This window comes from Cordyceps fumosorosea (genome assembly GCF_001636725.1).
Source record: "Cordyceps fumosorosea ARSEF 2679 chromosome Unknown scaffold_12, whole genome shotgun sequence".
NCBI lineage: Eukaryota > Fungi > Ascomycota > Sordariomycetes > Hypocreales > Cordycipitaceae > Cordyceps > Cordyceps fumosorosea.
Window position 1 is genome coordinate 299,485 of NW_017387312.1, and position 266,505 is coordinate 565,989.

A 266,505-nucleotide genomic window follows, 5' to 3' on the forward strand; every position below is an offset into this window, starting at 1 on the left:
CTGGTGTCGGGAACGCTCGTCAAGCTGGTTCTAACGATCATCACGTTCGGCTGCAAGGTTCCGTCGGGCGTCATCATCCCCGCTCTCGACGCGGGCGCCTTATTCGGGCGCATGGTCGGGCAGCTCGTGCCGTCGTCGTCGCCGGGCGTCTTCGCCATGGTCGGGTCGGCCGCGTTCCTCGCGGGCGTGTGCCGCATGACGGTCAGCCTGGCCGTCATCATGTTCGAGCTGACGGGCGAGGTCGGCTACGTCCCGCCGTTCATGGTGGCCATCCTCACGGCCAAATGGGTCGCCGACGTCATCAGCCCCGACGGCGTCTACGACGTCGCGCAGAGCCTCGTCGGCCACCCATGCCTGGACGCGGAGCGCGCCCTAGAGACGCTGCGGCGGCGCACCCGCACGCACCCGCCGCTGCTGGTCGAGGCGCTGCTGACCACGCCGCCGGACGGGGAGGGAGACGACGCGCTGACGCTGCGGGTCACGCCGGAGCGCCAGGCGAGCGCGTCGCACCTACGCGGCAAGCTGGCGCAGGCTGCTGCCCGGAACGTACTGGAGCCGGGGTTCGCCATGGTCAACGACAGGGGCACCTGTTGCGGCCACGTCTGGGGAGGCGACCTGCGCACCATCGTGGCCGCCGCCGACAAGGACGCGACGGCGGAGCGGGGCGGTGTCGTAGACCTCTCTGCGGGGGAGCTTTCCGAGCTGGTCGACGGGAGCCCGGTGTGCGTGTCGGCCAAGGCGCCCATCGAGCACGCCGTGGAGATGTTTGGCAAGCTAGGAGTGGCCTACGTCGCGGTCGTGGCAGACGGTTCTTCGCAGTTTGTCGGCATGGTGACGAGGAAAGACTTGCTGCGGTTCCTGGACTCGCTGGAGTAGGTGAATGCTGCAGTTTCGCGGTGTATGAACAGAGAAGGGGTTGGGTGTTTGTTCTCAGCTCGCTGTCCTCGGCCCCGAAGTGATTTCCTTAGGTGGATCCCCTCCTCGGACTCGGGCCCTGTCGATCGGGTCGGTCAAGTTTGTATTCTACCAATGAATATCTGTGGATTAAATAGACTTTTATTCATGCAAGATTGCCCTTTGGATATACGCGTATCGGGGGGGGGACAGGGCCAACTCCGCAGCGTTATTCGCGCTCGTCAAGATCCGGCTCGGATCCGGGATTTTCGACATGAGGCGATGACCGAATACGATCGAGGCAAGCTTCGGCAATGGGGGCACAATGGAATAAACAGAAAGGCCCCAAACAGAGATATATATTCTCGCATTCCAGCCTCGTTTCTTTCCCGTAACAGTTCAATAACTCACCCGACTTCGCCATCTCGATTTAGCAATTTCGAGTCATCAAAAATGACGGCTTCCGCCAACCACTCGTACTACCCGCCCAACGTCGTCATTGACGGCTACGTCGCCAACACGCTATCGACGGCGCAGATTCTCGCCATCTTCACCACCACGCTCACCGCCATCCTGGGGTCCTGCTTCGTCCTCATCCGTCGCGCGCGGCCCTCCATGCCCGCGACCGAGGTGGCCACCGCGCTGTGGTTTGTCCTCTGCGGCGTCATCCATCTCGGCCTCGAAGGTGCGTCGACGAGAAGAAACGAAGACGGCCGCAACGGCAAAAGCGGGAAATCTGAATAAAAAAGTTTCAAATGCTAACAGCTCTATGCAGGACACTACGCCCGTCACGAGCACCACATCGGCGCCTCCTCCCACGTCCTCTCCCAGCTCTGGAAGGAGTACTCGCTCTCCGACTCGCGCTACCTCACCCGCGACAGCTTCCTGGCGTGCATGGAGGCTGTCACCGCCTTCCTCTGGGGTCCGCTCTCCCTCCTCTGCGCGTACGGCGTCGTTCGCGGCCGCGCCTGGCGCCACCCAGTCCAGTCCATCATCTCGCTCGGCCAGCTCTACGGCGACGTCCTATACTACGGCACATGCACGTACGAGTTCGCAGTTCGCGGGCTCGAATTCTCCCGCCCGGAGCCGTACTACTTTGTCGGGTACTACGTCTTCCTCAACGCCTTTTGGATCGTCATCCCATCCATCCTGCTGCTCTCGAGTGCTAGGGCGACGACCAACGCGTTTGCGAAGCTCGAGAAGCTCGAAGGCCGCGCCAAGAAGCACTAGATTGTGTGAATAAGGAGCCCACACAAAGAAGAATGACAGAGCGATGGGCTATTGGCCACAACTTGCGCCTTTGCTTCAATTGAGTAGCTCAAAACAAGAATCTTAGGAGAATCAGTTTGGTGCGCAAAGCACTTGTGCGAGAGAAAAAAGGGTCCTTTCTCGAATGTTTGCTCATTTATCTCACATCAGCGTCCTAAAATTGAGGCCAATTCGTTTTCCAAAGTTGTCCTCCATTGTATCAAATCACGATCCTCGTCTTCCCAATATGTGAGCATCCCAGCCACATTGTATACAGACTGTTGCCAGTTGGCGGGCATTGGTATGCCGGATTTCGCTGCGGCGACAAGCACCAACGCACTTCTGGTGCACGCCCGAATCATGAACATCGACCCATGGTGTCGGTGAAAGAAACCCGGCTCATTTACATGAACTTGATGGACGTGCATCTCCAGCCCCGTGCGTGAGAAACGAGATACCGAGTCACTCACGGCAATACCGGAGGCGGCAGCACTTAGGCTGGCCACGACAAAAGGCCAGTAGAGCATTTCATACAAATTGATCAATCGTCCCCGGAGGACAGATCGCGAGATGCCGTCCTCAGCCACAGGAGTTTGTATAGATAGTTCCGAAGGAAGGTTGTCGGACCATTCGCGCGCCTGACCCTCGTACTCTGTGATCATATCGCCTAGCAGCTTCAGAAATCTTGAGTTGGAGGGCGTGTTTTGGCGCAGCTTTGTAACTTCGCTACAAAGACGACTCGTTAGCCTTCGAAGTGATATTTCCGCCAGGTAATATAGCCAAGCGCCTTTAGCTCGCTGTGCCTCTGAATCAGGGCCGTCCGGGGAGTTTGCTGGTGGAACCGGCGGTGCCGGGAAGAAGGGAGGATAGAGTGTGCTGCCGGAATAAACAATGTCAAAGTCTGGCAGGCTTAGTTCATTTCGGAGCTCCCTTTCTGACTTCCATGCCGACCAGTATACCGCTTGTTCCTGGGTATCCTGACGTCCCATTTCCATTGAGTCTGGGGAGAAATCCGAGTCACCAGACATGTGTTGCGCTCGAGCAAGGAGAGGAAAGTGCTGGCAGGCAGCCAGTGCTTGCGAAAAATACCGCCAAGCGTAAATGGGCTGAAATACCATCATCATGTAAACGCCAGACAGGAAAAGGCACTGCGCTCCAACAATATCAGAGCTCACCAGCAAAATACCTATCCTCTTTTGTGCGGCGCGGAAAAAGACCTGCGAGTCTTGGTATGCTTGTGATCCGGGCTTGGTCTGATGGCTATCACCAAATGGTGTGGCAACACTGCCAAGAGCGCATACTATCATGGCCAGACAGGATGCTGGAGACCAATCAATGCCGTTTAGAAACGCATTACCAACTAAGCGGCGTGTAGATGGTTCATCGAGAATCGGGTTCTTGCAGTGAATGTAGAGGAAAAAATTGTCCAGAAGTCGATATAGTCGGTGAGACTCCATGTCTACCAAACCCGCCATTGCGGACGCTGCTGCGGACGGTGTAGAGATGGCGTCCGCAGGGAGACAGTAAGGCGACTCATTCTGCCCCTGATCGTTAAACAAAGGCCATTGAAGAATTCGATCCACACGAAGCGGTAGGATACTGTCTAAGAATGGTCCATCTACTTCGGCGACAGTCTCAACTTCCTGGGGTTGAGTGTGGCCGTTCGAGCTCACGCGTAGGGGATTCTCGGGGGAGAGCTGTGTGTTCAAGACCTGATCTTCAGTGGCTGTATAAACCAAGTGATTTGAGACATGATTTAGAGCGAGCGGCGGGTTCCTGGTTGTAGAAGGAGCTGCAGCCTCGCGCAGAAGCTGTTCCAGGTCTTCTAGACGCTCCAAAATCTTGAGACTAGCCGGATCGAAGCTCGACAGGTCGACCGGTGACTGAACGCAGGTTGCACCAACACTCAGACAGTACGAGCAACTGGGCTTCAGGTTGTCACACTTGGTTTTGCGCGCGCGACAGACTTGACAAGCGGTGTTGGCCCGTTTTCGCGGATAGAACGCTGTACCACGTGCAGCCGGGCGCTTTCCAGGTCTTCGGCTTGGCGCAGCAGCATCTGTCGGCGATACGGGAGAGGTCTCTGCATCAACCGGTAGGCTACCAGGTGATGCCGCGGAATCATCAACTCGGGTATTGTGGATGTCGTGTAGGGCTGCAGACGAGGCTGCAGCTGGCAACACACCAGCCGTCATTGTAGGCAAAGGCATGGCTGGGCTGGGTTGTATAGATACTACCCATCCGCTGGTCAAATCGTCCACCAGGTAGAAGATACGATGGCCATGTAAGACGGAGATTGTAGTCCTGCGTCGGGGAGTGTCGCTGTTGAAATACAGGGCTCCTAGGCCTGAAGCCGACAACAGTTAGCCTGTGGCGCTGTCTGTGGGGGGGCCTGGGGATATATCCGCAAAATACTGGTGATATCTCTTGCTTCAGGCATGCCACACGCATTGCTTCCCCAGCTTTCAACGCTAGATGACGACGGCGTTCGCAGGCACAGGCTCCGCTGAGGCGGGCCAGCCATCCACCTCGTGATGGCAAACAGCCACGACAAGGGTAGTCTGGCCGAATAGGATGAGCTACCCGAGAATTGGGAGTTGTGTAATCTTCAGCCTTCGACGCGGCCGGAAACGCGCCATACTTTGCTGTCACGACGTGTGAGCACAGGGGGGAGTGGCGCGGAGAGAAGCTGAAGCGGCTGGCAAATCGATGCTGTCTGAGGAAATATGCAGTTGCCCATTTTCATGGCGTTGGCAATGGTGTTGACTTTGGTGATAGTGATGATGAGATGTCATGAGGCAAATCAAAGAGAAAAGTTTTGCCACACGGTGGGGTCGCAGCTGCCAGCTGCCAGCTGCCAAGGGCCGGGGGAGGCCATCTTCCGTTGTCCCTTGTCCACCAACCCGCCACCAAACAGCATCTACAACCGCGTTCCCCTTACATTCTCTGTATCTCTTTCTTCAGCATCTGCCATCATCCTGATATTGTATCACCGCCCCCAATTTTTGTCATTAATTTCCATCGTTTGTCTCACCCCCGCATCATCTCGTCTTTCCCCGCATATTGAGCTGGAACGGCGCACATGGTCCCTGAAAGCAAGTGTGCGCCGCCGTCGGGGAGAACCGCCCTCCACAATCTCAACGCTCGCTCTGGCTCCCCGCAAACGGCGCCCCTTGGGAAACAGTTCCCACCCATCGCATCTATATATCACCTCGGATTTTCTCCATGGCTTGCTTGCTCAGTTCCTAGCTGCCATATGGTTCTGTTAAGAATCGGTCCGAAATAGCTCGCTGCAGAGCCTTCCACAACCAAGCCTTTTTCCTTAAGCAGAGCGGGCTGAACAGGCCCCAGGCTAGTCTTCTTTACCCAATCCTGGGCAATTGATTCAAGACCGCTCCCTCAAATGGCCGGCGAAGAGGTTCACCGTTTCCATTGGAATCATAAATAAACGCCGACAACCACACTCTCGCTTCCTTCGCCAAAAATGGTGCCGCAAACCAACAACCCCCAACGTTATTGAACCACCATAGCGTACCATCGACGACCGGTCCTTCTACCAATCGCGACCATGGATGACAAGTTCGATGCCACACTTGAGGCTCACGTCTCGGGCGTCGAGGATGTAATGCAGGCTAAAAATGCATTGAGGCAAGACAACAAGGCCGAGCACGAGCTCACTGTGAAGCAAGTCTTGAAAGATTACCCCGTCCTCGTCTGGTGGATTTTCTACTGGGCTATGGCTGGAGTAGGCTGGTATGTGACATCCTCCTCGGCCATTCTACGGCTGCCAGTCTGACCTGGTTATTGTGCACATTGCTCTAACACGATGCAGGGGCTTTGATGCTCAGGTCAATGGTGCAATGATTGGTGTCGAATCTTTCCGGCGCGATTTTGGCTATTACAGACCAAGCGACCAGAAATATATTCTCCCCGCTGATTGGCAGAGCGCATTCAATACCATTAGCAGCGTTGGTCAGTTCTTTGGCGGCTTCATTTGCGCCTGGACAGCCGACCGTATCGGTCGCCGGCCCTCTTTGCTGATCGGGCTTATTATCGCTACTGGTGGTATTATCGGCCAGATTTTATCCACCGCCAAGGCTGCATTCCTAATATCGAAGCTCATTCTTGGAGTTGGGCTTGGGTTCTACCTAACGCTTGCACCCTTGGTATCTTCAGAGCTGAGCCCTGTTGTTTTCCGTGGCATTGCCTCGGCAGGCGTTCAGTTCGGCCTCGGGTCTGGCCAGCTCATTGCCAACGGGGCCGTGGCCGGCTTTGGGGAGTGGACTTCGCGCTGGGCGTATCGCGCGCCATTTGCGATCCAGCTCTTCTTCCCAGCTTTCTTCCTCGCCTTCTTGCCATTCGCTCCCGAATCTCCCTGGTATCTCGCCCGCCGGGGGAAGCGGGAAGAAGCCAAGGCGGCCCTACGCCGCCTGTTCGGATCTGGCGTTGATGCAGACGCCAAGCTACTAACACTGGAGGCCACAATTGCAGAAGAGGAGGCTGCCAAGTCCGACACTGGCAGGCTGATCGACTGCTTCAGAGGAACCAACCTGATCCGCTCCGTCATCAGCATGTTTATCTTTTGCTGTCAGCACCTAGTCGGCATCATTTTTGTTCTTGGATTCTCCAGCTACTTCTTCCAGCTTGCCGGTCTGCCTACAGCTTCCAGCTTCAACATGGGGGTTGGGGTAACCGCGTGCGGTCTAGCAGGCAACATTGTCAGCTGGTTTACCGTCAACAGTCTTGGCCGCCGCAAACTCTTTCTGGGCGGCATGGGAGTACTCACTGCAATTCTGCTCCTCATCGGAATATTGGACCTTGTTCATACGGGTGGCGCAAAGTGGGCACAGGCAGCATTGACTGTCATTTACGCCTTCTTCTATTTCCTATCTCTCGGGGCCATGGCCTTTACCATCCTCTCAGAGACGAGCAGCACCACTCTTCGTGCCCAAACAATCGCTCTTGCGACGGCTACCCAGGCTGTCATGGGTACTGCTTTCAACTTTGCCATCCCCTACATGATCAATCCCGACGAGGGAAATCTCAAGGGCAAGGTCGGATTTGTATTTGGAGGGCTGGGTCTCCTCGCATCTATCGGAAGCTATTTTCTCATTCCCGAACTTAAAGACCGCACATTTGACGAGATTGATGCCATGTTTCAGAAGCATGTGCCGCCTCGGAAGATGGGCGCGTACAAGTTTGAGTAGTGGCAGCACCTTGTATTTTTCAATACCCTTTCCTTGCATATTAGTTCTTGCATGATATTATCGAATATATACCAAAATTTGGACGCGCTAGGTTTTAGCACATTATTAAGTAACCATACTTTCTCCCTCTTATCTAGCAGGCATGCAAGCAAGCTAGCGTCGCCCATGAATGACATCGCCGGGGCTCTCTGTATGGGATCGGTACATCTTCCCTGCCAAAGATCTCGTCAGCTGGGCAAACCCGCTATTACAAGGCGCTTTAGAATCAGATAAGATATTTATTAGAGCCTTTTGGCTGTCGTCGATTCTGCCACAAGTAAATTCCAGAGTGTCGTTTGCGTTTTTGCAGCCCCCTGTGGTAGCAGTGTACAGAAACCGTTGAGCGCTGGCGGCCGACTGCGGATCGCTGTCTGGCCAAGCGCATCATATGGCCTAGCTCTCGGCCACCCCCAAAAATTCAAGACTTTGGCGGAGTGAATGGATAGTGAATGGAGAGTTTGCATTCCACACTTGCGGTTCTTCACGTATCAAGGCGTGCCCATACAGATTCGTGGCAAGCAGCCGCATTAACTCATCGCCAAGGGAGTACACGTAATCATCCTCGACTGGCCAGGTAACTGTAACATGCTCTCGTTCAGAAATCACGACACGACAACAACAGATGTGGACAGAAGGAAATGAGACACGATATCCAGATTTGGAAAGGATATCATGAGCAGCACACGGTGTCCCAATTCTCGCATTTGCCGACCTGCTGCGGCCTTCGCTTCTGGATACAGCAGGAGTGTTCGGAAACTGCCCGGTTTTGCCACAATATGCAAATCCCTTGGCACTTCCAAAACGTCCAAGCGAGAACGGGAGCATGCGCAAGCTGGTGCTTACAAACCGTGGGAAGCTTGCCAACGGGTTTATGAGAAGCCAGATGCAACCACCCCGTGACCAAGCTGACGGAGTTAACACGTACGGGTACGTAACCCATGTCAGTTCAGCCACGAAAACGGTTTCTTTCCGCATTGCTTCCCCCGGCCCAGGTTGCCGAGGCCAAGGGAATAGGCGAGCGGGGGGCCGTTCCGTCGCCCGCAGCAGCGGTGCGAGAAGCGGCCGGCCGGGCACTGACCGATGAGTAAAGACTTTACGCGCGTCATTTGCCATGGGTCTCTCGCGCTGCTGATCATGTTGTGTTACTTCGTACTCCTCGGTTTGTAGAATTGGAGAAAGGCAGGCTTAGCTTGCATGACGCCCGAGCCAAGAAAAGACCTTGGCTTCCTCTACTTTTGCAAAACGGACTGGCCACTGGGTTGGCATGCATCGGGGAAAGGGCAAAGAATCAAAGGGTGGATTAACTTGCTCGTTCGCTCCCCTGCCTGCATGGGCTTGACCGGGTTATCCCTCCACCCTCAGAGGCCTCGTATCCTCATCCACACGTCTCCGTGAAGCCGTTAGTACCCTTATAGTGTGGATACTTTGTGTGTATTCACGAATACATCTATGTAATTCCTTCATTATAGGAGAAGGAGAATAAAAATTAGACAAAAGTGTGTGCTCCGTAGCACTTTATCCGTCATTGGTCTCATCAAAAAGCATGCTTCCAGTATTTTGCTTGCCCCAAACTCCGACGTCCCAAAAAATGCTGTAGACAAAATGAATAAAAATATCAAGCGAATGCCGCCGGGGGGTTGCAAGTTCAGATTGATCGCCGCCACAACAATGTCCCCGAGTTCAGCTGCGGGCCACTGACGGGCCGTCGTCTGGAGAAGCCTAACATTGCGGACGATAAGGATTGTGCGGATGGTGTTGATAGTATTAATAGTGTTGATAGCGTTGATGATGTTGAGAGTGTAAATGCTGATAGTATTGTTGATATGGGCAGTCACAGAGCTCTCACATCGCGCAACACCGTGGGATAAGGCTGTGTGTGGCTTCGGGGATACGGGTCTCTATATCGGCCGAGTGGTACAAAAGCACCTCCGCTTCCTGGATTTTGTGGAATATGCGCCACCATGTGAATAGAATGTCGGTACTCGTGCTCCCTGTGCTCGCTCGCACAGCGCAACGGCATTCACTCCCTCATGTTTGTTCCGCCTGTCTTGACACATAGCCTCTGACCGCATGCCGTGTCACTTGAGCGGTGAGACAGTTGCACTGCATCAACACCAAATGCTTGAGTGTAGCATGTCAGTCGTAGCCCCGTGTCAAGTCATATTATTCCCGTTTAGCAGCGGTCAACTTCCGTGGTGATGCAGGCGCGGATGTGGTTGTTGCGGCACGGTTTCGGATGTTGCCCGAACTAGCGTCCCCGCTGCCTTGTTTTCGGCCTATCCAGGAGCCCACCTTTATCCGCGGACAAGGGCCGCAGCCCGCCCTGGGCAGCCCATTCGGGCATTATAAACAGGAGCCTCCCTCGCTCAATATAAAGACAAGGGAAGGGCCTGCGTGGCATTTGCATACTTGCAACCTCTCATCTTTTCCGACACCTATGTCATGATTTTTGATAGGCCGAAACAAAAGATGAAGCCTGGGCTTAGAGACGCGGATGAAGACTACGCCTTGGCACGGGTTACTTACCCTGCCTGTCTGCGCACGAGTGTCGCTTCTTGATCCAGCACGATCCGAGAGTGCTCAATCGTCCAGCGTACAAAAGCGAACTGTCACAGGCTCGAGGCCTATCATCGCATGGTATACGTCTGGGTGCACAGCCCCGGTTCCGAAGTCGTCGCCGATCGTCGAGTAAAACAAGGCGTGCGTCGAGGACTGCGCAGCAAGCTCTGTGGTCGACTCGAGCGGGCGCTGATAAAGCTGTGTATTTTGAGGGGCGAGCGGGCGACGCGATACGGTTTCTACAAGGCAGCCGGCAGCCACGTCGAACGAAATACCGATACCCACGAGCTGTTTCAAAATGAAATCCGTGGAGCGACCGATAACTACACACATTCTGTCAGCGACTTGCCCTTGACATGTTGATCGACCATCACTTACTCGGATTGAACACCATGACTCTGTGCAGCATGTGGAGGCAATAGTCCAGGCGCCTGATGGCCTGGAAGTCGCTTGGCATGGCCCTCACCTGCAGCAAAAACACAGAGGCGGCAATATACATGCTATACGATATCGACAAGGCGCAGTATTTGATACTGTACGTCCTCGCAAAGAGATCGAAAATAGCAATCGTCGCCGTCGCCGATGTTACGCAGTTGACAAGATACGTGCTCCACGGCAGCTGGCCATCGATGCCTGTCTCGTACTGGCGCGTGAGCATTGGCCTGTACAACAGTATCCTGTATGTGTGAAATATGCAGCTTTGTCGGTTGTCAGTACAAGGCTTTCCGAGCGAGAAGTCGAATCATGACCTACTTCGAGGTGAAGAGATGTGTTGGTGGGCCAATAGCTGGGAGATTGGTAGCCTCCATCTTGAGGTATGGGGGGAAATCATCCCACCACTTATCCAGCGCCGGGCCTTGGATCGTCACGCATTCGATCATTTCGTTCTCGGTATTCGGGATGACGGGATCGTACATGTGGAGCAAGATTTCGTTGAAGATGAGCGAGAGTCGAATCATGGCGATGAAGCAGGTGGCCGAGTGGGCCGTGGAGGGTGGATAATTCCATGTTCTGCCATCGGGCGGCATGCCAAAAGGCTCCCATGGCTCGTTTTCGGCCGAATCATCGTCTGCACCCCGTGTTAGCGCCTTTGAGTGGGCAGGACAAAAGAAGACGAGCATCGTTCCGAGGTACGTACACATGACCAGTGGTGGTGAGGCAGGTGTGAGATGCAGGGTTGGCATTCGACCCATGTACAAACTCAACATCTTGTCCCAGAAAAAGCTACTCCAAAATATTCTACGACGTATTTCAACGTCTTCGTCATTGAGCGGAACAGCGCCGTGATACCGTTGGCCGTCAAAGCAAACGCCTATTTTGTCCATCAAACGAAACGCCAGACCACTGTACGTCCAGGCCTGGATCGTGTTGCCGAAGGCGCATTCCTCGGCGCTGAGGAGCAGCAATGTCTGTACCATGGGGATCGTACAAGCACCTTGCTTCATGTCTTCGAAGAGCATGCTCCTAGCATGCTTTCCAAAGATCTGTCCGCCACCGTAGTGCTCGTCTAGGAGGTGCCGCGTAGTCGGGTCGTTTCTCCCCCAGTTGACGGAGTGTGACATGAGGGCATTGAGGAGCATATGGGAGTAGTATTGGCCCATATTCTGCATATCGCCTGTGAGAGGTTAGTATGTCAATCCAAACCCTGCGACAAGATGGAGATCCCAAGGGCAGTGGCGGGGTGACTGACGAGTGAAGGCTGGTCTATAAATGAACATGAACAGTGGTTGAATCCAGCACCAATGGACGTTGAGTAAGTATTGAAACGGCTCCTGGGAATGACGACGTTAGTAACATGATGGCAGACTGTCTTGCAATGGAAAGCAACGCACTGGTGTTCCTGAAAAGTTCTCGAGGGCGCGCTGCTGCATGGCGTTGGCGACAAGCCTCTCTCGTATCGACTGGTCGAGTTCGGCAGATGTGTAGACGCCGCTGGAATTGGGGTTTGTCGGTCGCTCATTAGCGCAGGCGCCGTTTCCAAACGTTATGCGGCCTTTGTCGTCAACCCTGAGTCCGCTAAAGCTGCGACTAAATGAATGCTCGTCGGGATGGGATTTGGGAGGTGACCGGCCATCGTTCAAACCGGTGCTGGCGGTGGAAGGACTGGAATGGGCCGATGCGGTGATGGAAGGAGGTGACCGAGATGAGGAAGCAAGCTGCTCCTCGAGTTCCTTGATGCGCTTCTCAAGGCGTTGCGTATACGAGAGCGTGGGGTTACTAGCGGGGTGTTTTTAGGTGTCAGCGTCCGGCGGTCTAGCGGGCGGGCAACGGCGTCACCAACGCAGCGGGCAAGGTGAGACGAGGCGAGAGAAGAACACTGACAGTTTGTAAACGCATTCATCATTGCGCGAGGCGCATCGCTGACACATGGGTTGTTCACCACCACATTTTACCTGTTGCGCGGTCAAGGAAAATAAAGCCTTGGTCAGCTATTTGCGTTGATTCTTGGTTGCGGGTGTGGCGGGCGGGCGGCGGATTCGGAGGTTGAGGCGGCGGGTTGGCAATAGCTGGCAGAGAGCAAAATGCAAACGATTGAAGTGAGAGACTGACCTTGCGACGGCGACAGGGCTCGCAGGAGAATGCGCTCTTCTTGGTGGCTTTGGCGCTTGACATTGTGGGCAGCGACGGGCTCAACAGCCAAAGCCCAAGCTAGGTTGTCGCGTTGCTGGCCCGTCGGGGAGGAAAGGGGGGAGCGGCAGGACGAGCGCAGTGCTGTGGGTTGCGATGCGATGCGTGAGCGAATGGTTGAGGGCGGGTGCGAGGGCGAGTGCGAGTGCGAGCGAGCGAGCGAGTAGTGATGTTTGGTGAGAAGACGACAAAACGATCAAGGACCCTGGCGTAGGGGATTTTGAATTCGGAGGATCAGAGAGGGCGGGCCGGCGCCAAGGATAGAATGGTAAGGAGCCCCGCAAGAAGATGGAGGATGAGGAGTGAGGAGGAAGATTGTGGATGATGGATGGAGTTGATGGATGGATGGGGTGATGGGCTGGTGAGGCAAAGGGAAAAAAAGAGGTCAAAGAGGTTTTGGCTGGTGTCTGGATCAGCCAAGCTAATAAGACAGCTAGCACGATGATAAGCGGCCCGAGAGGCGTCGACAACGGAGGGGGTGAGAAGCAAGTTGTCTCAATTTGTTGTGCACTGTCTCTGTCTCCATCTATCGTCCTTTTCCCCTCTTTGGCTTTTCGCTTGAATAATCCCGACTTGCTTCTCGGGTTTGTGTAACAAGACTCCAGGGCAACGGGCAGCGGGGAAGATGGCCGGATGGGAAGGTGCGACAAAAATGAATTGGTGAGCGAAGCCGCCGAGGACCGACCTCGAGACCCTCGTCTCGGTAGTGGGGCGCGTGGGTGGCGGCAATATAGTGGCCTGTCCGATGGACGGTAAGTGGTTGACGGCGGCGGATAAATAAATGAGCAGAGAAGCCAAGAGACGATCAGGAGAGAGCTTGTTCGTCTCGGTAGATAAACGGGCAAGGAAGAGCTCCCTCGACTGTGCGAGGACCTACCTAGATGCTACTAATCCAGGAAGCTGGGCAAGGCAAGATTGATGGGCGGCAGCAGGGCAGTGGTGCGTGGCGATGATGCACAACGCACCACTAGGGCGGGCGTGGGTTGCAGGCTGCAACGAGTGCCAGCAGCCAGTCCAGCCACTGCCCACTGCCGAAGCTGCCAGTTGCATATGTCAGGTCGAGCCAGGGTGAGGCGAGTCCAGCAAATCCCAGCCCGGCTCGGGGACCACCAGCAGCGGGCGGCGATTTGTGTACCCCAAACACTTTTGCCGCATGCATCTGTGTTACAGGTACGTGCTAATAACGTTATCCCTAGCTAGTACCGTATACCTGGGTAGTTACCTACGAGAGGTACTCTGTGCCGCCCGCGCCGATCGACAAGCCGCCGGCAACATCCATCACATCCTCATGGGCCCCGGGCAGGTTAGCCACACCTTCTCGAAATTGTCTACCGACTGCCTCTCCCCTGCTGCTGTAAAAGAAAAATCGGCCAATAAATCAAATCTCGACGGACCTCGGATCAGAAAACGATGTGTAAAAAACACCATTGATGATTACCTTAATTACAGATGGATACCACCATGCCAACGGTTGATCACCAAATCCCCTGCAACAGCCCCAACAAGCCTCTCTGTCAGTGCGACCCTGTGGGCGCTGGGCCTCCTGGCCCCAGGGATTGACTTGCCCACCAGGGGTTGTACCAAGGGGTGCCTGTCATGTGCTTGTAAATGCCGCGAGAATCAGAAGATGGGAACTCATTTGATTGGTGCACTCATTCTGCAAACTTGCCTCGTTGGGATACTCGAGCCATCCTTCGTCTTCTTCAACGCAATGCAGATCGCGTGGCCACCGTCATCCACCGCATAGTTAGTACACATGACTATAATATAATAAGGTACCCTCTGCATATACTATTCGTAATAAGGCACTATTCCTCACCTGCTGCCAAGACCAAGTACAGTAAGACGACTGAGACCCCTGTCCAGATTGATAACCCATTTTTTCCCCATCCATTCTTTCAACTCGTCTTCGTCGGCCCCCTGCGCGGCTGGTCATGTGCCAATGCCGGTCAACCATCGTTCGTCTCACAGTTCCTCTGCAATACCGGGTGCTAGCCCCTGTCGGGATATCTTACGTCGTACCAAGGTAATCTGTATTCTGATCGAGGGAGGAGGACCGGACATGGCATCCCCGGCCGTGACTGATCCTTGGCGTGTACCTGCAGCAGAGACATATTTTCGCAGATATTAAAATCACGTTGAAATGTTTGCCCTTTAATAAATCTCATTTATCTCGGTTCGGTTTCCCTGTTGAGGCTTGGTTAACGCCATCGTACTACTCGCTTCGTGCTCATATCGGCAGCGGCCCACTATGAACGAGCCCCGATCGCATGTTTGTCCGAGCCCCGACTTGGTCCCGTCAGTGACGACGAATTGTTGAGCATGTCATCCGCAATCTTCTCCGCTAGCATACCGCGACGCGCACCAATCGTCAGCCTCGGAATAGAAAAGATCTACCAAGCCAGATTTTCATCCCTCTCATTCCCCCGACTCCTCAACCATGCGAAGAGCAGGTCATTGATTTTTGGAAACCACCCCCGACAACACAAACCCTCAGCCCTTGCACGCTTCACACTCAACCTGCGCGTGTCGACCACGGTTATTGCAGCCCGCGTAAATAGAATGCGAGGCTCACATTGTCGCGCAGCCAGGTCGAATAAATCTGCACCGCTGTGCTGGCAGCTTTCGGCCCGGCCCCGGCACGCCGCCGCCGCTGCCGCCGCCGCCGCCACCACCATCTCACCCGTTTCACGCAAACCCCCAGCCAAGTGGTTGGAGTTGATGACGGGTGCGTCTGGCATGCCACCGCTTCGGATCGTCTCGTTGCCCCGCGCCGCCGTCGAGTACGACGTCGTGCGCCGACAGCAGGTAGTGTTCGCCCAGCCCTAGGAAGTTTTCTTGTCCGACAGCCCCCCAGAGGGGCTGTCTGCAAGCTCCCCGCGTCGTCCTTCGTACCCTTTTGTCCTGGAGGAAATGCCATGAACTAGTAAACTTACCGACTGTCCAGCACACACCAATCCACGACCAAATACCAGATTGACTCGCCAGATAGCCTTCCGCCGCCTACTAATCCACCTAGGTTGTCCGCAACCAGCTGAGAATTGGTCTCCACATCGACCCTAGAAAATGTGCGATTGGAAACGTTGATCCTGCTCCTCCTGTTAGCGTCCTACAAGCCTTGTGTCCGCATCTCGTAATATTTCTTAAATATTATACCCATCAAACTAGGCCAGTTCTTGATGACGTGCTAGGTGAGAGTTCTGGCAGAGTCAATCCCTACACCATGGGAAGCTGCGGTGAAACTACTGCATGCCAGATACAGAAGCCTCGCTGTCGTCTTCTACTTTCTAGTTTGCCATATCTAGGACCTGCAGCCGACGGACTTGTAACGCACCAACATTGCACAGTGATCCAAGTGAGGCAATTTTCCGCGCAGAATTAAAATTTCCCCGCACTTGAGCATGCACTACATTTAGTAATGGGATCCTTGACCAACAAGCTTCTCAGTCAGCTTCCTGATGGCCAGCAAAGATCTGTCCGTGATAATCCGCTCCGTACAGGGTAGTCGCAGAAACGCCCTGGTTTTCACGTTGGCAAGAAAAGTGGTGGTAGATTTCAGCATGCTACACTCTTGAAGGTCATTTACTTTTTTTAATGCATTGGTATATATCTAGTTTACAACAACAAAGGAATATCAACTAAAAACACAAGCTTCGTAGCATTCGCAAAGAATGAGTGGAGAAGTTGGTCTTTTCCTTAGGTCAGTTTGCCTCTCAATTCCTGCCTCATGCCACTGTCCGCACGCGGCCTGTTCTCCGATTTCCTTTTACTTGCGGCGCTGGTTCATCGACAGGATCTGGACCATGCGGATGAAGATGTTGAGGAAGTCGAGCTCGAGCGAGATGCTCTCGTTGACAGGATCACGCTTCATGTAGCCGGCCTGCGCCAAGCGTGCGTGATGCAGAACCTTTTGCACGTCGTAGAGCGTGAAGCCGCCAAAGACGGCTAGGCCTCCGTACAGCCAAATGTTCTCGGTGAAGGCGAGCGTGCGCACGGCGGTGACGGGCAGCAGCAGCGGCGCGAAGCCCGAGGCGGCGACGATGGCGGCGCCAGCCAGAAGTGGGCCGCCAATGTACAGGTACTTCTCCTGCTTGGCGGTGGCACCGACGACGGCCAGCGAGCCCATCATGGCGACGGTGTAGAGGCCAGCGCGCGCGAGTAGCGCGCCGGGGATGAAGGCGAGCATCGGGGCGACAAAGGCGGCCTGGGTGGCGTTGAAGGCGGTCCAGAGGGCGTACTTGGGCAGGTAGCTTTGCGAAATTTTGTTAGCAATTTGTGCCAAGATGGAAAAGAAAGGCCCAAGGTGAATGGTATTGTTCTTACTTGTCGGGGCTAATCGAGCGAGTGCCAATCATGGTGGCAAAGCTCAGGGCTAGGCCGCCGAGGCCAACCACCCACGGGTTCGTCGTCATGATGCGGTACACGAAGCCCGTCTGCACCATCTGGCGCGCCGTCAGCGCGATGATGCCGACGCCCAGACCTGTGTGCAGGAACGTGTTATTGAGGTACTCGCGCTCGTATACGGGCATGCCGCCGTCGTCGCGCGTCTCTCGGTTGAAGACGACGTTGATGGCCATCAGCGTGCCGCCAAAAATGGCGCCGCCGACCAGCAGCTTGCGGGTGCCGCTGCTGACCGTCGACGACGCCGTCTGCTGATACTGGCCGCGGCCACCATTCTGGCTGTAAAAGCGGATGCCGTTCTGGCGAAAGGCGCTGCGTGTCGTCGTTGTCGTGATGCGGGATGCGATGGGCTTCCGGGACACGGCTTGGTGGAAACTCCGTGCGGGGACGACGGCACGCAGTATGGAGCTGCTGGTCTTGGTGAGTTCGGGTAGACGCTGCGCGAGGCGCGCAGGCCCTTGCCGAATACTCAGGGTAAACGACATGATGTTCTGTTGTGCGTATGTGAGTTGTTGCTTGGATGTGATGGGCAGGGTTGATGGATGACGATGTGGGCGAAGGTGGGAATAAATATCAAGGTTGCCTCAGGCCAAGCAGTCGTTTACCAATTGCCTGCTTGCTAATGACGAAAGTGACCCGGGTTGGCGGAGCAAGCTAGCCGGCCGTTGTGTGGCCAGTTTTTAAGTCCGGGGTCACGTGCAGTGGAACGGAGTCGAATCTTCGTGCCAGCACTCGCCACAAAACTGCGCCCAGACCGACAGCAATTGTCTCCAACCGGGGCCGCAATGTCCGCCCCGCGATCGCATGCTCCGGCCGCTCGCAGCCTGTACCATGCCGCAAGCCCCGAAACACCACCCTATTAAAACATATCAGCATCCAGTTCTTGCTCCTAACATCGTAACCATTATATCCAATTGCTTCCCGTCGTCTACACATAGTACAGCTGTTTGGGTATCATCTCCATTTCCTGCTTCCGTAACCTCGTATATATACTGGCGTCGTCACCTTGTTCTATCTCAGTCCAACCGGGCCCTTTTCCACAATAAAATTTACAGGTTGTCGTCGTATCCTTGCTGCTCCCAGCCCCGTGCGGTGCGCAAAGCTCGAAGTGCTGGCGAGCTTATCGACGCTCATCACTGCCGGCCCGAACCGTGGCGGACTGAAACTGGGGCCTTCGTCTTCTTCGTCCGAAGACCATCCGCTCTGCAGCTCAGTTGCCGAGCCCAGTTTCAAAGGGCCACCGTTTCGGAGCCATCCCTCCAGGTTCCGGCATTGGCTCACGTCAAGCCACCTCAGCCAAGTACATTCCTTGACCAAACTTTCCACGCCCTTTCCAGTCACTCGTACGCACCCACGCACGCTCAGTCCTTCCAATTCGGGTAGATGCAGGGCAATTGTCTGTAGACTGGTATCACTAACCGCACTGCCGCAGAAAGCCAAGCGCAATTCGCGCAGTTTTGGCAGCCCCAATGCCACTACCTCAGTCGCGGTGTCTGATAAGGCGCAGCAGAAGGAGAGATCAAGGTGCGTTAAACTCTTGGCGGCATTGACCAAAGCAACAATCGCATGATCAGATAGGTATGTGCAGTCGGCAAGGCAAAGATATGTCAACTTTTCGAATTTGTATTGTGCCCAAGACTGGAACCCAGCATCTGTAATGGATGTGCATCGGGTAAGTGAAAGTGAACGTATCCGGTCCGATGCATGTGCAGCCAGGTGTAACATCGATCGGTCTGTAATATGTTTGCAGTAAGATAGGTTCAACGTATTAAGCTTCGGGCACCCAATCACGGTGCCCGGCGGCGGCGGGTTTTCCTTTGCCGTTTCAACATGGCGCGATTTCGATTTCTTGTGTGACTGCGTCGCCATCTTCTTCTGCATTGTTGGGGAATGCTCTGGAACTACCCAGCCGACGACACGCCCCAGGAGATTGTCGCCTACTTTGCGACAGTTGCTCCAGTCAACTTCCTGTAGTTCCTTGGCGTTCTCGCTCATGTCGAGAATTTGGCTGGCCGAGACATCCCAAACTGATCGCATCTTCCACGAGACCACATTCTTGCCGCATCTCTTCCACAGAGCCGAGAAACCGTCATCGCTGATGTGAAAGCAGTTGTTGAGGTCGATCATCCTGGCTCTTGTGCCAATGAATGGCGCCAAGACTTGCGTGAGAACTTGGTCCGTGACATACCGGTTGTAGCTAGACAAATCGACATTTCTGCAGACGTCTTGATGGGTCGTAATGATCTGCCGCCAATGGCTATTCACGATGCGAAGTCTGAGCAATTCGACAATATCAAAGTGTTCGAATATGCGGACGAATATGGCGTCGGAGAGTACAGGCCCGGTTGATCCAGGTGTTGGGCGGGAGCTCCTTCTCGCGCGCTTCGTAGGCATATCGGAGTCCAGAGAGGCTTGTGAAAATGCAACCTTCAACGTCGTTCCGTCGGGCGAAGGCAACCCTCCATTCACTCTACCAGACTGATCAGGGGTTGGTATCGGTGGTGCTAGAGAGTGTCGTCTTCTGTTACGTAAATTTTCCATATTGACGCTCAGGAATGGATCGGGGTCCTTGGGCTCCATACGATCTGAATCGTCCTTGCTTGGAGAGGCGGGCTTGGATGGGTTCGTAAGCACCAGGTGTGGCGGGTGAGGTTTTGAGGGGGAAGATGGCGTGGGAGGATCAGAGTACGCTGAGCGAGGCTTGCCGTCGGCGTCGGTCATTTCAACGTCGTCTTCTTTCTGATTCAGCCTCGTTCGGGCCGTTTCCTCGACTTGAGCCCTGACATCTGCTGGGCATCGGCGCCACAGCTCATCTAGTGTGTTGCCAGGGATCATCAAGCACTCCACGGTAGTGATGGATCGCACAGTTGCAGTCCTTTCTCGCGAGAGACCCAAGCTTGATACCTCACCAAAGTATTGGCCCGCCTTGAGCCGGGGTCTCTTGGGAATACGGAAGCTCTTGAACAACGAGTCATTGGCAGAATGGTGGATGACTTCAGCTTCTCCTTGAACTATGAAGAAAATTTCGCTACCAGAGGTCCCCTGCTTGACAATATCGTTGAAGGGAGGGTAGATTTTAGGCTGAGCGCTGAGGCCGAGAAAATGGAGGATATCTGGTGGGAGATCTGCAAAAAGTGGTAGCTCGCGGAGGGTATGGCGAATATTGACATATCCACTGCCAATAGCGCTCCCAACGGCTGGGTCTTCGATAATACCCGGGCTCGGTGACTTTCGCTTCTTAGAGTTGACGACGGCGCCATCTTTGAGAGCGCCGCTATCGCCTCGCGAGACTTCGCCTGGTGCTGCGGTTCGGGATCCAATGTCGCCGGACGGTGATTTCAACAAGGAGTTCCCCTCTTGTCGCTTCTTCTTCAAGAGAGTCAGGCGTTCTTGTGCTTCTTCGCGAATGGCTTGTTCCATCTGTGGGAACTTGGGCATGATTGTCTGCAGATCCTCCTTCTTCAAGATTAAGAGGAGGCACTTTGTCCTAGCGACAATAGTCGCTGTTCTGGGCATATCCATCAAAACACCAATCTCTCCGAAGAAGGCGCCAGATTTAAGCTCGGCATACACTGCCTCGCCATCGCGAGATGTCACCGCGACAACTCCGCGAACGAGCCAATACATGGCCTTTGCATCGTCGCCTTCGTTGACAACATGGTCATTTGCGGCTTGCACCTGAGGTTTCAGGTGGTTGCCAATTTCGACAAGGAAATCTTCTGGGGCTGATTGAAAGAGTGGAAAGGAGCGTAGACGATCGACCAAGTCGAGTGGCATATCGCGAATGGTAGATGCCGTGAGGGGCGAAGGCCGTATTGGCCGAGCCGGATTGGTCTCGACATTGAAGGAGCGGATGAGGGAGACGGAATCTCCAGGGTTGCTGGGGGGCTGATTATGAGCCAGGGCTCGAAATGGCGAAGACGAACCGGACGAGCGATTTCGTCGCATTGTGGTTGGAGAGGTGCGATGCGACAAAGGGCCTGCAACCGGGTTCCTGCGCTAGAGCTTGGAAGCTCGGGTGAGCACAGTAGCACCTGGGGGCCGTTTGCTTGGGCAAGAGAGGACTCGTATGCAAGCCAGGAGTTGACAGATGCTGGTGACACCGTGGGTAGCTAAGGTATCTGTCGGAGCAACTAGAGCAGGTGAAAGTCCGGTCGTACCGGGTCACGCATGCTCTATCGATGTTTCGCTTCGTAGATGTAGTGTAGATTCGAAGGCGGGCGGCAAAAGGCGCGCTCGTGCTGGGGAGGCAATCTGTGACGGGGATCCAGAGAATAATAATATTATGTGCGACGGTTCGGGGCGAGACAGATCGCGCGACTCGTGGGCGGCGGGTAGGTGATACGGGTTAGATGAATCGCAGGAAAGGCGCGGATGCGATGGAGGTCATCGCTCTGCTAGACGCACGGCAAGACGAGAAACGTCGGGGAAGGATTATGGTTGGTGTGGGAAGTCGTCAAACGCAGGACGGGCGATGTGGTGTCGCGTGCGATTCGAGGCAAGGCTGTCGACTTGTAGGTAAGCCAGGGTTAGCTGCGGGTGCATGATGAGGGCGGGCAGAGGACGGGGTAGCTAACTTGGCACAGACAGATTGTGTGGCTTTCGCCGGGAGAGCTTCAGCGGTGGGTAGTCGCGCACGCTGGGTTCGCAGACAGGAACTGGACACGATCGGGAGTTTTGAGAGCTGGGGATGGGAGGGCGTGAGCGGCGAAAAAGAAAAAAAGTGTCGCAGAAACGGAAATGCAAGGCGTCGAGGCCGGGGAGCTGGAGGAGGGGACTTTGCGTCAGCGGCAATAATGGATGGCCCAAGGTGGCGGGTTGAGCAGCAAGCAAACAGAGAAGCAGGCCAATGCGAGCTGTCGGCCAGGGTAGACGAGCAACCTAGAGATTCGCTAGGAGGAGGTAGGCGCACTTACTTGGTAGTGAATGCCCTGGTAGTCAGAGGATAGGGAGGGAGGGAGGGTCGGACTTGGGTGATGGTGAGGCTGATTTGGGTTGGTGCGTGAGATGTGTGCCGGTTGCAGGCAAGCGACGTTGGGAGTGATGAGGGTGATTATCGTTTCGTTAGCATGATGGCTGGTGGTTACTGGGAAGAGCGAGGCAGCGTGACCCCAAAGTCTGTAGCTGCAGTTAGCGGCGTGGGGCAGAAGAGGAGCAATGGCGGCGGCAGGCGTTGGCGTCGGGACCGGGGTGGATTACCTAGCGGGCAAGGCGGATAACTACTGAAAATTGCAGAGTACGATTGACGATGAGAATGTTGGAGAATGGGTTTGGGGAGCAAGAGGCTAGGCTGGTTACCTGTTAGGAGTCCGTAGATGAGGAGCAGTGGGAGGATTGTAAAACTCTGGTGATGGGAAAGGGAATGGGGCCAGAGATTGTTTGCAAAGCATTGTGGGAGTGAGGAGGAGTGACAAGGGGTTGATGCATATCCGAGTACCTCCCTGGTACTGGGTAGGTCAGGAGAGGGCCGGTAGGTACCCGCAGGTACTGTTCCGACGTCCGCATGGAGAAGCCGTGGAAGTCTCACGTTGGCGGGGTGCAAACGGCGCAGGTCGCAGGTCGAGGGAGTGAAGGGAGGTGAGCATCGGTAACGATGAATTATTTTTTAATTTCGGCGATCTTATAATATGTTCAGGCACTTATTACACAACTGCAAACTTGGCCAAGATGATCTGAGATGACTCCAGGCGGCGCTGGCTGCTGGCCGCTGACAACTCGTGATGCATGGGGTGAGGCAAACAAGCTGTCGACCCACGACCCATATTGCGATGTTGATGGGGCGGGCTTCATGTACGGAGGTGCGTTGCAGCGACGAACTCAGGTACCAGATTAGAGGTAGGTGGCTGCTTGGAAATCTGCAAAGGAATGTACTTAAGTATTTGCCTGTGGTTGACTATGCATCAACTATATACATAGATGAAGTTTATGAATATTACCCGTACCTTGCATGTACACTAATTTTCAAGGCGGGGCATGGAAGGGTGCTTGGAAGTATCAGCTGCAGATATTGGCATAATTCATTTTGCATCCAGGCACGGATGATGCCGATGGATAAACGTTGAGCCCTTCATCTGTCCACTGCACTGTCAACACCAACGTGAGACACTGCTTCAACCGCCTTCCTGAAACTCGGGCTCGCGCTGTGCACACCCTCTTCGTACCTCCATGAATGGTCTCGGCGAGTCTGCGGCCGGCCTTATTTTAGATATGGCTATTCCGAGTCGGAGGCACCCCAAACCTTGGTGACAGGCTGACGAGACAGCCCCGAAGCCAGTAAACGAATCGCAGCCAGTCATGGCCGATGGACAATATATTACTCGTAAGTTATGCTTCCCTCCTCGTGCTACTCAGCCACCAAACACAAGACTCGCTATAAACGAGGTCTTCCCCAGCAAGCCAATACTACCTGAATACCGAGGACCTATGTATATACGAATATCCCGTCCACAAGCCGCCTCGTAGCGTTGCATCGCTCCCCTCCAGGCCTTCTGCCGAGGTAGACTAGCCTACCTCTACAACAGCAATTTTTTTAATCTTGCTGTTTCCCCCCAAGTTCCTCCCCCTGACCCCAGCTAGCCCTCCCGTTCACAAATAAAAGGACAGCACAGGCCGCAGCCTGGCCCACAGCAGCGAAAAAAATAAGGTACCCGGGGCTGGGCGCTGGGTCAGTCCTCCCTCCACCACATGCACATGTCCAAGCCGTTTCTATTTTCTCTATCGTGGCCAACTCTTGCAGACCAAGACCTGCGCCTTGATTCTTGCTGCCGAGAAAAAGAGAAAAGGAGGTTGGAGGGGAGGATTGGGCAGACGTCGGGCAAATGCAGAAAATTTCCCAACAATGCAGGGCATGGAACACATTGGCCTGCACTAATGGGTTCCTTCCCACCTACCACACCTTTTTTCAGCTGCGACGCAACGATGATCATAACAAACGCATCTGCCCGTCTCTTTTGCCTCGCCGCCTCGCCCAGCTTGTTCTTGTCTTTCATTCAAGCCCCCAATTCCCTCGGACCACACGTCCGAATCCAGCTCAGGAGTCCGCGACCACTCGACCTGCGGTTACCTGGCAAATTCACACGCACACCCCATCCCATGCAGACCGTGTACCAATCGGAATCACGGCTAGGAAGTCCCGGTGCCGCTTCACAACTTGGTCGAGAACATGGCCATGGCCATGCATAATTGATGCATTGACTATACGGCTTTGGTGTATACTGCGCATTCGAGCCCAGCCTGAGAGCGCCGCCGCCCTCGGTCCCGGTTTCCGGCTGTACTTGCCAAGGCCCGCCTCCAACGACGCGGCTTATCTACCACTAATAAGTTACATACGTGTAGATGCTCGTACATACGCTGCGGCCTTGCCGTTGCCGTTGGGGTACGTGATCGTCATTGTGAGACTGTCAGCCTCCGCGCTCCCAGACATGCATCGGCTGGGTTGGGGAGGAACTCTTATTGTACCCTGACTCACTCAATGTCCCAGCCCTGGCTTGTTGTACAAGCCAAACACATTTCAGATGGCTACCGAGAAGCAAGCGTAGCTCTGCCAAATCACGTGAAAAGTCTTGAAGTCATATAATATCCATTCTGCCACAGAAATGTAAAGGAAAAAGAAGGCCCATGGAAAGAGCCCGAAACTTTTCTCTGGCCCTGTTCCTCAGCAGCCGCGTCTAAATACCAGCGCAGGAGTCCATACCCAGTCCTATATATAGCATTGAAATAAAAACAAAAAGGAGAATTATCCACAAACGCCATGAAGATCTGTGCATGTCGTAAACGAGAGCGAGACAGGCAATGTTGAATCACGCAAACGGCCTCTACGTCCGCAGAAACATCCTGTACACCTCCGAGTCGCTGCAGTCCTGAAAGGGGTATCCGAGCTCGCGCAAAAAGTCGAGCAGCTCCGGCAGCTCGGCGTCCGGGCACTCGATGCCCGCCAGGATCTTGGCGACGTCGCCGCCGTAGTTGCGGTACTGGAAGAGGCTGATGTTGAACTTGGGCCGAACGGCGAGCAGGAAGCGCTCGAGTGCACCGGGCCGCTCAGGGAATGTGAACATGAAGAGCTTCTCGTCCGGGACGGCCGCGCGGCCGCCGACCAGGTACCGCAGGTGGCTCTTGGCGAGCTCGTCGGCGGAGAGGTCGGCCACGGTCATGGTGCCGTCGTCGCGGACGCGCGCGAGCAGCCGGCGCAGCTCGTCGGCGCGCTGCGCGACGGGCGCCGTCAGGGACAGGCCGAGCAGCACGTTGGCGGCGTCGCCACCGGCGCGCCGGTAGGAGAACTCGGTGACAGGCCGCGGCATCACCGCCTCGACGAGCCGCGCGAATGCGCCGGGCCGCTCGGGGATGGTGCACGCGAGCAGCACCTCCTTGCCCTCGCCGAGGGTGGCGCGCTCGGCGACGAACCGCAGGCGGTCAAAGTTCATGTTGGCGCCCGAGGTGACGGCGATGAGGGTGCGTGAGGGATCGCGCGAGGGATTGGCGGCGGCGTACTTCTTCAGCCCGGCGATGGGCAGCGCGCCGGCGGGCTCGAGCCCGGACCGCGTGTCGTCGTACATGTCCTTGATGGCGGCACAGATCTCGTCGGTGCTGACCTCGACGACGTCGTCGACGACCTCGCGCGCGAGCCGGAAGGGCTCCTCGCCGACCGACTTGACGGCGGCGCCGTCGGCGAAGAGGCCGACCTCGCGGAGCACGACGCGCTCGCCCTTGCGCAGCGACTGCGCCATGGCGTTGGCGTCGTGGGCCTCGACGCCGATGATCTTGACGTGCGGCGCCATGCGCTTGACGTAGACGCCGATGCCGGCGATGAGGCCGCCGCCGCCGACGCCGCAGAAGATGGCCTCGACCTTGGCCATGTTGACCTGGGCGAAGAGCTCGTTGCCGATGGTGCCCTGGCCGGCGATGACGTAGGGATCGTCAAAGGGCGGGATGTTGATGAGGCCGTCGTGGGCGGCGCGGCGCGCGGCCTCCTCCTTGGCGGCGTCAAAGTCGGCGCCGTGCAGGACAACGTGGCCGCCGAGGCGCGCGACGTTGGTGTGTTTGATGCTCGGAGTGCCTTCGGGCATGACGATGGTGGCGGGGATCTTGAGCTTGCGCGCCGAGTAGGCGACACCCTGCGCGTGGTTGCCAGCTGAGCAGCAGACGACGCCCTTCCACGACCGCGCGGGGTCCAGGTGCGCCATCTTGTTGTAGGCGCCGCGCAGCTTGAAGCTGAAGACGGGTTGCTCATCCTCGCGCTTGAATAGGACGTTGCACTCGAGCCGGTTGCTGAGATTGACGGCGTGGGTGAGGGGGGTGGCCTTGCAGGCCTCGTAGATGCGGGACGTGGCGGAGAGGATCATGCGAAGGTACTAGGAGGGAGGAGTTAGACACTGGCAAAAAGAATCAAGTTTTCTTTTTCAGTTTCAAGGTTCCAATTATGCCTTGAAATATTTTTTACATACATCTGGGTAGCCGTCCGGTAGCAGAAACTCGTCAGGAACAATCTGCTTGATGCGCGCCTGGGCCGTCTCCGATGGCGGCGAGGGGCACACGCTGTACTCGGTCAGGGCCATGGCGGATGTCGTGGGCGTCTTTGGTCGGCGGGCGAGGACGGAGGCGGTGGTGCCATTGTGGTCTTGTGCGTTGCCATTCGTCTCCTCCTCGTGGGAGGCGACGACGCCATTGAGCGAGGGCATATCGACGGCGATGTCGAGGGAGTGGGCGGAGGGTCGTCGATTGTGCTGTGGCGGTGTCGACAACGGCCAGCCGGGAGTCGACGTTAAGAGTTGAGAAAGCCAATCGCTAGAGTGGCGGATGAGTTGAGGCGGTGGCAACGGCTTCGACTTGATAGGAGGACCAGTATTTGTATCGTGATTCTTGTCAGAGAGATGATTAAGATTAGCTTCAAGCTCCTTGGCCAGCGGCTCGAGTTTTAGTTTTGCGTGGCCGGGCAGAATCGCTGCGGTGTCGCTCCATAGACCCATGGCTCTCCACCAGATAAGATAGAGACACCGAGTTACTGAGTCACGGCGACGGTTTCGGTTGATGTTGTTGCGGTAATGTTAAAGTTGTTGTCAACGGCTTTTATTTAGCTTGATTCTTTATTTTCGTTTTTTTTTCTACTTCATCAGTGTCTTACGTATAGATAGATGCCCAGCCCACCTGCCATCCCTTCCCCAACAACTTCTTCCGCCGCCGGTCCTTACTTCGGCCGATGTGGCACCCTATTTTCGGTCATTTGCATTTCCTTTTGTCATGACCAATTCATTCTCGGGTTCAGATATGGTTTAGCGAGTCAGATGAGTGCTATAGCACGGCAGCTAGGCTTCCTTGGGCGGGAGCTTGTGACTTGCCAGGCGGGTTCCGGTGCCGGCGGAGGGGCAAGACAAGGAAAAAAAATGGCTGCTTCTCAATAGCGGGGCATTTTCTCGTCCTTTTCACCTCCACGAACCATTCCATCAAGAACCAGACCGCAGTTATTAGTGCCCGATTTTGACCAAGAAACAGGCGACTTATCAGTCAGTGCCCGATGCTCTCCAAGAGTCCAAGACCGCCTCGGCAGCATCTGAAGTGGATGCTATAGCAAGGATCTCGGTAGGGTCAGGGCCTTGCCAAGCCACCGTCGTCGACTTCTGCCATGTCGTGAACCAACGAAAGTGCCATGGACACCGTTTTTCACCAATCGATCTAGACTTACGAATAGACGCCCCGTAATACCATCACCGCAATTTTTCCCACACCATCACCGACTGCCCTAGGGCCCAGATGCTCGCCCGATCCTTCCCGCGGCGCTACCCCACGAGTCCGCAACATCCCCTCGGCTGGCTCCCATTCCCTTGCAGACTTGAAATCTGCTCCATCAATTATTCCTCTTCAAGATATGCATATCCTGTAAGTCCCTCAACATCCCGTTCTCAAGCCAATCGGCGCGCAATCGCACCATGCACCACCACAGCCACCCGTCTTCCTGCAGCATGTGATGCAGCTTCTTTTGAAAGTTGCCGCGGGACGATCATGGGACGTGCGGGTTCAGATAATGGTCAAAATTACCCTTTGTATACCTCTCTCCGAAATTGCCAACTACGGACACAATCAGGTCACCCACACAGGCGCCGATAGTAAATACGGCATTCTCGACAAGATCCCTATGTATAGGTCTCCCCGCTATAGATTCAGTTCCGTAGCAGCAGACGTCCGTGTCGACTCGACGCGTATCTGACTCGTATTCACTGACGAGTAAGCGTAACTCAAGAGTAGAAAGTTCGTTTATTAATTAGTTCAATCGTGTATCTGAGCCTCTTCTTCCACACTTAACAACCAGAAGATTTTCGCAGCAATTCGTCCATCCCAATCCGTCCAGCCCGTCCGACCTCTACACCGCCAAGCCGGCTTACATCTTCTCCGGCGGCGGCGCCATCGAGCCCGGCACGTACGCGGGCGGCTCATCCGAGCCCTGCACCGGAATCTGAATCGCCTTGTCGCTCAGCCGCGGCGCAGCGTTGTAATCCATAGGCGCCTCTTCGTAGCTGTGCTTGACATCCATCCCTGGGGCCGGGGCCGGGAAGGACGCCGGGACCGACGTCCGCCAGCAGCCGTGGCGCCGCATGCGCTTCTCTTCCTTGTGGGCGTGCTTGGCGGCCTTGAGTGCCTGTTTGTGCTCGCGGCACAGCTGCTTCCACTCCGCCTTGGTCAGCGGCGCGCCGTTGTGCGCCTCGTACTCGTGCCGGAAAGCGTCGACGCGCTGGTGGCGCTTGTGGCAGCTGTGGCATATGGCCACGCCAGCAGCCAGGGCGACGAGGAGTCCGAGAACCATTGTGATGGTGTGTGTGTGTGTGTGTGTGTTGTTGATTGAGTTGTGGAGGGTTGGTTGTGTGCGGTTGCAAGTGCTGTTGTAAGTGGTATAGGGTAAGGCACTGTTTGTAAGTGAGGTAAGTGGTGTTGAAAAACAACCCACCCAGATCAAGGGGAAAATGCCTGGGAATATATACACTGAAAACTTCCAAATACTCGAACTGTAAGCTGCATCCTCCCATACGCAACGCCGCATACGCGCCGACGAATCAACTTACACCACTGCGCTGCGCCTACGCCTTGTCGTACGCAGTGATGACGCGGCTAGTCTACTGGCCACGCACCGGACCTCCGACATCTGCAACCTTTTCGCAGGAAACCGAAATCAACTAGTCAATTACACCAATGACGTTATTGCTTCTGCCTCGAGTCACTTCCATGTGGCTGAAAGGGTATCCGCCAAAAAGCAGCCTTACAAGGCTTGCCCTCGCGTGGTTCTCGTCCTTTTCTCGCCTTCTGCTCGCACTCGCGTCCTAGCGCTTCTCGTCAGCACACAGCCTCTCGGGACCGAGTCTGAGAAAAGACACGTAAAACACAAATAGCCTGGGCAACTAGCGCATCTTACGAAGATCTTGGTATTTACTAATTCTTCAATAGCACCTATTTACTGATCAAATACCATTCATCCCTGCTCTATCATGGCAACCAACATAGCCACAGCCACGTAAAGAAAAGACCCCGAGCTTATTCGTCCCAGCGCATACTCTATGAAGACTGAGAAATTTCCCAATAAGCTCGTAGCAGGGCCAAGCCACCGGCTTGTGTCTCGACCGTGCGACCGCGCCCGCGACTGTTAGGGTCACCTGAGCCTGCCGAGTACAACTGTACACCGGCATTTGCGGTGGCGTTGCCTCCGCCAGGGACAAACGCATCCGCAAGACCCCAAAGAGCATTGCGCGGGGTGCCTTCGTTCCGGTAATCTGTCTTGTTGGCAGCGAAGTGGTCGATGCCATCAGCGGAGCGCGGCACGTTCACGTTGAACACGTTGGCTCCCCACCACATGCCAAAGTGACCCTTGCTGTCTCGCGTCTGCAATGCTGCATCGGCGTTGTGCTTGATCCAGTCAATGTAGTCGCGGCATGATGCGGCGTGTGCCTGCCGCACTTGCATGAGAGCCTGCTCATTGACTTTGGAGTCACCATGTGTCAACTCGAGGGTCCTGCAGAATGCAGTCAAGTGGTGGAAGTATATGCCCTTGAAGGTCTGCGAATCTTGTGAGCATGTAGCAGACGCATCGCATTGATCTTCTAGCAACCCGTAGCGTCCAAGGCCACGCCAGGGGGGAAGTTTCCCTCCGCTCAGGCGGTCAACAGGCTTTCCGAGCTGCAAGTCCCAGCCAGTCGCAGCAATGACAGCTCTGATGAACTTGTGGCCGTCTTCGACATAGAAAGGGTCCCCAGTCACGCTGAAAAGACCACGATTTCCTGTCAATATAACGCCCTGATTATACGTGTAGACCATCTCATCGCGCTGGTCGCACTTTGTGTTGTTGGGGATGTTGTGGTTGATGTGAAAGCCATCCACGAATAGACCCTGAGTATTCGTCATGTTAACATTCATCAGCCATTCGTAGCCGTCCTTGGCCGCCTGGAGATGGCGCGGGTCTCGCGAGCCAGTGCCGTTGAGGCGGTCGCCTGGGAAGTGCTTGTACATGGCGATGGAGCCAGCAATGTACAGCTCATTGGTAATGGCATTCTTGTAGGTCTCCAAGCGTGGGTTCCACGTCATGCCGCCGTCGCAAAGCGCCGTGTTCCAGCCCTGGGATGAGAAGTCCCAAAAGTCATTGGCGCGGCTGGCAAAGGTGTCGACCCAGAACTGCCCGTGCCAGGGCATGGACCTCACAGCCTGGGTGATGTCAGTTGGAATGGCCCTGTCATTGAATCCTCCGTCGGGATAATGCAGATCTTGGTGAAGACGGCGGAATTTTACGGCTTCCACCCAGCCAAGGACGACCCAGAGCACATCATCGTAGGCCTGCAAGCACCGGTTATTAGTTGACTTCATAAAATTTAAACAATAATGAGAAAACAAGTAGAGTCAATACCTCAGTGAGGATCCTATCAGCCTCTTGACCAAAATAGGAACTGACAATTTGCTCATGTAGGAAGGAAAGGAGATTTTCCTTTTGCTTCCAGTCCTTGCCTGGCACGGCCGCGTCTATGGACTGGGTGAGAGTCGACATGGTGGCCGAGACAATAGTCTGGATGACAGCGGCAGTCCAATCAATGGCATCCGGCCAAGTGTTTCTAGTTTGCTTGAAATAGTCATTTTGCAAGTCGGCAAGAGCCTTGAAGGTATTTTGCAAAATGGTCGTGTCCGGGGTGGAGCGCGAAGAGGCAAACATGGAAGAAGCGCCTCGAACTTGGAGAAAATCATTCGGCAGCGAGCGACATTCAACCGTGGAACTGGCACTGGCGCTCTCAAGGACAGAACAGTAGGGGGCGTTGGCGTCAGCAAAGACGCTGGGCACGGTTGCAAAGCTGCAAAGAACAAGGGCAAGTAACGAAGCGGTCATGGTGTTGATATGGTCCAAAAGACGGAGCCCAAGCGCAAGATGAGGGCGACCGAGAGTCTCAAGAACGGTTCCATTAGAAGCAGCCAGAGGACAGGCGGACGCAATATTAATATAACTCAGCATCATGTCTCTGCGTAGTGCGCCCCCAGCAAGCAAGGTAGCATGCCAGGAAGCTGACGCGCCAATACAAGAAGCTCCGCAGGAATCAAGACACCCAAACAAACTGAGGGTGCATCTGCGGGTGTAGCATGGTGTCGAATAATTTCGGCCGATTACTTGATGGGAGGTCGGGTCAAAAGGTCAAAAGGTCAGGCGGACAGCGCTCGCAGTGTCAACGGCGCCGGGCGGGATGCGGAAGAGCACAAAGTATGACGGCTCAAGAATGACAAGTGAACAATGAAGGTTAGTTGCGCAGTTTAGAACTCATTACTACCTTGACTCGTATGTAGCTAGGGACGGGCTTGATACACTTGGCGCATGCGCCACCCCCTCCTTGGAGGCAGCTCGAAGAGTGTGAAGGAGCGAGCGCTGCCGGGAACCGCCAAAATTGGAAGGTTGAGCTTCACGGCCAGAGACTAATAAATTGTTAGTCTTGCTGTAGGGCAAAGAACCAAGGTTTCACTGCTTCTTTGATTAGGTTGATTTGATTTGTAGAGTCTTTAGCGTGACTGTAACGCGCCGATTAGCGGGAGAAGACTCGGGCCGATTCCCAATGTTCTTCTCCGCGGGCCACCGGCACAACGACATCTGTGATCATCACGATGAGGGGTAATACGCAAGAGAGGAGTGGTAGTTGTTGTTATTAGAGGTGGTGTGAAGCGGAAGTGGTATTGAAGAATCATGCAACTCGACGCCAAGCATCTCACTGCAGTCTGCAGCATGTGTGGTGGGCAACACTACAACTTTACATACAGCGCTGGCAGCGGCTTGCCTGCCAAGACACAACGCGGAGAGGATCTGGGTTTGCTGAAACTTGTTACAACGATCGGTTTGTTTTTTTATTTTTTTGGTAGAGTTGGAATGGTGGTCCAGCGGGATATTTGACTTTGTGTCACTCGTAGTTTTGGACAGTGAGAATGGATTCGCAGGATACGTGTTGCACAATTTGTACTCTGTATTGAGTACATAGTCTGGTTATTCATGCAACGAGAAGAACTGAGTACGGGTCGGCTTGCAGAGGACTAATGAGCCGTGATGGAAGAGGCAATACAGCCAACAGAGAAGCCAGAAAAATGTTGCAAGAAAGGTCTGAGTGTTGCCTAAATTTTACAGAATTAAATTTGTAGTTCTCAGTGATTTGCTTCCGTTGACAGATCACCAGGCGAAACTGAGCGTCTCGCCTGTCCACGGTTACATCTCTTTAATTTGAGCCCACATGGGAAAAGGCAAATTGAGAAATAAATCGCAAAAATATCTACAAAATCGCCAAATTTAGCCAATATTTCAAAGACCTGAAAGCATCTTCCGCTGACTGTCTGCAGCTAAATTTGTCTTGTCGCCTATTACACCTACAGTAAGTGCGGTAAGTGGAACATGTAATTTGTCCCCTGTTAGATATCTCACCTCTCTTAGGCATCTCAGGTATTTCACATGTCTTAGGTATTTTATACATCTTTAGTATTCCCTATTCCCTATATCTTAGGTATCTTCGCTAACCACTTTATTTGTCTGTCCGTCCACAAGTCAGCTCAGGCGCGCCCACAAAAAAAACTACCGCGTATTCGCACAGCAGGTTTGTTTACTTTCCGCCCAAAACGGAAGCACAAGCAAGGCCCCCACACCAACTTCAGGTACCTCGAAATCCAACATCCCAGTCAGCAAACCAAATCTCCCCATCTTCATTCTCCATCCGTCTTCTTTAGCCCATAACCACGCGTTTCTTCCCTGCTTTTCTTCCCGCCTCGTCTCTAAAGCATTTACCAATATCTCGCCGAATTGACCAGCTTCATGCAATAGCCTTGCTCGCGCCCTCATAAACACCCGACGTCACCGTTGCGTTCCTTCCTTGGCCATCTCGGCACCGCGCCGCACGCGTCCCAGAAGCCATGGAAACGGACCGTGATCAACGATATCGCTCTCGCGTCCTTCGCGAGATGCATGCAAACCGCGAGAACCCCTTCAACTCGCCGCCTTCCTCGACCGGTTCCCACGGCACCGTCAGCCCGACCATGACCTCTGTCTTCTCCGACCCCGAAGGCGAATCGACCCGCAGACTGAACGAGGATATTGCCCGCATCACCGGCGGCGCTAGGAAGCTACCCGTCAACTGGGAAGCCGCCCATCGCAAGTGGCCTGAGTACTTTTCCAAGCCCAAGAACTCTCTCGGCAACAAGGAGACCAAGCCCAACAAGGAGAGCCACATCGTGCCCTCGTTCAAGTTCCTCCAAGAAGACTCGACGCGAGACATCTGGGAAGGCTCTAAGCGCAAGCGCGCCGACATGCAGCCCCGCGCCGACGACGAGTGCGACCTCTCCGTTCTTCTCTCGAAATCCCCCGCGCCCGTCCTCTCCCGCAACAATCGCCACCTCGGTCCCCTCTCGCGCGCCCACAACCGCGCGCCATCAGAGCCTATGCCGCTCCTGCAAAGACGACCATCAATTTCAGCAGCCCTCGAACAGTTACGCAAGGCCTCCGGAAGCCCCAAGCACATGTCAGGAGCTAACGGCTCGTCACCCAATGGGTCCTCTGCCAAATCTAGCTTTACCGCAGTGCCTCCCTCCCCCAACTCCATCGCCAGTCCCAACAATGGCGCAAACGCGCGTTCATTCTTCATGCCCGATGTGTCTCATCTTGGCGACTTTGTGACCGGCACCCTTCGATTCAGCGGATCCATGAAGAATGGTGTTCCAATTTTCGTCAAGCAGGGCCGGGTCCACGACAGGCAGGCAAGCCCTGCTGCTGCTGCTCACATCCCTGTCGACTCGATCAAGGTCCCACAAGAAGAGGAAAAAATCTTCGTCTCGATGGATATGATCCGCGACGAAATTGTTTCTCTTCAGGAGCACCATGAAAAGGTTCAAGAATATGCCTTGGGCTTGCAACAGCAAGTTGAACGGCTAGAGGCCCAGTCAAGAGAGAAGGGCCACAACCTGGACAAAGGGCACCGTCACGACCAAGTCACGCAAGACAATGCCCGTACGTATCTGCTAATCAAGTAAAAAGGGTTTTGTACTGACATGTCATAGGGCTTCGATCCGAGATTGTCTCTTTGCAGGCGCGTCTAGACCAAGCTACGCGCAAGCTCAGCACCAGCGAAATCGCCAACGATTCCATTTCACATGAAAAGGATCGTGTACTCACCAGGCTGCAAGAGGCGTGCGATGACATAAACAAGCTAACCCGGAAACTCACGGTCAAAGAAAAGGCACTGGAGACATCTCAGAAGCAGCTGGACTCATCTGAGCAAGTTCGTCAGGATAACGATACTCTGCGCCGCGATCTTGTTGCCATTACCCACAGCCGCGATGCTCTTGAGCTGGAGAACTCGTCTTTACGCGACGATAACCGCAAGCTCGAAAGTGAGCTACAGTCACTGCGGTCGCAGATGGATAGAACGCGTTCCGAAAATGACCGCTTGCGTCAGCAGCAGCAGTCTTTGCTCGCGGAGAACAAGTCTCTCCGTGCCAGCAAATCTCAATTTGAGCAGAGTGAGGTTCTCAATGAAGATCTCGACGAGGTGCAGCACGAGCTTGATGCTGCTCGCGAAGAGCTTGAAGCACTTCGCAAGCAAAATGAGGAGCTCGCTTCTCTGCGAGAGGATAACCAGAGCCTTGTGCGACACAATGAAAAATACTTCAACGATAATAAGATGCTCAGGCGCGAGAACTCTGGGTTTGAGCGCAGTATTCATGACCTGCACGAAGAGAATATCAAGCTCAAGGAGGAAGTTACTTTCCTCAAGGAGCAGATTGATCACTACCGTCCAGCTCCCAAAGCAAACATTGAGACCGAGGGCACTACCGCTGGTCTCTTCCTACCTGAGATGACGGTTGATACCAACATATCTGGTCCTGAAGCTCCCACTGAGACCAAGGAACTGCTTGATATGCCCCTGGAGATGACTGGTCAGAGCCAGAACGTTACGGATGGCGAATATACTGAATCTGTACTGAACACCAACCAGAACGTGGAGGCGTCTCAGAAGAAGGGTCAAGCCACCAATGAGCAGGCACAAAAGGTAGCCTTTTCCATCCCGGCTAAGCCTGGGGTGTTGAAGACTGCTGCCAACCAAGGCAGCAAGCGTCGATCTGCCTCGCGCCAGGCACCGAAGGCTCACTTCGAGAACTATAGCGACTACGAAGAGACTACAGGGCCTCTGTCCTTGGATCTGGGCGCTACTCAGGACCAGGCGATTGAGCTGAGCGTTCCTGTGCAGGGAATCTTCAAGCCTATTGGCAACCGCGACCAGACCCCTCATCCTCGCAAAACCAAAAATGTTCAGCGCACCATGGAGACAGACATCACGACCGAAACGACCAAGAGCATCCATCAAAGCATCGGCCATGCCCTGTCTCGTGACGCGAGGCGTGTGCTTGACGGCCTTTGTGAGCACAGCTGCAGCAATTGCATTGTTTGCACCCGAATCACCTCGCACCGCAGCTCATCTACGGAGCTCGCCACCGGCAAGAAGCGCGTCACTGTACCTCGCCCCGTCCCCGTAACGGACCGCAACCTCTCCGTCGAAGACCCGACAATGCGTCCGGCGCAGTTCCCTGGCCATGCCCTCGCCCTCGTCATAAAGGGCCTGGAAGACGAGTCTCGTCATCTACAGTTTGAGCTCTCGAGGCTGCAAACCAAGTACCACAATCATGACAAGGCTATTGGTAAACGGGACCGCGTGGCACTTGCCGAGGACATTCGGGCCCTGCTCAAGAGCCTCGAGGTGAAGAATGACCAGATTTACAGTCTGTATGACGTCCTTGAGGGCCAAAAGGCGGCTGGCCAGGCCATGTCAGAGGAGGAACTCGAGATGACCGTTCTCAACATCACCGGCATGTCTATCCGCGACGCCACTGACCAACTCACCTGGGAAGGCATTCATTAATGCTGCCCAATGTATCAAAAATGAGAAGCGGCGCTCCTGTACTTGTGGCATCATGAATAGCGAACATTATTGGCGTTTATCTTAACGACTTGCATTTGGAGACTGAAAGGCCGATCGGATTGGAGGGGAGATTTTTGTTTTCAAATGGATTTGGAGTTGGGGAGGCTTAATATGGCGTTTTCCTGATTTTTTGCATTTTTGGATGTTTTTGGCTGCTTCGTTGGAAATTCGCTTCCCACCCATCATCGGGCATTCATTACTGGAAGCTGGCGTTTTTCGTGTATCTTTTATCATTTGGTCTTCTTTCGGAACCCCAGGACGGGTCCTGGACGGCTGATTTGGTAGCAGGAGGACTTTTCTGTAGCATGCATTGTTGTATATAATATTCCTCATTAGCCGCGCCATGACTAGACCTTGTCTAAGCTGTCAATAAGAGTGTTTTAGTCTTGTTGTCAAAGCTGAAATGTTGGTATTCGCTTCTTCTGTGCCTTTTTGAACAATGTCGAGTTCAGTGATGAAGAAAAAAGTCAAGGTATCCTTTTGATGTATATACAGCCTAACTCCGGTTTACATGGCGTTTTGTTGTCGCAATATTGCACCACACACTACTCGTCGTCATCCTCTTCCTCATCTTCCTGCTCCCCCTCCCCCTCATCGTCCTCATCCACGTCAAACTCATCATCCTCGTCGTCAACCTCCATGTCCTCGTCCGAGTCCATCACGTCACCCTCCTCCTCCAGGGCGGCGCGCTCGTCCTCCCTCCGCTTCTTGTCGTCCTCCTTGCGGGCCTCCTCCATCACTTTTGCGCGCTCGGCGCGGGCCTTGCGCTGGCCGACGACGTACGCGCCGAGCGGCGTCTTGGCGACGTCGAAGTCGCGCAGGAAGGCGTCGACCTGGGCGCGGTCCTTGGGCGCGAAGTCGACCGCCGCGCGGCGGCCCTCGACAAACTTGGCGTTGGCCTCGAGCTTCTGCACCAGCAGGGCGACCTGGGTGGCGAGCTTGGCGTTCTTGTTGCCGCGGCCGCCGGCGCTGCGCGCCTGCTTGAGCCAGCGCTTGAGCTGGATGACAATGGGCAGGGCAAGCTCGGGGAAGGCGACGGAGCGCGCCCACAGGAGGGCGAACTCGCCGAGGAGCTCGACGACCTGCTCGCCGACGCCGTCCTGGAAGACGCGCGTGCGCAGGTACGCCTTGGGCGCTTTGTAGGCGACGGCGAAGTCGAGCGCGCGCAGGGTGGCGGCGCGCGGCGCGCGGCGCATCTCGGCGGCCGCGAGCACCTCGAGCAGCGGCGAGGCGAGCGGGATGTACGTGTCTGTGGCGCGGGAGACGCGCAGCAGCGCGCGGACGAGGTGGAAGCGCAGCGGGAAGTAGAGCGCGGTGGGGATAAGGCGCATAGCGCCGAGGGTAACCTGCACGAGCGGGTAGACGAGCAGCTTGAGAGGGCTCTCGCGGCCGGCCTCGGCGGCCTTGGCGGGAGTGCAGTGGTGCGCGAGCACGCAGGACCAGAAGTCGAGCGAGTGCGTGAACTGCCAGTTGTAGACCATGCGGAACGCGTCGTTCTTGTTGTGCACGATGCTGTTGCGCAGGTGGATGGCGAGCTGCCGGATGAAGCCGAACGCGGTCGCGTAACCGACCGAGGCGTCGATTCCCCAGAGCTCGGCGGCCGAGTTCTTCATCAGGTTGATGCCGGCCAGCGTGTTGTGGTTGGTGATGCGGCAGCCCTGCACGAGGCCTTGGTAGACGGCCTTGAGGACGGACTCGCGGATGCCCTTGTCGCCGATGACGACGAGCCGCCGAAGCACAAGGAAGGCCGTGACGCGCGTCGACTCGGAACTCGCGGGCTGCGCCCAGAAGCTGACGACGGCCTTGGCCAGCGCCTTGACGAGCTTCTTGAACGACAACAGGTACGGCAGGATCGGCGTGATGGCAGACAGCGTCAGCTTGAGCGTGCGGTCGTCAGACAGCGTGCCGAGGAGGTGCATAATGGCCGACGTATACGTCTTGAGTAGCAGCGAGAGCGCGGAAAACTTTTTGCTGTCCGTCTGCACGTACACGCGGCCCGAGGCCGACTCCTTGACGGGCAGGTGGTGGTTGATGACGGGAGGGATCTCGCGCAGGGCGAGCACGAGGATGTCGTTGAACACTTCGGGGCTGTTAATGGTCCATTTTTGGTCCGCGTTTTCGTCAATGTCGTCCTCGTTGAGGTGGGCGGCGCAGCGAAAGGCGAGAACAACTTGTCTCGTCGCGCGCAGAGACTGCTTCTCCTTCATGGACTTGCGCCAACCAGCTACAATAGCCGTAGTAAGCTCCTTGCTGTCTGCTTCAGCCGCGTCTGCTTCTCCCTCAGCCTTCTTGGCCTTCTTTTGCTTCTTCTTCTTAGGCTGCTGCTCCTCCTCCTCCTCTTCTTCCGAGTCTTCGCCAGCGCTTAGCTCATCAACCTCGGCCAGATCGGCATTGTCATCAAAGTCGAGCGCATCGGGGTCGTTTTCTTTTAGAAACTTGTAGAATTCGGGGTCCTTTTCGGCAAGCCCGTCCATGGTCTCCTGGTTCATGCCGGCGTCATCGTCATCGTCGTCGCCGTCCTCGCTGTCGCTGGCGACTGGCTGCGGTTGCATGGCATCCGAGTCGCTTCCATCCTCCTCGGCATTTGCCTTGGGCTCGTCACGTTTTCTCTTGCCTAGCTTGGCTTTCTCGGACTTGTCGTCAATGATATCTTCGAAGCCGCCCTGGAAGAAGTCGTCAACGCTCATGTCATTGACCTTTCTATCCTTGGGGCCGCTTGGCCGCGGCTTGCCATCCTTGCCAAAGAATTCGGCATCCTTGGCCTTGCGCTGTTTTTGCTTGTCCTTGATCTGTTGCTTCTGCTTGATCTTGGCCGTCACCTTTCTCCGGTCCAGAACACCCTGCAAATGATTCTTTTCGAACTTTTTGGTAGCCTTGAGGTTCTTCTTAGATGGTGCCATGGTGGGCAGTTTATTTGCGACTCGCAAGCGGGCGAGTTGGACTGACCCTGGCTATGGGAGAGACTGCGGTTGAATTTGCAATTGTCCGCCGACAGCGTTCTGAGCGAAACAATAAAGCGTCCCAAAAATTTTCTAGAGTTGGCTTATCGATAACCCTGTTACCCTGATATTCAGGGCGGTGAGGCTTTTCTGCCGTTGACCCCATTGAGATTCCAGTTCCCCGCTAAACAGTTGCCTGTAGCCTTACCTGCTATCGCGCCCAGTGGCGCTGAAGAGCTGCCCATCAGTGATTACAGGCGACATCATCCGCCTGGAGATTTCCCCCTGTGCCAATGCCTTGACCCATCCACGATAACATCACAATGCTTCCGCGGCAGGGTTATGCGCCTACGCCACACAGTTATGTTCCCAATACAGCGCTGTCCGCGTCAATAAATCTAGACGAGGTATGCCCAGATATCATGTCGCTACTTGACCACCCCCAGAACCACTTGGCTCACCAGATACGTCATCGCCCCAGGAAGTCACATTGACAAGCACGCGAGCCGAACGCGACCTTCAAGACTCCCTCGCCGAACTCTTCAGCATCATAGTGACTCTGGACGAGCTAGAGAAGGCCTTCATCAAAGACGCCGTATCTGAGGCGGAATACACAGAGATCTGCGAGCGGTCGCTACGGCAGTACAATGCGTTGCTCGCCGACGAGACCATTGCCAGAGAGTTTGGCGGCCTGGAAGAGTTCCAGGCGAAGTGGGATGTGAGCAGCCCCTCCCCTCCCGCAGAAACTTGTCGCGATGGCCGCGCGCGCGCTAACTCGACGACTAGATTGAAGCGCCCCGCGCGACGAAGCGACTCCAGGCCGGCATGCCCTCCACCATCACGACCCCCTCCTCCTCGGCCGCCGTCGGTGGTGGCGGCGGCGGCGGCGGCGGCGGCGCGTCCGACCGGGGCGGCAACACCAGCGGCGTGCTGATCCTTGAGGCGACGCAGGACTTCATCACGTTCCTCGACGCCGTCAAGCTCGGCCTACTATCCAAGGACCAGCTGCACCCGCTACTATCCGACGTCATCCAGTCGGTCAACAAGGTGACGGACAAGGACTTTGAGAACCGCGGCAAGATCGTGCAGTGGCTCATCACGCTCAACCAGATGAAGGCGAGCGAGGAGCTCAGCGAGCAGCAGGCGCGGGAGCTGGACATGGACATCCAGCAGGCATACCAGGGGTTTCGGCGGACGTTGACGTGACCGGGGGCGCGCGTTCAGAGCAAATCTTTTCTCATATGAATATAGGAAAGCTTCAAATACCCCAGTAGGGCCTCGTATATAATAACAAACAAAAAGGCAATTCCATTCGCGTTTGTGTTTGCTCTGTTCATGTACATCCTGTGGTTACCTATATCATTACACCAAAAACGTCCAGAAGCTCGGGTATACAAACTCCTCCTCGAATATCCTGCGCACCTGCTCCAGGACAAACTTTTCCACCTTTCCCACGTTCTTGAGGCTCTGCTTGCCGCCCTCCCGCCCTCCAATCTCGCTCTCGACGCGAATCTCCTGCAGCAGGCCGCCGAAGCGCGTACTCCCGCCGCCACCACCACCACCGCCCCGACCGGCACCGCCCTCCGCTTCCATTTCCGCTGCCGCACCACTCCTCATGGAGCCCGGCCGACTACCGCCGCCGCCGTCTTCGGGCCCTCCCACGGCCGTCAGCGCGTCGTCTGGGCTCAGGAAGCAAAAGTGCACGCGCTTCCGTATGTGCGCCAGCACGCCGACACCGTCAAACGACAGGCCCGTGATGTTGAGCTTGAGCGGGATGCCCACGAAGCTCGGCATCGGGTAGTCGAGCAGGATCTCGGCCGTCAGGTTCAGCCGGACGTCGCCCGCGTACCGGATGCGGAAGACGGCCTGCACATCCTCCACGCGCGGCTCGCGTCGCCGCGGCGGCAGCGGCGCCGTCCGGGCAGCATCATCGTCGTCGGCTCTACCACCGCCGCCGTCGTTGGCGTCGTCATAGTCCGAGTCGATGATGGCCGAGTCTGCGTGCGCGTCCCGCGTCGGCGGGCGCGACGTGCCGATCGAGGTCGGGGCCAGCGTCGAGACGCTCGACTTTTCCCGGAGCCCGCGGCTTGAAAGAGCCTGCAACGCTGCTGGCTGCGGCGGTGGCAGAAAGCCCAAGTTGTCCACGGAGAGGATGCTGCTCTGGGAGGGGTTCCGGCTGTGGCTCGGCTCCGGCATGCGAACACCAGCCGCCTCCGCTGCTGTGGCCTCTGCCGCCGACGCGGAGTCGTAGCCGTGCCCGAGCCAGCTGCTCCCGAGGTGCGCACCCGCGACGGCGGCCAGCGGCGTCTGCGTGCCCGTGCCGAGGTGGCCGTGGAGGTGGTAGCTCAGCCCCGGGCCGCCGAGCAAGCCCGGCGTGGACGTGCCCATGAACGGGCTTGTCAAGTCGTGGTGGTGATGCGAGAACTCGTTGCGGATGGCCGTCTTCAGGTCCGAAGGTCGATTGCTCCTTCCCGGCGGCGCCTGCCCCCGAGAGGCTGCATGGTGATGGTGGGGGTAGGGGTGGTGCTGGTGCAGCTGCTCGTCCGCCTCTTCCTCCTCCTCCTCGTCTTCATCGCTCTCGTCATCCTCCAGCGGTTGCTCGTAAAAGTCGGGCAGCGGGTCGGCAATGTCCTTGAGCTCCAGCTCCGGCGCGATGCTGCCAAAGTCGAAGCCGTGCACCGTCACCGACTTGATGAAGCGCGGCAGAGGCACGCTCTGGAACTTGTCGTGGATGAAGCCGCGGATGCTCTCTGCCAGCGCCTCTCCGTCCGGGCCGCTTGTGAGCGTTTCCCAGTTGAGTTCTATCGACATGGAAGGCGGACGTGTCGCTACGAATAAATCATGGTATGTTGAATGAGAGGTTGTTGTTTGTGAGGCGCTGTGATTCGTCCAGACCCGCTTTATGAAGGTCGGCTCAACGACGCTTGCTTAGGTGGACGATAACTCCAGTAGCTAAGCTGTTCGATGGCTATTGAACAGATAGAGCTATGCGCGGCGGCGGTCGTCTTCATAGCATTAGTTAGTGTATTAGAACAGTTGTTACTGGTTTCATTATTATGCATATCCTCATAAACTCGCTCTAATGCCTGTATGAATAGCTATATGCCCGTGTTTTCGTAAATGAATCCCAAATCTTTCAACGCCGTACATATCCATCCTCCCAAAACAAGGTAAACATTCAACATTTCCCCCCCCCCCAAAAAAAAATTTCGGCGCATCGTTCACTTTCACTTTTGTAGCTCAGGCTGGTCCTCAAATCTAGCACGTCCACTATAGTACACTGGGTACTGGGTGTTATTGAACAAATGCCAGCAATTTGGAGCCTGGAGGATATATCTGAAACATCGTGTTAGTGGCGCTCGCTTCACCATCGCAGTGTTACGGTCCATACCTTGCCATGGCCTCTCGGAAACGAGACTTGTACTCTTTGGGACTTGTAACTGTTGGTCGATTACGACCACCACCAGCAAACCCACGGTCCTTGATCCAACTTTCAAGCTTCTTGTCCCAGGTGTACGTTCTGATGCAGTCGATGATGCCCACCACGAGCTCTTTTCTGGCCTCATCAACAGCAATCATCAAGGAGTAGTCCATGACATCCTGTCGAGCGAGGAACAGCGTGTCATTCCACACCGATGCTCGCAGTAATTTCTTGGAGTGCTCGCGCGCGAACAGCGGAGACTCGTAAATGTACTCCACCATGTTCTCATCCAAGAGAACCTCATTTTGTTCGCCAGTCGACTGGATCTTACGGTTTCTCATAGAGCCCTTCAAGTCGAAAATCCTGGTTGGTGATCTGTCGTAAAATAGGTTCTCCATCAAGACGAGATCAAGCTTCACATCTGTGCCTGTAATCGGATTCTTGATGATGACTTGGAAGAAGCCCAACATCTTGGCAATAACAGATGGCAAGTCGTGGAACAATGCTTCCGCCATGATGGTGAAATAGCCCGGAGCAAAGTTTAAGAAGGCCGATGTCTCGATGGGAGACAAGGACTAGTCGCAGTTAGCTTTTTTGACCATGTGTTTTCTTGCTGCTTGCCGCTTGACTCACCTTCAACACCAATCTGTCGTCTAGGGTCTTTAAAAAGACAGACCTGGTCTTGCCACCACGTGAATCCCACTTCATGCAGCGTGAAAGAGACTCAACTATGCGCCCAGCGATGCCACATTTCCTTCTCAGAGCGTCAAACTGCTCAGCATAGAAAATTTTGCACGTCATAACTGCCGCGCCTTCCTTGAACTGGTACTTCAAATGCGTTCCCGTGATGCACAACAAACTCTTCTCCAGGTCACTGGCATCCGAATGACGGCCCAGATGCTCCGACGCAGGCGTTGACTTGGCCTGTGCTGTTCCGTCGGATACTTCATCCTGGGGCATCTCTTGCGCCTCGCGACGGATGACCTCGAGCTTGTTTTTATAGTCTTCGCTATTAAGGGCCAACGCAATCACAGAGCTCGGCTCGTCCTCGCGCACAATAACATTAGAGTCAACAAAGATGTGATCCGTCGGGTTGATGGGATAATCCAATGCAGACCAGCCACTGGCGGACCGTTCTGCCCAAAACTTTGTGAGGTACTTCATGAGCGTATTCCTTTGATGCTTAGGAAGTTCAAGTGGAATCTCCTGCGTAGAATCGGCAATCTCTTTGATATCGGGGAGAAATTCATCCGAAACACTGGGTTCAGTGTCACTTGCACGCTCTTCGTCATCCGAGTCTTGCTGGTTTTCTTTCCCAGTCGCGGTGTCATCCGTCTCGGCTACAGATATCTGATCCGGTGCCTTTGGTGCAGGGTCCAGCAGGGGAGGGGACTCCGCCAACTGGTCACTCTTGGCAGCATCTGTATTGCCTGTGGGCAAGGCCGGAGTACTGACTTGTTCGGGTCTTCGCTCCCCAGCCGCGTCGTTCATTAGGGCGGGTTCCTCGACCGCTGCGTTGAAGTCGTCGTAAACCTGAATAGTGACTTTTGTGGAAGTTCTTGGGAGCAACGCGCGCGGATGCCGAAGACTAGCAGCCCGCTTCTTCTTGTCACGTATGCGCTCTTTCTCAAACTCGCGGCTGATTTGCTCAAAGTGTCTTGTTAGAGTGGAAACTTTCGACTCCTTCTTCTTGGTAACCAGACGAGGAATACCGGATGTGGCAGATTTCCCACGTTGTTTCAGAGCAGACAAGCCAAGTCTCTCCGATAAGCGCTTATCGACTTTGATTGACCCCTCGCCCTGCGGCTCTGGAGCAGGTTCGACTTGATCTCCAACGTTCGAGGGATTGCCCACAGTTGTCATGGCCCGTGGGATGCGTTGGGGTTGCGAGGTGGCCCGTATTATGGGAGGTGAGGAGCGCGGTATACCTCTCTCGTCTTGCTTGTTATTTGACGCGTCTTCACCGGCTTTCCGGGCTTGCTCACGCCGCATACGGTCTACCTTTTCTGTAAGCGATTGGCCATCACCCACAACGACCGATGCGCTGTCTCTGGTGACAGGTGGCGATGCTGTTTTCGAGGAATCAACCGATTCGGCACTTTCAGCTTGGGAACTCTCAGCAGGTTTTTTTTCAGGCGCTTGGCTGGATCCAGACACAACCGGGCCAGAGCCTGCCAAATCAAGTGCTTCGACACGCTCAGTGGTATCCTCTGTCGGGACCTCGGCCTTTTCGTTGTCTTCTCCATCCGGGTTCCGTAGAAGACTTCCACGTAGAATGCTTCCATCCATGTCGGTACATTCTGTTGGTTGCGTGCTCTTTTCGTCAATCTCAGAGAAACCCTGTGATGGCCGACTGTCGCTATCAGTGGCCGAAACCATTGTCTCTTCCGGATTGGTCATTGTTTCCTTGGACTCGTCGGTGAACATCTTCTTCAATTGCATCATCGTCAGCTGCCGCATATCTTTGTCTCCTAAGAAGTCCGCCTCGAACTTGGCGAAAGCTTGGTCCCACTCGCCCGCAACTTCCAGCATTTCACGTACGAGACCATTAAAGGGGACGATTTCGTAGTACTTTGAGTTGACATAGACATCCTCTAACTTGCGTAGCATGATTGGGAGTTGCCCCTGCATCTTCTTCGTGAGAACCTCAACTTCTGCTTTGCAGAGCTCGGCCTTTTCTGGCAAGACGCTGTCGATACGAATGCTCTGGAGCCTTGCTTTGACAGATGACATGAACTTGCGCCAGCGCTCCTCCATTCTGGTGAAAATCTCGTTCTTCAGTTTGAGATCGTTTTGAACCTTCCAAGTGATTCTGGCCCTAGGTACCACAATCTCTAGGAGGTCGATAGGGTCCCAATGAATGCGAACGCGAGCATCATTGAAGCCGAAATACCGGACGTGATCTCGAGAGTGGTCATGAGGACAATCGATGCCGTGTTTAATACGAAGGCCGCGGCCCCAGTAGAGTAGCTCGAGATATTTCCCGAAGGAATATTTGTACGTAGCATCGGACATTGGAACTTCTTGCGAGTCCTTCTTGCAGATTTTGCAGTATGTCCACATGGTGATACCATCCCCAAGACTTGAATGCCTAGTCACTCCCGGTGGTGCATCCTCCACGAAAACCGTGATTCGATATTGGTCGTGAACATACGTACGATGATGTTCAATCAGTTTCCTCTCGCAGCCACTCGAGTCGCAGATTCCGTCCTTGGTCTCTGCCAGATCCTGAATGTACTGGCCAAGTGTACAGTCGGGATCCATGCCAGTATACACATGCTGCTCATCGTAAAAGTTAATTGCGATGAGGCTGGGCTCTGTGCATGGAATTTTGGTTTCGGTGCAAATTTCGGAATACAAAACGACAATGTTTTGGTGTGAATAAGGGTCAAATAGATCCAAGTTACCTTGGATATATGCTTCCCATTGTCGAGTTCCCGTTTGGTAGTTGAAGAACGCTTTGTCGTATTCCGCATCATGCATGGCATGTAAAATCTCCATAATTTGCCTCGGGGCCTTCTGGCCAATCTTCTCAACCATCTCGGGTTTAATCAGCTGGAACTTTGCACGACCAGCACTCGCTTCATCCTGCTCGTCAATGACTGTTTGATCTCGCAAACGTCGAAGGTAGAGAAGTCGGCGTTCCTGTTCTCGCGCTCTCATCAAAACATGAGGCTGAGTGAACTTGACGTAGGGTGAAGCCGATAGAATCTTGGTCTCATACTTGGCAACCATGTCGCTGTAAAACGTGGGCATGGGTACATCGTCTGGCACCGGCGGATCTCCCACACCACTGTCATGAGAATCATGTAATGACGGAAGCTTTGGTCGTTCCTCATTTGACTGCCCAGCATCGGCCGCTCCATCCAGATCAGCCTTCTCTGTAGCTTGAGGCTGTTGTTCATTCTCGTTTGAACTGTGCTGTGATGCGACGCGAGCCGCTTGTTTTCCGTCTTCGGTCGAGCTCGAGGTCTTGAAGCTCTCGTTCATGACATAGGAGTTGGAAAGTGAGGTTTCGCCTTCGTCGGGCTCAATGGACTCGTCGCGCAGCAGGCTAGACTCTAAGCGAAGGTTGTACACAACATACGACATGAATTCAACAATGTACTTGACTTTTGACAGAGTGGCGCTGTCAGCTCCTCGCAAGGATATCGTACAGCCCAAGTCCGGGCGGCAGCCTCCAAGAAATATGTATGACTTCTTGCCGCGAAGAAAGTTGTTGTTGACAAAGGTCTTGACCTCGAAGCTCGAGCAGCGTCCCGTGGAGACGGGCAGTGCCAGTCTATCTAGGGAGCTCAAGATGTCTGCTTCGGCGCAGCGGGCAACTGCTTCAATTACAGTATGCTTGACGTTGTACGCGACAGAGATGTTGAGCTCTGCAAAATACTGTAATGCAATGCCAGACACGCCCTTCTCAACCAGAACAAGATGCGGCGAAAGCTTTGCTAGCCTTTGAACCACGATGCGAAGATATTCCCTCTCGCCTTCAATGACCGGCTGCAAGCTCATAAAATGCTGCTGGTGACGTTGATATTCGATGGGGAAAGTTACCAACAAGATGCGCGGGTTTGCGATCCTGCGTGGCATGCTTTTCAAAGCCAAATTCTTTGTGAAAACAACACCCGAAACATAAGAAGTATCTCGTGGCCGGCCTCCGGGAATCTTTTTTAGCTTGACATAGTGGCGAATATCCATATCCTCCCCTTTTGCAACGTTTGGAGAGACATCATCGGTACACCGAAGCAAGATTGGCACAAGAGATTTGATCCAAGCTTCAGGTTCGAGAACATCAGCATCTTCTAGAAGTTGATGCAGCAGCTTGTCGATATGCTTCAAACTCGAACTGTTCAGGTCTGTGTTTGACGGTATGTTGAATGGTACAGAATCTCTGCGGGAAGATCTCATGTGCAGGTGATCGCCGTTGTCCGTTGGAACAAGAGCTTCTGTCGAGCCCGTTGGAATTTTGTATATAGACGACTTTGGCCTTGGAGATGCCAAGTGATGTGCAGCTCCACTGACGTTACTCATATTACGTCTTCTATTGCTTCGTCGGTGATTCAGCACACTTGTTGGCGCGCTCGTATCATCCGCAGCCCCGCGGCTGTAGTGGCTCATGCCACTAATGCTCTTCTCTCCGGGTCGATGTCGATGTTTTCTCCCCGCATTCATGAAGGGCGACAAATTTGACTTTTCTTGTTCGAATCCTGCAGTGTGCATGTCGGCTGAGTTCATGGTTGCAAAAATGCTGACTTGCTCGTCTCCGCTAGAGTCGTCTGACATGAAATCGGCAAGCTCGGGGTCGATAATATTATCGTCGTGAAAAGCGGGAAATTTGGACCTTTTGGACGTATCGTCATCGACACCCCTTCTAAATGGAGCGCGTTCCTCCGCGGCACCTTTAAGGCGCCCGAGAAAGCCATGTTTCGAGTGATGCCGTTTGTGCCCGGCTGATGATTGCGGTCGTGCATTTGTGAGAGACTTCAGAGACCGGGACGATCCAGGCCGGCTAAGTTGTGGTAATCCAATCTCCAGCACAGCAGAGTTGCGGTTCGATTCATTTACCCGACGGGTGGCAGGAATTGCCATCATAGGAGTGACAATGGGACGTTGTCCGTTCGAGGATTCCGGTGCAGCTGTTACAGGATCCCCGTCGCGCTTTGGCTGTGATGGTGAGCCTTGGCCGGGCTTTTGACTTGGACCGAAGATTCTGGGCATAAATGACTGCTCGTCGCCGGAATCATCTGATGCACTGCCTTCCTGGCGGCGATTGATTGCCTCCAAACAACGCTTGCAAACACGCAGAGTGCCCTGCACGCCAAGTTTGTCGCCCGCCACTAGTTTTGTACACTTTGAATCAAAAATGCAGCCACAAGCTCTGCAGTGATGTTTTCTCCGGAATGCAGAGAATGGCGCCTGGCAGAGGTAACACTCTTTGACTGTGTCGTCCTTCATCCAGAACTCTTTGCCCAGCACCTGCCGCCGCCCCATCCTATCCAGTTGGGCACTCATATGGTCAGAAGCACCTTCATGGGAAGTTGTTGAGCTGGGATCGCGTGCATCTCCAGAAATGAAACGTGCATGCCCGCCATGACGGGAGAGCGCCTCGTGAGAGTTCACCTCAGAAGCGGCCATTTCGACTGGGCTGTGCGGGGCTCCACCCCGGTCGAGTGAAGAATCGCGAGAGACAGAATACACCGTTGATCTAGAGCGACTTATTCGGTCAATCACGGCAGGCTTCCGTCTCAAGTGATCCGGGCTTAACATGGAGGAGCTTGCAGAGGGGCTTCGTGTATGATTTGCAGGAGCGGACGTCATTTGTAAATGAGGCGACATGGTTGGTGCGTCCATACTTCCATCGTAGCTAGATGCGTCGTCCGTGTTCGAGATAGGAAGTAATCTACCGTCGGTAGCGTCAAACGTAGCTATGTCTAATATCGGAAGGCTGTGGTGCGTATCGCTTCGGCCAAGACTTCGACGTGATTCCTGTCCACCGCTGCCATCTGTTCGGATCGTGCTCCTGCTGGCATCTCTTTGAGGGTTTGGGGGGTTTGGAGCAGAGGCCGTAACGGGGTCGATGGTAGAAGAGCTTTTTGGCTTGCTTCCAAGAAGTGGGCGCCCAGATGACGAAGATGGCTTTGAGCCAGTGATAAGAGGCACGCTGCCTCTAGACGATGGCGGTTGTTGAAGACCGCGGCTCTCCTCGGAGATGCTGGCGCTCCTAGAAGATAGGTCTTTTGATGGGACAGTTTGCAATGATTCTGGCACGGTAGTGATGGCACCGTCGCTGCGGTTGAGGGACGAGACCGAGTTTTTGGAGATGTGGCTGCCTGAGAGCGATGTCCGTTTCGAAGCTGTTTCTATCGTGGTGTCGTCATCTCGACTCGTCGCTTTCGTCGGGCTCACTGCACCTACAGCCTCTCGAAACCTGGTGTAAAGGCCACTGAGACCGTGGTGGACAAGATCACCGGTTGACGCTTTGCCCTCGGCGGCAGGCGAGGCTCGGGGCGGGGGTGCAAAGTCGTTGAAGGTCGTGAGAGCCCCGGACTGGCTTGCCGAGTTGTGTATTTTGTCGAGGGTGCTTGACATCTGCTCCTTGTCTATCAGGGAGCTGGCGGAAATGGAGTTGACAGAGTCGCGTCGAGTTCTTCGACTGAACGGTGAGCCACGAGTGGACGCCGGCGAGCCGGGCGGCTTGGCCGTGGTACTGCTCGCCATAGCGCACACAGCTCAAGAGCCAAAGAGTCGATAGCACGCGCTCTAGCAGCTGACAAGTGTGTCTACGCCAGTGTCGTATGCAGCCGTCATGGTCTGTTGTGCGGGGTTTGAGGAGTGCGCTTCTGTGTAGGATACGGCTGCGTTTCGAGACGTGGTAGGCAATAAGCAGCGAATGACTGGAGGGAGTCGTGGACGGGGTCGCGCAGGCACAATCAAGGCGTGACCAGGCAAACGATGATGCCTATGAAAGAGTGCGGTGTGATGCGCAGGTCGAGTATGGGGTATCCTTGGCGATGATGCTGAGCGGCAGAGATGTTTCAAAGAATAGGTATGTTGGGGTGGCTGCCTTGCAATGCGGGAGCTTGCGTCCGTTTGGTTCCATGGCAGCCACGAGCTAAGGTACATACACACTGTCGGTGCAGATGCCAGTGGATTTAGCAGGTTTATTATTATTTAGCAGGGTTTATTAGCAGCAAGCAGCAAGCAGGTATGTACAGTAGCTCCAGCTCCAAGAGGCTCAAGAGGCTCCACCAGGTGACGCCACTTGCCACTTCTCCAACGCGTTAAAACGATGACGCTTCGCGTTGTGCTAGTTGCACGGGTAGATTGCCCAAACTATTGAAAACGACGAAAAAATCCACGTCTCTGCTCCTGCTGTTCTGAAAAGCCATCGCAGCCTGTCTGGCTCTACTAAGGCTATGCAGTGAAGCAATACAACCCGATTTAGAACGGACTCTGTACGGTGGTGCATCTGCGGCGCACCCAGCAACCCGTGCACCAATGTCCTACAGCGCATCACAGTTCGAGGACATCACTGACGCGATACACGGCAAAAATGGCAAGAAGATCCCCAAGGACCAGGAGGAGTTGTTGGCAAAGGATGAATCATGGATACACCGTTTGAAGAAGACATCCCATGGCCCGGCCAACGTGCCCGACCACGTGCTGCGGACAGTATTGGCAGCTCATGAAGCACGTGTCAAAAAGACGACCAGTAATGCAGTGCCGCCTGTCAAAGATGCACAACTAGAGGTCGCAAAGTCTTCACAGGCCTGCGGTGCGACTGCATCTTCTCCGGAGCGCGTCGCTTCTGATTGGTCGGAATCGCCTCCTGAATCTCGCCCGCGGCGAGATGCGATGCCTGAATCATCACTCGTCCAAGAGACGCCTCATCCACAGCTCGCTCGAGCAGCCTGTCGAAGAGCGCCAGTCGATTGGAAGCGGTACCCCAATTTGGCGCTTGCGTCAAGCCAGCAGGAAGAGGAGGAGATGGAAGTACAGCTGCCAGACGCAGAGGATGGCAAAGAGGATGCGGCTGAGGATCACTATGAGCACCCTCGCGTATGCCCCAGTCAACGGGTACAGGAACTTCCAGTGCAGGTGGCAAACACGCCACCATGCGCACAACCATATCATGAGATCATTCCAGCAACTGTTGCTGCTGGGACACCGAAACGAGCCGGGGATGAAAAGCGGCAGCGACCCTTCAAGAGGCATAAGCTTATAAAATTCAGCCCAATTCATACCAAGGGAGACGGTGCAAGTATGACCAGCAGTCACATGCGGTCTCTAAAGCCTCTGACGGTTACAGAGACACAAGAGACAGTTGTGTCCAGCTCCATCGTGCCTGCGACTCTGACACAGACACAAACTCAAAATGCCACAAACCTAGTCGACGAGACCAATGAAAATACGTCAGCAGAGACGAGCGACGTCGAAAGCTCAGCTCCAATTGCTGAAGGGGCGCAACCATTGTTATCAGGGCCTCCAAACACACTACCGCAGGTTTCTGATGGTGAAGATGATGACGACGCTGAAGACGTTCAGGACTCTATGCCGACGCCTCTCACAGAATTCAGCGCTGCTTACCCTGATTATTGCAAGTCGCATAATGGAACGCTCATGAACTTCATCAAAGCCTGCCTCTGTCTGGAATACCTACGAGGCGAGCGCGCCCTACGAGATTATTTATACGACGACTTCATACGCCTCTTCTCATGCAAATACCTTGACTACGTTCATGGCGCAGGACCAGAGCAAGAGCCACTCTCGGCCATCGAATGGTTTAACATGCAAAGCGGTCAGCCTCTGTATAATCGGCACATCATCAAGAACGATAATATTGACCGTGTGTTGGCGTTCTATGAGCGGGAGGTTACGTCAATTCGCAATCTGATAGAGCAGGATGAGCCACACGAGGAGCCGCAGGATGAGCCGGCAGAAGACGTGCTTGCGCCACAATCGATAGAACCAGAGGCAGCGTCGTCCACGCCGCTACCAGAGGAGTTACAGGGGTCAATGGAAGTCGATGTTCAGGATGGGGGAGTTCTGCAAAGTGCTGGGATGAATAAACAAGCGGCAGCACCAGGGATGGTTCAAGAAGAACGGTCCATCTCACGGCTGGCTGCTCCCAGCTATGCACTTATAAAAAGAAAAGTGATTGCGCCGCCGCCAAAACCAGTCACGCCTCCGGCAATTTTGGTTCCGAGCTCACGGGCAGCCTCGCCACAATTAGGCAGTAGGGCATTTTCGGACGCTCCGCCGCCGTCTTCAATGCGATCCAACACGCCTGTGGGCACACAATACATGCAGCAGCTCGTGACGAGGCAGGCGTCAACCAGCGAGGAAGCGGCGAGGAAGAGGAGGGAGCGGATGCGTGCAGCCATACAGAAGAGAGCCTCGGCCAGCGCCCGTAGTTCGAGCAGCAAGGCCGGTTCTGTTTTCTAGCCGGGAGTTGGTGTATGTGATGGGCGTCTTGTGACAGCAGTTTGAACGTCCAAAGTTACGAATATTAGATAAAAGAAAGTCATGGCATGGCACAAGCTAGCTTTTTTTGACTCATTTTTTGGCTAAATTGTACATTCAATTCGTAATTGGCTATTCATATCGTGATGGGCGTGTGCAGAGTATCTAGAAGTCGCCGTATCGAACGGGTAGACCAGACAGTATAATGTTGAGAAGATAAAAGAACAAAGAAAAAAACTTGGGGAGCCTGGTATCCCTATTTTTTGTGTTTTTTCTTGTTTCTCCTTGGGGAGTTGTAATGATCCGTCTAAATCAATCTCGGCCAGCTGCCTCTCTTTCTTGAAAGTTGCGAAAAAGGAAAAGGAAAATCTCAGGCATGAGGAGGATTCGAGGCGCGGGAACGCACAAACCGGGGCAGCATAAGAAGTGTTGTCGGCTTTACGCATTCTCGTTGGTGACGGGTTCGACCTCCTTGGTGGTGGTGGTGGTGGCAGCCGCCTCGTCGTCCTTCTTCTTCTGCTGCTGCTGCTGATGTCTGGCCTCCTCCTCCGGGGTCAGGGTGCGCAGCTGCAGGGCGTGGATGCCGCCTTCCTGGGCCATCTCATCGCGCAGCAGGGCGTAGATCATCCTGTGGCGGGCGGGCTGCATCTTGGACTTGAATGCGTCTGATGTGATGACGAGGCTGGATGACGGTTGGGAAGCGGTCAGTCCGATGTTTTTTGATGCCGAAGCCGGAGCTCTTCTCCGATTGTATTATTTTAATCTTGAAGAGCAAAAAAAAACATACCGAAAGTGAGTCTCCTTGGAAGTACTGCCCTGCATGGCCTTGTGATGAGAATGGAGGTGAGAGTCATTGTAAATCTCCAACGTGAGAGGGTTGAGAGCGGCAGTGATCTATCTACTGAGTCAGCAGGAAGGCGGGAAGAAACGCGGTCAAGGCCACCAGAGAGGCATTCCGGTACTGACCTTGGCGCGGATGGCGTCCTCGACGGGTGTTGTCGATCCCATGGTTGAGAATTGCCTTCCGACGGAGGAGAAGCCGAGGGCGTATCTGCGCAACATCCGGGGCGGTTGGTCTTTTGTGCTGGCGAAACGTTTTTTTTCCTGTCCCGTTGGGCCGGCGGTGGCGCGAGTGTGCGTGTGGATGGATGGATGGGATGGGATGAACAGATCTAGCCGCAGCAGGCGTCCCGGATAGATAGTTTCGGCCAATTGATTGATGTCAGGATTGATATCTGTGATGGAATTGGGATTGGCGAGATGAGGTAAAGACTTGAAGCCGGTCAAGTTTTTCTCTCGATAAGAAGCAAGTGAGGCAAAGAGCGGCGGCCAGTGGCGGACAAGGTTCAAGCCAAGTCTGTCAAGCGAGGGCGGCGAGGTACGTGGGGAACAGAGAGTCAGTCAGTCAGTGAGGAAAGAGTCGACGTTGGCAGGTAGATAAAGATGAAGAAGGACAATAAATACTCGAAAGATCGGGGTATATATAACGTCAAGGAGTGCAATATTTTTATTTCTACTGGTACACTGATGTATCCGCATATTTATTTTCTTGTTTTTCATGTCAATCAATCCGCGTCCCGTCCCCGATGGATAGTGGCATGTGCCTGTGTGCCTGTGCCTGTCGCGATTGATGAGGGTGGTACCTCAGTACATCCCACCCACAGCAGTAACAAGGTGCGCCACAAGCCTTAGTCGGTGAGAACCCCCAACAGACAAGGACAGCGTCAAGAACGACAAGGGCTTGGTTCTCGGTACCCAAGTGCAGATGACCCTTTTTTTTTTTCCCAAGAAAAAAAAATATCAATCTTACTATTTTTTTTCTATCCCCTTGCCCTTGTATCAGCCGATGCAAACGACAGGCAAGCACATTCAGAATGCCTGCTCGTCCGGGACCAACTTACGAGGGGGACCTCCAAGACGTGGCGGGCTTGCAGGGAAGCCACTCTTTTCTCCTACAAAGAGCTGTGAGGCGGTGACGAACTCAACTTGCTGAAGCCCTCCAGAGTTGCATTCAGCTCGCCGGTAGAACATTCCAGGATTGGCTTGCGCCGCTGCATAAAAAAGCAATTCTGGCTCTAGCGAGCATCCAACTTGATACGGCACTGGACTTGCTCTTGCCGTCTGCTTGTAATACCAGCGAGAACGGAGCGCAAAGTCTGTAGATGAGGCGAGGCGGCTGCCATTGGTTGAGAGCATCCCTACCGCTCTACCGCTGTTGTCTACCGCATCATGTATATGCATCGGTAGGTTACTGCAGGTATCTGCCTATCCATGTGCGTATACATACTTGCGCATAACTACAAGGCTGGGATGTGGTATTTGGCATCATGCCAGTCAATACCAATATCAGAGACAAAGTGGCGGTGGTATCAGCCAGGATACCTGCAGCTATCACGCGTTTGCAGAGCAAGAAATCGCAACAAGAATGTCACAGTTTTCTCTATTAAAAACAAATTTTTATCTTTCTTTTCTTTCCTATATTTTGAGCTGGAATTTCAGCCCGTTCCGTCCCTACATGTTGCATTGTTTCCGAAGCGCACCGCATGTATAGCACGACCTACTGTGCACGATTATGCAGCAAGCCGTACATCCTGTATCCCGAGGGAACGGAACAAGCAAAATGTCCGGCCTGGGTGACAACTCGAGTCATCCTTGCGAGCATGGCTAGCGACGGATAGCCGCCGAGAGACAATTCGAGAATAACAAAGCAAATACACGTTGTCCGCCGTTCTTGTGAATACTGACAGCCAGTAACAGTGGCGGTGTGCCCAAGGTTGGCCGAGAGAAAAACTGCCGACACGCACCGCCCACCACCAGAAGACTTCTCACTAACGACAAGGGCAGCCTGTCGATTTTTCCTCACTTGAACTTCTTATTTTTTTTATAGGCTTTTTTTTTTCAGTTAGTTCCTTTTCCTCCATCTTCGACCGCTGCATCCGTGAAAATCACCTGCCGCTTGATTGGATAGCAAGGTACCACAGTATGCAGATCCTCTGCTTCTAGGCTCCGTCCTCGCTGCTCCGGGGATCCAGGCTTTGCCGTGCCACACGAGGTGGTGGAGCTAGAATGCTCGATGAGATGCGATGCAACATTCACGATGCCATCCTTCCGTAGATGGGGAGACTGGTGAATTCATCATGTCTGCAGTGAACCTCATTCATGTGAGGGTGCAACCCAATCTGAGACCTTGAGGCAATTGTGACCCGTGAATGTGGTAAGATGAAGGAACCATCCATAACAAGGTATCAGAGAACGGGAAAGAGAACATTTACTCGCTCAATCAACATGAGCAAAAATCCCCCAATTTTACACCACAAGTTCATCCCCAAGCAGTCCCTCCATTGTTACCCCAACTCCACGCGGTCTGTCCGATCTATAAAGCTGTAGTGTCTCGTCAATTGCTAGCCATTTACAACCAGCGTCAGATACATTAAAAATCACCAGAAAACAAGCAAGCAGTAGATAGTTCGAAACTCTAACATTATCAATTGGCGGCACCTACCTGCTCTGCTGCAAATTCAAATGTAGCGGCAACTTGCCCAGCCAAATCTGCTCTGCTGCATGCATCGCAACACCAAAAACTCCACATCGCGGCCCCCCGGACATTTCGCCCACTCCAACGTTCCTCTTTGCTCTTCGCTCTTTGCTGCTGACACCTCCATTGTCACCCTCAGACTCCACCGCCATCGAATCTGCAGCTTATCCCCCCCTCTCCTCGCCGACTAGCTTCCTTTCCCTTCTCGATAAGGCATTCCCATCACACCGAGGTTCCAGGCCCATCCCCCCTCCCCTCCCCTTCCCCCGCGGTCGTGCGTCCCGGCGCCGCCGCCGTCTTATGCCTCACCCATGATTGCGCCATCAGCCCTGTCGCTGGCCAACCGGCGACTGACCACGTTCCCCGGCGCCCTTGCTGCTGCCGCTGCCGCTTCTTCCATCGTCGTCACCGCCGCCGCCGCCGCCAGGAACGAGACACGCGTCCACCCAGCCAAGCTACTGCTGCAGTCGCATCGCTGCCGCGCCAGGATGCTCTCCACCAAGGCCGGGACTACGCTCCTCCCGCGCCTCCCCATCCTCGAGGCCGTCGCCGCGCACGACCCCAAGTCCACCGTCGTCGTCCACTCCCTGTCCGGTCGCCGCTTCACATACGGCGAGCTCCTCGGTGATGTCGCCCGCGCGCGGGAGCGCCTGCGCGAGGCCGTCGGCGGGAAGCCTCTGACTGGCGAGCGCGTCGCCTTTTTGATAGAAAACAGCTACGACTATGTCGGTACGTCCGCCAACATGTTCCCCAAATAACCCCAATACCATGCAATCCTTGCTTTCAAAGAGAAAATTATGCTGAAGTAAATCGCACAAGTCATGTTCCTGGCCATCATGGCTGCCCGCGCCATAGCAGTGCCCCTCTCCCCACCGTTTCCCGCTCCGGAGCTGCAGTACATCCTCGACCAGAGCGCCGCCTCCGTCCTCATCTCCTCGCCCAAGTTCGCCGCCAAGGCCAGGGAGGTGCTCGCCACGGACCTTCAGCAAAGGCCGGTGTACTTTGAGCTCCCCAAGCACACCGGTAGCGGCAGCGGCAACACCAACGAGGCCGTGTCGTTGGCCGACCAAGACTTCTCTGGTGCCGGCCTAATGCTATACACCTCGGGCACAACCAATCGACCAGTAAGACTCGCTGTGAACCTCTTTCGCAATTCTCCAACTCACAATTTGATATAGAAAGGGGTATTACTCCCGGAACACGTCCTCACGGCTCAGTGTCGCTCTCTCCATCAGGCATGGGAGTACTCGCCTGCCGACCACCTCCTCCACGTCCTTCCCCTCCACCACATTCACGGCACCGTCAATGCCGTTCTCACACCCCTCTTCGCCGGCTCGTCCATCGAGTTCATGTTTCCCTTCAATGCCGACGCCGTCTGGAAGCGCTTCGCAGCGCCCTTCCTCCCCACCGACGGCACCACTCACACCCTCAACGGCACAACCACTACTACCACCACAACACCACCGCCTCCCGTCACCTTCTTCACCGTCGTTCCCACCGTCTACAGCCGCCTCCTCTCTAGCCACAAGTCCCTGCCGCCCGCCGTGCAGGCCGCTGCCCGCGAGGCCATCGCCCCGCGCCACCTGCGTGTCAACATCTCCGGCTCCGCCGCGCTACCGACCCCCGTCAAAGCCGCCTGGGCCGACCTCAGCGGCGGCAACGTGCTCCTTGAGCGCTACGGCATGACCGAGGTCGGCATGGCCCTTAGCTGCGGCCTCTCCTTCGCCGACCGCGTCGACGCTAGTGTCGGCTGGCCCCTGCCCTCCGTCGAGGTCCGCCTCGTCGACACCGACACCGGCGCCGTCATCCCCCAGCCCAACAACGACAACAACGACAACCAGCTCGACGCCCGCGGCCGCGAACGCGCCGGCGAGATCCAACTCCGCGGTCCCACCATCTTCCGCGAGTACTGGCGCAACCCCGACGCCACCGCCCGCGAGTTCGTCGACGACGCCGGCGACGGCCGCGGCCCGTGGTTCAAGACCGGCGACGTCGCCGTGCGCCGCCCCGCCCCCGACGCCGCGGGTCTCAGCAAGGACGCCCGCCAGGCGTGGGCCCGCGGCCCCATGTACTTCATCCTCGGCCGCAAGTCGGCCGACATCATCAAGACGGGCGGCGAAAAGGTCAGCGCCCTCGAGGTGGAGCGCGAGCTGCTGGCGCTGCCAGAGGTCGCCGAGGCGGCCGTCGTGGCGGTGCCGAGCGGCAACTGGGGCCACAAGGTCGGAGCCGTTGTCATCCTCGACCCGGAGCGCGCGCAGGCCGGCTGGACCCCGCTCGAGATGCGCCGCGCGCTCAAGAGCAGGCTCGCCGCCTACAAGATCCCGCAGGTCATGAGGGTCGTCGATCACATCCCGCGCAACGCCATGGGCAAGATCAACAAAAAAGAGCTCGTCAAGGCCATCTTTGCTGAGGATATGAGTGGCGACGAAAAGTAAATGTACCAGCATCTTAGTCGAACGTATATACCATGATAGAAAACACAACACTTGCTAGTGATCCCAGCTCCCTGCGAGATGGCATGTATTACCACCGCTTTGAATGAATTTTTATTTTTGAGATAGCATCACTGGAACCAGAAATAACGGTCATAATATTAGAAATCTATTTTCGTAGCCACGCATGGCGGCTGACAACTTCAGATGGCCCTAATGCGATCATATCAAAGTTCCCTAGCAACGCCCGCCCTAATACTTATATATGGGAAAAGCAAATTTTGTTTCCCAATGGTGTTGTGGCATAGGTAGCCCCAGCCATCATGATTTCACTCATGCAGTAGCTTGCAATTCTGCGTACCGGTGTGCAGCCTGGCTCTAGCTGCCTTCCAGATATGGTTCTCAACTGCAGCACAAGTTTCGTGCTACAGCTGTCGACTCTCCCAAAGAAAAGCATTGCCCATTTAATTTAAACAACGTGCTTCGCCTTGGCTCTCGTGCTACCAGCGTGGGCGCTGTCCGTGTGTCCAGAGAATTCGACCTGCTCGCTGTTGGGCAGTTCAAGAATCTCTTTGAAGCGGCGACCAATGCTGAGAAGAATCTCGCGGCCCTTTTCGTTGGATCGACCCTTTCCACCAGAGACATCACCATCTCCACGGCCAGGAATGCTCTTGCCAGTAGTGCGAGTCCAGACACCAATGCGATAGAAGGCCTTGCGGACATTGACAACGACACCCATGACCTCACCATCTTCTTCCTCCTCAAGAGTTTCGCCAATAGCGGCCATGACAACTTGCAGCCAGAGACGGTCGACGTCAACGTTTCGCTTGTCCTTGTACTGGTAGGACCACTTGCCACCGTGCTTATTCTGGGGGTCTTCCCACTCGGGTCGCACGCCGGCCTTGAAGAGGTGATAATCAGACTTGAGGGCTAGCTCCGAAACGGCAGCAACGTTGTTCTATCATTTTGTTAGATGATTAATGAGCACCGGTGAGGCGAATACACATACGTAGACACCCCAGAACTCCTCAACAGAGTCAAATGTGATCACCTCCTTGAGGAGGTCGTTCCAGTTGTCACCCTGCCCAATCAAGTTAGAGATGATACCATTGAGGCGCGCGAATCTTCCGTGTGGTTATGTACCTTGCCGCTAGGGGGCTTCGTGAACCACAAGGTCCATTTGTTCTGGAGCGGGTGCTTGACGTTGAAGTTGTCCTTGTCGTGGAACACGGTGACGGGTTTGCCAGAGTCCACAGCACTGGACTCTTCCTTTCCATTTGGGGAGATAGGAATCGTAGACAAATCGACCTGGTGGTCGGCAAAGGTAGGTTCCGCAGCGACGGCGGCCATGATTGCGGTGCGATTGTGTGGAGGGAGAAAACAGATTCGGAGGGCGGGTCGGGTCGCAAGACGGAGGTGTATGAAATTCGACGAGAGATTCGAGGAAGGAAACAAGTGGGTGCCTTTCTTTCCTTCGGCAGTGGGTTTTCGCGGCTCTGCACCAGGCAAAGCAGTCGCTGTGAGTGTGTTTTGGTGGGGGGTTCAAGAGATGCGAGTTTCTTGGAGAAGGTGCGGATGAGGCGAGGCCCTCCTGGCGGCGAGGAAGGAAAAAACTAAAAAGTGTCACATGCGCCACAATGATGTGGCTGGTAGCGCCACACTACATGCAGGAACCAAGAATGGTGAAACATGAGCAACAGCGATTTTCCATTGCAAATGTTAAACATAGGAGAAGTGATGCAAAATGACTCGTGGGCAAATCTCAAGGTCAATCACTTTTCTTGTGAAACGCTTATGACAGCTGCGTGTCACTTGCAGGGAGCATGCAACCTATAACTAGACCTTGCTCGCGCAACCTCACTACTCCTTACCCTGAATGAAAGCGGTATCGAATGCTCAATGCTTCGAGACGGATATTTCAGTCGCGTTAAGGGAGGTGGTGGGATTTTGCCTTTCTGTCGGTTTTTCCTCTGCCTAAATCAATCCTACGGTAAAGAAAGTACAACTCGGAAGCGTGTGCAGTTTAATCTTGAGGTCCGCGTTTTCCATTGGCTAATATGCAATCACCTAGGTTTGAGGTGCAGCACCAATACTTCCACGATAAGTCCCGATGGCATGAGCCATGGTGTATGGCTGTAATGCTGAAAGAAAAAAAAAAATGCAAATTAGGAAGACCAAATCACAAGACAAAACTTGCTCACACCCAGTAACTAACTAGTTCTTGATCATAATAAAAAAAGACGACAGTTGAATGAGGCCAGTAGTCTGTAGTTAAACTGGAGCAAAAAAGAAATCGTTGGTCCACACAGGGATTGAACCTGTGACCTTCGCATTACCATACATTGGTGTTTGAAAACCGATATTAGTACGACGCTCTAACCGACTGAGCTAGTAGACCCACGTGATTTGATGTTCATGTCTTCCTTAATTACACATATACGGCTTCCGAGACAAGTGAGATGTCCGTCCCATTTGTATTTTCTTCGTGTTTGTTGTCTTGACCGGTCCGCTCCGTCGCCTCTTCCCCTAATATGATAGAGCTCGATTGATGGTGTTGTTTGTTCTACATTCTGTCTAACTATCCAGGGATGCATCTACTAATCTGCCCAAACATTGTAATAGCCGGCCCAGGTAGCACCTCGGTTCGCACAAGTTGGGGTCTGAATAATTTTCCAATGTTTGTGTCCGCATCCGCACGGATTACTCAGACAGATTGTCTTGGTGTCGCTTCTTGCTTCCCCGTATTTCGACCCATCATAGCCCCACTGGGAATGTTCTTTGTTTCCTGAAATACTTGAATACTCCTGTCTGGTCGATTACTAAAAGCATTTATTATGTGTTGTCCGGCTCCGAAGCACAAAGTTGTTTGCAGGTGGAGCTTATTATCCAGACGCTTCCCAGTCTAATAAAGATCTCCTCGCCCGCTGCGGGCCGTAAAGTTAGCTGTAAATCCACTAACGGCCATTGTTACAAAGGTCCAGCCACCGCTTATGAGCCACGTGAAAAAAGTCTTGTTCACTCTGCGAAGGAGATGAATGACGTCCTTGTCTTCGAATTTACTCTTACATATTCATCATCGGAGAAAGTTGCTTACATATCAAGAACATTGGAGTAGCCGTACACCCGTCGTTGTACTCACCATAACCTGTACTCCGCACATCCCGTACTTGCTCGTCCTGCAGGCTGCACCTCAGACGAGATCCATGTAATTAATCCTTGCGCTCCAGCCACCTCTTTTCTCTTCTGCACCTCGACCAGCCCCCTCGAGCTTCCACCAAATAATGCTGATGCCCGACCGCTCCTTCCGTCTGCGTTCGACGCCTGCGGCTTCTGCGAGTCATTGACCAACTACCGCCGCCTCGGCCATCCACATTGCTCCTGTGTTTGCTTGTGGTGTAAGTATGCGCCAGCCAGTTGTTCAGTCTGGCCTCGATCATCTGCATGCCCCCAAGTGGATCGTTGGCAGCTAACCAACCTTCGGCAGTCCTTTCAGCAATCCGAATAGCTTCTTGTTTGCCTTGCTTCAGCCTCTCGATTAGTATCCCTGAGCCTTCATTGTGCTAATCTTAGCCACCTTCCGCCTTGCCGAAGCTCCGCCTCTCCCACCTCAGGTATCCGCGCGACATTGCTGCCGTCTCAGACGCAGAGACCGGGGGTGCATCAAGTAACAGCGCACGGCTGCAACTTTATGTGCGGATACGCAGCCCACCCGACTTGTACATAATTTTCTGCATTGCATTATTTCCACATCGTCCTCACCGGCCCTTGAGGTTCGACTGACGCGACCGACATGTCGGCCCAAAACTGGGGCGACCTGCCCAAGCACAATAGAGGCGGTCACCAGCGCCAGTCTAGCGAGAACGAACTTCCCCCGACTGAACCCAGACAATCCCTAGACAGTCAGCCTCCCCGACGAACGAACCGTACATCTATACAAACGGCCTATACAGAAGCCCCTTCCGAATCAATCTTTGCTCCCGGTTCGCCAACAGCCTCCAGCGTTACTCCCCACGGTTTGGCTCCACGACCTCCATCCTACCAGAAACCCGGCCTCGCCGATTTCGCCCCGGACAGTTCTGATCGAAAGCCACGTCGGATGCCGTACGAGGAGGGCGAGTACTTCCTACAAGCCTCGCCGTCTCTACCGGAAGCACCCGACATTCCTCGCGGTCCTCCAGTAAGCTATCGAGAACCATACATGGCGGCTGTACCGCCTCCCCAGGCTCCGGCCACAAGGCACGAACCAACGTTGCGCTACCAGCCTCAGACAGGTATTGTGGACGATCAATCGTATTCTGCGTATCGTCATATGCCTCCGGCCACAATCCAAGCCCCAATGGCTGCGGCGACATCGACCAGGGATGCTGGGCAACCTCGACGGGTTTCTACAAGCGCAACGTCTGATAGACGGAAAAAGTTGGCCACCAATACCAATCGATCGCCGCTACAAAATCTGGAGCTGACACTGGACAGCATGACCAAAGAAGAAAAACGAGCCCGTGTGGAAGCTGCGGAACAACGAGCTAGGCAGCGGGCAGCCCAAAACACCCAGGCTCTGGCTGGCTCGCTCCCAATAAATGACCTGCTTCCATCTCCTGATGCCGGGATTAGACGTCCAACGCAGCAATCTATACCAAAGCCAGCCGTTTCCACGAATGATGCTGGTGCCAGGCCGCGCACTGAAGCCCATCGCGACTGGACTCAGCAACTGCAGCCAGGCACTGTGACTTCAGCCGCGATTGAACCTCAGTGGTCGGACAGCCATGACCAGCCCCGGGTTCAGACTTCTTCAAATATTCCCCAGCGCAACCTAAGCTACAGGGATCGCACTGCCAGGTCTCCTGTTGCTCCTCGTGGTACTGAATTTCCGGAGTCAGTGCAACAAAGGGCATCACCTCTCGCAGCCCCCCATCCTGTGAATCGCGCAGGGAGTAACCGAGTTGGACAGGACCAGCCTGAAAGATTCCTACAGAATCACCGCATTGGCTCCGAAGCGGTTCCTCGCAACTACTCCCCGTTGGTCCCTGTACCTGGCACTGCTCTTCCTCGTTCCGGCAAGAACAAGGACCTCCCTCCGATTCCATTATCCGAATATGATAACTCCAGTCATCATATGATGAACATGCAACAACAGCAACAACCTCATACAACGAATGGCGTATATCCTCCAAGTATTCATCGTCGGGCTACAGAGCCAGCCTACCTTCAGCCTGGGACGGACGAGAGATACCAAGCAGCCCGAGTTCCGGAGGGATTTACGGGGGCAGTTTCATGCAAGGAACCGCAGCCGGAGGATGGCGTTGCCGTCGCTCGGAAGCGGCTTGAGGGAGGCGATAGCGATGAAGGGACGCCAAAAGAGAGCCAGCATACCCTTGGCAATATGCGTTTTTCCAATACAGATGCCCTGCAGCCTGGACAAGGCTTGTACCAGTCGCCAAAATGGTTGAACGAGTGGGAAAAGGCAGCTATCGGGACATTGTCTGGGCCGTTACTGGATGTCCACGCCGAGAACTTTTCACCAGATTTCTACAAGGCATGGTGGGAGCAAGGGCAGGGCCGTGGCGGTAACGTTACAGCTCGCCTTCGAAAAGCAGAAGCTTTTGACGGAGAGTACGATGATACAGTTGAGCCAACGCGATTTAAACCCCAACTTTACCTCAGATGTGGGCCATTGCTAAGATACTGTGGTATTCGCAAGGAAGCAATTCCTTCCAGGACCCAACGAGGCCAGACTGTATCGGAACGGGAAATGTGGCGCGGCAGTATCATGATTGTTACGAAGGATTCAGACTCTTCTTATGAAATCGCACCGATGCTTCGCCTTTTCGTTCAGGACATTAGCATTTTGCCAGCAGCGCCGCACCATGTTAAAGGAGAGTTGTCACCCGAGTATGTTGATCCCATAGCTGGCCATCCGAAACTCGGCCGCCGCGGAGAAACGCTCTACGTTCGTCCCGTAGAGCACCTAGAGGAAGGCAAAGACCTTTCCATGGACGAAACGGATAATGGGCTCTTTGAGATGACGCGAAGCCCTCCAGATGTTCCGCCTCCGGATGGTGCGCCTGATTACCCTGGCTCATTTACTAGCCGTAAGAGTCGGGCAGGTGTTGACGGGGAGAAAGTGCAGAAGTACAAGGATGTGCGCGGCTTTCAACTCCATACAGAGAGAGGCTACACTTTCTGGCGCTTTAATGTTGAGATTGAGCTTCGAGAAAAGCAGCAGCGCATTGCTTATCGCATCAATCGCGGACCATGCATGGCCTTCTGGGTGCCACCAAGGGGCGAGACAATGAACATCATGTTTCACAGTTGCAATGGCTTCAGCTTGAGCGCGAAGCCAGACAACTTCAGCGGACCAGATCCTATGTGGCGCGACGTCCTTAATACTCACCAAGCGAAGCCATTCCACGTCATGGTTGGCGGCGGAGGCCAAATCTACAACGACTGTGTGGGGGATGAGTGCGAGCTATTTGGCGATTGGCTTGACAAGGGAAACCCCTTCGACAAGCATCATACGCAGTTCACCCCAGAGATGCAGAACCAGCTGGAAGATTTCTATCTTGAAAGGTATTGCACGTGGTTCTCACAGGGTCTCTTTGGACTGGCCGCATCTCAAATCCCCATGGTTAACATGTACGGCAATCATGACGTCTTTGAAGGCTGCGGCTCCTACCCTGATCGCGACATGAGCTCGCCGGTATTTTCTGGCCTTGGCGCGGTTGCATTTAAATACTACATGCTCTTTCAGCATCAGAGTATTATCCCAGAAACGGAGACGTCGGAGCCCAGTTGGATACTCGGTGACAACCCTGGATCGTATATCCAGGAGTTGAGCCGCAGTGTTTACGTCTCCATGGGAGGCAAAACGGCTTTGCTTGCCGTTGATACTCGTACAGAGAGAACGGAACGTGAACTTGTGGACGAGAAAACGTGGGAAAAGATTACAAGCAGGCTGTATCTCGAAGTTCGCAAGGGACAGATCGAACATCTTCTGGTTCTGCTTGGCGTGCCAATCGCATACCCACGAATGGTTTGGCTCGAAAACATCCTGACGTCGAGACTTATGGATCCTGTCAAGGCTTTGGGAAGGACTGGAGTTTTCGGGAAGATGCTCAACAACATTGACGGCGGTGTGGAGGTGCTGGACGACTTGAACGACCACTGGACTGCCAAGTGCCACAAAAAAGAGCGAACCATAGTGGTGGAAGACCTGCAAGACCTCGCCATGGACAAGTCGGTACGAGTTACGATTCTCAGTGGCGATGCGCATCTGGCCGCTGTGGGCCAATTCTTCTCCAATCCACAGCTTGGACTTGCGAAACACAAGGACCCGCGATACATGCCCAATATTATTTCGTCAGCAATTGTGAACACGCCACCCCCGGATATCCTTGCTGATGTCCTGAACAAGAGGCACAAGGTTCACCATTTCGATAAGAACACTGATGAAAGCATGATCCCGATATTTCAGCATGGTCCAGACGGAAGGCCTCGGAACAACAAGCGTCTTTTGCCGCACAGAAACTGGTGCTCGATTCGCCAGTGGTCTCCGGGGGTGACACCGCCACCAACACCGCCTGAATCCGATGACGATGGCAGTCAAAGTCTTCCACGGTCGACAGGAGGTGGTGGACTTCTCAGGCGGTTTTCGCTTAGCAAGCGCTCGGGACCGAAGCCGTTCGACGGATCTCGCGAGTCTGTTCGCGGACCGCGGCCTCCGATCTCTGGTGGCTTACTTCGAGGTCTGACGAGTAGGAATTCCGAAAAGGGCTCCTCGCCACCGACTAAACTCGCGAGAAGCATGTCTCTTGGTAGCACTGATCGGCCCAAAACGGGACTCTTTGGCTTTTTGCGGAGAGGCAGCCAGAGTAAGGTGGTGGAGTACGATGACGATGAGGATCCTACGCGCCGTTGGGATGCACCGGCACAAGGGCGATACCCTAGCCCTTACGGCCAGGCCCACGAGGAACCACCGCTTGGCCTCCGCGGTGGCGCTGTCACAAACGACGAATACTCCGATGGGGATGATGCGTACTTTACCCCGCGTCCTCCTCAGCGGGCGAAAACTGGAGGCAGTCAACCGGCGAGCGAGCCGTACGACGATCCAAGAATCAAACCGTTCCACAGGGCTCCCACCGGGCTTACAACTAAGCAAATGAAGAATGCGTCAAACTTTGCCGTGGATCTTGAGGGCGGGTTGGACATCTGCCTGAACGTCGAGGTGAACCCAAGAGACCCAACAGGAATCACGGTGCCATACAGAATATTGGTGCCCCGGCTGCATTTTGAATACAAAGCAGAAGAGGACTCGTTGGTAGAGGCCCAGACTCAGCCGCAGCCACAAGCACAGCCTACTGGATTCAAGAGACTCTTGAGCTTCCGCAAGAGGCCAGATCCTCCAGTTTCAAGACCCGAGGAGCCTAGTTCAATTGACACACCGGAGCAGGACTACGAAGATGATTCAACGGAAGCAGGAACGGTTAGGCGCCAATATTGAAAGGCGGATTGAACATTACTCGGTGCATGGCGTTTTGGGTTCTAAGCATAGACGACTGGATGGTATGAAACGCATGAACTTTGGAAAACAGAGTTTGGACAGTAAATTCCTATGAAGTATTCATAAGACGTAAACATTGTACAAATATTATTCTTTTACGTGGTCGCTTCTTGTGTTGCTGATTTGGCGCGACCCCTGATCTAAGCCAAAGTGGCGTTGGTGGAAGGAAGGGGTCAAGAGAAGAGGATGTGGGCAGGGGAAAATATCTTGGAAGAGAAGAGATGAAACTTGATTTGGAATAAAATCGGATATGCCGTAGCGTTTGTCGAAAGATGAATCAAACATAAAATTTTATTAGAGCAAGGTGAAGGATGCGAGTTTGCTTTCCAATTGGTGGCGTCTTGCGCCAGAAGAAACCCAGCATCCAATGCAAGCAAGGTGGGGACGCCTCATCAGACGGACCTCCACGTCGCGCAACAAGCCATCTCCAGACGACGCTTCTCAACCCCCCCTTTCCTCTAAACATCTTCCATCTGTTCGCCAATCTAGTGTTTTTGTGTCTTGTATATCTCACGAGGGCAGAGAGCAACCAGTGCCGACTAGAGTCACTCGTTCATAGCTGATGGCTTAACCCACCTCCTACCTCTCCGAAAGCCGCGCCGAAACCCCTTAGCGGACGAGCCGACAGGCCGCAGTTTTGAATCCCGGACAGCAGCCACCCGACGCAGAAGCCTGCCTGGTGGCGGCTTGATATATACTACGGCATGGCGAGAGGATTCGATCCTGACAGTGCCTTTGATGTAGCAAAGCTACAAGCGCAGAGGGCATTGTCTTGGCTGCAAGGGCCGGGACTGAGGGCCGCCACAGCCGTCACCCTGGCTGCCGTGCACCAGGTGCGCAGAAATTTGGTCTCAAGGAGGCTCCTCAGCTTGCCGCATGCGCTGGTGGCTATTTGGATCGTCATTCTGCTATGGGGTGAGCGGTGGGTGTTTGACAGCAAGGTCGAGAACTGCAGTTGGGACCATTGGGAAGCATGGGTAAGTACTCTCTTGCGCGACGCCATGCGGCGCACCAACTTCGGGAGGCTGACGAGAGCAACGCATCACAGCCCAAGGGAACACACCCGCACCGCCTGGTCCTCATCGCGGACCCCCAAATCACCGATCCGCACTCGTACCCGGGCCGTCCGTGGCCGCTCTCGACGCTGACGGTCACCATCACCGACAACTACCTCCGACGAGGCTACAAGGCGCTCCAGAGCCATCTGCAGCCCGACAGCGTCTTCTTCTTGGGGGACCTGTTTGATGGCGGCCGCGAGTGGAAGACGCGGGAGGAGGGCTTCGTCGATCCCAAATGGGGCCGGGAGCGATCGGGCGACGAGAAGAAATGGGTCAACACGTGGCACCGCAAGTACGGCGAGGACTATTGGGTGCGTGAATACAAGCGCTTCGGCGACATCTTCTTCGACCACTTCAACCTGGGAGGTGACGTCCCAGGTCCGTATCAGCGGGGGCGCCGGCTGGTCGCCAGCTTGCCGGGGAACCACGACCTCGGCTTCGGCGCGCAGGTGCAGGTGCCGGTACGCAACCGCTTCGGCGCCTTCTTTGGCGACGTAAACCGCGTAGACGTCGTCGGGAATCACAGCATCGTCTCTGTCGACACGGTGTCGCTCAGCGCCGACACTTCGGACTACAGGTACTCGCACGATCTCGAGCCCATTTACGGCCCCGTCAACGAGTTTTTGGAGGAAGTGCAGTCGACGAAACGCAGGCTTGCCATGGAGGAACTCCAGGTCTGGCACTCCCTTGACCGTGATTTCCGCTTCAAGCACGAAGTCGTGGATCTCGAGTCATCGGATACGACCCGTTCACCAAGAGACCCAGGTGCTGGCCATGCCGAATTCCCCACGATTCTGCTCACACATGTCCCTTTGTATCGGGCCCCGGGAACACCCTGCGGTCCCATGCGCGAACACTGGCCGCCGGCAAAACGGCCCAAAGGCCAAAGCGAACCGGTCAACCCGGACGAGCGCAACGCCATTCCAGTCGCTGCTGGATATCAGTACCAGAACGTTCTCAGCGAAGAAGATTCCGTCAAATTGATCAAGAGCGTGGGCAATGTCGTGCATGTGTTTTCTGGCGACGACCACGACTACTGCGAGCTTGTCCATTCCGAAGCCAAAGGCAGCGTGCGAGAAATCACCGTCAAGAGCATGAGTATGGCCATGGGAGTCAGCAATCCGGGCTTCCTCATGCTTAGCATGTACAACCCCGTCGACGCCGACGGCAGGCCCATGCCCGGCACACCGAAAACCACGATCCAGACGCACTCGTGTCTGCTCCCGAACCAGCTGCACACGTACATGCGATACATCCTGTTCGTCGTCTTGTCTCTCGGCGTGCTTGCCGTCCGCGCGTTCCTCGTGCCGGTCCTCAACCTGACGCCGTTCGCCCTGGAACCCGAGCAGGGCGGCCCTTCGCTCCTGCCCGTGTTCAAGGACAAGGCGGAGCCTCCGGAGCCGTCGCGCGCGCACGGCGGCGCCGCCTCGCACGGCACGTCGTCCACTGGCAGGCTATCGGGCGGCGGCGGAGCAGCGTCGACCGTCTCGCGCGGCAGCATGTCCAACGGCTCGGCGGCGCGCTGGCCGGCCAAGAAGAGCGGCGGCAAGAGCGGCGGCGGCGGCGGTCGACGCTGGGGCTGGGGTGACGATTATGGTGCCCGCGGGCGCGGGCCGCGCATCACGCTCGACGCGGACTTTTACGGCGACGACAAGCAGTGGAAGGCTGGTCGCAGCAAGCAGGTCGTCAAGGTCATTACGAGAGAGTTTTGGACGACGGCTTGGCGCTTGACGTGGATGACGGTGCTCGTTTGGGTGCAGCTCACCCGGCTGGGATGAAGAAGCCTTGCCGACTCAAGACGGTCGCTGGAACATGCACCAGAAAAGGTTGTATCATATACTTGACTTTGGTCTTTTCTCCCCTTCTTGTTTTCGGTGCAGGGATATTGCAATGCCTGTTGTTTCTACTTGCATTGTATAGTTGGATTTGAACTGGCTCTTTCTTTGTTTTTTTGGAGTACAGGATTTCGGATTGGTATTGGGGTGAAAAATGGAACAGGGTCGGCGGAGAGAAGTTTGAAAGGAGCACACAAAATACACATCAAACGTACACATACATACCTAATACCACCAGCGGGACGCTGGATGCGCTTGGGGAGGCCAAGTCCTTGTTGACTAACAAGGAACGCAAAGGCTCTGCACACACGCTTAGACGAAGCTTTATTCCCTTTAGAATATGCTTATACTTTTAGCTACAGATTACAATGATATGATAATGCGTCCTAGTTCGCTCCGTTGTAATGTGTTGTTCACCGATCCCGCTCACCGCTTGCTTTGGGACCAACGCTTTCTTTGTGTCGGGGCGACGGATGCTTTTTTTTTTCTCTTTCGGCTTTATAAGAGAAAATGAAGCAGCTGTAAACAAAGAAGCTTGCCGATCTCCGGACGCCACCCCGGCCCGTAGGTAAGGCTTTTGCGGCTCCACGGATGGTTGCTGCTGGCCACGATTCTTTGTCTCTCGTCTGACTGACAGCATCGGTGATGACTAGTGAAGCCGTAGAAGCACGCCTTGCGCGGGCGTACGGCTCGACGAGGTTGTGTTGCTACAGCGACGTTCTAAATAAAAATATTGCCCTGCTTGCCGTTCGGTTTTTGAGGCCAAGCCGTGGCGGAAGCGTCGCTTTATTAATACTTCACCGTATGTTGATCGGCCTTTGCCTTGCCATCCCGGAGGCTCCCGAGATTCTTCGCCAATGATACACCTAGCCGAACTATAACTGAGTACTATACAAGAAAGCAAGGACGTAAGGATGTTCAGAGTATGAGTTTTGTCCGCACCTGCGCTCGCAGAATATGACTCGGGGATGATGAACGGAAATTCTTGGCCCCCTTTGCCATTTTCAGCTAGCAAGTCTACGAAAATATTCTTTTGGAGTTGGTAGGCGGTACCATGTCCGTCACGGCGACCAAGGGTGGTAAGCGGACCAGGCTGGCCGCAGCCGGGTCCAAGCTGTCTAGGTCTGTAGACGTCCAATCACCAACATCCCGTTGCTCGGCGAGCCCGAGCACTGTCGTGAGACCGTGTAATCATGAGGAATAGGCAGCTCTCTCATAGATGATTCGAGGGTCCCTGGGAGCCGGCGGCTGCCTGGCGCACGCCTTCGTGTTCAGCCCAGCTGAAATGCTTCCCGGGTGGGAAGAGGTTGTGCGAGAGCGCCTAAACTCCGCTGCTGAAACTGGAGTTGCTGCTTCCAGAACGACCAATAGGATATTGTGCCTTGAAAAAGAACTGCCCACGGAGGTCGCGAAGAAATGAGGTGTGCAAGTACACATGTCAACGTCATGGAGATTAAACTACCTTTATGCATACGTGCTCTATTGCTCACCAGCCCCCCCTCAAAACAGCCTCGTAATAAAATATCCGGTAGACCTGAGACCGAGGGCTGAGCGCCTTGATTTTGTCTCGGGACCAACGATCGGCCTCTCATCGTGGCCCACAGACAAACAGACACACGGATCGTTTTGTGTTATAATCGCGACGATGCAGTCCGTGAGATGGGGCCGTGCGATGAGTCCTGCCCATCGAATAAGCTTTCTTTTCCCGCGAGGTGAGACACTCGTTGCTTCCTTCTCCAAATGATCCGTACTCCGTATAGCGATGGGACTAGATGAATCATTGTCTCCTTCAATTTCTCTGTTGCGTGTAGTCGCGTGCTGAATGGGCTGAGCCGCGTCCATTCTTCTCATGGTGCATCTTGTGCGTGGAAACTTTTGTCAAAAGTACTTCTCCATTCAAGTCAAAAGATCATGGCAAGCAGAGAAGAAAACAAGAAACAGGTTTTCTGGTAATTGGATGGGGGCTGCGCCGAAAGTATCGCAGCGCGTGTGCCGCTTGGGCCCGATGGTCGGGAGAGGCTGGACGGCTGCAGCAGAAAAGGCACCGCCCTACCCTTGCAAGGCTGAGGGAGCTGAGCGACATGGTAAAAACTGTAAATTGCGCTTTGATGACCCGACGAAAATAGAACCACCGTCTGCGCAGCCTCTCCGGAAGGCTTGTCTTGTCGCTTGCATCATCGACCCATCAACCAATCCCCTCGCCCGTGCACACCCCTTTCATCGTCCGCCTGCTCGTCTCCCCAGGCCGATGCGCTCGTCGCGCGCCCTCCTGCCCGCCGAGGGGCTCGCGCCAGCACCCGGCACCGCGGCGGTCTCGGCACCTCGGCCCTGGCCTGCTGCGCGGCGGCGAGGGCCTCGTTGGAGCGACGGTCCTCATACGCGGAGACGTCCTCGGTGGTAATGGAGAGCGTGGTGGGAGGTCGGCGAAGCATAGTGATTTGGGCGTTTCGTTTTGTTTCTGGCACTTTGGTTGAGACGCGGGGGTTTGCCTTGTGCTGGGGTTGGATAGGAACTTGGGGCTATTTGATGGCTTCTTCTATATCGTTTCTCGTGTGTTGCTTTAAGAAGGGTAAAGGCGTGAGTGACTAAGCTTCGGCAGTTATAGGAAGGGCTTTGCAATGAAGTTGGATGTTGGAGTTGAAAAGGGAAGGAATCAGCTAAGCTCGCGTTTGCTTTGATGGCGGGGTTTAGGAAGAGCGGCCAGTGGTGGAGTTTCACCACTAGAGCGCGGCAGCTTCGAAATGTCACAACAAACGGGTCAAACTTGGGCAAAATGTTAAACAATAATACGCAAGTAAAATTGTAGAGAAAAATGGATTGAGATATCTAGAAACGTGTATACTATCTCTAGTGAAAAAAAAAAACATGGCAAATTGCCTCTGTCCGAAAGAATGAATACAGCTCGCTCGCTTGTCCCATTCCAATAACTTGTAGAAAGAAATTCCTGATAATATAATATCCCTTGTATAAACTTTGGAAAAGCGTTCGAGAGAAGGACGGTGGGGGTATCTAATGTCAAACCAACAAAAAAAGCCAAAAAAGGACAAAGAAAAAGATATCCAAATCATTGATCGTCCTCTTCGAGGTCGTGAAAGGCCGTCGGGTTCCAGGCCAGGAACTGACCCAGATCATCGCTCAAGTTGCAGCTCATTCTCGGGCCGCGACTCGGGCCGCCCAGCTTCGACGCCCGCGCCGCCTCGCCTTGCCCGCCGCCCTGCGGGAGGCCGTACGTGTTGAGCCCGAGGCCTCTCGGACTCGTCTGCTCCTCGACGGCGACGGGGATCGGGTCCGACGCGTGCGGGTCGGCACCGCGGGCGTAGCGGCGCGCGTGGTCGTGCCGCTCGGCCTGGGCAAACGACCAGCCCTGCATCTTGGCGAGCGAGGGTGAGCGGTCCGGGCTGGCGGGCATGGGCAGCTCGGCGTCGGAGATGGTCGACGCGCTGCTGCGGGACGACGCCGTGCTTCGCGCGGCCGCGGCCCGACTGGCACCGTTGCCCTCCTCCTTGTAGCCGGAGGAGGCGCCAGCGGGAACGACGCAGCTGCCGCGGATCAGCGTGCCGTGCGACTCGAAGCCGAACTCGTCGAACCAGTCGCCCAGCTCGTCGGCCATGGCGTCGGCCTCGTCCTGGGCGAAGCCGGCCTCAAGGTCGTCGGCATCGCAGAGCACCGACGAGTGAAACGCGGGCCAGTCCAGGTGCTGGCCGTCTCCCACCACCTCCTCGCACTCCTCATCTCCCGCTGCCTTGACCTTGCCCTTGTGCTGAAACTCAATGTGCCCGTGCCGAAACAGAGGGCTCGTCTGGGAGTAGGCTGTGCCGACGAGGTACAGGGAGTCGCGAGTGGTGGCGACGGATCTGTTGGCGCCGCCGCTGCCGCCGCCGCTGCCGCGTTTCGACTTGGGTGAGATCTTGACGCTGCTCTTGCGCCGCCGGCGCTGGCCCTCGGCGGGCGGCGTGGCGACGAGCATCTCGGGTATGGGGGAGAGGTGGGACGTGCGCGCGCGGGCCCCGAACCGCGCAGGGTTCTTGGGTGGAGGAGGAGGAGGCGGAAGCGGAGGCAGGGAGGAACCGCCGCCCTCGACGGAGAGCGAGCGCGCCCCCGCTGCATGATTATTCTCCGCTGAGGAGGTAGGGGGAGGAGGTGGCTGGATGGGGAGGTTAGGTGAGGTGACCAAAAAGTCGTACTCATTGGTGGCGGATTCATGGCCCGGCGCTTGGTCGTCAGCGGCGTCGTCCTCGTCGGCAAGGGCCGAGTCCGTGCCCATCCAGGCCGCGACCGAGTTGGGGAGCATCTCCCGGTGGTACATCTGCGAGGCGGTCAGGGTCCCCTCGTCGTCGGTCGCGCACAGCGCGAAACTGGTGCCTCGGCGATGCTGCCGCCTGGCGGCCGTGATGGAGCTGTTGCGTTTGTGGGAGGGCTGGTCGTTGTCCTCCTCGGTGTAGTCTGAGTAGGTGGAGGAGAGGCTGCCGGCCGACCTCCGCTTGGCCGCAGCGGCGGCGGTGGAGGTGCGGTTTGCCAGCAGCTCGTTTACGCTCTGGGTGATGGTGGTGAGGCGCAGCTTGCGCGGCAGCATGACGTTGCGCTTGCCCATCTTCTTGGTCTTTGTCGTCGCGGACGGCTGGGGACGCGCAGCGCCGTGGCCGTTGTTCGACGACGTGCTGTGAGATGACTGCAGCGAGTTCCTGCGGACGGGTCTGCTGGCGAGGGGACCACCTGGCCCTCTTCGCAGCGGCGCCGGCGACTGCGTGGTGGTCGTGGTCGGTGATGCGAGGAAGCCCAGGCCTTTCTGGGGGAGTAGCACCGATCGGCTGCGCATCACAGTCGGCAGCGCAGCAGCCTGTGTGACCATGTGCGTGCTGTAGGCTGCATCGGCCAGCGCCAAGCCAACGGCCGCAAAGGCTTGATCGGATTTGAGCATCAGGCCTTGCATCATGGGGTCGTCGTCTTCTACGCCCGGCGGCGACGCGTCCGGCTCATCCTCAAACAGCCCGCATGGCGGTCGCGGCGGCCGCTGGGGCGGCGTGGAAGCAGCAGACGTGAGTGGCGACGATTTTTGAGGGGCGGGAATATCGATGGAGCTGCTGGAGCCGTGTAGCGAGGTGCTCCAGCTGGAGGAGATGGAGGAGGACGAGATGCTGCTGCTGGTTTTGTGGCTTCTCTTCGCGCTGCTGGCGGCGCGGCGCAGGCTGCTGAGCGGGTTCGTCGGCAGGCTCAAGGCCGCCTTGTAGCTGCTGGGAAACTCGTGGTTCTTTTCCTTTGACGTGCTCCAGGACTTGGAGCGGGAGTGCTGCGGAACGGAGGGCGGCTTTAGTAGTAGCGGTGATGTCGTTGTCGTCGCGTCCTCTGAGGGCAGCAGGTATCGGGTGCCGTTGCTCGTCACCGCAATGAGTGGCAGTGCGGCGTCGCTGCCAGGTGCTGAGATGTCGCTGGAGCGCGCTCGACGATGGGAGGAGAAGCGGCCCCAGGCGAGCCCGAGCGACGAGCTGTCCATTCCTGTCTTCGCGGCTTGCTTGCGTGGTGGTTGTCAATTTGGGGCGGGGGAGAGCAGCTCAGGTTCTGTAGACCATGTCTACAGATTACTCTGTCTGGATTTATATGGAAACCCCGATTCCACACTTTTCGTTGTTGTTGTCGTGGCTGCCTTCTCTATCTGGCCTGGCTGTGTGCGTTTGTGTCTCGGTTGATGTGGCGTTGGTGATGGTGATGGTGATGGTAATTGATGGTGGGGGGCACACCGCTAATGTCTTATACGTCGGGAGCTTGTTCTTTGGCGCTAATACGGACGGGAAGCCAAAGGTCGACAATGATGGATGGCGCACAGGCGAATTTGTCAATGCTGGCCGTGTGTCGAATGTGGACGACAAAAGTCTTTATGAGTGAGAAAGAAGGCGGTTGTGTGTGGTCGTCTTGTGGCGGGGGGACAAGGGATTGATATCGGATTTGCTGGGGTAAGCGGCATGAGACATGGCACAGACGGGACAGAGCCTTGGGGTTGGAAGGAAACCGTTTGTTCTCTCGTGTGTGTTCTGTATCCGTATTATTTATTATGCATGTCTCTTGTCTTTATTCTCTGAGAAGGGAAAAAAAGGGATGGATGGATGTATATTTTATCAAATTGTTACAGAAGGGGGCAGCCAAGGGCGGTGATAATGCGCTTCCTTTTATTTATAAAGTCTTGATCTAATGCAACATCCATATCCCACTTGCATCCTCGGCAGCCCATCCTTGCGCCGGAATACCCAAGGCTCCCTCCTATCCCATCCCGCCCCATCCCATGGCTCACTCACTGCTCACTGATCAACCACATCGGGGTTGGTTGGGTTTGCCGGCATCAGCGCGCGCGACTCATGATTACGGGAAGGGAGACGGCGGTAAGAACAAGGCAACTGGCTCCGGGAAGCAATCAATACAGCTACCACCGGGCACCTACGGGTACAACGTACTAACTACTTTCACTAGGTAACAACAAGAGGAAGCAGCCCTTCTCGGTATAGGACCGGGGTGGCCTGTACAAGGTGGTGTGAGCCAAGAATTTTGCGCGATGCCCAGTATGGCATGTCGCATCGACTCGGCTGCCAATGGCCAATTGGCCTAGCTGACCCGATGGGCAGGGACCAACTTGTCTTCAGCAAAAAAAAAAAAAAAAAAAAAAAAAAAAAAAAAAAAAAAAAAAAGGAAAAGGGAAGGCTTATTCGTACAGAATACAAGGGTGGGCGGTGGGCGAACGCCACTATTATGCATTACTTAGTACACACTAACTATGTATGTACTAACGTTAACACTTGCCTGGTGCGCTGATGAGGGCTCATTCAGAAGGCCGGGCCTGGCTGTCTGGCATTGATGAGAGAGCGAAAACGGGTGGCACAACAGTCAGACAGACAGGCCGACGCTGGCCCTCTACCTACCTACCTACCTACCTACCTACCTACCTACATATGTACCTACATACATACATACCTACCTATGTACCTATCTACCTACAGAGTACTAACTATCAGCAGTACTAATGAAATAATGCCAAACGTTGGAACACGGCCAGGGAGGGATCGGCGGCCAAGTCCACTGCCAGGTCATCACGAGCCTTCTTTTCCCGCACTTATGCTACCACTAACCAATTCATTAGTTATGGTACTTTTACCTGCTATGCTAATTCAACTAAAACTTCACTTTCCGCTTCGAGGGAACGGGCCGGCGCTTTCGCGTCCCATCCAAGGTACTTTTCCCTCTCTTTTTCTGTTGATCGCTCGCCCGCCGTTTCGCTTCCCAAATAAGCTTCAATCCCCTTCGTCATGTTGCTTGCCTCGCGAGAGAGAGACACGCAGCTTTCCCCCCCCGCCCTCCGGTGAGCATTCTTGGGGTGTGACTGACGACCAATTGCGCCGACACAAACTCGCCACAAATGCATTCGCAGCCCATCCCCAGCCAGCAGCCAGGCCCCAGCCCAGCCGGCTCAGCCTTTGGGCGAGGCGCATGACTCCAACAGTACTTTCTCTGTACCACCAGAATTTTACAGTAGTTGACTCTTCCTTACTCTGTAGCCATAATTATGCGCCCAACAAATTGTTTGCTTGTGTGCTGCAACGAAGCCCATCTTTCTTCCCTCTTCAACCTGGTAGTCCCTGCCAGCTGGGTTGGCTCGAGCCCTCGAGCACATGTGAGACCCTTGACGCCCGCGTCACCTCGAACAGCCTTCTCTTTTCCCGCTTCCCTTTCTCCTCCTTCTTACTCTGTGAAAAGTGCAACTCAACAACGTGAAGCCGAGGTAACAAGCAGCTGTCCTACGATTCCTCCTCATGAAAGCCCGTCTATCTTGTCGCTCTTGTCGCTCTTGTCGCTCCCGTTTCTCTTACCAATCGCTTGATTTTGCGACGGCACCACCGATCTAACTACCAGTGCAATGCCGCGAAGAAGCCAGGCTGGGATGTCTCAAACGGCGCCAGGGCTGTTGACTCGCACTTTTGGCCTTTTCCAACTACTCTCTCCATTGCAGAGATTGTGGTGGCCAATTAATAGCATTCGCTGGGTCCTTGCACTAACAACATCACGTAACTATTTTAACTAGTAGGTCGACGAACCTGACCTTCCCGATCAAGCCACTGTAATGCAGTCGCTACATGTAATGACCGGAGCAGACGCAACGTGGCCAGTGCCAGCCAAGCAAAGGGACGCCCGCCATCTCAAAGAAACAGGTAACCTGCCCGGAGAACTCGTACTAGTGGAAATGTCGTCCCTCCAGCTGTCGGTGAGGCTACGTGACACCAACTCCCAGCCTGTATCAAAGGGTTAGCTAGGCGCCCACAGATCGGATCCTTTCTTCCCTCGCCAAGCGGCGCGCTCCTTCTCCTCTTCGCCTTTTCAATCCATAATACCACCCTCCCGCACTCATCCCTCTTGTCCGATGAAGCCCTGCCATTGCCTCTGAGCGGCCCGGAAAATTGCATTCAAGGCTGACAGCCAGCAGCCACAATGCCTCGGCGTTTCCTTGCAAGGGGGCGGAGGGGGTTGGGAGGGAGGGAAGGGCTGCATCAAAAGCTGACTCAGGCTGTCCCAGCGAACATCATCATCAACCGTTGGTGTGGTAAGAAAAAAATGTCCTCAGCTCAGAAGAGCCGCAAGCTCGCTCTGCCACCTATTGGAAAAAAGCCAATCCGGTCGGTTGCTTTCTTGCCTCGTGCCTATGCTATTTGCCGCGCCGACTCGTCATGATTGGCTCGCCTGATGATTCGACTCGCTTCCTCCCGCAGCAAGGCGGACGATCCACCAATAATCCTATTCATCCTGCCGAGAGCAAAGGCTTTGTAAAATCCCTTTCATAAATCCACCGTTTGCTGACACACGGGTTGCATCGGCCCAGATCGCCCACCCATCGTCCATTAAGGTAGCCTTGCTGGCTGACAGATGGTTGCTGCCACCTGTGTCCCAACGTCATATGAGGCGCCAGCGGCATAATCGTTGGGGCTCACTTCTACTGCCATGCCTATTATTTGCCATAAATGGTAAATTCCGAGATCAGGTCATTGCCCACCCGGTAGAGCTTGTCATTTTATAACGACATTGACATCTGCCTTGTTGCCGAAACTGTCCAGTATATGATGACCTTGTCGCCGGCTTACGCTCGTCACGCAGGGCGTCCAAGGCATCCCGGTCCTGCCCAAAGGCTGACAAGCTCCGTGATCGTAGCCCATCTCAAACCCGGGGAACCACCCTCCTCTATCGGGATTGCGTGGATGCCAGGCCGTAATCCGAGGTTTGCTATGCCCAACGTAGTAAGTTTTGTGTTCCTGTCCTCGAGATGCCCCGGAGATTGCGTGCCTCACGTAGACTACACACCACGATGGCCCAAACGCTCAACTCTGTGTTGCTAGTGTGGTCCTAGCTGTATCTACACAAAGGCCATGCTTGAATTGTTAGAAAATCTTGTTGCGATGTGCGTTGTTACATCCGTCATTCCGCCGGACGGGACCTTGCACGGCGCGCGACAAGACGCCAGCCACATCGGCGCCACAACACAGCTCACCGTGACTTGGGACGGCATCACGAGGGACGAGGAAGTCGATATAAAGTATTAGTCTCCTGGGTCTTGTGGCTTTTTTATGTTGCCTGTTTGGGGCGGGGCATGTATTCTGCAACAACTGTTTGCTTTAGCAGGGCGCACGACAGTTGCCGAGGGGTTCCCCGGCATAGAGATCGAGAGCCTCTTCCTACGTCTGCGAAATAAAAGCGACATGTTTGCTGGGACTCAATATTTAATTAATTTTGCTAGTATGTCATGAAGCTACTGGGCCTGTGGATGCTGGGTTGCGCACATACATGCAGTAACTAGCCGCCCTTGGCTGGGTAGTACTCTCGAGGTGTCGTGACACAACGTTGCCCGAATACATACATACACATACACACACAAAGTTTCAACTTCTTAAAGCTTGGACTTGCTCGCCCTAGAACTGAATGCGGGCTTTGTTCACAGAACAGACGGGCGGCGTCGACCAACTTGCTGGCTCTTCCCTAGTGCCATCGCGTCTACATCCGCAGACGCTTGAGAAGCTTTGTGGAAGCAAATCGTGATATCCAACTTATTGCAGAATGTATGAATGAATATACAATACATTTCACTTCGCACTGCCTTGAAAGGCATGTAACAGCCTCAGCCAACCGTGCTTCGGCATCTCGCCAGTCTAGCACATACTCACTTGAGGGTAGTCTCTTGCGATCATGAGCTCAATTTCCTTGCCATGAACTGGGCTATATGGGACGTGTACGAGTATCTGGAGCTCTCATGGCTTGTTAGGAGTTCAAGGCAACGGGTTAATGATCACGGCACATGGGAGGAGCAATGATTTGACCAATACAATCGAGGCTATGACGTGTATCTCACTGGCGCTCGTGATATACGGCCAATTCGTGTAACGACGGGGGATTGTGTTGCTTCAGGCCCTGCTTCTCTACCTTTTGACTTGGAATTTGCTTGCTTAGCATTTGACCGGGCTTTGATCTGCCGGGAGGAGGCTGAGGGTGAAGAAAATCCCTTGGCAGCGCGAACCTTGGTCGGCCGACTTGTCTCGACATCGACGTTGATGTCTAGATGAGAAGCCTTTCGCTTGCGCGTTGTATTTACTGTTTGCTTTGACATGCTGGGAATCGTGCTGTTCTTGTCTCCTGCCGGTTGCCCCTTTAGCCGCTGGACTTGAGCACAGGCAGTTCGCCTAGGCGCAGAATTTGCCGTTTTCTCTGGAGCCGTTATCTTTGGAGCTGTTTTCTTTGGAGCTGTTATCTTTGGAGCTGTTTTCTTTGGAGCTGTTTTCTTTGGAGCGGCTGTCTTCGGCCCTTTTTTCTTTGGCGTAATAGGCAGATTGTTATTCTCGCCACCTGTCGGCTGTCTATTCGGCTGCTGCGCTCGAGCAGAGGCCCGCCGCGTGCGTGGCACATCTGGCTGGTCGCGCTCTGTCAGACCTGGGCTTAGCGTAGGCAATTTTTCCGCAATCCATTTTCGCAAAATAGCATGTGCCTCGATCTTGTTCTGTATACTCTCAAGGTTGAGCATGGCAGCAGAATTAGGAACCGTGTCAGACCCCGGGGTTGTCGGAGATGAGCCGTCGTGTGCGCTGCCGACCTTCTCTTGCAAGTCATCCCGCTTTTTTTCCATCCTCTCTAGGCGCCGTAATTGATAATGCTGGAACTCTATCCAGGTATCTCGCGGGGCCTGATCCTTGGGATCTAGGCTTAGGGTGAATTGTTCGTTTACCCCGTGGGATTTTAGATACGCACGCACGTTGGCTGTGAATTGGTCAAAACACTTGGCAAAAAATTGCCGATCTCGTGCCTAGATTCGTCGAAACTTATTCCAACCCTCCAGCTGTGCGTAGAGAATAACATCGTCTGTTCCAAAAAAAAAAATGCCTTCCAGTACTCGACTATTTGTCGATATTTCGTTGGTGGTTCTTTGGATATATCCATCTCCGTTGGGTAGCATGGAGGGCATCCGTCGGCTTCTAGTGCCACACGCGATTCTGCTTCGATTTCTAGTGTTTCTTGTAGTTCTTTCTGATCGTCTAGCAGCGGTGTCATTTTCCTGCATTGTCTCAATCAGAACACATCAATAGCCATAAGGCGTCGTTTTTAGCTCACGTACGTCAGTCTCTTCAACAAGGCGTCATCGATAGCCATTGCTAGGTCTTGGAACTGGAGCGCGGCCATGTTGATTGAGCGGGCTTGCTGGCGGCTCGGGACGGAAAGGCGGCGAGAGTGTCGCGCAGCATAGACTGCAATGCAAGCGGTTGAGGCGAGTTGAGCTGGAGCGGCCAGAAGGTATTAAAGAAACGCGGCGCGAGTGTGCGTTTCCTTACTGGTAGTAAGGTGGCTGTGAGAGACGAGACAGCGGCTAACTAGGAGCTGATGGGTGAAGGGTGATGGGGAGGAAACGGGACCAGCCGATCGAAATTCAAACTAAAAGCAAAGCGCGACCCACTGCGGTGCCCCTGGAACAACTGCCAGCAAGGTATTTTGTACTTGGTATGCACAGTTGTTTCTAACAGTTTGCGTGCAAGTGATCGCGGGAGTGGGTCACATTTTAAAAGTACCCAGTACTTGATCGGTAAGCTTGATCTTCAGGGACCGTTGACAGATAGTTAAACTACCTAATGTACCTAGTCCTAATGTGTCGAGGTTCCGGTACTACAGAGCTCTCAGGCATGCGTCCCAAGATGGATCTTATGGGCAGCTGTGTTAGGTAGTTATTATTAATAGTTGAATGACAGATCAAAATATGGTTCTCAACGGTAAGAATCAGCGAGATACTTGCAATAGCAAAGCAGCTAAAATTGACAGTCTCAGCTGCAATCAAGCCCAACCAATCAATACCCAGACACAGGTTGCAGCCGTGTACCTATGAATGGTCTCTCTTGACTGAGCCCCTCCTTCCCCCCGCAAACCGGCAACCCTGACAAACCAATTCTTTGTTAGCTCCCATGGAGGACCCAAATGTTTTTACAGTTCTTACCGCCTCTCATGGAAGGAACAAAAGCTTGCGCAGCAATTCGCCGGCAAGAAAACAAGAAGTGGTTTCGACCTGCCCGTCTGCAACCAGCCAGGAGGAGTCGGGGGCCCTCGCGAGGCAGCGTCTCCTATGGCTATGACTCCGGTTCCGACTCCGACGAGGGAGTTGATCGCCTAGTTTTCGTTTCGACGAAGTTCTTCATAGTGCCCAGACAGGCCTGCAGTTTGGTACGGATCCGACCCTCTCAGCTGTCGTTATTGGGGATCCTGGGGCCGGGGGCATCAGCCGAAGGCAGTACATAATCACCGCGGACAGCCAGCTCCGAATCTTGCTACATGATCCTGGATCTATGCACGGGACTGCAGTCTCTTGTGTTTGGAGCACTAAAATACGGAACGAAAATGCCTTCAAGGCAGCGGATACGTGGATCATGGCCTTTGCAGCTGGCGCGAAGAAAGCCCGTTTTGATGAAGTACGCATTCGTTCTGGTAGTACGCAGTTCCGGATCAAGTTTCCGAATCATCATCCAAGGGCGCAGAGACGCTACCTGGCAAACCTCCTGGAATTCGCCAAGAGATGCGAGCGCCCTCTTCGACCTATAATGCCTGGCTTCCAGGCCATCGGTTTCAAAGTGTTCCCATGACCCAAAACCCGACTGTGCACCATACACCTCGGGAATCGTTGGTCTACATCCGTCTCGGAAAGCTCGGGGCGGGTAGTTTCGGGACGGTGCATGAGGCCATCAGAGCACGGGACGGAGAAACTGTCGCAGTCAAGACATTCGAGCCCCCATCGTCACTCAGTAAGCGCAGCCAGGATGAGGTTGAGGCCGAATGGATATCAGATATCAATCGTGAATTCAGCCTCGCAAGAGATCACCGTCATGTGAGTGTTGCGCTATCAAACCCACCTCCCGGCGTACGATCTTATCTAATAAACATCAGCCAAACGTACTTGAAATTCTGGACTTTGTGGAGAAGCCAAAACCGGTTATGGTCATGTGCCACTATCCCGCCGGTAACCTAAAGAGCTGCGAAGATTCTGGCCTTCTGACTTGTGAGCACGCGGTCAATGCATTTGGGCAGACTCTCGATGGCCTGCGTTTCCTGCACCGCTCAAACCTACCTCATCGGGATCTCAAGCCCGAGAATATCCTGGTTACAATGGAACCACTCTTCAAAGTTGTCATCGCCGACTTTGGATTCGCAAAAGTGATAGAAAATGACACACTGCTACAGAGCTCGCGCGGCACACTGCGGTACATGGCACCAGAGCTGTACTCTCACGATGGCTACGGACTAGAGGTTGATATTTGGTCGCTGGGTGTCTTGGGGCTCGAAATAATTTACCAACTCCCCAAGAGCCCAAAAGACGCGTCAGCGAGCAGGCAGCTAATTCGGCCGGGGCCTGACCGGTCCAAGATGTTCGAGGCTGCCGCCCTCGATAAGAATCAGAAGAATCGGCAGAATGACGCGCCCATCATCATCATTGCCAACATGCTTAAGTGGAAAGGGAAGGACCGTTGGTCGGCAGTCCAATGCCTTGAACGCGGTCTTGGCAGACGAGTCTTTGCGAGGAGATCAGATCGTTGCATTGGCGCCCACCCGGGCTTGGAGACGTCAACCTTTCGAGAGTAAGTTGAAGGCCACAAGGGATAGGAGATGAAGACGCGGAAAAGAGGCCCGTTGCCTCACTGCTTTATCGTCACCCACCAGCGCGCACAATCAGCTACGTTGGGGCGCCGCAGAACCTCGCAAGTTGGAAGAGAACTTGATAAAAGTATAAAATTAGCTGAAAAACTAACTCAAACTATTATCGTATCTCGCAGTCTTTTTAATCTTCTGATTAAGCTTTGACACAATTTCTGCTTCCTGATTAGCCGTGTTATGGCCCCCAAACCAAGTGCGCAAGAGTCTACTCACCCTAGAATGCCTCCGAGAAGTGGTTTCGCCTTGTCCCTCACACACTTTCCACCGCCAGACTAGTAAATAGATGGATGATATTAGTACAGGTTCTATACCTCGCCAACTTGTGCATCTCATCGCTCCATCGCCCCCGATCGACGCATCTCCGAGACAGCTCTTGGCTGGCATCACTTACAAAAAGGCAGTCCATGTCATCAAAGCATATCGCGCCGCCGCCGCCGCCAAGCTGAGGGGCAGGCGCAGCGATAGCGGAAGAGGCGAACAGGGCCAAGATGGCACAAGCGACGAGCATCGTGAAATGGGGCGGGGGGTATGTACTTGTACAGCGCGGCAAGCCCTTTAAATATGCCTGCATTCTCGAAGCACACAAGTGCCATGTGCAATTTTATTATTTTACCGAGGTCTTCAAGAGTTTCGAATATATTGACGCTGAGCATTCCTGGGCTACACATATGCTGCGCGTGTCGACTCGCTGTGACGGGGATAGGGCGAGCGAGGCGCGACCGAGACGCCAGGGTCTGTTGTTTCCCTAGCTGCGGGGAGACTGTGACCACACTTGCCAATAGGGGCTGTTTCTGCTTCATTAATTAATTGTATGACGGCACGTGGGAGGCAACAGGTCGTCCTTGCAACCCCAGGTACATACGGCATACAAGGGCGGGGTTGGTCGCAGCAAGTACATATGTGTAGATGCTCTGAGACATGAGTGTTGAACAGACGATCATCTTGGAAGCGAACAATCCGGGTTGTGCCACTAGCGTCTCCTAGGAATATTCAATCAAGCAAATAGTTTAGAGGTGTCTATGCAAGATGTCGTTCAACTGCTGAAAGGTGCCAGTACGCCCACTCTATGCATATAGTGCCTACCATCCCCTACCCTCCCCTAGTTAGGTGGAATTCTTGCATGGACAATTCACAATTCTCATTTACTAGCCAGGTAGAGCCGTCCAGCTGCCTACCTAATAAGGGAACTGACTTCGGCCAACTCAATCCCGCCTGTCCCGTCTTCTGCTGCAGCAGGTTCTGGCCTTTGCGCATCAGCTGGTCTCTGTGGCACCTTTGCACGAAGACTCATGCCCGTCTTCTTGATAACCTCCCTCGTGCGAGTAGAAGCTTCAAGTGTGGAGCCAAAGACCGTGAAGCGCAGATCCTGTCCTACCTCTCCCCAGTACCCCCGATCCTGCATCGCGGAGCTCCTCCGCTCCGACAATGGCACGAGTCCAAGGGCCGGCCCCAAGAACGGAGCGAGAACGCACCTCCATCCCCTGATGCAAAAGAAAAGGTCCATCCAACGGACCATCGGGGACTCGCCGTCTCTGTCCATCGTCACGGTGTTCCGTCGAGCGTCCACGCTCCGGCCATCGTACGGCAGGGTGAGCATGTGCGACTGGAGCCTCAGAAGCATGTTTGCGGCGTCCCTAGCATTGGCAAGGTGGCTAAGACTCGCAGCCAGGGCTGCTGTGCCGGTTCCCAAGGCTAACAACAGCGCGTAGGAGCCGAGCTGGGCCGCCGTCGAGTCGCCGGACCGCACCGTGGTGAGCGGTGCAAGACCCGTGGATAGGCAGACGCCCAGCATCACGGCGACGTTGACAATCGTCTTTTCCAAGGCTGACTCGGCAGATTTTTCGAAAGACTTGACCTCGCCATCAATGAATGTCTTGACAGTTTTTTCCGCCTCTTGCGCTGACGCCATGAGCGTCTTGTCTTCCTCAACCAGGTATTGGCCGGCTGCTAAGCCGGCATCGATACTCTCTTGACTCGTTCGCTCATTGGCGTTGGCTGCCTCTTCCTTCGGCCGCCTCCTGTTGGGGATTGACTTGTACATGGTTTCGATGCTTGTGTAGCCAAGAAGCTGACAGGTGAACTGCTTCAGAACGTGTAGCTTGTTGCCAGTGCCCTGCTCATGAATAGCCCCAGCGCGGTCTATAAAAATCCAGATTCGCGAGATGAGGCTCCAACAAGCCTGATTCCCTATTGAATCGAGGATTTGTTTAAAACATCGCAGTGCCAGGCACGCGTGAAGAACATTGAATGTTGCATACGCCATGACCAAGCCAAGTCGAAACCAAGCGTCAGGTCCAGGCTCATGGTAAATGAACCCGTTGTAGGTGACAGTCAAAGCGACCATCGAGGCAGTCACCCAGAGGATCCAAACTTGCCATATTGCGGTTTGAGTTATATTTTTCATGACGTATGAGGCGGGAGCAAACCGGACGTGGATGTCATCGCGACCTCGCTTGTGCAAGGGTTCCTCCGGTTCTTCAACCGCCATATCTTGATGCCCGACAAGACAGAATCGAGACGCAGTTGTTGAAGCTCCCTGTACAGAATCTTTGCAGAGATATGCAACGTAGATCTGTGGACTACCATCGATCAGGATTGGCTCCAGCACAAGTTTCAAGCCGACGTGAAAGATCCAGAATGTGGCGAGAAGTGTCGAGATGCGCCTTTCAATGCTCGAACGGGGCAGAGCAAAGGCTTCCAGCAGTCTCTCGCTGCTGCTGATGAGAAAGGCATACGTGGCAATGGTACAGGCAGCGATAGCAGCAGAAAGAGCAGGGTTAAAACTCTTGACGAATGGCGTGTTTGAATGAGCAAATGAGGTCTGATTGGATGACGACGAAGCCTGCCTCTGAGCGACTGACAGAGGGGGCAGAGGGCCGACCGCCGCCTCACGGGGATGGAGATGGGAAAGCAGAGCGCCGCCACAGGCGACAATAAAAGCAGCAAAGCATAAATGACGCAAGAGGAAAAGCATGATCGACGTTGTCTCGCAGGGGAAAAGTCCGCTAGCAGTCCACGAGTTCTCTGGTCGAGGAAACAGCGACCGAGCCCTATTTTATCGAGAGAGTGAGCTGACCTACCTCGTGCTGTCTGCAAACCTTGGCCTTGAGCAAACACTTAGCTTTGTATGATGATCTAGACTTGATCTCCGAGACACGGGAGAGGCTGAACCTTCAGCAGCTGCAGCCTAACTACCAGTCCGTTCGCGGGGTCGTCAGTATGCATGCGCCCTACAAATTTATTTTATCACGTTAACTTTGGCAAGCAGCAACGGAAAGTCCATGGAGGGAACAATACATGTCTTGAATTGAGGCGCAATGAAATGAAGGCCTGGCCAGCTCCGAGATCGCGGCTTACACGATAAAATATCCCCCCCTCCCCCCTTCCTCTTCTTATCTAAAGCGCGACACAGATGAATGCATCATATCTTATCTGACAGGAATCTCGACATAAATCTCTTGAAATTTTGACTTGGATAGACTCGCCAAATCCTCCTTCACAATGTCATCTCCCTCTCTGACATGAAGGAATCCGGCTCTGGCTCGATTCGCCGCAACATGCCTCCGCTCTACCAAGTACAAAGCGCCACCATCACAAACGAAATGCTTGTACAGCTCTGCCTCAGTACCGCAAGCCGTGTCAAGGGCAGGGCGACCTCCGACAGACGGTTGGTTGTCGGGGGTGTTGGCCAGGTTCTTGTGCAGAGAAATGAAGACACCGCCGCCCAGTGCATTCTGCTCGACAACTCTGTTTCGCTAGTGACTCCATCACCGAAGGCCGTGTCTCAATAAATGGTTGTCATTTTTGGCTGCCGTCTAATACTATGTCGGGCGACCTCGCGGAAGTGTCACTTCAAGTGTCGTATGGTGTTCGAGTAGGCGGCGTATTAAATGCGGCTCGCATCATATTGTTGCATGTTGTGCAAGGCTAGATCTGTTGTGTTGTGCAAGGTTGCAACAGCGCCATCGTTCACAGAATATGATTTGCTTCTCGAATGGCACGAGAAGTACCGGTCTGTAGGAAAGAAGAAGCTGCATGCTGCGGCACATGCTGTGGAATCCTCGGTTTCGGTCTCTGAGCCGGCCGGGCCTTTTCCTCCTGCAAGGCCAAGCTCGTGTCATCCGACATTGACGAGTGCTTGGCGTGAGGCCGTGCCGGCTTTCGGCTTCCGATGCACGTCGTGAACCACATGGATACACCAGAAAGCATGTATTCCAACCATGAAACAAGCGCGGACGGGTGATGTTGTGTAAAGTCGGTTGCAGCTCTCTGTAACACGACGCTCAGAGAAGAGTCCATCTTTTTTGCTTCCAGCTATATCGTGCCGGAAAAGGAAATATTGACAGCTGATGCGAAGGCTTGGGTCCCGACTTCTGGGGCTTGGCGGATGGCTTGGTTTTCTCTTGGCTCGAGAATCAATATTCCGCTTTGAGCTGAAAAGCCACGCTTGGTGATTGATCGTCCACCAATCGAAAATCCCGAGTTGCAAAGAAAAAACGAGAGTAGGTGATAAGAGAGAGTTCACAAACGCTCGCTAGCCCGTATTACAGAAGAAATAAAAAGACGAGATAATTTACGACTCAAAAGCAGGTAATCATGCATAATATAAAGAAAGCATTCGGACCGCGCGGCGCTGCGATTTAGACTTTCTGGTGGTGGTCCTCTCTCCCTTGAGGTGGATAAACAACATCAATAGAATGGCGCCACAACACCCTTCTCCGTCTATAGTCGACGCCGTCATTCCTGCCGATATACTATCCAGGCCTAACTTATGCCAAAATCGATACGAGTCTGTGGCGACACAAAGCGGTACGAGTCTACTGGTACGTGCGATATTGACCTGTCGAAATCGATTTCGCCGCCGTAAGCGATGTGATATATGATAGGCCGGTCGCCAATTCATCAACTAAAAACGCGTAACAAAATCATCAGAGTCTCGGTTCTATTTTTTTTTCTGCCAAATTTCTTGTCCCAATCTGTTCCACATATTGTTCTAGCGCCCATAATTGCTTCCCTTGTTCTTCTTACAACTCCTGCTCATCCCCCATGTCATGGTCTTCTTCTTCTTCATCCTCCTCTTCGTCAAGGGTAGCAAACGGAACAAACCGAAAGTCCAAAAAGCTTCGCTTTCCTCCTTCGATATCGACAAGGAATTGTAAACTGAGAACTCCCTGCCCATCACCTCGCAAGCTAACCTTGTTCGCAATCCGCATCGCCTCAGTCGAGTTCTTGACAAAGTCAAACTTGTATGATTGCGTCCATTTGTCCCTAATACTGAACGTCTCCAGTAGTTCCCTGCCCCGCGCAAAGTCGACATCCGAGCTACCCAAGTCACCTTTGCCACTAAAGGACAGGTACGGGGTTGTCTTTGATGCTGTAATCGACAACTTCATTGGCGCGGTAGGTGAAATTTCGGCTAGAGAATCCAGCAGTGAGCGGGATTGCATAATGATCTTGAAGCATATGTCGTCCCGATCTAGAGGTATGTCGTCTGTAATCTCAGGCAAATATGTTGTGAGACCAGCCGTGGTTTGGACGCCTGACTCCTCTATCATCACTTTGAATGGGTCGCCTTCTTCACCGTATAGTAGAGTGCAGGTTCCCGATATTCCCAGTGTCTGGTTGCTGAACGCGTCTGGTCGATAATTCCTCAAATTGCTTCGATATGGGTCTTGCTCAGCCTTTTGGGCTCGCGCGGCAACATCAACAGCGCCGAAAATCTGGAGGATCTCGAGAAAAGATGAGAGGGGTATTTGAAAATTCGGAAGTTCCGGTGGTTCATCACCCTCTGCAGGTGGTAGATTGACAGAGTATGATGAGAAAAGTGACTTGTTGAGAAACGCGACTCCTGGAAGGTCATCAGTAAACTGTTTCCACGCAACCACCGTGGTGCTTACCTTGCATTACTTTCGCATGATCTGCTGCGAAACGGATGCCTTCTTCAGTAATTTGAACATGAACTTTCGAGGAAAAGTTGATACACCGCAGGAGCTGGTAGAGAGGGCGTGTTGACGTCGCCACGGCGCGGAGGATTGGTTGCTTATCCGCCATGATGCGAGCGAGTTGCTGCGTGTTGTCGAGGTGTTTCTATGGCGACTGAAGTAAGAAAAGAAATGAAGAAATTAAACCATAAAAATCAGATATATGTGGCGCTCAGTGGCCCTTTGTTCTCGTGTTGCAGCTAAGATACAGTATTATCGCTCCGACTTGTACGAGAGCGAGGGGTATCTCAGACGTAGACTCCGACAGCACAGAACATGTACACAACACCATATCTAGAGATAGTTAGCTCATGTATTGTCTGAAGACCAATTGAATGCTTAGCGACTCACGCCAGTGCCAGAGATGCTGGGATGCCTACTGCGAAAACGTTGACCAGTGAACGATCTAGGATTGTCAGCGACAGCGCACACCTGGGATCGCGAATACTTCGACTCACTCAATGCAAAGACACCAGTAGCGGAAACTCCTAGAAGTAGTAGAACGAAGCCGACCAGGAATTGGCTGTCTTTGCCGACGGCGGGGAGGAATGGACTACCAGCAGCAGCTAGCCAGACCTCATGTAGCGATGAATCCATGTAGTATATGTTTGTGATGGACGAACTCGAATTTCAGACGAGAGCTCTTGTTAAATACTGCCGCACGCCTTCGTCGTTTGATAAGAGGGGTCAAAGCTTCGATTCGTAACGTTGTCGCAGGAAGAAGACTACTGGAAGCTCCCGACTTGACGATGTGAATGCGTGTCCCGTTGGCGCCAATTAGGACTAGCGTGTCACTTGTTCCTGTTCCTGGGAAGCGTCATAACGTAAGCAGGGACCCACCAAGCTGTCGCGGAGGCTGGCTCCGCAGATGCGGCGCAACAAGGTTGAGTTCCACCATCGACAACTTCATCAACGGCGGGTTTGAATCATTCCATATTACTGGATGCCTCATGTCTGAAAATAAAGAAGAAAGTATGTTTTTTTAACTTTCAATTCAATGCGCGTTGCTAAGACGCATGTTCTCAGTGAAGCGCAAAGCGGACGAGGACCTCCCATCCCCTGCAGCTCCAAAGCGCGTTAGGCATAGTGATTCCGAAGAACCGCAGGACGAGACGCTAGACGACAAGGACAACGAGCAAATAGATGCGCGCGCGCGCGCCGCGATTGGGGGGGACGCAGGCGGTGATGATGACGGTGACGATGCCGGAGCCGGCGATGGCGCAGACGACGATAAGGACGATGGTAGAGACGAAGACGACGACGACGAACATAAAGACGAAGCGAAAGACGAGGATCAAAACGTCAAGACGGAAGACGGCGTGGATTCAAAGACTGAGGGCCAGTCGGCTCCTGCACTGAAGCGCATTCCATTTCCTGACAAGGTAAGCTTCTCACTCACACTGCTTTGTTACTTATTTCCTCTCATTAACGGGTCTTTCCGACATAGCCGGGAGTTATCGAAGAGCGAAATGGCGAAATCGAACTCCGGGTGGTTAACAACGACGGAGAGCGCGAATCTCTCATCGTTCTGACCGGCCTTAAATGCCTGTTTCAGAAGCAGCTACCAAAGATGCCCAAGGATTACATCGCACGACTAGTCTACGACCGAACACACTTGTCGATAGCAATCGTCAAAAAGCCGCTCGAGGTGGTCGGTGGTGTCACGTTCCGCCCGTTCAAGGGCCGTCGATTTGCCGAGATCGTATTCTTTGCCATCAGCACCGACCAACAGGTCAAGGGATATGGCGCGCATCTCATGTGCCACTTGAAGGACTATGTCAAGGCAACCAGCGATGTCATGTACTTCCTCACCTATGCCGACAACTACGCCATTGGCTACTTTAAAAAGCAGGGCTTCACAAAGGAGATTACACTAGACCGAAGTGTTTGGATGGGGTACATTAAGGACTATGAAGGCGGAACCATAATGCAGTGCTCCATGCTTCCGCGGGTTCGCTATTTAGAAGTCGGGCGCCTCCTTCTCAAGCAGAAGGAGTGCGTCCAGGCCAAGATCCGCGCCTATTCAAAGTCACACAACGTGCACTCGCCACCAAAAGAGTGGAAGAACGGCGTCAAAGAAATCAACCCCCTGGACATACCCGCCATCCGCGCTTCCGGCTGGTCGCCGGACATGGACGAGCTCGCGCGCCAGCCGCGGCACGGCCCCAACTACAACCAGCTGCTACACCTACTCAACGACCTGCAGAACCACAACTCGGCTTGGCCGTTCCTGGTGCCCGTCAACCGCGACGACGTGGCCGACTACTACGACGTCATCAAGGAGCCCATGGACCTCAGCACCATGGAGAACAAGCTCGAGGCGGACCAGTACCCGACGCCCGAGGACTTCATCCGCGACGCGACGCTCATCTTCGACAACTGCCGCAAGTACAACAACGAGAGCACGCCCTACGCCAAGTCGGCGACCAAGCTGGAGAAGTTCATGTGGCAGCAGCTCAGGGCGGTGCCCGAATGGTCACACCTGGAGCCGGAAAAGTAGCGCTCAGAACCCCACGTTGCCCTCGTGTCCGGCCTCCCGAGCAGCCTCTAGCGATCGACTCCGCTCCCGTGCCTTACTTTTAACCGCACCCTCCTCTTTTTTCTTGGCGTTGATCCCTTTTCGTTGTCTTTTTCAATATTTACTTTGGAAAGCCAGGTTGGTCAGAGTGTCTTCCTGTATTGGACTTTTTTCTTGTGGCGATGTTTTCTACACGGCGTTTTGGAGACTCATTGCAGGGGAGCCGGCCACCGCTTCCTTGTCGGTTTTTTTGGAAAGGCGCCTGGCAACGCGACACTAACCCGGTTACTACCAGGATTGTTAAACTTTTTTTTTTGTATTGATGGGTTGATGGATCTGGGGCGGTGTACAGCAAGTTGTTCATCTTTCCTGGTTGACATGTTTTTAGCGGGCGTTATTTCTTGGGAAGGGCATTGGATGAATGAGGTGGTAGTTTGAACCTTTAAGAACGATACGCTAGACGATGAACAATGATTTTGTTTGATTGCTGAGTCTTGAGCTGTCGTAGTATGACCTGTGTTTACAAATAATGACTTGAGTGTCGCTTGAGTGCTGATCAAGCATAGATAAAAGGGTGCTTACAGCTGGGTGTGCGGATACAGAGTCGTCCGTCAGCTTATGTCACGTCAGAGCCAGACACGATTTTGTAACTATCCAAAGAAAATTGTGTATTCATTCCAGATGAATCGGTCAAGAAGATAACTAAAGCTTAAGAAACTATAGACGAGGAATGGGTCGACCTAATTGTCCAACCACAAAACACTTAAGCCGTCAGCCCATCTTGGCGTTTAAAAGGGTGACCATCCTTTTGCAGTCGTGGCTTCTAGGATGTAAGCAAGGCTCAAGATAGAAAAAAAAACGAATAAAATCGCTGTGTAACAAAACAACGCTGTGTGCAGTGTATCCCGATAACTCCGAAACAATCCATAAAAAGCCCCGAGTGAATGCGCGCTCCACTGGCATGAGCTTGATCCCGCGTTGCATCACGATCAGAGCTTAGTGTGTATGGTCGTGTGTCCTGACGTATATAGATGGTACTTTTATGACGACTTCCCCCAGTTCCATTCCAAATGCTTAAACATTGGTCGTGGTTGAGGATGGGGGGTCTTGCGGCAAGTCAAAGTAGCCCACTGCAAAGCGCGGCGTGGCGGCGGTGAGCTGGCGGCTGAGAGCACCGGGTGTATCGGCGGCCGGGCGAGCCGGGTCGTTGCGGGAGGAGAGCCCGGTCGGGGCTTGCTCGCCGCGGACGACCTCGCGGAGCATGGGCTGGAGGAACTCGGGGATGTCGATCCACTGGCCGGCGCGGGCGAGGTCGAGCATACCGGTGGGAACGAGGGCGGCCGGAAGGGCCGAGGGGGATGAGGCGCGACGCGGCGCCGACTCGGTCATCTGCTCGGTGACGACGGCGAGCTCGCCTGACTCAATGGCCGTTTTAAGCCACTCCTCCCAGGCCTCGTCCAAGACGGCGTCTCTATCGCCGGCGTTGCGGCGGGCAGCTTGTGTGCGGAGGCGCGCGTTGAGCTCGACACCGACGCTCTCGAGCTCGTCCTCGCTCTCCTCATCCTCGTCCTCCTCATCTTCATCGGCGGGCTGGAAGGGCGGCGTGGACATGCCGCTGCTAATGGGGCTGGGGCTGGGGCTGGGGCTGGGGCTATCTAGCGGGCTCGGGCTTGGGCTACGAGAGGCCGCAGCAGCAGCAGCAGCAGCGGCAGCAACGGCAGCAACGGCAGCGGCCGGACGCTCCCAGTCAGCGGCCTCCTGCCAGGTCGGGAAGCCCTCGTCGGTGGTGTCGCTGATGGTGAAGCCGTGCTCCCGCTCAAACTTCTCCTTGGCCCACTTGGTGCCCTCCCACTTGGTCAGGCCGAGAATCTCGAAGTGGGTGAGGCCGAGGGCGTCAAAGGCGCGGAAGAGGCGGCGGTGCCAGGGCCAGCGGGACAGGCGCATGCGATGTGTCGGGTGCTCGTAGTCGAGGCCCGGGTACTTGGCCTCTTGGGTGTCGATGTGGCCGTAGAAGGCGTGCGTCTCTTGGCGGACCTCGGGGATGAGGGAGCGCTGGAGGAAGGACTGGAAGTTTTGGGGGTCCGATGACTTGGGGCGAGGGAAGAGTTGGTCGTAAACGACCTCTTCGATCGGGCGGCCCATCATCTTGGCGGTATTGTTATCACGATTGTCTCGACGTGTGTGGTTGTTGAACTGCGGTGAAAGAGTCGGTGTGTCCGTCTTTGCAAGGGGGGGAGTCGGAGTCGAGCGGCGTGATGCAGAGGTGTAGAATGAGGGTTGTAGTATCGCTGTTGTTGTTGTTGCTGTTGTTGTATGTTATTCCTGATGTCGATGTTTAGCGTGATGAGATGATGGAGTATAACAAGGAGAGTAAATAGACAAGGCTGGGGAGGGATGGGGAGGTCGATGTATAATATACACGGGGGAGAGAAAAAGGCAAAATAACTTTGGGCGGGCAAGTCCGGGGTTATGAAGGCGGCGTGGGATGGGATAGACTTGCTTGCCTTGCTGTGCTGACTGGGGAGTGAGTTACTGGTAGGACGGAAGGGGGGGGGGGGGGGCCAGGATATCTTACTGGACACGTTAATTACCTGTACTAGGTAGGCAGGCAGCTCGGCAGGGACATGCGAGGTTGCCACAGGTAGATTTGAGCACAACATATGAAAATCAAGCCTGGCTATTATTATACCTTGCCAATATCTAGCTCTTTAATTATCATTATCGCTATCATCATTGCCGCCATCATTACTGTTGCCACTGTCACGGAACCCATCAGCAACAGGCAACAGGGCCCCTAATAATTGCTCTCGCAGTCCGCGCGGGACATGCAACCATCAAGAATAGCCTAACTAATGTTAGTGTAGCCCCAGTCTTGAAGGATACACATGGGCTCGATCTCGTTGGACAAATGGCTCCTGTTTTCTCATGACAGCTGATTTTGTCCGTCTGCACTTGACGCTTCTGCCGACGGTACCCTACCCGACGCTGATCGGTGATGGGCTATCCTCCTGCTACCTTGGGCTCGTCAAGATGCAAAATACAGGCAGAAGACGCTATTGATTTTCGCCCTCAGGTTCGAGAACCTTGTTCACCTTTGTTTAGGTTTCGGCGATCGTGCCTGGCGTGGCTGGCCAATGTTGTTTGACTCGCCAAATTGAGTCTGGGCAGGGGTGCCTTCCCCCCTCCCCTCCCCCTCGGGCCGTGTCTCCTTGACGCCATGTGCAGCACACAGGCGAGGTTGCTCTGGGCATGGGCCAAAAAAAAAAAAAGAGGCAAATGAGTCGAGCCAGAAAAGAAGAAGAAGAAGAGGGGGGGGGGAGATAGATTGCTACTACAACATCCAGGACACCGAATGCATACATACAACACCCACGCCCCAAACTGACTGTGCACTAATTTGTTAGCGCGAGGCGACTTGATGCGGGTTTGCTCAGCGAAGAGTAGGTACGAGGGAGCACGAGTGACACTGATTGGACTGTCGCCAACTTTCATGGCAGCCTCTTTACTAATATTTATGATGGTTTAAACGGCGATGGCGACGGTGTCAGTAACAGCGCGCAAAAGTAAGAAAGAAATACACGCAAGATCAAATGGCACGAATTAGCGCCAGGCCGATATGATTGCCTCCCCTCGGGCCTCGAGGGTGCGTGCGTGCGGCCACCCGGTGGTTTGGGCGCTGTCCTGTCCCTGTCCGCTGAGATGAGTACTCAAGGGCGTGTTTTGTTTTTGTCTTGTTCGTGGCTGGACTGGCACACTTTTCCAGCTTCCACCCATTGGTACATGCCAACGAGGGCCGACTAGCAAGACTGGCATGGTAATAAGCTGACATGCGTGCCGTCTGTGACTGCGACTCCAACTGCAAGTGAGTTTGTTAGTTACTACGAAGTAGTTACATGCTTCGTACTATCCTGTCACAATTTGCCCAGTGCTATTTTCAGCATCAGTTGCGCACGTACAAAATTCAAAATTACAAAGCTCTCCCCTGCAGCTCGCCTCAACACCAGGACAAGATCTCGACAAAGGCAAAGCAAACAAGCACAGATCTCAGACATGCACAAGCTCTGCCCAGGATAAGATTGGCGTCGGGTACGGATGGATTTCAGGTCGTCATTTGCCTTCCGTCAATGACCTGGAAAACTGGGGGGGGGGGGGGGGTCATCTCCTGCAGCTGGGTTGTCCTCATGGCCTCCACGTACCCGCAGCCAAACCCAAACGCCCCCCCTTTCTTCTTCCTCGCTCTCATTGACTCCATTTTCCCGTCCCGCGCGGATCCCCTCCCCCATCATTCGTGACCAATACGGACCCGGGGCGGCGATGCTACCGTGCTCCGGAGTAAGCCTTCACTTTTTCGCTCCCCACGAGCCAAGTCCAAGATTCGTCCTTGGCTCTTGCCTAGTCGGAGAAAAGAACGAGAGTAGTGACATGTTAAACACAGGAATAGCGTGCAAAGTCTTGAACAGGGGGGAGGCGTATTCCATTGTTCAAGGGTCGCAGACGCTGTATGGAAGCAAAGGGCCCGTCTCGAGTAAGCACTGCCCGGCATGGTGTCGCCGGGACGGCTTCTCCCCAAAGCTGATGATTTGACAAGGGCCATGATGGTTTTATTTGACCAGCTGAGATTCATGGGAGTCGAGATGTTCGTCCCAGAGAGCCAGGAACAGAAAATGGGACGAGCACAATTCTCGCCGGTTCCCAAGCCAGAGGCCGTTCCATGTTGGTTGCTTCTCCCCTCTCCACACATCGAAGAACAGACTTCTTCCGGTCCTTCCATCACATGCACGGCCCTATGCCCTATGATTCCCCAAGGTAACCCGGGGCATTTTAGAGTGCCCTGTACGTTGTGAGTGCTGTCTCACGTTGCGGCAACTTACAGCGTCGTACCGGTGCCACGTTTAACCTCAGCGCATGTTCGACGACTTGCGCCCTATACCCTTTTGTCTATACGGCATCTGCATGAGAAAGCAAGCAAAAAGTACTTTCCATTCTTAATTAACCCCAAGTAGACAAGGTTTCGGGTCTCGCCACAAGGGAAAAGAGTACCATATGGGCTAACACGAGTTTGGCCCCGGGTGACCGTTCCCTTTCCCAATTAGGTTACCAGATCGCCGCACGGGAAACCCTCTCTACAATCGGCCGATTCTTGGCGATGTGGTGGCTTTCTCAAGCACTTTCTTGGTCCGCTAACGACTTGCCCGTATTGGTTTTTGTAAAATCCTAGCACAAGTAAAAAATGTATTCCATTGCTCCTCCTGGGCAAGAAGCAAGCTCATCATGAGCCTGCATAGCCAAGTACACAGCACCTTCTTACCTCATACAAGACAAGCACCTCACACATCCCCAACATTCTGCTACATGCACTTCGCATGTTCCATATTCCCTTCTCCGTGCTCTTATCCCGAATAATCATGGACTGCCCAGGTCCCCTTGCTCACTTCGAGGAACCTTCCTCACTCCCGGTTGCTGATGAGCGCCACCCACTCTCCGCGGCGCTCCCTACCAGGGTGACAGCGCAGGACGAACCACGAGCGCCCGATTATCCCCATGGCCCTTCTTTCCTTGCCTCTTCATCTCTCCTGCTGACTGGCGCTGTCCATCACTGTCGGCGACCCCGAAGGTGCCACATGTTCAAGGGGCCCCGTCGTGGAACTCTTGCGTGCCTGCCGGGATGAGGCTTCTGCCCCTCTCTGCCCCTCTGCAGCCCTCCATGCGGTTCATCCTGGAGAATGGGCATCTTCTCCTGCAAGGGCAAAAAGCTCCATCATGGTAAAATCTGGTCCCGGTAAGCTTAGATGGGTCTTGGTGTGGATGTCCCGTCGGATCTTCCATGAGGTCCGGGCTCGAAGTCCCCATCTCTAGGCAGCTGTCATCGCGGCCTATGTGGCCTGAAATTGTGAATCATTTGTTATACGGGCTTCCTATATCCCGAACCTTTTTCCATCTGCTTATTGCGAATGCAATAGTCTCCATTCTTGAAGCTGTTGCTGCAAGTCACCCGTGTTGGGTACGTCGATACCGACGATGTGACTTGAAATGTCAAGCGTATTGCTCCGCTTTCAAAAACTCAGGTCTTAGTTTCTCCCGAATCTTTCAGCTTGCATTCTTCCACCCGTTTCTCTTGGTTCAAGTCTCACCTATCGCGGTGGCTGGCAGCGGAGCCTGACTTCTGCTGACTCGGCCGGGGCTCGGGGTTCGAGCCAACGGGCAAGGGTTATCAAGGTGAACCTCCGTAAGCCCTGTCACCAGCCAAACGGATCCAATCTGAAACTCGAGCTTCTAGCGCTGTAGTCAGAAAATAGCTCTTGCCTCTTATTCGGTTTCGTTACAGGCTTCCATGCATAAGCTCCGATCATCCGGGCGCGGCGCTTGGGTGCGGCGTGTGTACAAGAGAGGTGGCGCAACTCTAGCATTAAAGCATCGCCTGGTCCATTCCTCTTCTGATACATCCAGGTTCTTTTCAGCTGATATTTGGGATGCAGGGTACATATGTTCAGCTGAAAGAGTATGTGAATTGACAAGGGATGTAGGATGTAGCAGGCAGGCATCACCATAAGTTTTGTCAGGATTGATTAGGCTGTCTGTCCTCAATTACCTCCATCTCGGCCGTTTCGTGCCTTCCTCTCTTGCCTCTGGCGCCAAGATTGTGCAAACTTGTTTCAATAGTATATTGGAGCTGAAAATCATTGACATTAAATAGAGAAGTGAAAATTCGTCAAATCCAAGTCGCGCTGTTCTTGCGAAGGACAAACTAGTGTATCCGTTACGTCGTATATCATCGCTGTTTCTGTCGTCATATCGTGTGCGTCTCCGCTATATTATTGCTGGCTCGGGATACCGTCTTGAAAAAGGCTGGCCGTTCAGAGGAGGTGTTCCGAGAGTCTCTTCCGGAGGAGATCTCCGCTCCCTTTCCCTATCCCATTTTTTGCGCTCTTCTTTGAGGCGTTCTCTATCACGAAGATCCCAATTGTCCTGGTCCTTCCGTCTGTCCACATCTGCGTGGCTGCTAGTCCGCCGGTACACATCTGGTCGGCGATTATGCTGGCGGTCATGATACATGCCAGAGTCCCTGTCATCATCCCTGTCCAATTCATCCCGGAAACGACCGCGGTCGCGGTACCTATCGCGCTCCCGCTCCTCTGGTCGCCGTCGTCGTCTCGGTACATCGGCATGGACCTCCGGATTTGAGTCTTCGTCTGATTCCAGATCCGAGTGGCTGCGGTTGAGGCGGGTAGGGCGGACTTGTTCGCGGCTCCTTCGTTGACGGAGATGCTCAGTACTGCCCTGGTTCCGGGAACTAGGTCGCGACGTGAGGCCGTTCGGTAAAATGCTTGAGACGGTTTCGCTCAACTTGCTGCGCAGGGACCCTAGAGGGCTGGGTCCAGCCCGCCTTCTCAAATCGCTCTCTGGTCGATGAAGGCGCGACGAGCCGCTTCCCGATCCACTGCCGTGACCTGAATCGGGTGGGCTAAATCGGCGTATTGCCGGCGTGGGTGAGGTTGCCTGTCGGCGCCTGCTTCTTGGGGCGACTGGTTCATGTTCCATATCTTCGTCAGAGGAGTAGTGGCGTGGATGGCTATGCCTTCTGCTCGTGGTCGGACGGCGTGCTTCTTTGGGACCCAGATACGCGTCTTCGTAAGGATAACGCTCTTCCGGTTCAGCGTCTTTCGGTGACGCAGCAAGATCGGGAAAACTTCGCCGTCTGACTCTATCGTTGAAGCTACGGTTGTTTCTGGAAGGCTTCTCAGGCGAGCGGCTGGAATGACCATGTTTAGGAGGGCGAGGGTTAGGCGGCGCGTTAACATAGCTGAATGATCTGCCAAAGTAGTCGCCTTCGTTTGTTCGCGGGCGCGGTGTGCCAGATTGCGATTGATTTCTGGAATGAGTCTCCGCAAACTTGGGGTCGACGGCTTCGGGCTCCTGCTCGCGTTTGGGGTGTCTGGTTGCGCGAGCTGGCCGACCAGCGGCCTCGCGCGTCAGACGCTCCCCGCAAGCCTTATGCCACAAGTCGACCTTCTCATCGGCCTCGGAGGGGAATACGTCAGAGGGCAAGTCTGGGGGGAAGGACTCGCCAGTCTCTGGGTGCCGCAGATTCCAGTTTTTAACAGCAAACTGTAAGAATGGTACGTGTTCCTCGGGGCCGAGTAGGATCTCGACAGACTCCCACCGGCAGAAGCCGCGGGGCGTCAAGGCGGGTATGGACGGCGGCGCATAGTCGTTATCGGTAGGTTGGAGGGTATGCTGGCATCCGGTGACTTGCCAGATGTATGATATGGAGGAGTCGGGCATCTCGAGAAAGATAGCTAGAGGAGAGACCTGTTAGCAGCCGAACAAATAGAGGGCATAGTTGGGGGGCTGCACTAACAGTCATAATCACCGCCAACAGTCTTGTAAAAGGCGGCGAGCTTCTTCGGAGTGATTTGCATTTCATTTCGATCGCCAAGATTAAGCACCTGCGACACATGTTGTTAGAATTCTGAGGATAAAGACGTGACTCCGCGACAGCCATGGCTGTAACGGTATCGTGTTGCGGTTGAGTCGACCTGTCGGCGAGGGACAGGCGGTGAGTGAGTGGGGTGTTTGCAGACTTACGATGTGCATGGCAATGGCTCTGAGGAGGGCGTCAAGCTGCTTGGTCGGACGCTTGTCATCCTCGAACATGTAGCAGTACCGTACTGTAGACCCGGGGGTCGTGCCGCCGCTCGGGGGCGTGGCCATGGTGTTTGGATGGCGATGCGGTCGCTTGGAGGGCCGTAGAGGATGTACTGGTTGAGAGAGGATGGTTGGAACTGCTGCGGAGAGAGTGGAGGAGGGGGGGGCAACAGTAGTGGTGGTGGTGGGGGATTGGCGCCTGATAGATGCTGTCTGTAGCTGTAGTGGGCCCTTGTGTTGTGCGGAGAGTGGTGGTGGTTGGCTGGTTAGTAGGTGCCGTGCTGGGTTTGTCTGGTCAGGCAGAGATGGAAGTCAGATAAAGGAAAAGACAGGGCAGGTAAAACGCGAAAAGAAGTGGTCGGATGGTGACATGTCATCGCGGACTGGTCGGTCCTTTTTGTTGGTGTTGCTCGACACGACGCACGACGTCAGGCTGCCAGCGCATCATGAGCATGACGGGAGCCAAGTTTGACCTGACCAAGCCAGCCAACTTTGGCCAGCTGCCGCCTGCTTGGCCGGGGCCAGCTGACGGCGACCAGGGCCGTCCCGGGTGGGCGCTTTCAGCGGTTGTTCCCGCGACAGGGTCCTTCAAGGCCCTCTAGAAATTCACCTTGGAGCCCGTCCGTCGCAGCCTGCCTGCAGGGGAAATATACCTCTTACTAAAAACCCGCGTGCTTGCTTGCTTGCTCAATAATCCTATCTATTACTAACCCATTCATATAGCATAACACGCATCATTATTTGTTTCACTTATTGTCAAGAAATACCTCATCACCTCGTATCCCGACGCAGCCACCCGTCCCAGTGCAAATAAATTGTCGCGCCGACTCATCCACCTGTTTGTTCCATGTTCTTCCTTCGACCACCGGAGGGAGCCCGCCGACAAGAACTGTACGCCTCGCTGACTCGACTGGCCAACTTGGTCCCATTGCAAGGCACCAAAGGCGAAATGGCAGCACCTTGACGTAGCCAACTACCTTGTACCTGCTTAAAGTACCTCGAATTGGGCTCTGGGTGCCTTAAGTGGCTAGCCGCGGCTTGGCCACACTCTGCAACAGGCAACTGTTGGCAGCGTTGGCGAGTTGGCGAGTTGGCGAGGATGCTAGGTAGGCGCATCGCCCAAGTCACCAGACATTATGACTGTGTGGCTCACCTTGCACTGAGGAATGCAGTCACCTCGCCTATTGCGCAGAGTGGTCCGATGGAACCAGAAAGATGCGTCACAATATTTCCACGCATTTCTGCAGCCTTGCAACAGCAGCCACAGCCATCGGGAGAAAGCGGCTCCTTCCCTTTTCTCAGCTACAGGGTAGGCAGGCTGTTGCTTTCGCCCTGCATTTACTGTAGCACGTCGCGTCGCACATGCCAGACAGAGACAGAGCTGATCGTCTTCCGCCCCTCCATCCCCCCTGTAAACGTCGCCGCAGCTTGTCCACAAACGGCCACCGGAGATGGCAACACCAAAAAAAAAAAGGGACGCGAGCAGCTTTTCTTCAGTTTGTCACACACACCTCCGCTTGTGCTCTCATCGGAATCACGCCACTCTTTCTATCGCCCCGATCTTCGCTTCTATTCACCCCATTCCCCTTTTTTCAACTACGCATTGTAATTACGCTACGCGACGACAGCAATCACGATGGACGCGCTCCGCTCAGCTCTCCAGCCCATCACCCACAACCTCCCCGGCCCGATCCGCGACCTCGGCACCTCGATCATCGGCGAAGAGTGCTACAAGGCCATCCTCCTCGACATCGATCTTGAAAACACCGCCTGCATCAAGCTCGGCATCTCCAAGGGTCTCGGCATCGGCATCATTGGCGCCTCCTCTATCGTCAAGGTGCCCCAGATCCTCAAGCTCGTCGCCTCCCGCTCCGCCGACGGCGTCTCCTTCCTCTCCTACCTCCTCGAGACCGCCGCCTATCTCATCACCCTCGCCTACAACGTTCGCAACGGCTTCCCCTTTAGCACCTACGGCGAGACCGCCCTTATCCTCGGCCAAAACATCGTCATCTCCGTCCTCATCCTCAACTACAGCGGTCGCGCGGCCCTCGCTGCCGTCTTTGTTGCCATCCTCGCCGCCGGTGCCGGTGCTCTTTTCACCGATGGCGTTCTTGACCTGAAGCTCCTCAGCTACCTCCAGGCCGGCGCTGGCGTCCTCGGCGTCGCAAGCAAGGTCCCCCAGATCCTTGCCATTGCTCAGCAGGGCGGCACTGGCCAGCTCAGCGCATTCACCGTACGTGTCCGGCGCAAGGTTTTTTTCTCGTGAGAATCACATTCCTAACCTGTTATGCTTTCCAGGTTTTCAACTATCTCGCCGGCTCGCTCTCCCGCATCTTCACCACCCTCCAGGAGGTCGATGACAAGCTCATTCTGTACGGCTTCATCTCCGGCTTTGCCCTCAACGCCGTGCTCGCTATCCAGATGATTTACTACTGGAACGCTCCATCGGAAAAGGCCAAGGGCAAGCGTAAGGCTGCCCCCGTCAAGGCTACCCCCGCCGTGGCCAAGTCCTCGGCCACACCCACCAAGAAGAGCCCTACCACTCGCCGCCGTGGTTAGAGCCGAGAAGCCTCTTGGCGTGCCATCTTTAGTTAATTATACTATAGTCAATCACTAGTATCTCATACCTGTCCCTGTATGCTCATTGTGATGGTGTTGCGCAATATTCATTGGTTGGTTGCGTAGGATCCTTGGAAACTGGAGCCTGTGACGACTCACGACGGAGACCGTGACACTGACCCGAGGTATCAACGGCATGGTCGACATTGTCAAAGAAGTGCCTTAAGCTCTTGGCTGTTGGGAAGTTGATGCCTTTTCTCATATTGTTACCGGGTTTTATTTCATGCGTTAAGACAAAAGGCAAGTAATATCTAGCACCTAGCAGCACGGACCTATGATTAGCATGAGGTAGGTCCCATCTGGTTATCTTCTCATCCGGATTATTTTGCTGCCCATCCAATCGTGTCTTCTTTTTTATTTTTGTCCTTGTGCTCTTTTTTCGCGTTTTCATCTACATTCTTCAACGCGCCCTGCCTCTCCGCTAAATACTTGCGCTTTGGCACCCCGTTCTTCGCTTCAGCGTTCTAGATCAGACTCTTTGAGCTGCCAAAGGAGTCCTGATAATGAAGCAGCCCCGTGTACAGTAGAGACTCGTTATCATAATTCTCCGGGAAAATCACATCAACAAGTCTTCTCCACTCAGTATCTCTGCCCGCGATGTGCATGAACTTGACGTACTCCCAGTACTCAGGGTACCAGCCTGCCGCCTCCCAGTCGATCAACGCCACGATATGGTTGTCGTGCACCATGATATTTCTCGGCGCCAGGTCGCCGTGGGAAAAGACGAACTTGTGGCTGGTCCCGATGCCTTTCAGGAACCTGCGCTTCACGCAGGCAGGGATTGTATAGTCCTCGGTAAGGTACTCGTCAAGGCCCTCCTCGTTGCGGCAAGCCGGGCGGACAAAGACGTCGTTGTGCTGGTAGTCCCGCAACTCGTCGAGTTGAAACGCGCCGATGAAGTTTGGCGGAGGGGGCAGCGCACGCATGATCTTGAGGAGCCTGCCCAGTTGATGTGCAATGTCGAGCCGTGTTTCCTGGCTCATCGTCCTCCACGCCGCGCTCAGCGTCTCCCCCTCAATATAAGTCATCTCTATATACGTCTGCCCCCTCCTTCACTGCGTTGGCCGAAGCTGAGGATGTCTGGGACAGGAATACCGGCCGCCTTGCGGAACTCAATGGCTGAAATTTCAGCGCGGATCAGGTCACTTCCATACTTGACGACAGTATTGTTGGCGCGTCGTATGGCGTGACGCGTGATAGCGGAGTACAGCATGGTTATCGCCTACATCACTTTTAGAGAGCGTTACTTATCAAAGTGCAGAGGACGAGGCTCAACCTTCTTCGAGTTCATCAGATCTGTCCGGAGGTCGAAGGAATGGGTGGCAGGCCCTTTTCCCTTCGCCTTCTTTCAATCCCCTCTGTTACGGTCTCCTTTCTTGGCCCTTCTTCCTTTAGCCTTGCCTGGCTCGGTTGGGTTGGTCGCGGGCTCGCTTTCAAGCTGTTAGAGTAGTTCTTTGTTCGCATTTGCTTGGAGCTCCCTCTTTGGAGCGCCCTCTGCATCGCCAACGACATTTTTGGGGAACTCTTTACCCTTGTCAGATGTCATATCAGAATCGTCCATGTTGTTGCATTGCTGTGAGTGAGGAGATTTCACAAATGTTGGTGTTGAGGCAACGAGGGAGGCCGTCTCCAAGTGCCAGCTTGATACTCCGCATGCCCGTGACGATCTGGGTACTAACAAGCCTCATGACTTGTTGAAGAGCCGGATTTCCATGGCGCCGCGCAGCCGAACCAGGGGATATAATCATTCACATTAATAATTAGTCGGCCAAGATGACATGTTTGGAAGTAATGAGCTGCATATAATACTTTAATATGTGACGTGGCGTATCGACAGACAACAAAACTTCATCGTCGCACAACCGGCAGCGGATGATGTCTCCCCGATCTTGTGTGTGCGCCCTGATCAGGCACTACCTAGCTATTTAGCAGTGGCTTTCATTGTAGCGGTGGCTTTCATTGTGGCGCGAGTCGTTTGCTCAAGAAGATGTATGCCATGTATCCCTGCAATTCAGCAACTCAGGATTCGTCCATGTGCATTGGCTCGATGGTTCTGTCCGGGGCCGCAGTCGGCCGGGACTTTATATTCCAGAACCGATGCAACGATTGCTGATTATTGTCGTGGCTATTTTGTGGCAGCTCCGGCTCGGGAGGAGCTTCGACGTTGGGACACGGCGAAGGCGGATCTTGATATGGTTGCTGGTGCTGCGCGGTATATAATAGTTCTAGCGTGCGCTCTGGACAGGGTCTTAGCGGGTGTGAAAGATGCCGCGCGGAGTTCTGGTTGAGAATGGGTGCCAGAATACCATAGCGGGCTACTCACGATGTATCTCTTCTTGGGAGGGTCGGCCGTTGCGCAGGCGCTTGAGCGTGCGGCTGTTGAGATGGCACGGGTTGATGAGCCCCATGCGAGGCGTAAAGTCGACTGTGGATGGACCGTTGCTAGGCGAACTAGAGGCCGAGGAAAACGAGAGCGGGGATGAGGGGAATTCGGGAGATGATCTTTTGCGTTTGAGCGTCATATTGTGTGGTTGATGTGGGTGAAAGTCTTGCGTGATGATGGTATGTGTAGAACTCTGGTATAGACTCGCCGACGTCGACGTCCAGACGGATGTGGCGATTAAAGAGGAGAAAAATGTCAAATGCGTATTTGGAAATAAATTGGAGAAGAGCAAAGATTGATGATGGTGGAAAGTTAGGAGTGTTGGTATGGAGATGGAAGAGGTGGAAGATGAAGCTGGCACGTCTGGACTCGCACAAACGGGGGAGGCTGATGAGGCGGGACCGCGTCGTGACAGTTGCAGCGGCCACCCGCGTAAAGAGGCTCCACAGCGTAGCACGCGACGTGTGAAGGAATGCCAAGTTTGGCATCCAATGCTGTGAGCGATTCTGCCATCTTTGTGAACAAATGTTTTGAAAATGGTATTTTCAATTCCAAGTGTAGTTTTTCTTTCTTTTTCTAAAGCAAAGTACCTGCCTTGTATAGTAAACCTCCACGGCCATCTGCCTTTGAGCTGTGGGGCGGGGTGTCGGGCCCTGTTCTCAGTCGAATCTCAACAGTGCTGGAGTTTATTACTGTAGCAGCTTACATCAAACGATGCCAACTTTCATCAGCGCGGACACTGGGCTACAAGCGACCCCACGAGGCCACCAATGCGCCAGTGCAAGAAAGACGGAGGATTCCATCGATGATTGCGACACTGTGCGTCGTTGGGCACCCGTCTTGTTTCCGCTGGCGATAGACGGAAAAGGATACTAGAATGTTAAAGTAGTTAGGCTGCGTGATAGAACGTGGCGCTTGGGCTTTGTGATTCATTTCATCCTAGTAATCTTCACGTTCTTTGAGCTGCTCTCTGCGGAGGACTCGATGTTGGCGGGTTCTAGGTGACAGCAAACTTTACAATAATTTGTCGCGCACTCCTTGCTGACTGGTGCAGTAGAAAACGTGTCAGAAATATCATAGAATTGCATTGGCTGTATACTAAGAGGACCACCTCTTCAAGATGCTTCTGGGTTTCTCTGCAAAAACTATGTCGCTACGGAAAGTGACCCAGGGTCACTAGGCAACGACCGTCTTTGTAGGCGCAAAAGTGTCCTGTTTGTAAACTCCAGCACGAGAGTAGACATCCTTGTACTTTTGCACAACGTAGTCTTCGACACTGACAGGAGCATACTTCTCATCGTCAGACTTCGCACGGCATTTGTCCAGACACTTGATGACGAAGTCAGGGTTGCCGTTGTAATTGAACGGAATGCTGTATCTCTCAGTTCCCGACCGGTTAATAACGCGATGGACGTTGGAGATGTACACGTCATTGGTCCATTGTTCGAACAGGTTGCCCATATTGACAACGTAGGCGCCCTCGACGGGAGGACAGGGGTACCAGTCCTTCGCGTCGTCATCCCAAACCTCGAGGCCGGCAACGTCGCCCTGGAGAAGCAGTGTAATCACACCAAAGTCACGATGGGCACCAATTCCTACGTCAATTAGCCAAGTTCAGTGTCTTTCGGTGTTGAAGGCAGTAGTTGAACGAACCTCGTTGGAGCGCGTGCGCATCAGCAGGTTGGGGAGGGTAGTGAAGCATCTTGTAGAAGCACATGGGGTCTTTGCAAAATTCGTCAAAGTAATTGGCATCGTAACCAAGGCTCATAGAAGTAGCACGAAGCACTTCTTCGGTGAGCTTGATGATTTCATCCAGATACTCCATACAAATCTTGCGGAATGGCTCCCCAAGAGACTCTGGCCAAACGTTCGGACCGTGAGCAAACTTCTCCGCTTTCACTTGTGGGTGGTTCATAGGTAGGTCGCGGGAGACATAGTATCCTTCCTTCAGATCAGGTCGTGTATTGGCCTCAATCATTTGACCATGCATCACCTCGTAACCGCGGTTGTATTTGTTCTGTTTCTAGTGTTAGACTCAGATGGTGAGAAAAGGTGTAAAATCTCCTGAAGCTTGCCTTGGACTTGTCCAACTTCATCTTTTCACTCGCATCAAGAGCGAAGAACTCCTTGGATGCTTTCATGGTGTCTCTCTGGAGCTGTAGAGAAATACCGTGGTTGATGATCTGGAAGAAGCCCTGGGTAGTACAGGCCTCGTGGATTTGATCGGCGACATGCTGCATGCGCTTAGGATCACCAGATAAGAAGTCTGAAAAGTCAATAACGGGAGGGGATTTGAGGGAAGGCATGTTGATTCTTTGGCTGTCTGAGATGAGCCTTTTCAAAATAGAAGAGTGGAAAACAGACTTGGAAATAGTGAGGTTTCTGAGTTGTTAAGGAGCTGGTGCTATATACATGAGAGACTTGTCTAGGGGAAGTGCCGTCTTAAATAATTTTCTCTGTATATACAAATAGCACAGATAGTATCTTGTCCACAATGAATAGTCAGCTTCGTTCCGAGAGATAGAATCGAGAAGAGGCTGTGAGTCAACAGCAACGTCATCTCGGAGAACTCACGGCTGCTTCTTCCGGCGGGCGCCCTCGCTCATTGCAAGCTGAAAAGTAGTATCGGTACAGCTTCAAGTTCTTTTGCGGTGCAGAATCGGGCCCATTCACGTCTCTCAATTAGCCACATCACCATCGAGTTTGTTCCCACACCCATGGGGTGAAGCTACGAGATCTCACAGACTCGAGCTACTGTTGATCGGCGGGGTTTATGATCAGGCTGACCTGGGGCCTGTTATGGACCCCGAAACTCGTCAATCTCAAAAAACTTGGCGTTGCCACGGCAGTTCAAACGTACATCTGCCTACGTGTCAGGCTTACTCCTACAACCATCCGACCTCGTACCGGATTCCCTTTTGAGGAGATCAACCGAGGAGATCAACCAAGCCTACGTCGAAGGATGCTTACGTGCTGTTCCTGTTATTATTTGGTCGGCAGCGCGAAACCCGGTAGGATGCTCGTGCATACACCAAGGATCACGCTAACGACAGCATTCTTTATCAACATGTTCCGGGTTTAACGGATACCGAAACATCCTGGCTTATGATGCTGTCAGCCTGTACATGAACATACTAGTTATTGGCAAACTTGACAGCCGTCAAGGCCGGTGGCAAGAGGAAGTGCGAGGCAAAATTGGTGGAGGCAGGATTACGGGCTGCGATATTCGCGTATTCATCTCACAGCGTGTGGGGGAATTGCGCAAACTATCGGAGCTCAGCCTGGACGAGTCTCATGCAGATTCTTGCAGCGTCTTTGGGGTTATTTGCTGGTGTCGTTTTGGTGCTTTGTCATGTCATGGATTGAGACGGGTATTGTAGACTCTGTAGAAGAACCTTTCGCCATTGATGAAGAACCTATGTAGTCAAGCAACATAGTATACTGACTTTCTATTTAATTGCTATAGACAGGAGAATCTGTCCCTTAAACTTGTTATGCGTCAATCTTTCATTTTCCGTTCTTAACTTGTCACAAGCTCCAGTGTAGCCAAAGAATTGCACCATGCAGAATTCATCGCTGGAAGAGATGTGCATGATCGTTGATCAGCTGTATCTGCTCCTTGCGGAACGTGTCGGGTTCCAAATGGCTTGCACCCGGCTGAAAAACAAAGTTGCGGGCATTTTCCTTGTCATAGAGAGGCCACTCTGGCTCCAGTCCGTCCCACTGGCCCTGTCGGCGCCATGAGTTGGGATCATGGTCAACAATGAAGCTTACCCAAGAGCGGCTGATAAATTTTGCGAGCTGAAAGTAGCTCTCAGGTTTTCCGGTGAAGGGCAGCGGGTGGATGGGTAAATGGTAGCCCAGGCCTTTCGTGTTGTCAAAAACGAACGAGACCTCGTGAAAATGAGTTGGGGCTTGCTGGCCGTTGGGGATGGCATCGAAGCGATAACAATATGCCGGCATTCCGAAACGTGCAGCGGCTTCGCACATTGAACGGCGAGGAGCAATGAAGACGGCGTCACCAGCGAAGGTGGATGCTCGAAGGTCTATGTGCAGTAAGACGAGGACGTTATTACCAAGTTGGCACCTACGTAGAAGGCTGGAGATAAGAGAACATACAAGTAGGACTCATGCCCTCAATTCGAGGGCTCTTGTAATCTGTGCAGTTGCCATCTGGTGCGTCAGGACAGATGCTTGGCCAGTAGGCCTCGAAGAGCTGATTTGCGAGCTTGGATGGCAGACCGAGTTGGTAGGGACGGCCGGTGAAGACTTGGGGATCTGCGTTTGCCTGTTAGCCCAACCGATGATTTCAAAGTCTGTCTCAGTGGATGCATTACGCTTCAAGTAGGTAAGGAAGTCTTGGGGCTTATCCTCGAGTGGTGGGACGAACCAGTGGCCTTCGTTCGTGGTTGCGCCGGTGATGATTGGGATCTTGACAAAGCTGCCGCGACGAAGTTGCCGCGACGGGTATTCGCGCAAAAAGTCACCGTCCACCACGGGAAACCATTTTTGGCTGATGTCTCGGGATCCATTGAAGACGGCATTGAGCTCTTCGAGCTTGCCAGTGCGCAGACATGCAAGGCTGTCTGCCGCGGCCGCGCAAGTCTCGTCAGAGCTCATATCGTGGGCGGCGGCGAACTCGGGCGACGGATGCACATGTTGGGTGACATTGCGATACAATGGCTGGTAAAAATCAGTGCCGTTGAGGGCTCGCCAAGGTTCGGGGTTTCCGCTTTGCATGATACCAGCAGAGAAGAGGCCATCGTCTCGCCCGCCGTACGCCAGCATGTGAAAGCCGACGCTGTTTCCGCCACAGCTTTGACCCCAAATGGTAACCTTGCGTGGATCGCCACCAAATCGACGCGCATTCTCTTGAATCTGGTGATTGCGTGTTGATTAGCGGACTTGCGTAGCGGCTGGTGCTAGGGGCTCGGAAGTATCAAGTTACCCAGTGCAATGCAAGACGCTGGTCGCGGAGCCCAAGATTAGTAGCCCCCTCGCCGCGTATCTCGTTGGAGTTCAAGAACCCAAACCCATTTAAACGGTAGTTTAGGCTTATCGCGATGAAAGGCGTACCGGATTTTTGAGCGTTGTCAACAATCATGGACATGTTGAAGCGCAGATCGCCGCTACCACCCATGTAAAAGCCGCCACCATGAATCCACACGGCAATGGGCAGCAGATTGCCATCAGTCCCAGTCTCCGACGGATGGCCCTGTGGCATATGAGGGCGAATAATGTTCAGGTACAGACAATCTTCTGAGAGCGGGTAGCCCCAGCTATCGCCACCCAGGCCGACGCAGCTTGGCGGATACTTGACTGCATCGCGTGTACCGGTAAAAGAAGTGTTGATGCTCTGTGGCAGCCTCCAGCGAAGGCCTTGGACCGGCGGTTGGGCGTAAGGGACGCCCAAGAAGAAGTCTTGGTCATAGCTTGGCGAGTAAATACCCGCGTAGGTTCCATTGCGAGTTTGCAGCAGAGGTGTTTCAGCGTCGGTATATGCAACGGGATGCTGCGCGAGTACATCTTGATCGTACTCGTGGAAATTGTAGTGATGATGGCTTGCGCCAACTGCACCAAGGCAGCTCAGCACAATGAGGGGTAGAAATGTCTGCATTCTATAGTATAAAGGTAGTATCAAACCAATAGAAGTGCCGGGTATGTGAAGTGAAAGAGCAACGAAGATGAGAACTCACAAGGAGCAGTCGGCGAAACCAGCTTGCTTGTACGCTCATCACAAATTGTATCAGCTGCTGGGCGGCATGGCCATCGACGTCACCCGGCAGGTGTAAGCGAAGCGTTGGAACTAGCGCCAAGAGACCAAGCACAAGACAAGATACATACATGGGTCCTACATAGATGCTAGAAGCTGTCAACTGTCATTCATCACTGCGCCGTGGTGGGCACCATCTCGGCCTCGGGAATCCGGGGCTGACCGGGTGCGAGGACCGCACTAACTACTTGTCGGGTAGTTTGCTGCATTCGGCACGCAGCAAATCTTACATGCGTCCCAGCCTAAACTAGGGAAGCTTATTCGGGAAATGATAGACGCATTTCGCGATCCCTCCATGTTTTCGGCTGCGGGACCCGCGTGGCCAGATCTGCACGATGCGGGAGGCGGGCAAGGCGGCCCTGGCTATCCGGAAATCAGGCTCTGCTCAAAACAAGCTTTTTGCCCCAATCATGTTTCGGGGTACTTGCCGTCCTAGCCGATTTCGTTTGTTTGATTTCAAAGCAGATTGTAGGATGCCCAGTACAATAACATGGTTGCATGGGAGCTAAACGAGCACCTTGGCAAGGGGGCGCCGCAACTCTGCATCTTGTCTCTTGTCCAGCCTTCATCCCAACTACCCAATCATTTTTCGCGACTTGTCAACTTCACTCTGAATACCCTCGATTCTGACAACTTTATCGACTGCCGCTTTGCTTGGACTGCTTGCTATTTCGCTACGCCTGTTTCGTCGTGCCCCTGACTACTCCGACACACTGGGCAAAAGACATGGACGAAAAGGCAGACGAAAAGGGCAACGGCCGAGAGGAGCAAATTCCCGCGCCGTTTCCCCCTCCAACCAGCCCGGAAGAAAAGGACGCCACCAGCGGTGACCATGTCTTCATCCCACCCGACGGCGGCTTGACCGCCTGGCTGCAGGTCCTCGCCATGCTGCTCATCAGCATGGTTTCATGGGGCTCCCCGTCCGCATTTGGCGTCTATCAGCTGTATTACAAGGATACCCTGAAAATCTCGCAATCACAGGTCTCGTGGATCGGCTCTGTCCAGTTTCTCCTCACCTATGGCATGTGCACCGTGTCTGGCAGGCTTGCGGACGCCGGCTACATTCACTCGACCGTCGCCGTCGGCGCGTTTCTTGTCGTACTGGGAACCTTCATGACGAGTCTCGGCACCCAATACTGGCATTTTCTTCTATCTCAGGGCTTATGCGTCGGTTTTGGGCTTGGTACCATGTTCATGCCGCCTCTAGCCGTCGCAACCTCATACTTTGACAAGAGGCGCACAATGGCCGTTACTTGTGCAGCAACAGGCACCGGAATCGGCGGTGTCGTGTTTCCAGCCATCATTCAATATCTCATTCCCAAAGTTGGGTTTCCCTGGGCGGTTCGTGTCTCTGCATTCGTCGCGCTGGTGGCGGCTGGTACTGCCCTGTTGCTACTTCGTCCTCGTCTGAAGCCGCGCAAATCTGGTCCCCTCGTTGAGTGGTCTGCCTTTCGCGAGAAACCGTACCTTTTCTTCGCGATCGGGGCATTCATGCTCTACTGGGCGTTATTTTTTGCCTCATTCTATGTATGCTTGAAATTCTCCCCTTTATCAACCAACCCTTTGCTAATGTCGCATTCAAGATCAACAGCTTTGCTCGAAACATCCTGGGATTCTCCACGTCTGACTCGATTCAGCTGCTGCTCATTTCCAACGGCATGAGTGTTCCTGCTCGACCACTGATTGGCTTCGTTGCCAATCAACATTTCGGGGCAATGAATACATACATTGTCGTCACGGCGATATTCGCTGGCCTGATGCTGGCTTGGATCGCGGTCCATGATCGGGTTGGGATGTATATTTTCACCGTGTTTTTTGGCCTTGCCAATGGCTTATGCCAGGGCATGTTTCTCGGTGCCCTCGCAAGCCTGACGCAAAACCCGACCAAGATGGGAAGCCGGTCAGGCACCGTTCATACCATCGTCGCATTTGCTACACTTGCTGGACCACCTGTAAGTTTCCTCTTGCCATGCAGGACTCCCCAAATTAGCATCTATGCTGACAGCTTTTGTGAATCAAGACGGCCGGCGCCATCATTGATCGATCTGGCGGGAATTACACCAACGCTCAAATATGGGGTGGACTGATGATTTTTATCGCAGCAGGGTTTTTCACCGCGTCACGGCTCTCCAAGACAGGAGCAGTTCTACGAATCAAGATATAAAATGCAGGTTTATAGTTTGTTTCACTTTTGCCTCTGGGTTATTATTCGTAGATCTTGTTAAACAATTAGACGCAATCTATACACTGTCAACTACTCTTGGCTAGGGGTGACTTCGATCACCCCCGCAGTACCGGGTCGGCCTAGCCACGCAATTATTCGGATTCCTGATAATAAAGCAATATAATCGGACGCTCTAGAGGGTGTCTGAATAGTAGCTGTATTGTACGATTAACTGCAGAGAGCTAGAGCTAGCAGATCGGCGACGTTCGCGCCAACTATAGTGTTGACCTGAGCGAAGGAGTAAACGAGCGCCGAAGTCCGCACTACAGCTCGCTTCACGCTAATAACGCAGTCATCCTGCACTAGAAACCCTGGAAAGCCCTCTATGTAGATTGGGTGCGATGAACCTGAAGTAGTACTGCGACTTTACGAGCTGACTATGAGAGGCTGTGGATAGTTCGTATGATTATGGATACTACATGAGGCCATGACGCATTGCAGGGTTGCCGGAGTATGAAAAAAAGGAGACTGGCAGCTCCAATCCTACAAATCCGACAATTCGGCAATTCCTTCGCAGTGTAGCTCACGTTGTTAGGTCTGACGCAGCGTCAAGGCCATGACTGTTTCATCGGATTTAACTCCTTCCTCTTGCGGTAGTTTAGTCGTCAGGAAAGTAAATGTGTCTTACAACCGTAGCCGAGAATGAGAAAAGGCCCTGGAGTGAGTATTTCAGATGTCCTGTGGTAGCGCTCGCTGCCATCTTGGCACTGCTCACACTCAGTCGCAGATCAACTAGCTACAACTTTTGCTCCCCTTTCCCTTGCATCACAACATCGACTCACTACTCAAGGGAGCAATGCATATTGGAATTGTTGGCGCAGGTATTTCGGGCCTCTATACCGGTCTGCTTTTGCAACGGGAGGGTCATAAAGTGACCATATTCGAAGCATCAGATCGTGTAGGTGGCCGCATCTACACCTATCGGTTTCCCTTGGAGGCTGCACCTCAAGATTCTGCACCTATAAAACGAGCACTCAGCCACAAAACATCAGATGGCGCCTACTTTGAAGCTGGCGCAATGCGAATTCCGCGCTCGTCGTTGCACAGCCGAGTCTTTGATCTCATCCGCTACCTGAACACGTACGGCCCAGCTGAGAAGAAGATCGAACTGATGCCCTATATTCTCGATCACGAGAATAACTTGTCCTTCTTCCAAGGCAAAAAGGGGAAGCTACAGGATACTCGTTGGGCCGCGAAGGCAGGTCTTCCGCCGCAGTTCCACGGCAGATCGGCACAGGAGCTGCTGGGTAGCGTTGTGTTGCCGTGGCTCAACAAACTGCGGACCAACTTTGACGCCGGGTTCGAGGAGCTCCTAGAGTACGATGAGTACTCCTTTCGAGCGTATTTGCGCGTGGTTGCTCGCTGGCCCCATGAGGTGATTGAGTTTGTCGAGTTGCTTTGCTCACAGACGAACCAATACGACCTGTCTTTTACCGAAATCGTGATGCAGAATTTGGACTTTGACACTCAAGAGGTAGGCCCCCTGCCCCTGGATTTGGCACATTGGCTTTCCAACCGCCAAGAACAGAACCAACGATATTTCACAGTGGGCAACTGTCAAGGACGGCATGTCGCGCATCACGGAATGTGCCGCAGCCCTGATTGGTTCCGATAACATCCGCCTCAACTCCCGAGTTGGGCGCATCTCATACGCTCCCGATGGCCACGTGGAGCTCGGCACGGGGAACCAGTCGGATCAGATGGCAACGTCAACGTTTGATGCCGTGGTCATGGCGGTTCCCCCATCGGCGCTCCACAGCATCACCGACCGACCGAGATGGTCCTTCATGAAGGAGCAGTCTATCCGTGGCACACACTTCGAGCCACTCTACAAAATCGGCTTGCACTTCCGCACCAGGTTTTGGGAAAGGTCTACAACACCCGCACTGGGAGGCCAGAGCACCACCGACCTCCGCTTCCGTTGGATTGTCTATCCGTCGAATGACCTTGGCGGAGATGGGTCTGGCGTCTTGCTTCTTTACAGCTGGATGACGGACGCCATGAAATGGGCTGGCCTTCCGCCGGCAGAGCGGATCAAGATCTGCTTGCATGACCTGAGCAAGTTCTACGCGGATGAGCCAGACGTTAATGTACATGACCAATACATTGAGGCCCATGACATCTTGTGGATGAACGAACTTTGTGGCGGTGACGCCATGTTCCTGCCTGGGCAGTTTTCGCGCTACCACCAAGTCGCCAAGCAACCAGAGGGAAACATTTACTTTGCGGGCGAGCACTTGTCAAGGCACCACACATGGGTAAGTTTTATATCCTTTCTTCTTCTTTTTTCTCTCTCGTGTATTTAGCATCTCTCTGTCTGCTGTTTCCCTCTCCTCCTCACGCTGGCTGACATTATGGGCCACTGGCCCGACTACATAGATCGCTGGCGCAGTCGACTCCGCGCTGAGCACAACCGCCGAAATTTTGGCCCATCATCAACCTGGCAAATGGGCTCAAAACCGGCACGCCCTTGTCCCGCTCGGTAGAGAGTACGTGGTTTTGGAACCGAAAGAGAAGGCGCCCGGGGAAGAAAAGGCGGCTGCCAAGATGGATATTAGCAGTCGCCCACTGAAGGCGTTCATCATCCCGAGGCATATGAACATACAGTATGTGGAAGTTGCTTAACCTGACTAGATGTACGTAGCCGCAAGCCTTTGTATCAATTGGGACAAGCAAAAGATGATTAGGGCCTTTAGGCCGAATAAAAGCACTCACAGGAAGCGCAACTCACTTCTTTATCTACCTGCATGCTGCCGATGACTACGTGCCTGGTGTTTGTTCCGACAACCAACGTGAACCGCCCCCTCGAGACCTCGGACGGCCACCCAGCTTGCTCAGGGGCTGAATGAGCCACAGATAGAAGCATAGTCCTGGATGGGCGGACAGCGGGCGCTCATCGAAGCAGCCGTGTGGATCGGCGACAACCATGCAGCAATGTACCAGGCCGAAAGAAAGAGCCATCAAGCACACAAAAGAATGCTGGGAAGCCAGATAAAATATTTCTAGACGTCCTCAAAGCCTTCTTCTATCGGGCGAGGGGGTGCAGCCAGCAAGGAAACAGGTTGGCGCTTGGTGTCTTTTGTACGCGTAAGGTTTCGTGTCTATGTAAGTTAGAACAAAGACGATGATCATACTTGTCTATGTAACTTGGAACAAAGACGATAATCGTACTCTGTGCCTCCGTACTACAAGTAGGTAAAAGAATAGAAAAGCCCTGTGACATGAACAGCAAACGAGAATCGGTCAAGGTATACTCTCTTTACACCCCCCTACAGAGCAAGCAACTGTGATTCACAGCATGAGTATGGCACAAAGACGATCTGCACTTGGCCCGACTACGACTCTTCCAAGCCGAAAATGACATCAAGGTATGGGGAGAGGCCGAGCTTACCGAGCTCGAGGCGCTGCACGAGACCTTGAATACGGCCCTCCGAAGCGAGCTGCAGCAGCATGAAGCCGCGCTGGCGATGCGGCCTGGCGGCGACGGCCTGACTGAGCCGCAGCCGCTGGTGGTGGACTCATGGGCCTTCCAGAAGCGGCTCATGACGGCAGCCCTCGAGACTGGGGACTTGGATTCGGCAACGGGGTACCACGTCATCCTCTGGGATTATCTAAGCGGCAAGTTCAGCAATGGGGAGCGCGAGGAGTTCTATGACCTGACTGAGAAGATGAGAGGTGAGGAACACAAGAATTATGAAGACCGTTGTCCTAAACCCAGCACCTCCGACATTGCGAAGGGATGCTATCTCAAAGTTTTGTACGGTAGGCCCATGGGGTTCAGCAGGTGCTCGCAGCAAGCCTCGTGGAACGCAGGGCCCGTCGCCCGGAGGCGGCCGTGGGCCTACCAGAAGAAGCTCATTGAAGACGTACGGAACGCTGGGAATCTTTATTCTTGCAAAAGAACACGCCCCATTCGCCATGGACAGGATGCTTACCCTCGACGAGGAGTGGGACGACCTTTTCATGCTGTACGGCCAAATCGAGGCAGATGTACTGGCCATGAAGGACAATGCCAGCCTTTATAGCAAGGTCAAACGCTGGTTTCCGTAATGGTTGGTGCAAAGTGTATCTTGGCTTGTCATCTTATCACAACCGAGCGAGACAGAGATGTGTTTGGGGATGTTTTTCCAATTTCTGTTTGTAATCAAGGAGAACCACTATTTATTAGTAATGCTATAATCCTGTTATCTGATTAACTAGGTGACCTTGTGATTATTGCTATGTTGAATAGCCGTACGCACGCTCTCGGCGTGGCCATAGGCTGGCTGCCATGACGTTACCCAGCAAACCAACAAGCCGTCGCTAGCGCAAGAGGTCAATAGGTATTTACCTAGTATAGATAATTTAGTTAGACCTATTTAAGCGCTGCTTATCCCAATTGGACCAATCACAAAGCTCATCCTCGCCAACTATCTGTTTGCCTGTTGCAACCCCCCCCCCCCCCCTACGATGTCTTTAAAGTGTTTAATAAAATATCAGGGTTACTTATATGCTTCTTCAAGTCGCTTGGTGGGACCTCGTATTCTGATGGGCTTTGAAGCAGGGTTGTTCAGCTCTAGTCTTATAGGACGCGTAATGCTCCCCTTCACTTGTTGCCAATCCAGATCGTAGTTGATTACGCATTGCAATAATAAGACTGCAAGCCCCATTCAAATCCATTAACGCTGAGTTTAAACTTGAGCTCTTCTGGTCTTGGCGCTTGTCGGACGATTCTGCAGAGCAAAGTGACCCGCCGTTATCCGCAAAGATGGGAGGGATGCCGCCATGCGCGATGCGGCCCGTTGCCGGAGAGGGTACTGTAATCTTCATCTTGATTTCCCGTGAATGTTTCCGAAATTTTCTTGTACTAATAGTTCCGAGATGATGGCGTTCCCAGCATATCTCGGGTTCAATGAGACAAGTTACTGCGAGAGGTACACGTACACGGATGCAGTGTAGCCATCATGACATCACTCGCCATGATTTCTATCGAGGGGGACGAAAGAGGGTAGTCAAGATATGCGCGCTTTTCCACCTGTGGTCCATAAAAAAGTACGAAATTGAGTCGCTGAACATCTCTCTTGTTTCAGTTTCAGCAACAGTCCACCAGTCCCTCTAATTTTCTTTGGTCGCATCGCCGCGCGGCTTCGTGACTTCTTGCTGTACTTGGCGGCTTGAATCAGTCAAGTTCACCGCAGATCACTGCCAGACTGGCGTATCTTTCTTAGGGTACGCTTTTAAGGTTGCGGGGTTGACGATAACAAGAGAGAGCCAGCTCCATGGAGATCCAGACACCAGTGTAATTTCGGCCAACATATGCCTCATTCTTCAAAGTCAAGTACACGATATTAGTGGCTCAAAATGTTAGACTTATCGTTAGTTTCTAACAACAAATTAACATTGAATTTATTGTTAACTATGCCGCATCTGAAAGTAACTCTGGTTACCGTTCCAATGACAGGATGCACTGCACCGCCGTCCGAGCGTGATATGACAAGTGGCTTCTTCCTAACAACAATGATATACATCCAAGAAGCAGACTACAAGAAGAAAAATTAAAACTACAAGAAACACAGGCATTTTCATACCATATCTCGCCAGTCAGAACCTGGACGGAATCAGCGGGATCCGTCCCGAATGACGTACGAGGACCCAGCTATGAACCCAGATATATGCAAAGAAACTCAATCGACAGCATTATTGATTCCACAGTTGAGCGTATAGGTACCCCCATGACCATGACGGCACGGGCTTAAAATGGATTAGGCCAGGGGCGGGAGGTTCCTATGTAGTTGGCGTTCACCAACGGCTAGTCCAAGTTGATGAGCAGATGTGACAGTAGAAATTCAATTCAAGTTTGAAATACGAGCGCCAAGATCTTTATTGAATATAGATGATATGTGCATTGATAGAGGTTAGCAACATGTGGTAGAAAAGAATATAAAAGACCATGTAGCATCATAGATGTCAGTCCGCTCATGCTCCAAGAGGCTTCACAGTCACTACTGTCACCAAACACTTGCCGTCTTGACCTCTCTTCTTACCCAACATGCGGGAACTTGTACGAGTGAGCAGTCTGCTCCTTCTAGGTATAGCGAAGACCCTCTATGTTTACGTTTGTTCTTGATCTAACACGACCCCAGGCCTTGCAGGCGCAGCCCAAGCCTTACAGCCAGTCATTTTGGCTGACACCAATCGAGACGGCCATATCGATCTCGTTGGCGATACCGACTCAGTCGACAAAGAGACCTGGACCGACAAGCGTGGTGCACTTTTTCTTGCCAACATTGCAGACTCTGGCCGGCGGTGCTCTCGTCTGATCGTTTTTGCCGGTGAGAACGCAACCCGGACCGAGGACCTGGACAAGTGTCATGACGCTTCCGACAATGTGCTGCGCAATCCGAAGTACCTTGCACCCGTTGCCACCCTGCCGCTGACCGGCGCCGGTGACTCTGCTTCCGGCTCCGTCGCCGTCATAGGCGATGCTGCCAGCAAGAACATCCGCCTCTTTCAGCGGGCGGGCTCCGACTGGCGCTTCATCGCTGCCAACCATACCTTCTCTGCCGAGGAGCTCCGAAGCGGCCTGAGCCTCGGCGTCGATGCCCGGGACGTGCGCCGGCCCGGCGGCTGGGACGGCCGGGTCACGCTGCGATTCTCGGTTCGCGACGGGGCGGACAGCGCCGAGGACTCGGTCGCCCTGCGCGTTGCCCCGATCCTGATCCACCATCACCTGCAGGACGCGACCGAGCTCATCGTGGCGACGCTCATGAAGAAGGGTCCACAGGAAGACTTCATCGCGGAGCTGGGCAGGCGTGCCAAGGAAGCCGGCATCGAGGCCCCGGTTCGCCTGGTGAGGGGAGAAACGGTGTTCACGCAGGATGAGTTCGAGGCGGGCTACATGAGCATCCCAGGACCGTCCGGGCCAGTCACCCTCCGCGTGGCCATCCGGCCTTCCAAGCTAGAGATGCAGGACTACATTGCCTTTGACCAGCTCAGATCCGACACGGTCGGGGCCGTTCAGCACCTGCCTAGCCAAAAGGACGAGGACACGGGCAAGGACGCGACGGGAAACCTGGAGACGATCCCGCCGTACGAGCACCAAGGCAAGGCGTATCCCGCCGGGCGCACCATCATGGGCTCGCGGTACGGCAAGAAGGCCAACATGGTCGAGTTCCTGGAGGCCCAGGGGGCGCAGCCCAACGTCGAGGTGGACACGTCGTGGCTGTACGTCGGGCACGTCGACGAGTTCATGCAGTTCCTGCCGGCGCCGTCGGACCGCGGCTGGGTCATGGCCGTGCACGACCCCCTCCAGGGCCTGGAGATCCTGCGCAAGGCGCAGCGGGACGGGCACGGGGCCGACAAGGCGCTGTCGCGGCCGCCGTTCCCCAACGACATGCTCGGCACGCACGCCGGGCCGCCGCCGCTGCCCAACACGACCGTCGACGGGGTGCTGGCCCTGCCGCTGTTCGCGCGCGTGCAGGAGTACGTGGCGCGGCAGATTGAGAAGAACGTCGAGGTGGTCCGGCGCGAGACGGGCCTCGTGGACGCCGAGATCCTGCGCATCCCAGGCCTCTTCTACAACGAGACCATGACCGGCAAGCGCGACTACCAGCTGTACGGGGTGGACCTGCCGGACGAGAAGGACGAGGAGGCGTCGCTGGGCGCGTACGAGACGGCGTACCAGGTCTACTCCATGTACCCGTCGACGGTGAACGGCATCGCGCTCACGTCCAAGCACTACCTGGCGCCGAACCCCTGGGGCCCGTCCGTCGACGGCAAGGACGTGCTGCTGGAGGCGACGGCCGAGGCATACGCCGCGTCAAACATGACGGTCACCTTTGTTGACGACTACTATTCTCACCATCTCGGTGTGGGAGAGATTCACTGCGGTTCAAACGCCTTTCGCGAGTACACGCCACGGTGGTGGTGAAGGGATGTCGCAGGAGGGCTGTGATGGCATGCATTAGCTAGGGGATGATATAGTTCAATAAACCATTATGCCTTTGCCGAGTTGTTTCCGGAGATGAATACAAAGGGCGGTTCTCAATCTCTTATCAAGTGCTCACGGCGTTTCTCACACCGAGACTGAGACCCTGCCTGATGGATGACCAGACAAGGTACGAACCTATCAGGGACGAATTATAATGATAAAGAATAAGAAACATTTAGCTTAATGTGATTGGCCTGCATCAGCATCCGCCCGTCGCCTGAAGTGGCCCCCAGCCTTGCCCAACTCACCAGTAGGTAGCGCTGTCGTCACCGCCAGCGATCTCTTTCGCCCCGGAACCGCAGCCTTAAATCCGGGCCGTACGTGGCATGCAAATGTAGACTCTGGTCCCGTCTCTTCATCTCTGATTTGTTTGTTCGACTTTTGTTTTCTTACTTTATCACTCATTCTCTTCTCATCCTTTCCCTCCAACCATACAATCAAAACACTCTCCCGCAATGAAGCTCATCGTCGTCGGCGCCACCGGCCTCATCGGCACCGAAGTCATCCGCCAAGCCCTCTCCCACAACTCCGTCACCTCCGTCGTCGCTCTCGGCCGCCGTCCGACGCTCCCGCCCACGAGCATCACCACCGGGCCGACCCTTGCGAAGCTCCATTCCGTGACCCTCGAGGACTTTACCAACTACCCGGACGACGTCAAGAGCCAGCTCTCCGGTGCCGACGCCTGCATCTGGTACGCGCAACTCTCCGGCGGGCAAGAATGGATGGAAAGCAACTGACACAAATTCCGGACTAGGCTCCTGGCCGTCACGCCGAGGGCGTCCAAGGCGATGGACTTTGAGCTCGTCAAGAAGATCTGCGTCGACTACGTCATGGAGGGCTTCAGGACGCTCAAGGAGCTGCCCCGGCCCGAGGGCGGCAAGCCCTTGCGCTTCGTCTACGCCAGCGGCGCCAAGGCAGAGCGCGACCAGACCAAGAAGCCCTGGATTCTCGGAGACTACACACTGATACGGGTACGTGATTGCTCTCTCTCTCTCTCTCTCTCTTTATCTCTCTAAATGACACCACGCCCATTTGGCACCACATTGACACACAAACTCAAGGGCCGCATCGAAACTCAACTCTTAGATGCCACCAAGGAGTCGGCCGGCGTCATGGAGACGTGCCTCCTCCGCCTGGGACTGGTCAAATCCCCCGAGCGGATGGGCCTCGTCACTGGGATGCTGGCGGGCGCCGCTGCCGGCGTGATCGGCCTCCCGCTCATTGACATCCGCGAGATTGGCGCCGCGACCGTCAGCGCCGCGGTGCACGGCTTCGACAAGGACACGCTGGACAATGACGACCTCATCGCCATGGGCCGCAAGGAGCTCCAGGAGATTGGCGAGACGCCGAGCACATGAGATTGAAAAGAGCTGCCCTCTCCCCTCTGCTTGATTAACTTTTACAAATACCAAGATGTACCATAACATGCGTACTTGATTAGCCTGTCGTCTCGTGCTGTGGTGAATGCTTGTGCGCTCATCGGATCCGCACGACAATCTGGCCCACGCCGCCCTTTCCCTTGTACGCCGTTCCGCACACCGTCCTCACGGCGCCCAGGTCGTCAAAGTCCACCGTCGTCGGGACGGCCTTGACCTGGCCGCTGGCGACCACCTCGCCCGCGCGCTCCAGGTCCTCGCGCACGTCCGGCGCCCCCGAGATCATCGCGTACCCGACGCCCGTGCCGAGCAGCAGCCACCACCTCCGCAGCTGCAGGACCTCGAGCGCGAGCAGCAGCCACCAGGGGAGGCGGTCCGTCCCCAGCACGTCGCGCACCAGCTGCCTATCCGGGATGCCGGCGATGTCGACCACCGCGCCGCCGCCGCGCGTCACGGCAATGGTCTCGCGGAGCGGCGCCGTCGACTGCGTGTGGTACGCCAGGTCGACGCTGCGGGGCGCCACCGCGCCGCTCACCCTCGTCCGCACGTAGTCGACCTTTTCGTCGACGACGCCGGGCAGCAGCTCGTCGACGAGCGCCATCTTGGCCGTCGACAGCGTCGAGACGAGGCGGCCCGCGCCGAGCGCGTTCTTGGCGTACTGCGCGCCGACAGAGCCCGTGGCGCTGAGCCCGCCGCCGACAAAGACGGTCCTGCCCTGGACCGATTCCAGGCCGGCGAGCGCCATGCCGCGCCGGAACGCCTGCACCGCGGTGACGGTCACGCCGGTCAGCGGCGCAACGTCGGCAAAGGATAGGTGCGGCGGCTTGGGCAGCAGCAGCCGCTCGTCGACGACGGCGTACTCGGAGGCGAGGCCTGGCGGGGGCCCGCGGAAGGCGGGCCGCTCAAAGGCGTTGCCGTAGGCCGCGTCGCCGATCTTGAAAGCGGTGACGTCGGAGCCGACGGCGACGACCTCACCAGCGCCCTCCATGCCGAGCTGGAGCGGGTACCTGGAGGAGAGAGGAGGCGGAGGTTAGGACGGGATGGGGGGTGTGCATATCCCGGAGCGGAGGTGTGCGACGCACGTGGGTTTGTATATGAGCTTCATCCAGCCGGCGGCAACCCGGAACTCGCCGGGCGTAAAGGTGAAGGCGTGCACGCGCAGCAGGACCTGCGTCGGGCGGGTGATTCTGGGCGTCGGGACCTCGTGGATGGCGTAGTCCTTCGGCGTGCATTCAAAGGGCGCCACGAGGGCGCGCATCGTGGGCGGTACAGGCTCCATGTTTTGTATTCAAGATGAGGGCTTTTGACATGGACAAAGACACAAAATCTCGTAAGCGGCACGCCAGGATGTCTTTATCTGTCGTGCTACCACAAGGCTCGGCGACAAATGGGCCACCGAGAGGAACTCCACGCCGAAGAATGCGGACATGCGGAGCGGACAGATTTCAGGCTGCTCAGCTGAGCGCCACGACGTCTTGGCGGGATTTTTATAACGGCGGTGACGCAGATTGAGGACGAAGTATAAAGGTTGCCTGAAAATGCGTTCCACTACGTTGTCAAAATTATCTCCGTGGTGAACAGCCTGGAATTGACCGCGAACAGTCGAAAAGTGCAGCTGAGAACATGAGGCCATACGCTGATCGGAATAAAATAAACACGCTGAGGATATATGAAAAAGATGCGCACGATTGAATGCATGGCCACCACGCTGTTTCTAATAATCCTCTTCGTCGTCCAGATCCTCGTAGTCCCGGTAGTACCTGTCCATCCTTTCCATCCTCGCTTCCCACCGCGCTCTTCGGCGCTGGTACTCGCTATCATCTGCACAATCGGGATGAGAAGTCGGCGTTAGTTTCAGAACATTCGCAATGCGAAAGGTCTCCACAGCACCCCACAATCTCCCCAAACTCACCTCGATAGCTGCTGATGCCCTGCTGGTCCGCCACGTTGAGGTAGCCCTCCTCAGCCTCGACCGCCCGCTCCGTGTTCACCGCCGTCGCCGCCACGGCGCCCTGCCGCGCCGTCCCCTGCCAGGTGCCCTGCCAGGGGCTGCGGCACAGCGGGCACGTCGTGGCACCCCCGCGCGCCCATCCTCTGAAGCACGCCCGGTGCATGTTCTGGCCGCACGACGCCCGGCACCACACGAGCTCCCCGTCGTCATCGCCGCCGAGCTCAGTATAGCAGATGGCGCAGTCGCCCTCGACTGGCCTGCGCTTCCCGCCGCCGCCGCCGCCGCCGCCGCAGTCCTTGGCGGGAGCGGCGGGAGGAGGTGGCGAGAACTTGTCGTAGATGAGACGGAGGTCGCTCTTCAGAAGCGAGAGCTGGTACACGAGCTCGTACGGGGCCTCGAGAACACGATGAAGAATCTTGGGGGCAGGATGGTGTTAGTATTACATGGAAGAGTCTTAACTTGCGCCACCAAAAAAAAAAAAACACACACGCACGCACATAGACAAGGTGCTTGCATTGGTTCCCCTTGCGAGCCCACGGGCAGTCGCAGTCCGGCTCGCGGTCCACGTGGATGGTGTATACGTTGCCCGTCGTCCCCGCCAGCTGAAACTCCTCTTGCGGACAGCCGTCGGCCTCGTCGTCGTACCGTCTCCGGCTTATTACGGTGAAGCGCTCCGTTCTGGCGCGCTGCCATATCTTGTTGAACCCGTGGGGTGGGTAGCGCTGGAACTCGTGTCGCGGCCGCTCCTCTGGCTCCGGCGGCGGCGGCGGCGGCGGCGGTGGCGGTGGCGGCGGTGGAACCGGCGTTGACGGCTCCGTGTTCGGTTTCCTGACGCGCCGAACGGAGACAATCTCCACCGAGCTATCGGACCGCTCCCGCTTGTGGCCGCGTGGCGTGGTGCTGCTGCTCATGGTTTTGTGATAGTTGGGTACCTAGGGAAAGTGGTGGTGGGTGGTTGTGGTGGTGGTGGAGACAGGGGGGCAGCACAAAGGAGCAAGGCGAGATGCATATGCAGATCCGTGGGCGGGGGAAAAATGATGAGACAAAGATTACCAAAATCGGACAAAGGAAAAAAGCCCATGTAATGACTAGACAATATGATAATGTCAAACATGGTCATGTTGGATCATTAGCTCATACGCTGTTCGCGTAGCGCGTATTCGTGTGCGTGGTTCTCGGCGCTCGGGCTTGTGGATCGGTGCATGTTGCTTGCCTACCATCCATCACTCGTCAGTCTCTCTTTCCTTCTTCGCTATCATTCATCTGCACAATTCAACAAAGAACATGTCTTTCATGGACAAGCGCGTGCTCCGCAAGTCTATTGTTGTCTTGAACTATCTTTGAACGGCCCGCCCAGTCAGCCACTGGTGCCATGAATGTCCCCAATCACCCCAGCACAACGCTGTCTCGCCTAGCCATGCAGTCAAAAGAAACCCAACGCCAGAGTGCTTGTTTTGAAGCCCAACCCAGACCTCCATAGTTGTGAAAGAAACAAAAAAGAGAATAGTGACAATAAAGAGACTGAACAACCCGAATGTTCATCTGCAACATCGTCATTGCAGATTGGAGACCGACTCCTTTCCGTAGAACCCAAACCATGGAAAAACGAAACCGAATAAAGTACAAGCATCTGACCAAGCTTGTGGGTCAGGAAAGGCGTCAGAGTCTATGCAAAGACGGCTTTTGTATGACTTGGATGTGACGTAAAAAGGAAATAGTAGTGTGTTGGAGTCCGTTGTCTTCAACGTGACGTGTGGTAAGACCGCGTTTATCATGGTCTCTGTAATATATAATAACCGGAAGAGGTATCATCATTAAGGGCGGCGTACGTGCCGCGAACCCGGTTGGTGTGTAGTGTATATGTATGTGCAAGAAGATTATGTTTGGACCCGCCACAACTCATTACCACAAGCGTCGCCGGTGATGACATACACTGGCGCCTATTCTCATGGCAGGTGACGTCGATGGCTGGGATCTCGTGGTTGGTATCGCGGGCCGGCATCTGGTTGCGTCATGACCCAGTCCGACGGTCCGGACTGGTGACTGGGCTGCTCTGCAGGCAGCTTTGTGTCTTGGCCATGAGTGCCATGGGCTCTGGCGCCGGATGAAGAGCTGGCGCCAGGAACAAGGTCAGTGACCGCCTGGGCGATGGAGGCAACGACGAAGCCGCGGAGCTCCTCGCCTTCCATCTGGTCCTCCTTTTCGAGGCGGAACCGCTGGTCCTTGTTCATGTTCTGCCGGCGTATCGTCTTGATTTCTTGCATGATATACAGCATAACCTCTTCGGGGCATCGGTTGCGCTCGCTAGCGTTCTCATTCTTGCGAACGTATCGTCTCGTGACATCCGTGGCGCCATCAATGGAGAAGGCAACACAGTAGGACATCTTCTTACCCCAGCCTTCCGCATAGAGGCGTGGGTTGTCCCATGCCTCTTCGCAGGCATCGACGTGGACCCATCTGCGTTGGTGCTCCGAGTACACCTCAGTCCAGACGTGGTCCTCAGCGTTCCAGACCCAGCGAACACGGCCGCCGACGGCGCGGCACAGCATGCTGAAGCAGTTAGCCCATTCGCCGACACGCCCGCGTCGAGTTTGGAGTAGTCGCCAGACATCGCCGTATCGTGGAAATCGTTCGTAGGTGCCACAATTCTGAGCGGAGCATCGGTACAATTCGACTCTGAGAGCGCCGCAAGCACTCTCTTCAGGAGTGGGTGCGGTCATGCCCTGGGCAATCGTTGGAGACAGACAGACAGGACAGGGTGGGTTGTTGACCCAAGTAAAGAAGGAACGTTTGAACCATCGAAGAAGAGCGCGAATGACGCAGTCCTGATAGCCCCATTCTGGCTTGCGGCCGTCTCCCATACTCTCAGCCTCGGCTTGCAGGACCTGAGTTTCTTCTTCAGCCTCGCCGTAGATGCGATCGAGCGGGATGATTTGGAGCGCCTCGTCGAGGAGACCGGGGTTCTCGTATTTGGTGGGAGTAAGCGAAAGACTGATGAGGAGGTTGCGGAATTTCTGGGAATCGCGGTCGCCAGCAGTCGGTGCTGAGGGAATGATGGGTAGATGTCTGATGGAGGAGTAGGAAGGCGGCGTGACTGGTGTGTGTGAAGACATTGGGCGATCGCTCATAGGCGTGGAAGGCCCTTCTAAACCAACGCTGGATGCTCGTTCAAAGGCGCTGGGGGTCTGGTGTCGGGAGTTGGAGCGCAGGTCATTCATGCGCTTGTCGCGGAGGAGACTTTCGAATCGGATGCGCAAATCGTGGGCCCATTCCTCGCCGTACGAGCCATCAGCCGGGGCAGGGCTGAAGGGACCGCCTCTGCTCGTCATGGTGGGTGAGGGAGGAGAGGTGCTGGATGGAGACGGGAAGGAAACGAGTCGAGTATCGGACGGTGAGGGAGAATATGAAGGAAAAGGAAAGCGAGTGTTGTCGTCAACAGGTGACGATGCTGTTGTGAGACGTAGGTAGGTAGTCGTCGGGGTTGGCCAGTCGAACCCGATAGGCGTAATGAGTAGTCGTCAGCCGAGCACTACGTACACCTGCGAGTTTGCCACGGACCAGGCTGGAATCGCAAGGGCCACAGTTTCGAGGACAAGACAAGGCGGGTGGATCGCAGCGCTTGGAGGGTTTCGTGGTGTCGCCGGGGATCCAGAGACGACAAGTCGAGTCGTTTGACTGTCGAGGGGATGCAGAAAGGGAAGCGGGCGAGCGCTCTTTCGCAAAGGCTGGAATTGTCCTCCCGACGATGGGTTGTTGGATGGAGGAGAGGAGGATTGGGTCGGGCCAGGAAGAGGATGCGGATTGAAGAGCAGCTGGGCTGAACCTGACTGGGCGTCGGCGGTGCTGGGAGAGAAGGGGATTTGACTGGGCCTTCAAAGACTGGGACTGGACTGGGGGCCCTGGGGACGCTGGCAGTGTCTCGGGAGGAGGGCGTGTGCGTCTTCTGCTTGCCATCGCTGCGAGTTTACGCGTCAGCTGTTGGTGGCGGGCCAATGAGCGCTCGTCGAATCCTTCATGGTGGGCCGGACTGGGCCTGGCCTACGCAGCCTCAAAGTAGAGGTACCTGTATCCGGCGAGTCTGTAGTTGGACTGAACGGATTTGATCACGACCATAATTCAGTATAATGGAATATAATAAAACAAGATGCATAAAACATGGCATGGCACTCAATAATACCGTGCTTTATTCCTTTTGCACTTTTCCAGTTTTCCGGAACTCCCGCCGATAGCCCTACGTCGCTCTACCTACTTCGTACCTGCGCAGTACGACAGGCTCTTTCGCAATCCCCTCTGCCTACTGCCCTACCTCCCCACCACCAAACGGTACCTACTATGAAAGTACTTTCCAGCCCACTCTCCATATCAGAGGTACCCATCAGCCACGTTTTTCTAGATCCAGCACCGCCCCCTTCCGGCGGGTACCAGTACCTTGTCATTGCTGGTGGCGTCGCCGACTCGGTCGGTCTGGGAACGATGACGAGGCAATTGATTGACCAGTGCAGTGGCCAAAGTCATCCCAATACCATCCCATCAGACTTTGCAGGCGCTTTGTATTGTCGCTTGCAGCCAGGCCTGTGGCCACCATCTCCTGCATCGTTTCTCCGACAGCCAATGGACACTCAACTTAAAAGCCTCCCAGCAACACAACCGCGAGTTGGGAAGCCCCCCTGCGATGCCAAGTTTGCCCCGTATCCGTACCGCTCGCTACCTTACCAGTAAAAACCCGCCGGCTTTCTTAAATAGATTGGCCTTGCACTTGCTCTTTATAACTCTTGGTGTTTTTCCCTGTGGCTGTGCCTGGCCTGCTTCAGGGGTCCTCTCTCAAATGGATCGACATCAGCCACTTTCCACTGGCTGAACGTTACTTTTCTCACACGGTCCTGTTTCTGGTGGTGAACCCGTAAGCCAATCCACAGTAAGCTAGACTTTACACTGTTTTCCGCACTGTCGTAGTTATGACTTTGCTGTGGCGAGTGGTTGCGACGCAGTTGACGACAAAGCCCCGCCACTTGTTAACCTCAACTGCTCACATTGCCTTGGATGTCTGTCAATCAGTACATCCATCGGTTTTCCATGTTTGCGCATCCAGAGTGAGAGGGTAGCATTGGTATCTACCCGTGGCCCACGCTTTTCCTAGCCTGCCATGGCTGCCATGGCTTCCCCTCCACCCTGAAGCTTCGCCATAGCCACGAATGAGGCCACTCATCGCCTATGTCTTGGTATCTGCCGACTCTGGGAATCCGCCGACTCCATGTAATTGAAAACCAGCTCTGTCTGACATTTATATGAAAGACCATTTTTCCAAACATTTTCCGTATGCTTAACTGGGCATGTTTTGGCTGTCCGAAGAGTCTCGCTAACAATCAACGCGTACAACAACTCAGTCCATGACAAACTCACAATACCTACACTCTCCCCCATCCGACATGGATGCGTAAGTTGATGGGCATGTCAACTTTTGCCGGGTTGCAATACGGCCCACCTGGTCCCATCAATGGATCTGCATTCCCTTGCACCCTTCGTCCAACGCCGAACCGTCCTCGCGCTAAGCCGCTTCATCTCCGTGTCATCCTCCTGCCACTTAACAGCAAAATCCGTTGGAATTGGAGCAGCTTGGCACATCTTCCAACCCTGTCTCACATCGCCCTATTCGAAATACAATTCTTTTCTGACAAGGCTTTGGATCCCCGCGGGCGTCCGGCTCGCCTCTTCGGAGCCGTGCGTTCGGGAACCACACCCAGAGAGCTCAACATGGCCGCGTCATCTCAAATCCCGCCGCTAGATCTCACCCGACTCTCGCTTTCTTGCCCTACGTCCACCCTGAACCCAGCCTGACCACGGTCTGGATACACACGTATGCAACTATCTTAGTTCTTGGCTCGTCGTTCGCTTTTAGATTCCCGAATCTAGGCACTCAGCTTGCGCCGTTCCATTTTCCTCCTACAGCTCTTCTCGACCAGGCCGGTTTGCCATGTATGATGAGAGTACACGCACAATCTTATAAGCAAGTGGCGTTTTACCAGACCAGTCGGCGTCGAGCATATGGTCCGGGAATATCCTATTGGAGATTTTGCTTATTGAGCAGCTCTGCAGCTGATGCGTCCTTTTCGCCCACAACCGGCTACCTGCTTACCATACACGAGTCAAAGACTCTACCCGTGACCATAACTCTCGTCTCCTGGAAAAAATAAAGCCGTAACCGTCGTCAAATAAGCCTATGCATTATACTGGCAGCCACCGGACTTTGTGGTTACTTGGTCAGCCCTCAACCTCCGCCACTCACGCCCAGTTTGTACCAAGCCAAGGTAAACAGTCCGCCAATAGAGTTTTCTGCATCAGTTAATTCACTCATATACCTCTTACGGCACACAGTCAAGGGCCCCCAATAAAATAATATAAAAATGTTTTACCGCTCGTGATGCACAGCGGGGCGAGCCTCGGGACGCGCGTTGGGCTCCTCGGGACGGTAGACTGCTCCCGAAGCCTTCTCCCCCCCCCCGCCGCCGGCCTGCCGTGGAGCATACTTTACAGTCGGTCAGTGCTATCCGTTGTATGCACAGCCAGTTAGTGGTATCTCGACTCGCTACGTGGAGGATGGTGTGTGAGATGCGAGTCGTGGCTTGCTTACGAGGATATCGTGACCTATCCATCATCAACCCCTTCGTCTAGACGATTGACGATTCAGTGAATTGTGTGGAATTAAAACGGTGCAAGCAGAATTTGGGGGACAGTGCGATTGTAGAATTATTCGATTCGATAAAATGCAGCCAAAATACTGCCCACTGAGAGTGTTGCACAAGACCAAACCCATGCGCGCCTCAGCTCAATTTAGTTTTCATCTGAGAAGCCAGCAATTGTATTCCAAAATATGTTCTTCATTGTACAAGTCTTTTTCTGCGAAGAGACAGCCCACCACGCTGGCATCCCTCACTCCTTGCTATGGCGTAGATATATCCTGACATGATAAACCCCCGAGCCTTTCATCTAGTCGTGTTACTCACCATTTTTAACCAGTATGCATCCACCAAACTCCAAACTATCTTCGTTCCCACTCTTCGCCAGCATAGTAGCTATCCTGCGTCTCTATATCCCATGCCGGACGCTCAACCAGCGCCACCTCCAGGGAGTCCGCGTGATTGCCGAAAGAAACGACACCCAGTACTGGGCGATATTTGTATGTAATCCACCACTTCTTCCGTCCGTCTTCGCCCTCCGTTCCTGATTGGGCTTCAAGGTCGGTTGTGGCGCGAAGTTGCGTAAGCTCGCTGTCTACAACATCGACCATGTCGTCGTCGCTCTCGTTATCCACGTCTCCGCTAGGGCTGGGCCCGTCAATTTCGACCTTCTCCCACTTATTTGCCGCATATTTGCGTATTTGCTGCGGTTTAAGGCCCTCCTTGGCCATGCGACCACCAGCGCCGCTCATGTTTGTTCGCTTGCGCTTTGTGCCCTGCTGGACGAGCTGGTCACCAGCATCCTTGTCCGCAACAGGCAAATCCTGACTCAAGTCAAGCATGAAGAGAAAAGAGATGCCGTAAATCCAAAGCCTGGACCCTTGCCAAAAAGCGCCCTTGGCCAGGTCTAGCATATCGTGAATGGGGCCGGGAAGAGCCTTACGAGGATGACGGCGAGACCATGGAGTCAGAGATCCTTGCAGGGCATTGAATGCGATGACATTCCATGATGATGTAACTGCTGCCAGAGTATAATCCTCCACCCCCTCCTGCCCGGGAGCACTATCTGAGAAGGTAAGGACAGACGGAGCTGCGGGCAGTTTGGGCATCATTTTCGCATTGGGGTTGCGAGCCCACCGTCCAACTTCACTTGTATTGGTACTTTTGGTGTCGTCGTCTGATGAATCAGAGTCATCGGCTGACGCGTCGTCACCTTCATCTCCATTTGCATGGCCGTTAGCCGTATCGTCCCCAGCAGCACGTAGCACCCATGTATCGATGAATCCAGCTAGATCAGCCGTCGCAAGCACTTTCGAATCTGGGCTGAAAGCGATGTGGGTAATGTTTCTTTCGTATGAGCCTAGACCACCATTGAGTATGTACTTGGGCACGGAGCGGTGTAGTCGGCGAAGACGGCGGGACTGCGAAATTGTGTAGCTGCTCGACTCGGATGTGATGCTGGCGATGACGACGCGACAACCGTCCTGTATGAAACAAAGCCAAGATCCGTCCGGCGATATTTGTACGCGGCTGGCACCGAGCTTGGTAATGTGTTCCGGCAATTCGATCGAAGAAAGCGTAACATCAGCCGGTTTCGTCGGGTTGATGTGTTTCAAGCCAAAGGCTTTGACGTCTGTGGAAGTCGAAGCAATGAGTAGGGTGCCGCCAGCGTTAATACTGGCTGAGGAGATATTCGAGTCTCCTTTCACCACAATTGTTTTGAGTAATTTCCTGTTTTGGTTTATGTCGTAGTCGTCGGCGCCATCAAGCTTGGTAAGGTCCGAGGCAGGCTGTGGTAGCAGCCACAGATGAATCTCGCGGTCCCACCAGCTCACCATGAAGCGAGCCTTGCTGGCACTGATAAGGGGTGGTTGGTGAGGAAGACCGCTGACCGTTCTGTGATGCTCGCGTCCCATCTCCTTGAGCGGAACAACGACAAGATTTGAGTCAGGGCCTCCAGAAACAACAACACTGGTGCGGGCATGCTCAAACGTAGCCATGGTTTTGACGTCATGCTCGTGGTATCTGCGACCCCAAACCTTGGCCCATCGCTGACCAGCACCAGGGTTCTGCTTGTAGAGGGCAGTTTTTCTGTCCATGCCACCACTCATGATCGAATTACCATCTGCGCTGATGGCGAGGCTGAGAATATCCTGCTTATGACTCTGCAGTCTTTGTAGCTGGGTGTAGGTTTTGCCGTCCCAGATGCAAAGTTGGCCGGTAGAGTCGCCAGAGACGATGTTGCCGTTGGGTAGGCATTTGACAGACCAGACAATGATGTCTTTAGAACCGCCAACGAGGTCAGATCCAAGGGTCATGCGGCGCAGCATGTGCCCTTTAGCAATATCGTAGGCTCGTATGGTGCTATCGGAACATCCGACAATGACGACTTTGCGGGATTGGAAGATAATGCTGACCATCTGAGCCTTTTTTGTCGGCGACTTGACAAGAATTCTTTGGAAACGGAGATCATTGTCCTCAACCGAGTACATGACCAGCTCGCCGTCGATAGTACCGGCGACGAGTTTGTTAGATCCTTGCGCGTCGACGGAAGAGGATGTTCGATCGTCGAGTAGCGAGGGTTGGGCAGCAATGCACCAGATATCGCCGTGCTGGCCGCTCGCATGCCTCTTGGGCTTTCCCGTTTCGAGATCCCATTCGGTAACGGTCGAGGTGTAGCCGATGCTGAATAACCTAGACTTGCCAATCAGGATGCGGCCTTCGCCGAGGTCTTGATCCGGTTCGTTGACCCAGACTAGGCCATCAATGCTGCGATCCTTTCCACCTCTAATAATGAGCTCCTGTTGCCAAATACCCGCGGCAGCATTCCATATCTCAATATCTCCATTGGCTCGGCCAACTGCAAGTCGAGCGACGGCAGCGTGCTTGTTGTCTCTTGCTCTCGGATGGGAAAAGGCAACGGCGTTGATCGCGGATGGCTGGTAGGGCACGAAGCGACAGCGGTGAATATCCACGGCCGCCATTGTCGCTCTTACTGGTTCGCGGCAGCGGAGGCTACGATGGACAGAGTGAGTTTCGCGACAAGATGCTGAAGCTGGTTGAAGAAAAAAAAAGATTCTTATCTAATCTATAGCCTGGAATTTTTTTGGGGTCCCAGTGGTCCCCACTGCGCGCGGCTGGTACCTATGTACCTACACTATGTACATATGTATGTATGTACATGCATACATACATACATACATACATACATGCATCTGTGCGGACCTAGGTTATTTGTAGGTACCCTATAGTTACCTACTTAATGTTCCTATGGACAGGTTGTGCAGAACTTTTTTAAAGGAAAATCAAGAACCAAAAAATAAAGCATAGAGGGGCAGAAAATAGCCAGAAATCTCCTAAATGCATGTGAGAATTATCTATGGTTAGCAGAATACAATCACGGCCAAACATTGCTAGCCCATTAACGTACGCTTCACTGCAGCTACCAGAAGCATTCCTAGATGAGAAACCGCAACGTAGCATTTACATTTTGAATTAAGACTTATCGACTTACTAAGAGTAATATTAAAATCCAAACATAACAGGCAATCCAGATACCAAAGTCTCGTGCGCAGGAGACAGCCATTGAGCACCCAGGCCTGCGCATAGAAGAGAGATTGCAGAGATACAAACACCGTGTGGCCGAAATAAACGGTCTGCGCAACATGAAATGACTGAGATTGAAACTGTTGTATTTATAGGAGGCGTTGAAGGTGGAATGCGCTCCCACTAGTTTTTCCCACGTACCTAGTTTTAACCAGCCCAGATTATCGAGACGCCTCGAAGACAAGTCTCCTGGTATTCTCTTTTGACTTCCCCAAGTGACTACATACATTTGTTGCAGTTTCCTTAGATGCCGTCGTCATACTTCTCTTGCTCGACACTGGCCAGCTCCGTATACTCGCGCCACTTCGCACAGTTGTTGTCAAGGTAGTCGAAATCAATCAGCTCCCGTGCTTCCTCAACCCGTTCCACAAACTGAAGAGCTAGACCCATGTCGGTATGCCACCCAATATGGCAGTGCATTAGCCACGCACCCGGGTTATCCGTTTTGAAAGCCAGCACAAGATGCCCAGAGCCAGGAAGCATGGCCACATCACGGCGCATGGGGTTGGTCAGGCTGAAGAGGTTCTTCGACCTGACAAAAGGACCAGGTCCTTGTCCCACAATAGAAAAGTCGTGTCCATGGAGGTGGATAGGATGTGGAATGGCGTTTGTGGCCTCAATGATTACGTAGACCCAGCTGTTCGCTTTGTCGAGTGAAATAACGTGGCTGCGTCTAGTATAGCTGGTGTCGTTGTTGTATATTTGAAGTAGGGTGGGATTCTCCCAGTTGGCGTAGAATGATGTCTTGTCCATAGCCCATAGAATGACATCATCAGTGGGCGAAAGACCGACTGGCTCGAGGTCGGATTGTTCTTGTTGGCCAGCGCTGAGCACCAGATGGGGGACCAGGTTGTTCGCTGGCTCATCAACACAGCTATCAATATATGGGTAAGCTGAGGTGGCTGGGGTTGATGCCTCGCTTCCATAGTATATAATACCACGAATATTGTCTTTGTTGCTGTTGAGGGAGCAAGAGAACTGTGGGATAGCGCGCATCCAGAAATTCTGAGCGACCGATTGCTGGTCTGCACGAACAATAACGTCGTATCTTTGACCTGATCATATAATTAGCCCTTAGTTAATAGTATACTGGAGAGTATTTATAACGTACCCATACCAATGTCCAAGACCGTGGTTTCATACGGCACAATCGGCACAAAGTCGGCGGCGATGACAATCATTCTATGATTGTCAATGCTGAATTTAAAGTGCGTGTCAATGGCGCCATTAATGAGCCTCAGTCTGTACGATTGGCCTGCTGTGAATGAAGTGCTGAACCGATGCCCAACCACTGACCCACCATTCGTCCACGTGTTGGTCCCGTTGATGAGGCCATTGTCTAAGAACGACGGGCCTCTTGTTAACTCCTCGGAGTACAATGAATCCACGGTCTTATGCGTCCAGTCTGAGAGCATAATAGTACCAACGTCGACATCGTAGTTTGCAGTTGCCGGACCATTGATTTTGATAGCACCAGCGGCACCATCAAAAGCCTGTAAGCCAATGTGGGAATGATACCACGAAGTGCCGTACTGTGTGGCGCGCCAGGTGTAAGTCATTGAGTCGCCTGGGGGGAGTGGGCATTGTGTAATGGACGTCACACCGTCCATTCCGTTGCTATAGTTTTGACGAATACCATGAAAGTGAACTGACGTTCCGTTCTTAGCCAAAGTGAGGTTGTTGTTGATATGGACGACGACAGTGTCGCCCCAGTCAGCCTCAATGGTCGGTCCAGGCACAATACCGTTAAAGGCGTACACGGTACGCGGGAAGCCATCTGGTGAGGCAGTAAGTTCAACCAAATCGAAGGTGTACTCTCTCACGACGCCAGTATCAGGAACTTCGTCATAGTAGTTCGTGTCGACGCTGTACTCGCACCACTGAGACCGAGTTGTTGCCGTGTTCCCAGAGCAGGCGGCGCGGGGGAGCAAAGCATTGCAACTCGCCATAGACAGCAGGTAAAAAAGTGAAAGCATTGGGATATACATGAGGGGCGGTTTTCTCAGCCGATAGATGAGGACTTTGAAAGGAAAATGTGATGGCTTCTGATGCCTGATCAAGGTGGTTGGATGCGGAGATCTTTAATCCCAAGACAAGCAGATTTACAACACCTTTATATACAAAATTACGTCCAAGAAATACTATCTTGTCTTCTTTGACTTGCGCAATGTTTTGTGGTTTCCGATACAACTGCCTTCGCGTAGTTATCTCTGAGCTCCCTTGCCACTCCTATTACAAGGATATTCCTGGCTGGTCTTCTCTGTGGCGACTCACCGTTTTCGATAGTTTCTCTCTTCTTTCGCTATCACTGTCTTGGTCGATAAGTATACTCAAAAAGCTTCTCCGTAGCTGATGTGAATATCATTCGTTCCTCCGGCGAAGATCATACGAGACCCTTGTGGAGCTACCTCATTTTAAACATCAAAGCGCAGCTATTATCGTAAGCACTTGTTGATGTAAGTTGGCCAAGAGATTTCATGGCATCGTCTGTATATATGGTGTTGAATATCCCATGATCCTGGACTGAAGAAGTGTGTTCGCCTATCCGTTAGCTGGCCACTGTCCTTCCACGCTTTGTTCTAAGGTTCTCACCACTGCATCAAGCAACGATCCAATCAACATCATGAAGGTCGATTTGGACTGTAAACTTGCTGGCTTCGTCATGGTTGCTGCGGCTATTCCTGCCACTTCAGCTGCTAATGATAGCTTCAGCTTGCTTTGCTACTCTACTACCGGGACCTTTGGAGGTGCTGAACTCTACTGCAAGGAAGGTTAGTTCTGGTCTGTTAAACTATGTTCAAATTTCAAGATCCACGTCCTAATCAGCATAGGATTCATCATGGTCTCTAATCTTACCTCTCCTGACAACCTGACTTCCATCTATTGTAAGGCAGTCACCATGTTCTTCCTTCAAACTCGGTGCAGACCGAGCGTCAGCCAGTCACTGACTTAGTCCTCCTATAGTTACTCGCGACCGGGACGCCGTGTCTGCGTCATGGACGGTCTCTGCCAACACGACTCGGTCACCGAATGTGTCCTGTGGCGACGGCGCACTCCTTCTCCCTGCAGACAACAATTCCACTCACCCAGAGGTGACCGTCACCGACAGTTCAAGCGGCTCAACCAATATGCTGCTTTATGGGCAGAGTGCCTTTGCCCATGTCAACGGTAGCTACAAGAACCCATTTTATGCGGCTGCTACCGAGGATGTGGGCGTTTGGCGGCTACTGTGGAACCCAACTGATCCAGATAACCTTACCCCAGTGGTGCTGCGTTCGATTTAATCTTCTTGCTGCTTTCGCAAGCCTAGCTTGATAATGAATGGCTCAATTGGTTTCTCATAGTATCGAATAATAGGCAGAACGTATCTTGAAAGCTGTTTACTCTCCAAGACAAGACATGAGCTTGCTTCGTAGAGCGAAGGTTGAACCTTGGAACAATCTGTTCTACTATATTACGGAATTCGGTTGAGCAGTATATACCTGTTAGTATTACATGGGCAATATTGAAGTTGTGCTATCCGTCGACGTTGTATCTTCAGTCTTGGAGAAAGTGCCGCTTGTATACCTAACATGGTTTGTTAATGATGGATGGACATGGTTTGTTAATGAATGGATGGGGTATCGTTCGTGGACAGAGAATTGAACTAGATCATCTCAGTAGATGTGCCAATCTGCCCCCAGATAGACTATTGCTTTTAGGCTCTGGTATGTTGCAACCTTATCCTCGTGTGATTCGTCGATGTATCAAATTTACGACTCGAGTTGCCCGTCGCGTATACGGTCCGGTCCATGCGAGGGACCCATGTGCTCAATCTGATCTGTCAAACCTACACGCACGATAAATAAAAGTCTCCATGAGGTGTTACGGATGCTTGACTGTTAATAGTAAAAGGTGATGCTAAGAATGCCCGGATCGATGATCCACTTACACGATAGTTACAGTGCACGCTCGGACTCGATGCAAGTTACTCCGGTCGGAGAATCATTTTGCCCCGGACTCGGACTCTTTCTCTACTGGTACGCGAATACTAGATGTTTCATATTCGATGTGTCGTATTGTATTACTATCTCTATTGCCAGGCTCTGAACCCGCATCGTGTGGAAAATCGAGGTACAAAGCACCCTGGCTCTCGCTGTCGCGCTTTGCTGGCGTAGTCTATTTGGCCTTATGTCAACACTAGCAAGTATTCGGCAAGGATTATTTCTATCAGCGCGAAATCGTAATCTTTTATGGGTGTAATAAAACTTTCGTCTCGCACCCCGGGTCCAGCTACTATGTTCGACATGTTGCCATTTTTTCGGCCTAGCACGCATAGCCTCACAGATCTTCTTCTGCATGTACAGTGCAAAAGGCTTTCCCTGACAATACATACTCTTGCATGTGGCGCAATAAGTCGCAAGGGCGTGGTCGGTACCTCTCCCTACTCTTCTGGCCAGCCATGGAGCTGTGATTTGCCCAACTAGAACTAGGCAGCCGCATGAGCAGGAGATGGCCCGACCACTGCTTTAGCAAATACGCAAATACGAAGCAGATCCTTGACCTAGAATTAGGTCTAGGAACATGATAGGAATGAGAGAGTATCAGTTGATTGATTGAAGTTATCCGTGACTGCGAGATGATGTGCCCTGTCTCTCGGTAGAACGTTCATCCGTGCCGGATGTGTCAACACCTTGATTTTCTGCAAGATTCCAGTGTTTCTTTGCGTAGCTATATGTAAGTTCTGCCTATTGCTTGACCTTAGTTTAATCAAGTGTTCAAGGTCTCGACGCGACCCTCCTAATAGAATGCTAATTGTACTACATATTAAGCCTCGTTACACGAAGCCCGATGGCTGACCAAGCGTCACCCTCGATTTGGCGGGGCTCGGCCACACATGGCATCTCCAGCTTCAGTGCCCCGCTGACTCTTCTCCTCAAGTCACGACCACCTAGTCCAAGGTTGCTCTGAAAGCTCAGGTTCTGCCGAAACGATCTTCAATTTTGGGACCGCCCGCCTGTCGCCGCTTCAGCTCGGCGACACTTCCGACCCCTCCGTCATTGACCCTCTTTCTGTATCGGAGTCCCAGCGAGTTATTAACCAACCCGGGTCAAGATGGATTTCAACAGCTCCTCACCCTTCCCAGAGGGTGTCATCTCTTTTCTGGATACCGACCTGTACAAATTGACCATGCAATGCGCCGTCTTCAAGTACTTCAAGGATGTCCCTGTTACCTATGCCTTCACCAATCGTACACCGGAGAAGAGGTTGTCGAGGGTGGCATATCTATGGCTCCAAGAGCAAATCACAAGTAAGAGCAATCATCTACACCATAGTAACTTTTCCCAGCTAAGTTTAGCTAGAACTCGGCAACATATCCCTGTCCGACGAAGAGCACCAGTTTCTCGAGCAGCATTGCAAGTATCTGAGTGCCGACTACCTGGCATTCCTCAAAGAATTCAGGCTTCGACCGAGGGAGCAAGTCTCCATCACATTCCAAACTGTTGATTCGGACACAGGCGACGATAGTGACATAGGCGACGTACATGTGAGCATTTCTGGCACATGGTCAGACACGATACTCTATGAAATTCCATTATTGGCCCTAACATCCGAGGCCTATTTTCGTTTCATGGATACCGATTGGGATTATGAAGGACAAGAACAAAAAGCATTCGAAAAAGGCATGAAACTTATCGAATCAGGCTGTATTCTGTCAGAGTTTGGTACACGACGTCGCCGTGACTACCACACGCAGGCTCTCGTCTTCCGGGGTCTGGTGAAGGCATCCAAGGAAGCAGCGCTCAAAGGCTACCCTGGCGAGCTTTCTGGTACAAGCAACGTGCATCTTGCCATGCGCTTCAACATTCCACCGGTCGGAACAGTCGCACATGAATGGTTCATGGGAACAGCGGCCATCTTCAATGACTACAAGAATGCTACGGAGGAGGCTCTGAGACACTGGGTTGGGTGTTTTGGTACAAATTTAAGCATAGCCCTTACCGACACGTTTGGAACACCCGAATTTTTGAACGCTTTCAGCCGACCCGCGCGAACGACGGAAGGCGGCACCCCAGAATCGACCTTGTGCAAACCTAACGGGTCCCGCAAGACTTATGCCGAGCTCTTCACCGGAATCAGACAAGATTCCGGCGATCCAAAGGAATACGTCAAGCTTCTGCGCAAGTACTACGATTCTCAAGGCATCAGGGAGAAAGTGATGGTCTTCTCAGACTCTCTCGATGTGGAAAAATGCCTAGAATACAAGAAGGCCGCGGAAGACTACGGGTTCCTGCCCAGATTTGGTGTTGGAACCTTTCTGACAAATGATTTTACGCACCGAAAGACCGGGACAAAGTCTCTGCCTCTAAATATAGTCATCAAGCTCAGTTCCGCTGCCGGGCGACCGGCGATCAAGATAAGGTATGCTGACCAGTCGAGGGCTGGACCTGCGAGAAGCGCAAATATATGCATTGCTAACGGCTATTCTGTAGCGATAACATTGAAAAAAATACCGGAGACAAGGAGCTCATTCAAAAAGTCAAGGAGCAGATTGCATATGTTGAGAATACGTGGGAGGAGGGTAAAGAGGATGCTAGATGGGGGAAGGAGGAATCGAGTAAGTAATAGCGAACATGATTGTGGCAATGGCGTAGGCCTGAGATGACGGCTGGCATGCAGAGCCAAGTAGCCGGCGTCAGATCGCTTGGTTGAATATAATTGAGTGCAGGTGATGGAAGCTGCAATACCTGAAGAAATGCCCCTTTGACCTGCTGTTAGTTCTTGCCGAAGGGAAAGCGATTGTGCGGCTGTGGTTTTAAGTCGGAGGGGGAAGGAGCGAGAGGCGTGGAGTTGCACATGCGAATATCTAATCCCACCACCAGTCTCAACCCGCTGGTCCTTACTTAACCTCTGACAACACTTCAAGCAGATTACGCTTTTTTGGGGATCGATTTTGGAGCTCTTCTTGGATCGTATCTTATACACCAACCCGAAGAAACGTTGCAATGGCGCTGCCACTTTATTACAGAGCGGACCGAAATTGGCCTGCACGAATCTACTCACGCACCCTTCGCCGCCGCTGTATTGTCCTTGGCAGCCTGGCTGTCTTGGTGATTGGCATGCTATGTACCACATTGCTCGTCGGAAAATGGTCTGAGGCCGGGGAACCGTCTTTACCAAAACGTGGGTTGGAAGATGATGAAGACTTGACCCGTGAGGTAAGCAAAGAAGAGTGATGGAGAAAAGGAAGGGTGTGTCGTCTAATAGTACCAGTATTCCGGCCGCAGGCGAAGATTATCAACAGCGACACCGGACATTGGCAACTTTGAATCTCCCATCGATCTACTCGGCGGACTCACTGGAGTCATGTCCAATCTCTACGTTGGGCAAGCAACGAGCACATCGTCTTCTCCCACTCCTGTGCCTGCTGTTGATCCATTGGCAGCACTATCCGCAGCATTCCAACAGGCAATAGCCAACGGTGAGCTACTCAAGTACGACGCAAATATTGAGAAGAAGAATATAGAATCAAGGGAAAAGAATACGTATATCCACGACGCTATTGTGTGCGCGGGACAGCCATCACTACTCAGCATGCTCTCCGATATTGTTGAGCAAGTCTGCGTCATTGACTCTGGTGCTGGCGCAAGATTGCTCGACACAATCTTGGAAATCCTTCCTGTTAACAGCATGGGGATTGCGTCTATTATCCCTGGCGTTGCACAATATTCGTCGGTCTCGCCTACAGATATTCTGCCCTTGGTCCTGCCAGCCATTGCCACCGTCCTAGGAAAGCACCTTCAACCGCCTCACATTTCTGACACCCAGAATACCGATGGCATCATGGCAAATATTATTTGGCAGGGTGGGATCTTCGTGAGCGAAATGATCAGCTCCAGAGTTTATCTGGCCAGCACGGAACTTTACGATGTCCTGAATCAAGTGGCTGGACTGATGTGTGCTGCTGCAGATCACCTCAGACTCCCAATATGTACGATTTCAAAACAAATTTCGGGCATCATGTACGAAATTGTCATCCCTTGTGGCTGTACCGGATCACAGCCGCCATCAGCAACCTCGCAGCTCCCGCAAAGTTACATGCCAGAGGAGACTTCAGTCACAAGTGCAATGGACTGGACGGTGATAACCATGTCGCCGACGGCGGGATATAGCTTCACTCCGTTTTCATCTTCGTCTCTACCTCCAAATTACGAAAAGGCCCTTCCTTATTCTACGACCGAGGTACCTGGGGGCAACATGCCTGCTCAATCAATTCAGCCTTATGGCCAGCAGCCCCAGACCAGTTGCAGCTCGACTCTACCCCCTGCTTATTCAACCCAGTCACGTAAGGTATCCCTCACAATATTCGCTTCTATCGCTTACAAGACTCTAGTACCGATATCCGCAAGTGATTATGCTGAGCATTACGTTGCTACTCCAACTGTGGCCTGTCCAGTATGCTCGTGCGCCAGCGAAGCACCCAAGGCTTATTCTTCACTTCCAGTCGACTGTGGCTCTACAGAAAAACCTGAACAAGCCCCGCCAATCTATGGCTATCAGGGAGAAAAGCCCACCAGCCCTACATCGCTCATAACTGAAGGCTGTACGGAGCCGTTGAGTCAGTCAACGGAGCCCACGACTACCAATGACGTGATACCCGAGTACTCGGAGCAAAGTGAAGAAGCAAGCCAGAGCTCCGATTCATACAAAAAGAACTACAGCCTACCAGGAACAAACTCATACTATTCAAGTCCCAACGACTGGAGATATTTGGGCTGCTTCAGTGACGCGCCAGAGAGGGTCGTTAAAGGAGGAGGGCCAGGCGGCTCTTTCCGCGGAGATGTCTCGAATAGAAAATGCATGGAATTTTGCAAGTTGGACGGCTTTTCCATGGCGGGGATAGAAGATGGCCGAGACTGTTGGTGCGGGCACTCGATTGCAGAAAACATTCAGCTTCTTCCAGCGACAGCTTGTTCGACGGTATGCCAAGGAAATGGCTCGGACTATTGCGGCGGCAATTGGGCAGTCTCAGTTTACACCAGCCAGGCACAGAATCAGGAGGAGCCAAGGTACAGAACTTTATCTGAGTTATTGGCCCTGAACTAGCCAAGTTCCTATTGATTGATGGCTCAGATGCATCGACGGTGAGTGAGGGGCGTGGGCGTCAAACATACACCCTGGAGGCATGCGTATCTTTTAGGCGGTTGCAATGGATAAATGACGGTACGGAGGAAAGATGGACAGAATCTTATTACAGCATGTTCAGTGGCCTTTTTCTAGCTGGAACCAGCCTCTTGCCATCAGAGGCCAGCATATAATTTGATGACTCACAATTCACGGAAGGAATTGCATATCTACATTATCAACAATCAACTATTTAGGTAAATTATTCGCGAATTTTATTCCTTCTACTGTAAGCTCGGGCCCATAAATCGATATACCAGTTGTATAAGACTGACACCCAGCCCACGAGTACTTGACCAATGAATGAGCTGCGCAGGACTGATATGCATGCATAGGGGTGTGTACCAGGACGATGGTACGGACTGCCATTGCATGCTACTAGTATGTATCCATACAAGACTCGATCCAGACCTTTAAGAGAGGAACACTTGAGGCTGATGAGAGAAGTTGCCGGTGGCTTTGAAGAGTTGAACGACGGCTCCAGCCTCAATGCGATGGATGTATTTGCGAAACAAGCTCTCCAAAGTACAACGAGGTCGAGAAGAGGCGAAGACGGATGACTTGAGACAGGCAATTTGTCTCCCTAGCCCGTCATTTCCGTGAGGTCGACAGACGTTTGCCCTGTAGCGAGTAAGTGGTTCGAGTTGGCCCAAGCATCGTAATCTTAGAATCACCCGCGGTCCACCGGCGTCAATGGCTCACCGTCGAGCCAAGCCAACCCACGGCAACCTACGAGTACGAACACACGCTTCGTCCAGGATTTGTCATTAAAGTTTTCCCCAGAGTTGGTAAGGTCAACAGCGTCTGTGGGTAGTTAGGTTCGCCAACCCTGGGGAAGATTGGTGCACGGACAATCGTTCGGATGAAGGGAAAGAAGGGCGATTTGGGGAAAAAGAAAATGGGCGTCGTCCCGGTGCTACCGTGTGTGTTAGCCCCGGGACTAGCCAAGTTATAAATCAATCGAAACCAAAGACATCTATGATGGCCTTTCTCTATGGGACAACCATACTAGCTTGGTTCTACAGACACGCCCTCCCCCCACCACATTTCCCCCCCCGAAAACTAAAAATGAGGAGATGATGGCATTCTGTCGTGTTCGTCGCCGCTGGACCGTGGGAAGAGTCAACTGCATCATGAGGGGGGAAAAAAGGTGAGCCGTAAATGAAACAGTCAAGAGGGAGGGTGGCGAGGTTGGAAACAAGGGGGGTCGGTCATCTGGGGCGGCCTGTAAGGATTCACAGCAACAAGGCTGTTAGAGGATTGACTACATGATTATGACGGCTTGATCGACGTCTGCTCAACAACGGTGAGGATATCGCATCCCTGAGCGACGCCGATAACCTGGAAACAGTTGATAGTGCGCCTATGTTGATCTTGACCACTGCCCCCAGTGAAGCTCCCATCAGCAAAGTTGGCTCATTGTCCGACAGCTCGTACAGCTACCTTGGTACACCTAGAATAAATTAGTAGGTATTCACGACAATTTTCTAATCAAGACGGCATTGGCAGACTATGTAGCTGCCACAAGGCTAGGTAGGGGCTAGGCCGAACGGAGTGGCAAAAGAATAACAAAACACAGAATCGAGTTGGCTGATCAATGGGCTAAAAAAGCAAATACCGGGTAACTTAACTACATAAACTTGTACGAATTATTAGTTGGCCAATTGCTAGCAGGCGGAATGGATGGCGCGTCGGAATCAAGGCGCCCCTTCCCCACGTCTGGATGCTGGGGGCAAGGGGGGGGAGAACCCCGCAAGGGTGAAACTTGAAGCTCGAGCCTTGACAGCTCCCAGCCTGTTTCTTTTGAAAACCCCTGGAGGGGGAGATGGACCCTCACCGGCAAGTAATAACAGAGAGAGAAGAGCTGACCGCTGTAATGGGGTCGCCAAGCCGTGATAATCTCGCTGCATTGTGGGAGAATGGAGTCATTCTTGGAGAGCGCGCGCATCCCCCGCGAAGGAGCGCCCGGAGGCTCCGGTTGTTGAGATCTGCCGGGAACGGCCTCAGGTTGAAGAAGGTGGCAGGCAAGCCACGTGTACGGAGGTTTCTACAAGGGGGGGGGCAGCCGGCCGAGGACCGGGGGAGGAGGGGGGGGGCCAGGGTAGGCTTTTCTGCGACGTGAGCTTTGCAATTTCTTGGTAATCCGTGTACGAATGAGCACTGCGGCGTCTTTGCCGTGGTGACTGCTGCTTGATGCAGGCAGTATCTGCACCAGACCGCCGCCCTGCTCGCTTGCTCGGCGCATTCTGCATGCAGAAAAGCCGGAGGGAGCTACGCCAACGGTGGCCCAAGAGGCTGCCGCGGCTGCAGGGAGCCATCTCGCCCGTTGTGGAGAGCAAAAGAAAAGAGCAACGGGGGTCCCCCCCCCCCCCCCGTCCTTTGCCCAGTTATTGCTCCATGATGCTGGCTGGATGATGGGCAAGACCAGCGTCTCAGTTCTCGCCAACGAGCTAGTTAATCCGTGGACCGTCCTGGAAACAAAACTCGGCGCCGCTCGTCCGACCATCATGGGGTCTTTGATGGAGCACTGAGACGGGCAGATGGACGAGATGGACAGACCAAATCCGAGCTGAGACCTATGTACCGACCAGGAATATTGCACCCAGTCAGAACGGTGCTTTTGCTGGAGAATTTGTGGCCCGATACCACTCTCGAAATGCATGCCTCTTGTTCGGGAAGCAGCACGACTCTAAAATAAAACCAGCCACCTTTTTTTTTGCTTCCCCTTGTTCACAGACGGGGAAAGGGCTCTTGGCGGTTGCGCCACCTGCATGATGATGGGCCATCACCCATACCCCTGGACTCCCGGCTGTTGTTATCCTCGGCATCGCAGAAAAGTCTGGAGTAATCCGTACAACTCGTACAACTGACAACACCCTTGAAGATGGAAGAAGGTTGATGTGGTTTCAGCTTTTCGGCTCTAAACTGCGCCCGTCCGGGGGGGGGGGACTGCCACGTTTTGCCCCTGCTCGATGGATGATTTGATTTGCTGTGTTTTTGATCGCAAAATAGTGATGTAATTAGTTAGTGTGCCAACCAACCGGCAGGGAAGAGACTTGGACAGCGAAATTTCCCAGAGCACAACGACTCAACTACTAGTAATCTCCGTACTGTACTCCAAGAGACAGAACAAAAAAGTCAATGCGAGTCTAACAGAGTTGGGGTTCCCTAGCAGCAGAAGGGGTGCAAGAGTAGCAATGCCCCACGAAAAAAGGAAAAAGGTTTTGGCTGGCTCGGCTGGATGATCTCATGAGTTGCATGACGACGAATGGGGAACTAAGAGAATTCAAACCAGTAGCGACCTTTTTTTTTTTCTCCCCGCAGCCGTCGAATCGAGGAGTAACTAGCGGTCGGAGGGGTTGGGGTTGTAACTATCTGTAAGCAACTTGGAACAGGGTCGCATTACATAGAATTGGTGCTGTGCTGTACTGTATATACGGATGCATGTGTAAACGAAAAGGCAGCATCTCCGTACAGATGCTTGGACAGACACAAGCAGCCTTGCAAGGACGCCACAAGCTGCTGTGCCACGGACATGACCGGAGTGTTCTTGTCTCTGATGTTCGTCACAGTCTCCAACATGCGGACTTCAATGCGCGCAGTGCAGCAGCGTGGCCGCAATGAGGGCGAGACAGTGTATGAACCATGGCGGGGTCAGGCGGCACGCAGGTCAGGCTGCCATCTATCTAAGAGACAAGAAACAAAAAGGAAGACGAACGACTTGTTCAATTGCACGAAGTTGGGGGCGTTGCGGGCAGTTTGAGTCAAGCACACAAGCACACAAGCACACAAGCAAGCAAGCAAGCAAGCAAGCAAGGGAGAGAGGGCACCGTCGAGGCGTTTTGCTCCTCGTGGCTCGCTCCTTGCGAATTGTTTTTGCCGAGCTGTGATGCAGGGACCACGTGGAGCAAGATAACCCTTCGAACGCAATGCTCACCTGCTGTTATTGTTCACTTCGAGTTGGGTTATCATTAAAACCAATCGCGCGCCGCCGAGTGCGAATCGAACAGGGGAGGCGGTTGCGCGACATTTACTTGAACTCGCACGAGAGAGCCCTTGTTGCCTGCTGCGATGATGATCCTGGTCAGCGGCTGTTTTTTTCGAGTTTTAAATTGCAACCGTAGTAGACTCGTAGTAGAGAGACATGCGGTCGCTCCGCCGAGAGAGTCAGCGGCTCTTGCTGCTTATTAACGCGAATCGACCTTGGCAAGCCGCGATCGTGAAGAGGGCGTCGAGCCAAGACAATTTGCTTCTCGGCTGCTGCAGGTCTGGTTTTTCTAGTTTCCTCATTTTGCCTCTGTCGCATGGTGGTGGCGTCGTAGGAAACAAGTCCGCGTCTTGGCTGCTTCTGTCAGGCAATCAATCGCCAAAGCAAGGACAGGGCAGGGGAGGAGGAAGGCCAAGAAAAAGGCCAAATAGAACGAAGTGGCCTGTTCATTTTTGAGTGGTTTCTTCCTTCGTGACATCTTGGCTCTATCTTCTCGACTCAGGCTTGCGAATACCTGCGTCATGATCCTTGTCGCGTGCGTGCCGTGGCAGTAGCAGTAACTGGCTAGGCAGTTGTGTACCGGTAAAGTCTAGTTTTGGTACCAGTGAATTGGATGGCGTCTGTCTGTTTTGATTGTTTTGAAGGCAGGTAAATAGATGCTTGCTGTATAATGAGTGAAGCGAGTGTTGTCTGTGATTTTTTCTTTTTTTGCTCGCGTCTCGGCAACAAAGATAATCTCCGCCACACACAGTCACACATCGCTGGAACAAAAACGAATTGCTTCTACCCGCGCAATTCGCTCGTGGGCAATCGAGACCTCCTTCGGACCTCCGCAGGGCCCCGGCAAGCAAGGGTAGCACCACAGGAGGCTGACAGCTGCGCCGCCGCTCGCCGTGATCATCGTTTGGGGGGGGCGGGGGGCGGTTTTTTTCTTCTTCTTTTCTTCTTTTTCATTTATTTGATATCAGTATCAACTATTATTGAAAACAGACCCTTGCAGCCGGGCCTGCGCGGGGGGGTCTCACTCACTGCCCCCAGTCACACTTTTTTTTTTTTGACTTGTCAATGTTGTCGAGTTCCGCACGCGGTCGGAAAGACGCTTTCTGTCTTTCTGTTTCTCTCCTTGTTCGGACCCAAGCATTGTAGATGGATTACGGTCAAGTTTTGAGAAGCAATCGCCAACTACGGACAGCTTGCGAGGTCATTGACGTCACGAGGTCGTAGTAGCCGGTGGTCGTGTACCGTCCGTCTTTGCTAAAGCTTGCTGAACCAGGACTCGCTAATGAACGGTTGTTTGCATAATTATTCGCATCATGCTCCTATCCTGTGCTTGCTGGCAATCGCGGCTCCGTGATGGGGGCCGGTGGACGGCTAGCAGCAGAGTCGCCGTGTGGCTTTGCCGTGTCCCCTGCTTGGCATTGATGAGCCCCTTGAGCATCAATTTTATTAACTGGACAAGAATTCCAAAAGGAGACATGTATGCTTGTCTTTGTACCTGCTGTACATACTGGACATAATCCGGACAGTAATTCGTACTCTGTGCTGAGAGGTATCACTGTGGACTCGATGTTGTAACCCCCCCCCCCACACACACCCCTCCCCTCACTCAACTAGCTACTTCGTACGCCAGCTCCGTCCGCTATTCGGTCCATTCCACATCATAGCTTGTATCCGCCCCATTCATTCATGCGACAGGGCTTCCGTGTTGCCGTGAACGTAGTAGTATCCAACTCCCCCAGCATGTCTGCACTCCAGTTTTGTGCCGCCTGTTGGGGTACACTCGCTTCCATGGATGGATGGATGGATGGATGGATGGATGGGTGAATGGGTGAATGGACATCCAGATGGAGATGGATGGACCGACCATGCAATCTGGGGGTTCCGCTCATACGCAACTATAAAACTATAGCCAAGCAGCTTGCTTATAATAAGAGGGCACTGCTCTCTCTCTCCCCCACCTCATCCTCTCTCCTCGGACCATCCTTCTCGTTTCCTCTCGTGTGGTATTTCCGCGGGTACATACTATACCTTCTTTCTTCCTTGCTCTCCCTTCCCCTCTCTTAAATATCCATCATGTCCGCCATCCCCGACGCCGCCATGAGCAGCACCTCCGAAAAGGACGCCCCCATCGTCCCCCCCAACGGCGCCGTCGACGCCCAGAACCAGCACCAGCAGTACGCGCGCTGGCAGCACCCGACCTATCGCGCCATGATTGAGGGCCAGGACACCCAGGCCTTTGGCGGCGCCCTCCAGGTCGGCAACTGGCAGCCCTACGAGCACCGCAAGCTCGCCAACCCGGCGCCCCTCGGCCTCTCCGCCTTTGCCCTGACCACCTTTGTCCTGTCCGCGCTCAACATGCACGCCCGCGACACCGCCGCGCCCAACATTGTCATCTCTCTTGCCTTTGGCTACGGCGGTCTCGTCCAGCTCCTTGCTGGCATGTGGTATGTTCAGCATCCATCGCAATGCCGTGCTCTTCGGCGCCCCCAACACATCAGCTTGCTAACCATCTTGACAGGGAAATGGCCACTGGCAACACCTTTGGTGCCACCGCTCTCTCCTCCTACGGCGGCTTCTGGATCTCCTACGCCATCATCCTCACCCCGGCCTTCCACGTCCTAGACCCCTACACCAAGCCCGAGGTCGCCAACGTCCTCGGCTTCTACCTCTTTGGCTGGTTCATCTTCACCACCCTCCTCGTCCTCTGCACCCTCCGCTCCACCCTCGCCCTCTTCCTGCTCTTCTTCACCCTCGACCTGGCCTTCCTCTTCCTCGCCTGCGAGCAGATGGCCACCAACCTCGGCAACGCCACCGCCGCCCTGGCCCTCCAGAAGACCGGCGGCCTCTTTGGCTTCCTCGCAGCCTTCCTCGCCTGGTACAATGCCCTTGCCGGTATCCAGGACAGCTCGTAAGTTTTTCACACCAACCAACCCCGTCCAAGAAACTTGTGGCTCAGTAGCTAACCGGCCGATAGAAACTCCTTCTTCCAGGTGCCCGTCATTCACTTCCCGTGGTCCGAGCACGCCAATGAGATGCGCAAGCAGAAGAGCGCTGAGCACCAGGCCTAGACGGCGCAAGCCCCGTGCCGAATTGATGTGCACCCGCGTCCCGACAGCTCAAGCGAAAAGGCCGCCACGGAGCATATTTTGTCTTTTCTAGTCTGCTTTATTCGGATGCCTGACGGAATGGAGGATGGATGATACCAATGATACCTAACCTGTTTTGCGAATTGTCTTTATAACATGTCCCTTTTGCGAGGCGACTCTAATAATATCTTGGATGGAACAAGTTGCACAAATACAACTACAAAAAAAAAACAAGTAAAATAAGAATGGGTCAAAAACATGTCAGTGAGGGTATTCTTTCACGCCAAGAAGGGGGTTGGCACTTGGCACTCCTATATCGCCACGTCTGGCGACCAAGAGTTTGGAAGAGAGGGGCTTCATGACTGCCCACTCGATTGTAACGTTTTATTGCCTATATAACCTGGTTGCTGTCAAGCTTTCCAGGCAGTCGATGTCGCTACGGCGTTACGGAAGCCCGACCATCGCCGAAGCGCCAAGATTGGCCGGCGATTAAACGCCGTGGAATGCCCCAGTCCGCAATTTAAAGGACCATGACTATAAGTTACCAGCAGACCTACCCTAGATCAGCCCTACAATTCCAAAATTTATCTCGCAACGTTGCTGCTGACCGGGGAAACTCTAGTGTGCTCCTCCAATTCAGACGCATTCGCATTGTCGACCTACCCCGATAGGCACTGGTGCTGATGCGGGAGATGATCAATTGAGATTTCGAGTATGCCAATTCAGGTCAAAAACGGAGCTTCTCGACTCCCGTTCCTGCCAGAAGTTCCGAATCTGGCTTCGTTGGGATGGGGAACAATCCTTCAATGGTACCTTGCATGCTCTTGTGCCTCACGCTATCATGCCGCCAACGTGTACTGGGTATTGGGATGGCACATCGTGGACTTGAGAGGGAGCACATAATGTACTATTACCGGTCCGAGGATCACCGGACTGAATGATGGATGCCGCGCGGCAATGATTGCTGACTCCTTTTAATTTGCCGTGTGTCGGTCGTGTCTGCTGGTAGTTGGTTGCAAGGGATACAAGAAGGAGGCCTGTCCCGTGTCTTGAGCTGAAGGAATGATGATGGCTTCTTCAAGCCAGCCAGCCTCAGGCAACCAGTACCAGTTTCATCTCCTTGCCACTTCACTCCATCAAAAATGCAGCCCACCCTCAGCGCCCTCGAAACCGCCCTCGCCCTCGCTGCAGGCGCCGCCTCCGCGCAGCCCTCCACCACTTTCAAGGGCAAGGGCTTCGGCACCTACTACTACGACATCCAGCAGCGGCAGGCCTGCGGCACCGACTTTAACAACCAGGACCTGGGCTCCGTCATGCGCAACAGGTCCACCGCAAGTCGCTCAACGACGTCGACTCCAGCAACCTGGTCGCTATGAGCAACCTGCCGCTCAAGACGGCCGCGGGCCTCGCCAAGTACTGCGGCAAGCGCGTCGTCGTCACCGTCAACGGCGTCAAGTCCAACGTGCCCTTCTTCATCGGGGATGGCTTGCGAACGCTGTGCGCACGGCGACGACACTCACTGGAATCCGGACGGCGCGGCCGGGCTGGACTTTTCGTACTCGGCGCTCAGCAAGCTGTCGCCGCTGGCGTGTCAAAATGGTCATGTTGATATTGAGTATGAGATTGTGGCTGAGACGTTGTATCACTTTGATACCAACTAGGCGCCGCTTGACTGACGAGGCCGCGGAGACGGTTGCCTTTTTGAACTTCTACATCACAGTGTATATATTTTACCGCCGTAAGAGTCGGACAGGTTACATAGGAACAATAGATGTATATACATCTCATACATATTTAATTCAGGAAAATTTTGTTGCCGGAGTTGATCGCGATTGTGAGATGAGAGTCCGGATAGTGTTTGGGTATTTCAATGTTCTGAAGATCCCTTCTCCTTCAAATGACTGATTGCCTTGTTCGTCGGCTTTCCCAATTGAGACAAGACTTGCGCAGCAGTCACGGGGATAAACAACCTGTCTGGAAATTAAGGTGTGTGTACCCCGTTACATACAAGGCTGTTGAGAGCATATGATGACTTGCTTCCGCCGAGCAAGGCAAATTTCAGCCCTGACAGTGTACTAAATTCTCAAAATTTTCTAATAATAAATTTGGCCCTGAAAATGAAGGCGCAGCACACAAGGCCGGCCCACTGACAAGTTGGTTGCCAAGTGTTCTGCGCCCCAGTTAAGGTGAGACTTTGGCGTTGCCTTTGCAGCCAATAGGATGTGCATGGCGTCGCTGTTTCTGGAGAAGAGCCCATCATCATGGACATTAGCAGGGATTTTGGTGGGAAATAGGCTCAACCTAGTCGCCGGGTTGCCGCTGCGGTGCCGCAAAAAGTGGAAGATGGCGCTCGCTATGCTGACGGGAAGGCACTCTTGTTATGCTAGAGTGTGCGGGAGGTTGTTTCTTTTCTCCTGACGACACTGGAGCGGTAAGAGTCATGAGGAATCAAAAGAAACAGTAGACGAGGGCTAGTTCTCTCCATCACAGCACCAGGTACTCTTATCCATCTCTATGTAGTTCTACATTGCTTGAAAATAACTCTGGGCTATCCTGTGCCATGTGTTTATCTAGTTCTGTTCATGTAAATGAGCCTCATCATCCCTGTTCAACCCAACTGGAGATGATCATCTTGGTAGCGTGTCCATGACACAAGACAGTTGCTAGCCAATTACTTTTAGCCTACTCGGCCCAGCCTTGTCTGGACATAAGAGCGTCCATCTAAGAATACTCGACGTGGATCTATACATGTGGCAAATACTTCGCTGCTGGGCCCCAATCTCAACCACCAGAGTCTGCGCCCTAGCTTCCGACTTCTAACAACCAACCCCCAGACCAATCCGTGTTGGCCATCTCCGTCTCCGGACCGCCGATACAACGAATTGAATCTTGGCAAAAATTGTTCCAAGACTGGTCACAATGTCGTCCAAATCCACCTCCAACGCAAAGTCCACGAGCACCTCGACGCTCCCTCCCCTACACAGCTTCCCATCCTCATGGACGGCACCGACATCATGCTTCGCAAGCACCAACTACTACCGGGTGCTCTACGCCGACGGGGGGGCCAAGTTTTTCAGCAACATGTACGGCACGCCGACGCCCGTCTTCACCGGGAACACGCCCTCGGGCGACTGCTTCCCTCCCTCCTTCACCATCAACGTGCCGTACCTCACCGACGGGAGCGCCTGTCCCGCCGGCTACACCCGCGCCTGCGCGACGGCCGGGTCCGCGAAGCCGGGCGAGTCGGCGGCCGTGAGCACGATAACGTGCTGTCCCAGGTTCGTATTCCGATCAACCGAGAAAGCCCCCCCCCCGACCATGTATGTGTTGACAAAGTATCAGCGTGACTGGCAATGCATTTTCCTTCATGTGCAAGGATAACGAATACGGCTGCCACGCGACCGCCACGGCGAGCGGCATCGTCTGGACGGGTGTCGTCACGGATCTCGGCGTCACACCAGCCACCGAGGCACCCGTGACGCGCACGCCCTCCACCAAGGAAGGCATCGAGGCCTGGGGAATCAAGTTTCTCTCGGTATGTGGAAATGACCCACCCTTCCTTCATTCTCGTCAGCGTTAAAGCGTACATACTAATATGCACCGTAGGTCGCACCCGGGTCGACTGCAACGAGCATCCCGACCCCGAGCCAGAACGCGAGCGACACCGACAACCAGGGCACGCCGTCCGCGGACAGCTCGGCGGGCAGTGGAGGCCTGTCCGGCGGCGCCATCGCCGGCATCGTCGTCGGCAGCATCGCCGGCGTCGCGCTTCTCGTGGTTGGCGCGTTCCTCCTCTACCGCCGGAAGAAGTCGAGGTACGGCCCGGATTACCACGCGCCCGCGCCGGGCAAGTACCCCAACCAGCCCGGAGGCGATGATCCCATGAACCAGCCGAGCTCGGTGGGATCGCCGGCGCCGACACACGGGCAGCTGGGCTCGAGCTACCAGCCGAGTGAGATAGAGGCGGCGTCGCCGAATCCGAGCCACGTGCAGCCGCGGCCTCAGCAAGCACCGGTTGAACTGAGCGCATAAATTACTCTCTTTTTTTGCTTATGACGGGCGGCTGGTTTTATTTTCGGGGGCCGATGTTTGATTGGAGGCAACACACGAAAGACGGCATGGATTTGGATACAAGGCGTTGGGCAGTTTACTTTCAGCATATGCTAGCAGATTCTGGCTTAATGGCGGACAAATCCGTATATTTATTGAAGTTAGATAATTGTATAATCTCTTAGATGAAGATGCTCTCTCTCTCTGTAGCTTGGAGATTGGTAGAAATCATGACGAGGGGATCATGGGAAGCTAGACAAGCTTTTGCGAGAACGCCACCGGAGATGATCGCGAAAGCCTAGTCGTGTGTATGTGAATTACTCGTATCAAACAGCGCAGATGAATTATTCGAGTTGACAAGCAATGACCCCATCTCAGCTATGTAGATACAGTAGGTGGTTCTACAACGGCGTGTGGCTGTTGCGTAGCACGACTCGAGGCTCCATCTCCATCTCAGCAACGCATGTTCCACGAAGCCAGATAAACAAAACAATTTATGCTCATTAGCACTGCAGCCAAGTGCCTAGAAGGTTCTCTATTGACAGACTACAGTTAAGATTGTGTTGGGTGTTGAACAATTGCCAGGCAGCCACCAAGCCACGTGAATTGGCGATTTGCGCTGAACCGCTTAACACGGTTCCCCGTCGCGTCCCCGCAAAAAGATTCACGCAACCTCAACGGCACAACGCCATGGCGACCCGTTGAATAGCTGCCTTGGTCGTCTTTGAGCCGGTGCAATGTGGTTACTGGAAAATGAAGAGGCTTTCCAGGGTATGGATATTATCTGGCAATGCATAGTGTTGGTTCCCGCTACTGACTGCTATGCGCAGGCCGCCGGCTATGGTTACGGCCAGGGAAGACGTACCTGTTTGGACGCACAGTGGCTGAAGGTGAGTACTGGCGCTCTGGGTCTTGCTGAGAACTAGCTGATCATGATACATCAACAGCCGGCCAGCTCGCAATCTCGCACAATACCATTTCTCGGAAACACCTGACCATCACAATCGACCCCGTTAGCGACGGCGACGCACTGCACCCATCACGCCGCTCCAAGATCACAATCGAAGACCTGGCTACCAAGATTGGAACCTTAGTCAACGGCAAGAAGCTCAAAGGCACAAAATACGTGGTCGACAATGGTCAGGACGTCGAGATGACCATGGGCAAGTGCCCCAACAAGTTTTGGTATTGCCCCTCCCCTCCTGCGCTTGCGCTTGCGCGACGCCGCTGACACGATCGTGACAGTCTGACGTGGAGACCGGCCGCATTCACCTTTTCATTCTCAAGCAAAGAACTTCAGGCGAAACCCTTCGGTGCCCTCCGATCGCGATTCGAGCAGCTGGACATCAAGCTGCTAGCCGACTACAACATAGACTTTACAACCCATGTCGTCGCCAAGAAGCGCAATACGGCCAAAGGTCTCCAGGCGCTTATCAATGGCCGATTCATCGTGACTGAGTCTTTCCTCGATGCAGTCATGCAGGCCGCCGAGCCAGTGGACGACGGAAACGGCTCACAGACTTGTGCGCTGGAGCAAAACTTTGACGAGTCGTGGCCGGATCCCATGAAGCACCTGCCGCCCCGTGGCGGAGAGCCATTTGAACATTCCGACGAAATATACACACCAGACACGGGTCGGCTTGATGTCTTTGACGGATACACCTTCATATTCTACGATCCGACGCAATATAACAACTTGCTCGCGCCAATTACAAATGGAGGAGGCAAAGCTTTGGTCGAAACGGTCAAACCCGGAGAAACCTCGTCTGATGATTTTGTTCGATACGTCAAAGGTGTCGCTGGAGAAAAAGGTCTCGGCAGTTTCGATGACGGAAGCGAAGGTAAAGGTGTTGTGGTTGTGCGGTATCTGCCGACAAAGGGGGAGCATGTTCAGTGGTACACCCAGTTCATCACAACCGTCTCCTTACGGCTGGATCATCGACCTATCGAACAGAATGAGTTTCTAGAGGCAATTCTGACCAAGGATGCCAGCATGCTTCGCCGGCCACTCGAGGTTGAAGAGCAGTCAGGTACCTCGGTCATTCCATCGCAAGCGCCTCCGCCGGCGGAAGACTCTTCTGCTGCCGCTGTCGAGCCAGAGCCGAGTACAAGACGGCCACGAATGCGGAAACCAGTGAAAAGACGCTTCATGGGCTTTGACGATGGCTCAGACATAGAGATGGATGAGGCAAAACTATCAGCTGTAGAAGCACCTCCACCACCTCCGCCAAACGAACCCGTCGAAGAAGGTGGCTTGTTTGTATCCCAGGAGAACGATATACCCCCCGACTATGATTCGAACGTGACACAAAAGAGAGCCGCCCTTGCAGAAGACGATCTCATGGAAGGAATGGCGCCAGCCGCGGCCAGATTCAAGCGACAAAGAATAGCTATGGGTAACGACTTTGCACCAGTGACTCGCGAATCGCCTCCACAAGAGCTGCAAAAGCCTATTAAGAAGGAAAAGAAGGAAATTAACATCCTCGCCGAAGCCGCCAGGCACCGTCAGGAGCAAGAGGCTCGTGCAAGAGCTGAGCAGGAGGATCTAGCGCAGCTGCCTGCTGATATCGACCTTGGGGAGATTCGTAGACTGAATATTGTCGAGGATATTGAGCTCCGGAAGCCAGAGAGCACCATACGATCTCGAGATCAGGACATTGCCGATGGTCGCTGGGATCCGAAGTGGAACGGCATCAAGAACTTTAAAAAGTTTCGGCGTCGCGGTGAACTCGTGGGCAGACAGCCCGCGCGAACAATAATCACGGTTGATGAGGTGCAGAGCAAGAAGTTTGGCGTGGGAGACAACTACTGGCTGGAGGAGGATTCGGTACCGCGGACCAACTCGGGCGGCAGCAGGTTCCAGCCGGCGCCACGAGGCGAATCGCCTCCGCCCATCTCGGAAATGTCCAGCAGCCTGAGCCGGAACGCGAAGAAAGCCAGCCAACCGGCCGCAGACGAAGACAGCGACGATGCAAACTCCGAGGAGGGGGAGGACTCGCAACCGCCGCGGGGGTCGTACAGTCGGAGGGCTGGTGCTCAGGCCACTGCCGGCTCCAGGGGAAGCCGCAGCCAGTCGTCGGCGCAAACGTCACAGAGCTTGGGCAAACGAGCGGCGCCCAGTACGCTGTCTGGCCAGTCCTCGAAACGGCAACGGCCGCCGCCCCCGCCGATCCAGGTAGACGACAGCGAGGAAGACAGTGATGACGAGCTCAAGTTTAAGTTTGGCAAGAGACGCTGATGGGTAGGAATGGGCGTGCGCGAAACAATGTACAATAATAAACAGCGGTAGGTTGCATAGTCATGTCTGAGAAGAAACAAACAAGGGCGAATTTACCAAGGGTATCTCTTCTATTTCTATTCTGATGCATTCATCGTCTAGCTGCGTAAATGCGATGCAGTATTCCAAGAACTTCTAACCACGAGACAAAGAAACGCGCCTCCAGTTCTAACCATAGGAGAAAAAGCGCCTCAAATGGGATAATGTACAGTTGTCCTCCATAGCCGGGAGCTTTCAGTCCATCCGGCCAATCAATCCATCGCCTCCATCTCGCTCTCCGGGCACCCTCCGCCGCCGGGCACGTCATCCCCCGCAGCGGGCTCCTCGACCAGGATGCCGACCAGGCATGCCGCCAGCATGTTCTCGTAGTTCACCCAGGGATGCACCTCCGCGAACAGCCTCGTGCCGTCGCGCCCCGCGCCGCGCATCAGCTCCCCTACGCCGCCCGGGTGGAAGCGCGCGTACGGCGTGACGTTGTACACCCTCCCGCCGAGCGCCATCCACGCGTCGGTGCCTCGGCGGCCCGTCGGGGAGGGGTCCGCGGGCGCGCTGGGCGGAGTTGGCGGCGGGGAACTGGCTGAGAGTCGGGGGTCGAGGGGCGGGCGCCGCGGAGGATGAGGTTGGTGATGGTCGCAATGAGGAGGGTGGCGGCGGCGGAGGAGGCATCGTGGACGAGGACGAAGATGATGTGGAGGGGGTCGGCCGAGGTGGCGGCGGCATCGACTCGGTCGTGAGGGAGAAGCTCGGCGGCGGCGGCGGCGGCGGCGGCATGCTGCGTGACGGCTGCGCGGCCTTTGCTTTCGGCGTCGTAGGAGACTCGGGTCGCTGCCGCTCCTCGTCGTCGTGCTCAACAGCGACGGACGGCGGTGGCTGCACCACCATTATCGGCGGCGGCGGCGGCATGGGCGCGCGGTCGGTCGCCTCACGGGGCTCCGCTATCGTCGGTATCGATGTCGGCGGAGGAGGGGGAGGGGCAGAGGGACGCGGCTTCTTCGACTTGCGCGCGTCGGTGATCTTGGCGGCCGGAGAGCCGGCGCCGCGCGGTAGCCACGAGAGGAGCGCGGGCGGGAGCCATGGTGGCGGACGGATGATGACGTAGACGACGGAGGCGACGATGAGGGACAGGCCGAGGAGGCCCATGGCAGAAGGAATAAGGAAAGGGGAGGAAGGGCCGGGGAACGGCGCAGAGGCGCGTTGATGGAGTCGGCTAAGAGAAGGTCGTTGCTGATGTTGTATGTAAATTGTCAGTCTTGGGTCGCGGGTGGGAGAAAACGACGTGTGGGGTTCGTTTTGTCGTCGCTGACAATTGGCGGTCATTTGGTAGGGGCAGCCGGGGAACGAACGGCACGAACAGGGAGAATAAAAAGAGTATATTTTTATGTTGAGTTTCTGGAATTATATTCTAGTCTTGTTCTTCATTTTCTTTTTTTTTTGGAATAAAAAACCAATGTTCCCGTCTTGGCAGCATAAGGCAAAGAAACGAGGGCCTTTTTGACTACATTATGCATTCGACGAGGAAGTAAAGTTGTGCAAAACACAGAGTATTTTCAACAAGATAATAACTTGCCCGTTACGAAAACTCCATATTGTCAGCAAGAGTCTTAAGCTTGTCTCGGGACAGTCAAGCACAAGCATGTCGTGGCATTTCCAGCCCCGTTCCAGAAGCGTTATACAAGGCCCTCGGTCAAGGTTGCAGAATGTAATTTCTTTCACGGCGTTTTGTGCCTGGAACGAGGTGTCCCCTCGGACGCCGTGTTACCTGCATCTCGGTCAAGTGCAGGTCGACATGCTCGAGGGCGCGTAACGATTGATTCGGTTATGTGGTACGGAGGAAAGCAGCCGACTCAACTTTCTAGATAGCCATGGTCTTGTCCACAAGCAACAACTAGTTATTGAGACTAGTCTTACCCATACCTAGCCAGTTGCCGCGTTACGTGTTCTTCGAGGCCGTGTCCCTGCGGGCCGCCCAGACAGGAAAGGGAGCGGGAACGGACGGTGGGCTAGGCGCCGGCCCTGTCGCACGGACAAGGAAGATGGCGGCGATGGCGATCAACGGGCGAGCTGAGAAGGTGATGAGGGGGTTGGAAGACGGTGTACAGTACTTTGATTTTACTTATTTCGACGACACTGCATTCCCCCGTCCGCATCGAAGCACAGCGTCGGTCCGTATCACCCACCACACGCGCGCTCAATCGCGGCATATACTGCAGCTACAACCGTTTTTCCTGGTGGAGAAGAGACGAGTCCTTCAACTCGGGTGAAGAAACACGGACAAGAAAAAACACCAGCTTCACTTTCCGAGCAAGATTAGCATCAACAAATCGGCCAGCCTAATGCTCCGCTCCCCGCCAAGCCCACCCCCGTACGAGGCGGGAAAGCTGGCCTGCATGCATGCAGCTCAAGTGAGGAGTGAGGAGGAGGGAATGAGGGGAACTGAGGGGTTCACTACTGAGAATTAGCATCCGGCAAGCTTCTGCCTCGGCTTCTACGCCAGATCAGGCAAGAAAAGCTGTTTCCTCTTTTGAGTTGTGGATGAACTAGAGCTCCACATGTACCAAGTCGATATCAATTAATATATACCTGTTAACAACCAACGGGTAGGGAAGGGGAGGAGAGGGAGAGGAGGCAGTCTCTTATTTTATTAAGCTGCTTTTCAGTGGAATTCTCCATCGTTTCTTGGGCATTGCCGTATTCCTTCCTTCACCTTGCCTTGCCCTCCCTCTGAGAGTTGATTGTCGACTGAATCAATCAACCCACCACCCCCTGCTCAACTCTCAGCCAGCTGTCTCACTCGCCTCACCAGGGGGAGGCGACTCTTTCTCTTCTTCCCTTGGTTCTTTTCTTTCGTCGCTAGCCATGTCTTGTACGTATCTCCATGCATTCATCATACCCGCAACCTCCCACGTACTCCTCCTTCCGAGCCCTGACGCCATGAGCCGCAACCAGCCATCCCGCTCGCCGTCGCCGTGCCCGCCGCCCTCGGCGCCGCCGCCTACCTCAACGCCCGGTCCGCCCTGTGGTACGACGCGCTGATGCTCGGTGGCATCCTGCGGGGCGTCGCCGGCCTGGCCTACGGCAGCTGGGCCGACCGCCTCAACCTCTTCTACGCACTCGAGGCCCGCGCCCTCAGCGCCAGCCACGCCGACAAGCCCGTCCTGGTGCTCTTCGACGGCGGCCCCCCGGCCGCCGCCCCGGTCACTACCACCTCCTACACCTACCGTGAGCTCTACGACGCCGTCCTCCGCCACGGCGCCTACCTCCGCGAGCGCCTCGGCGTCCGCCCCGGCGACGTCGTCGCCCTCGACTTCCAGAACTCGGACACCTTCGTCATGCTCTGGTGGGCACTCTGGAGCCTCGGCGCCAAGCCGGCGTTTGTCAACTACAACCTCACCAGCGCGCCGCTCGCCCACTGCATCAAGTCGTCCACCGCAAAGGTCTGCCTGGTCGACCCGGCCGTCGCGGCTCACTTCGACGACGACCTCGTGCGCAAGGAGACGGCGGGTGTTGAGATTGTCGTCTTTGACGAGGACCACCAGGGGGCGGCGCGGTCGGCCGAGCCGGCGCGCCAGCCGGACTGCGACCGCTCGGACAAGGCCGCCGGCAGCATGGGCATCCTCATCTACACCTCCGGCACCACCGGCCTTCCCAAGCCCGCCATCGTGTCCTGGGCCAAGCTCATCGTCAGCTCCAAGTTTAGCGTCAACTTTCTCGGTCGAGGCGACGATGTCATGTATACGGTGAGCCTTGTCATTGCCCATCTTCATTCCTATCCATGTCTACTCCTCAGATGTCTAACATCCTCCGACAGTGCATGCCGCTCTACCACGCCTCCGCCTCCCTGCTCGGCTTCTGCGCCACCGTCATCGGCGGCAGCACCCTCGCCCTCGGCCGCAAGTTCTCCACCAAGACCTTCTGGCCCGAGGTGCGCGCCTCCCACGCCACCGTGATCCAGTACGTCGGCGAGACCCTCCGCTACCTCCTCGCCGCGCCGCCCGAGCTCGACCCCGTCACCGGCGCCTCCCTCGACCGAGCGCACGCCGTCCGCGTCGCCTTTGGCAACGGCCTCCGCCCGGACGTGTGGAAGCGCTTCCAGACGCGCTTCGGCGTCACCACCGTCGCCGAGTTCTACGGCGCCACCGAGGGCACCCTCGCCACCTGGAACCTCTCCAGCAACGACCACGCCGTCGGCGCCGTCGGCCGTGCCGGGTGGCTCCTGCGCACGCTCGTCGGCCGCGACACCGCCCTCGCGGAGATGGACTGGGCGGCCGACGCGCCCCTACGCGACCCCGTCACGGGCCTCTGCCGCCGCGCGCCGGCCGACTGTCCCGGTGAGATGCTCTTCCGGCTGCCCGGTGGCGGCGGCGGGGTCGACGATGAGGCTGCGCTGGAGGCCCGCTTCCAGGGCTACTTCAACGACCCCTCCGCCACGCGCGCCAAGGTCCTCCGCGACGTCTTCCGCAAGGGCGACGCCTGGTTCCGCACCGGCGACGTGCTCAAGCAGGACGGCGACGGCCTGCTCTTCTTCGTCGACCGCATCGGCGACACCTTCCGCTGGAAGTCGGAGAACGTCTCCACGGCGGAGGTCAGCCAGGTCATGGGCCTGCACCCGGCGGTCCGCGAGGCCAACGTCTACGGCGTCGAGCTGCCGCACCACGACGGCCGCGCCGGCTGCGTCACCGTGTGCTTCGGCGACGACGCCGCGGTGCCAGCCGAGGAGACCCTCCGCAGCCTCGCGGCGCATTTGCGCGCCACGTTGCCCCCGTACGCGGTGCCGCTGTTCCTGCGCGTCGTCCCGGGCCTCGGCGCGGACACCACGGGGACCAACAAGCAGCAAAAGTACAACCTGCGCAGGCTGGGCGTCAAGCCCTCCAAGGACGCCCGCCAGGGCGACGCCAGCATGTTCTGGCTAAGGGGCGACACGTACGTACCGTTTAGTGAAAAGGACTGGAAGAAGATTGAGACTGGCCGACTCAAACTGTAAATATGTGCGAACTTGTTATAAGACATCTTGGTGAGCTATGCATATACTTTTTGTATTGTTTGGTGGGTAATGATGTACCGTGGTAATTACTATTTAGTGTATAGACAGACGGCCATACATAGGAAGGAGGTTGCATGACAATGAAGCTGCAATACAGCTAGATACGATCAACTCATTCTCACTCAGTAAGAAGAGGATCATCTTTCAGTACCCCTAGTAGACCCTCGATTTCTTGCCTCGTAATCTTCAGTTCGTCTTCCACCTGGCCCGTAATGAGCGCATATGCATATAGAAGCGCATAGTCCCTCTCACCAACCACGACATCTAGTCTAGCTCCAGACTCGGACAATGCGAGTTCTGGCTGTTCTGAATGCTGACTGGACCGCGATCCGATGCCCAGGACTGCTTGCCGACGTGCCGCATGGGCTTCTCGAAACTCAAATAGTTTGCTCAGGAGCCGGTCACGCGCGCGGGCGATGCTCGGAATCGCGTCCGTCAATGGGTATTCCAGCATCGTAGAGCTGGCCAGCACTTGAAAGATGTGGCAGATGCGGTCACATAGCACAGCGCGTTCCGGCGCCGTGAACTCAAGCAACGCACGCTCGCCACTGGAGAGGCTTGCTTTGCGCTGCGCAACCAGACTCATGGAATAGAACCCATCGAGAATCCGGTCTACGCTGCGCAAGATGCGCCCGTTGGCCTCGAATGGGAACGGCCCGCGCAGCTCAAATTCGGATGCCGCGCTGTGGCGGAGGGTCTCGAGATGGTCGGCGTAGCGCTGCAACGCGACTTGCTCACCGGACTTGAGGTAGCTCTGGGAGCAGTCGGAGCGCAGAAGGATAGCAAGCGGTCCGCGGCGCCAAATGAGGCCCATTTGCAGGAACAGCACTGAGATGCCTTCTTTGAATTTCAACCGCGCCGAGATGGGCCACACAAACCGACATACGGCAAGTCCCCATAGGATTCCAGCGCAAACAGAGATGACACGGTGCGTGACAATCGCCCTCATGAGGGGATGGATGCCACCTTCGTCGTCATCATTATCATCAACCTTCTGGCTGAGAGAGTAGGCATAGAGGGTCGACACGTTGTACGCCAGAATTGTCATGCGTCCGAGCGGTGCACGACCGCACGCGACAATGAGATAGAAGTTGAGGAATGCGACAAAGCTTCCCAGAATTGCAAGCACGGCGCCGTTTCCCTGGCTCACCGTCCAATTGAACAGCGAAAAGAAGGCGCCTGCAAAAGTTCCCATAAAGCGAGCCCATCCTGTCGTGTTAGAGGCTCCGACTGTCATGGAGCAGACAATCATGAACGACAAAAGGCCCCATTCGCCGCGGTAATGGTTGTACACATCGCGCGTTGCCTCAATGAATGCAAGCATAGCCCACAGCGCGGCACCTATGCCCACTTTGAGGCCAAACAAAACTATTAACGGTCAGCCAAGTCACCTTGGAAACTGCTCGCCCTCACTTACCATCATCGCTCGCCATCTTTCGCAGCAGGTGAAGAGACGCTTGTGACAGTTTCGACAAAATCTTGCTCGCATTAGGAGCCGCGTCCCACCTGTATGTATCTCGCCGTTCGCGCATCGAACGCGGAATGCCCGCTGGCACGGCCGATTTTCGAATCGGCTTAACCAGAAACTCAGTCTCTGGCGCATCAAATGGCAGCGTTGCCAATCCATTGTCAGATTTACCCCTCCTCCACCACAGCATCCAGCGCCAGGTGCACTGTTTACGGTCGTAGCTATGTTTGAGATCCTCCAAGACGTCCAGGTACGTCTTCATCTCCTCGCCGAAGCTTTGTAAAGTAAACGAGAAATGGCCACAAGCAGCAGCGACCTCTTCCAACACGATCTGGGGATGACCACTGTCATTTTCTTGCCGAATGCGATAATACAAGCTTTGCAAAGCATCCGCACGTGCAGTGTTGAATACCTCCAATCGCTTTGTCAGTTCTTCACGCAGAGCTTCATCGATCCGGATTGCATAGTCGGGAGCACCAGCGAACGGCATTTGTGTCAGGAGCTGGCACAATATGCCAGACAGGTTTTGCATTGGGCGCCGAACTGCGCCAGCGAAGTCTGCAAAGAGCCGCCCGGCGGCGCGGAGATCTGGGGCGTCCCTAGAGCCTGTCTCTGTCGCCTGAGATCCTTCAGTTCCGGTGAAGGAGAAGGGGTCAATATCTCTGGCAACGTACGGCGTTGCTGAAGTACTATGGATCCGAAAGAGGATGGCATCACGACCATCACCGTTGAGTAGCGCAAACTGGGCTTTGGCGGCGCTGCGCAATGCGCCTATGGATTGAGCCAAGGTTTCCAGGGATCTAACAGTCGATCTTTCAAGACGATATATTTGAACATGGCCAAGAAGGTAATGCTCGAACTTAGACTCGCGTAAGTGCTTCAGCATAGAGGCGTGAGCTTTCGAGTAGGCGTAAGAGTCGGGGAAGTCTGGTGAAGTAGCCTCCTGGGTGGCGCTGGCGAGAAAACCGGTAGTTGCATCAGAAAGCATGCTTCCTAGTGAGACCGATGTCTGTGTGATCGATGCTCGCAGTAGCTGGCGTGCAGAGACGCGCCAGAGCAGCAAATTAACGACAGCAGTGCATGTGACTCCCATGATGAGCATCTTGAAAACTTGCACAATTTTTTGGTTTGAAAATACATTATCAATGACTGCTGTTTCTTTTGTGACGACGGATATGATGGCGAGAGAAGCCAGTGTACTGGCGACGTTGACAAGTGGGTTGTTCATGCGTTGCTTGGTCCAGCCCATGAAACCAAAGCCACCGCCGATAAAGACGACGACGACAAGTACATGTGCCAGTGTTACCAGTCCAAAGACAGATCCGACAAGCACAGAGGTGGCCATGGAGATGAGAGAGACGAGCTCGGCATATGCGACAGCGACGATGGCGATGAGGATAGCCTCAATCATGGAGCCAGTTGAGCGAGCGGCATGGAAGTAGACGGTAATGGTGGCAACGACGTGCTTGCCATCTGGCTTGCCGAGAAAGTCGGACAAGAATGGCACAAATGTCGCCATACTGGCCAGCGTGTACGCGATTGTACACTTCAAGACACCGCGGCCAGGAGTGGTGTCAAGCCACTGGATGAAGCCTGAAGCAGCACCGAAGGTACCCTGTACCGTATTGTCAATCAACTGGGTCATTGACCATCGTCGGCATGCCACAGGTGAGCCTGGCAAGCCATCACTTGCACTTTGAGGGCCTTCGAGAAAAGCTCCAACATGGCCAACAGCGGGTGACGTGACGTCAGCATCCAGGGTTCCGTCGTCGGTTGGCCTTATTGGAGTGGCCATATGGGAGAAGGCTGTAGCATAGGCAGAGGAAAAGGAGGTGAAGAAAAAAGGGGCGGGACAGACTTGGTAACTTCCATAGACATGAAATTAAAATGCCGATGGAGACGAGTAACGCGGCCGGATCTGGATAGGAAGTGATGATAATGACGGATGGTGAGTGGTGAATGCATTGTAAAGCATGATGAGGTCAGGTGTGGCGAGGCTGGCGGGGCGGGCGCTTGCGAGGCGCATTGTCATAGTGGCTGGTGGTACCCTACAGTGGTGACTCTTGCATTTTGGTTACCATCAACTTGCCGGTGCGTGAGCGGCATGTACTGCAAGATTTACGAGGTCATAAGCCACGATCTAAACTTTTAGCTCAAATATCCGATGGTGGAAGGAACAAGGCGTTTTCGGTCAACATTGTTTCTATCATGCACCACAACTTGGAGAGACAGGTTGCACAAGGCTACGTGTAGCGTGTTGTGTAATACCTAGCGCGAATCTAGGCCGTAGCTGGGGAAGGGAGACAAGTCTATATTCAAGTTGTAATAACGGCTTCGAAGCTCTATTCTCGGCAGGAGCAGGTGACTGACTAGACAAGCATGTGGGATGCATCCTGGAGTAGCAAAGGGGCCTAACATTACGTCAATGCAGATGCAATAATAGGTATGCAGATGCAATAATAATACAAGTTTATGCAGAGAGCCCATAAAAAAACCATCTCAATCCGGTCCGGGGCAATAAAAGGTGGCGAACGAATCAAATGTATACGGAGGAGAATTCTGGTCATAAAAAGAATGTTTCCTGTACATATATGTATATAACTATTTACATCATATGTCAGACTCTTGCCCTTCAATAAGCTCGTTTTCTGACAACATAAACCGAAAGACTGTTCTTGTTCTGTGTTAAGTGGGAAGAAGGTAATGTCACCGCTATGACTCTCAAATTCGCAATGTTATAAGTTAACTAAACTTTTGGCGTTAGTACTGGCAATCTTCCTATTTCTTGTAAAACCCACGTATTATCGCAACTTGATTGTTTATTCAGATCCGAGCGTATAACGTAAATCGTAGGGGGATTAAAACAAAACTTGCATTAGGTCGACACACTGGCAATAAGGGGCGGTGATGCGGCTTAATCAACGAATTGCAATCGGGGAGCGCGAAGCGATACTACTTAGCGGGATAAGCAGAAGTACCAGACTCGGTCTTGGAGCTTCCTAGGCAGATGAGGAAAGAGATGGAATATTTGTTCTGATGCCATCTCTGCATGAGCGACTAAGGCTTCGACGAAGTGCAAGTGGTTTGGAGAAAATGATGGCGGGGTTTCCTACTGAGCGGGAGGACGGCATGATAAGTTCATAGTTTCAACTACCTACATAGGTACTAAGGTAGGTAGGTACCTTATTATTGCCTTACCTAAACACCCACAACCACAACATGGAGATTCGTGTCATCAGATGAGATTATGCAATTCGATAAGACTGCACGATGCTGCGATGAATCCCATCTGTTGTCACAGTGGAGATATAACTACCTATGTACATACCTACATATCCGTACAGTACATAGTATACAGCACGCCTGTTTTGCCGTCGCCTAAGCCCAAATTTTAATCTGACCATTTTTAGCTTCCAATTACGGCGAGGGCGTGATCGCTGCCCGCCTAAAACTGGGCAGCCCCTCCATTAAACCCCCCTATTAAGACCACTGTAATTTCGAGGTACCTGCCGTCCCCAGCGAACTGCTGCAATGTCTCAGGTCACTTGCTCGCTTGTTGCTTGCTGCTTGCTGCCGTTTGCGCAAGTTGCCCACTGACAATGGACTCCACGCCAGCACTGAGATGGTGTGCACACCTTCTCCATCACCACAGGCGCTAATCTGGTCGCGGTCCGTGGTTTGTTTGGTTTTGGCTCTCAAAGAAAACAAAACGTTTCTTTGGCTTTCATGCACCTGCCAGCTTACCTTCTCGCCGCCTCGCTATCAACACGACCAGCTCCGGCCACTCGCAGCCTTAACGAACGGCGCCAGTATCCGCGTCCCCCTCTGACGCCGCACCATCGCGGCCTGTCTCGCCAAGCCTCTCGACCACCCTCAATCCCGACTCTGGAACGCTGCTCATCGACGCCCAAGACCGACAGGACTAACCACCCTCAGTACCGTCGCCAGAGCGTTCCACCCCATCCTCGCACCGTCGCCGCCTCTGCCCCGTCCACGTATTCGACTCAAAGACACAGCCTCCAGTTATATCCACCCGCCGCCCTGCATCCCGTCCTTGCCACCGCCGCCGCGTCTCCTCTACGGCCTCGCGGTAACCATGACCGCTTGGTAACGCCCGGCCTCAACCACAATACTGCCTTCGCGCGCATCACGATGCCGCCTGGAGATAGACCAAGGCAGCCGCCCTCTGTTGTTCGAGCCGCCGCAAACCGCCCTGCCCCTCTCACCCCCAAAGTTGCCGCCAAAGGTGCTCCTGTTCTCGGTTCGCTGGCCAGGAGACCTCAAGGGACTGTCGCCACGCTTGCGAACGATGTCGCCTCTCCCGTCTCTGGCTTCCTTGCTACGAATGTGACCCCCCGCACTGGTCATAGGCAGACCCGTGTCGAGAGCACAAACAACACACCCACCGCCACGCCGACACCGGATAACCGCGTCAATGGATGGGATCGTGACAGTCCGCGGCCTGGTGGCATGGGCTTGACCTCCTCCGCGGATAGTGGCCTCAAAGCATCCGAAATGCCGCCTGATGCCAACGATACAAACAAGTTCTTTTATGCAAGCGACGCAAAGAATATACAAACCCCTTGCCAACTGCGTCAACCACCACCCACCGTTCAAAAGGGCCCAAACTTCTTCTACGCCAATGCCGCTCTCAGCAATGGCGCAGATCGCTCAGCCCCCAGCACACCAAATCCTGTGCCTATGCTCTCTCCTCCGAATCCCAATACACAAGATTCTTCTACAAAGTTCTTCTACGCCAATGGGACGCCTGAAATGGAGCCCAAGCCTGCTTTCTCTAACTCTAACTCTAATTCTGTATTGTCTTCGGGACCTCGTTTGGCGCTTGGAGGCCGTCCTCCTCTCGGCTCGTCCGCCACCGTCGTTGGTGTGGTTCAGCGTCCACCATCACCTCTAAAACATACTTCAACGCCTGCACCAGTTCTGAGCCCCATCCTGAGAAACGCCATGCCTCCCGCTTCATCGCAAATAAGCCCACCATCCCCCGCTACCCTCAATCCCGAAGGCCAGCGTGGTATGAGGCGGGTTAGCATTGAGGCGCCGCCAAAACCTCCCAGACGTCAGTCCCGAGCCACCGGCAGCCCTGGGCCGGAGCTGCAGCTGCCTCCGAAATTGACAATGTCACCCAATCCTTCTGAAACCGTATCACCACCGGCCAGCCCTGGAATTTTGCAGACGTCTATGACGATGGCGTCGCTGTTACATGCCGCAGAGGAATTGCAGGGCTCCGACGACGATCCGGATATTCTGTCGGAACCGCAGAGTCCCAGCAAGTCTCACTTTTCCGATAGTGTGAATGAGCTCGTCGCCAACGCCCGCAGAGAGCGCAAAGTCCAGGATCTCGAAATTACAAACGCATCACTCGAAGCCATCAACAGAACGCTGGAGAGGCAGCTTCGAAAACAGACTGCTGAGCTACGTCGCTATCGCCGCCTTTCTCGCTCCGGCCGACTTTCTCTCACGTCTGCGCCAAACAGTCGTGTAGTTTCAGAGGCTCTCACCGACCCGCCTGTAGATCTTTCCGATCTTAGTGAACATGAACAGAGCGAAGAGGAAGAGGAGGAATTCGACGACTCCATCGAGGAGTCCGACCTTTCCATGAATGACACGGCATCCATGTCTGCAATTTCTATCAGCGCCATGCGTCGCAAACGTGACGAGAAGCGCCTACAGCTTGACCTCACAAAACACCAAGAGCTGCTGATAGATAGCCAAAAGATGAACCAAAGCATCAAGCGCTGTCTGAGCTGGACTGAGACACTTATCAAGGAAGGCCAAAAAGCTCTTGAGTATCACGTTCGTGTTTCTGATGTTGAATTTGGCGGTCACATTCTCTCCCCCGTCGATGAGGACGACTACGACTTGGCATTCCAAGATGATGACCACCACATGGCCCGGAAAGAAGCAGCGTCCTCGTCACCCTTGAGGGCCCAACCAGACCGTGACAGTGGCATCGAACTCCCCCCCGGCGACGACGGCTCATAGCAATCACCATCGACCACAGTAGCACGATAACCTATATACCATCTCTCGTGCATGACCTGGTAGTCATGCGTGACGCACATCACCACTCTACTCTCGTTCATAATTGCCCGGTAACGACATCAGCCCTACTTCATTTCCACCGCGCTTTAGCTTTCCATCACTCCCCGACAATACCGATCCACTCCTTCGACGACTTGTCCTTATTACACCATATCTACCTTTCATCTTGCCTGGGGAGAGCGATCTCAGATGGTTATATTTGCGAGCATAGCGCGGTTTCCTTTGACAGCCAACAGCGTGTTGGCCCCCCTTCTTTTTGCTCTTCACAATAACCCCTGTTGTCTAAGTTGTCGGGCCTGCATTCTCTCTTCTGTTTCCTTTGTTCTGCATTGTTGTTCGATGCGCCTTGCTTTTTACTGTTTCATCGCATGCTTCTTCCATGTGTACACTCCTTCTTTTTGTTCTTTTATATATACCAGATACCCTCTTCTTTACCACGCAAAACAAACACATACGGACAGCTGGGGAACAGCACTTTATTTTTTAGTGGCAGACCGAGGACTATTTGCGTGGCTGTTCTTGCTCGACCAGTTGATTGTTGCTACCATTTTCCATTGGAACGTTAGCTTCGCCATTAGGGTATTGGAGCATCATGGCTCAGTTCTTGCAGATGGAGCGGCGGCCGCATTGCTCTCTAAGTATATAGACGGATATTGGAAAAGAAATACTCCACCAAAACAATATTGCCACGTGAAGAGTTGTTGCCTGCTAATGAGGCGCGTCGGTATATAGACAAAAACACCTCAATCTCCCGCCCCGGCTCTGCATCTCGCTCAAACACCACGCCATCACGCGGTACTATGAAAACCATTGATTTTTAGCAGAAATAGCGGTACTGCGAAGGGATGGATGCCTGCTCGGCGGACGCTGTTGGAAGGCAAAATTATATATTTAAGGCGGGGAGGGGGATATTGTCCCTTCGTTGTCCTACGTCTTTCTAAAGTATCCGGTCCATCTAAAACACAACACCAAAGTAATCCTGCAAGAAGAAAGGAGGATAACCTCACAAGCCGAGAATTTTGTTACTCATCAACTGATCAGCCGCTTCTCCTAAAGCGCTGCCATCGCATCCATCTTTCTGCCCAGTGCAGCTTTCCATACGCTCGCTTTCGGGGAATATAAACAATCAATCCTTATCAACCGCCCAACCACTCGTCATTTGCCCCATACCCATAATGTTCAGCGTTGGGACGGGGGTGCTTATCTATGCCTTGGGGACATTAGGGACGTCCGCAGCAGCAGCGGCAGACTTATCCTTGGTCTTCTTATCCTTCTTGTGTTTATGTTCGTCTTCCTTCTTCTTAGCAGCCTCGGCCACGAGCTGCTCGAAAACGAGGTAGTCGCCTTCTTCCTCGGGGGAGCGTTGAGCCTAGAAGAAATCAAGCAATGTTAGTCAATCAAGATGTGACGTGGTAATGCTTCACATACCCTGTTGAAGATGTCGCCAATGAGAACCAGAGCTTGGGCACGCTCCAGGCGCTTGGACAGAGGAACCTTCTTATCGTTCAAGAGACTATCGCAGACCTCGCGCAGGACGCTCTGGATCTCCCACTTGCTGCCACGCCAGGCGGCGGCAAGAATCTTGCCTGTCACGCGACGCTCGTACTCGCTGCGCTTCTCGTCGGTCCAGTCTTCGCCACCCTTCTCTTCCATGCGAGCCATGTCCTCCATGGTTTGTTGCGCATCGATGGCGCTGCTGATGGTGCTCCAGGTCTCCTTGACCAGCGTGCCCTTGTCGCGGAGGCGGCTGAAGAAGCCGCCAAAGCCGAGGAACTTTTGGCTGCGTAGTAGGCTGGAAGCCTTGGAGACATATGTCTGGCCGATTGCATGCAGAATATCGATACCAAACGACTCCATCTTGAGGTTTTCCACTTCGAGGCGCATCTTTTCTTGGAAGGCTCTGGTCACATCCTCACCCTTGTCCGTCTCCGTCCACACACTGACGCGGTCTTGCAGCTTCGCCACAAGGTTGTCAACACGCTCCTGGCGGACACGGGCTCGCTCCTTTTCGAATGCGGCCAGTTGCTCACGCTGCTCCTTGGATAGACCTGACTTCTTCTTATCCTTCTTGGCATCCTCGGCGGAGAGGGAAGCGGGGGCGTCGTTATCGTCGTGAGCTTTGTCGGCCAGCGCAGGACGCAGAGGAATTTGTGTGCGACCGTAAGAGCTGCTCGAGGGAGCCGGCGATGTGGCTTCGGATCGAGGAGGGCTCGGGGCGGGCCCAGGGGCGGCACCCGGGGTTGCACCAGGAGCGGCATGTGCGGGGGTCTTTTCTTCATCAACAACAACAGTAGGGGGAGGCACAGTGGTGGAGGCGGCAGGGGCGGCGGCAGGTGTTTGGTCCTTGAGAGATTCCTTCACGGCTTCTGCAGTGCCGGGGAAGTCGGCTTCATCCTTGCCGGTGCCCTCGGCGGCGGCTTGCTCCGCTGCAGCCGCTTCTGCTGCAGCCTGTTCCTCTTGCATGGTGATGTCCATGGTGGCGGTCAGGTCCTTCATGAGACTGATCTCACCGATCCAGTCGACGAAGGCCTCGCCGCCGAAAATGGATGAGAAGAACTCGGCCGGGTCGGCAAACCCTTCTTGCGGCTTGGCATGGTCTTTACCAAACTTATCGTATGCGGCGCGGAGGTCCTTGTCGGAAAGGACCTGGTACGCCTCACCGATAGACTGAAACTTTTCGTGCGCGGTAGGGTCGTTAGGGTTCTTGTCTGGATGCGGGCCTGGGTCAGCAAGCTTTGGCCGATAAGCGGGATGAGCGGCGATAGGGAGCGTTCTGCACGGCGCATCATCATCTGAGAGGGTTGAACATACCCGGGTGGTGGAGAATGGCCATCTTGCGGTAGGCCTTCTTGATCTCGAGTTCGGTCGCGGTGGGCTGGACGCCCAGCGCATCGTAGTAGACCGTATCGACAACCATTTTTGCGTGTTCGGGAAGCACGGCAGACTGTATGGAGAAATGATAATCGGGGGATACGAAAGAGCCGCAAATGCAGAGGAAAACGGCGGCGACCCGCGAAGAACGGCTGTGAAGGAGAAATAGTAAGGAGCCGCAAAGGTGATGGTGCCTGGTCGGGAAATTTTATCTCAGGATGACCAACACCGACTGCTACGTAATGGAGGGGCGGAGGGTCGAGCTCTCCGTCACCTGTGGCGGCACAGCCACGTGTGAGATGGCTGTGCAGGCAGCTGGCTGGAGGATGTTGATAGTTGGAAAGGCGGGATAGGTAATACTGTAGGAGGAGTGCAACGATGAAGTATTTGCGTAGATTCTTGTCTTGCTTTGCATGTATGATTGATGTACAAATAATTGTACATCATGTAGAGCCCTGGGCAGGGTTGACATCCTTGCACATGTGCAACGCCCACCAGCGTACAGTTCCTGGTGGTACTAAGCTGACGAACTTGTCATCGTGATGTATTTGAGTTAAACAAGTGTTCAACAGCTCATACGGACTCGGCCGAGTAGATAGTCACCGATCTATCTCCACTACTGACCTATTCTATTGTTCTTTGCTTTTTGCAGGCTACAGTGTTGAATCTTGCATCGTACTCGTTATCGTACCTGGTGAGGCTAATCTCGGAAGCGCTGGCACTGTTTTCCCGGCGCAAAAAGTCCACTTGCCGCTGCCTGGCGCCGCCAATGAAGGTGCTAATTTTGCGGTACACAACCCCACGTGTAGGTTACCTAACTAGCTCCATCCCCTACCCAGCATTTTCTCTCACTTTTCTTCTCGAATTCATTTGACTTTTCCCTCTTCCCCCGCGTTCTTGAGGCCTATTTATCTCAGCCACGGTCCGCGTCTTTTATTCCTGCTTCTCTCTCATCTAACACATTGAGTCATTAGCTTGATTCAAATCACCCGTTTCTCAATTGCAGTCTCTTGCCTGCACTCCATACGGTAGAACGAGATCAAACACAAAAAAAGAACACAACCGTCACAATGGGTGCGCTCTACTATCTGATGCATCCCAATCAGCTGCGTTCCATTTTACAATGGTGCGGCTAAGTAACACCGAGAGCTTACATTGAAAATATGGCTAACCTGTTCATTAGGAAGCTCTGGCATGAACCCGTCCATAAGCGCGACCCAACCAAGGAGTCCGAGAATCTCAAGGAGTGCTTTCGTTATCTCAACATGACCAGCCGTAGTTTTGCGATGGTTATCCAAGAGCTGAACCCTGAGCTTCTCGTTCCTGTTGCCCTCTTCTATCTCGTCCTCCGCGGTCTTGACACCATCGAGGATGACATGACGATTCCTCTCGACAAGAAGACCCCAATGCTGCGCAACTTCCATGAGACGATGGAAATCGACGGTTGGCAGTTCCACGAGAGCAAGGAGAAAGATGCTGAGCTGCTCGAGCATTTCGATGTTGTCATTGCTGAGCTGAAGCAACTCAAGCCACAATACTACGAAATCATCAAAGACCTCACTCTGAAGATGGGTAACGGCATGGCTGACTATGCCGCCGACACAGACAAGATTGAGAACGGCCTGCAAACCATTGAGGATTACGAGCTTTATTGCCACTACGTCGCTGGCCTTGTTGGAGAGGGCCTGACGAGACTCTTTGTCAGCGCTGAGCTTGCCAACCCCAAACTCGCAGAGAGACCCTCCCTCACTGAGTCCATGGGCCAGTTTCTGCAAAAAACCAACATCATCCGTGACATCCACGAAGACTGGGTGGACGGCCGCCGCTGGTACCCCAAGGAAATTTGGAGCAACCACGTCGATAAGTGGGAGGACCTGTTTGAGCTCTCCAAGCGCGAGCAGGCTCTGAACTGTATCTCGGAGATGGTGCTCGACGCCCTCAAGCACGTGGAGGAGTGTCTCTTCTACATGGCTGGCATGCGCGACCAGAGCTGCTTCAACTTTGTTGCCATTCCTCAGACCATGGCCATTGCCACCATGGAGCTCGTCTTCCGCAACCCCGCCATCCTCGAGCGCAACGTCAAGATCACGAAGGGCGACGCCTGCCAGGTCATGCTCGAATCTACACAAAACCTCTTCACCGTGTGTGAAGTGTTCCGCAAATACGTCCGCCGCATCCACAAGAAGAACGATCCGCGAGATCCGAACTTTTTGGCCATCAGTGCCCGTTGTGCCAAGGTACGTTGCAAAAAGAATTCTCCCTAACCCGCTGTCCACGCGGCTGCGTGCTGACAACATTGCAGATCGAGCAATTTATCGAGACACTGTACCCTACACAAGACGCTGCGAAGCTGAACGCCACCAACAAGAAGAGACAAATGGACGAACCCACTGCCGACCCCGGTGAGGGCTTCGTCCTGTGGATGGTTGTCATATTGTCCCTCGTCTTCATGGCTCTCCTCATGGTAGGTCTTTACAGAAACGGGCGTAGTGTAGCACCAATTGCTGACCCAATCACAGGTTGGCATCGCTAGCTTCTTCGGCGCCGACTTCTCCTCGACACTGACCGACGTGAGGAAGCTGTGGACCAGCCTCGATGCCCCCAAACCCCCCCAACCTCTCGCCGGTGCCGGTCGCGACGAGTTGTAGGGGCTGTCTTACTATATACGTGTCGAATTGCTTTTTCTTCTTCTTCAACCCCTATTCCTTTCGCTCGTCCGGGACGTCAATTTACGCGCAGCATATATACCATGCGAGTTTCTTTTTTTTTTAACGAGGCGGCGTGCGATTGATTGCAAACGGGTCCTTGCCCGTTACTCCTCACCCTTTTTACGAGACTTACTACTACTAATGCCATTTTTATACCCGCCCTTGGGCAGTTGATCCTTTTGTGCAAGTTCCCAGCTTGTGCCATGTGAAGAAATCTGTTAGCACGGATGTCAAATTGCAATTCAGTCCTTTCATGACTGTGGTTGTGCCGAAGAAGTGCTTATATCAACCTTGCTCTAAGCCTCCTCTCACGAGCGGGCACGACGCGAGTTGCTCTTTCTTTTCTTGTCCGAAAAGGCGACTTGCTGTTGGAAGGCAGACACATATCCACCCGGTAAGCTTAGTTTTCACAATTCCATGAATATTATTTACTTGCGCGTTTCGGGCTTTGTTGGGTCCTTCCCTCTAAAGAAATTCGCTATTATTATGCCTGTGCTGTTCTGTGACCTGGTAATGACGCATACGTGATGGTGGCTACACGACTCGAGCATGGATAGAATAGGCGGATGCACAAAAGGAGCGAGATTGTCGCGTGCCGTTTTCTATTCTCATACTCGCTGGAATCACCACCCTATACTCTTTCGCTTTCTAATCTCCCACATAGTCCCCCCCTAACTGCCATTGTTGGCAATGATGTTGGTGGTTCCCCGTTGGTTGCCACGTACGAAAGCGCCGGTCCGGGAAGCAAGCCCTTCCACCATATTTTCGACTGCCGCAGGCTGCTGGGTTTGGCCCTGGACTCCAATCAGGTAGGCGGCAAGGCCGGCCACGTGAGGCGAGGCTATCCGAAAATGTTAGCAAGCTGGCTTCCATGTCACTAGGGAAAGGGAGGTAGTACCCATGCTGGTTCCGCTGAGCATTTTCCGGTCCGTGTCGGAACGGATACCGACGCTCAGGACGTTGACCCCCGGGGCGAAGACGTCAACGGGCTGGCCAAAGTTGGAGAAGGAGGCCTTTGCGTCGGTCTCGGCATCGATGGCGCCGACGGTGATGGCGTCGGGGGAAGAGGCCGGCGACGTTGCAGACGCATCTTGCTATAAGACAGCCAGTTAGTATGGGCACGTCGGCAACTTGATCAAAAGGGAACTCATACGTTCTCATTGCCCGCGGCGACAACGGGGATGATGCCAGCGGAAACGAGTTGTTTAATGGCGGTGTTGATGGCATCAGATTTGGGGCCACCGAGAGACATGTTCATGACGGCCTTGCCGGCCAACCCCCGTTGTTGGACATCCTGAAACACAAACCTTAGGCCGTCAAGGACGCCAGAGTTGGAGCCGCCGCCATCTGCACCCAAGACCTTGACGGCCCTGAGCTGGACCTTCTTGGCAACACCATAGGTAGCACCACCAATAGTACCGGCGACGTGCGATCCGTGGCCGTTTTCATCCGTGTCCTGGACCTCGGTATCAGCACGGCTGCCTAGAAACGTAGGACTTGTTTCTTCAAGGCTTTGACTTACAACTCGGTCAATAAAATTAGCAGCTTGGACGGCACGTCCCTCAAACTCGATGTGCGAGGCGCGAATGCCCGTGTCGACAATGTAAGCGGTGACACCCTCACCGGCTGAGGCATCGTAGACATAGTTGGTGTTGCCGGCCTGGTTGTGGGAGAGGCGAGCGAGGCCCGGAGTGGCGTTGGTCTGCGAGATGGTGACCGAGGTGTGCACCTTTGTGTCGGCCTCGATGTAGTCGACCTCATTTGAGTTGTAGATTTCCATAAACATGTCGTCGTCGGCGTCGAGGACGCTTGCGCGCCACTTATTCAAAGTGTACGACTTGACCTCGGTGGAGAGCGGATTGCCGCCGAGACCACGCTTGCCTAGGTTGCGCTTCTTCAGGGAGGCGGCGAAGGAGGCCTCTTTGGCGTCGATGGTTGTGGAGTTGAAACCCTTACTGTACACGATAATGTAGCGGTTAGGAACCATGCTGGCCGCGGCGACGTTGCCATTGCGGATGGGAAGTCTAAAGCCAGTCGAGTCGGGAAGGCCGACGGGGTTGGTGGGAGCGGCGGCGGCGAAGCCAGCAAGTAATAGAATCAAGGACGAAAGCATGTGTAATTGCGTCATGATGAAGATGAAGACCGAGGCAGCTGTGTAGTCGAGTGTCCGTGAACCGTACTTATCCGAATATGGAGAGCTGTTGGCCGTATAAGGACGTGAAGGTGGTTTTGCGACTAGGGCGGCGCCGAACAGAACAGTGGTGAGAGAGAGAAAGAACGAAGAGTGAATAAAAGTAGTACAAAACAAGAGACAATAAATTTGCTGGCCCAGCCAAACACGATAGAAGGAAATGAAGAAGAAAGGGAGGAAAAAGTAAGAAGAGGGCCGCCAAAGCCCCTAGACTGGACCGGACAGATAGAGGACGAAGAGGACTGGGGGGAACAAGACCTGAGGCTCGTACGAGGGTGATGAGGTATACAAATAGAAGAAGAAACGGGAATAATGAGAAACAGGGTCAAAATGCCAAGACTCAAGGACCAAAAGAGGAAGCAGATGACCGAAGGGGAGGAGACGAGGGCATCTGAACTCCTGAAGCACTGCCCCGTCTGTTGGAAACCTTGCGTTGTTGACTGCTATATGGGGGGTCAAACGAAGAGGGTAAGAATATAGATGCTGTATGAATACAAGTGCGGTGAATTAGGTCAAGGGGGCCAGATAGAGCAAGAAAATAACGGCGAGCAGGTGGGCAGGTGGCTCTGGGCGACGGGCGACGGGCGACGGGCGACGGGGAGGGGGAGGGGGAGGGGGGGGGAGGGAGATATCGTACACATGCTGGCTAATAATAACAATGTATCGCGCACAGCGGTGTAACTCAGAAATCCAGAGTTCGAATTGTGCAGATTACTGGAAGGTCAGTATTGTTTAGCCGCTGGGTTGGGGGTGGTGCGACATGTAAGTCGGGATGTATGTCACCTGTGGCTGTCTTTGGGTTGCTGTAGTGGAGGATTGTCGTTGGTTGATTCCGCGGACACGCCCCCACCCCTCTCCTCTTGGGCTACATTGGCGGCCATCAGGCGTTTGGATGGGGTCAACGGGAGGCTGTGGGCTCTCGCAAAATGCCCCCGGCCAGGACCCTGCCCACCGGCGATGACGCTAGCCGAAGCGATAATTGGTTCGGCAGCACGATGAGGGCAGGGAGGGTTTGTTGCAGACCCCAGCTTCCTGTCGGAGGCTGCGGGATGTACGGTTTTGAATCCAGGACGCGGACGCACAGCCCAAACAACTTGGCAGCTCCAGGGGGTGCTGTGTTGAACGGCAAGGGGGAAGGCGTTCGTCAGCTTGGAGCCAGCCGGCCTAGTGCATGGCTGTCATGGTAGCTTAAATGCCAGCTAATTTCCAGCCGGCCAGTACTAATGTACGTATGTAGAGGTAGGCATGCGTTTGAAGAGAGGATGTGCGTTTGAAGAGGAGGGGTGTCGGGTTTTGGTGTTGATGATTTTGGGTGGGGGGCTTCACGGCTAGGAAAGCGAAGCGAAACAGAGGCGACGAGGCGTTGTTGGAGCCTGTGTCCTCTCCTCGTTTGGCGCCGACGCTGTCCAGCCTGACTGATTGGCTCTCCAGCGACGGTAGGGGGCTGCGGCATGCGGCATGCGGCATGCGGCCAACGTGATGGAAATGATGTCTTCCTGATAATTTAAAGCAAAAGCACTTGCTAATGTAGAAAAAAAAAAGAAAAAAGAAAGACAGGCACAAGAAAGGAGAAAACACGGTCACTGCCTCGTGCTACCTTTCTGCGGATACTGTCGGTGAACTATTATTATTAGTTAAGCTACATACAGCGGGCATGATTGACGCGACTTACATACATAGGTACCGTACATACACTGGCTTCTTCGCTTCTTCCCCCGTCCCCCACCATCCTCGCTAAAAAGCTAAAACATGACAGCTCTGCAGTACACTCTCGGGTTTGACGCATGACGACGCTTTTGCAATTCGCAAAAATAAGGTGTTTTTTGCTTGAATAAACAAAAAGATCATGTCGCCATACGAAACCCTACTCTAACTAGTCATCCTCATCCTCGTAACGCATCCCACGAAGCCGACCTGCATTACGCATGGCCATTCCAATCCCCCGACCCCAGCGAAAATGGAGGATCTCTGGGGGGGGGGGGGGGGTTGCAGCCAAGCCTTGGAATAGGCCTTGCGCTCGTTTCGGGTCTTTGCGGACGGCGACCAACTCTCCGACGGTGGCTGTCGTTAGTCGGCTGCCTCTGCCTCGCTGTTGGAGATACATTAATAAATGCCGTCGACGCTCCCGAAAATTGAACAGCCCCCCTTGCGCCTTTAATGTCTTCCGTGTCTTAACTTTTGAATGTTCAGCGCCGCTGCTACTTTTGATGGCGATGAAAGGTGCTCCGATGAGCCGATAGCCTAATGTGTTTGGGGAAAGCTATCCCAGCGCCACTGCTCTGACACAAAACTCCAAAGCATAGTCGTTACCGCCCTTTAGTAACTTGGCGTAGAGCTGCATTTGACGTTTTGGTTGAAACTGGGTAGCTATAACATGGGATGCAGTCTTACGGACTAAGTATATTGCGATGCGGCTTGGCTCCTACCGGCGGTTGATGCAAGACGACTACATTGACGAATCCTGCCCTGGGCTTGGCTCTCGGCAACGAAGAGAAAGAACAGCGAACAAAGACTAGTGCGTAAAAGCACCATGCTTCAGCTGTTTCGACGGCGCGTGAGAATGAAATCTATCAGTTGCAGCGTGACCAATTCAGCGACGGTGAATCTCACACCCTCATCAACCTAGGATAATCCAATATGAACCGCAAATCAGGATCGGCCGTAGAACAGTTCCTTACCCAGAACTTGTCGATCTGGCGGCGAAAGAGACGTTTTTGTGGCAAAATCATGTACTTTCCCATCTCGGTGTGCCCTCGGTACAGCAGTAAGGCGGCGAAGTGTGGCATGAACAGCCTGTTGGGTGTGGAAGGGTCGGGTGCCCCCAGCGCCGGGAAACTCCAAGATGTGACAGAGATCATGGGGAGGATAATGCCCACTCAGGTCTGGCGCATTCATGTAATGTGCTGGCGCTCCGAATGGGCGCTGCGTGATGCAGTGCAGTTACTCCGTAGTGGTGGATGTTTTATGGTGGTGTCGGGAAGCGGCGAAGATGTGGAGTCGGCAAGGAATAAAAGACAGTAGGAGACAGTAGGAGACAAATTTGCTGAAATAAGTTACGGAAGTCATAGTGAGCCCTGAAATGATGAATAATGGTGACTCCATCTGCGGTCAGGGCAGAGTAGAGGGGTCCGGTTGGAGAGCCTGACTTGATACGACGCCGGAGACGACGAAAGCCGCGAAGAAAGAGGCAGTGCCGAGGCTGTAGAAAACTCTAGGTAGAAAGAGAGCAAGATTTAAAAGAAAGGAGGTAAAAGGAAAGAAGTCAAAGAAAAAAGGGAAGAAGGAAATAGGAGAGGGGGAAGGAGAGCGGAACAGCTGTTGACGAGGATCAATACAAGAGTAGATGCGAAATAGAAAGCCATGTAGCTTGTGATACACTATCAGTATCAATAAATACTATGGTTTAAAAGCCAAATACAATTTCACGTTTAAATGGGAGAGCAGTATTTTTATCATCAACTCTGATAGGTTCTGAGGTCGTCGTTAATACGTGGCAGGCGGGTCAAGTCGGCGAGTTGGCCACCGACAAATTTGTATAAGTGGGCGCCATCACCAGATCTTGCTGCCATGTACGGATACGGATAGGGCGTTGATTAGACGGGAAGCGTGGCTGGGCATCGGCAGACCGGCCCAACTATTTACAGCTTGATTAGAAATTGACATCATTTATGATGATCAGAGGCTCATCTCGGAGATATTAATACCAGTCTTTTATACTTTGGGCAGTTTGGTTGGCCTTATTTATAATACCTTGGCTTGGGCATGAACCTGGGCATCTGGGGTAATTTCGATATTCTGGGCGGGTGATTAGGCAAGGCGTTCTGGGTCGCCATCGCCGAACTGGGCTGTCCTAGATTTTAATAACGCTGCTTCTTGAATAAGACGACTATTCCAATTGCTAAATACTGGTATTGACCAAGGGTTTGCCGTCTCGCTGAAGCCCCCGCACCAGCACCAGCCTGTGTCCCGTGTGAAGGTACCTGCCGTGTATTGTAATGAGCCAAGGTACTTTCCTTTGCCTCTGTTTACAGCCACCTTGTCATGGCCTTGTGACTCTGCCCCCAATTTGCCAACACGACGTACATACTAACATTGTAGTAGGTGTGGCCTGACTACCTACTAAGGTACTTCCTTCATACCTAACAGAACATGCCTACCCAAGTACCTGTGAGGTCCGTCCCCTCCACTTGTACCAAGATACCCAGCCAGATTTGCCATCCATTTCAACCCCATCCCTCCATCTCTGGTAGGTATCTCCTCTTCTTCTTCTCCTCTCCCTTTGCGAACTTCATCTGCGTTTGCGTTTGCGTTTGCCGTTTTTCTGTTGGCTTTCTTCTTGTCTTCTTTGATTCTCTCCTCCGTGCTGTTGCCACTCTTCCTCTCGCCAGACTGACAACTTTTTATTCAATCGCCCTCAGGTCGCATCTACTCACGGGCGAATCAGCGCAGCATCGCGTGTCTCGCCATCCCCAAAGACCTCATTTTAACCATCCGACATAAGAACCCGCCCTGCCGCCCTGCCACTGAAACCGCGCCGCCCTTGCGGCAGTTCCGGACCCTGCGTTCCATCGACGCTTTGCTCTGCTACCTGCCACGCTTTAAAAAATCCCCCAAGACACTTGTCTTTTACGCAGTGGCTAAAATAATTACGTTCGCCCGCCCGCCCCAGCCGCCACCGCATTTCCCTTTAGGTATCTCATCATCTTCGAATCGATGATACATCGTTAGCTGGCTACTAAACCGCCTTGACCCGTCCGACACCGTCTTCTGCGCGCCCTTGCTCTTTTTCCACCCCGCCCTTTCGCCTCGTCTCCGTCTATTCTACCTACCAGCTTCTCGATCGCGGAATTCTGTCCATCCCTCGAAATTCAGCGCCTCGAGCCCGCCACGTCGCCTCTCTGCCGCCCTCGTCGCACGCGCCTAACTGACATGCTCTTATCGCATCTCCCCCAGCGCGCTTCATTTGCTCATCGTGCGCCATCATGGCCGACTTTTCCCCCCTCGACCGCGATCTCGCCGCGAGCAATAGCCCGCCTCTTGTAGATGCCCGCCTGACAGAGCGTCTCTCAGAAGACCCCCCCGAACACGCCACTATTCGCCTCCCCTACAGATTTGCGCCTGTCACACCCGGTTTATTGGACTCGCCTCCTGCGCAAGGCGCCCGTATCAGCCCCGACGCGAAGCTATTCCAAGAGCCCGACTCTCCTTTTGTGCCTCCCGCCCGACCGAGTAGCACACCCTACCCTTTCGTTGACACCAGGGAGACCGCATGCTCCAGCACATCGGATTTCTCCCTCGCCCTTGGCTCACAAAATGTTTCCATCCCCCCAGCGGTCGATGACCCTCGGGACCGGAGTCGACCAGCTACGCACTTCACGAGAGTCCCGGTCGAGGTCCACGAAGTCATTCTCGACCATCTATTTGGAGTCTGCGCGCCCATCTCCTTGAGAGCTGGTCTATGGTCCCCCAGCTCAGCGAGAGGCTTAGGTAGGGCGCCGCGCTCCTCGAGAAGACGAGAAACGACACAGTTGGCCCTTATCAACTCCACCTGGCGAGTCTTGGTTCAGAAGCGACTATACCGCCACATCAAGTTGAAAGGCACACTCAGCTCCATCGACCAGGCTATTTCTCACTTTGCTGGTCCCGGTCAGCGTCTTGCCAACTACGTCAAGCATATCGAAATTTGGTTCCCGGTATTCCAGCCCCGTTACCCGCAACAGGCAATCTCTCCGTCACCTGTACTGCCTGTCTTTCGAAGTGATGGCGGCTTGCCGTTTGCCATCTACACCCTACCAGGGGACAATTGCACCCTGCAAGATGTGTTTCAATTCGTTTCCCTTGCCTTACCTTGTACCAAGATCCTTACGCTCGAGGGTGGTGAGCGTCGAAAAGCGCCCAAGGTCGTGCACTCCCACCATCATAACCGCCACGGCCTCGACTACGGGCCAATATTACCTATTGTGAGCTCGGTGACAACCCTCGTCACCAAAGGTCAATGGAACCTGATGCGGGACAACCATGATTTTGTCTCCATTCTCGGTGCCCTACCCAATATAGAGGAATGGCGAGGCGCTTACAGCAAGCCCAAGTCGAAAAGCTACATTACTATTTCTCAATTTCTGCCGTACATCCCGGCAGGCATCAAGCACCTCAGCCTGTGTCTTGAGAATGACTACAGGCGAGAGGCTGTTGTGCCTGCCTTCTTTGCCAAGGCGTCCCGTCAAGCGCACATCTGCACTGTCCTAGCGAAGATTGTGCCCAGCCTCGAACGGTTTTCCTACACTGGCCGTGTTTGCCATCAATTTTTCCAAGTGGCTAGTCAGAGCGCATTTGCATCTTCCAGTCGACTGCGCTCAATCGACCTGACTCTCAAAAATTGCTGTCGTCACTCCAACATCTTCTCTGACTCTGGCTCCGGTATCCAGGATAAGGGCTTTATCGCTGCCTTTGAAAGGCTCGTCATCTCCGCCGTCAAATCACTGGCGCATTTCCACCGTGTCGAATATATGAGAATTCGATTTGTTGATCTAGGTTCGTGCAATCGCAACATTTGACACCTGTCTTCCCTACTAATTCGATGGCAGACTCGGCTGTACCTGGGTTGAACCCTTACTTTCTGTTCCAGCACGGCGAATGCAGCGGAGTTTGGAGTGACAAAATTATCAACGAGATGGCTAAAGCTCGCCCAGGCAGCAAGTTTCCCGAGTTGAGCGAGAGCTTTGGCAACATATCTTACACAAAAGAAGGGCGACTTATCGTCCCACCCGAATTGTCGCGCACGCGCATGACTTCGATCAAGATTGCCAACTACGAAATATTTGAGAACCGCGTAATCGCTGTTTAAGACGCTGCAGCAACCCCGTCGACCAAAACTACCCCAATTTGCATTATATACCGGCGTTGGACTTGCTTCATTCTTTGTTGAAACTCGGGCATAGCGTTGTTTGCAGCGAAGAGACTGGATAATTTTTTTTTTGGAATTTTGCCTAGAATACACCCTGGGGCGTACGGGAATTTGGTTATTATTTGGAGTTTGGGCGGAGGGCTTAATATCTGATCAGTTGCTTGGATTATGCTACATTTGCAAGGCAACATAGTACACGCTTGGGGTAATGGCTTTATACATCAACTTGTTCTGTGCACAGTTATAAAAGATTGATGCTATTACATGGCCCCTATTCATAGTGAACTTCCTTTCGAAGTACAGACCTTTCGGCTCCATCGCTGATAATGATGCCTAGTATCCAACAGTTGACCAGGAAAAAGAATAGCGAAGCCAGCCATAGGCCGGGCACAAAGGTGCTCTTCCCCAAGAACTCGAGCTCGTAGCCCTGCTGCAGCCACGCCGCCTGCGCGACAACCCAGAGGACAAGAGCCGTGATCCCCAGCCTGGGGCTCCGCAGCATTGACGAGCCGGGAAGGTAGAGTGGTAGGAAGACCATGTACCAGAGAAAGTACTGAAGCGCGGTTCGTGAGTACACGGTGTCAAGGAAGGGGGCGGAGACAAGAAGAAGAAGTGAAAGGGGATGAGGTGAAAGTTTTACGTACCTGTGAGGTGCAGACCTTATTAAAGGTGACAAAGGCGAACGTCTGCGCCATCATGGACGTGGCGAGGTCCTTCTTGGCCAGCGCGAGCGGAATCAGCACGCACGACAGGAGGAGCTGCGGCAGGAAGGCGAGCGACTCGGTACGCAGCGGCGGCGCCGAGGCGGTATCGCCGACGGCGGCAGACGACGTGGCTGCCGAGTTGATGTACAGCAGCACGTTGTACGGCGAGAAGTTGTGCCTGTGGTCGATGCGAGTGACGTGGTGAAAGTACGTGTGCACCAAGAACGGCATCCCGTAGCTATAATTCGGGAGGAAAGTGACAGGGTTAGTCAGTCCACGAGAGGGGTAGATGTTAGGAAGGAAGGCTTACATTGAGTACATGAGCGCGTTGAGCAGGGCAAACGTCGCCAGGCTGACGGCGGCCAGCTTCACGCGCGCTGCCGTGACAAAACCGATCGCAGCCTCGATCAGGCTCAGCTTCTCCTTCTTCTTCTGGGCGCTGCTGCTGCCGCTGCTGCCCATCGCCGTCGCCATCCTCTTCTCGTCCATCCACCACACGATGGCCGGCGCGTAGATGAACGGGTAAATCTTGACGTGCACCGCCAAGCCGAGCAACACGCCCGCGAGCGCCACCCGGCGTCGCTCCACCGCCCACAGCAGCCCCATGGTCAGCGCGCCGAGCAGCCCCTCGGCGCTGCCGCGGGTGCTGATGGCCGCAACCATGGGGTTCCAGAGCCACAGGGCGGCGAACGCGCCGGCCCGTCGCGCCGGCGTGCCGCGGCGCAGAAGCAGTCGCAGGGCCAGCCAGCCGGCGACGAGGTCGGCGAGGGCGAAGAGCACCTTGCCGAGGTCGAAGAGGCGGCGGTGCGCGGTCGGGGCGAGCAGCCAGGCGAGCAGCGGCGTGTAGCGGTAGGTGGCGCGGTCGTAGGGGCTGCCGTCACCGGGGGAGGAGGCGACGATGCGCGCGGCGTCGGTGAAGACGAGGTAGTCGATGTCGGTGTACTTGACGGCGGAGTGGGCGTCCTGCCACGCGCCGTAGACGAGGAGCACGGCGCGGAGGGCGACGGCGATGGAGAAGAGCGGCACAGGGTCGAACAGCGCGTGCAGAGAGCCAAGGCTGCTGCTCGCACCGCTGCCGGTCTTGCCGGATACGCCTCTTGATTTGGCCATTTTTTCTGGGTGGATGGCGTGTTTCAACGCCGTGTGAAGGTCACTTGAGCTCAGTCCGTGCTGATTGGTGATGATGATGAGCTGTTCACTGAGAATGCCAGCGAGACATGACTTGTCGGCCCCAGAGCACAATCCGGATGGGCCTCTCGTGCGATTGAAACAGCCGCTGCCTGGAAATGCTGCGATGCCTCGAAAAGGGAAAGCTGATGTTTGGTGGATGACGTCGCGTTGTCCAAAAATACGACAAGGTCCCCTTTTTGGAAGCTCATCAACTTGGAGATGCAGATCCACACAAGCCCACCAAGACTTTTTGTGCCTGGTCCACTCTAACAACTGATCCTCGTCAATCATCATCAACAAACAGTCCTGTCAGCATTCCATCCATCTTTATTATTGTAGGAGATTCACTATTTTTAGCCATTTTGATACGCATAATTATCGACTTCTCAATTTTCAATGTCTGCTACCGGCGTCAAGCGGGACCATAATGGCCGCGCCAAGATCGCGCCAGATGCGCCGCGAGGCCGTTTTCACGACATGTTTGAGGGCTTCCGAGACGAGCTGGACCAGCACCACGACAGACGCGAGCGCCTTGTCAAGGTCTCGAGGGACGTAACAGCACAGAGTAAAAAGATGTGTGTTTTTTCCAACCGTCTTTTCGTGAGACTGCGTTTCCTGCTAACACTTGCACCTAGAATCTTTGCTCTACAAAGGTACACGCCGACAAACATGCGCTGCTTGCCCTTTGCCGTGCCAAGCTAACCAGCACAACTTTACGCAACAGAGTCAAGGAGCTCAACAAGGAGCTCCCGCCCAACATCCAAAAGGACGTGGACGGCCGGATGACCGAGATCGCCACGCTCCTCGGCTCCGTCGCGCCGGAGCTGCAGTCGTCCCTGCACCGCCACCGCTACCAGTCTACGCTGCGGTGCCTCGAGGAGCTCGTCGAGGCGCTCTCCTTCGCGCACTACCTGCGGCATCAGACGCTCATCACGCCCGCGGAGGCGCGCGCCGCCGTGCCGGCCGGCGTCAGCCTGACGGAGCACGACTACGTCTACGGCGTCTTCGACCTCTTTGGCGAGCTGATGCGCTTCGCGACCGTCACGACGGCGCAGACGGGCCGCCTACTCAGTGACGAGTACGCGCGCCGCAATCTGCTCAGCGACATGCAGGAGCTGGGCTGCGCGTTCGAGATGATGCCCGACGTGCCTACGCGCGACTACCGTAACAAGGTTGAGGCCATGCGCCAGAGCGTCAGGAAGGTCGAGAAGCTGGGTTACGGCCTCGTCGTTCGCGGCAGCGAGCGGCCAAAGGGATGGCTCCCAGATATGAAGGAGGATATCGCCGATACCGGCTCTCCATAGGCATGTATGAACTTGATACGAAACAATGTATGTATGTATAGCTACCGTTTGCATCATCAGCTTTGTTTGAATTCACTGTGTTGGCTGCGTTGGCTCCGTGTTGGTGCCGAGGTTGCCAGCTGTCACCACAAACGCGCATATTGCTTCGGCACTTCTCATTTGCCCATTTCTCCTTCTACTGCTTCCTCTTCTCTAAGAACTTCTTTTTTACGGCTACTTTTACTTCTGCTTCTACTGTTCTTCTCCTTCGCATTTCCACCGACGAAAACACACATCTCGAAACAAGCTCCAGGTCGGTTCAACACCACAACAATCCCCGATTCCTACCTTGATTTCCCTGTGGCTGCATAATGCCGCCCAAAAAGGACCCAGCGGCTGCCAACATGCAAAAAGGCGAGAGCCTCGTGAAACGAACAACTTTTTTCGTCAACAGCGAATGGCAAGCGGGCTGCCTACCTGAGCAGCGCACACACATCCGAGGCCAGATGTATGTTGAAAGCCTTGAGCCGCAGAGAAAGACCCAAAAATGGCCCCTAATTCTCATCCATGGCGACTACCATTCGAGTCAAGTTGGTTTCTCGGGTGCCATCAATACCGTGGCAAACAATGCTAATGAGAACGGCAGGTTTGGCTCACAAAACCCGACGGAAACCCCGGCTGGGCCTCGTATTTCGTTGGAAAGGGCTTCCATGTCTATCTCGTCGATTTTCCAGGCACAGGGAAGGCACATAACCTCACGAAAGAAGCAATAAGCGTGGCCGAAGTCACCAGCATCAAAGCCTCTCAAATTGAGAGAGATGTCACTGCTCCAGAGTTGTTCAGCTACGCCGACCACCTCCGTTGGCCGACGGTTCTGAAGCACGACAAATGGCCAGGGGCAAGTAAATTGTCAATATGCTCGCTGCTTGCATCATTTGCTAACCAAATCAGTCCGGCATGCGCGGTGATGGCATTTTCGAAAGGTACTGCGCCGGCTTGACGCCGCTCTTCTTCACCCCCGAAGAGCGGCAGACTCTCGCACAGAATGCGCTCAAGAAGCTGCTTCAGGTTACTGGAAAAGCTGTGTTGATCGGTGAAGGCACCGGCGCGACGGCGTCATGGCTTGCAGTCGACGTCATGCCGGACCTGGTCGTTGGCGTAGTTGCCGTCGAGCCTCCTGGTCCGCCATTTTGTGAAACAACCGTGCTGCGAAATGGCACTCGAAAGTATGATTCATTCACCACATTCAACTCAGATCGTCTCAAGTACGGCTTGTCGAACATCCCCCTCACGTTCGATCCTCCTGCTAGACCAGACATTTCCGTGGAACGAGAGCCAAACATTCACCCACTGGATCTGGCTCTCTTTGTCCACATCAGCAGCGGGAAAAGAATGATTCTTCAGTATAGCCCAGACAAGATCCCGGACGGCTTCTATTTGGAGGAACAGATGACGCATGGCGAGGGCGCAATGCATGTGCGAAAGCTTACCAACTTGTCAAAGATGCGGCATGTGATATTCACTGGTGAAGCAAGCCACCACTCGGAGTATGACATTTCCACGATGCACTTCATGAGACAGGCCGGTCTCAGTGTTGACTGCGGATTCTTGGAGAAATACAAGACGTACGGCAACGGACATTTGATGTTTCTGGAGTCGAACAGTGATGACGTGGCCGCCCATATCATGCGCTGGATAGAGAATAGGGCGGGCCATATAGAGGAGCCTGTCATTGTGGTTGAGCCAGAGGTGACTGTCATGCCTATGCTAACCGTATTACTGTCGCCTGGGAGAACCGTTGAGGACCTTGAGACTGGCAGATCTCCAAAACGGGCTCGACAAGACGCACCTCATACTGCAGGGCTATCATTGACTTCAGCAGGCCAAGCTTGTGTGATAGACTTGACCGACGAGCCATCTAACACCATTGACCACCGCGAAAGTGGTTCTGTGCACAATGTCTTTGCTGCAAAACCTACCACGTTGTCGGCTAGGTCCAGTGCGGCCTCCCCGCAACAAGGTGCGATGCCGCCTCCTCCGCGTCCGTCCCAGAACGATTGGCCAGGACCTTCTACTCGGGAGCAAGAGCAGCCAGCATTTAGAAAGGTCAAAATAGAGGCGCCTGAGTCGCGTTCTAACGATTCTGGGCTCTTCATGCCCGGAGAATGTCCTGCCCAAGGCCAGGGTCTCTTTGCCCCGAGCCCACAGCTCGCTCAAGCTGGTACACAACATCCGGAGGCGATCAAGAGGGAGCCCGGTTGCGCCGATAGTCGGGACCTGGAGAGACCCCGGACTCCTAGCGATGTATTCTACACGGCACCGGAGTATCCGACAGAATGTTCTGTTGCTTGGGCCTTGGCAAACCAGACCCGGGAGTCCTTCGATCCGCACATTTATAGCTTTAATCAAACGCCCGCACAAAATGCCGCCCCGCTTTTACAGCAGACGATTCCCTTCCCGCTTACTGCTCCGAGAAGCACAGCTTCCTCTTGGCGGCAGTTCTCGTCCGTCTGTCCCTTGCAGGGCGATCTCTATCCACCGTCTGGCTTTTATCGGGCACCTCGCTCGATGCCAGAGTTCCAATCAATCGGCCGTACTGCCGAGGCGGCTGCAAACGAGATGTGGGATGCCACCACGGGAGCTGCTCATGAGGGTAGCGCGGGTGGCCTGTTGACTGATGCCCAATTTTGCCTGTCTGAGCCTGGTGAGGATGACCTTCACACAGGTGGGTATGCATTTTAACGTAATGACGCGTGAGAGAGTTTTTACAAAGTCCCGACAGGCCTTCAAAGCGTTTCTATCACAAAAAGTCAAGGGGAGAGGATTAATCTTAGTTGTACTTTTAGCTCAAAAAGTGCGTTGAAGTTGCTCTAAGTTTGGAAGGCGTCTGCTTTAGGAGAACCGGGTGCAGGGAACGCAATAAAACAGTGAATTCTAGCGAGGAATGGCTTATGAAATAAAACTTACACGATCAATGAGAACATCATCGATGAGAACTACCGCAACTTCCAAGCGATAGCAATCGTGAACCGTCCAAGTTGATGATGCGTGCATGCAAGCCGATTGGCCACTTTGAAAGCAAGACCCGCTTCTCAACGTGAACCTTGCAACCGCCCATAAGAACCTCCTCATCACCCGCCACGGCTCAACTCGCCCGCCATGAACCCATCAACATCAATACGAAATGGCCTCTGCGCAAGAAAACCCACATCCTAAACCGCTGTCTATGTCATTTAGCGACGACGCGCGGCGCTGGCGGGCCGTGCAGGACCGGGACGCCGCCGCGGACGGACTCTTCGTCTACGCCGTCAAGACGACCAAGATCTACTGCCGGCCGACGTGCAAGGCGCGCCTGGCGCGGCGAGCCAACGTGCGCTTCTACGATTGCGGCCGCGCGGCGCAGGCGGCCGGCTTCCGCGCGTGCAAGCGGTGCCGGCCGGAGCTGGCGGGGGCGATGCCGGAGGAGCTGGCCGTGCGCAAGATCCGCGCCTTTGTCGAGGAGAGGAGAAGCAGCGGTGGTGCGCAGAGCCTGAGTCAGATGGCGCGCCAGACTGGACTCTCCAAGTGGCACTTTCACAGGGTCTTCAAGCGCTGCGCGGGCGTCACGCCGAGCGAGTTCCTGCGCGCCGCCGGGGAGGAGGCTGCGCGGTCGACGTCGACCACCTTGTCGCCGCCGACCAGCGGGACGCTATCGCCGTGGACGGACTCGGACTTGGGGGACGGCGCTCTCGACTGGCTGCGGCTGGGGCAGGGTGCGGATGATGGTCGTCACGACAGGGACTTTGCTCTGTTCGATGTCGAGTCTGCGCTGGCGCCGCCGTTGAACGAGCATGGTTTCCCCTGGGATGACGCCAACTTCTCCCTTGACGATTTTCTAGTTTGGCCAGAGGAAACCTTCCCAAACAGGGTGAAATAAATGGATTTTGGGCGGTGGGGGATAATTCGGCGTTCGCCCCTCTCCCTGCTCACCGGTCTCCGAAGATTTCAGCGGTGGCCAACCTCAACGTCAGAACCTCGTCTCCCCCTCCCAACAGCGGTGACAAGTCATCGGCACCATCGGCCGGTGGCTTACAGGGAAACAAACCACTGGCCAATATTGGGCCCAAATCTTTTTTCCTTGTCCACACACGTTCCTTTGATGTCAGCCCAAGCGTGGCCAACCCAATTGGGTGTGGTTGCATTTGAGGTGACCGTGAGCTGACTAAAACAAGTGCTCTGATTGGTCGGTTCCAGATCTACCAGCGAACCACCGCAGGGTTCGAGCGGCGACTTTTGGAAGGGAATCCGATTTCCCCGGCCAACCGAATCGCTTGCTTTTGGATGACATTGCAGGGTCAGCAATGCGATTGCTTTGATTGGCTGTGTTGATTTGCAGGCGAGCTGTGTGTGAAGGGTATATGAGGAGCGACTCCCTGGCCGTGAACGGTTGACTTTGGAGCTGAAGCAGTCCTCACCCTCATCTCATTTACTTGATACCCCTTGATAAAATCTTTCAAAAGCTGGTTGCTTAAAGGCCCCTCTGGCCACCGGCCCCAATTGATCACACTCATCCCCAGTATAGCCAATTCTTGTGCTTCACCTCCCATCTTTTACACACCCACACCTACATACACACACATTCACAGTCATCATGGCACCCAACAATGAATCTTCCCCTCTTCTGCCCAGAGAGCCCGCCGTTGAGCGGTACTCGCCTCTGTACGACGAGAGCAAGGGCATGCCCGAGGACGAGGGCGCTCTCTTCGACACGACGGACATTCTCCGCGACGTCATCATCGGCTTCTCCGACGGCCTGACGGTGCCCTTCGCCCTCACCGCCGGCCTGTCGAGCCTAGGCAGCAGCAAGATCGTCATCATGGGTGGCCTCGCGGAGCTCTTCTCCGGCATGATCTCCATGGGCCTCGGCGCGTACCTGGCCGCCGTGACGGAGCGCGACCACTACACCTCGCAGGAGGCGCGGGAGCTTGACCAGGTCGACGCTATGCCTGAGGCGCGCCGCGCCGAGGTCTACACGATCCTCGAAAAGTACGCCGTCCCCCGCGCGGCCGCGCAGCCGCTCGTCGACGAGCTGTGCCGCAACCGCGCGCACTGGGCGCGCTTCATGGTCGACTTCTCGCTGCGCCTCGAGCGCCCCAACATCCACCGCGCCTGGATCTCGGGCGTCACCATGGGCCTCAGCTACCTCGTCGGCGGCCTAATCCCAATGATCCCCTACTTCATCATGCCCAAGGTCGGCGAGGCGTTCGTCGTCTCCATCGCCGTCACGGCGGTCATCCTGCTCATCTTTGGCTACGTCAAGAACTACGTGGCCATCCGCAACCACCGCGCCGGCTTGTGGGGTGCCATCCAGACACTCATCATCGGCGTGCTGGCCGCGGGCACGAGCTACCTCATCATCAAGGCCCTGGATTCTTAAAAACTGTTTGTATTGCTTCGTTGTTGCTGTATTGATTGCTTGGCTCGGCTGAGACGTCCCAAGCCGAGCAGGGGAAAAGCTGGCAGCTGGCATGCTGTATGCATAGTATGGCGTTTGGATTTTCTTTTCAAGCCTTTTAGCGTTTGCTCACACAGAACTCCTCTCCATAAATTGGAGGAATGAATGATGTCTTCATTTCATACTGAATCAATGCTTGAAAGTCGGGCTGCCAAGAAGTGACTGTATTTGCGAAGCAGGGCATGCGTGTGTATATATGCAAGTCCGCGTCAGCCTACTCGGCGGAAACAGTTCTAAGCATCCATCTCCCACCAGATCATGCATAGTTGCGGAAACGCTGAAAGCCTCTCTCGATAAAGGTGTTGGCCGTCCGCCTGCACGCCGCCATGACCTCCTCGTCATCGCCGTTGTTGCGCTTCAGGAAATGGTTCGCCGCCAGCGTCGGCAGGAAGAGCGATATTAACTTTGGGGATACAGGCCCAGGGCTCCGACAGTCATCGCGGGTCCGCGAGAAAACTTGCTTCGTTCCTCCAGCACCGCGGTGTATAACTGGTGAAGCAGGGGTTAGAGTCGTGTCTGCGAGAGGGACACGTAACAGGGACATACGATGGCGCTTCGCATATGTAGAAGTATGTTGTGAGTCTCTGGTTCCTGAAAGGCGGATGGACCAGCCAGCTTTGACAACGCGGCGAGTCCAGTGACATGACTCAACGTCCTCTGCTGCATAGACGGGGTTGCCAGTGCCTGCCCCAAAAAAAACGAAGCCAAGAAGTCAGCAGGGGCGAACACCATCACACAGGTCACCTCCCTCACCTCAAACAAGGACAGCAGGGTGACCGTCTCCAAGACCGGGAGCCAGTTTCCGTTGTCCAGCGTCGTCCGGGCGATCAGCCGCCGCGCGAAGCCGAGCGCGTCGCCGCACAGGCTCACGCTGTGCCGCTGGAGGCCCGGGTCGCCGACGGTGCGGCCGAGGGTCAGCACGCCGAGCGCGCAGGTGCCGGCCTCGAGCGGGGGGAAAGCCCTGCCGGTGCGCGCGCGCCGTCGCCAGCCATGACCCGGACGACCGGTGCGCCGGCAGGCGAGGCCCGTCCGGCAGGTAGTACCGCAGGAACTGGTCGAAGGCGTCGGCGCTCTCAGCAGCGAGCCCCCCGGCCATCTCCATCATCGTCACTGGGCTCGCTGCTGAGAGCGCCGCGAGCCACCAGTCGTCATGCCGGCCTTGCTTGATGCTCCTCTTCCTCCGGTGCCGGGCCGAGCAACCACGCCGCTGCCTGTGGCCGGCCGCTTTCTCGTGAGGAGTCTTGCTTGCTAGGTCGCAACGTGCCGTGGCTGGTACCTCGGCAAGGACACCGCGCAGGCGCTCTTCGTTCGGCGCCGACGCTACTGTAATGGCCCGGTCGTCGTCGCCGCCGCCGCCAGCCCGGTGGCCATCATGTGGCAACGGCGCCTCGGCGTGGATGAAGTGGAACTGCTGCTTGTACGGCTCGCACGTCACCTTTGGCCGTGGCACAGGGGACCGCATCGCGGTTGAACATAGTCGCACTGTTTCGAGCGCAGTATGCGCCGGCAAGTTAGAGGCCGCGTTCGTTACTCCCTCAATCGGATGGATGGGTATCCCGCAAGTGGCTAAAAACGCACCTTGATCTTTTTTTGCCGGCATCGCTTGCCAACGTGGACACCGTGACGGACGCGGTTGCGCCTTGCTAAACATGGCCAACTCAAAGTCTATACGTTGCCACACCGGGCTCCTATTACCTTTCCATCTTTTACAAGGGAATCAAGAGTAACCCTCTTGCTCCTGAACAGGTCGGGGAAGAAAGAGAAATACAGGAACGGAAACGTGGCGGCGGGACTCTCCCCTTTTTCAGTTTCCACGCCGGCGCCCGGCCCGGGTCTAGATAAAATTGGCCCGCCGTCATACGAATTCAGTCCCAAACTAACGAGTTGACTAGCTTCCTCGAGACGTCATATGGTGAAGAACCCCGGGGCAGTGCGGAGAAATCGGAGCGACGAGAAGAGGAGCGGAGATGGCGACCGACCCCCGAATCGAATCCCAGGGGCAGGGCGAGGGTAGGGCAGTTTCTCGGCAAGTATGACAAGCCCCGGATCTGAAGCGCCTCACTCAGCTCCGGCTCGCGGTAAGTTCCCTGATCCAGCCAAGCCCCCCCCCTTTGGATTGGGATTTGGCCGACGTCGCGTAGTTGGTTTAGTTACTGTCCACCGAGTTCCCTCGTTTCATGAGTACGCTAGCCAATGGACGGGGCTGCTAATAATGCATCCGAAATCTGCCCCCAGGCCCAGACCTTCGCTACAGGTGTTTCGGGGAAGAAAAAAGTTGACAGGTGCTTCTTCTTGTTCAGCCTCAAAGCCCCTCAGCCCTAAGTGTGGGTGGTTCGGCCGAGATTAACCGGCCGACACGGAGGTATGTATATACAGTAAAAGCGCGGCCTTGATTAGACTGGTTTCTGTCGTTCAAGTCGTCGTCGAGTTGTGTTGCCATAAAAGGCCGGGTTGGTAGAGAAAGGTATTCTCTAAATCATCTATTCGCCGCATGCGAGCCCGCGCAACCATCATCTACGCTCATGGACACAAAAGCCAACGGCGTCGAGGCACCAACCATTCAAAAAGTAGAAAAAATATCATTTTCGCTTGTCATCCCGGACTAAACATGCGTCCGCTTTCACTGGATAATACAAAACTGCCAACCACATGTCCTACCAACAGTTGGAATCAGCCATCCCCAGAACTGAAGACGTCTGGCTGCACTGTACGTAATGCTGGGCAATGCACCTAGACATAACATCATTGGCGGTCTCTTCTGATCCTTCTATGGGATGCAAAAGTCAATCCAGCTGCCCAGATAGTCCAGTCTGTTCCCTTGCATCTCTTGGGACTTGTAGATTTCTTCAAACTCGGCAAAGTTCAGCTTCCCCCAACCGCCTCGATCTTTAGCCTGAAGCTCCGCCAGTTCCAACCGTTGCCAGTATCTGAGTGTCTTCACCGAGGGGCGGTGCCATGGTAATGGCTCGGGAGCTTCTGGTGGCGGAGCTTCGGCTGGCGGGTCTTCCGTCCAAGTTTCGCTGTTTGGTCGATTTTGAGGCAGCGTAGGATCGCGGTACTCGGTTTCTGCCTCAACCGTCCGCGCTGCTTCGAGCGTCTCCGCGAAGCTGGTTCCCGACTCGAGCTCGACCGCGTTACGAGGCTCTGACGGCTGAGCAAAGTATCCGCCCTCGACTCGTGATTCCACCGGGCTCTTCTCATCGACCGACTTGTCACCAGAGGTTTTGTCACCCTCCGTCTTCTCTGCGCCATCTTCGCTATCTACCTCTGTGTCAGGCTCAGACGGGTCCACCTCGTTGATCTCGTTCATGTACAGTGCGCGTTGAGGCCTAGTTTCAGCAGCCTGTACAGCAAGATCCTCTGCGGGCTTGAAAATGACATCCAGGAGCTCGTTGAATGCCTGTTGCGTCACTTGGTATAGGATTTCCTTCCCGGCGTCGTTCTCCGCAGACAGAGAAGCATGCGAGGTTTCATCGCGCCGGGTGTTGAACGGAAAGTCGTCAGGCCCTGGCTCGAGCAGAGCAGATACTGGGGCACCTTTTCGTCGACTCTCTCGGCGCAACTTCTCCTCCATTTCTGCTTGCGCCGCTTGCACAAGAATATCCTCACCGTCACTCCAGTCATCCGGAGCCATGCAGCCTTCTTCCTCATCAAGATAAAACTGTCGACGTCTCCATCGATCATGAACTTTACGCCGGGCCATGTCACGCCGCTTCTTTTCGAGCCTAGGAGCTTGTCTTCGGCTACGCTCGATGGCTATGGCGCGGGCTTCGCTTTCTGTCGGTGCCCGGGTTTCCGATTCGTTCGAGTCGCGCCCTTGGTCGTCCGCTTCATTACCTTCATCCTCGTCAGCAGAGTCTCGCAGTGCAATGTCTCCTTCAGTACCATTGCTAATGCTGCGCAAAACATCTGTGAGCTGTTCCAAGTTGTTCGGCGGATCAAGCATAGTAAGCCAGTAAGTGCTGTCGGTATCACCGCCACTGGCTCTCCGAGCCGTCCGCCAGTTGCCATCTCCATCATGTCCAATTACCAGTCGACGTCTTGCCCTCCTGTCCGTCTCACATGCAAAAAGGCTTGTCAGGATATCCCTTCGTGGAGCAGTATCAGTTTCGTTTTCAACAAACGCGTCTGTCTTGTCTCTTTCCACATCAACATGACCGTCGGGATGGTACGTTTTGCCTTCAAATCGCAGGTTGGAATCAGCTTGCGGCACTCTTTCATCGCGTCCAAAGTGGCTGCTGAGCGGCTGTCGGCCTTGAACCAGTTGCTTTGCCTCTGTGGTCGACAACAATTGGTTTTCGAGGCCGTCCAAGATATCTTTATGCATTTGCTTGTACAAGACATAATATGCTTTGAACATGCGCAAGAAGTCTTTGCGGTCGACATATCCATCGTTGTCAATATCGTAGCCGTCAAACACAGTCTGCAGTTTGTCTTTCCTGCGTCGGTAGGACAGCCCGTGCAAAAATTCTGAAAACCCGATGAGGTTGTCGTTGTTTGAATCGTAGAATGCGAACATGCGGTCGTGTATCAGATTGGGTTCTGCATATGCAGATGCGCCTGTCGGTACGAGACACCGTTCAAACGTCTTGCGATCCATGGCGATGCAAAATTGATCAGGGTCATCCCGCCATTCCGTGTTCGCCATATAGGTCCATTGCTCCCAGAAAGCCTCCAGCTCTGGCCGCTCGAACCCAGTCTCCTTGGATAGCCTCGCCATGATTCCTCTAGGCACTGCACGACGACAAGACTCTGGGTCACCGGTGTACCAGACTGGCTGCATCTGTCTGTGGCCAAACGGCGGGACCGGAATTCGAATCTTGTAGAAAATGTGCGTCTTGATGTGGCTGCCTTGCGATTCACAGGTTTCGCAAAGGTCAAAATCGGCACAGTTTGCGCAGCGGTAGCGGATGCCACGAATGGGGACCATGCCACAGGCATTGCATTGGCATCCTCTATGAACGTATCCATTGCGCCGGGCATTGTCCTCCGATACCCTGAACAGCAATGTGACGATGTTATGGCCCGCTCTCTGAGGTGGTAGCTGATTCGGGTCGTTCCACCATTCATCGTCGTTGTTTTCCTCGACGCCTCCTTGCTCGCCTTCCGCCGGGGGTGGCGGTGGCGGCACCTCGGCATTTTCCGCGTTTTCATCGCCGGCGACATCTGAGGACGAGCTGCTGGCGGTTCCTGACGGCCGGGAGCGGCGATGGTGCCCACGCACGGCGTTGCTTCTATGCAATGTGCCAGGAGGCAGCTCGAGGACGAGGTGCGGCAAGCTGCTACGGTATGCATAGTAGCCTGCTGAGATGGCTGCCACAACTGAAACGACAGCGACAGCCACCCGTGGCCTCGTGAGGCTCTCGGTAGAGGGTGTCGGAAACCACATCACGGTCGCGGTATCATGTTACTCGGGCTGCTAAAATGCTCTCCGTAGCGCCCCTGGCCGCGGGCCGATCGATGCCGCAACGGCTCGTTGTAATTAGATGTCGATTCCGATCGTTAAATAGCGTTTGAATATGATACCTTGTGACAAGTCGTGAAGGAATACTCGCATCCTTGAGTGTAGTGTATGTAGGAAGAAAGCTGTTGACAGAAATCAAAAAAATCAAGCGAGGAAGGGGAGGCTTGGTAAGCTGTAGGTAGTCTGAGGTTGGGGAAAGCTTGCTCTTAGCTGGTGGGTCTTGCCCAGAACAGCCTGCCCATACTGATTAACAAAAATTATTAGCTTGCGATTTCTACTATCGATGATTCGACGACTGGAGAGCTTGTGACCTTCTTTCTCTCCTCGCAAACCACCGGAGCCCTTAACCATAATCCTCCATCATGGCGCAATTACCACCACCCAGCTCGGGCGGAATGCCCTCGTCTTTCGACGACGACAAGTATGTGTTTCCCAATTGATGGCCCAGCTCCGATCGCCACTGCTCACGCGACGGGGCCTTTCCCAGCGAACTTCGCAATGAAAAGGCACTCCACAAAGTCTTTCGCAAGATCAAGGAAGAGCCTCTCGTGCCGCTCGGTAAATTACCCCCCCTCCCCATGCCGATGACGACCAACGAGAGCCTCCACGACGGCTAACCGCACCCTTCCGTTCTCCGTAGGCATCGGCCTGACCGTTTTCGCCTTCATCAACGCATACCGCGCCCTCCGCCGGGGCGACTCCAAGCAGGCCAACAAGATGTTCCGCGCCCGCGTCGCCGCGCAGGGCTTCACCGTCATCGCCATGGTCGCCGGCAGCATGTACTACAACCAGGACCGCCAGAAGAGCAAGGAGCTGCGCCGCGTCAAGGAGGAGACGGACGCCGAGGAGAAGCGCCAGAAGTGGATCCGCGAGCTCGAGGCCCGCGACGAGGAGGACAAGGCCATGCGCGCCATGCTCGAGGAGAAGGCGCTAGCCAAGGCCGGGCGCGCGCCGGCCGTCGACGGCGGACAGACGGACGAGAAGGAGGCGCAAGCGGCCGGCACCGGCGGCATCCTAGGTCGCATGGGCCTCTGGGGACCGGCCGAGACCAAGGCAGCCGAGGAGCAGGTGGCCGCTGCCGCGGCGGTCGAGTCGACTGAGAAGAGGAGGGAGAACCCCAGGAGCTCCTTGGACGCCTTGGGAGAGGTGTACGGTTCAAAGAAGAAGGAAGATGGCGAATCGAAGAAATAAAGCTCTGGCCGAAAATGGCCTGCAGTATGTATATAATGGGTTCTTGGGAAAGAAAACGCCTCTCTTGTACGATATAGGAGCTTTGAGCCCACAGCATTGTATCAGCAATTGATAGACTATGTTCCATATGAAACGAGTTCAACAAGCAGCTGTTGGGGACTATCCTAACCAAGTACTTATATATATGCTCATTGTATCCGGCTACCCCATTGAGCCACCACTTCGATTACTGCCAATCAGGCCGGCCATTTCCAGCAGCGCCCGATCCTGCTCCTGGCTCCCCGAGCCCAGGTTGATCTTGCGCCGCGCCTCCGCCTCGCGCTCCTCCCACGCCCACCTCTCCGCCTGCGCCGCCGCCTCCTTGTCGCCGCCGCAGCCCCATACCTCAAGCTTCTCGACCTGGAAGCGGTCCTCAAAGTTGGCCTGCCGCACCGAGCTCGTGCGGAACGCGCCGCCGCGCGACGAGAAGTCGTGGTGGAAGACGCCAAACTCGAAGGAGTCATCCAATAGCAACGACACCGCGCCTAGGCTGAACGTGCCGTGGGAGCTGCGCCCGGACTTGGTCGGCTTGGGATGCGGGCACCCAAAGGCCATACACGGTGGGTTTGCGGGTGCCTTGGTGAAGGTGACGTAGTCTGTGTTGATGGTGGACGCGCGGAAGATGTCGTGCACAGGCTCGAGTTGGAAGAGGACGGTCTCGGAGTCGCCAAAGCAGCCCCTGTGCGTGTGCTTCCACGGCTCGCGGACGTACACGCCAAATGTGACGCGCTCACCCTTGCTACCATTCGGATATCGCTTTAGAGGCAGGGACTCGGCAAATTTGGTTTCCGGCCCGCCACCCGGCTTGTCTGCGATTCGACTTCCGCTCACCAGCAATATCGTCGGGGCGGCCCAGTTAAATACCTTCGATTCGAAGCTACCTATTGAGAATCCTGAATCGTTCCCTGAATATAATAGGCGGACGCGGTGAAACAGGTCCGAGGCGGGCAAGAATGTCGCTATTTGGGCCAACAGGTGGCCATTCAAGATCTCGCCGTTGTTGAGCACCAGCGGCTGAGCCAGCTTTGCAGGCTTATCTTCCAGCTTGGCTTCGTCGCCTTTGTGTTTTGTAAAATCGAGATTTTTGGAGAATAAAAAGTGTCCAAAGAGGTTGTTGAACCCGGCAAAGAGATTCGGTGCTATAATAGGAATAAGTCGTTTGAAGTCATGGTACCGAATGCCAGGCGATGTCTCCACGTCGACAAAGGATGATATAATACTCTCTGCCGAAGCTCGTAGGTGCTCGAGCTCGATACCAGTGACCCTGTTGGAATAACGCGAAAGGCTGTCTTGTTCACCCAAGGGGGCGACAAGAAGCAGTAGCATCACGAGCTTGCGGAAGTTATCCGTGGGTATAATTGCGCCATGTACCTCTAGAACACTTCCTTGCTTAACGGCGTCGCCAATATCCAGTAATTCAAATGCAGTCAGAACGAGGTCGTCGTCGGCGTATTCGTCGTCTTCATCTTGCCCGGGCTGATCAATGGTAAATCCCAACGAGTTGTTGCCAGGACGATCTGGCTCGTCGCTCTTGACAGTCGGAGAAGCAGGCCCTGTCGCGGACGCTTTGCGATCATACACCGCCATGCTCTTGAATAGCAGCTTTGTACGGTCTGTCGGCCCGCGATCCAGGACCCGTTTGTATCGTTCCGTCATGATGACCACTACCATTATTAAATGCGGAAGCTCAAGAATCACAGGCGCCTCCGCCAGAAACGGAAACGCGCCTATGTATGACACCATCTGAAACAACACCGGCGAAGCGCCAAGGATGTCGGGTATCTCCAGATAGCGGGCAACGGTGTCCTCCTTCAGGTACGAGACGCCACCCTGGTGATCGGCCAGCGTCTTGAAGACATCCTTGAGGGAGTAGAATTCAAGCGAGGAGAAGCACTTCTCCTTGAACCTCACCGCCTATAGCGTTTGAGACAGAAGAAAAACGTCAGTCCTGCAGGAACATGGGGTCTCCAGGCGCTCTGCGTTACTCACCAGGTCCTGGAGCAGCTCTTCCTTTGAGCGTTGTGGTGGTTGTTCATCCGACATTGACTGCCCCATCGTGTACGGTGAGTATCTCTGTCCGGGTTTCTGCAAGCCGAGATGTATAGAAGAAAGCGATAATTTTTTTAATGAAAAACGAGTGAGTGTAGCACACGCAGTCCTGCTGCTTTCAGATCAACTTGATGTTGCAGTAGGTAATACGGCACATCGTTTGACAGAGCTAGGTAGAGAGACAGCTAGGGACGTCACCAGTGGGGCTTAGCTTGGCGCTGATCCTGGCTGCCTGCATACTAGTAAGCGCCAACAGCAACAGCCCAAGGACACCGGACGATTCATGCAGCTAATGAAGGCAACTTGGTGTGTGAATGCAGTCAGCAATCCAGGGACAATGCGTGGATAAAAGTCGAGCAGTTATCATAGCAGCTTCTAGCTGCTCCAGCCAAAGGAGCGCAAAGGTCGTACAGAAATGTCGGATTGAATAATAGGTAAGCTTTTACGGCCGTTTGTCTTGGCTATGTACAGTGTGTCATGTATCTCATACAGAAACCTCTCTCCCTAAACGCCATTAATAACCAGTAACCCAACCAAGCGAAAGATTCAATAGTGCCACCCAAACACGAGATGCTCACATCTACTCCAACAAATGAATGTTTTCCTCAATCGACTTGTCCTCGTCCCTCACACGTACTCATACTCCTTCTCTTCAATAGATCTAATGAGTCGCTGGTACTTCTGCTGCGATTCCTCCTCGGCGTCGATGCGAGGGATCTGGCGTGATGGGGTCATCGACGATCTGTTGGACCCAGCACTTACTGTCCACAACACGCCAGGCTTTATGATTTCCGCCTTGTCTTGATCCGCACTGGAAGTTGGGCTGTTATTTCCCGTAACCTCAGTCGTCCCGACCTCTTCGTCGGGATCATAGGCCTGGCGAGGCAGCTGCATGGCCAAAAGAACATACTCAGCACGAGTCATGTTGTCCATAACGTCGTCCATATATCTTCTGACCTCCTCCTGTGGAGCCACGGCCCTCGCGAGATTTTCTAGATGCCTACCAACATTTGTCTGGAGACGAATAGTCACCGGTTGGTAGTAGTCGAGCTGAGGATCGCCTCCGTACTCAGACGTACTCCCTTTGCGCACGATAAGGAAAGACGCGACCACTTGTTGACCTGATGCGGTGGGCAGAAACTCCAAGATGCTGAATTTGGGAAACAAAAATCGATCGCCCGCTCCAAAATCAAAAACTACTGCAGCAATATCCGGTCTAGAGGCAGATGCTGGGGCTTTTGCGCGCATAGACTGTTGGGAGTTCGTGTTGTTCATGGTGTGGGGTTGCTGCATTCTCATGCCGTTGTTGGGAACACCGTTGGGAGTGATCTGTCGCCCTGGTGGCTGAGCCTGAAAGCCTTGGGGAGCTGTCTTTGCGTCTCTGTTGAGACGGTCGAGAATCTCCTTAAGATCTGTCGCGTCCGTGTTTCCGGGGCGGCCTTCAGCGATTCTGCGAATCATATCTCTCGTGCGCATATCTTCAAGGGCAGTTTTGACCAACAGAACAACGAGAGGGTCACTTCCAGGAGGTGGGCGCAGCTCACTTGACTTTTGGTTTGGATTTGAAGCCAATACAATGTCAAGAATTGTGCGGACCTCCTCTGCAAAGTACTTGACGGTCCTGCCATCCACCAGCAGCCTATCGGCCGACGGGCCTTGCTGGCCGCCTTTACTCTTGTACTCGGCGTTCAATTGGTCGATGATCTTTTGAAAATGGGCAAGTTCACCGGGTTTAGCTTGGCCAACTGCAACACGTTTCATGAGGTCTCGCAACTCCGGGTCGGTTGAGGCTTTTTGGGCGAGAAGCGCAATGACAGGGTCTGTTGTAGTGGGTTTTGCTGCTGCGGGCGCAGGACTGGCACCTGGAGTCGCAGAAGTCCTCTGAGGAGCGGCTTGCTGGGATGGTCCGGGGGCGGTTGTATGCGTTACTCGGGGCTGTGGGGTGGCAGGAGAAGCCGCAGGGTTTGCAGGCGCTGTCGCTGCTCCCGTCGCGGAACTAGCAGCAGCTCCTTGTGGTTGGCTTGACGGTTTCGGGAAGCGCTGCACACTGCCTGCGTTGGGCGTGGCGCTCTTTGGTGCGGGCGATGCGGCCGCCTGTTGGCTTGTTGGCTGGGTACCAGACTGGGGGGTTGACCCTTGTAGTGAAGGGGAATGCGTCGACGCTGGCCGGTTGATAGGACTCGGTACACTGTGTGGCTGTGCGGGTGGCGGCATGGTGCCATTCGCAGGGCCGTACTGAATTATAGGCCGAGCTGCTTGTTGCTGCGGTGGTTTTTGAAGCGCTTGGGCTGTAGGTTTTTGCTTGGGGCCTTTAACCGCGTACATAGTTGCCTCGACAATGTGCGGTTCGATGGTAATTGTGACATTACCAATCTTGGTCATGGAGTCTTTTGGGGGGTTCTTAGGATCCTCAATGAGTACGCCCTTTTTCTTGTGTGGCTTTGTCCAGTACTTTTCGAAGAGGCCTTCGCTGATCCATCGTTGTCTCGATCGCGCAAGCGACTCGGCTAGCACGCCACTGTGGGAAAGGACAAGTCAGCACGGGGAGACGAATGAATTGGGGGGGTGGTGTGCAGCCATTGGAGGTACGGACCTTTCTGAGATGGATTGGTATTCCTCTGAGGACAGGTTGTGGGACTGGGCGACCTCGATGGTGGGCAACGGCTTGCCTGGCTCGACAGATGTTGGCAACGGCGGCGGCGGCGGCGGCGGCGGCGTGGGCGGCAACTCCTCGACAACAGGCTCGGGGCGCGTTGGCGTAGAAGCAGGAGTGGGAGTCTTTGTACGGTCGCGAGTTGAAGCATTGCGGCGCTTGGCGAGCTGCTCTGCGCGGGCCGCAGCCCGGGCCGGCAACTTTCTCTTCCTCTCCATGGAAGCAAAGAGTGGTGAGATGGGCAGGCCTAGGACGCGGCGAGAGACTAGCAAACCATGATACTGACGGGGATGCAGAGCGAGCTGCCTTTGAGTGTTGCGGAGTGAAGCAGCCACAGTCTCTGTCTCGTGTTGGAAGCAAAGGGGCGGCCTGCCTTGGAGGTTGGAAGAGAGAGGTTGACCTGGGTTGAGGTGGAAGGGCGGGAAACGGAGCGGCCAGACAGGGCTGTCAAATCAAAAGGTGCTCCAGGTCCAGTGCAGCAGTGCAGAGCAGTGCAGCGCAGTGCAGCGAGCCAGCGCGCTGCAAGTGCCCGTTAAGGTCCGCGTAGGAGCGAGCCAGCGGCAGTGTAGGGCACTGAGTTGAGCGCGCAGCCTGATTGGCCCACGCGCCAGGCGGAGCCGGCAGCCCCAAGCCCACTGGAACCTTGAAATGTCGGCCAGGACGGCGAGAGCAGCCAACCAAGGTCAGGTCCGAGCTGGGATTGGCCGCCGCCAGAGCCTGGGTTCCGCCGCTAGAGAGACGCTGGAGGGCAGGTCGGCGCAGCGCATTTGCCGTGTTGCAGGTAACTTTACAGCGGGCTTTGCGGGTCATGCAGCCACCACGACAGGCCATGACGGTGCAACCTGTGAGTTAGAGCGGTGCTGGCCAGCCGCTAAAAAGCAAGCTTTCCCTCCTCCAAAGCCTTCAAAGCACCAAGCCACTAAAAAATCCACTCCAACTCGGCGGCTATACCACGTCCCGACCCACACTGAAACGCGACAAGACACACCTCTCAGGCACATGGCCTTGCAGTCCATGCGACTCACAGATACCAGAAGTCCAGATCTGGAAATGAACTTTATTGCAGAATAAGCGAAGAATAATAAGAGAAAAAATAAATCAAGATCTACCTTATCGTACGTGCGGCACAGGTCTCTTTCCTCCTCTTCTCCAACCCATGTCGTCGGCACACCCTGCCCACCCCATCCACCAACCGTAACCCGGTGCTACTGCTGTGCCACGCACCGCGCGCTCTGCCCAGAGAGTACAACCACCTACACCTAATCACTCATCCAATCCGCCCCGTGTCGACGAGGGTCTGCTGCGCCGCCGCCTTGTGCTCAGAAGCGCGAGCGAGAGCGGAAATCACCTCATCATCATGGCTCCAACGCTCCTCACCACCACCCTGGCCATTGGAGCCGCCCCTTTCCTCTTCTACGCGGTCTTGCTTGGCGTCGCCACAATCCCGTCTGTCCAGCGTCAGTATGTTATCCGCCGCTTCTTGTAAAACGGCGTCTCAGCTAAGTCAGGCAGCGCGTTGTACGCTCACAAAATAAATACTCTCTTCCTATATGACGTGAATGAGCCTACCTACTGGGGCTTCGCCAGTACGACTTAACCTCCCCATGCGCGCCGTCCCCTCCCCCGTCACTAACCTGCCCTGTAGAAAACCAGGTCACGCCATTCACTCTCACAACACAAGATCAAGAGTCAATATATGCCTGGCATATTCTCCCACTTCCACTGTATTACAAAAATGAGAATAGCCTAGCCGTCCAGCCTTCGGGTTTGGCTGCAGACATTACCGAGACGGAGGCCTTTAAACTCTTAAAGGGTGATCCCCAGGCAAGGCTCATACTATCATGCAAGTGCCAATCTGTCTTTCGGGTGGTGAAATTACTAACGGGTTGTCTGCAGTTCATGGAGTATGAATCCTCCACGGCTGTATTCCTTGTTTAACACTCCCACATCGCTGACATCGCATGCAGAATGCTGGGCACATTGCTCAGGGCATGCGGCCCGAGACCTTCCACGCACTGACCGATACCAGCTCGTACCATGTCCTATCTATTGACTACCGCGGATTTGGCTACTCGACTGGCATGCCGAGCGAGGCTGGCCTGATTCAGGATGCGCGTGCACTGGTCGAATGGGCAATTAATGAGGCAGGTGTCCCTCCTAGCCGTATCGTCATTCTCGGCCAGAGCTTGGGAACAGCCGTAGCAAGTGGCGTTGCGGAAATATACTCCGCACAGGGTGTCGAGTTTGCAGGAATTGTTCTTGTGGCCGGTTTCAGCGACCTAGCTACCATGATTGGCGGCTATCGCATGGGTGGCATCGTGCCCCTGCTCGGTCCGTTCAGCTACTGGCCGGCTTTCGTCAAGCTTTTGGATCGCTTCGTCATTGACAAGTGGCACTCCGCCGATCGTCTAGTCAGGATTGTCCGTCAATCGAAAACGCGTCTTCGCTTGAGTCTATTGCATGCAAAGGACGATTCTGATATCCCATACACCGAGGACAACAAGCTCTTCAAAGCAGCTGCCGGTGAGCTTGTCGGCAGTGTTGACGAGGCTGAGTTCGGCGCCATGAAAGAGCAGAGAACAATTCACAAAGGCGAAGATGCAGCCGTGACGACATGGAAAGCGGAACCTGATATTATCATTCGACAGGAGCTAGTTCCCTATGGTGGTACGTGAACCCTGACAAAGTACAGCTAAAATCTAATACTTCTAGGACACAATTACATCATGGGATCTTCCAACATGATTATGGCCGTCCAGCGCTGTTTTGACGATTGAGTCCGTACATGTCGTAAGAGAGGACAAACAAATCCCTACTAGCCAGAAATGCCGTCCAACGCTTCCTTTTTTTTTTCCAGAGGCCAGCTCCGAAGTCTATCGGAACTCTATTTACATACTTTTCGTGCAAATATTCGTGTATTGATCTACATACTCTGATGGCCCAATTCCAGGCAGCCCATTTCGGCTGTGTGATAGCAAGGAAAGCTGAGTCCTCTTCCGTCTACCACTGGCAACATAAGAGCTCGAGGTGGGGGTGATTTTCAATGTGTTGACTAAACTATTAGTAGAAGGGTTTGCTGATGTTACATAACTTAAAGCAGAATCGATATGTAGTTTTCATTCTCTCCTCACAGCACACGGAGTGTAAGGCTTCGGAGCCCACGGAGGCGTAAAGTTTTGTTCAAAGAACAATCACTTCAAACTCCTAGTGATTGATCTAAATACTCATATTCTTCTATAGTTTTTATCCAAGGCACACCACCTCTTTATTACTTTGTTCAAATAGCTCGGCGGCGTGTAAGCCAAGCACAAGATGGCAAGTACAACTAGCTCGACAGCCGCCAAAACCGAAACGCGGGGCAGGAAAACCCGAACCCCACCACCGATCAATACAGCTACCTGGCCATTAACATTCCCCCAACAACCTCCACGGACGGCCCGCGAACGAGAAATACAATGGCCTCGGATGGCAAGAAACCAGCGGATGCGCCAAGCGGCAGCGGTAGCAGTAGCGACGCCAGCGGGCAACAAACTACCAAGGACATGCAGCGGATCCTCGACACCCTCTCCCCGCAGCAGCTCTCAGAGCTCATCGCGCTGAACCCTGCGCTGGCGCAAGAGGTGGTGCAGGCCACCGGCTCCTCCAACCCGACACCGGATCAGGCGGCCGAGATGCTCAAGAAGATGCGGCTCGAGGACGTCATGTCAGGCCTCGCAGCCAGTGGCAAGAACGTCAAGGACATGGCCTCGTACAAGTTCTGGGCCACCCAGCCCGTGCCGCGCTTCGACGAGAACCAGGCCGTGCCGGACGGGCCGCTCAAGATCCAAAAGGTCGAAGACATCTCCAAGGAGCCCGCCGGCCTCGTCAGCGGCTTCGAATGGGTCACCATAGACCTAACCAGCGATGAGGAGATCAAGGAGGTCTACGAGCTGCTCAACGGCCACTACGTCGAGGACGACGACTCGACATTCCGCTTCAACTACTCGCCCTCAATCCTCCGATGGTAAGCTCGCCATCGACCACGGATATTCGGAGGGACATGCTAACCGCTCGACGCAAAGGGCCATGATGGCTCCCGGCTGGGACAAGAGGTACCATGTGGGCGTCCGCGCCTCGCAGTCTCGGAAGCTCGTGGCCTTCATCTCGGCCATCCCGGTTCACCTCCGCGTGCGCGACCAGGTCATAACCTGCTCCGAGGTCAACTTCCTATGCGTGCACAAGAAGCTGCGCGGCAAGCGGCTGGCGCCGGTGCTCATCAAGGAGGTGACGCGCATCAGCAACCTCGAGGGCGTGTGGCAGGGCCTCTACACGGCGGGCGTCGTGCTGCCGCGGCCAGTCAGCACGTGCCAGTACTACCACCGCCCGCTCAACTGGCAGAAGCTGTACGAGGTCGGCTTCAGCTACCTGCCGCACGGCAGCAAGCCGCAGTACCAGGTGCGCAAGTACGCGGTGCCCGAATCGACGAGCACCAAGGGCTGGCGCACCATGCGCGCCGGGGACGTCGCGGCCGTCGTCGACCTCCAGCGGCGCTACGCCAAGAAGCGCTACGACATCGCGCCGGAGCTCTCCGAGGCTGAGGTCGCGCACTGGCTCGTGCCCAAGGTCGAGCCCAGCGGCGAGCAGGTCGTGTGGACGTACGTCGTCGAGGGCGCCGACGGAAAGGTCACCGACTTCGTCTCCTTCTACTGCGTCGAGTCGTCGGTGATCAAGAACGCGCGGCACAACGTGCTGCGCGTCGCGTACCTCTTCTACTACGCGACCGAGACGGGCCTGGCGGAGCCCGAGGACCGCGCGGCGCTCAAGGCCCGCCTCAACGCGCTCGTCGGCGACGCCCTCATCATGGCCAAGAAGGAAAAGTTTGACGTCTTCAACGCGCTGACGCTCATGGACAACGCGCTCTTCCTCGACCAGCAAAAGTTTGCCCGCGGCGACGGCCAGCTGCACTACTACCTGTTCAACTACCGCACAAAGGCCATCAGCAGCGGCATGGACGCCAACGGCCAGCTGGATGAGAAGCACCTGAGCGGCGTTGGCCTTGTCCTTCCGTGAGTGACGGGTCCATCCTCGACAGACAGAAGGCGGGAAGGTGGAAGGCAATTGAATTTGAAATACGTAAATACTCAACCCCAAAAAATACGAGTAAAATTAGGACATGCAAAGGCACATGAAAAGACGTGAAATTGTAACTGCTACAGAGTTTTTTGCATACATGTATGCAACAAATGCTTCCCAGAACAACCATGAGCGCCGATAGCCGACCGTCCCTCCTACGCATCAAATGCGGTTTCGCCTGTCAGGACGGCCCAAAACATTGCACATATCATCATCCAACCTGCGGGAGAGAGGGGGAATAAATGACTAAAAAGAAATCCAAACAAGAATCTGAAAAAAGAACGATTTCGGGGGGTGTATTTGAGAGCAAAACAGAGGGTTCGTCTTTAGTCCATCTGGGACCAGGCGGCCAGCCGCGTCTCCATGAGCTCGTTGAACCAGGCGGCACGCTCCATGATGGGCGCGTGGCCCATGCCGTCGACGATGAGGCCGACGCTGGGGTGGATCATGCGAATGAGCTTCTCGCCGTTGTTGGCGCCGATCATGCGGTCGTCGGTGCCGTGGAGGACGAGGATGCGCTCACGACCGACGGCGTCGGCCATGTCGCGCAGCTGCGACGCCGACTTGCGGTGGCCGACGACGGCGGCAAGCTGGCACAGCAGGCCCTGCCGCGAGAAGACGTTGGGCGGGTAGTACTTGGTCATCTCCTCAGCCTGGTACCGCTGGAAGTTGCTGCCGAAGCGGCGGTACGCGCGCATCTCCTCGCCGCCAGTGCCGGTGCCGGTGCCGTTGAGGTCGAGGCCCTTTTCCATGGCCTCGGCCATGGAGCCCTCGGACGACGGCGACAGGTCCACGCCGCTGTCGTTGGGCCGGAGCATCGTCGCCGTCGTTGTATTGTTATTCGTCGTTGTTCTTGGCGGCGGCGCGGGACCGCAGCGGCGCGTGGCGTGCGGCGAGGGCAGGTTGGCCGCCTCATCGGGGGCGACGAGCCATGCGCGCGGGAACAGGCGGTGGGCGGTGTCGTGGATGATGCGCTCCAGCCCCTTTGGCCGCAGCAGGTCGAAGCGGTCACAAAGCGTCTCGAGCGCGGGGCGGTCGCTCTCGAGCGCGGCGGTGGTGCACAGCAGGGTCAGGCTGCGCAGGCGGCGCGGGTGCGCGCAGGCGAGCTCCTGAGCAATCATGCCGCCGAGCGACATTCCGATGACGTGGATCGAGCGCGGTTCGGTCCAGCCGATCTGGTCGAGCACCTCGACGACGTCGGCGGCCATCTCGGTCGTCGTGTAGCGCGCGAGCGGCTTGTCGCTGGTGCCGACACCACGGTTGTCGAGCAGCAGCATGGTGTACTTGTCGGCGTGGTCATGGCCAAAGTAGCACGTCTGCCGCTGCCAGGCGTTCAGGCTGGCGGCGAGGCCCATGATGAGCTGTGAGAGCGGTTGCATGTCAGCCAGTGTTGTCCCATGTCATGTTGAGTGTCGTCACCCCCAAACTCTGGGGGGCCTGTTGTTCTTCGAGGGCGCAACGACACACATCTCCCAATAATTCTCACACGTACCACAATCTTTACCGGCCCGTGGCCGTGGATCTGCCAGGCAATATCAATCGGCCCTGAGCGGTCCTTGGCGACGGTGGCCTTCCCTTGGCTGTCTGGTATGAGGCTCCATTTGGCGCCGGGAAACGCCGGATGGTTGAGCGTCTCGTCCAGCGACGGGGCGCGAAAAGCACTATACGGCGGTTGGTAAGTCATGAGTGCTATACTTTTTGCTGTCGATTCACTCTCGTGCTTCCAATGCGGTGCTGTCGCTGGTCGTTTGCTTCGTTTTCTGTTGCCGAGGCTAACAGACACACGGGGCCGGCGGCGCAAGGCGAGTGTACGTCGCAAGACAACCAAGGAAGATGCGCAGCGACCACAAGGACAAAAGTATGAAAAAGGAATGATGATAGAAAAAAGACGCGTGATAAATATGCAAGGGGTTCAGTTATCTCGACCAACTTACTCCGAAGCCATGGCTATGCAGGCAGGCTGTCCGTCTCTTATCTTGAGAAGCGCTGTCGGTAGGTTGTCTGTCGGCCGAGGCGCGGCGGCTGGTTATAATTTGGGGAGGGGAGGAGGGGCGACAGATAGTTAACGGCTACTTGACAAAGGGGCCGGAGGCGGAAAGAGCCGAGATAGAGTTATGAATGGATAAAATAAATTTATGACAGGATAAGGAATAATCAAAGAGATAGGAAGAGAGTCGAGGGAATGTACGGGTTCAAGAGCGAGAACAGTTGTTTTGGGGTAGGTACTACGGAGTACACATACATAGATGCACTAGAGGAATTCCCCGCCGCCACTTGTTGCCTCTATGTGTCTTTCTTTCCTTGTCTTGGGACCCCCGCAGAAAGGAGGCAAGAAACAAGCCAAGGACCTTCTTTTCCTGACTAACAAGGCCCGATACGTGAGTGAGATCGGTGTGCGGAGACCTTTCGTCGCCCAGACTGACTCGAACCGCGGCCGTTGCGACGTTATCTTGCCTCGAGAGGTCTACCTCTACGTTTTAGGTCAGCGGGCCATGGGTATCGTGCGCTGTCTGTGCTACCCGCATGTCTGTCTAGCCGAGTACGCATTTCTCCAGGCTTCATATTAACATCTGACATCACGTCTCTTTGAATTATTTACTGCTACTGCCAAGGTGCAAAAGGGGGGACCGGGTTGAGGTCTGGGGTTCAGCAGAAAGAGCCGGGGTTCGCCTCAGAGCTTTCTTTTGGAGGAAGAGGGGGGGGGAGGACCGCAGCCCGGCTGCCGCCCCCGGTTGTAGCTGTTGCCGAGCCAGATTTCAGCCGCATTTTCCCTCTCACTTGCATACAGTTTTCTACTCTTAATCTACAGTTGAATTTTTTTTACAAAATGATTAATAAATGCCCCTCATCACACCAATGACATTCCCTCTCACCGTTTGGACTGCTTCTTAGCACGCTTCGCCATCCATCGTTCGGCCCAGCTCGGCACCCAAGCCCATCCTGATACGGGAACGGCGTCCGGCTTTGGATTTTCGGCTCCGGCATCTCCAACACTTCCTCGGCTAATAGACTTTCACAATTCGCCCCTCGTTTGGGGTGTCCTTGGGTTCGGGGGTTATTTTCGGACATGGCGCAGCCAACCCTCTGAATCCCTGTTGCGATCACCCATCCTTTTTCCTGAAATACATGCAGCTTCTTATTTTAAGCAAAATCCATTTTGCACTCTTGCTCTTATTTATTCTACCCTTGCAAGGCCATCTGTCTTGTTCCCCTCGTCGTCTCCGCATGCCACAAAACGGCCCCTCCCCTCAATTCACCTAACCCGTCCCCGTTTTACTTCGGCTACCACTTCATCTCTTCTTTTCCCTGGCCTTTTTTTTGCCTCGGCAGCCAGGTAACAAGAGAGATGGCCCTATAGATTCAATACCACATTGCCTATCCCTCTCACAGTTGCGCCCACAAACGATGCATGCACTTCTCAGAGCTCTATCTCTCGCCTGCTAGACGGCGCTGCTGAACTTCGCCCAGCGCGCTGTTACCGCTCAGGAACGCAACCACGCCCACGACGGCAATCGCCGGCAGGGTCTGGAAGAGGTTCCAGCTGCTGTAGTACAGGAAGAAGACGCCCTCCATCGCCAGGATGGAGCCGTAGAACACGGCGTGCGAGATGGGGGCGGCGCTCAGGGCCTTCCCAGCGTGGCTGACATTCGCACCGAGAGCAAGCCACTGTCAATAGGCACCTTCGTTAGCGAGAATATTGGAACGGACGATCACAGTGTTTCTTCCCACTTACACTGATAAATAGGACTGGGATCGCGGCCAAAACTGCGGCGGCAAAGGCGAGCGAGATAATCTTGGGCGGGTTCTTCGGGTCCGCGCGGAAGATGTGGTGAATCTCGGGGCGCTTTCCGTACCGCAGAGGCGATTCGTAGGTGTTGGCGCTGTTGGGGTCGCGGACGACCTGAATGTCAAACACGGAGGCCACGATGGCCTTGGAGGAGCCGAACGAGCCCAGCACAATCTTGGCCTCTAAAGGCGCGGCCGAGTGGAGGAGTTGGACAGGGAGATCCTTTTGCGTCTGCAATTTTGGTCAGCATCCAAACTGGTGTAATTCTCGTTTCTGCCTTCTTCTGCCATTTTGCGTGCATCGTAGACGTATGGTCCGTACCAGCTTGACACTTCCCTTTCCCGACTCCTTGATCGTCAGAGGGAACGGCGCCTCGAGCCCGGATGCCGCCTCGCGGAGGACAAGGAACGCCTGGTGCGGGCGCTTGGCCTTGCCGCCCTCCTCGGCCGTGAGGGACAGCTTCAGCGAGCCGGTGTGGCCCAGATCGACCTGATTCTTGGCGCGGGAGGCGGCGGAAAACCTATATCAAAACATCAGTTCTCATTCCCAACGCCAATTGATGCGCCAGGAAAGCATCATGGTCTTGTGTGCGGCAAGCTGTGTTCGTCTCGTACTTTTCAGTGACGCCCTCGCCGCCCTTGGCAGCGACAGTCACGGACCCGTCGGTGAAGCTCCATTGCGTAGCGGCGGAGGCAGCGCTAGAGAGCGCCAAGAGCGTTGCAGCGATCGAGATGCGCATTATAGGATGAATTGGGTTGGTTTGTCGCTTTGCGCGGATGTCGTTTGAGCATTCGAAGAGGCCACACAAGCTCCCACCGGGGGAGCTTCCCAAATGTGGCTACGTGGTTGCTGCAGGTCGCGTATGATTGGCCCAGTGCCCCACCGTCCAGGGACCTGGCCTGAGAAAGCATCAGGATACCATCGTGCAGGAAAGTCGGACGAGAACTGATGAGGTCTTTTTATTTATGATGGAGGTTTATTTCTGTCTTACAAAGCACGTTTCCATCAATCTTCCAAGATGCGTAGAAAAGTCCGCTATCAAACGCCAAGTCAAAATGCAGCGCAATAAAATCCACCAAGCCCCAGCCAGAGATACCATATAAGAACAGAGCCAAACACGGAAAAATCACAAGTCAGCGCGCTCCATCGTAGGCACCGGTTCCGCCTCAGCCCGCTTGTTCCTCTTCGGCCCCAGCTGGGGCAGCATCCCCGTCAGGTCGAGCCACTCGGCCGCAAACGCCGTCACGATCTTGGCCCAGTCGCGGGTCGTAGGCATGTGGAGGTGCTCGCCGTCGTCGTCGAGCGTGTGCCAGACGCGCGGGAACGGCGAGGGGATGAGGTGGAGGACGTCGACGCCGCGGTGCATGAACGGCACATGGTCATCCTGTACGGCGCCGAACCGCTGCGCCGCCCCCTCCTCCTCCCCGTCCGGCAGGAACGCGTGACTCGGCCCCGCGACCTCAAGCAGGCCCAGGTCGCGCATGCGACGCTCCAGCAGCGCCATCTTACGGTACGCCCAGTGCGTCGTGACAAAGTACGACGGGATCGACGGCGCCTCCGCGCCGAGCAGGTCCAGCAGCACGAACAGGCTGATGGCGCCGAGCGGCGTGCGGTACGCGGAGGCGGGCGCGTGGAAGTCGTGCTCCCAGTGCTCCGCCAGCGCCCGCGCCCCGTACAGCGAGTCTTCGTCGGTCCACTGCACGAACGCCTCTTCGCCATCCAGGAAGATGATCTGCACCCCGGCCGCCGGCTCCAGCGCCGTGTCCGCCTCGCCCGACGCCTCCATCGCCGCCCAGCGCGCCGCCAGCGCCGCGTCCAGGCTGCGCGCCGCGTGCAGCAGCATCGCGCACGGCGCCGCACTGTCCGTCGCCCCGATGAAGCCCTCGGGCGTCCGCTTGCTGTCGTAGTGCGCCACCAGTGTCAGCCGCCCGACGTCGCCCGTCTTGGCCCACGGCGGGTCGCGCCGGAAGATGAGGTTGTCGAACGGCACCTCGCGGTCGCCCGTTGCCGGCGTCCGCGACGTCGAGTTGTGCCAGGTCCTTTCCCACCCGGGCAATTGTGTCGCGAAGAAGTCGACCAAGTGCTTCTGCGCCTGGGTCTGGCCCGGCGTCCCGGGCACTCGTGGGATCAGGATCGGCGCCAGCAGCTTGCCGTCCTTGATGTCAAAGTCGGAGCCCGGCGAGGGGATGTTGCGCAGGTCGTCATCAGTGAGTGTCGTGCCGGCAATTGCGCTCGCAAAGGACGATAGCGTCCCAAAGGTCCAAAGGAGCGCCGCAGATGCCCGCATGTTGCCTATGTCGTGGTTGGTGGTTGGTGTTTCAATTCGGTGTCGAGTTGAAGCCTAGCGGCTGCGCATTCTAAATGAGCTCGTCCCTAGAATTGCGTTGTCGATTATGGGGTTTTTCTATATATAGCATGTGTGTTTCCCTTAGAAAGGTAGATTCGACTGGCAGATTTGTTCGATATTAGCTGTAGATGTAAGAGAACAAGCCATGGTGTCGTAGAGGCTGAGGTAATGTATGGCTGCTCGACTATCCACACTAGTGGATCAGCCACCGCCAAGAGGTACTGCCTCCGAGGTCGTGTCTCACCAACGCATGCACGCACCACACAGTGATGGTTGAGTATGCCATTCCAACTATCTAGGTACCTACCGATATGTAGCAGAGGAAGTTGGCCTCCAACCTCGCTGTATTCACTTTTTGTCAAAGTTTGGTTCGAACTTGTAGAATCATGACAGCGCTCGCAGCACTAACAGTAATTACAATAAACCATGAGTATATGTTTCTATGTATACAACGGTAAAAATCGTTGTCAACAGTTCCCATACGCCGGAAAAATGCAACGCTCTAGGGCCGCCTTATCCCTGAGTCATATATCACAAAAGCGGCATCGAAAGTGCCGTCGTATCAGAGTGTATTGAAGTGCACTGCAGGAGACTCGCAAGTCTTGTGTCTGGCGGGCATCGTATGTTGAATGCCAGACAAATAGCCCGAGAAGTGAAGTAGAAAAAAAAAAAGACTGGCTTCGCCATGTGCATCAGCTCTGGATTTAGTGCAGCTTTGCAGCATCGTGAGCGCGCTTGTTGGCGATCTGCTTGTCCTTGGGAATAGTGAGCGCGTTGATGCCCAGGAAGTTGCAGATGGCGTTGACGACGACAAAGGCCCAGCGAAAATAAAGGATAGCGGCGTACACAAAGTAGGCCCAGAGGTAGTAGGCCTCGAGACTAGCACTCAGCTGCGGGAATCCGATGTGAGGCAGGTTGGTGAGAACAGCGCCGCCGACCAGAGGCCAGAGCATGGCAGTCCAGTAAGGGAAGGGCTGGCGCGTCAAGTGGGCTAGGATCATCTTAGTGGTCAACCGGCCAAAAACAAACGACATGGTGCAGCAGAACAAGACCAAGTGGTTCTCCTTCATAAGTGTGCTGTAGGGCGAGGCGAGCCAGGCGCTGATAGTGACGGTAAATACGGTCATGGGCGCAAGTTCGAGGAAGACGGGCGCGACGGGAAGGCCCTGTTTGCGGCGAGCATCGATGACATTGAAGACGCAAAAAGGTACGTGCGTGCCCAGCAGCGAAACAGCGACGAGGGGAACCCAGATATCGCGGACAGACGTGTCGCCAAGCAGCTCAGAAAGACCAGGCAGGCTGTCGCCGAATATGCCTGCCATTGGCTGACTCCAAACCTCGGGGCCCCAAATGCCAGAAGTAATCATGATGCCGCAAGCAATGAGCAAACCTTCCGTCGGGCCATTGATGAACCCGAGGAAGAGTGTGTGAGTGTGGTAGGTCTCCCAGGTCGAGAAGAACATGGCGACGCAAGGGCAGAGAGCAGTGAAGACGCCGGCGGGGGAGGCGCCGAGAGCCATGGCGGCGACCTGGAAAAGACTAGCGAGGGTGCAGTTGAGAGAGTCGATGCCGTGGTCGAAGAGTTCGCCGAGGCCGCTCGAGGTGCCGGTTCTGCGGGCTTGCTTGCCATCGACGTTGTCCATGGTCTGGTACATGAAGAGGCCGAAAGCCAGACTGAAATATACCCAGGAAGGGCCCTGCAGTGGTGTCAGCGACGGATTAGAACTGCAACACAAATGGTTCAGTTTCGACTTACGGGGCCGATTAGGTCAGGGATATAGACGACAAGAAGAGCGACATTGGCCAGGATGAAGAAGAAGCCGACGAGAGTCACCATGTTAGGAGCCATCCATAGCGGCAACAGGGTGACGAAAAAGTTCCACTATAGCGATGGGGTGTTAGCATCTGCGTCGGATATTTGGTGATCAGCAGTATTGGGTAGTGTATAGCGGAGCAGAGAGCCTCGTATAGAGATGAATCGAGGGGAGGGAGATCGGGGTATGCGCGGGAGTATCGGAGGCGGATGCCGTGTGGCGGCCGGGTAGGCGGGATGTCGTACCCAAGGACCGAGAATGTACTTGGAGACAGGCGACTTGTCGACGCTGGAGTACTTGTAGGACTTGAGATGAATGAGGGCATCGTCCGAAATGCATTCGATTTGGGCTTTTTCTGGGAGAGGGTCAGCAACGGTGTTGACACGTGCGTGCGCAAAGGTTGGTAGGCAGAGCTCCGGTCAGAGGCCGGGACGCAGGCCTGCGACAGAGCGGACGGATGATGACGTCTCGAATCAGGGGAAGGAAGAGGAGAAACATACTGGTGTTGGGGACCATGTTGTCTTGTTGGCCTTGGCCAGCAGTGTTCTCGTGGAATAGCGGTAGCGACTCGTCAGCCGTCGACGACATGATGGGTAGCTATGGGAAGACAAAGCGGGGGGTGGGTGGGCGAGGAGAGCATATAAAAGAAGTGTGTCAAGGCGTGTGAGAGCAGAAGCTGGCTGCCGTGTGTATGGGGTGTGCGCGTGCCACTGATTGACTGAGCTGCAAGGGGAAAAAAAAAAAAGAGCGGGTGTGAGGCGCCAACCAGTTGGCAATGGCCTAGTGAGGTTAGTGGTAGGTAGGAAAGACTTGGGTTGCAGATGTCGGGGAGCCGTGCAGTTTGTTGAGGAAACCAACATGCGCAAGGAGGACGAGTCGATTCGCTGGTGCAAGATTTGGTGGGTGCATGAGGCCCAGCAATTGGAGAGCGCTAATTCGTCTTTGGCTTGGGAGGAAGTATAAAAAAAAATAATTGATGGAAGGGGCCGCTTTAGGGGGGTTGCCTTTGGTGGTCTTTGGTGGTGTGCAGGCCGCTGTGAGCCTCGGGAACGGCGCTGAACTCGGTGCCTCCCAGGGTACCTCACTGTGGCTTCAGCAGAAGCAGAGGGACGGATCCAGCCACAAACTTGAAGATTTAGCAGCTGACGACGCTAATTGGGTCCCTTGGCCCGTCCTGCAGGCGCCATCCTACAGATACTAACAGGCAAACTAACACTGTAACTCGGCGCTGCAATTCCACTGCATCCAACACGTGAAGGTGTCGGCAGCCACCAGAGGCAGAGCGGAAGAAGCATGATAGCCAGGTATAATCTTACTCCCGTGTCTATTACATTCTTGCATCCTGTTTTTGTTTCAACTTTTTCCTTTTCTCCCTTGTCCCTTTCTTTTTCTCTTTCTCTTTCTCAACCTCTAGTTTCCCTTTTCTTTGACACCATTCCCTTTACTCGGTTAAAAGCCTTTGGAGACGTTAATCGCCAGCAAGCAGCCAGCCTCCAGGCGCTAATAAAAGGTAGTTACAGCAGACCGCTGTTCTGCAGGAACCGAGGAACGGCGCGTGACAGTGGAGCATGTGGTTGTGAGGAACTTGCCGCATCTTGATTCTGTGCCTCTGTCTCACCAAGTCACTATGCAACGCGTAATGACCGCATCTATAACACAGGAACTACTAAGGCGCCGGAAAAGCGACATGAAAATCGGAAACAGCATCGTCAAAAAGACAAATCACATACCGTCGCCAACGCCTAAATCAAGATGTAGCTGCTGCACAATCACATCACACCGCATCTCGCACCTCCCGCTCCTGCTCCTGCTCCTGCCTCCCACGCAAGTGTACGTCACCGGCTTCCTCACTGGTTAAAACCGGCCCATAGAGAGCGATAACTCTCCACCCTCCAAGACAAAAAAGTTCCATCTTGATATATATTTACCCACGTTCAGCTCGACCCCAAGAGTTCTTCGTTTCCCCGCCTCCATCGACACTTCCCCGCCTGCCTTGAGCAGCGTCCCGATGTCCCTATTTCCCCCGCCTCCAGGAACCCAACAGTGTCGTGTGACAAGACGCCACTGCAGCTAACACCTAAAGCTTCTGCCTTTTTTCTAGCCTGGTGAGCTGCAAAGTCGGCGTTACATCCGGATAGATGTCCCCATCGCCAGCAAGTTGCCCCGCCACGCTTCAGCCGATGCCAGCCAGCCTTGCGTTGGTGGCTCTTGTCGATCACTTAACGGCTCGCCAATATGCCTTTTCAAGTGGCAATATACGCTCAGTAGTCTGCTTAGTTTTTAACAGACGTTTGTCAGTTTCAACAGCCGAAACATGACTGCCGCGATTCGCTCCTTCGTTAGTCCACCACACCGCATTGGTGCCAGCCCAGTGCCCGAATACCACCAGAACGGCATCACTAATTTCTTCACAAGCTCCACGAGCACTGCCAAGATAATTGAGGCGTCGAGTCGGGTGTCGCAGGCCATATCCTGCACGCTGAATCCGCATCACAGCCGCCCATCCAACAGCAACATGGTCGTCACTCGCCACACATGCCTCACTGAGTAGCATCCCCGTTTCCCTCTTCCTCCGCTCACAGCACATGATCTCACCGACGTTCCAATCTCCAATTGTTTCGCTGCGTAACGGAGTATTATTAGTATTAAAGTATCGCTTCGCTAATATATGCGTCCAACTACCTCGGCTCGAAAAAAAATTATTGTATAGATGCACTCAACGCAACAGAAACTCAGCAGTCCAACCGATGCTATTAGAATGAGCAAGAACCTTCTTCATCTCAGCTCATGGGCCCCTCACAGCATGGCGAAGCCAGCAAACATGCCGACAAACACCACGGCGAATCCCCACGAGCGTCCGGCCTCAAGGGCCGAGCCCGCGCCGGTCTTCTTGTCGCTGCTCGAGCCGGGCGGCCCGGTGTAGAGGCCGTCGCTGCCGGTCTGGGTGGCCGTTGCCCCTTGCGTCGACGTTGCCGAGGCGTTCTGGCGCTGCGGGTTGGTCGCGCCGCACGGGTGGTTCTGGAGGCAGTCGGAGGCGCACACGTTATTGTTGTTGCACTTGGCGACGCACTGGCGGCCCCATTCGGTGCAGACGTAGTAGGGCATGCTCAGGCTGTACTCGGACACGTTAGGCTGCTTGTTGTCGCCGCAGAGGCAGCCGTACTGCAGGGTCTCCTATGCTTGGGTTTTAGCATCGATTCACGCACGCCACTTGGGAGGGTTCAGCTTCAGCAAGTCATCCATCAAGAGTAGACGTACAGGGTCGCAGTCGTTGACAAGGGTAGTGCGCGGCTCGGTCTGCTGGCAGATCAAGGGGCAGGTGAGCTTCTCGTCACGACACCATCGCTCTGGCATTATCAGTCAGCAATGGAGGGCTGGGTCTCCGGTTTGGTTGATAAACTTACGTCGGGTAGCAAGGGGCACTGTGGATGGGTCAATCTGGTAATCGGCCTGAGCGAGCGTGGCAAGAGCCGCAGCGGCGACGATGCCCGTCGTTTTGAATGAAACCATGGCTATTTTTTGGAGTTGGGAGAGGTTGCAGTTCCGAGAAGATGAAGGATCGGGTTCGAATTCTTCAGTTGCAGTCCAAGGTGCTAGACTGGCTGAATGGTCTAGATGGTGATTCACAGTTAATTCACGGCTAGCCCGTCAAGAATACCAGGTAGGCTCCGGGACTGTGTGCAATCTCACCAAAAAGAGAAACTCCAAGTATTCAGTCGAGTATCAAGGAGAAGCGAGTGTTGCTGATCGGAAGATACAGTATGCACGCTAAAAAAGAACAGGAACAAAATGCGTCAACGAGAGAGACGAAACGAAGAGAAGAATAGAAGTTGATCAAGAGCGAGCGAAGGAGAAAACTTTCGAGGGGTGAGCAACTAGAAGATGGTACAATCAGCAAAGCAAAAAAAGTTGAGACTCGAACGGGCTGCAGGAGAGACAGCCAGATTATAACCAACTTGTCTACCCACCAAAACGGCTTGGTCCGCTTGGAGTTGGAGGACAAGGCCGGGCCTCCATGCGGCGATGCCAGGGATCATGTTGCAGCCCATGCTCGCACAATGAAATAACCCAGGGTCGTCGGTTCGCCGCAGAGACGAGATTCCGCATGCCTATCCTATCCGCTTGTGTGTGTGTGGCGCACCGCGCCGCTCCGGAGCGACGGGTTACCGCAGTTTCGACCTATCACCTCGCAGCAGCCCCCGTACTCCTGGGAGAGCAACCGTCTCAATAGCGGTCATTTTTAATATTAATATTAGAATAAAAGTTTATTCGCTTCATGGCATCTTGGCCCCCGCCCAAGCAAGCAAGCTTGAGCGCTGCCGAGTCCCAGCGAATACCCACAAAGGCCACAGCGCTGCTTGCTTTTGCGCCACTAAATAGATGAGAGCTCATCTTACTGGAACAGGCCATCGCCAGAGAGCACGAACATGCGGGTTGCATGGGTGTGAATCGCTTCTTTCACGAGGTATTTTGGTATCATGTCGCTACAAAGGACGTTCGTGCATCCATCCCTCTCTTGCCTTTCGGGATGCCGCTGAACAATCTCTCAAAGCAAGAAACAAAGACCGGAAAGTCCCTAGGAATACGATATTGCATGGCCATGAAATTAGCAGGGGTCCCCCCTCTCCTTGCGGCGCACCTGACAGTGGCGGCGACGGCAGCGGTACGGAATTGTTCAGCCGGGCCTTGTTGGGCCACCGCGAAAACGGGGGGTGGTTCCTCGCACAACAAATCCTCATCATGACGAAACGGCAACACGAGGAGAGAAAAACATTGGTCATGAGGACGCGCAAAACGACACCAAAGGCTTTGCCACCAGCCGAAACAGACTGCGATACGATGTCGAATGGAGGCGCTCACTCTATACGAAAGCCCAACGTCATGCTAACTACCTAGTCAGATAGTCTCAGCGCTGCAGTGGAATGCCGTGGCTTGTGGACTGGACTGGACTTGTGCTTTGCATGCGTGAAGGGAAAGCCTCCGTCGACGTGCATAACATATAAACATGCCAGCGAAGCACTGTCGCTGCAGGCATTGATTGTCATTGTGGCTTTTCTTTGCATGCAGAAATACGGTCGGTCGGCTGTCGTCGGCGGTCTACGTAAAAGAACGGAGTAATATGTTTGTTGTTGCGTTGTGCCGTTTATGAAAGCATCTCCAGTATTCGAAACATGAACTATTAGCGACCTCCGCGCGAAACAGATACCGCAGAATCAAGGTGAAGAATTCAGGGTCCAGGTTCCATCTGGTGGTAAAATAAACTCCAGTCTCCCCGAATCCCCATTCTGCAGCTACACAGCCCCCGCCACCATCACCGTCCAGCTCATCAGACATGTTTTGGTTGATGGCATGTTTCTCCATTGTCCCAACTCACCGTACCTTTGTCACTGTCTGCTCCTTGCGTCTTCTAGCAACGAATGAACCAAGTTACTGGTACTAGTAGTTTCCAACCCCGGCGCGGTGGCCAGCGCTCAGGCTCCAGGCCTTCTTCACCCTCGCCTAAATATTTGCACTCCCGTCTGGATCCAGGAGTTGTTGATGATCCTCCCGAATCAAAGTCCGCACTAACATTTTTTTTCGATTAGCATCAACATAGATGAGACACCTATGTACTCAACACTAAACCCAAGCGCCGGCGATCACGTAAGGCCTTGAGCCCTCCCATCTATTTGATGCAGCCTGCTCATACGGTAACACGAGATTTTCCAATATCCCGTCTAAAAATTCCATGTTCCGATTTCCGGGTCTCTGAGAAATCGTCCATTCCATCGTGACTTATCAGGCCATCCACACCAATGCCGAGCAAGAGGCAGCTCGGTGCGGCCCCACACCCAAAAAGTCTGGGGAGTAGCGCCGGTTTTGGATTGGCATCAAACACCTTTTTTGCTCTCTTGGCGCTACATAACAGCATTACAATTATTATTATTATTTGGCTCACTGAAGCTTCGAATTGCGGTATTTGCATCTCTTGGACGTTCGCCAGCTTTGGCCGCACGCACACGCTTTCTCGACCCCGCGCCGATATCTGATACCGACCCCTCCTCTCACCAAGCCTCCCTTCACCCCTTTAGCCGTCCCCTCGCCACCTCCACGCGCCTTACGCGCCGATGTGCTTTGACTGCGCCGCACGCCACGCACACGAACACAACTAGGGCGCATGGAAGCGGATCCGTATCACGGACCGGCCGCGGAGGACGGGGACGCGGCTGCGGTCCAGACTCGGAGCCCAGGCGACATTGTCGAGGGCGCCCCTAGGGCGCATGCCGGTAGCGGCGACGACGGCGCGGCGCCGAGCTCGGAGTGGTTCGGGGGGCAGCAAGTCTCCGACGGCCCGATCGACCAAGAAGACGCTACGATAAACACGATCGACGACTCGTCGATACACTCAGGCCCTGCCGCGGCTACGATAGTGCCCCCATACTGGCAAAATGTACCGTCACGGCGGCGGCCCTCCACGCACTCGTCCGACTCGGGGCGCCCGCCGGCCGGGGCCATCCTACTACTCGACAACGAAGCCGACGAAGGCGAGGAGGAGCGTAACAACGCCTGCTGGGCGAGGAGCGTCGAGATTGTCGACCACACCGTCGTCAACGGCGGCGCGACCAACATTGGCGCCTTTGTCGTGTGGAACGTGCGGGTAGAGACCCTTCAGGTAGGCGAGCTTCTTTTTGCAAGCGCGCGCCCCGTTGCCGCCGCCGGTCTCCGTCTGATGCGATGCTGATTTTGGCAAAATTTCCCAGGGGAGCTACATCAACATTCGAAAGCGGTACTCCGAGTTTGACGCCTTGCGCCACCGGCTGGTGCAGTCGTTTCCAAACTTTGATGCCGCGGTGCCGAGCCTACCGCCCAAGAGCGTGATATCGAAATTCCGACCAAAGTTTTTGGAAAAACGACGAGCAGGGCTACAGTATTTTCTCAAGTAAGAGCGTTTGTTGATTGAGTTTGCATCTACGCGGCGCGCGCTGACGAGTCCGACTAGCTGTATCATTTTGAATCCCGAGTTTTCGGGGTCGCCAGTCTTGAAGGACTTTTTGTTTTCGTAGCGACATTGCCATTGCCACAGCGGCCAATTGTTGGCGTTGCTGTGTTTTTGGGTTTTTCTCATTCTATGTCTATATTCCAACAAAATATTATATGCTAATTTCCCATGCCATGTATTCTCCAAGAGGCAACTCACTACTGTATGGATACTCTTTGTGGCTGTGGTCGGTCGGTCAGCCTTGTGCTTTGGCACCGTCCATGTCATAAGGCGGACCGCCCATGCCAGATTCGGCGTCCACCATTTTAACGTTGGCATTCAAGCTTGCTATGCATTCAAGTTCCCCACTAGTTACGATTGTCTGCAGTTTTTTTCTTATTTTTGACCTGTCACTGGAGGCTGTGATCGTTTGGGAAAGCTGTTGGGCTCAAACATCTCCACCCAGATGCCCAGATATGCCATCCGCGACTACCGGCCACACACATGTACATACCTTGACCTCCGCACTTGCCCTCAGGCCGCGGATCATGACTCTTTCATCTGATAGCACAGACCCGGGAATCTCCTTAACTTCTAACAGGACAAAACATACGTATACCCGCCAGCCCTATCCCTAACATACGTTCAAGGTCGCAAGCCACCTTACGCTCCAGCAGCTCGGACATTTGCGCCACCAACCAACTGCCCGGATCAGGTAGTTACACTACTAACGTTATTGCTTCAGCTGAGCATCAGCCACTACACTGCCCACTCGCCCGTCAAAAGACGCCAGTCAATCTCTGCGTCGACTCCTGGATCCCATCCTATCCTGTCTGGGGCCTTTGGCTTCCTATGGGCCACGCGACCACCAGCGCTTCTCCCCAGTCGCACGGCCCCGCCATCATCTTCTTCTTACTATAATAAGAGGCTCAATGGCTACCTCTGAGGCAGCCGCTTTGTCAACCTCAACGGACCTAGTACACGACGCCGCATACCTAGATTCACTCGTGCCTCCAACCAAGCAACGCTTTCATGAGATTGCTCAGATACAAGCAGAAAAAGAAGGAGAAACACGCAAGAAAATAAAGGCGCAAACGATGCTTCCCGCCGACTCGGCACATCCGCTAGACGAGCACGGTCAAGATGCAGCGGCCAGAGTGATTCAAAAGACCTTCCGAGGCTACCGTGCCCGGAGAGAAATGGACGGCTTTAGCATCAATCCCAGTACGCGCTGGGCCGCCGCCGTCCGTGACGCTCAGTTTCGTGAGACAAACCGTCCACGGCCGCGCCCTGTCTCACAAGCCGCGACCGTCGCCAGAGAAACACTACCTCCTGCGGCCGGCGCTCGCCAGAATTGGAGAAAGGTAGGCATGGTGGCCTTTCGGGCTGGCCATGACGCCTCGGACAGTGAATCGGACTCGGACTCGGAAAGCACGAACGGGACCACTCCGGAAGACAAAGCCGCCAAGAGACAGAAGCGCCAGGCCGATAACGCGAAGCGCCGAACGGAAGCTCTCACCATGGGGCTGCAGTATTTTCTGGAATTGATTGATGTTAAGCATCGCTACGGGGCTAATTTGAAAGTATACCACGAGGAGTGGAAGAAATCTGAAGCCCAGGAGAATTTCTTCTACTGGCTCGACTACGGCGCGGGTCACGAACTGAATATGGAGGCCTGCCCTCGTGAGCAGCTAGAGCGCGAACGGGTCCGATACTTGTCACGGGAAGAGCGACAATACTATCTGGTCAAGATCGATACCGAGGGAAGACTGTGCTGGGCCAAGAATGGCGCAAGGATCGACACGACGGAGCTGTTCAAGGACAGTATCCATGGTATTGTTCCAGCTGACGATACTACACCAGCATTCACGCCATCCGCCAAGCACTTGACAGACAACTCTGATTCCGACTCAGATTCTTCTCTTGAATCGAGGCGAGAAGCTGAGCGTGCCGCCAAATATGCCACCCCAGAGTTTGACAATGCCTCCGGTGTCAAAAAAATACACCACCTGTCAACATCTACCATCATCAACAAGCTGCTGCGCAAGACTATCAGCAAGAATTGCTGGATATTCGTCGCCGATACCAATTTCCGACTCTACGTCGGCCTCAAGGACTCCGGCGCCTTTCAGCACTCGTCCTTTCTGCAAGGCGGCCGCATATCCGCAGCTGGCCTCATCAAGATCAAAAACGGGCGCCTGCAGTCACTATCTCCTCTGAGCGGCCACTACCGGCCACCGTCTTCCAATTTTCGAGCTTTTTTGCACAGTTTGAAGGCGGAGGGCGTTGATACGAGCCACCTGACGATTTCCAAGTCATATGCGGTGCTGCTCGGGTTGGAGACGTATATCAAGACGACGAAGATGAGCAAGAGCTTTGTGGATAAGCTGCTACAGAAAAAGCCAAAGGAATCAGATGCCAGGTTGGCGCAGAAGGCGATGAAGAAGCTTGACATCAAGGGAGGTGAATAAAACGGATGCTCATTGTTAAACTATTTTGTGCTTCATCGTGCGGGTAGCATGCGCCTCAGGGATTGCTGGTTTTCCGGGTTGTTTTGGAATGCTGATGGAATTACGTTGGAAACAACACACTCACAATACATACATCAAAAGCATGATTTTTGAGATATCAATAAATCGCTTTGAACCTCGAATATCTCGAACACCTGCGCGGCTTGAGGATGTTCAGGATCTAGGTAACATGTCGAGGGTAGCGAACAAGTCTTGTACAACATTAGATTGTTTACCTGGTTTTAAGTCGCGTCAGTGGATGAAAGTCCTGAAGCACCACCGACAGCTCGCCGATTACAGGCACTGGCCCCTGTAAGCTCGCTGTTGCCCGGGCACGGGCCACTGTAGGGGACCAGTAAATTCGCCTTGCTAGCGCTCAAACACGCCGCTAGCCTTTCGCTATAGGGGCACCAAGTTCTTTTGTTTGGGCGGATCCGCATCATCACTTCACGGTTTTACGCGGGCGGCCTGCGAGTTTTCGACGAAAAAACCGGCCAATTTCTGCGCGAAAAGCATCACGCACCTGTCGCGCGAGCGACATCACCACCTTGCCAAGTACAATGCCAGGCCGCTGCAATATCGTCAATGGCTTCCGTCACCCGCTCGACCCGGCGACCTGAAGGCTTCCCACCTCACATCAATGGGCTCGCCCCCATGGCACGCGCGACGCCGACCCTCTTCCACCACCCGCCATCGCAGCAACAGCCGCAAGCACGTCGCACGAAACGCGGCATCGAGGCCACCGCCGGGCACGAATTTTCCGCGACGAGCAACACGAAGAAGACGAGGATCGCCGTCGAGATCCGAGCTCGACCCGTCGCCGCCGTCGTCGCCGCACCACAGCAGAAGGTGCAGGCCCCCCTCCCAACACCACCCCAGCAGCCTCCTCCCGCAGTAGCGGTAGCGGCTGCCCCTACTGCTGCGCCGGGCAACAAGCTCGGCCTGCCGCACGCCGAAGCAGATCCCAACGTGCCAAAGCACAAGGCAAAAGCCATCAATGGCATCAAGCACGAGCTGGATAGGCTCCAGCCCGACATGGCTGGTACAAAACAACCCGGTCGAGAGCCTGGCCGCAAGCTCCGGTCCCAGGAGGCCACTCGATTCAAGAGCGACCTCTCCGCCTACTTTCCAGATTATGACGAGGTCATTGGCAACGAGCCCAAAGAACAACGTATGTAAAGATCCACAATGTCCTTTTTTTTGACCCCAAGATGGCCTTTCAATGTACTGACAGCTGCTGCAGATTTGTTAAACATGGATACACCCATCATAATCATCGACTCCAGTACTCGACGCGTCCCCCAAGCTGGCCCCTCACAACCACAACCGGAAGTGTTTCCTGTGAGAGGCTATGGTGATGCACTATACACCGATGTTGTCGATGCGCAACAAATAGACTTTGGCTTTTTGGAAGCACAGTACAAAAATAGAGCACTGGAGGACCCTCTCCCAGACACGACGTTTGAGCCAATACACCGACGAGCCGAGAGGGTTGAGAGATCAATACGGAACACAGAAAAAGGGCGCGCTCAACACGAAAAAGATCAGATCATCCGCTTGTTAGAAGGCCTGCAAGGCCACGACTGGCTTAGAGTCATGGGTGTCAGTGGAATCACCGAGACCAAGAAAAAGATGTTTGAACCTGCGCGGGCTCATTTCATCAAAGGCTGTCAAGGTATCCTCGATAAGTTCAAAAACTGGAGCTTGGAAGAAAAGCGTCGAAAGTTGGAACGAGAACGGACACTGGCTGAACAAGCCCAAGAAGAACTGAGAGAAGCCGCGGCGAGTGAAGAGGTAGCAGACGAGGACATGGACGATGTCGAGGAGAGCACCGCGACCAACCAAAGTAGAAGTGAAGATGGGGGCGGCGTCGATGAAGATGACGACACTACCATGAACTCACAAGATAACACCAGTGAAGCCTCCTCATCGTCGCCGGCGAAGCAGTTACGGCAAGAAGCGATGGCTCGCTCAAAGATCACTGCAGCGAAGCGTCCCCGGTCTGATTCGGCAGCCACAGCAACGAAGCAATCAGAGACCCCCAAAGAATTCAAATCATTTTTTAGCAAGAAGTATGAGCGTGATGGAGCGCTCAACAGACACCGTCGAGCTGGAAGAAACGTCATGGCCTGGGGCCATCCGATACCGGACATTCCCCAGATGGACTTTAACTTGCCAGAAGACTATCGTGATGACGAGCTTCTGAAGGCTAGAGCCAGGAAAAGGAGACGAGAGAGGCGGTCCAAGCCGTGATATACATTCTCCCTTATCTTCTTCGGTCTCTGACGGTGATTCGTGCCTGGCGTGGCGACCTTGATTTAGCAGCATATTTCTTCGCAATGGCGTTCGGTTTTGTACATGACATTTTGGGAGGAATTATTTAGGGAGGTTCATGGTGGCGCATCGGAATTTATTAATCTCTCCCGTCGGCGCAATCATAGATACGGAGGCTGAAGCCACACTGCAGCAATGTAACAACAATATTTTCTCTTCTTATTTTCACGCCTCATTCAGCAGTTTCAGCAGTTCTGGCCCCAGCGCTTGCTATACTAATAAGCTAGAAAAATGAGAACTCGAAAAGTTCAATGGATAAACCTCAAGATTCGGAACAGATGAAAAGCAAATATTAAAGCTCGATTGAACAGTAGTAATCTGCAGCGGCGTAGTATTTTGCTGATGGTTTTCCAAGGAATAATACCGAGTTTGTATGAGGTGGTGCTGCTGAGTCGCAGGTAGCAGTTGGCCCGTGCGTTAGCTTCGTGAACCAGACGCGGCTGGCAACTTGACTGCTTCATCACCACCACTGGAGCACCACACCCCATCGCGACAAGCAGTGCAACACCGTGGAGGCAGCCAGCCCTCTGCCCGCGCGAAACCTGCGGAGAATAAACCGAATCTATCTCTTATCCGCACAGCTGAGCTGCGCGCTCCCTCCGAAAACAGCTTGCGATGCTAGCCTAACTTTGCTGCGCGCGCGAACCCCCTCGACAACGACGCCGTCGACACTACTCGCACCAAGTGGTGCCGGGCCCCCAGTCCTTTGTGGCACTTGGGAATTTATTAAAAGGGCGGCCGGATTTCAATCTGTGGCCCTTTCCACTTTCCACAACCGCGAAGATGGACAGTGAATCGGAACGGCCCTTTGCGCAAAGCGGCAACGACGACTTGCCCCCCGTCGACGATCTCCCTGTGAAGGAATATTTTATCCTCAAGCAAGAGGTTAGCCTCACAGTGGACTTTCGCGACAGATGCATTCATGGCACTACCGACGTATTCCTCGTGACTTTTAACGATAAGGTGGAGGAAGTTTTCCTTGACGCGGCACAATGCGAAATCGATACGAACCGAATCACCATCGCCGAGATGCGTGAAGTGAACGGCGAAGCGATTGAGGGACAAAGGAGAAGGGCCGCAGCGGAATACAACGACCCGTACAAGAAGCTCTCGCAGCCCCAGGGCTGGAACTGGAGAGTCGAACATTACGATCTGCGTCGCATTCGCGCCCGGGGAGTTTTTCACACCCGAAAATCGGACGTGCCCGCTGAAAATAGAGAATTTGAGGGGTGCACGCCGGCCTATGGGTCACTGAAGGTGAAGCTGCGCGGCAGGGACGACAGAGATCGCCCGAGGTTGATCGTTAGGAAGTCAATGTCGAATCTTGACGCCCCGGACAAGTCGCACAAGCAATACAAAATCACCATCCCCTTTGTTAACAGGAACCCTCGCGACGGACTGCATTTCGTCGGAGTGGACTCTCTGGACAGCCGCTTCACGCACATGTACACCCGACACTCGATTCAGCCGGGCACCGCGAGCTGCATCTTCCCCTGCGTCGACGACCACGGCTCGCGATGTGACTGGCGCGTCTCGATCAAGCACCCCCGGACCCTCGGAGACGCCTTGCAACAAGCGTTGGCGACTAAGAAGGAATCCAACTCTCTCGATCGGTCGTTCAAACTGGCTGAAGAAGACAAGCTTCGGGAAATGTCTGTGGTGTGTTCGGGCTTTCTCGTGGAGGAGACGACAGACCCGGATGACGAGTCCATGAAAATCATGACGTTTGAACCGGAGAAGAAGGTGTCGGTACAAAAATTAGGATTTGCGGTTGGTCCGTTTGAACACATCGACTTGTCTTCCGAATTTCGAACAGAGGAGGACGAGGTCAAGCTTGGCATGAGCGCTCTGAAAATCCACGCCTATTGCCTACCGGGAAGGGGAGACTGGGTGAGACACACCTCTGCGGCACTTACGATGGCCGCAGACTTCCTCACCTACACGTTTGCCCGATACCCATTTTCCAACTTCAAGCTTTGCTTTGTCGACGATTTGGTTGATGATACGGTGTCATTGCACTCGCTAGCATTCGCAAGCAATCGCTTGCTATACCCGGAAGACGTCATTGATACCGAAATCGAGGTCACGAGGCAACTTGTCCTCACATTAACATCCCAATGGATTGGTATCAACATGATACCCAACGCGCGGAGCGACCTGTGGCTTGTAGTGGGCATGGCTTACTACATGACCGATTTGTTCATGAAGCGCATTTGTGGAAATAACGAATATCGCTTCCGCATGAAGACAATGTCAGATAAGCTTACCGAGCTCGATGTTGGTCGTCCTTCCATCTTTGATCTCGGCGCCAACCTGCACCTTGATGGTGGGGAAATGAACTTCATGACACTCAAGTCCCCTCTTGTTTTCTTCATCCTGGATAAGCGTATGAACAAGGCATCTGGTGGCCACGGACTGACCAGAGTGCTACAAAAGCTTCTGACGCGTGCGCAAATAGAGGGCAGTGACAAGTCAAGCATTTTGGACACGGAGAAATTCAAGACGTTGTGTGAAAAGGGATCTAGATACCGTCTAGAAACCTTCTGGAACCAATGGGTTTATGGATCCGGCTGTCCGAGATTCGATGTGAAGGCACGATTCAACAAGAAGAGGCTTTGTGTCGAATTGACATTGAGTCAAGTTCAGCTCCACAAGGCAAAGAAACCGCAGCTTGAAAAAGACGACTTTTTGCGAGAAATCAAGGAGCGACGAGCTGAAGTACCTCTTGGAGATATTCAACCGCTGTTTACCGGCCCCATGACTGTACGAATTCACGAGGCCGACGGAACCCCATACGAGCACATTCTGGAGATTCGCGAGGATGCTACAAGAGCCACAAAGTTCGAGATCCCTTATAATACGAAATATAAGCGACTCAAGCGAACACGGCGAATGAAGGAGAAGCATGTTGGCCAAAACTTGGAAATTGCGGAGAACAACGACGATGCTTTGCTCTATTGTCTCGGTGACGTGTTGCAAAGCCCCGAGGATCAGCGCGACTGGGAGCTGATTGACTGGGACCCCGAGACTGAGCGAAAAATGGACCAGGAGTCTTATGAATGGATCCGCTTGGATGCCGATTTCGAGTGGGCATCTGACATGACGCGGACTTTGGAGCCGTACATGTACGTGTCGCAGCTGCAACAAGACAGGGATGTTGTTGCACAGCAAGACGCCATGCTCTACCTGGCCCAAGGTCCCCTTCATCCGATTGCCTCTGGTTTCCTAGTGCGAACACTTGTTGACCGGCGATATTTCCATGGAATTCGGACAATGGCGGCTGCTGCCTTGACTCGACAGTCTAACATCAAAGACATTCCATTATTAGGAATGCGTCAGCTCATGCGAGCGTTCCGAGAAATGTACTGCTACGAAAATGTGAACCAGCCTCGCCCGAATGACTTTACCGACAAGAAGCAATACAATGTTCGCTGTGCGATTATCAAGGCGATTTCTGAGGTCCGCGACCACACCAACAAGTGTCCTATGGAAGCGCGCCGCTTCATTCTCGACCAACTTCGCTTAAACAACAATGAGGGCAATCCATACTCGGACCACTTTTACATTGCTTTCCTCGTTAAATCGCTTTCTATCTCGCTTGTTCCGTCCAAACAGGATGACTGGCTCACTCGGCAAAATAGGATTCCCAACGAGGAGGAGAACGCGTTCCTGGAGGAAGCTCTGGAGCAAATCGAACGAGTCCTGCGCCGTGACGAATGGACCAACTCGTACCAAAATACTTGGACGCTGGCAGGATTAGATGCAAAACAGCGTTTGATGAAGGCGGAAGTGATTCCCAAAAACTTTGTCGATTTCGGACAGTACCTTTTGGATGGAACTAGAGATTTGATCCGCATTAAGTGCTTCGAAGCCTTGATTGACCTTGGCGGGATGATGGACCCTACATTCTTCAGTTTCATGATGTATTCGTTCATGACAGATCGGTCTCCCTACGTCCGATCAAAGCTGATTGCCGCCCTTGCTCGGGGACTTGCTGCCATCGCATTTGGAGAGCACACAAAGGCCACCAAGGTTGAACCTTCTGCTGTTGATGACGGGGATGGCCTATTGCTTGTACAAGACAGTGCACAAGAAATCGAAGCGAGGAAAGAAATGTTTGCTCGCAAGGAAAACTTGGACTCTGCCCTGAAAGCTTTGAGGAAGGAGATGGAAGAGACTTATGCAGCCGATGAGAGGCATTTCAGCACGGCCATGCGCAGAGCCCTGGACCACCCGGACCTAGGTCGGATGGAGGTGGAGAATCTTCTGGACCTGGCTTCCATGATGTTTGAGGAGGCGCAGAGCTGGGTTCTGACCCTGACTCTGCCCAAGCGCTGGAAGGCGGAGCGACCGGTTCAGCAACTTACGAACCGCCTGCTTGTCAACTTCAAGTCTTACTACAAGATTAAGCCAAACGTCTCGCTTCCAGCCGTGGTAGCAGCGCCGATTCCAGCGCCGATTCTAAACGGCGGGGCTGATGCCAAGAAGCTCGCCAGGACTCCGTCCATCAAGATCAGCACCAAGCCGTCCATTTCTAGTCTCCCAAGGCAATCGTCTAAGCCACCGCTTGTTCTGGATAGCATCACTGCTATCAGCCAACCTCGAGCAAATGGGTCGCCGGCGTCTACCCCGATCCCGGTTGCCAAGCGACCCCGGCCAGACAAGGAAGAGCATGCGCCACCTGCGCCTAAACGCCCCAAGACGGGCATACCCGGGGGGGCCAAGGGGGTTTGGAAAAAGAGCCGAATAGTCACTCTCAAGACCTCGAACCCCAAGAGACTGGCCGTTATCTTGGGCAAGTCTTTGTCCCCTAGCCCGGCTCCGGCCCCGGTCAGGACAGCTCTGCCGGGAAGTTCGCGACCCGAGTCATCCGCCGAGAGCACTCCTCTCAAGATTCGCAAGCCGCTCCCTTCAGGCGACGTTGTTCGACGACCTCTGCCCACGAGCAACGCCGCATCCCTGCAGACGCCTGCGCCGAAGCCCAAGATCAGTGTCAGCACAGGTTCCACGCCGGCTGCTGTGAGGGCGGTTTCCACACCAGTCGCCGCCTCGGTAGGTGCGGGAAGAAGCCCCGCGCCGGAGACGCCATCAAGCGCGGTATCGTCGCGGCCCAAGATCAAAATCATTCGAAAGCCACAGCCCCCGCCGGCGGCGTAGAAGCCTGACCTGACCGGCTGTGAGATTGCGCCGCGGCGCAGGATCAAATCATTTGGAAGAAGAAACCCCCACTGGCGGCGTAGAAGTCTGACCTGACCGGTGAGAAACTGCAGTTAGGAGGCGAATAGGTGAAACTGAGCGTGTGGATTGGATGGGCCTGTATTTTAATTATGTTCTTCTTTTCGCTGGCGTTATTGGAGCATCATAGGAGTAAGGAATATGCGCTGCTGGTAGTCTTTCGAGAATGCATTTTAATATCGGGGTATTTCAATTTCTTGCCTCCAATGTGAAGACATTCGATGTGAAGCAATTCAACGTGAAGCCAATCAATGTCAAGTCATTCAATGTCAAGCCATGTGAAGCAATCGGCATTGAGGTGCAACCAACACCTGTTTAGGATTAGCGCACAGCTTCAGCGGCTAGCGTCGCAGCTTCCGCATTTGACTGATAAAGAACTCTTATCAGCACGTGATGCGGAACTGTCCGCGCTAAAAGGCTTGTTGTGTAATGGGCTCCAGATCTGGTCCTGGCCGGCTGCCCTCCATCCTGGCGAGCTTCCTTCCCAGGTTCTGCACCCAAAAGCAAGGGTTGGCATTTTGTTTCCCGACCCCCTCCACCACGCATCCTGTTTCCTTTGCAACTGCTTTTTATCCCGAAATTTTCTCATCTGCACGAGGGGTCTTGATCTCCATGTAGATTTTCGCCAGCCTAGCTGTGCCCCCCTCGAGCTGTGAGTTTGCCTTTCTCTTTTCTCTTGCGATCGCGCGACAAGACCCTCCTGAGCTTTTGCGTCGTCGGCTGGCCGAAAAACGGGCGAGCCACGCCGACTCTCGTTTCGCATCCAGCGCATGCGGTAGCGAATCGGAAGTCGGGATTGGGACATTGATTGAACGAGAGCGACGTGTGGCTAATTTTTTTCCCGCCGTCGCTGCAGAGACCATGAACAGCAACCAGGGCCACCACGGCCAAGCCGGCGGCGGCGCGCCCTACGACCGCGACCGCGAAATGGACGACCGACATCGTGCCCTCCAGCAGCACGAGGAGATGGCGAGACGCGACCAGGAGCGCGAGCGCGAGGCCGCCGACCACCGATTCCAATCACCACACCAGAGCAGTGCCGGATCGATACCCATACACCAGCCGGTTGCATCGCGCATCCCCGGCGCGATACACAGCCCGGGCGGCCTCCTTGCTAACCACAACGGAAGCACGTCTGCCATGCCGATGAGCGGACCCCCGGGTCCGATGCAAAGCTACGGCGCGCCCCCCCCGCCGCTGCCGAACGACCACGCGCGTCCCCTCCAGCACGGCGTCGGCGGCCAGCATCAGGGTTACGGACCCATACCTCACGGACAGCCCGCGCAGGGCGGACCGCCGCCGCCGCCTCCCGGCAGCGGCTCGGTGTTCGGCGGCCCTCTGCAACAGCAGCCGCAGCAACAGCTGCCACCAGACGCCCAGCGGCCTGGGCAGCCGGGCGCACCCATGGTTAATGTACCAGCAGGTGGTCCTCAGATTCAGGGCGGCATTACTCAGGGCCAGCAGCCCATCCTAAATGTAAGAAGATTGGAATGGGAAAATACCCCTCCTTGCTTTTTTGGTGCGACGAGCGAGCGTACGGGCTCCTCTGGTCGTCCATGCCTGAAATCTGCCCTCGCGAAGACTGTCGTCCACGAAATGCAGAGTACTAACGCGCCGTCACAGGATGCGTTGACATATCTAGACCAGGTCAAGGTTCAGTTCCATGACCAACCTGACGTATATAATCGTTTCCTCGACATAATGAAGGACTTCAAATCACAGGCGTAAGTGCTGATTCTAGTACTTGTGTGATAACATAGTTAACATGGTACCTACAGTATAGATACACCTGGCGTCATTAACCGCGTCTCAGAGCTATTCGCTGGCCACCCCAACCTCATTCAGGGCTTCAACACATTTCTACCTCCGGGGTACAGAATCGAGTGCGGCGCTGGTAACGACCCCAATACCATTCGAGTTACTACGCCCATGGGTACCACTGTCCAAAGCATTGCTGGACGGGGTGGCCCTCCTGATGGTCACGGCCCCGGCCAGCCCATCTTCCCTGAGCAGCGTGGTTCCCAGTGGCCTCAGAGGTCACCGGAGGCTAATTTCAGTGCCCCTGCTCAGAATGGCGGCAGCCTTTTCGTGCAAGCGGCCGCCCAGAGTGGTGGCTACGAAGCCACGGGACACCGCGCCGGCTCGCAAGCTCCTGCTCAGGCTGGCGCTAATGCGGCTACTGGGCGTAGCACGCCTGGACCAGCCGGGCTTAATGGCGCTGCAGCAGCGGCTCAGGCAGGCATGGAGCGACGCGGCCCTGTCGAGTTCAACCACGCCATTAGCTATGTCAACAAGATCAAAAACCGATTCCAGGACAAGCCGGATATATACAAACAGTTCTTGGAGATCTTGCAAACCTACCAGCGAGAGCAGAAGCCCATACAGGATGTATATGCGCAGGTTACGACACTCTTCAATGCCGCGCCTGACCTGCTGGAAGACTTCAAGCAGTTTCTCCCGGAGACCGCCGGTCAGGCAAAGGCGGCCGGTGGCCGAGCTGAAGATGGCATGGCTGGCGGCGCTGGCCAGCAACCCGGTGCCAGAGACGGACAGAAGATGCCTCCACTGGGTAGCTTCGCCCCCCCAGCCAGCGCCAGCAAGGACAAGAAACGCGCAAGAAATGATAAGCAGGCTGCTGGGGGAGTTCCCCTGCTCGCCGAGGTTACGTCGCAGCCCCGTCTACAAGCTGTAGCTGTCAACGGCAAGAGGCCGAAACTGAGCCACGCCCGCGGCACCCTGGATGGCTCGACGATTGAACCTACCTTGACACCGGTGATGCCCGAGCCATATCCTCCTCGATCATCTGGTACGTCCAACATGGATGAGCTTGCATTCTTTGAAAAGGTCAAGAAGTTCCTCAGCAACCGGTCGTCCATGAACGAGTTCTTGAAACTTTGCAATCTTTACAGTCAAAATATCATTGACAGAAACACACTTTTCCACAAAGGCAGTGTCTTTATCCAGTCTAACCCCGACCTGTTGGCTTTCTGGAAATCGTGGGTGGGCTTTGATGTCCACGATGTAATGATCGACAACCGTCCCGCCCCACCTACCGACAAGCTCTCTCTGAGTAACTGCCGGGGATACGGTCCCAGCTACAGACTCCTGCCTAAGCGGGAGCGTCTTAAGCCTTGCAGCGGGCGCGATGAACTATGCAACTCGGTTCTCAACGATGAGTGGGCCTCGCACCCAACATGGGCAAGTGAGGATTCCGGGTTCGTTGCCCATCGAAAGAACCAGTTTGAAGAGGGACTTCATCGCATTGAGGAAGAGCGCCATGACTACGATTTCTTCATCGAGGCTAATCTCAAGTGTATCCAACTCCTGGAGCCCATTGCCCAGCAGATGCTAGCCATGACACCGTCCGAGAGAGATTCCTTCAGCATGCCCGGCGCTCTTGCTGGCCAGAGCACCTCAATTTTCAAGCGTATTTGCAAGAAAATTTACGGGGAGCGAGGCATCGATGTCGTCAACGACCTGTACAGCGATCCTTTTGCCGTTGTTCCGATCCTGCTGGCCAGAATGAAGCAAAAAGACGAGGAGTGGCGTTTCTCTCAGCGAGAGTGGGCTAAAGTATGGCACAATCAGACGGAGAATATGCACCTTAAGAGTCTTGATCACATGGGCATCTTGGTCAAATCGACAGATAAGCGCAATCTTACTGCCAAGCACCTGGTTGATGTCATCAAGACCAAGCATGAGGAGCAGCGCCGTGAGAGAGCGCTCAAAGGCAAGGCTCCTCGCCATCAGTCCGCCTGGAGCTTTTCTGATAAGGAGGTCGTCATGGACCTGTTACGCATGATGATGCTCTATAGTATGCACAATGCTCAGCATAGTACGCAGGAAAAGGAGCGGATCTTGGAGTTTTTCGAGATGTTCATTCCTGCCTTCTTTGAACTGCCCGAAGAAGTGGTTCAGGAGCGGGTGCCTAGGATGCAGCCGGAATCTGGCGACGAAGAAATCGAGGATAACACACCTGCTGAGTTGTCAAATGGCCGGAGCCGTAGGAACGGAAAGAAGGGCGATCTGCTTAGGGGGGTACTCGATCCAGGCCGCATCGGCAGCAAGCCTCGAGGCCAGAAGGAAGACAGCACGTCGGGGAGCAAGGAGACAACGCCCGACGTCAACTCGACCAATGACGAAGAAATGGCCGACGCGCCTGATGAAGCTCCTGCTCCCGATATGTCGAACGAGCGCTGGATGCCGAGTGTGCCCAAGGCTGTCGTGACCGGTTCCGATAACGGCCTGTTGGACGGCGACGGCGAACTCAAGGCTGATGGGTTTTTTAGCCGGCCTTGGTACAATTTCTTCTGCAACCAAACATTGTTTGTGTTTTTCAGCATCTTCCACCAACTATACGAGCGTCTTCAGGATATCAAGGGCAGTCGTGACAACGTCACTAAGGAAATCGAGCGACTGAGCCGCCGCCTGCCTGCCAAGGAGATTGGCTTAATCGAGAACCACATGGACTTCTTTGCCCCCGAAGACGACCCCTCCGTCTTTTGGCCGAAAACCGTGGAGCTCATTGAGGATTATATCACTGGCGAGATTGACGAGAACCGTTACCAGGATGTCATGCGACACTACTACCTCCGCAATGGTTGGAAACTGTACACCATCCAAGATCTTCTGAAAACACTGTGCCGGCTTGCACTCACTTGCAGCAGCACTGATGTCAAGGAGAAGACGCCGGACCTCATCCACCAGTATCTCAACAGCCGCGAGAAGGAGGAGACCAGCTACCAGACCGAGATAAGCGCCAGGAAGTTTGCTGAGAAGTGTGTCAAGGATGGTGATATTTTCGTCATTTGTTGGGTAAGTAACTCGTTTGCTCGTCACGCACGCGCATGCGCTAACAATTTGTGCAGTTCCCGCAGAAATCAGAGGCCACTGTACGCTGGCTGCAGCGCGACGACACCACTTTCTACATGGACGAGATGAAGCTTCGCGAGAGATGGCAATACTACATTTCCTCCTTCATCCGCGTCGAACCCACCGAGGGTGTCCCACGCAGAGGACTGCATAGGGTGATTCTTACGCGGAACATCCCTTCGGGCGATGCGGAGTCGGACGGGGAGAGAATCCCGAAGCCGGTCGCGTATGATGAGGGCCTGGCCATCTCCATCTGCCTGACAAGCTCCAAGATGATTTGGACGCCCGGCACTTCCGAGTACTTCATCTATGACCACGCACCGAAGACCAAAGAGGGCCGCGAGCGCCGCGACAAGTTCGCTGCCGCCCTCAGTGCCCACCGCGAGAGCAAGCTGCTCGAGAAGATGGTGCACAACCCAGCATGGACCAAGGACATGAGCCCTGAGGAGGTCCAGGAGCAGAACAAGAACTTTCGCCGGTGGATGGACGACGGCATCGCGCCTCCGGCGCCGGGTGGGAAGCCCGAGACGCAATAGTGGTCTTTCTGGCTCAGCCTACCTTAGGACGGCATGCTACCTTGGGACGAATGAGACTGCGGGAGGAAGAAGTACTGCTGCTCGTCTCTTGCAGGGGCCGTGCTTGTTAATTCTTTCTTGGGGAGGTAGGGAAAGTTGGGATCAAAGTTGCCTTCCCAATCTCTTGCGTGTATTCTCTCTCTCCCACGCGTTTTGGAATTATTCGTTGAAAGGGGAGGGATATTCATTATGCTCGTTGCCCCAGTGTCTCTCTTGTTACGTCATCTATGTTTTATTGATTGCTTTCTTTTTGGTCTTGTTTTGCTCTGCTAGCAATGAGAAATTATACCGGGAATTTTGGAATTACGAGTTTTACTCAAAGTCAGCACACTGCTTTCGTATAGCACGGAGACCTTCAAAAACGAGGGGACTTCGAGGAGGACTTTGTTTTGGGATCCCTCCGTGGAATCCTTTCGGTTTGGAGGTCTCTGAGGTTTTCAATCACTTGGGGTCCCCTTATTGTGTTATCATCTTTCGGTAGGAGTTGGTTTAGTTACGTTCGGTAACCTTTTCAATTGTCATTCTACTTTGTTGACTGATGTCACTTTAAAAACTTCGCTGCTACGAAAACGCAAACCCAGTGGTTCGATCTAGTCTTCATTAAATGTCTATAAGATTAACAGAGACTGCAATGGCATGTCCTGCTTTGAACGCCAAATTTCTTTTTGTGTGGGCTCCTGGAGCCTTGTTCGCAGAAAGAAACTCCCTTTCATTCAATCATGTAACTTTTGTTAGTAGCTCATGTTGAGCATTTACTGGAGATTCTCAATAACGAGAGCAGAGGCACCTCCGCCACCGTTGCAGATACCAACACACCCGACCTTGGCGTTCTTCTCCTTGAGGACAGAGGTGAGAGTGGTGAGGACGCGGGCGCCGGAGCAACCCAGGGGGTGGCCGATGGCGACGGAACCGCCATAGACGTTGACCTTGTCGGCGGACAGGTTGAGCTGCTTCATGTTGGCGAGAGCAACGACGGAGAAGGCCTCGTTAATCTCGTAAAAGTCGATGTCATTCTCGGTGAGGCCGGCGTGCTTGATGGCCTTGGGGATGGCGAGGGCAGGGGCGACGGTGAACCGCTCGGGTTCGCGCTCGGCATCACCCCAGCCGAGGATCTTGGCGATGGGCTTGAGGCCGAGCTCTTTGACCTTGGCCTCGGACATGAGGACGACAGCAGCGGCACCGTCGTTGATGGGGGCGGCATTGGGGGCGGTGATGGTGCCGTCCGACTTGAAAGCGGGGCGCATGGCCTTGAGCTTGTCCTCGTTGAGGTTCTTGACCTCGTCGTCCTTGTCTACAACGACGTTGGGCTTGCCGCGGCCGCCGGGAACCTCGACGGGGACAATCTCCTTGAAGAGGCCGGCGGCGGTGGCAGCCTGAGCCTTCTTGTACGAGTTGATGGCGTACTCGTCCTGAGCCTCACGGGACAGGTCGTTATCGGAGGCACAGAGCTCGCCAGCGAGACCCATGTGCTCTTTCTTGTAGGCGTCAGTCAGGCCGTCCTTGAGGACGCCATCGACGAGAGTCTGGTCGCCGTACTTGGCGCCTGTGCGGAGGTTGGGCAGGTAGTGAGGCGCGTTGGACATGGATTCGGTGCCGCCGGCGACAACGACGGAAGAGGTGCCGAGCATGATGTTCTGGGCGCCGAGGACGACAGCCTTGAGGGACGAGGCGCAGACCTTGTTGACGGTGGTGCAGATGGTCGACTGTGGGAGACCAGCGCCGATCGCGCACTGGCGGGCAGGGCCTTGGCCGAGACTGTTTGGTGGGTGACGGTCAGTAGAGGACAAGTAGAAGATAGGGAGATGGCGTACCCGGCGGAGAGCACATTGCCAAAGTAGACCTCATCGACTTCCTCGGGCTTGATGCCGGCACGCTCGACGGCGCCTAGGGTTGATTAGCTGCTGGGAGGGGCGTTGATTGGGAGAATGAGGGGCAGTTTGCTATACCCTTGATGGCGACGGAGCCGAGCTGAGTTGCGCTCAAGCTAGAGAGGGAGCTATTATTGTTGTCAGCGGGCCGTCTGTAGACTTGTGAAGAGATTATCGAGTAGTTGAGAAGTGTCGAGCAGTTGGGAGAAGAAAGGGTACGAACCCAAGAAACGAGCCGATGGGGGTTCGCGCGGCGGACACGATGTAGACGGGAGGAAGGTTTGACATTTTGACGGGCTATGAATAGGGTGTGTGTAAGGATGATAGAGGAGAGATATGAAGAAGAAAGATTAGCAAGGAGAAGTGCGAGGGGATGGTTAAAATAGAAAAAAAGGGGAAGCCACTGGAAGCGAGGAGCGAGTTTGTCTAATTATTGTAGTAAAACCGAGCAGCCCATGTACCGACCGCCTTGTCACTCGGGTTTCTCCAAGTTTTGGTGGGCAGTTAGTTAGTTGGTGGGAGGTGAGGGGCAGCTCTGGCCGTATTCGGACCACTTGCCGGCTGCTGAAGGCTTGGTACGCACGATGGCGGGCCGGGATTGAGCTATTTTTCTCCTAAAAAAATCTAGGGGAAATTCTGCAGCTTTATATATCAAAGATTGATAAGATCATATTGCCGCAGTGGATTTTTCACGGGCACCGTGCCTCCGCCTCATGCATGCATCGGCTGTTGTTGTTGTAAGTTGAGTTCGTCCCTTGACTCGTATACTATAGTAGTACGACCCAACCGATCTGCCCCGTCGCTGCTGGCGCCAGTCTTAGTAAGGTAATTGCAGCCCTGAAGAGCGCTGAGCCCCTGCTAATTTTCCCTCTTTAACAGGGAAGTTGTTAGCGGACTTGGCGGCTACGATAAGGCCCCCTAATCTCCACGTGACGCATCGCGACTGCTAGCAGAGGTCTAGCAGAGCTCGAAAAAGTTACCCATGCGCGCCGCGCCGATTAGAGCAACAGCGCCTGTCCGTTTTCCAGCAGCCATTGACCCCTGCTGTTGTACATATCTCGAGGCAAGATGGATGATCTCTACGATGAGTGAGTATTGTCCTTGGACCCCGCCATAAAGTCTCTGCGCTGACCCCGTCGCGACTAGGTTCGGTAACTTCATAGGCGAGGAAGTCGAGTCGGACGCCGGCTCCGACGCGGGCGTGGACGCCGCTGATTATGTCTTTGATGACGCTGCTGGTGATATCCAAGATGAGGATGAGCTTATGGAGGTGGACGGTGAGTTGCGCCTTGCGATGCGCCACTGACTCGACGGGCATCAAGCTAACAGTAACGTCAACGCGTGCAGATGGTCCTTCAAATGCAGTCATTCTCCATGAGGACAAACAATACTACCCGACTGCCGAGCAGGTATATGGCCAGGATGTCGAAACGCGTGTCGAGGAGGAGGATGCGCAGCCTCTCACGCAGCCCATCATTGCACCGATCGAGACGAAAAAGTTTACCATCGAAGAGGACGACCTCCCACCCGTGTACTACAGCCGCGAGTTCATGTCGGACTTGATGAATTTTCCTGAGCAAATACGAAACGTCGCGCTCGCTGGTCACCTGCATCACGGAAAGACGGCCTTTACCGACATGCTTGTTCTGGAAACACACGACATTCTTGAAAAGCTTGACAAGAGAGTCGGCCGAAAGCGTGATGAGGCGCTCCGATACACAGATATTCACATCCTCGAGCGCGAGCGCGGCGTCTCTCTCAAATCTTCACCGATGAGCTTTGTGCTGCCCAACTCCAAGGGAAAGTCGCACTTGGTCAATGTCATTGACACGCCTGGCCACGTCAACTTTGTTGACGAGGTCGCTGCGGCTTTCCGACTTGTCGACGGTGTCTGCTTGGTGGTCGATGTGGTGGAGGGCGTGCAGGTGAATGCGGAACAAATCATTAAGCATGCCGTGCTGCAAGACCTGCCACTTACGCTGATCGTCAACAAAATGGACCGCCTCATTGTCGAGCTGAGGTTGCCGCCCAAGGACGCGTATTTTAAGCTGAAGCACGTTATTGAGGAAGTCAATACGATAATCGCAAACACCGCACCCGCCACATCCGCGGCAAAGCGTGTCAGCCCCGAAAAGGGCAATGTGCTCTTTGCTTGCACCGATCTGGGCTGGTGCTTTACACTACAGTCATTCGCCAAAATGTATGCGGATAGCTATGGCGACATCAACGCCCAAGACTTGGCGAAGCGTCTGTGGGGAGACGTCTACTTCAACCCCAAAAAGCGAACATTTTCACGGAAACCACTCGAGGATAGAGCCGCGAGATCATTCGTCCACTTTGTCTTGGAGCCTATTTACAAAATCTTTACACATTCCATCAGCGACAGCCCAGAGGACCTGCGGCCTGTCCTAGAGTCTCTAGGAATCCAGCTGAAACCCGCGCAATACAAGGCAGATGCTAAGGTCATTCTGAAACTTGTGTGCGAGCAGTTCTTTGGGCCTTCTACCGGCTTCGTCGACATGCTTGTGCAGCATGTACCTTCGCCAGTTGAGTCGGCACAACGGTTACTGGAGCGTCATTACACTGGCCCGCTGGATAGCAAGGTGGCCCGCTCTATGCTGGAGTGCGACCAGGATGGGCCCCTTGTCATACACGTTGCTAAGCTCTTCAACAAACCCGACGCCAAGAGTTTCTATTCTTTTGGCCGAGTCTTGAGCGGAACCGCGCGCCCTGGTGTGCGGGTTCGAGTATTAGGAGAAGGATACTCTCTTGATGACGAGGAAGATATGACGACGACAGCGATCAACCAAGTATTTATTGGTCAAACGAGATATAACATACCCACTGACGGCGTGCCTGCTGGTAACCTCGTGCTACTGGACGGAGTTGACAACTCCATAGTCAAGACAGCCACGATTGTGCCGCCCACGCTGGAAGACGATGAGGACGCGTACATCTTTAAACCCGTCAGCCACTTTACAGAGTCAGTTCTCAAGGTTGCTGTTGAACCCATCAACCCTTCAGAACTGCCCAAGATGCTTGATGGGTTACGAAAGGTTCAAAAGTCCTATCCCCTCCTCGACACCAAAGTTGAGGAGTCCGGCGAGCACATTATCATCGGCACTGGCGAGCTCTACATGGACTGTGTCCTGCACGACTTGCGCCGTCTCTACGCGGACATGGATATCAAGGTGTCTGATCCTGTAACGAGGTTCTGCGAGACTGTTGTGGAGACTTCAGCCACCAAGTGCTACGCCAATACGCCGAACAAGAAGAACAAGATTACTATGGTAGCCGAGCAACTCGATAAGGGCATCTCGACCGACATTGAGACGGGGGCCGTCAAGATCCGCGACCCCATCAAGAAGACGGCCAAGTTCTTCGAGGAGCGGCATGGGTGGGATAAGCTGGCGGCGCGCAGCATCTGGGCGTTTGGTCCAGATGAGGCCGGCCCCAACATCCTCCAAGACGACACGCTGCCCACGGAAGTGGACAAGAAGCTGCTCAACACGGTGCGCGAGTCGATCCGGCAGGGCTTTAGCTGGGCGACACGCGAGGGCCCGCTGTGCGAGGAGCCGATCCGCAACACCAAGTTCAAGCTGACGGACATTGTGCTCGCGAGCGAGGCCATCTTCCGCGGCGGCGGCCAGGTAATCCCGACGGCCCGCCGCGCATGCTACTCGTCGTTCCTCATGGCGTCGCCACGGCTCATGGAGCCCGTGTACGCCGTGTCCGTCACCGGCCCCGAGGACTCGTACATGGAGGTGTACAACGTGCTGGCGCGCCGCCGGGGCCACGTGCTCTCGGACGGCCCCGTCGCGGGCACGCCGCTGTATCGCGTCAACGGCCTGCTGCCCGTCGTCGACTCGTTCGGCTTCGAGACGGACCTGCGCATCCGCACGCAGGGCAGCGCCATGGTCGCCCTCGTGTTCGACTCGTGGAGCGTAGTCCCCGGCGATCCCCTCGACCGCGAGCAGGTCATCCGCCCCCTGCAGCCGGCCACCGCCCAGGCCACCGCCCGCGACTTCGTCCTCAAGACGCGCCGCCGCAAGGGCCTTAGCGAGGACGTGAGCGTCAAGACGTTCCTCGAGCCCGAGTTCTACCAGAGCCTGATGGAGAGTGGCATGCTCGGCGAGCTGTGAACTGGGGAGGGGAATCTTTGACAGAGGAAGGGGGGAGCTGTATGATTTTTGTTTTTGCTACAAGGACCAGGGAAAAAAAATCTGCGATTTGGTTGCGAGACAATCTAGTTTAGGCCTCGGCGTACGGTCTTGGGAGTTGTATTTTTTGATAGCTGCTATATAGGGGCAATACAGAAACCACGTGCATTACACTCTGAGACTTGCTATCGTTCGTACATTCTGGCTCTGTTGAGCATATTGGGTATGTGCAAGTATGCGTCCGTGTGCGCGTCTGTGTACGATGTTCGCGGCGCTTCCGCGATGAGTGTGCGGCCGCAATCAACAACATCAAGGCACAAGTGTGCTGCAGGACAGCCCGCCAGCTGCCTGGCATCTCCGAGGTAGCAGTTTCAGTACCCAGAGCATACATAGAAAGGCCCTCTCGGGCGCGGCCGCCTTTGCTTTTTGACGCGGGCACTCGAAGCGGGCAGCCCAACCCACCTTGGAGCGCTCTTTGCCCCGGCAGTGGACGCGCAGCCGCATCTGTTTTACAACAGGTTGTGTCTCCATCCACGAGAGATCGCTCTGACTTTCTCTCTCTCTCCCTCTCTCCCCTGGCTCAACACCCACACCGCTGTTCAGTAGCACGTCTCCAGCATCTTGTCCAGCACGCCCCGGAGGGAGTCGTTCTCGAGCGCCGCGGCCACGCGCTCCTTGTCCGCGAGCTGCTTGTTGACCTGGTCGTCCTGCACGTGCGTGCTCTCCTTGCAGCGCACGTCGACGCGGTAGTTGGGCGGCAGCGCGCGCTCGAGGCGCACCCGCACGGCGAGACCGAGGATCGTCGCCAGCGAGCAGTGCGTGATGGTCGGGGTGATCTCGACGAAGACGTCGACCAGCGGCGGTGCCGCCGCCGACGCAGCGGAGGAAAACGACGGCGGCGGTGGCGTCAGATGAATGTCGGCGAGGTTGATGACGGACAGCTGGCCGAGCGAGACGGGATGTTCGGGGTCGGTGATGGTAGAGATGAGGTCTGTTTCGTTGTCAAGATGACGGAGTTAGCCACCGCCAATGCCAATATGCAGATGGTACGGTCAGGCACGCATACCATAGATTTCTTGCTCGTCAATCGGTTCCGGAGCGGCATCGTCGTCATAGTCGAGGAGGCCGGCATCGGCGCCGCCGCCGCCGGCGCGGGGCCAGGCCACGGCCGCGCCGTAGTCGTCGCCGCAAAACGGGCTCGACAGGTACGGCGGCCGCGCAAAGATGATGTCGGCGTACTTGGAGTCGGGGCCCCGGCGGGGGACGATCTTATGCTTGCGCGTGGGCAGCTCCGAGGCGCTGAGGACCGTCGGGTTGGCGTTATCGAGCGCGGCGGGTGACATGGCTGATGGAGGGGTTCAAAGCAGCGATTCGGAGCTTTGACGAGTCTCTCTGAGGACTATAGGCTTCGGGATAGGGTTTCGCGGAATTGGGTGAGTGGATATTCGCCCTCATATAGATAGAATCAGGCTGTGGTTTGCGTCTTTACCTCGCATAGACGTGGTTGTTGAGATTGTCTTTTTGGTGTCCCGCACAATCTGGTGATGCAATTGTCGTGTGCTGAGTAGACTACACTTGCCCCGCTATTTTACACCTGCCATAGCCAGTCACATGGCCATAATAAGTAATGCCTTCGATACTAGATTAACAAGTACAGCAGCTGCATTGTGACAAGAATGCTGCGCGCCGACAAATAATCAAACCTACTCGTCTAGGCGACATATCACCGAGTCATCGTGGCTTCATCTGTGGCCCAGCATCATACCAGCCAAGCTAGATTCAAAACTTGGCGTCTTGCACATCCCAGTACAGCAGACGCAAACAAAGATCCGTTCTTTTCCAAAAGGTCGCCGACATTTCGCTCGTCAAAAAGTCCCCAGTCTCCCCCAGTTCACTTGCTACCCCATACGGTTTGGCAAGGTGGCATGCACAGTGCCCCCCTGGCGACGGGCGTGTAAAATAATCGATTCGGCTTTCTGCGGCTTCGTCTGCCAAGTACCAACTAATTTGTATTAACAAGTGGGTGGTGGCTTCTGGAGGAAGCGTGCCCGCCCACCTGTAAGCACGAAGATCCGTGGCCCCCGAAGGCAGCAAGATTACCGACACGGCATGGCCGATAAGGTGTGTTGTGGTGATGCAAAGCTAATGTCAGTCTGTAAAACAGCATAAGCAAATAAGAAGCAGACGAAGTGCATATTTCAAAGGTCAGATCGGATACCGGCCGGGGCGAGACTCTGTCTGTCCCGCGCGGTAACGCACTCTCGTTGCGGCGCCCATTTTGGCTACCCTTCCCGCTACGACTGGTGGGTAAAATACAAGACATTGGCCCTGGAGTATCCGTAGTAAACAAAAAAGCCAGGCCTCCGAGACAGCAAGGCGTTGCTTCGCGGGCTTCTGCATGGCGGCGAGAGAGACGTCCATTCCGCCCGGCCAAAGCTCCGGCCTGGAATGCCGCCCTCGGCGCAAACTGCTGTCCTGTACGGATGTTGGTTGGCTGAGATGCCACATTTGCGTTCAACTTCCCTTTGTTTCCGTTTAAAAACAACTTCGCGCCCCCCTAGATGTGTACACGCAAAGACGCACTGCTGTGTACGGGCCATGTCCTTTCGACTTTTTAACTTTCTGGAAGCTAGATGCACAAGCTCGCCCTGCGGAAATTCGGAGCCGACTAGCCATCCCCTGCAAGCAATATTGCATCATGTGGAAATCTGCGGGCTGCAACGTGATCGTCGTAGTACATCAAGAGTGACACAGCTTCCTCAGCAGCTTCCCGTTTCGGTAGGGCGGGCTGTGAAGCCCGCGTTTCACCTGATCGCCAACCATGGTAGCTCGCCTGCCGTGCGGCTTTGCCTTGGCACCCTGGGGATCAGCCACGCCGCTGCGCAGAATGCGATGTGCGCCACCAGGCGCAGCGGAAGCCTCGGCAGCCTGAATGTGAATGCAGGTCCAGTGGACGTAACTCCTATTGAACTTGCAGGTTGTATGACATGTGATGGAGGTCTTTGTACTGTCTCGTGCGCCACCAGCCCTTTGCTTCCTCTCCCAATTTAGAAAGTAGCAGGGGCGTGTGTGGCTTGCTATCCTTGAATATGTCTGGCTGTGTTGCGGGCGTTCAACTCGATGGGGTATTTCCCCTAGCAAAACCTAGAAGCTGACAAGGTGATTCGTTCGACTTGGGATGACTTTTCGGTGAATGTTCAACGCCGCCGCTCAGGACGAAAGCGACCAGCCCCATTTCATGCTCAAGTCTGGGCCAGAACTTGGGCCTGTCGTTCCTGTAATTGGACAAAGCGCTGTGGAGGTCAGGGAATCTTTCTATGCCCGCGTTAACGCACAGGCTCTTGGGCATCGGAGCCAAGCAACACATCATCAACATCTGCCTCGGCTCGCCTGGACAATTCAGGCGCCAGGCGCCGGACTTGGTTCTCTGGTGGATCGCAAGTTGGACTGTTCGCCATCCCCAGCCAAAAAAATGATCCAAATGCAAAAATAAAAAGGCCGAAGTCGAGCCTTGCAAGCTCCACATTGCTGGTGGGATCTGTCTTCGACTCGCCCACTTGACAGCAAGTTAGCGGGAAGGCTGCATAGCGATGCAACCAGCACCACAATTTTCTCGAGATGGGCCAGTATCGATCCGGCCCGGCGCCTGTCATACTTTTCCAGGGTTTCCTATTCGTTGTCCAAGCCTTTTATTCGCTGTGTTACTGCGAAGAGGGGTTGTTGCATTCAGATTGCAGGACCACGGCCCTTCGGTGAATGTCTCTGGTGCCAAGCCTGGTGTATCAATTGCAGTTGCCATCAAATTTCGTCATATTACCTACCTGTCAGCCTCGTCGCTCGTTAAAGGCCCCAATATAATTTGCCATACGCGGCGCACAAGCGCGAATATTATATTATGCCTTGGTTGTCGAATTCGATTCGCGCCGGCGTTTTGCTGATGGATCTTGCACTCTTACGCTTCTTGAAAGCGGGCGGTCCCCTTGTGCACCAAGACGCCGAACTTCCAAGACACCTACAGAGCAGTGTGTACCCCGTAGGTCTCACCTATTTTGGGTAATCGGTGACGTTGAACTCCGTGGCAAGGATATTGTCCGCGGAATGCGCAGCCACGGTTGCTGCCCACGCAGTCGGCACAAATCGCAATTTTGCAATACCCCTTCGCTTTGAGCGTCAAGGTTTGCCGTGACAGAATGGTCTCGAATAAAATTCATTACTCGCAAGAAGAATTGCTGCAAGGTGGTCACGGGCAAGGACAGGTTGGCCTAGCGAGAACCGTGTTGAGGTAACTGTAGATTGATAGCGCAGGAGTTGCCTCGAGGCTGCCGAGATCCATATTGGAAGGGAAGAGGTTCGAGGCTGAAACGGGTCTGACTCCCACCATGAGGCTAAAAAGAGGAATTACCATAGGGTGCGCATTATTATGCCGACCGCATGAAGATGGATCGACGTAGGGCTTGCCTAGGAGCATCTCGCATTGAGAACATTTTGTCAAGATTGAGAATTGCAGTCTGTAGGTATGGGGCGTGTGGCGAACATTGGCACATGCGCCGCCTTCGTTCAGCGAGACTGTGAAGCGCAGGTCCGCACCACGGGCAGGCCGGATGGTGGGTTTCGGCCATGTTTCTAGGCGTGTCTGGGATCTAACCAACAGGATGGGCGATACGCAGAGGAAGAGGTGTGTACTCTTACGCGCAAATTGCTGTGACAAATGGAGATGCTTGTGGATGGATGAACTTGTGGATGCGGAACTGGGTCACACCTTATCGAAATACCGTATGCACCATTGGGCAAGGCGAGGCAGAGTTCCCGATAGGCGACGCGGATGCATCAACATCGTGGCGCGCATTCTCCCCTTTGTGTTAGAGGTGCGTCATGAGGCGGCGCCCTGTCTTTGTCCCAGAACAGACGTCTGCACAGCCTGAAGGCCGTTCGTTCGTCAGGTGTCAAGCTAGCGAATGGAAGGTGAAGAAGCCAGGTAAGCCGTGGTCGGCTGAGCTGTGAGGAACATATTCGGTAGCCTGTGATGAGACAGCTCTGGAGGTGGGTGGCCTAGTTTGGAGCTCGGAATTTGGGTTGGGTCTGAATCGTGAGCAACCCGATGGATATGGGACTATCTCACGGTGCTTAACAGCCAGCGAGCAGCGTACATAGGTAGGCACAGGTCGGCTGGTTAAGGGGTAAATGAGGCAAGAGGCCGCCGACTCGACTAGACAATTGTTTTTGCAAAGGTTGGAGAGGTACAGTTTCGGGCCAGGCGGTACGATACGTAGACAGTGTATGGACCTGACTGTCATATAGGTTTATGAAAAGGAACGAGGCAAAGAGGAAGAAGCCGTAGTATTACGGCGAAACCAGGATAGAGCAGAAAAGAATTTGTTTGCTATTTGGGTGGAGATGAGATGGCGTGTGGTGTTGCTTGTGTGGTACAGAGTATAAAATGGTACCGTACCTGTTGGTGTGGTTTGTAGGAAGTGGCTTGGCAGCTGGCCGCCAGCTGGCAGCTGTAAGGACCCTTTGTTTGCTGTGAAGAGCGTGGTGCGCGTTTGCCTTGAGGATCTGAGGGGGGACAGATCACTGCGCCTATAACTGGGCGAATTGACTTGGGCAGTCAACAGATGACTTAGTTGACGCCACGTCATCTTTTTTTAGCTGCCTTCTCCCACCGTCTCATTTTATCCCTGACACATGGCATAATGCATGCAAAACTAAATGGTGGTAATGAGACGACTACCGAGTCCCGGGATAGTAGAACGCTGGCGACATGCATTCCCCGCATATCCAGGTCGTGGACGCCCCGCAGCGTGGGCGTGAACAGACGCCACAACTACGGCGCCACCTGCGGCTTGCAGCGAGTCGTCGATGTTGCATGTGGGTGTATGTATGTATGTAGGTACATTGGTTCTGGCATGTGCGACTGGGATGCCAGGTTAGAGAAGAGGGAAGATGATGGCATTGCTCTCAAACCGGGGGACACAAAGCACACCTTTGAGTCTCTGCTAGTAGTTAGCACAACATAGCAGAGCAGAGGCCATTGAGGCCAAACTAGTAAAGATCATGGCCACAGTTACCAACTACGTGGTATGCAGCAAGTGCAGATAGTTGATCGAAATATGCAAATATGGATGACCATGTAGGACTAGTTAATTGGCTGGATTAATTAAACTCGGTGAGTGACGCGATAGGGTAATGCGGGCCATCGGGGCAGGATAGTAAGTAGTAAGCGGTATCCAAGGGAGAAAAAGCAAAATAACGGGACAAGTGAAAAGGAAGCTTCGAAAAAAGAAAAAAAAAAGGGGAAAGTACAGCAAGAAGGGCATTCTGTCCGCTCTCAATCTCTGTCGATAAATCACTAGCCCTCTGTCATCCATACGAGCACCAGAGACCACCTATTACAGCACGTACCGAACCCTTAAGCCGGTGGCTGTGGCTGCTCTGCTCCACCAGCCTGACAGGTCCTCGACTCCTTGATCCATTCATCTCACCTGCCTGGGGGACGGGGTCTGTCTTTCTGAATGGTCTGGTACTGGAAGGGACGGACTCCATCGCTAACCGGGGTGGCGACAAAATCCACCTGCTGCAACTCCAGCCCTAGGCACCTACCAGCAATGCCTACTATGTTACTGGGGGAATTATGTCAATGCTGCTTGTTTACGGTGGGTTTGTCGACGGGATTGAACAAGAGTTCTCGCTGTACTGGTAGATGGGAAGCACCCTGGTAATCTGTGCCTGTGCTCGAGCGAAGCACGGCCGCAGCCGAACGAGTGTGAGCGAAACAAGCATCTCGAGGTTATTATTGTGTTCCTGGCTCATCTGCATCTGCGTAAGGGATTGACGAGTCGTCAAGCCACCGAACGCCGACCACCATGACAGGACTGGTGGATTTCTTAGCGAATCGCCAGCGCCTATTTTGCTTGAAGCAATGCAGAAAAGCAAGTTACCGGGCCCGTCAAACTGGTGAAGAGTCAAGTCAGTTAGTTACCTACATCCAATAAAGTAAGTAGCTAGCCAATTGGGCAGTTGGTTAGTTGGTTATAGTGATTTTCTTTGAATGTTAGTTTGCCTTGTAAGGACCGCTTGGCGCCCCAGGTTGCCGCCATGGGATGGAACACAAGCCGCGGAGTTGTCTGCCCAAATAACTCGGCGTTCTTGCGATGATAAATTTACGATTTTTACGGATACCTCTTGGCGAGTGGGCACGGGCGGTAACCCATGTGGAGGGAGATTGAATCGAATCGCTTACTGGTGCAGTGATGGTAGTCAATAAAATAGGTAAGCACCACAAGACGGAGAGATCCGGACGTGAAAATACAAAGACAACGACTACCTGTAGCCAGCTACCAACAGCGTGGGAACTGATGCAGTGGTAACTTACTACCTGCTCACAAATACGTATCCCGCCTGGCGATTCTTATGACCATTATAATGATTATTGTTATAATTTCGTACCATGGCTATTAACCGATTGGAACGCCCTGACCATCAAGTTGCAACGCTCGTTTAAGCAGGCCTTATAAAACTTATGCAATACCTACGGGATGCTGTGAATAATCTCCAGGCTAATCCGTTCCGCGGCTCGCATGAACAAGGTATAGTAAGTAAGGGAGCAGGTTGGCAGGCCTAAGGCCCCTGTCATTCCCCTCAAACCCTCACAGCTTTGTCTCTCAGTTGTCGTAGATATTTTGCTAGCCTTCCGCTGCCAGCTGTCTAGCAGCGAGCGCCGCCGCAGGACCAAGCCCTGTCCGGTCAGTCATCTCGTACAGTACGTTGCGAGCTTCCACTCATAGATCAATAATTGACTTGAGTCTAATGATCCGTACTTGTATTTATTGGGCATACGTTTGCTGGCTGTACATGCCCCGTTCCAGCGACCCATCCTCCTTGTGTCGACTTTCAGGATGGGTATTCTTCATCTCCGCATTACCTGGTGTGCCTTTGGTGCTGCCTCGGGAGTGTGCAGCCAACGCTGGGAAAAGGTTGTGAAATTTTGAGAAATTATAGAGAGCGATAGCTGTGGTGTATTAAAGCTATTTCCCTAGGTACTTGGCAGATAATAACTTGTTCAGTGGCAGCTCTGGCAAGTAATAGTACTAATCTGTTCTGGAGGTAACCATAACCACAGGCAGTCCACTGACTCTTGTTCCACCAAGGCCACCTCCCGCACGCCGCCAGCATCCATCATCCCATCCCCATCCTCCGTATCTTTTCTACCTTATTATTAACTAGGGTAGGTATGTTGGTAGGTAAGGGTATCCCTGATCCTTCATCCCTCCACTGGGCATCCCTCCATCCATCCATCCATCCATCCATCCATCCATCCATTCATCCATACACGCCTTCCCTCTCACGCCTTCCACGCCACCCAACTCCACGCCGCTGACATTCCGCCCGTTTTGTCCAGTGTCTTGGCCCCCCCCGCCTGCCTCCTGTGCGGTACCTACAACCGGGTACACACAATATTCTACAGTACACCTCTTTCTGTACTTGGCTACCTACTTACCAACTGGTTGGCTGATGCTTCCGCTTCCTCTCACCCTCTCCGTTGTCCCTCCTCCCACCACCCCGAGACTGATCGGCTGGCGCCTGTCGCACCTTTTTTTCATTTTAGATTTTTTTCCTTTTTCTTTTTTTCCAATTTCCCTTTTTCATTCTATTTTCCTACCCGCCACACGAGCCACATGAACCGGTACCTATAACGTCAGGTACCCCAAGACGGCCGCTTGTACACACACTCTTACCCACTCGCTGTCTGGTACTTTTGCTTTCCGCCGACTCGCGCGACTCAGCTACAACTCCCTCCTGCAACAAAACAAACGGCTGCCTTTTCTCATCTCTCGTCACATTTCTTGGTGGTTTTCAACTTGTTGCACCTCCCTGCATCCCCCTCCGTCCCCGTCACCGCTCCTCGAGCGCCTTGGCCGTTCCCGGTGCCTCCTGGTTTGTCTCCTGCTCCCTCCATTGACGTACCTGCGCCACATCGACCGCCGCCCTCATCTGCTACGCTGCCACCCCCACCGGCTCGATACATGGCCGTCGCCATTTCCATTTCTATTTCCTTACACCTCTCATCCCTCCCTCGTCGAATGCCGATTTCCTTCCCCTGTCGATTGAGCCGGCCATTCGGCTCGTACCTTCGCTCGAATCCCCTCTAGCATCTATAAACGCTGTCTCTCACTCGCCAAAATGTCGTCCTTCACATTCGCCCCGAACCAATACCCCCAGCAGCAACAGCAGCAGCAGCGCGAGATGCAAAAAAGTATGTCCATATCTTGTGCCAACATGCGCCACTTTCATTGCATCTGGCTAATCAGGACTCTGTCAGACTATGTCTTCGTGGACGAACACAACCGCCACAAGCGCCTCAAAGGCATGTCCCCCAAACCACACGCACACGCTAGGCCGCGGCCAAAGCCGCGCGCGCCCGCTGATGCTTCGCACTCAAGTTCTACTGCTGACTTGCTGGCTTTTTTTTTTTAGTGATGCGAGCCTGCGAAGGATGCCGTCGACGAAAAATCAAATGCGATGCCGCCACTACGAACTCGTGGCCCTGCTCCGCATGCGTCCGTTTGAAACTCCACTGTGTGCGACCAAACGGCTTCGACAGCGCCGGCGATCCAACTACTTATGAGGCCTTCGTCACCCCGGATCAATTTCACCAAATGACCATGCAGATGCCTCCGCAATCGCACCAGAAACAGGAAATGTACCCTCAAATGCCCAACTATACGGAAAATCCTGCGGGCTTCTATACCATTCCCTACGACCCCTCTCAAGCACAACATGATATCAACTACACCACCGTCCCTCCAAACATGCTCGACCCGGGTTCATACGTGCAGCAACGCAACTTTCCGCAGCCTTCTTTCAACCAGCCTGGTCAGCCTGGTCATCCCGGCGCGTCCCCCGAGTCCTACACCACCGATTCTTATCAGCAGCAAGATCTAGCTGATCTTCTTGGAACGCTCAAGCTCAACGAGGTCGGCACTGGTATGGCACAGCTGCTATCTTGTTCTACCCACACCATGTATGCTAACGGAACTTATAGCACCTTATCTACGAAACAAGGCCTCCTTTCGACGTGGCGAGGAACCCGTTGTCGAGGATGACGAAGATTACGGCGGTCTCCCACCCATCCTGTCAGGTTCAGGCTCCAAAATCCGCATACCGCCAGAGCTTATGCCCGACGAAGAGACTGCGCTACAATATTTCGAACTCTACTTTACGCACGTGCACCCTTACGTCCCTGTACTATACAAGCCACACATCTATCATCAATGGCGTCATGCGCGTGAATCCATTTCGCCCCTCATTCTCGAGGCCATATTTGCCATTGGCGGCCGGCTCGCCGAGGAGCCTGCCATGGGCCAGCAGTGGCTTGGTCTCGCCTCAAGACATGCTGACGCATTCATGGATACGCCCCGTCTTAGCACGCTCCAGGCTCTTCTTATGATACTCAAAGCCCGCGAAGCTGCCCCCAAACGTGGCTACTTCTTTCGGTCCTGGATGACGGTGGTGCAGTGCGTTCAGATGGCTAAAGATCTTGGGCTTGATGAGCACTACGAGGACCATGAGGACGGTATTGACTGCGAGCATAACCCTACCGATTGCCATTTGCGCACCCGTATTTGGTTGACAGTCTTTGCTTGCGAAGTCATGGTTGGCACGCCTCAAGGCCGTCACGATCTTTCCGTCAGCATGGATACCGTTGATTTCACCATTCCAAAGCGCATGCCTGGTGCTGACGAATCAGAGTACCAAGTCTCGAGGAATTTTGTTTACTTTGTCCGTATCGTTCGTAATATCCGGACGATGAGCACCACATATGCAAGGCTGCGGAAGCGCAAAGACTGGGGAATCGACCCCGAATTCCAAGAGCTCGACAAGACCATCACGTCATATGTTAGCGATCTTCCAGCCGACCTCGCCATTTCTTTCCCAGCCGACAACTCGCCTCCCTGGTTGCCTAATAGCTTCATCGGCAACCTGCATAGCTATCATTACCTCACCATCATCCTTTATAACCGACCCCAGCTTTCGTTCCTTGACCCCAATGCCAACCGTGTTGCATGGAAGCAACATATGTTGCAGAGCTACAACGCTGCTAAGGCTATTTGCAGACTGCAAGAAGCCATAATCAGCAACTTTGGCCTGTCTGGCCTACAGTGTATGCAGCGTGGATTCTCATTTACAGTCTATGCCGGCTTATCATGCATCGTCATTCACCTAGTAGGTAATTCCGGCAAGATCTCCAGAATATTCTACTGACTCTTTTAGGTTGCCATCGTTTCCCCTGATCCCGACTTGAATTCGGATGCTCGGGAGTTCTTCACCAGGCATATGCGCATCATGGAACAAGTGATGGAAGTATGGCCCATGCCTGAGCTTCAGACTCAGATCGACACGGTCCGTGAGGCCTTTTCTGCAGATACCCGCAGGGCGTTCGTCTTAAAGCCATCTTTCCCTTATGGGAGCCCACATCCATCGAACAAATCGAGTCCCCCACACATGCCCAGCGGTGCTTACCACGGCAACCTTGGTAGAAGTGGCTCTCTGGATCAACACCTCGATGCACACAGCAGCCTTCGCTATGTGAGCAACCCTATCACACCGCCGATTTCAAGTGATCCTATGAGCGTCAAGAACGAATCGCCCGCTGGCCATCTTGAGCTTATGCCGCACGCTGCAACTTCGGCGGCTACCATGCCGCCGAATATGGGACTTGCGGATCACGTTACATGGAACCCGTCGCGCATCTTTGAGTAAGTTACCTAAATATGAATCAAAACGATGACAAGCTAACAGTATTCAGGCAATGGAATAATACATTCGCTGTCGAGCCGCCCCAGACCAACAACAATTCGACGCTTGGTCTGTCACCTGGCGGCTCAGACGTCACTCGCATGTCTGATACGCACACGGCGACCTCGGGCATGGTTGCAAGCGCCCAAAATACCTCACCTCCACCTTTTGTGCCAAACATGGCCAACTTCATCACTCCGGCCATGTGGCAGGAGTCTGTTGCTAGCGTGTACGAGGGTGGTCTCAAACGTGCCTGGGACCACCAATAAAACCGCAGAGTTCGGCTGAAGAGTCTTGCGGTCTCAGCGGTGCTTTCGAGTCGAATTAATGACCTTGACGATTTCCTCTTCTCAGCTACCTAGAGCGTTCTGACATTTCAGGATGCTCGCTGTATAATTATCTATGAGGTCTTTTTTGTTGCGTTGGCCACATTTGCTGCCAACCGTTGTCTTGTTTGGCGATTTGGTCAAATACGAGCGAAGTGCAAAGCTTTCTCGACCAGCGTCGTATTCCCATCATCTATTTCCCTTTTTATGTACCAGGATCGGTAGATATAGCTTAAAATGTGTGGCTGGCCGGTGGAGCACGAAAACGCATGCAGAATGCCGTCGCAGGGGCTGGATTACGAAAAATGTGATGGATCACGATGATTTATTTAATGATGGGGAATATCCCAGGCGTTGCGGAGCATTGCATGGGATTTGCGTTATATAAGAAAGTGGTTTCTTGGAGACATCTACACATGATTTGCCCAAGTACGATAGAGTGACTGGCCAAGCAAGATGGGCCGGCCTATACAGGGCGTCGCATATTTGGCATCGTGCAAGGAAGGGTCATAATTACGAATCACCGTAGGAAATTCCACCTTGATCCCTTGCAGGTGGGCATTATTTTCTCATCTCCAAGGCGAGATGCGGCATGTGGTGCTGGACGTTCATGCGCGTTCGTCCTTACTATCCTTGTCTGCTTCGGTAGTGAGTTCGGTGATGCGACGGCGTTGACTCCGCGCCCCCTCAAAGGGCGGGTGCAGTAGAAAAAAAAACAAGGTTTCGTCAACGGCCTTTCTCGGTTACAGGCCTTTGTCAAGTTGCGTTTACCCCCAGCATTCTGCCAAGAATTCTGTCTGTGCGATATTGGGGTGATTTGTTTCGCTGGGAGGGAGAGGAGGAGGCCGCCCCCTTCTTCAAGAATGTGGAGCCTTCGACTGGCAATATAATTTATATTACTTTTGTCCCCCACTATGGCCATAGAGAGAGGGGACCCTTCGCTATTCGGCCAAAGTTGAAAAAAAAAAAAAAAAAGAAGGGAAACTCCATTCCAGCCTGGCTTTCGCAGAGCGGCATATCCCGCGCGGCTTGCGCTCGTCCTCCTCGGACATGGGTTTCGGCGTGGGGGAAGAGGGACGATGGCGAGTGGGCGAATGAGGGCAGATGGGAAAATCAAAAGATTGATCTGGGCTAACATACTTACATACACACCCCCTTTGCGTCCTTCTCGTTTACCTCGGCGTTTTGCGGGGAGGCTAGGGGGGGGATACTATTTGTAGGGAATCGTGTGGCTTTTCCTGGGCGAGATGCCCATCGGCGTAGGCACGTTGAGCCGAATACGGCGCTCAGATCCGGCCGAAGAGGTGATGGGTGTCAACTCGTCTCTACTCTGTAAGATCAGCGTATGAACGCAGCCCAGCGGCGGAATAGCAACTACGTTGACGTTTACGGGTTATTCGGGGAAGAAACGCTCTTCACATCTCTGGCATTCCGCCGATTTGAAACAAGGCCATATTTTTTACACGTAGTGTTACAACATCTGCCCACAAACCACTCTCTCCAACCCAGACAGCCCTCGTTCACGGCGCCACCGGCTGCTCGCCAGCTCTCTTCGCGATGCCCTCCTTGATGGCGTCCCATATCCACGGCTCCACGAGGTTCCTGCCTGCCCGCGTCTGCGCAACGCCGCGCCCCCTCCTCCCCGACGCCTGCTGAGCATTCTCCGGGATGTGAAACCGGCGGACGGCGGGCAGCTCGTACCACCTGCGGGTGGCATTCTCCGCCGCGACGTCGCGCGTGTAGTTGACCAGGCCGAAGCGGCGGTCGCGCCGCGCGGCGGACACCAGGTCGCCGGCGCGCAGGGCGCTGTACCGCGGCTTGCCGATGACGCTGACGGTGGTGGCCGTGAGGCGCGTCCCGGGCGGCGGGCCGCTCGCGACGAAGCGCTCGAGGGCGGCGTGCGAGGAGCGCGCGGCGGAGGGCAGGTGCACGTGCACGTGCGTGACGAAGGGCGCGGTGGTGTACGTGACGAAGAGGAGGGGGACGACGCCGCAGAGCGCGACTGAAGGTGCGGGTGAGTTTTGAGGTTTGCGAAGAGTAGGGTTGGAAGGGGGGGGGGGCTTACTTTTGACAGTCTCCTCGATGGGCTTGTCGGCTTGGACGTAGCCGGGGACGGCGACGCACAGGAAGAAGACTCCGACGAAGAGCGTGGTCACCTTGAGCATGGCCAGGAAGGTGGTGCGGCCCGTGCCGGCGTGGTAGATGAGCAGGCGCTCCGGGATCTCTGATGAGCGTGGTTCGCCATGTCAGCGAGGGTGTGCAAGTGATGAGGATGCGAGTTTGGGCGGGGTGGGATGGGCATACCAAGGTTCACCTTGGCCTTTGCGACCGCAGCGCCGGCTTGTCGCTTGGAGACGGCCTCGGCGGCGGCTTTGGAGAGCCGCGACGACGACGGCGGCGGCGGCGGCGTCTTGACGGAGTAGAGGCGGAAGAGCAGGGTGTGGCCCCTGGGCCGCAGGAGCTGGGCGCATTGCGTGGCGGGGCGGCAGACGCTGGCGCTGTGTTGTCTTATGATCCGAGAGAGAAGCGTTGGACTAATTGGGGAGAGTTGGCACATCGTGGTGATGCTGTTGGCCGGAGCCTGTGACGGAGTTGTTGATGGAGGGTTTAAGGTTGTCGTTGACTTTTGGTGGAGCAAATTTGGGCCAGCGCGGCTAGGGTCTAGATTGTCCAAATTGGCCTCGTTCTCATGTTTGGCAGTTTTCCATGTACTATCGTACAGCTGATGAAATCCGATTTTTTTTTTCTATTCAAGCTTCATAAAAATCGTAGTCATTCATTCTATTTTAGACCACATTCTTGGTCAGCCACTCCTTCCACTCCTTCTCGCCCCAGCCAGAGCTAATGTCCTGCAGAACACCGTCAAAGACACCGGTGGGCGTGACGTGGACGCCAATCAGCCTGTTCATCTTGGTCACCACCTTAAGGTCATTAGTGACCTCATTGCCGACATTCAGCCTGTCATCACTCTCAGCCGTTTCCGGGATGGCCAGCAGCTCGTACACCTTGGCGTCGTCGACGCCCACGCCGCCGGCCAGCTTGGCCAGGCGGCGGTAGGTGTTGTTGCGCGTCTCGTTGACGACGTTGATGTCGAAGAAGGACTTTTGGGCGTCGAAGAGCGCGGCGCTGAACTCCCAGAAGCGCTCGGGGGCGAGGCGCAGGACGGCGAGGGCGGCCTCGTGCAGCAGAGTCGAAGACGGGTGCCAGGGCTGGACCTGCTGGCGGAAGATGACGGCGAAGCTGCGGGACCAGGCCGGATCGGCACGGACGAGGGGATCTACGACGGTGCGCAGAGTGCGGAAGAGCTTGGCAGAGAATGGGCAGCAGTAGTCGAGGTAGAGCTCGAGAGTGTGCGTCGCGGGCGGCACCACGGAGGAGGAGGTGTCTGGAGGCGGGGCGAAGAGGAGCTTGTGGGCGGCGAACTTGGGAGGGAGGGCCATGGTGTTTGCTTGCTTGATGGGTGGTATTTGTGCTGAGGGAGATGATGAAGATGGAAGGAAGAAGAGAGGATGCGGATGATGGTGATGGTGAGGGGGTTATGGCAGGTGTGAGATGTAGATGAGGGATGGCGTCATGTTGATAGCTTGGGAAGCTATGTATGGACGGTACCTCTGCAAATGCGTAGCTTCAGTCAGGTAAGGAAGTATCTTGGGGATTCGAAGTGGCTGGTGAAGTGGCAAGTGGCGCGGTGCAGCGGGGTTTTCGGATGGTTAACCGTTGAAGAGCTACTAATAATAACAGTTAGTTAGAGTGATGTACCGGCTGGGGATCCGTGTGTTAGCTCGAGATGCACATCATTAGAACATTAAACATTTGTTCCAGAATAATCCCTATCTTGGCATGTTTGTTGGTTGAGATTGTCGTAAGCTGTTGTCTCGGGACTACCAGTTTGGTCAGTTTCCGACGGCATCTTCTATTCCCACATGCTGCCGTCGCATATGGATGGATGATAGCCAACGCAGTCATCATGGACTTTGCTTGGCACATATCGGGAGTGGCTTTGTTTGAACAGCTGAATGGAAAGGAACGAGAGAAAGTAAGGGCAAAAAGCAAAGAAAGAAAAAACATCCTGCAGAACGATCATCGGATGGTCAGCAGATGCCACCCGCCTGCACCCGGCCAAAAAGCTACATACCTGCTACTAATTAAGCTTAACCAGGCGGGCCTGTGGCTTGCAAACGCCACCAACACCCATCATCATCATCGGAAGCCGGGCCAATATGTGCATACTTCTGGTACACATGCCAATTACGCCCAGCCATGCACCTTCGGACATTGTCCAATTCAAGAAGCCCAGTCCGCACATCTCATCTCAGCTCTCGACGCAATCGCCCGAATAGTTTGTTCAGCTCAATGCACAGGTCCTTGTAGAACCCCCCCCCGCGTTCGTCCAGTTCCTCCAACTAGTGTCGGGACGTCACGGCGCTGAACCAATCTCTCCACAGTGGCGCAGCCTTGGCAATCCATCAATCCATACAGGTTGCCGCAACTCGAAAATCCCGTCTTCTAGACCTCTTCCTTTTCCCTTTCTTCTTCCTTCTCTTCTCAACCACAAGTAAGACAGACGTGTCTGCAGGTCTCCCTTGCCATTCCCGTCTCGAATATTAACCACCAAAGCAGCCCGAGCAGCCCAACGCCCGAAAGAATCCCCCAACATGATCTGCCTCTCCAAGGCTGACGAGCACGCCCTGCGGCACCTCTCCTTCAACCAGAGCCCGCCTGCCCTCGCACCGGGCCAGACCACCTGCGAGGACCTCAACGGCATGGCCAATCTCCGCGAACACGTTGCCGCCGACCAGGACGACGGCGGCGGTGGCAACGCGGGCCTCTGCGGCGCCGACGCCCAGGATGAGCGGCTCCGCCACGCCTCGCCTGAGCCCGAGTTGCCCAAGGCGGCAGAAGCAGGATGGTGGTGGAACGGTATGTTTCCTTCGTGATCTTGTTCATTGATCCTGCTGGGACTGGACTGGACTGGACTGGACTGGACTGGACTGGAGCGGATCACCAGGGACGGAAACATCACTAACTCGTCTCCTCAGGCCCATCCCTGTCTTCTCGCACGGCGGTCCTTGGCGGACCCCCTGCCTCTCCAGCATCTCCTTCTTCTCAGCGTACTCGGTACGTCTGGGGTTGGGTGACCTGGATCTCCTCCGTTCTTGTTGTCTCCTCTGTACTCTCCTCCCTCCGGGAACCCTCTTCTCGGGCTGTCGTAGCCCCCGCGTTCTCGTCGTCTCCCGGCGAGCCAACTATGCTTCTCCTCAACGACACCGCCACCTCCGCCGTCTCCTCCGCCGCTCCGGCCCTCCTCGCCGCCGCCGCCACCTCCGGACCCCTCCGCAAGCGCTCGACCTGCGCCACCGGCGGCGTCGGCGGCGACGAGTACAACACGCCGCTCCACGTCGGCGCGCTCTTCATCATCCTCTTCGTCTCCTTCACCGGCTGCGCCTTTCCGCTGCTCGCCGTCAAGTTCCCGCGCCTGCGCATCCCCGCACGCTTCTTCTTCGTCGTCCGCCACTTCGGCACCGGCGTCCTCATCGCCACCGCCTTCGTCCACCTGCTGCCCACCGCCTTCGTCTCCCTCGGCAACCCCTGCCTCTCCAGCTTCTGGACCAAGGACTACCCGGCCATGCCCGGCGCCATCGCCCTCTCCGCCGTCTTCCTCGTCACTGTGATTGAGATGGTCTTCCACCCCTCGCGCCGCATCCAGCCCGAGGACATTGCCTTGAATGGCGGTGGTGGGCATCAGGGGTGCATGGCGAACGTGGCGTTTGTAGCGGAGGGGGAGCGAGGCGCGGATGGCTCCGTGACGCAGCCGATCCGGGACATGGGTCCGATAGGCGGCAGGCAGTCGAGCGTCGGCCAGAACTTGACG

At 54.5% G+C, this 266,505-nt stretch overlaps 85 protein-coding genes across 85 annotated transcripts in view; 41 read left to right on the forward strand and 44 right to left on the reverse strand.

Moving 5' to 3' along the window:
* Positions 1–876, forward strand: part of ISF_05192 (Chloride channel, core) — a gene marked incomplete at both ends in the record, with an annotated part of 2,352 nt that extends 1,476 nt beyond the window's left edge. The window contains one exon of the mRNA XM_018848797.1: positions 1–876. This exon is cut by the window's left edge and continues 1,347 nt beyond it. Coding sequence (XP_018703933.1) covers positions 1–876 — 876 coding nt within the window.
* A 471-nt stretch (positions 877–1,347) lies between these two features.
* On the forward strand, positions 1,348–2,124 carry ISF_05193 (3-beta-hydroxysteroid-Delta(8),Delta(7)-isomerase; the record flags this gene model as incomplete). The annotated part of the gene is made up of 2 exons (XM_018848798.1): positions 1,348–1,579; positions 1,670–2,124. The coding sequence occupies 2 exons, from the start codon at positions 1,348–1,350 to the stop codon at positions 2,122–2,124; spliced, it is 687 nt and encodes a 228-aa protein (XP_018703934.1).
* A 3,586-nt stretch (positions 2,125–5,710) lies between these two features.
* On the forward strand, positions 5,711–7,349 carry ISF_05194 (maltose permease; the record flags this gene model as incomplete). The annotated part of the gene is made up of 2 exons (XM_018848799.1): positions 5,711–5,895; positions 5,975–7,349. 2 exons carry the CDS (start codon positions 5,711–5,713, stop codon positions 7,347–7,349), a joined length of 1,560 nt encoding a protein of 519 aa, XP_018703935.1.
* A 2,619-nt stretch (positions 7,350–9,968) lies between these two features.
* Positions 9,969–12,560, reverse strand: ISF_05195 (Transcription factor; the record flags this gene model as incomplete). Its single annotated transcript, XM_018848800.1, has 6 exons — positions 9,969–10,270; positions 10,326–10,624; positions 10,701–11,562; positions 11,638–11,719; positions 11,780–12,164; positions 12,328–12,560. The coding sequence occupies 6 exons, from the start codon at positions 12,558–12,560 to the stop codon at positions 9,969–9,971; spliced, it is 2,163 nt and encodes a 720-aa protein (XP_018703936.1).
* Positions 12,561–16,341: 3,781 nt separating this feature from the next.
* ISF_05196 (Cyclic nucleotide-binding-like protein) lies at positions 16,342–20,924 on the reverse strand (the record flags this gene model as incomplete). The annotated part of the gene is made up of 3 exons (XM_018848801.1): positions 16,342–16,825; positions 16,899–17,467; positions 18,030–20,924. 3 exons carry the CDS (start codon positions 20,922–20,924, stop codon positions 16,342–16,344), a joined length of 3,948 nt encoding a protein of 1,315 aa, XP_018703937.1.
* Positions 20,925–24,790: 3,866 nt separating this feature from the next.
* Positions 24,791–26,938, reverse strand: ISF_05197 (threonine ammonia-lyase precursor; the record flags this gene model as incomplete). Its single annotated transcript, XM_018848802.1, has 2 exons — positions 24,791–26,323; positions 26,417–26,938. The coding sequence occupies 2 exons, from the start codon at positions 26,936–26,938 to the stop codon at positions 24,791–24,793; spliced, it is 2,055 nt and encodes a 684-aa protein (XP_018703938.1).
* Positions 26,939–28,344: 1,406 nt separating this feature from the next.
* ISF_05198 (hypothetical protein) lies at positions 28,345–28,767 on the reverse strand (the record flags this gene model as incomplete). Its single annotated transcript, XM_018848803.1, has 1 exon — positions 28,345–28,767. One exon carries the CDS (start codon positions 28,765–28,767, stop codon positions 28,345–28,347), a length of 423 nt encoding a protein of 140 aa, XP_018703939.1.
* A 743-nt stretch (positions 28,768–29,510) lies between these two features.
* Positions 29,511–31,320, reverse strand: ISF_05199 (Six-hairpin glycosidase-like protein; the record flags this gene model as incomplete). The annotated part of the gene is made up of 2 exons (XM_018848804.1): positions 29,511–30,779; positions 30,850–31,320. The coding sequence occupies 2 exons, from the start codon at positions 31,318–31,320 to the stop codon at positions 29,511–29,513; spliced, it is 1,740 nt and encodes a 579-aa protein (XP_018703940.1).
* Positions 31,321–33,365: 2,045 nt separating this feature from the next.
* ISF_05200 (hypothetical protein) lies at positions 33,366–36,364 on the forward strand (the record flags this gene model as incomplete). The annotated part of the gene is made up of 2 exons (XM_018848805.1): positions 33,366–34,455; positions 34,506–36,364. The coding sequence occupies 2 exons, from the start codon at positions 33,366–33,368 to the stop codon at positions 36,362–36,364; spliced, it is 2,949 nt and encodes a 982-aa protein (XP_018703941.1).
* A 605-nt stretch (positions 36,365–36,969) lies between these two features.
* ISF_05201 (putative protein family UPF0120) lies at positions 36,970–39,324 on the reverse strand (the record flags this gene model as incomplete). Its single annotated transcript, XM_018848806.1, has 1 exon — positions 36,970–39,324. One exon carries the CDS (start codon positions 39,322–39,324, stop codon positions 36,970–36,972), a length of 2,355 nt encoding a protein of 784 aa, XP_018703942.1.
* Positions 39,325–39,686: 362 nt separating this feature from the next.
* Positions 39,687–40,569, forward strand: ISF_05202 (vacuolar protein sorting-associated protein Vps28; the record flags this gene model as incomplete). Its single annotated transcript, XM_018848807.1, has 3 exons — positions 39,687–39,702; positions 39,810–40,081; positions 40,150–40,569. 3 exons carry the CDS (start codon positions 39,687–39,689, stop codon positions 40,567–40,569), a joined length of 708 nt encoding a protein of 235 aa, XP_018703943.1.
* A 156-nt stretch (positions 40,570–40,725) lies between these two features.
* ISF_05203 (mitochondrial inheritance component mdm12) lies at positions 40,726–42,174 on the reverse strand (the record flags this gene model as incomplete). The annotated part of the gene is made up of 1 exon (XM_018848808.1): positions 40,726–42,174. The coding sequence occupies one exon, from the start codon at positions 42,172–42,174 to the stop codon at positions 40,726–40,728; it is 1,449 nt and encodes a 482-aa protein (XP_018703944.1).
* A 416-nt stretch (positions 42,175–42,590) lies between these two features.
* Positions 42,591–49,999, reverse strand: ISF_05204 (1-phosphatidylinositol-3-phosphate 5-kinase (Fab1); the record flags this gene model as incomplete). Its single annotated transcript, XM_018848809.1, has 3 exons — positions 42,591–42,699; positions 42,755–43,359; positions 43,418–49,999. 3 exons carry the CDS (start codon positions 49,997–49,999, stop codon positions 42,591–42,593), a joined length of 7,296 nt encoding a protein of 2,431 aa, XP_018703945.1.
* A 780-nt stretch (positions 50,000–50,779) lies between these two features.
* Positions 50,780–51,093, forward strand: ISF_05205 (hypothetical protein; the record flags this gene model as incomplete). Its single annotated transcript, XM_018848810.1, has 2 exons — positions 50,780–50,993; positions 51,050–51,093. 2 exons carry the CDS (start codon positions 50,780–50,782, stop codon positions 51,091–51,093), a joined length of 258 nt encoding a protein of 85 aa, XP_018703946.1.
* A 2,089-nt stretch (positions 51,094–53,182) lies between these two features.
* Positions 53,183–53,752, reverse strand: ISF_05206 (BolA domain protein; the record flags this gene model as incomplete). Its single annotated transcript, XM_018848811.1, has 3 exons — positions 53,183–53,426; positions 53,532–53,638; positions 53,711–53,752. The coding sequence occupies 3 exons, from the start codon at positions 53,750–53,752 to the stop codon at positions 53,183–53,185; spliced, it is 393 nt and encodes a 130-aa protein (XP_018703947.1).
* Positions 53,753–56,590: 2,838 nt separating this feature from the next.
* On the forward strand, positions 56,591–58,714 carry ISF_05207 (2-succinylbenzoate-CoA ligase; the record flags this gene model as incomplete). Its single annotated transcript, XM_018848812.1, has 3 exons — positions 56,591–57,008; positions 57,099–57,403; positions 57,458–58,714. 3 exons carry the CDS (start codon positions 56,591–56,593, stop codon positions 58,712–58,714), a joined length of 1,980 nt encoding a protein of 659 aa, XP_018703948.1.
* Positions 58,715–59,180: 466 nt separating this feature from the next.
* Positions 59,181–60,061, reverse strand: ISF_05208 (translation Initiation Factor Eif4e; the record flags this gene model as incomplete). Its single annotated transcript, XM_018848813.1, has 3 exons — positions 59,181–59,669; positions 59,721–59,792; positions 59,855–60,061. The coding sequence occupies 3 exons, from the start codon at positions 60,059–60,061 to the stop codon at positions 59,181–59,183; spliced, it is 768 nt and encodes a 255-aa protein (XP_018703949.1).
* A 2,440-nt stretch (positions 60,062–62,501) lies between these two features.
* On the forward strand, positions 62,502–67,208 carry ISF_05209 (hypothetical protein; the record flags this gene model as incomplete). The annotated part of the gene is made up of 2 exons (XM_018848814.1): positions 62,502–62,888; positions 63,684–67,208. 2 exons carry the CDS (start codon positions 62,502–62,504, stop codon positions 67,206–67,208), a joined length of 3,912 nt encoding a protein of 1,303 aa, XP_018703950.1.
* A 764-nt stretch (positions 67,209–67,972) lies between these two features.
* ISF_05210 (hypothetical protein) lies at positions 67,973–68,187 on the forward strand (the record flags this gene model as incomplete). The annotated part of the gene is made up of 2 exons (XM_018848815.1): positions 67,973–68,101; positions 68,125–68,187. 2 exons carry the CDS (start codon positions 67,973–67,975, stop codon positions 68,185–68,187), a joined length of 192 nt encoding a protein of 63 aa, XP_018703951.1.
* Positions 68,188–68,241: 54 nt separating this feature from the next.
* ISF_05211 (Metallophosphoesterase domain protein) lies at positions 68,242–70,104 on the forward strand (the record flags this gene model as incomplete). Its single annotated transcript, XM_018848816.1, has 1 exon — positions 68,242–70,104. One exon carries the CDS (start codon positions 68,242–68,244, stop codon positions 70,102–70,104), a length of 1,863 nt encoding a protein of 620 aa, XP_018703952.1.
* Positions 70,105–72,335: 2,231 nt separating this feature from the next.
* Positions 72,336–72,593, reverse strand: ISF_05212 (Anaphase-promoting complex, subunit CDC26; the record flags this gene model as incomplete). Its single annotated transcript, XM_018848817.1, has 1 exon — positions 72,336–72,593. The coding sequence occupies one exon, from the start codon at positions 72,591–72,593 to the stop codon at positions 72,336–72,338; it is 258 nt and encodes an 85-aa protein (XP_018703953.1).
* A 632-nt stretch (positions 72,594–73,225) lies between these two features.
* ISF_05213 (hypothetical protein) lies at positions 73,226–75,652 on the reverse strand (the record flags this gene model as incomplete). The annotated part of the gene is made up of 1 exon (XM_018848818.1): positions 73,226–75,652. One exon carries the CDS (start codon positions 75,650–75,652, stop codon positions 73,226–73,228), a length of 2,427 nt encoding a protein of 808 aa, XP_018703954.1.
* A 7,991-nt stretch (positions 75,653–83,643) lies between these two features.
* Positions 83,644–84,288, forward strand: ISF_05214 (Protein kinase-like domain protein; the record flags this gene model as incomplete). Its single annotated transcript, XM_018848819.1, has 1 exon — positions 83,644–84,288. The coding sequence occupies one exon, from the start codon at positions 83,644–83,646 to the stop codon at positions 84,286–84,288; it is 645 nt and encodes a 214-aa protein (XP_018703955.1).
* Positions 84,289–85,531: 1,243 nt separating this feature from the next.
* Positions 85,532–86,848, reverse strand: ISF_05215 (hypothetical protein; the record flags this gene model as incomplete). Its single annotated transcript, XM_018848820.1, has 1 exon — positions 85,532–86,848. One exon carries the CDS (start codon positions 86,846–86,848, stop codon positions 85,532–85,534), a length of 1,317 nt encoding a protein of 438 aa, XP_018703956.1.
* Positions 86,849–89,384: 2,536 nt separating this feature from the next.
* On the reverse strand, positions 89,385–90,411 carry ISF_05216 (Repair protein Rad1/Rec1; the record flags this gene model as incomplete). Its single annotated transcript, XM_018848821.1, has 2 exons — positions 89,385–90,208; positions 90,258–90,411. The coding sequence occupies 2 exons, from the start codon at positions 90,409–90,411 to the stop codon at positions 89,385–89,387; spliced, it is 978 nt and encodes a 325-aa protein (XP_018703957.1).
* A 178-nt stretch (positions 90,412–90,589) lies between these two features.
* On the reverse strand, positions 90,590–90,938 carry ISF_05217 (hypothetical protein; the record flags this gene model as incomplete). The annotated part of the gene is made up of 3 exons (XM_018848822.1): positions 90,590–90,635; positions 90,693–90,747; positions 90,800–90,938. The coding sequence occupies 3 exons, from the start codon at positions 90,936–90,938 to the stop codon at positions 90,590–90,592; spliced, it is 240 nt and encodes a 79-aa protein (XP_018703958.1).
* A 353-nt stretch (positions 90,939–91,291) lies between these two features.
* On the forward strand, positions 91,292–92,841 carry ISF_05218 (histone acetyltransferase GCN5; the record flags this gene model as incomplete). The annotated part of the gene is made up of 3 exons (XM_018848823.1): positions 91,292–91,313; positions 91,368–91,723; positions 91,789–92,841. 3 exons carry the CDS (start codon positions 91,292–91,294, stop codon positions 92,839–92,841), a joined length of 1,431 nt encoding a protein of 476 aa, XP_018703959.1.
* Positions 92,842–93,933: 1,092 nt separating this feature from the next.
* On the reverse strand, positions 93,934–95,004 carry ISF_05219 (hypothetical protein; the record flags this gene model as incomplete). Its single annotated transcript, XM_018848824.1, has 1 exon — positions 93,934–95,004. One exon carries the CDS (start codon positions 95,002–95,004, stop codon positions 93,934–93,936), a length of 1,071 nt encoding a protein of 356 aa, XP_018703960.1.
* A 5,243-nt stretch (positions 95,005–100,247) lies between these two features.
* On the reverse strand, positions 100,248–101,571 carry ISF_05220 (hypothetical protein; the record flags this gene model as incomplete). The annotated part of the gene is made up of 4 exons (XM_018848825.1): positions 100,248–100,502; positions 100,561–101,156; positions 101,219–101,306; positions 101,446–101,571. 4 exons carry the CDS (start codon positions 101,569–101,571, stop codon positions 100,248–100,250), a joined length of 1,065 nt encoding a protein of 354 aa, XP_018703961.1.
* A 1,570-nt stretch (positions 101,572–103,141) lies between these two features.
* On the forward strand, positions 103,142–104,064 carry ISF_05221 (Mannose-P-dolichol utilization defect 1 protein; the record flags this gene model as incomplete). Its single annotated transcript, XM_018848826.1, has 2 exons — positions 103,142–103,738; positions 103,804–104,064. 2 exons carry the CDS (start codon positions 103,142–103,144, stop codon positions 104,062–104,064), a joined length of 858 nt encoding a protein of 285 aa, XP_018703962.1.
* A 524-nt stretch (positions 104,065–104,588) lies between these two features.
* On the reverse strand, positions 104,589–105,152 carry ISF_05222 (Protein kinase-like domain protein; the record flags this gene model as incomplete). Its single annotated transcript, XM_018848827.1, has 1 exon — positions 104,589–105,152. The coding sequence occupies one exon, from the start codon at positions 105,150–105,152 to the stop codon at positions 104,589–104,591; it is 564 nt and encodes a 187-aa protein (XP_018703963.1).
* Positions 105,153–106,143: 991 nt separating this feature from the next.
* On the reverse strand, positions 106,144–106,646 carry ISF_05223 (hypothetical protein; the record flags this gene model as incomplete). Its single annotated transcript, XM_018848828.1, has 2 exons — positions 106,144–106,361; positions 106,448–106,646. The coding sequence occupies 2 exons, from the start codon at positions 106,644–106,646 to the stop codon at positions 106,144–106,146; spliced, it is 417 nt and encodes a 138-aa protein (XP_018703964.1).
* Positions 106,647–107,683: 1,037 nt separating this feature from the next.
* On the reverse strand, positions 107,684–108,813 carry ISF_05224 (Oxoglutarate/iron-dependent oxygenase; the record flags this gene model as incomplete). Its single annotated transcript, XM_018848829.1, has 3 exons — positions 107,684–108,102; positions 108,161–108,448; positions 108,501–108,813. The coding sequence occupies 3 exons, from the start codon at positions 108,811–108,813 to the stop codon at positions 107,684–107,686; spliced, it is 1,020 nt and encodes a 339-aa protein (XP_018703965.1).
* A 1,264-nt stretch (positions 108,814–110,077) lies between these two features.
* ISF_05225 (Carboxylesterase, type B) lies at positions 110,078–112,124 on the reverse strand (the record flags this gene model as incomplete). Its single annotated transcript, XM_018848830.1, has 4 exons — positions 110,078–110,553; positions 110,627–110,785; positions 110,845–111,385; positions 111,456–112,124. 4 exons carry the CDS (start codon positions 112,122–112,124, stop codon positions 110,078–110,080), a joined length of 1,845 nt encoding a protein of 614 aa, XP_018703966.1.
* An 882-nt stretch (positions 112,125–113,006) lies between these two features.
* ISF_05226 (Major facilitator superfamily domain, general substrate transporter) lies at positions 113,007–114,444 on the forward strand (the record flags this gene model as incomplete). Its single annotated transcript, XM_018848831.1, has 3 exons — positions 113,007–113,807; positions 113,864–114,232; positions 114,301–114,444. The coding sequence occupies 3 exons, from the start codon at positions 113,007–113,009 to the stop codon at positions 114,442–114,444; spliced, it is 1,314 nt and encodes a 437-aa protein (XP_018703967.1).
* A 1,078-nt stretch (positions 114,445–115,522) lies between these two features.
* ISF_05227 (Amine oxidase) lies at positions 115,523–117,191 on the forward strand (the record flags this gene model as incomplete). Its single annotated transcript, XM_018848832.1, has 4 exons — positions 115,523–115,978; positions 116,052–116,762; positions 116,884–117,110; positions 117,149–117,191. The coding sequence occupies 4 exons, from the start codon at positions 115,523–115,525 to the stop codon at positions 117,189–117,191; spliced, it is 1,437 nt and encodes a 478-aa protein (XP_018703968.1).
* A 611-nt stretch (positions 117,192–117,802) lies between these two features.
* On the forward strand, positions 117,803–118,554 carry ISF_05228 (hypothetical protein; the record flags this gene model as incomplete). The annotated part of the gene is made up of 3 exons (XM_018848833.1): positions 117,803–117,806; positions 117,856–118,370; positions 118,450–118,554. The coding sequence occupies 3 exons, from the start codon at positions 117,803–117,805 to the stop codon at positions 118,552–118,554; spliced, it is 624 nt and encodes a 207-aa protein (XP_018703969.1).
* A 1,978-nt stretch (positions 118,555–120,532) lies between these two features.
* ISF_05229 (Protein-arginine deiminase) lies at positions 120,533–122,413 on the forward strand (the record flags this gene model as incomplete). The annotated part of the gene is made up of 2 exons (XM_018848834.1): positions 120,533–120,572; positions 120,627–122,413. 2 exons carry the CDS (start codon positions 120,533–120,535, stop codon positions 122,411–122,413), a joined length of 1,827 nt encoding a protein of 608 aa, XP_018703970.1.
* A 515-nt stretch (positions 122,414–122,928) lies between these two features.
* On the forward strand, positions 122,929–123,831 carry ISF_05230 (NAD(P)-binding domain protein; the record flags this gene model as incomplete). Its single annotated transcript, XM_018848835.1, has 3 exons — positions 122,929–123,164; positions 123,228–123,444; positions 123,535–123,831. The coding sequence occupies 3 exons, from the start codon at positions 122,929–122,931 to the stop codon at positions 123,829–123,831; spliced, it is 750 nt and encodes a 249-aa protein (XP_018703971.1).
* A 118-nt stretch (positions 123,832–123,949) lies between these two features.
* ISF_05231 (GroES-like protein) lies at positions 123,950–125,128 on the reverse strand (the record flags this gene model as incomplete). The annotated part of the gene is made up of 2 exons (XM_018848836.1): positions 123,950–124,856; positions 124,932–125,128. 2 exons carry the CDS (start codon positions 125,126–125,128, stop codon positions 123,950–123,952), a joined length of 1,104 nt encoding a protein of 367 aa, XP_018703972.1.
* Positions 125,129–125,563: 435 nt separating this feature from the next.
* ISF_05232 (Zinc finger, RING/FYVE/PHD-type) lies at positions 125,564–126,711 on the reverse strand (the record flags this gene model as incomplete). Its single annotated transcript, XM_018848837.1, has 3 exons — positions 125,564–125,670; positions 125,762–126,215; positions 126,298–126,711. 3 exons carry the CDS (start codon positions 126,709–126,711, stop codon positions 125,564–125,566), a joined length of 975 nt encoding a protein of 324 aa, XP_018703973.1.
* Positions 126,712–127,746: 1,035 nt separating this feature from the next.
* On the reverse strand, positions 127,747–129,129 carry ISF_05233 (Png1p protein; the record flags this gene model as incomplete). Its single annotated transcript, XM_018848838.1, has 1 exon — positions 127,747–129,129. One exon carries the CDS (start codon positions 129,127–129,129, stop codon positions 127,747–127,749), a length of 1,383 nt encoding a protein of 460 aa, XP_018703974.1.
* A 3,707-nt stretch (positions 129,130–132,836) lies between these two features.
* On the reverse strand, positions 132,837–135,458 carry ISF_05234 (WD40 repeat-like-containing domain protein; the record flags this gene model as incomplete). The annotated part of the gene is made up of 1 exon (XM_018848839.1): positions 132,837–135,458. One exon carries the CDS (start codon positions 135,456–135,458, stop codon positions 132,837–132,839), a length of 2,622 nt encoding a protein of 873 aa, XP_018703975.1.
* Positions 135,459–136,323: 865 nt separating this feature from the next.
* Positions 136,324–138,056, reverse strand: ISF_05235 (Multicopper oxidase, type 3; the record flags this gene model as incomplete). The annotated part of the gene is made up of 3 exons (XM_018848840.1): positions 136,324–137,135; positions 137,192–137,262; positions 137,377–138,056. 3 exons carry the CDS (start codon positions 138,054–138,056, stop codon positions 136,324–136,326), a joined length of 1,563 nt encoding a protein of 520 aa, XP_018703976.1.
* Positions 138,057–141,174: 3,118 nt separating this feature from the next.
* ISF_05236 (nicotinate phosphoribosyltransferase) lies at positions 141,175–142,686 on the forward strand (the record flags this gene model as incomplete). The annotated part of the gene is made up of 3 exons (XM_018848841.1): positions 141,175–141,370; positions 141,423–142,482; positions 142,554–142,686. 3 exons carry the CDS (start codon positions 141,175–141,177, stop codon positions 142,684–142,686), a joined length of 1,389 nt encoding a protein of 462 aa, XP_018703977.1.
* Positions 142,687–151,306: 8,620 nt separating this feature from the next.
* Positions 151,307–152,301, forward strand: ISF_05237 (GPR/FUN34 family protein; the record flags this gene model as incomplete). Its single annotated transcript, XM_018848842.1, has 3 exons — positions 151,307–151,677; positions 151,752–152,141; positions 152,208–152,301. The coding sequence occupies 3 exons, from the start codon at positions 151,307–151,309 to the stop codon at positions 152,299–152,301; spliced, it is 855 nt and encodes a 284-aa protein (XP_018703978.1).
* A 1,160-nt stretch (positions 152,302–153,461) lies between these two features.
* On the forward strand, positions 153,462–153,980 carry ISF_05238 (hypothetical protein; the record flags this gene model as incomplete). Its single annotated transcript, XM_018848843.1, has 3 exons — positions 153,462–153,643; positions 153,679–153,816; positions 153,890–153,980. The coding sequence occupies 3 exons, from the start codon at positions 153,462–153,464 to the stop codon at positions 153,978–153,980; spliced, it is 411 nt and encodes a 136-aa protein (XP_018703979.1).
* Positions 153,981–155,238: 1,258 nt separating this feature from the next.
* ISF_05239 (DNA damage response protein RcaA) lies at positions 155,239–159,607 on the forward strand (the record flags this gene model as incomplete). Its single annotated transcript, XM_018848844.1, has 6 exons — positions 155,239–155,597; positions 155,662–155,854; positions 155,926–156,271; positions 157,200–157,259; positions 157,317–157,554; positions 157,615–159,607. The coding sequence occupies 6 exons, from the start codon at positions 155,239–155,241 to the stop codon at positions 159,605–159,607; spliced, it is 3,189 nt and encodes a 1,062-aa protein (XP_018703980.1).
* Positions 159,608–159,949: 342 nt separating this feature from the next.
* On the reverse strand, positions 159,950–160,786 carry ISF_05240 (Cytochrome b5; the record flags this gene model as incomplete). The annotated part of the gene is made up of 1 exon (XM_018848845.1): positions 159,950–160,786. The coding sequence occupies one exon, from the start codon at positions 160,784–160,786 to the stop codon at positions 159,950–159,952; it is 837 nt and encodes a 278-aa protein (XP_018703981.1).
* Positions 160,787–162,502: 1,716 nt separating this feature from the next.
* ISF_05241 (long-chain fatty acid transporter) lies at positions 162,503–164,627 on the forward strand (the record flags this gene model as incomplete). The annotated part of the gene is made up of 3 exons (XM_018848846.1): positions 162,503–162,509; positions 162,593–163,383; positions 163,455–164,627. 3 exons carry the CDS (start codon positions 162,503–162,505, stop codon positions 164,625–164,627), a joined length of 1,971 nt encoding a protein of 656 aa, XP_018703982.1.
* Positions 164,628–164,805: 178 nt separating this feature from the next.
* ISF_05242 (hypothetical protein) lies at positions 164,806–167,674 on the reverse strand (the record flags this gene model as incomplete). Its single annotated transcript, XM_018848847.1, has 2 exons — positions 164,806–166,055; positions 166,105–167,674. 2 exons carry the CDS (start codon positions 167,672–167,674, stop codon positions 164,806–164,808), a joined length of 2,820 nt encoding a protein of 939 aa, XP_018703983.1.
* Positions 167,675–169,881: 2,207 nt separating this feature from the next.
* ISF_05243 (hypothetical protein) lies at positions 169,882–172,158 on the forward strand (the record flags this gene model as incomplete). Its single annotated transcript, XM_018848848.1, has 1 exon — positions 169,882–172,158. One exon carries the CDS (start codon positions 169,882–169,884, stop codon positions 172,156–172,158), a length of 2,277 nt encoding a protein of 758 aa, XP_018703984.1.
* A 1,264-nt stretch (positions 172,159–173,422) lies between these two features.
* Positions 173,423–175,135, reverse strand: ISF_05244 (DnaJ domain protein; the record flags this gene model as incomplete). Its single annotated transcript, XM_018848849.1, has 3 exons — positions 173,423–173,587; positions 173,647–174,938; positions 175,030–175,135. 3 exons carry the CDS (start codon positions 175,133–175,135, stop codon positions 173,423–173,425), a joined length of 1,563 nt encoding a protein of 520 aa, XP_018703985.1.
* Positions 175,136–176,159: 1,024 nt separating this feature from the next.
* On the forward strand, positions 176,160–177,737 carry ISF_05245 (squalene synthetase; the record flags this gene model as incomplete). The annotated part of the gene is made up of 4 exons (XM_018848850.1): positions 176,160–176,215; positions 176,273–177,326; positions 177,392–177,553; positions 177,609–177,737. The coding sequence occupies 4 exons, from the start codon at positions 176,160–176,162 to the stop codon at positions 177,735–177,737; spliced, it is 1,401 nt and encodes a 466-aa protein (XP_018703986.1).
* A 731-nt stretch (positions 177,738–178,468) lies between these two features.
* On the reverse strand, positions 178,469–179,925 carry ISF_05246 (oryzin precursor; the record flags this gene model as incomplete). The annotated part of the gene is made up of 4 exons (XM_018848851.1): positions 178,469–178,638; positions 178,696–178,891; positions 178,951–179,253; positions 179,320–179,925. 4 exons carry the CDS (start codon positions 179,923–179,925, stop codon positions 178,469–178,471), a joined length of 1,275 nt encoding a protein of 424 aa, XP_018703987.1.
* Positions 179,926–184,970: 5,045 nt separating this feature from the next.
* ISF_05247 (hypothetical protein) lies at positions 184,971–186,832 on the forward strand (the record flags this gene model as incomplete). Its single annotated transcript, XM_018848852.1, has 2 exons — positions 184,971–186,519; positions 186,573–186,832. The coding sequence occupies 2 exons, from the start codon at positions 184,971–184,973 to the stop codon at positions 186,830–186,832; spliced, it is 1,809 nt and encodes a 602-aa protein (XP_018703988.1).
* A 331-nt stretch (positions 186,833–187,163) lies between these two features.
* Positions 187,164–188,706, reverse strand: ISF_05248 (Mannosyltransferase, DXD; the record flags this gene model as incomplete). Its single annotated transcript, XM_018848853.1, has 3 exons — positions 187,164–187,445; positions 187,537–187,834; positions 187,907–188,706. The coding sequence occupies 3 exons, from the start codon at positions 188,704–188,706 to the stop codon at positions 187,164–187,166; spliced, it is 1,380 nt and encodes a 459-aa protein (XP_018703989.1).
* A 456-nt stretch (positions 188,707–189,162) lies between these two features.
* ISF_05249 (Translin) lies at positions 189,163–190,070 on the forward strand (the record flags this gene model as incomplete). The annotated part of the gene is made up of 3 exons (XM_018848854.1): positions 189,163–189,341; positions 189,402–189,419; positions 189,491–190,070. 3 exons carry the CDS (start codon positions 189,163–189,165, stop codon positions 190,068–190,070), a joined length of 777 nt encoding a protein of 258 aa, XP_018703990.1.
* A 936-nt stretch (positions 190,071–191,006) lies between these two features.
* Positions 191,007–192,877, forward strand: ISF_05250 (hypothetical protein; the record flags this gene model as incomplete). Its single annotated transcript, XM_018848855.1, has 3 exons — positions 191,007–191,674; positions 192,524–192,778; positions 192,832–192,877. 3 exons carry the CDS (start codon positions 191,007–191,009, stop codon positions 192,875–192,877), a joined length of 969 nt encoding a protein of 322 aa, XP_018703991.1.
* A 356-nt stretch (positions 192,878–193,233) lies between these two features.
* Positions 193,234–193,965, forward strand: ISF_05251 (DNA repair and transcription factor Ada; the record flags this gene model as incomplete). Its single annotated transcript, XM_018848856.1, has 1 exon — positions 193,234–193,965. One exon carries the CDS (start codon positions 193,234–193,236, stop codon positions 193,963–193,965), a length of 732 nt encoding a protein of 243 aa, XP_018703992.1.
* Positions 193,966–194,679: 714 nt separating this feature from the next.
* Positions 194,680–195,465, forward strand: ISF_05252 (hypothetical protein; the record flags this gene model as incomplete). Its single annotated transcript, XM_018848857.1, has 1 exon — positions 194,680–195,465. One exon carries the CDS (start codon positions 194,680–194,682, stop codon positions 195,463–195,465), a length of 786 nt encoding a protein of 261 aa, XP_018703993.1.
* Positions 195,466–195,799: 334 nt separating this feature from the next.
* Positions 195,800–197,005, reverse strand: ISF_05253 (hypothetical protein; the record flags this gene model as incomplete). The annotated part of the gene is made up of 4 exons (XM_018848858.1): positions 195,800–196,032; positions 196,090–196,203; positions 196,281–196,504; positions 196,539–197,005. The coding sequence occupies 4 exons, from the start codon at positions 197,003–197,005 to the stop codon at positions 195,800–195,802; spliced, it is 1,038 nt and encodes a 345-aa protein (XP_018703994.1).
* A 1,305-nt stretch (positions 197,006–198,310) lies between these two features.
* ISF_05254 (EF hand domain protein) lies at positions 198,311–200,932 on the reverse strand (the record flags this gene model as incomplete). The annotated part of the gene is made up of 1 exon (XM_018848859.1): positions 198,311–200,932. The coding sequence occupies one exon, from the start codon at positions 200,930–200,932 to the stop codon at positions 198,311–198,313; it is 2,622 nt and encodes an 873-aa protein (XP_018703995.1).
* A 437-nt stretch (positions 200,933–201,369) lies between these two features.
* On the forward strand, positions 201,370–202,198 carry ISF_05255 (mitochondrial hypoxia responsive protein; the record flags this gene model as incomplete). The annotated part of the gene is made up of 3 exons (XM_018848860.1): positions 201,370–201,428; positions 201,495–201,565; positions 201,648–202,198. The coding sequence occupies 3 exons, from the start codon at positions 201,370–201,372 to the stop codon at positions 202,196–202,198; spliced, it is 681 nt and encodes a 226-aa protein (XP_018703996.1).
* Positions 202,199–202,399: 201 nt separating this feature from the next.
* On the reverse strand, positions 202,400–204,280 carry ISF_05256 (TLDc domain containing protein 2; the record flags this gene model as incomplete). The annotated part of the gene is made up of 2 exons (XM_018848861.1): positions 202,400–204,151; positions 204,227–204,280. The coding sequence occupies 2 exons, from the start codon at positions 204,278–204,280 to the stop codon at positions 202,400–202,402; spliced, it is 1,806 nt and encodes a 601-aa protein (XP_018703997.1).
* A 633-nt stretch (positions 204,281–204,913) lies between these two features.
* Positions 204,914–207,157, reverse strand: ISF_05257 (hypothetical protein; the record flags this gene model as incomplete). The annotated part of the gene is made up of 2 exons (XM_018848862.1): positions 204,914–206,804; positions 206,880–207,157. 2 exons carry the CDS (start codon positions 207,155–207,157, stop codon positions 204,914–204,916), a joined length of 2,169 nt encoding a protein of 722 aa, XP_018703998.1.
* A 1,139-nt stretch (positions 207,158–208,296) lies between these two features.
* Positions 208,297–209,716, forward strand: ISF_05258 (alpha/beta hydrolase fold-1; the record flags this gene model as incomplete). The annotated part of the gene is made up of 6 exons (XM_018848863.1): positions 208,297–208,400; positions 208,452–208,525; positions 208,585–208,752; positions 208,836–208,843; positions 208,907–209,606; positions 209,652–209,716. 6 exons carry the CDS (start codon positions 208,297–208,299, stop codon positions 209,714–209,716), a joined length of 1,119 nt encoding a protein of 372 aa, XP_018703999.1.
* A 678-nt stretch (positions 209,717–210,394) lies between these two features.
* ISF_05259 (Myristoyl-CoA:protein N-myristoyltransferase) lies at positions 210,395–211,988 on the forward strand (the record flags this gene model as incomplete). The annotated part of the gene is made up of 2 exons (XM_018848864.1): positions 210,395–210,942; positions 211,001–211,988. 2 exons carry the CDS (start codon positions 210,395–210,397, stop codon positions 211,986–211,988), a joined length of 1,536 nt encoding a protein of 511 aa, XP_018704000.1.
* A 389-nt stretch (positions 211,989–212,377) lies between these two features.
* Positions 212,378–213,735, reverse strand: ISF_05260 (glycylpeptide N-tetradecanoyltransferase; the record flags this gene model as incomplete). Its single annotated transcript, XM_018848865.1, has 2 exons — positions 212,378–213,412; positions 213,544–213,735. 2 exons carry the CDS (start codon positions 213,733–213,735, stop codon positions 212,378–212,380), a joined length of 1,227 nt encoding a protein of 408 aa, XP_018704001.1.
* A 1,742-nt stretch (positions 213,736–215,477) lies between these two features.
* On the reverse strand, positions 215,478–216,577 carry ISF_05261 (Ribophorin II; the record flags this gene model as incomplete). Its single annotated transcript, XM_018848866.1, has 4 exons — positions 215,478–215,717; positions 215,785–216,069; positions 216,160–216,358; positions 216,453–216,577. The coding sequence occupies 4 exons, from the start codon at positions 216,575–216,577 to the stop codon at positions 215,478–215,480; spliced, it is 849 nt and encodes a 282-aa protein (XP_018704002.1).
* Positions 216,578–216,964: 387 nt separating this feature from the next.
* Positions 216,965–218,125, reverse strand: ISF_05262 (glutaminyl cyclase; the record flags this gene model as incomplete). The annotated part of the gene is made up of 1 exon (XM_018848867.1): positions 216,965–218,125. The coding sequence occupies one exon, from the start codon at positions 218,123–218,125 to the stop codon at positions 216,965–216,967; it is 1,161 nt and encodes a 386-aa protein (XP_018704003.1).
* Positions 218,126–218,889: 764 nt separating this feature from the next.
* On the reverse strand, positions 218,890–220,587 carry ISF_05263 (sn-1,2-diacylglycerol cholinephosphotransferase; the record flags this gene model as incomplete). The annotated part of the gene is made up of 4 exons (XM_018848868.1): positions 218,890–219,882; positions 219,942–220,067; positions 220,245–220,354; positions 220,500–220,587. 4 exons carry the CDS (start codon positions 220,585–220,587, stop codon positions 218,890–218,892), a joined length of 1,317 nt encoding a protein of 438 aa, XP_018704004.1.
* Positions 220,588–222,795: 2,208 nt separating this feature from the next.
* ISF_05264 (hypothetical protein) lies at positions 222,796–223,509 on the reverse strand (the record flags this gene model as incomplete). Its single annotated transcript, XM_018848869.1, has 3 exons — positions 222,796–223,173; positions 223,258–223,346; positions 223,404–223,509. The coding sequence occupies 3 exons, from the start codon at positions 223,507–223,509 to the stop codon at positions 222,796–222,798; spliced, it is 573 nt and encodes a 190-aa protein (XP_018704005.1).
* Positions 223,510–226,156: 2,647 nt separating this feature from the next.
* ISF_05265 (sorting nexin-like protein) lies at positions 226,157–226,720 on the forward strand (the record flags this gene model as incomplete). Its single annotated transcript, XM_018848870.1, has 1 exon — positions 226,157–226,720. One exon carries the CDS (start codon positions 226,157–226,159, stop codon positions 226,718–226,720), a length of 564 nt encoding a protein of 187 aa, XP_018704006.1.
* Positions 226,721–228,054: 1,334 nt separating this feature from the next.
* Positions 228,055–229,428, forward strand: ISF_05266 (IQ calmodulin-binding protein; the record flags this gene model as incomplete). The annotated part of the gene is made up of 1 exon (XM_018848871.1): positions 228,055–229,428. The coding sequence occupies one exon, from the start codon at positions 228,055–228,057 to the stop codon at positions 229,426–229,428; it is 1,374 nt and encodes a 457-aa protein (XP_018704007.1).
* Positions 229,429–230,052: 624 nt separating this feature from the next.
* On the forward strand, positions 230,053–231,720 carry ISF_05267 (hypothetical protein; the record flags this gene model as incomplete). The annotated part of the gene is made up of 2 exons (XM_018848872.1): positions 230,053–230,638; positions 230,711–231,720. The coding sequence occupies 2 exons, from the start codon at positions 230,053–230,055 to the stop codon at positions 231,718–231,720; spliced, it is 1,596 nt and encodes a 531-aa protein (XP_018704008.1).
* Positions 231,721–232,584: 864 nt separating this feature from the next.
* On the forward strand, positions 232,585–236,958 carry ISF_05268 (transcription initiation factor; the record flags this gene model as incomplete). The annotated part of the gene is made up of 1 exon (XM_018848873.1): positions 232,585–236,958. One exon carries the CDS (start codon positions 232,585–232,587, stop codon positions 236,956–236,958), a length of 4,374 nt encoding a protein of 1,457 aa, XP_018704009.1.
* A 939-nt stretch (positions 236,959–237,897) lies between these two features.
* ISF_05269 (Histone deacetylase interacting) lies at positions 237,898–242,444 on the forward strand (the record flags this gene model as incomplete). The annotated part of the gene is made up of 4 exons (XM_018848874.1): positions 237,898–238,512; positions 238,660–238,760; positions 238,815–241,851; positions 241,905–242,444. The coding sequence occupies 4 exons, from the start codon at positions 237,898–237,900 to the stop codon at positions 242,442–242,444; spliced, it is 4,293 nt and encodes a 1,430-aa protein (XP_018704010.1).
* A 791-nt stretch (positions 242,445–243,235) lies between these two features.
* On the reverse strand, positions 243,236–244,639 carry ISF_05270 (acetyl-CoA acetyltransferase; the record flags this gene model as incomplete). The annotated part of the gene is made up of 4 exons (XM_018848875.1): positions 243,236–244,238; positions 244,295–244,367; positions 244,430–244,479; positions 244,575–244,639. The coding sequence occupies 4 exons, from the start codon at positions 244,637–244,639 to the stop codon at positions 243,236–243,238; spliced, it is 1,191 nt and encodes a 396-aa protein (XP_018704011.1).
* Positions 244,640–245,419: 780 nt separating this feature from the next.
* Positions 245,420–248,493, forward strand: ISF_05271 (U5 small nuclear ribonucleoprotein component; the record flags this gene model as incomplete). The annotated part of the gene is made up of 3 exons (XM_018848876.1): positions 245,420–245,439; positions 245,498–245,628; positions 245,699–248,493. 3 exons carry the CDS (start codon positions 245,420–245,422, stop codon positions 248,491–248,493), a joined length of 2,946 nt encoding a protein of 981 aa, XP_018704012.1.
* Positions 248,494–249,110: 617 nt separating this feature from the next.
* ISF_05272 (hypothetical protein) lies at positions 249,111–249,854 on the reverse strand (the record flags this gene model as incomplete). The annotated part of the gene is made up of 2 exons (XM_018848877.1): positions 249,111–249,502; positions 249,578–249,854. 2 exons carry the CDS (start codon positions 249,852–249,854, stop codon positions 249,111–249,113), a joined length of 669 nt encoding a protein of 222 aa, XP_018704013.1.
* Positions 249,855–257,691: 7,837 nt separating this feature from the next.
* On the forward strand, positions 257,692–260,576 carry ISF_05273 (Fungal transcriptional regulatory protein; the record flags this gene model as incomplete). Its single annotated transcript, XM_018848878.1, has 5 exons — positions 257,692–257,764; positions 257,986–258,495; positions 258,554–259,734; positions 259,783–260,267; positions 260,318–260,576. 5 exons carry the CDS (start codon positions 257,692–257,694, stop codon positions 260,574–260,576), a joined length of 2,508 nt encoding a protein of 835 aa, XP_018704014.1.
* Positions 260,577–262,153: 1,577 nt separating this feature from the next.
* ISF_05274 (hypothetical protein) lies at positions 262,154–263,190 on the reverse strand (the record flags this gene model as incomplete). The annotated part of the gene is made up of 2 exons (XM_018848879.1): positions 262,154–262,857; positions 262,938–263,190. The coding sequence occupies 2 exons, from the start codon at positions 263,188–263,190 to the stop codon at positions 262,154–262,156; spliced, it is 957 nt and encodes a 318-aa protein (XP_018704015.1).
* Positions 263,191–263,419: 229 nt separating this feature from the next.
* Positions 263,420–264,073, reverse strand: ISF_05275 (Thioredoxin-like protein; the record flags this gene model as incomplete). The annotated part of the gene is made up of 1 exon (XM_018848880.1): positions 263,420–264,073. One exon carries the CDS (start codon positions 264,071–264,073, stop codon positions 263,420–263,422), a length of 654 nt encoding a protein of 217 aa, XP_018704016.1.
* A 1,215-nt stretch (positions 264,074–265,288) lies between these two features.
* ISF_05276 (Zinc/iron permease) overlaps positions 265,289–266,505 on the forward strand; it is a gene marked incomplete at both ends in the record, with an annotated part of 1,958 nt that continues 741 nt past the window's right edge. Inside the window, 2 exons of the mRNA XM_018848881.1 lie at positions 265,289–265,553; positions 265,673–266,505. The exon at positions 265,673–266,505 is cut by the window's right edge and continues 271 nt beyond it. Coding sequence (XP_018704017.1) covers positions 265,289–265,553; positions 265,673–266,505 — 1,098 coding nt within the window. The remainder of the gene's footprint in view (positions 265,554–265,672) is intronic.